At 61.7% G+C, this 238321-nt stretch overlaps 7 protein-coding genes and 1 long non-coding RNA gene across 37 annotated transcripts; 4 read left to right on the forward strand and 4 right to left on the reverse strand.

Annotated features, from left to right (window-relative positions):
* Positions 1–16893: 16893 nt before the first annotated feature.
* Positions 16894–24215, reverse strand: LOC309850045. Its single transcript, XR_014304052.1, has 3 exons — positions 24000–24215; positions 17784–20202; positions 16894–17481 (listed from the first exon to the last, which is right to left on the reverse strand). It is a non-coding gene; the product is annotated as an uncharacterized lncRNA (long non-coding RNA).
* A 576-nt stretch (positions 24216–24791) lies between these two features.
* On the forward strand, positions 24792–38636 carry ETV3 (ETS variant transcription factor 3). The gene is made up of 5 exons (XM_082703177.1): positions 24792–24888; positions 26759–26814; positions 27414–27651; positions 28878–28993; positions 33949–38636. The coding sequence occupies exons 2-5, from the start codon at positions 26769–26771 to the stop codon at positions 35076–35078; spliced, it is 1530 nt and encodes a 509-aa protein (XP_082559303.1). The 5' UTR covers positions 24792–24888; positions 26759–26768; the 3' UTR covers positions 35079–38636.
* Positions 38637–56043: 17407 nt separating this feature from the next.
* On the forward strand, positions 56044–61194 carry ETV3L (ETS variant transcription factor 3 like). Of its 4 annotated transcripts, none has more exons than XM_082701782.1 (6): positions 56044–56375; positions 56605–56720; positions 56824–57061; positions 57204–57393; positions 57741–57861; positions 60186–61194. In XM_082701782.1, exons 1-6 carry the CDS (start codon positions 56158–56160, stop codon positions 60662–60664), a joined length of 1362 nt encoding a protein of 453 aa, XP_082557908.1. In that variant the 5' UTR covers positions 56044–56157; the 3' UTR covers positions 60665–61194. The 4 variants fall into 4 exon arrangements, with proteins under 4 accessions (XP_082557908.1, XP_082557909.1, XP_082557910.1 ...); XM_082701783.1 differs by having other exon boundaries at positions 56608–56720; XM_082701784.1 differs by having other exon boundaries at positions 56044–56291.
* A 16182-nt stretch (positions 61195–77376) lies between these two features.
* On the forward strand, positions 77377–151838 carry ARHGEF11 (Rho guanine nucleotide exchange factor 11). Of its 14 annotated transcripts, none has more exons than XM_082703238.1 (42): positions 77759–77923; positions 112981–112995; positions 113301–113389; positions 114319–114417; positions 119576–119625; positions 120203–120260; positions 120995–121173; positions 121891–121962; positions 126166–126288; positions 127771–127816; positions 128328–128404; positions 128864–129001; positions 130998–131072; positions 131274–131375; positions 132238–132336; positions 133285–133327; positions 134277–134373; positions 134490–134612; positions 136100–136123; positions 136267–136411; positions 136675–136774; positions 137426–137455; positions 139569–139695; positions 141988–142167; positions 142262–142309; positions 142457–142644; positions 142854–143000; positions 143267–143346; positions 143450–143575; positions 143971–144088; positions 144740–144918; positions 145243–145318; positions 145406–145573; positions 145969–146059; positions 146543–146668; positions 147016–147071; positions 148088–148306; positions 148487–148813; positions 149692–149802; positions 150462–150670; positions 150886–151072; positions 151426–151838. In XM_082703238.1, exons 1-42 carry the CDS (start codon positions 77892–77894, stop codon positions 151482–151484), a joined length of 4638 nt encoding a protein of 1545 aa, XP_082559364.1. In that variant the 5' UTR covers positions 77759–77891; the 3' UTR covers positions 151485–151838. The 14 variants fall into 14 exon arrangements, with proteins under 14 accessions (XP_082559367.1, XP_082559372.1, XP_082559366.1 ...); XM_082703244.1 differs by having other exon boundaries at positions 136678–136774; XM_082703246.1 differs by lacking the exon at positions 112981–112995 and having other exon boundaries at positions 77491–77923; positions 136678–136774.
* Positions 151839–153742: 1904 nt separating this feature from the next.
* On the reverse strand, positions 153743–164034 carry LRRC71 (leucine rich repeat containing 71). Of its 9 annotated transcripts, none has more exons than XR_014304057.1 (15): positions 163707–164034; positions 160223–160372; positions 159782–159907; positions 159621–159696; positions 159367–159444; positions 157650–157718; positions 157295–157454; positions 157115–157198; positions 156938–157027; positions 156365–156508; positions 156147–156237; positions 155733–155821; positions 154380–154547; positions 154069–154190; positions 153743–153968 (listed from the first exon to the last, which is right to left on the reverse strand). XR_014304057.1 is itself a non-coding variant. In XM_082703254.1 (15 exons), exons 1-15 carry the CDS (start codon positions 163864–163866, stop codon positions 153849–153851), a joined length of 1671 nt encoding a protein of 556 aa, XP_082559380.1. In that variant the 5' UTR covers positions 163867–164034; the 3' UTR covers positions 153743–153848. The 9 variants fall into 9 exon arrangements, 6 of the variants coding, with proteins under 6 accessions (XP_082559380.1, XP_082559379.1, XP_082559378.1 ...); XR_014304058.1 differs by having other exon boundaries at positions 154380–154550; XR_014304059.1 differs by having other exon boundaries at positions 154380–154619.
* A 778-nt stretch (positions 164035–164812) lies between these two features.
* On the reverse strand, positions 164813–183526 carry PEAR1 (platelet endothelial aggregation receptor 1). Of its 5 annotated transcripts, none has more exons than XM_082703260.1 (23): positions 183425–183526; positions 176546–176650; positions 175062–175205; positions 174320–174424; positions 173915–174015; positions 173144–173236; positions 172664–172907; positions 171837–171954; positions 171541–171677; positions 171257–171469; positions 170825–170999; positions 170616–170736; positions 169778–169941; positions 169582–169684; positions 169301–169447; positions 168992–169117; positions 168039–168167; positions 167820–167948; positions 167453–167665; positions 167139–167227; positions 166918–166993; positions 166382–166630; positions 164813–166001 (listed from the first exon to the last, which is right to left on the reverse strand). In XM_082703260.1, the coding sequence occupies exons 3-23, from the start codon at positions 175160–175162 to the stop codon at positions 165850–165852; spliced, it is 2985 nt and encodes a 994-aa protein (XP_082559386.1). In that variant the 5' UTR covers positions 175163–175205; positions 176546–176650; positions 183425–183526; the 3' UTR covers positions 164813–165849. The 5 variants fall into 5 exon arrangements, with proteins under 5 accessions (XP_082559386.1, XP_082559384.1, XP_082559385.1 ...); XM_082703258.1 differs by having other exon boundaries at positions 166918–167026; XM_082703259.1 differs by lacking the exon at positions 183425–183526 and adding an exon at positions 181844–182074 and having other exon boundaries at positions 166918–167026.
* An 11050-nt stretch (positions 183527–194576) lies between these two features.
* NTRK1 (neurotrophic receptor tyrosine kinase 1) lies at positions 194577–211806 on the reverse strand. The gene is made up of 17 exons (XM_082703265.1): positions 211557–211806; positions 208513–208587; positions 208201–208272; positions 206801–206869; positions 206095–206240; positions 205711–205853; positions 203489–203621; positions 201382–201708; positions 200956–200973; positions 200729–200784; positions 200398–200500; positions 199763–199909; positions 199372–199502; positions 199034–199206; positions 196619–196859; positions 196132–196290; positions 194577–194961 (listed from the first exon to the last, which is right to left on the reverse strand). The coding sequence occupies exons 1-17, from the start codon at positions 211766–211768 to the stop codon at positions 194776–194778; spliced, it is 2391 nt and encodes a 796-aa protein (XP_082559391.1). The 5' UTR covers positions 211769–211806; the 3' UTR covers positions 194577–194775.
* Positions 211807–212627: 821 nt separating this feature from the next.
* INSRR (insulin receptor related receptor) lies at positions 212628–229313 on the forward strand. 2 transcript variants are annotated; one of them, XM_082703264.1, is made up of 23 exons: positions 212628–212737; positions 213900–214057; positions 216901–217452; positions 218809–219112; positions 219203–219345; positions 219550–219694; positions 221002–221216; positions 221466–221592; positions 222954–223192; positions 223576–223743; positions 223835–224030; positions 224136–224177; positions 224248–224468; positions 224648–224784; positions 224869–225031; positions 225235–225340; positions 225988–226040; positions 226225–226454; positions 226955–227065; positions 227272–227431; positions 227709–227838; positions 227951–228085; positions 228307–229313. In XM_082703264.1, the coding sequence occupies exons 2-23, from the start codon at positions 213973–213975 to the stop codon at positions 228545–228547; spliced, it is 3903 nt and encodes a 1300-aa protein (XP_082559390.1). In that variant the 5' UTR covers positions 212628–212737; positions 213900–213972; the 3' UTR covers positions 228548–229313. The 2 variants fall into 2 exon arrangements, with proteins under 2 accessions (XP_082559390.1, XP_082559389.1); XM_082703263.1 differs by lacking the exon at positions 212628–212737 and adding an exon at positions 213456–213714.
* The last annotated feature ends 9008 nt before the right edge of the window (positions 229314–238321 follow it).

A 238321-nucleotide genomic window follows, 5' to 3' on the forward strand; every position in this document is an offset into this window, starting at 1 on the left:
AGAGTCCCCTCCTAGAGCCAAGGACACGAGGCTTCTCCTGCTTTGGGCCTGTCCTCTGTCTTTACACCATCTCACGAGTCACATCTCCTTTCTGATGTTCTAGGAACCTCACTGTCAGGTGTCGCAGTGAGAAGCTAGGAGCCCGAGAACAAAGCCTCCTGGGAAGTGTCACCCCCTCACCCCAGGGCACACAGGGCATGTCCCCACTGCTGGTCCCCAGGGCTCTGTCTGCAGCCTAGGGCCAGCCCTGCCCCCCACAGGACCAAGTCCACCCCCACAGGAGCAGCCCCACAGCCCCCCTTCCCTGTGAGGCTCTGCCCATTCCCCCAGCCCTGGGTGAGCCTTCTCAGGGTGAGAACTCTTTGCTTGTACAAAAGCCACATTGGGGTGGGGTGCAGGACCCAGGAGGGAGCCCCCAGCAGCTGCAGGCCGGGACCCCAGAGGGTCAGCCTGGACACACTCCATGCTGGGGCAGCCCCACGACCTTCTACACCTGCAGATACTGATCTCTGTCCCCTCCCGCTGCCCTGTGCAGCAAGACAGCCCAGGTCACCAGTCCTCTGTGTGTCCAGGTGTCTCTGGTTCCAAATTTGTTCCCTGTGAGGGGCAGCGGGGCTCAGGGTTACCGTCCATGTCACAGATGAGCAAAGTCAGGACCCATAGGTGATCTGATGAGCCCCTGGTCTGGACCCTGGGATGGGGCAGGACCAGATCTCAGACCTCCTAGGCCACTGGTCTTTCCAGAATCAAGTTCACTGCAGATCTTGAGAAACCACACTGAGCAGGAGGGAGGCCAGGCCTGACCCAGGGCAGACTCTCTCCTGTCTCACACCTGCAGACAGAGGACATAAGCCTGTGGTGGCATCTCTGCAGCCTCTGAGGTCCACAGCAGCCCTTTGCCGACCACAGCCGCCCCCTGCACTGGCTGAGTCACTCCCAGGCCAGCACCACCCAGGCGGCTCAGACCCGCAAGGCTGCTGACCTGAGAAGCCCAGGCTGGTCTCCCAGGAGGGATCAGGACCCTCAGAGACTGTGAGCCTGGAGAAGCTGGTGAAAACCGCCCTCCTTGCTGGGTCATGAATGTTGTCCTCCTGGGGTCTGGGGGTCTGGCTTCCTAGAGACCTCCTCTTGCTCTTACCCCTCCCATCAGTCATTCCAACGCCATCTCCTCTGAACTTGATGAAGCCCATGGGTGCAGAGAAGTCTCCTGCCCGATCTGGTCCCGGCGCCCCTGCAGGGCTCCCGCCAGCCCAGCTTCCTGGGGACCCCCACCCAACTGACCAGTCTGTCCCTCCTGCTGGGCTTCCTTTATCCCTGGTCTCCCTGGGGGGTCTGGGCTGGACAGTCCTCAGCATCTCTCTTCTGTGGGATATGGAGGACAGAGCACCACACCTGCACCAGCCTCTGCCCACCCCAGGGGCTCAGACACACCACTCTGTCCCAGAGGGGAGAGGGGGAAGGGTGGGCTCTGCGGTCTCCATGGGACCCAGGAGGGGAAGCCCCAGCAGGAGATAACTGGGAAATAGCTCCCCATTCAGAAGCGTCCAGCCCTGACCCTCAGAGACCTGAGAGAGGGCGCCCCACAGTCCTAGCCTGTCCACATGCCCCCGCTCCCTGGGGTGTCCTGTAAGGACAGTGTGGGCTCACATACGTGCCAGATAAGACCAGCAGCTTCCCACTAAACTGGGCATGGCAGCCATCTGTGCCGCCCCTTCAGAAGTGTTTACTGAGCGCCACTCACTATCTGCTGCCGTCTCTGAGTCCGCAGTGGCTTTCCAGGCAACCTACTCACCCAGCCCCTGCCCTGAGACAGACACATTCCATCCGAGGGCCCACCGAGCTTCTGGGGAAGGCAGGGAGCTGCTCTCTGCGGGTTCTCCTGGGGCCCTGAGCAGTCAGGTACATTATCACCAGGTAAGGGCACGGTTTATCCTGTCCTGGGCAGTGACCCAGACCTTGAGGACCAGGCTCAGCCCATCAGGAGTTGGGCCCAAAGGCACATCCATGCCAGCGTCTTGCTGTCTAGCAGAAACACAGGCAGACACATAGTCCAGCTCAGATTCAGGCGTCTGCTCTCAGACACAAGAAGACGGTGAGTGCAAGCTCTTGAACCTGACCCGTATCTGTGCTGCCTTCAAGGACTGCGGCCCTGGAGTGAGCTGGAGGTGGACGCTGTGAGCTGTGGGTTCTGGTGGGGCCCTGACCCATCACCCTGCTCCACCACCCCCAGACAGGGGCTGCTGTTAAGTGCTCCCGGGGCCTCTTCAGCAGCAGGAGCCCCGCCTCTAGCATCGCTGGTCCCCACAGGGGCAGACACACCCACCTATGGCTCCGTTCACAGGACACCCTGAGCCCTGGGCCTTGGCACTGGGAAGGAGGCATGAGACCAGTGTCCAGCGGCCAGGGCCTCCAGCTCTCCCCTGTCTGCGGGGAGCCTGCTGTGTCCTCGGGCAGGACATGGTTTTCACACAGCCTGGCCCCCCGACACCAGCCCCTGCCTCATCAGCCAGGCAAGCAAAGCTCGCTGTGGGTGGGGTTTCCGTCTCGAGTGCGGCCGCCTCTGCAGGGCTCTGGAGAGCAGCTGTGACCCTACTTCTTTCCCACCTTGACTCTGAACCCCCCTTCACTAAGCAGAGTGGGGATCCTTGCTCCTCGCCGGCCCTCTCCACCGACCAGTCTGCGGGGCTCAGGTTCGGGTGGCTCCCCGGCTCCCTCCCAGCAGCCTGGCCGTGCTGAGGGCGCACAGCGGGCCTGTCTCTGGGAGCCCCGTGTGCTGGCGGCTCCGGGGAGACAGAGATGCGGGTGACCTTCCCGCTTGCACCGCGACGCTGATCCCCTGTGGGCAGGTGAACCGCGGCCTCATCTGCTCACGGGATCGGCCAGCATGGCAGGTGCTCCGGGAGCACGGGATAAATGTGGTGCCAACACCCTCGTCAGCTCCCGCAGACACAGCGTGGCCCCTGCACCTGCACCCTCGGGGAGAGGGGCTGAGCCGGAGCCTGACAACGCGGCCGTGGGGGGCTGCGGGGGTCCCGGATTTGAGGGGAGCAGGACTGGGAGAAAAGCAGGGCGCCCCCGTCTACACAGCCTTCCGCTCAACCCGACTGTGCAATTGCCAGCTTGGCAGTCAGCTCCTCAGCCTCCTCGGAGCTCCCCTCCTCGCGTCCCCACATCTGACCCATCAGGAAGGCCGGTCGGCTCCAGAGTCTTTCACGAATCCCCCACGTCCTGCCCCCTCCACCCTGCCTCCATTCTACCCATGAAGAACCTGGGGCTCCTCTTGCTAAACTGTCCAGGACTGCGAAGCCAGGAGGGGATGGAGCCACACTGGAAGCCTGAGGCTTTGGCGCCAGATCTCCCACCTCTGAATCAAGGCCAAGCCACCAGCAGCCCCTCCGCCAGGTCCTCTCCCAGGCTCCCCCGTCACCATGTGACCCTGCACCGTATCCTCCACCCAAGGCCACGGGGGCCTCTCTGTCAGCCTCATGCCCTGCCCCTACGCCACTCAACTTGCTCTGCTGAGCCCCCATCCCACCTAGAAAGATCCCAGTGCTCCCAGGGGCTCAGGCCGCCTCCCCCACGCCCTCCCTGCTGCCCCCTCCCTCCCCTGCAGCCCCCAGCCACTGGCTGCTCCTCCAGCACTGTGGGCAGGCTCTGGGCTCCGTGCCTTGGCTCACCTCACCTCTGCCTGCAACGTCCTTCCACCCACCTCTGTCCGAGGTTCCCACTCACCCCTGCTCAGCCTCTGTCACCTCCCCAGGGAGACTCATTGGAACAGCAGCTCCCCAGTCTGACTCTGCTTCTTGTGTTCCTCCCACTGGGCACCCCCGACCTCATGTCTACTCGGCCACTTGTTTATTTCCAGTGTCCCCCAAAATACAAGTTCTTGAAGGCTGAGAATTAATTTTGTTCATTCGCGTGCCCCAGCAGGAATACCTGGGTGACTCAGTGGGTTAAAGCCTCTGCCTTTGGTTCAGGTCATGATCCCAGGGTCCTAGGATCGAGCCCCACATCAGGCTCTCTGCTCAGCAGGGAGCCTGCTTCCCACCTCTCTCTGTCTGCCTCTCTGCCTGCTTGTGATTTCTGTCTATCAAAAAAAAAAAAAAAAAAAGTTTCATGGTCTTAGTTATTAAAAAAAAAAAAAAACTCAGATTCTAGAAGCAGACCTGCGTCAGATCCCAGCTCTGCACTTTACTGACTTCACAACTAACAAACCCTAGCAAGAGGCACTTTGTTTTCACCATCTATAAAATTGAGATACATTTAGTATCTATTGGATGAATTAGTAATTATGTCTTCACACCTTGGAAAGGTGACTCATTTACAATAAAACTAAAACAGTTGAGCTATTTTAGAATTATAGATCATTAATGCAATTGATTTAACCAAAAACGTGCCATATACATGTTAGTTGGAGGGAGGAAGAGGAGGGAGAGCCAGGGCAGAGAGGAAAAGCCTCATCTTTCTTGACAGAAAGCACATGGTGCCTGAAATGGATCTGAAAATAGCAATATAAGAACATTATTTTTAAAGAATAACATATTTTAGGGGCACCTGGATGACTCAGTGGGTTAAACCTCTGCCTTCGGCTCAGGTCATGACCCCGGGGTCCTGGGATGAAGCTCTGCATTGGGGGGGGGGGGTCTCTGCTCAGCAGGGAGCCTGCTACCCTCCCCCTGCCTGCCTCTCTGCCTACTTGTGATCTCTCACTCTCTCTGTCAAATAAATAAATAAAATCTTTTTTAAGAAACCATATTTTAGAAACATGCAGGTAAACGCCATAAGAAATTGTTAAAAATTGAAAGTGACTACCCTTGTAGAGGACTGTTGGCTCCTGCTCATCCAGGACTCTTGGGCTCGAGTGTCCTCACTACAGACATTTCTGAGATCAGGATACATGCTCGCACTGATGGTACTCGGGGGGACATAAAGTACATAAAATGGATCAGCATTGGATAGTGTAGACACATCATAGATACAATGTAGCCGATTCAACAATGTAGCTGTTATAGATACAGTGTAACTCTGAGAAAACAAAGAATTTAGGACTGACTCCCCAGGAGCAGAGGGGCTGTGGGACACACCGGTGGGAGGGAGACATTCATTCTGGAAACAGGTGCTCCAATTTTCAATCATACCTGTACCACATGAGCTTCGTCATCAGGAGCTCTCTGCCCAAGAGAACATAGAATGATTTATTTCCTCTGTGTCGTTAATTTTCAATATTTGAGCTAACAAACTTCAGAATGATTTTCTTGAAGTAGACTCTAAGCCCTGTGTGGGGCTTGAACTCACCACCCCCAGATCTAGAATTGCCCGTGTTTCCAACTGAGCAAGTCAGGTCCCTAGACAACCTTTTAAATCAGATATTACTTGCTGAGTACATAATGCTAATCACGGATTCATGTGGTTTTCATTTAATCTGTGAATGGCTTGATGAGATTAGTCCTGTCAACATCCTCATTGGGCTCAGCAGAAATCGGAGGCACAGAGAGGGCAGGTGACTAGCCCAGGGTCACACAGCCTGGACAGGAAACTCAGACAGGAGCCACAGCTGTGAGTGCCCCAGGTGGGGACCAGGCCGAAAGTGCCCTCAGGGTCCCTGGCACCCCGTCCTTCCTCTCAGATGTCTCCACCGTGTTGCCTCCTTTCTCCCCACTCCCCCCCAACCAGAGGATCTCCCAGTTTGGGCTCCTAATCCCTGATTCCTGGCCGCACCTTCATGTCTGTACCAGGGCCCCTGTCGACCTGCCAGCCCCCGCGTTTTTCTGGCGAGCCCACCCCGACCTGGCCCTGTGGTTGGTCTGAGAGCAAAGGGAGAGGCTCCGCAGCCCCCCATGGGCAGCCCCTGTGCGCCCCAAGCCTGCCCTGAGTGCAGGCACCCGCGCCACCTGGCGGCCAAGGTTAGAATTGCCGCTAGAGACTCCCGCAGAGGAGCCCTCCCACCTCAGCTCACCTGCACACACAGGTCATGAGCGCCTACTGTATGCAGCACGTGGGGAAACTGAGTCGCTGTCCTAGGGGGGCGCACAGGGTATCGGGAGGCAGAAGCACAGACCCTTTCGGGGGAGGGGAGGATCCGCCACCCAGAGGCTCCTGAGCACTGTCATCCCGGGAGCTGGAGCAGCCCAGGAACAGGGAAACAGGGCAGGAAGGGGCCTGAGAGGAGGGAAGCAGGATGCCCCATCAGGGGGCGGCTGGGTGCACGCGGCCAGCAGGTCCAGGAGGAGCCGCAGGCAGGGGCAGACAGGCACCTTGGCCCTGTGGCCGGGTCTCTGCCTCTGACGGAGGGCCTGCAGCCGTAACCGGAGGACACCGCTCCCTGTGCTCGGGGGTCCTGTTCTGAGTCTGCAGGAGCGAGTTCCGAGGGGGCCCAGCAGCTGGCCGGGAGTGGCCTTGAAGTTCACCTGCGTTGAGAAAACGGGCTCCTCGTGCAGGAGACTTTATAGCAGTGCCGGCCTGGTGGAAGGACAGATCGGGAGGGGGTAGCCTGGGGATCCTTGTTGTGTCCAGGTCTCCCCTCATGGGCTTCCAGGGAGGTTAGTGAAGAGGGGGACCTCGGCATGGGGGGGGGGAGCAAACAGGTGGAGAGGGAGACCCCAGTCCCTCACGGCCCCTCCAGCTCCCTGATTCAGACCAGGGGGTCCCTGTGAGTGGGAGGAAGGCGGGTCACATGGCCAAGCCCTAACTGAGGGCCTCTGAGGACAGGCGCCTGCAGACCCGGTGACCGCAGGATCCCGCAGCAGACAGATTCTGGTCTGCTACTCACTGAGAACAATCCCAGAGGGGAGAGGGGAGAAGCCAGGACAGCCCACATGTGGGAGGCAGAGCCAGGCCACGCTGCCCGGGGTGACGGCCAGAGGGCTCAGCCACCGAGATGCTAGGACCGTGGGCAGGTCCGTGTCCCTGACCCGTGGCATCATGAACGTGGACAGCACTCGCAAGACCAACACCTCCTCCTCCCTGACTGTGCGTCCCAGTCCTGCTGGGGGACATTCTGGGGTCTCCGTAGGAAATCCAGGCCCCTGAGGCCAAGGACACACGTTCCCTCTTGTGTCCTCAGCTGTCACATGGGCTCTTCAAGGAGTGGGTGCAGAAGGACGTTTGCTGGATGGGAGGACGACTCTGCTTCCAGAAGCTTTGGGGTGGACCTGGGACAACTCTCCTCTGGACACTAAGCCCCGATGTGGGTAACTGACCGCACCCGAAGCAACCCGAAGCATTCCTCCCACCGGCATCACTGCAGACAAAGGGCCTCAGGCCTGTCTGGTCTCATCCCGGGAAGGTGATCTAGACCCAGAGCCCCGCCTGCTTGAGCTCTGCTCCTCGGCCTCCCACCACCTGGTTCCCAGAGGTCCTGCCAGAGAAGGCTGCTGCTCTCACCCCCCACCGGCTACCCCAGTGAGCACCTGCCTCACCCCTGCCCCAGCAGGCCCAGACCCAGGACCCACTGCTGCTGGTGGGGGCCTCAAAGGGTGGGTACTGGGTTCGGGGTTCAGCTTCCTCTTCTAGTGGACATTTCCCAGAGTAGGGGATGGTTCTGATGGTAACTTGCAGGACCTCCATAGAGCTTTTGCTCCAAAAAAGTTAGAAGGAAGCTGAACCCCTGGTCATACATGTTGTGAATCTCAGACGAAAGGATAAAACTGACGTTGCCCTGGAGTTGGGGCGGTGAACATCGCAGGAGGGATGTGGTTGTCGCGTTTCCATATTCATCTGACCTCGGCCCCCCACCCCGTGTTGAGGAGCGTCTCTCACAGCTGACGTCCCTGGATCCCACGAGAATCACTGATGAGGGTCAATCGGGGGCCCGAGTGTGGACACACTGAGGAGAATGGCCCAGCTTTACTGAGTTCTCCCAAGCCCTCCGCCCCTTCCCGCTGTCCCCATGGGCAGCTCCTGGGCCACAGGCTCCTACCCTGAACCCCTGTATGGTCACTGTAGCACGACCCCATCCATGCACCACGTGTGAACTGTTTCGGGGGACCCGTCAGCCCCCGACCCAGACCTTCATCATGGTGGGCTCATCCTTCCACAAACAGTGCATGAGCTCCTACCATGCGCCAGCCCGCTGCAGTGCTCTCTCTCGCTCTCTCTTTCTCACTCACACACACACACACGCACATTTGCACCCAGCAGCCCCTCTGCCTTCCCCCCTGCCTTCCCTCCTCCATGGAGAAAGGCCGTGCACAGGAACCACAGGAAATTCTGCGAGCAGGGCTCTGGATGAAAGAGGCAGGGGGCTCCGCACCTGGGAGTGTGGTTTCCGGTTACACCAGGAGGTCAGAACAGGTTCCCCATGAAGAAGACTTTTTTTCTTAAGATTTTGTTTATTTATGTGACAGACAGAGAAATCATAAGTAAGCAGAGAGGCAGGCCGGGAGGTGGGGCTGGGGTGCAGCAGGCTCCCTGCTGAGCAAAGACCCTGATGCGGGGCTCGATCCAGGAGTTTGAGACCATGACCTGAGCCGAAGGCAGAGGTTTAACCCACTGAGCCACCCAGGTGCCCCCAGAAGGCGACTCCTGAGAAAAGACGGGAAGGAGGTGAGGAGTGACCGTGGACACCAGGGGGAATCGCTTTCCTGGCCCAGGCGGCAGCCCGAGGAGCGGCCTCAGGCCGGACCCTGCCTGGCCTGTTCCTGGAGCAGGAGCTCAGTGTGGCCAGAGCATCTGTGAGCCCAGGAAAGACAGGTAGGAGATGGAGGTCAGAGAGGTAACGGGGCCCGATCGGGTCCATCCTGACCGAGAATCCCAGGACGCCAGAGCCAGAGGGGCCTCAGAGTCGGCCCCATAACCCACCCCCTGCTGGACAGCTGAGAAAACCAGAGCCGGGGGTGGGGGTGGGGAGGCACACCCAGGGGCACCGGGACAGAACTTGGCCCCCAGGGTACGGCTGTGCTGTCCTCCCTTCAAGTGCCAGGGACAGACCTCTTCCCCAGGGCCCAGGAAGCTGGGGCTGGGAGCCCTGGGTGAGGGCGGCTGTCGCTGCGGCTCCTTCCACCAGGGGGCGCTGCTCGCACAGCTCTGCCTTCAGTCCCTGCACCTGCTGGGCTGTGGTTCCTGGGCTGCCCTGGCCCAGGGCCCTGACTGCAGTCCAGCCCCTGGGAGCGGCCCTTCCTGGTCACTGCCCAGGTCTCGGGGTCTCTCTCTGGCCCTGGCCCTGGCCCCGGGAAGACCCCTGAGGGCGACCAGGCTGGTTTGCAGGGGTGGGGGGCGAGGAGGAAGGGCAGAGGAGGGCTGCCTGGGCAGGTGCAGGGTGCACAGTCACCGTGTTGTCTGCGGCACTCCCTGGGGCTGGCCCCTGCCTGTCCCTCTTGTGTTTGCTGCTGCGGGTCCCCAGGGCTCATCTGGAGCCAGGGAACTGGGCAGGGGGGTGGGGGTGAAGGCAGAGCAGAGAGCAAGGAGTGGTGGTGACTGGTGGCCCTCACCCTACCCTACCAGGGCCACTGGGAAAGGAAGCCATGCCCCACCCCCACTCCCGGGGTCTGCCCCCTCCAACAGCAGGACCCTAAGGAGGGGAAACTGAGACCCTAGAGGAAAGCACCCCCTGCCAGCTGCCCTCCTTATCTGCCTCTGTCATGGGTGAGTCAGGATGAGACCATGCAGGATGTTACCTACCTGCTCTGCTCTAGGGACACACAGGTGTACCCACAGGGGCTCAGGGTGATGGTGTCACACACCCTTCTTTACACTCTGGGCTCAGGCCACACCTACCTGGCTCCCAGAGTATGTTGGGAGAGCAGAGGCAGCCTGCAGAGCCCCTACCCCACTGCAGGGTCAGACAGGACAGGGCGATGGGGCAGGGGTCAGCATGGGGTCCCATGCCCTTTGGCACCTCCTTCTCTGTCCTGCCCCACAGCTGACCTTACTCTCTGGGCTCCTGAGGCCTCACCCCCCGGACCTGAAGAGTAGAGGTCACTGGGAGTCCCCAGCTGACCAGGGCAACAGGCTCCCGGTCTGAACTTTGGTCTGGTTTCGAAGCTGGCCTGAAGCCAAGCATAAGGTTTCTCTCTCCATGCAGACTTCCTGCTGGTGCAGGCTGGGGAAATCCCAGAGACAGAACTGCCCCTGTCCCCCAGGGACTCACAGCTGGCCTGGCCTAGACCAGGCAGCTGCTGTGCCTCCCTGATGGCAGGCCAGAGGGGCTGGGGGCAGAGGGTGGAGCTGAGGTGCACCAGGTGGCGGGCGGGAGGCGGGGGTCGGAGAGCATCCTGGGAGATACCCGGGATAGCCCAGGGCCAGCAGCCCAAGAGGGAGAGGTGGCCTCATCTAGGCTTTCACTTCCTACACATCAGGGTGATATGGCTCCCAGCCAGCTGGGGGGAGAGGGTCAGAGCCGGGAGGAGGGGGCGGTGGGGGCTGGGACACAGGCAGGGATGCCTGACTTGTCTGTTGGGCCAGAGCTGGCCCTGCCCACCCCGGGGGGGAAGAGAGAGGAGGAAGGGAACGTGATGATGGGCCAAGGTGAGGGCGTGGACAGCTGCGGGGCCAGCCGGCGCCCTCGCTGGGAGCTAGAGATCCCTCCTCCCCACGTCTGCCCGGTGCAGAGTTGGAGGATGGAGGGAGGAGGCCGTGGGAGTGCGGGGTGTCCCCAAGGCAGAAAGCAAAGCCCCCACAGGGAGAGAAGGCGGCTGAGCTGGAAGGGTGCACCACAATGGTTATTCTTGTCCTGTTTCCCTGGAGATCTCGTTCTGGGCCCCCTCAAGACAGCTGTGATGGTCTCTCCCTCCAGCAAGTCCCGTGGACAGGCGAGGGGACCAGGCCCAGCATGCCAGCCTCAGGCAGGAAGCCTCATCTTCCTTCACAGACTATCATCCCCGGACTCTCTCCTCCTCCTTGGCAGCCAGCTGCCCATCCTGGCCAAAGCTGAGCCTCTCCGCCCCCTCCTTCACCAGGAAGCTCTCCAAACAGACCCTCCCTGTCCCCTATCCAGAGCTCCTCATCCTCAGTGATCGGACTCCCTTTCCTTTCCTGGGTGTTGACAGGTGGCTGAGCATGTGTCCTAAGTTCTGTGGTTTCCTGGGTGTGTCTCCGGTCTCTCCTGTAGGAGCAAGTCCAGGGCAGGGACCTGGAGGCCAGGTCCCAAGCCAGTCCACGGGTTCGGGGGAGGGAGCCATCAGTGGATTTTCATAGCCTGGAAGCCCAGGTACGTGGCCCTTGTCTCTCCATCTCCACCTGTCTCAACCTGACCTTTGCATGTTCCCTTCCCCCACTTTCCTCTCTGACCCAAGCCAGCAGCTTCTCCCAACTTCCCTTCTGTGCCGTCAGCCCCGTCTCCCTCCTGCTGGTCCAGACTCGGTCCCCGGAGTGGAGTCATCTTTGCCTCTCCCCTCTGACACCCGGGACACAGGTCACAGGAAGCCCTACGTCCTCTGGAGCTCCAGCCCGGGCACCTTGTTTCATTTCAGGTCAATTGCCCCTTCCAGGGCCGGGCTGAGGTCAGGTGCTGGTTCTTGAGGGAGGAGTAAGACAGGGCAGTTGCCCTGGAGGGAGTCACCGCAGGGAAGGTCGCAGTGTAGGAAGGATTATCCTGCAGGTACAGAGGGCTGTGGAACCAGACAGCTGCGTGTCCTCCTGCAGCTGAGGAAGGCAGCGTGGACCGGTGTGTTTGCTCTTCACGGAAGTCCTGGCTCACCAGTGACTGTCCGGGTGGCCTGGGACTAGTCACTTAACCTCTGAGACTGTTGGTCCGCGACCGTGTGGGGATGACGAAAGCCCTCCTCACATGGAGAGGGCTCGCCGTCATGACACCTAACGGCTACTGGTCACCAGGAACCAGGCCCCGTCCTCAGTGTCTGTAGGTCTTGTGTCCTTTCCCCCTTGCTGCCCCGATGAGGTGGGGACACAATCGTCTCTACCTTCTAATGAAGACACTGAGGCTCAGAGCTTACCAGAGCCGGGCTTTCTGCAGGCGCCTCCTGACCCCACTCCGCCCAGCACCCGTGGCTTCGACGGTCAGAACAGTGACTCGCGTTCCACTCTCCCCACAGCCAGGCTCTGTGTTGACTGTTGGGTCCTTAGCGATGTGGTTTGAAGTTTGGCTCCAAGCACCCACGGCCAAGAAAAACCCTGGAGACGTTTTCGGTGCAAAAAGGTGGTTTTATGAAAGCACGAGGACAGGACCCGTGGGCAGAACGAGCTGCTCCGGGATTGTGAGAAGCAACTGATCATACACTTGGGAACTGGGGCAGGTCGTGACCAAGGAAGTTCCCAAAAGGACCTTCTTATGTTGCAGGAGCTGCACAGCATCCTCGAGGCCTGGCTGTGGTGAAGCTAAGGCTGTTTTCTCCTCGGGGACGACGTTAATAGTCAGAGAGCTGGGAGTTCCTGGCCGAAGGTTACTCTCTGCCCAGCATATTTGCCGACAGGCTGCAGGTTCGAAGGAAGGTGAAATGTATCTCCGTTTCTTTGCCTCTGTTCCCCACATCACTCAGAACAACACCGAACGGCAGATACAACTGTCTTAGGAGGAAATCAAAGCTCGCAAAGGTGGCCCAAGCAGAGAAGAGGAAAAACGGCTAAACGTAGTCTGTCCCTCCTGTGTCTCCAAATGACCTTCAGGTGGTTTCGTGGGTGACAACCTGGACTGTGACACTGGGTCCCGCACTTGGGAGACAGGGACAGTGACCCTGGGTCCCACACTCAGAAGGACGGGAACTGTGACACCAGCTCCTTCCTGGCCCGGCCGCCCTGAGGGACCAGGGCTCCGTAGGGTCAGGCACCAAGCCTCTGTCACTCTGCTCCCTGAGCTGTCACACTTGTTCTCTCCTGGTCAGAACACACAGAATGCCCTTGGTCCCAGGGGCTTCCAGCCGTGCCCGGCACGCGGCAAGCGGGAGGCAGACGACCGGTATTAGCCGTGCAGCGCGACTCTCCCAGACAGAGAGAAGAGGGGAATGTGAGTGGGACAGAAAGAGCTGAAGGTTTGGCCTTGAGCCCGGACGCGTGGCACCGGGGCCCCTGGATCAGAGAAGGTGCTCCCGAGTGTCTGGGAGCCCCCATTTCTCTGATGGCACCTCTCCTGCTCCCTTGGCCGGGCCTGCTGTCTATCTCTGGCCACGTTCTTATCAAGCCGCAAACATGAGTGTGCTTGTCTGTTTCTGAAACTTTGCACAAAACGTTTGCTCCTAGATAGTCTCTCTCCCTCCTCCTTCCCAATCCAGACCTATCACCTCCTCCAGGAGGCCTTCTGGGACCAGCACCTCTCCTACCCTCAGAACCCCATTCCAGGAGCAGCGTGACAGCTCAGACCTGCTTAGTCACGGCTTCCTGCCTTCCCCCGCCCACTTGGAGGAAGCAGATGCCACATCCCCACCTAGAATGTCAACGGTTGAGGACCGAAGCTGACCCCTTTGAAGTTCTCTCCCCGGCGTCCGCGTTTCTCCTGCTGAGCTCGGAGCTCCTGCTCTGGGCCGCTGTCCCCTCCACTGAAGACAGCAAACCCACGCCTGCCCGAGTGACAGCAGGTGACCACTCAGCGGAAGGCTGAACCTCTGGGAGTCCGCGTCCCAGAAATTGCGAAATAATTATTACTTAAGTGTGTTCCTGTGCTCAGCCACAAAAGTATAGGAAACAGCACAGACCCAGGGGAAAAAAATCCCCCCGGAAAACAGCCCAGGAGAGCCAGGGCCCGAGTCCAGCTCGACCACGGACATGACAGATGACCTGAGTGAGGGAGTTCGGAATTCAGCCCTCCTGGACTTGGGGTTCTGAGTGCCGGGGCGGGGACCCAGCCCTCCGGGATCTGGGGTTTTGAGTGCCGGGGCGGGCCAGGGCCTGCCGGTTCCAGGCTGTGAGTGTGGCCGCGTCCGCCAAGGGCAGAACTTCCGTTTGTCCACTTACGACTGAGGGAAAGGAGAGCGGGCCGAGTTCTGGAGACTGCGTCTGCTGGTCCTGCTGCCAGTTCTTTCTGCTCGGAGGCTTCCACCCTCTTCCGGTGCCCAGTGGGAGAGAGGACAGAGCCTCCTCTGCCCCGTACGTCCTGAATCCTTGCGTGTCCCCATGCGACCATGTGAGCAGTGGAGCCCACCCCTGCGGGCGTGAGACCACTCCTCTGTCCGCTTTCTCCGGTCAGTGAGATTTCAGTCCTTAATCAGCTGCAGTGAAGGGGTTTACTGCATTCTACAGTCAAACCATTACCTCAAGGACTATTTCCACAGAGACATCATGGCGAGAGCCCTTCTGATCCCTGAAATTCCTGGTTCCCATTCAAGATACTGCAAATAAACCTTATTTGGTCCTTATTTGGTTCTGTTTTCTATTTCTGCACAGTAAACCACCCTGAAATTTAAGACAAAAATGTCTTGCCTAAGACAAGAGCTGTTTTATCATCTCTCATGACGTCATGGGCCAGGAGTCTGACAGGTCGCCCAGGGCGGCTCTGCGACCCATGGCTCAGACTGGAGTTACTGGGTGGTCTCAGACGGTGGCTTGGATGGCCAGGCTCTCCAAGATGACTTTTCTCCTGTGCGTGGCGTCTTGCCTGAGATGGTGGAAAGGCTGGGTGCCTTTACCTGCCCATGCAGTCTGGGGTCTTGTATGCGCTTTCTGTGGCCAAAATTCCAGAGAAGGGGAACTAGATCCCAGGTCTGCAGGGAGGGGTATCAGAGGATCTCTGGCCATCATTAATCCCCAACAGGGCGAGCTGATGGGGACCCAGCAGGAAGGATGGGGGGAGGGGACATGGGACAGCCACGGCCACGGCCACGGGACAGCCATAGCCATAGCCATAGCCACAGAGAGCTCCTTGATATGAAAGCTAAAGCTCCCCAAACACCTCGGCCCCCCCAAGATCCCTCACTTCTCCGTACCCCCACCTAGCCTGCCCAGATCCTAGGAGTTACCCCCACTGGATGATTCAAACTCCAGCCTGGGGCCTAGAACTTGCTGGATGCAGACACGTAGATGTCCTCTATTCATGCCCCATCGCTGGGTCCTAACAGCTCCTGCGGTTCCCTTCTGTCCGAAGGAGCTCGGACTCTGTGCCCACCCCACCCCCCAGCCTCACTGCCTCCCGGGACTGGTTTTTCCGACCAGCATCACCCACTTCCATTTAATGGGCCCTGACTTCCTACCAGGGTCTGTGCTCAGTGCTTCAGAGGCCGTGGGACAGTGGCTCCTTATGCATTGACCTTGCATTCCAGGTGACAAGACTGAGCCCCAAAGAGGTCCCTCGGCATGCCAGAGCCAAGTGCAGAAGCCCAGGCGTCGAGCAGTGGGTCCCACAGCCAGTCACGGAATTCTCCACCATTTCAGCAAACTGCCCGTTTCCTACGCCTGGGCCACAAATCCCGAGTCCTCACAGTCCATGTAAGAGCCTGGAAGCCCCCAACGTGCTCCTCAAGGCCCCCTTAGAGGGCAAGGTGGGGAGGTGGAAACTCAGGGACCCCCCCATCCTTCAAAGAGGGAGTCCGGGGAGCAGCTCTGGGCAACAGCCACAGCCAAGGATCTGTTCCATGCCCTGCTGTGTGCCACGGCGGGGAGGACGGGTCTGCGCCTGGCCTCGCGACGCACGATGGACCGAGCAGTAGGAGTAGATGCAGGACACCTCACTCAGCCGTCCGAGCACACTGGAGGTCTGGCTCCAACACCCTCGGTTCTGTGGAACGCAGCCCCAAATCCAGAAGTGAAAACAGCCTCTAAGCCCCCAAAATAGTGGACACAAATCGCTTGAACCAAAGCCAGATTCTCAGGCCTCCACACAGAGCCTTCCTGGACTACACCCGGCAATGCAGTCGGAGGCTGACCTCTGGCTTCCCAGCCCATAGCCCGTGGAGGTCAGGGTGGGGTGTGGGTAAAGGGTCTTCTAGCAACGGAAGCGTCCAAACAGGCAAGAGACCGCCGATGACCCAACAGCAGAAGACAGTTGGACCCAAAGGCAGACACAGCCCTGTGAGAAAGCCTCTCTCTGCGCTGGTTCACTGATTCTCCAAGTTACTCCACAGCCAGCCGGTGAAGTAGGCGGCCAAGGAGAGGAGACATCCTTGGAGAGGCTTGGTGGCCTTTTCCCTGACCACACAGATTCGCAAGTGTGGGGCTGGGAATAAAGGCAGAGCCGAAGGGGTGCGGCACCCCCACCCCTCCGCACGGGACACCTCTGTTTCATAGTGACAGCCGTGAGTCAGCGAGAAAAGGCTAGAGGACATCTAGTCAACTCTGCTGAAAAAGACGGGGAAGTAGGTAGTACCTGTGAAAAGTCTTGCATGAAAAGTGATGCAAATGGACGATGTTTGGCAGTTGGGATACGGTTCCACGTTCTGCTCTTGGCTACATTATAAATACGATCGGGGCCTAATTGTTGTATGGCGCGGTGAGGCTGTGTGCGGCATCAGGGAAGGGCGTCTCCAGAACTGTCTGCTGCCACGCTTTCCGCTGCATCTCTACTCCACCTGAACTCTGCTCCCTCCTCTCTCCCCTGAACTCTGGGAAACTCCTGATTGGGATCCCCGCCCCTCCCCTGGTGTTCTGACCCCCAGAAGGAAGGAAGGTGCCTCTCCCCGCACCCCCATCCCATCCCAAGGAACAATGGCTCTCCCAGAGGGACCAGTGAGGCGAGGCTCCCCCGAAGAACCCCAGAGCTCATTCCCCAACCCTCCCAGCTCCCCGCTGGGACTCCTAGGACACCAAAGGCTTGTCGCTACTAAGTTGCTCCCACAGTGCTGGTGGCTTCTGCTCTCTGTGTGATCCTGCCTTTCTGAAATGCCCTTCATCCAGGCACTTACTTGATTACTTTCCGAGTATCTTAAAAGACCCAGGCTGGGTTGCCACCTAGACAAGTCTTCTCAGTGTCCCTCTGATACCTATCTCGGTACAAGGCCTCTGTCTCTACATGTATCTGTTAGGATGCTTGTGGTTTGGGGTCACAAAACTCCCACATCTGAAGCAGCTTGAACAACAGGGACTGTCTCTTTACCAGAAGCCTGGAAGTGATGGTTCCGGAGCCAGCTCAGTGATGTTGGGGCTCTAAGTGAGCCTGTCCTCTAGGCCCTGATGGCCTCCTTGTGACTTGATCGCCTCTCTAAAGACCCTGTCTCCAAATAGGGTCCCATTCTGAGGACTCGGAGTTAGGACTTCAACCAAAGAAACGGGAGCACAGTTCCTCCGTGACGGTGGGAGATGCAGCTTTGGAAATCCCTCTCTGGGAATTGCTCTTTTCAAGTGAACATCTTTGCCAGAACCCTTCCAGTAAATCTGCGGAGCGGGTTTTGGTAACATGCCCTTTTCCCAGATACAAGGGAAGCTGGGAAGTCATTTTCACTTTTAGAATGGGAAGAGAGTTCTGCCCCCCGGAAGGCAAGCGTCAGGGAGGGCTGGGGGGGGCTCGCGATGTCTGACCCCGTGCCCGCGTTGTGTCAGGCTGTTTGCTCCCGTGTCCACCGCTCCCATGAGGTTCTCCAATCGCTGCGACAGAGACCAGCAGGCCAGGCACGAGTGCACCCGTGATGAGGCGCCCACTCCGCCGATGTGCTCAGCCAATACCTACTGAAGGAACCAACACACAGAACTTAACGAACTAGATGAACCTGCTCAGGTCACGTTTGATTACGACATTGAACTCTGTCTGTATGTTTGCCTTACATCGTCTGTGGCTCACACCTTTGAATCACTGTAGGGAGCGCTGTTAATGGACTGTTTCCACGGTCAGGGGAAACCAAGCTCGTGAGCTTTGACCCTCCAAAGTGTGGCACAGCACGTGGCACAGAGTGTCTGCTGCTTGAATTGTTTGTGGAATGAATAATGAACAAATGAGTCATTAAAATACCAAACAACAATGGGGCACCTACCTGATTTGTTTGGTAAAGTATGCCACACTCGATCTTGGGATCATGAGTTCGGGGCCCACACTGGGCTTTAGAGATTACTGGGGAAAAAAAGAAAGAAAGAAAGGTTTGAAAAAATATTTTTATTTAAACTAAGGAGTTACCATGTTTTCCAGAACACTGTCCTCCAGAACGGGGCGTGCTCTCTGCTCCGTCCGTACTCGCCAAGACACTGCATCCCAGGGCACTTGCACCCCCTGCTTTCACGCTCTTCTCTTCTACTGATAAAGAACGGTCCTCGTGAACTTGGCGGGTAGACCCACAGGGCCCCGAGCACCTTCATCTGAGCGGTGAGGCTACACGAGTCCCCATGAGCCGTCTGAGCGGTGCCTCGCTGGGGCGTTGCCAGCTGCAGGGAGCGCGCCGGGAGTCCGCACTGGGCACGCGGGACACCGGAATGTCACTCTTGCTCCACAAAACCCCATGTCTGACCTTTCGCGTTCTGAAGAATAGGGAAGAGCCGAGTGCCTAACTAACGAATGGCCTTTGCTGTGGGAGTCAGGGGCCGAATGGGTGGAGGTTCCCCAAATTCTGGCCTCCCCAACGTTGGAGAGCCGCTCGTGACTCTGTCTCACGGCTACTTCCCTCTCGGCCTCAAGGGGAAGGACTCGGGCAGCGTGAAGTACACCGAGTAAATGGGGACCAGGGACACAAAGTTGCCCCAAGTAACTGGGCTCCCAGGGGCGGTGCATTTTGGTACCACGAGACACCTGTGCCGCCCGGAGCAGAGCCTCCTCCTGCCCCGGTGCCGACCCAGGGGACCCATGCCTCCTTCACACACGGCTCAAGTAATGAGGTTCAATTAAAACGTTCGGGTTCAATTAGTGTTTCAGGCCTTCAGGGGCAGTGGCAGGGCAAAATATTTTCCACGAGGAACTTGAGAGAAAGCAGCACCGTTGTGGACCAGACTGGCACGCAGGGACAGGAGAAGGCTTGGCCACATGGCGTGGAAGTCAGACAAGACGCCACTTGCACACGCACATGTCTTTGAGCTCCTGAGATGCCTGGCCTCGGAGCCCAGGTGCTTTCCCAACAGTCAGAAGGAGGAGGTGCCTGCGAGGGTGTTTTCCTGCCAAGGTCTGAGTTTTTCTTCTTTCCTGAAAGTAGTGGCAGCCCGGATTTTTGCTGCAAAATCAAGACTTGTTGTTATAACGGTGGTGATTTTTTTTTTTTTTTTTTTTTTTTTTTGTGGTGCCAGTGAGCCCGGTCTGAAGGCGTTCATGCAAGAGTGTGAGCCCAGCCCATGTCAATAACCAATTGTTCAGAGAGAAATGCCTGGCAGGACATGTGTCTAGAAGTTCCACCTTTTGAACTGATGCCAAGACAGGGTAGAGTCCCAGATCCCTGGGCTGCCCCGCTCCCGCACCTGACCCCACTCCCCTCGGCCTGCGGCCAGCGTGCTGAACGGCATTACCTTGATGTTGCTGCTTCCCCCAGTGGCTTTAGCTCAGCGCCCGGGTCTCCCACACTGAGCACCGCGCTCTTCGGAAGCCCATGGCCTACAGTTCTGCTAACAGGCATCCCGCAGAGGAGAGGCCCCATACCTAACGACCCACTCCAAGTTCCCGCAACAACTTCTGACCAGTCAGGAAACAGTCCGTGGGGTTGCTTTCACGCTTGATGTTTTAATACATTCTGCAGAAGCTTTTTTAGTGTCTGCTCCGAGCAGAGTCTCTCTACCAGTAAATCATTCAGTGCTAGATTCCAGTAGATCAAGGTGACAAAGACAGGCTGGAACGGATCACAGAGCCAAAACAACCAAACCAAGCTGACAAGAATGAATATAATTAAAGCAAACTCTGGCCTTTAGATTTTGAAACTACTTAACAGAAGACCCAGATGGTTCTCACAACAAAACCAGCGGTTTTTGACGGACTGTTCCGTAGAACATTCTGACCTCTGAAGCAGTCCATCCTATCCAAGGCCATCTTGAGAGAGAGTGGCGGGCGGGGGTGGGGGGGGGGACCGAGAGTCCAGACAAAGAAGGAATTAGCTTTGCTAATCAGCCTGGCTCCGTGGAGGGTCAGCTTTAGTTACTGAAGTCACATGTGAAGAGGAAAGGAAGTAAGGATGTTTCTTCCAATAATTCCTGACAGAAGGCGTGGTCCTGGCCTTCAGAGAGAGGACAGGTTGCCACACGGAAGAAAACTTCCATTTAATCCGCACAGCCCCGGTGCCCAGACTGGGAGTCATGGGTAGTTGCATCAGGACACATTTCAGCTCCATCAAAGGAAGAGCTTTCCACAGTCAGGGAGATGGAAACATCGGCTCAGGTCATGATCTCAGGGTCCTGGGATCGAGCCCGCATCAGGCTCTCTGCTAGGCAGGGAGCCTGCTTCCTTCCCTCTCTCTGCTTGCCTTTCTGCCTACTTGTGATCTCCGTCTGTCAAATAAATAAATAACATTAAAAAAAAAAAAAACCTTGGGGTGTGGTAACTTCATTTCTTTGCCTGGGTCATATGGAATTAAGCACCTTTATTATTGCTTCTCAACAAACATATAGATTTCCATATACTCTTCTGTGGGTATGACCTATTCGGTGAGAAACCTAGGTTGACCAGGTGTTAGGCAAAGTAGTGAGTACCTCGTCATGGTGAGGGTCTAAGGAGAGGCTGGTACACTTAGCAAGAGGATGGGAGAATGACCTCTGACCTTCAGTCCATCTCTAAGACCCTACACATCCAAAAATCCGTGGATGATTATTAAAGGGAAGCTTTTCTAAAATATTTTCAAGGCGATTGCCTTTTAATTAACTTGAGTTGAGGCCCTATTCGATCAATCAATTGCTATAATTAGTCTGGGCGTTTGTTAGACTATGATCCCAGGGTCTATTATGGTGATAATCATGTTTGCTGGCCATCATATGAGAATCAGATATGCAGTCCCTGCCCTCTTAGGGTGACGAATGGTGCAGATAGTCATAAAGAACACAGAGCCAGAGCAGACACGAACAGTGAGCAAACATGAAAGACAGGGAAAAGGTCCATGCAGCAGACAGGTCAAGGTTTCAGGTCTTACTGGAGTGGGGAATAAACACACAAGGGCCTTGAGAAACATGCCCTAGGTGGGTCAAGATCAGGAGGAGGTAGCCCTCTGCTCCAACTAACATCGCCAGGCTTCCTGGGAGAAGCAAGCTTTCAGAAATATATAGATGCTGGCAGTCACATATGTGGCTAAGGGAGCATTTTTCTCCTAGGCTGCCAGGAAAAAAAAAAAAAGCCAGAATAGCTTAAGTTGCCATTTCCTTGTGGTTATCCTGCTCTCCTGTTCCGTTCCTTTGTGATGTCTCACTACCCACTCCCCTGAGCTGGGGGAACTGAGACCTGAAAACGGGAAATGAGAGGAAGGGGTATTCGTGGACCATGATGGATGTGGAATCAGGGAGAGTCCTTGAGTCCCCAGGTCGCCACTAAACAAACAGACCGGCTCCACCTCTTCTGGCTGAGCTGGGCCTCCGGGCCAAGTTACTTCTGCTTTGGACTCACTTAACCTTTAATCTGGGGATCCCCACTCGTGTTACTGACATTAAGTCCTCCAGCTTCACAACAACCTGAGGTTGAGGGGAAAAGTAAACCAAAACACAAAAAAGTCTTATGATCTACTTGAGTCCGACGTGGTAAAATTCAAATAAATCCATAGTCAAAGTTTATTTTCTCATAATTTATCTTCACATTACTGAAGGGAAACTGAGTCACAAAGCAAGGAAATGAGTTGACATCACGTATGCCCTTCAGTCTTTGACTTCATCCATATGAATAATGTTCTAATGTTAGTGTATTTTTCTTTCTGTTCTTAACATGATCATTTTATGGATGGGGACACTGAGGCACGGAATGGTTAAAATGTGCTGTCTCAAGGTCCGCCTCAAAACATATGCCTGGATGAGAAACTCAAGAACCCGAATTCTCAAAGCAAATTCCTTTCTATTAGCTTCCTACCCACGTTGGAAACATTCAATTCCCTCAAGCTTTGCAAAATTAGGTGATAAAGGCTGTGAAGTTGTTCTCAATACCAAGAACAGTGTGGGTCTGGGAGTAACAAGAGTAGCCATGACCGTTGAATTTCATAAAGAGTTTCACAGTTCACCAGCACTGCACAGCTGTTATTACACTCCGTCCCCATCAAGGACACCGATTGTGCCGCCCTTTCACAGACGTGGATGCTAGGACTCATTTAGCGGCTTGTCAGAGGACCCAGTTAGCAAAGGGTGGAACTGGGACCAAAACTCAGGTCTTCTGAATCCAAGTTCAATGAGAACACCCTCTGGGAGAAGAGGCCACCTGAATTTTACTGGTACACTGAGAGATTAAGGGAGGTCTTGACAGCACACCAGCCCGTGTGTTAGCAGAGAAGGAAATGATCATCAGGCATTTCAAACGGTGACACAGGAAGGGTCTGAGCACCCAGGGACCCCCCAGAGCTCTCACCTCTGAGGGCCTGCAGGCTAAGACAAACACACCAAGAAGACCAAACATGTGCACGTCATATTGATGGTATGTGCCACAGTGGATCTGCCACAGCGACCAACCCCACGGATAGAGAGGAAAGCATTTCTACCATACACATGGCCAGGGAAGTTTGGGATGTGAAATATAAGTTCATAAATAAAAATGGGAGCGATAAAAGCAAGCAGGGCAAGTACGAAACACAGGCACACACGCGCACACACATGCACGCACGGGCACACACACACACAGACACACACACACTCCAGGAAAGGTTTTCTGGAAGAAAAATAAACTTTGGTTCTTTTTCTTCTTTTTTAAAGTTTAGCAGCAACGGAGTAGCTGTGCTGTGCCCAGAGTAGAGTTGAGAGTGTGAGATTTGCAACAGAACTCATCCCCAGCATGTGGGACAATTGCAAAGATGGGTAGGAAGCAAGGCAGTGGGCAGCGGCACTGGCCAGAGAGGGCCTGGAGCAAATGGAAATTCAAGAGCAGTTACGACCTATCTTGACTCCTAGACTATGCCTCCGTGTTTGCACCGCATGCTTTCAGAAAGCTTGTGCTCTCTGTATTTCAGGGGCAAGAAGAAACTCCATGGTTGTGGAAGCCTGTCTGGAGCAGGTGAAGGCAGCAGGTGCCACGGGGAGGGAGTGAGGGGACAGGGACCTCGAGTGCAATGAGCAAGGAGCCCCTAACCATCCCAGTCTTTCCAGATTCTGCCACCACAGAGAGGTTCCAATGCAAAACTTATTTATCTGGACCCAGGAATTTTTAGGGAATTCCCAGTTTGCACAGTCAAACCCAAATCTGCCTGTTGAGTCTGAGGCCAGGGATTAGTTTTTAATTTTAAAAAGTTGCATTGAGCTCTGCTGGGACATAAACATTACTTAGATACATCCATTCAGACTCCAGCCAGGCAGAGAAACCTGTTTGTCTCTGTTAACTGTGTTTACTTACTCAAGTCATCCTTTGTGACCCTAATTAGCCAGAGAAGGAGCAGCAGAGAACCACTAGGAGACCAGGGTAAGGATTTACCGAGACTGCCTGGCTCTGGCTGCTGGCCCTCTCTACAACACAGGGTCCTTGGAGGCAAAGGGCTGGCTGTAACCACGACAATTGGAGCCCTGAGCCAAGGCTTAGCGATTTCAGACTTTCAGAGGAAGCTGTTCCTCATCACTGCGGTTTCTGAGTTGACTCAACCAGTAAGATTAAGGGCTTCTGTGATGATGAGTCTCAGGATTACTTTTGGTAATATTTGCTCATCTGCCCTGTTTACAACGGGCTCTTCTCTTTTAACCACTCTGCATGATTTAACACATTTAATATAACCACATGAGCAGGTACTATAGGAACTGACACAGAGAGGTTAGGTAACTTAATGGGGGTCACACAGCTAGTACCTGAAGGCACTAGAATCCAACTACAATGTACATCGTTCAGCTAAACCCCGGTATTTTCCTAAGAACGTTCCAGCAAACTTCTGATATTTAGGTAGAATAGTTCTAGGCACTTGAAGAAGACACAAAGGACATATGACGGCTCCTACAAAGAGGTCAGGGTATAGTCGCCCTATTAGCAATCCTCGCTAGGCCACCAGAATTTTGCTCCTTTTGGTCACCTGGGTCGCTTCCTTTTCTAACTAGAGCAGACCTACATCCCGCCCACCCGAAGCTATTATCCTTTCTTTTTTAAACAACAACAAAAAAGGACAACTTGAGGTCCAGAGGGGACCCACCTCCTAGTTAACCCCTCCCCAGCTATGGAAGGGCTCGGGGCACAGCCAAGCCCAGATGGAGGGGACGGATGGTGATGTCCCCCCGCTCCGCGGCCCTCGGGAGGAAAAGGTGTAGGAGAGTCGGCTCTTCGTCCCCACCCGCCGGCGCTGCTGGGCTCGTCCGGTTCTCCGCGTCCGCCCCGCCGGCGCTGCTGGGCTCGTCCCGTTCTCCGCGTCCGCCCCTCTCGGCGCTCGCGCCCCTCTGTTGACCCTGCCGCCCCCTCCTCCCCTTCCCGCGCCAGGTGGGCCCCGAGCCGGGGAGGAAGGCGGGCAGCTGCTGGCGGCCCTCCCCACGGACGAGCCTCGGGCCCGGCCCAGGGCGCTCTGCACTAGGCACTCGCGACCGCTCGCGCGGTAACCGGGCACGAGGAAAGGAAAGGGAGACGTTTCCCGGCCACTCGGGGAGAGGCGGCCAGCGCCTGCCCCGGACACCCGGCCCGGAACCCGGCGCACGGCGGCTCGGCGGGCACAGCGCTCCGACCCGCGCGGGGTGGGCGACAGGACGGCCCCGGGCCACGCTCCCCGCCGCCCCCGCCCGGTGGCGCGTCCCCAGGCCCCGCCGTCCGCCCGCCGGGCCCGCACCGCCCCCCCGCGAGCGTGCGTGACGTGCGCCGCGGCGTGACGCAGCGCGGCGCCCGACGGGAGGGGCGCAGGGGCGGGGCGGCGGAAGTCGGCCAAGGCGGCGAGGAGACGGACGAGGACTGGGCCCCGCCTCAGCCCGGCCCCGCCCCTGGTCGTGGGCGGAAGTGACGACAGCGGCCGCGGAGGTCACTTCCTGCTAGGGTGGATGAGGAGGAGCCGGAGACGCCGCGGAGGAGACCGGAGCGAAGACGGGCCGCGCCGGGGAGAGGTGAGTCCCGGCCTCGTCGCCAGGCCGACGCTGGGCCTCGCGGGCTGCGTCCCCGGGGCCGGGCCGCCGACCGGCCTGGCCGGGCCGCGGGCAGCGCGGGGGCGACCAGGCCCCCTGTGTGTGAGGGGCGGCCGGGACCCGGGGCGCGTTCGTGCGGTGGTTTCGCGGGGCCCCGGGGCGAGGCCGGCCCGGCCGGAGGCAGGACGGAGGGAGGCTCCGGGGACCGGGACTCCGGGCAGCACGCCGCCGCGGGGCAGCCGCAGCGCCGGCCTCGGCCCGCCTTCGCCTCCCGGGAGCGGCCGCGAGCTGGGGAAGGGCGAGGGCCCCGGGGGTTGCAGGCTCGAGACGAGCGACCTCGCGGGGGATTTGTGGGCGGCGTGGACGGGCGACCGGGGAGCCGGCGTGCGGGAGGAGGCTTCGTGGCCGAGTCCTTGCCGCGGCGGGGTCGGACCCCCGAGTCGTGCGCTTGGAGGGCGCTCCCGCGGCAGGACGGAGGCCCTGCTTCCCGACCGAGCCGTCCGGGACCCGGAGTCCGGGTGGCCTCCCGGGGGAGGGAGCGGCGTTGGCCTCCGCGGCTGTCGCGGAGAGGGGGGCAGCGGCGGAGGAAGCCCGGTGGCCGTGTCTCGGGTGTGTGCCTGCGCCTCTGGCTTCGCGTCTGTTTTCTCTTTGCTCGGGGGTGTTTGTGTCGTCCTCGTAGTTTCACAGACTCACTCGCGGTTCTCTTCGTGTGCGGGGGGCGGGGGGGCTCCAAGGATCCGGAGGAATCCGAGCTTAGATGAAATTTCCAAGATTAGGAATTCGCCCCCACCCCGCCCCGAGGCCACCGAGGCTCCTACATTCCGGCCTGGAGCGCTCTTGCTAATGTGGGTGCTGGGGCCCTGTCCTCCACCCTGGGGAACCGAGAGCTGCCCTCTCCGCCGCCTCTCCCTGGGGCAGCTTCACCCCTCCCTGCGCTCTGTGGAAGGACCGACTGGTAGAACGCTGCCGCTGGGAGCGGGGCCCGGTGGCGGAGCTGTAACCCGGGTCGGGCTGGAGCTGTAACCCGGGTCGGGCTGGAGCTGTAACCCCGGGCGGGCTGGAGCTGTAACCCGGGTCGGGCTGGAGCTGTAACCCGGTCGGGCTGGAGCTGTAACCCCGGCGGGGCTGCGTGCAGACCACAGCGGGGCTCCCGGCGCCTTGGGAACAGAAGGTTCTCAGAAGTGCTCGCCTCCCTTCCTTCCCGTCAGAGGGAGAAAGTGTAAACCTGTTTCTCAAAGTGATGAGAGTAGCTGTGCGAGTGGCGTGTTTACTTCCTGGGTCCCACGGTGTTTCTCAGGGAGGAGGGGGTCGGTGTCCGACTGGGAGGGGTCTTCCTTCTCCCGTCTCCCGTAATTCAGCAAAATAAATCAGAATCAGATGTTTTCTGGAGTTGCAGTCAGACGGACTTGGGTTTTTTTACTCTTTTTTAAAACTGGTACATCTGGGTGAACTCAGGCGTGTGTGTCTTGGCATCTGGGCCCGTCTAGTAATAGAAGAGAAACTGTTGGCTTGTTTTGGCCGCCTTTCTGGACCCGTTTCGCGGGCGCCTTCCTTTCTTACATCTGAAGGGCTGGTCGGGAGGAAGAAAGCAAGTACTGAGCACAGTGTTTGCACTCTGTGGCTTACAGTCAGGTGAGAGATAATGACAGCCTTTGACGCTGATGACCTGAGGACCAACATTTGGTGACTTGGGGATTAGCAGTTTGGAGGTGACATATTTGAAAGGAAAAGGATCACATAAGGAAGGGAAGACACGGAAAGGAAGTTTGGGGAAAGGCTCTGCCAGAAAAGCTTGGGAGGAGAATAAAGAAAGAGAACCTTAAGTAATGCTGTGGCTTGTGTCTCTCGGCAGGAGGGCGAAGATGAAAGCAGGCTGTAGCATCGTGGAGAAGCCAGAAGGAGGTGGAGGTGAGCACAAGCTAATCATCTCTCCTGTTCCTGGAATGTCCCTCGGGGCTTCCTTTTCTCCCTGCTCGGGCTCTGTTCACAAATGTCTGACCGGGGCTGGACAGCCTCTTGCCTGGGCGGCTGCTGCTAGCCCAGCTCTAGGCTTGTTTCTTAGGATGTGTGGTAACGTGTCTGGCCACCACCTTTGTCCCAAGCCTTAGCGTCTCCTCCCTGTGACAGACACGGTTCCACCCTCAGGGACAAGGGGGTTTCAGCTCTGTTTCCCTAAAACGTTAGTTCGTCTTTCCTGTTTGTTTCTTTTGGAACGTTCCTGCCCTCAGGAAAGTAGGTGTGAGATTTAATAATGCAGGAAAGGCAAGAGGCTGGCGCACTGGGTGCCGGTGTCCCGCGCTAGCAGAGCGCAGGATCGCCACAGGAAGGGTGACGTCTCCGTGCTTTCCTCTCCCCTGTTGTGGTCAGCCACGGCTGACCGAAGGGGTGTCTGTGGCACGTTTGCACAGCGCTCTAGAAATTCTGAGCATTGGAGTATGAGGTCGGGGATACAGATATGTGTGAACCTAACTCCTGACTCCCCGCACCTTCCCCTTTTCACGTTAAAGGGTATCAGTTTCCTGACTGGGCCTACAAGACCGAGTCGTCCCCGGGCTCCCGGCAGATCCAGCTGTGGCACTTCATCCTGGAGCTGCTGCAGAAGGAGGAGTTCCGCCATGTCATCGCCTGGCAGCAGGGAGAGTACGGGGAGTTCGTCATCAAGGACCCCGACGAGGTGGCCCGCCTCTGGGGCCGCAGGAAGTGCAAGCCCCAGATGAACTATGACAAGCTGAGCCGGGCCCTCCGGTGAGGGACAGGATTCCCAGACCGGTGCTGTTAACAGATGGGAGGGAGACTAAGAAGCTGGGTGAATGTTGGATGAAAAGGGTGTCAGGCAGTAAGAGACGCACTATCTCCGTGAATCATGTGTGGCTTTGAAGTGGGAGTCGAGGAGCTGCTGAATCCGAGTGGCACAGGCACCGGAGGAGAAGAGGCATATCTTTGGTTCTCTGTAGGAGGGAATTCCAGCGCGGTTGGCACTGGGTCCTGACAGACAGCCGATTCTGCTCTGCAGTGGGCGAGCGTGTGTGGTGAAACACGGACCGGAGCTCATTTGTAATCCAGAAGATTAGTTGAGGCTTCCCTGTGGGAAGTCTGTTAGAATTCCTCTTCTTCCGGCTCTCCTGGAAGAAACTGGGAAAAGCGAAGCAAGCAGAGCGCACAGGAGAGGGCTCCCTGAACGGTCCTGACCTCACTGTTCGAGACCCACGTCTGTGAGCTCGGTTGTCCGTCCACAGGTTGCTCTGACATGTCTAAAGATTGGCCACTTGAGCTTCTCTCCGGTTCTTAATTTTGCCCTTGCCAGTTTTTACATTTCATAACCTCTTCGCCCTCGAGGGGCCAGAAGCCGTGCATAAGCGGTGCTACCAAGCAGATGCCAGGCCAGAGGCTGCAGGGCTGCCCAAGTCCCCTGCCTTTCTTCATTCTTAGTGACTTGAATGTCAGAGCTGGGCAGCCGCTGTGCTGGGGCCTCTCTCGCATCTTTGTGAAAGTGAGGCCGGCCAGGCTGCCTGCTTCTTCCCCGTCAGCGTGCGTGGTTGTCGGACCTGCTGCCACAAAACGGTCGTGCGTTTCTTCATTTGCACTTTGTGCTCAGCCTCCAGACTGGCCAGATCAGGTCTCCCAAGAGACTTGTCTGCCCCCACCTGGGCCGGGCAGTGACATACAGGGGAACAGGAAGGAAATGGACTATGGAATTGAAACTGTAGTGTGACAGAGGGAAAAGGTGGTTGGGACTAGGAGAGCTGTTCAGGATCTTTAAGTGAGATTGCCTTTGTAAAGCTCCACCCAGGGACTTAGAGCTTCGTTTGAAAATTGAGTAAGTCTCCCAGCCCCGATCCGAAGGCCGGGCTCTGTGAGAACAATAGTGATGTCTCCGTGTCGTGCCTAGAGCGGGAACTGTTGATCAGTGGCTACCTGTGTGTGTCAGAAATTGTCAGAAGATCCAGTGACACCTTTTCCTATTTTTACAGATACTATTACAACAAGAGGATCCTTCATAAAACGAAAGGGAAAAGGTTTACGTATAAATTCAACTTCAACAAGCTGGTGATGCCGAACTACCCGTTCATCAACATTCGGTCGAGTGGTAAGAAGCAAACTCTTTCCGTTTGATATCCCGAGTTGATAAAAAAGTTTAAAAGCCCACGTCTAAGACCTGGCACGTTAAAGGATTTTTAGAAAGACTGGAGTTGCGTGGATTGGCCCCACGGTCTTCCCCACGGTCTTGCCCTGGTTTCTCTGTTTGTCCTGTGCGGGGAGTGACAGGCTCTGCTGGATCGCAAGAGATTTGTTGTTTATTTAGTTCTCTTTCGAGCATATTATCTGTGTCTCCCAGATACTCTTCCTCTGTTGTCTTTAGGAATTACGTTCCATAGGTTCATGTTTGTCCTTCAGTCTAGAACTCAGAGTGTTAACGCCCTGCCCCGTGGCTCTTTCGTAGACGAGAACCGGTTTCTACAAGCACTTCCGATTTTCTATGAAACTACCAAGCTCTCCCTTATCAAGTGAATATCATCAAAACCACAGCATCCTTAATCACAGAAGGGGAGGTCTGTGTTTGCAGTGAGAAGCAGTGTCTTTGATCTGCACCAGCACCTCAGAGAGTAAGATCTGGGGTTACTTGACCTTCTTTGCTCTCAAGTGCAGCAAGGCTTCCCGTCCGGGCTGCCTGCGCGTAGCTCTCCATCACAGCTCCTCACGGGGCTTCAGGGCAGCCTCTGTCCAGTCTCTCTGTAGGGGCTTGGTTGGTTTCATTTCAGAGTCAAGACCTCTCCCTCCCTAGGAAAGTAGATGGTGTTTAACTAGTTTCTGACCCGTCCGTCAGTACTCCGTGGCCATGTGTGTTAAAGCCAAGAAAGCTGATTGTGCTGCAGTAGTCTGACTTCTCAGAGAAGAGTCGGAAGAAACTTGAAAAATCGGAGTAGGGTGTGGCTGAGACTATACTGCTGAGATCCACTGCAGATAGGTCACTAACTACACACAACAAGTTAGGGCAGTTCGGGCTTGATGCTGCTATCGGTACAGTTCCATCTCCTCTCTCCTGTGGCCACGCCCTCCTGTCCCTGGGGCATGTGTTAAAAAAAAAAAAGTGGTATTGGAATGCATCTCTCTAATTACAACCTGTTTTCTTTCCTGGTGCCTGAGAAAGAAGTGTTAGGAAATCAGACCTATTGTAGCCACGGGAAGGGAATCCGTTCGCTCTGGTTTTCGCTCTTGCCCCCTTCCTGTGTACCTAGAGGAATCGGGACTCTACGTGGATATACCGGCAATTCTGAGATCGTGTTGGTGTTCCATACCATTCACCTCTACTCCCCACCAGAAGGGGCTTCATTGGTTTTGTTATGTCTTTGACCCATTTTTGTCTATTGAAAATCCGGAAGTCCAGCTCTTGGGCAGCCTGGAACAGGGTACACCCATCAGCCCTTGGGAGTAATGTGCCTGTCCAGGGTGAGAAAATCTGGATCCTCACTCTGGGAAGACTCTGGTCTTCTGGCCTAATGGCAATGGCCTACCATAGCCTCCTCTCCCTGAAAGCAATGGGACCAACATTGATCCTTAACAAAGCTTGATTCCTAGTGGAATGAAGTCACAGGGAAGGGAGAGCGTGTGCATCTCGTTTAGGTATGTGCTTGGTTGTTTACATCCTGGGTATAGATAACGCCAAAGAGCAGGAGTCATTAGCTGGTAAAGAAATTTACCCAGAAGGGCCAAATGTTCCGGATTCAACTTTTACGGTGACAGGAAAGATGACGTTTGCTGAGTGTTTGTTTCACGGACGTACTTTTGGTTGGTGTTTTTGTGAGGGACCACCTTTAACTCTCCCGGCCAGCTGTAAAGCGTGTATCTCAATATTCACATTTTACAAATGAGAAGATTATGTCCAAGATGGACACGGGCAGGTTTAGCACAGTTACCTGCTGAACAGCTTCTCGGGAAACCATTCCTGAGAGACTGAGCTAGAAATCCAGCTTGTGCTGAACAGTCCTGCGCTCCTCCCCGCCCGTCCTAAAAACAAAAAGAAAAGATTATGGAGGAGGTCTTTCTCTCGAGGAACTTCAGAGTTAGCAGGAGAGATAAGATAGGTGAGGTTGAGCACAGTTGAGAGTAGCCCTGAGGAATGTGGCGAGCTCTCGCGGCAGCTGAGCTGTGTGGACTCCGAGGTCAGAGAGGTCCTGTCTGGGTGGCGCTGGTACCTGCCCAAATGACCCAGAGGTCTGGAGTAAGAAGCAAAGTGAGCGCTCTTCCTCCCTCTCCACATCGACTTCCTCAGCTCTGACAGTACAGGGTAGAATGCCTGATACTCGGATGGTGCGGGGAGTGCTTCTGCATCCAGTACGTCGTCATTACTCCTGAAAGCTATAAAATACATTATTCTGCACCTTTGAACATTTATTGTCCTTCATGATAAACTGTGGGAACATCCAGAGGAAACGAGGAAAGTTCTCAGCTGGCGGGGCCGGGCGCGTTCCGGAGCTCTCACCGCGGGCCTCCCTACCCCCACCCTGCTGGCTCATATTTCTTTCTCTTGGAAAACTTTAAACCCATAGAAAAATGGGGGAAAAACAGAACTGTGAACACCCATGTGTCCTCTCTAGATTCACTAATGATTGACACTGTTGCCACATATGTTTTTCCTCTTAACACGTACTTTTTAAGTTATTTTGAGGTTAAGTTACAGACATCGTGACATTTGTCCCCTGTGTACTTCGCGTATCCCCTAGGTACAGAACATTCTCCTGCATGACCCCAGTAACGTTAACACACCTGAGAAATTTGACACGACTCCACGATTCTTGTTTCCTCTATGGTGCATATTCCAACAGTATGTGCTTTTTACAGTTTTTGCTTTTAAAGTGTGATTATTGTGTAATAAAAAATTACTTGTCTTAACAAATACCTGACACACAGTTTGCCGTGTGCCAATACTGTTACCCTTTAAGTTTTCATAACATGAGGATTCGCCCTGTCGCTGTCCCTCTTACAGATAAGGAAACGGAGGCACAGAAAGGTAAGTAAGTCTTCCAGCGCCACACAGCGAGGAAACGGTGGAGCCAGGGTCTGAACCTAGGCAAGGGTCTTGTTATTTCCATTTTGCCAAAAGGGGCCAAAAGCCATTTGGTCACGTGCCATGGAACAGAAGGTGCAGGAGCTGCGATTCTCACCCCGATGTTTCCGCTCGGCCGCTCCCGTTTCCCAGTGGCTCCTTGAAGGTCGTCTGCTTCCAGAGCAGTGTGACTCAGGGCTGTGGATGCAGGAAGCTTGTTTTGTCAAATAAAGCCTTGGACCTGTTGTCTCCGCATACCCCATGAGACAGTGGGGCGGCTGCACTGGGTCCGAGGTGAGGATCCCAAGCGCCCCCGCCAGCATCACTCCTTGGTCACACCTTCCCTAAGTTTCTGTGGAACGTGCCGTGTGTTCTCTGCTCTTCTTGCAAATGTACAGTGTGCCTTCCCCTGCGTAAAGAAGGGAGGACCCTCCCGTTTCAAAAGAAACAAAAGTAGATCGTTCCGAGACAGGCCTTTCGCTCCGCCCTCCCGCCCCCACGCCTTATACTCCTGTAGTCCTTCGGCACACATGGAAGGTGGTTTTTTGCTTTTCAGTAGATGAGCTCTTGACATACATCCAGACCCAAATGAATCAGACAGTAGCTAGAATTGTAGCTGCTCTAGCGGGCCGGCAGGAGACTCTGGGCCTGGCACCTTCTTGATCCCAGTCACATTACACGCAAGGTCAGGCATCAGCATTTCCCGATTGAAGGATCGGGTCATTGGCTTTAGGGGACAAAGCAGTTTCTGTGGAACTTCAGTTTGGGAAGTGCCGCTCCGTGATGTCCATCACAGCCAAACCCAGGGTCCTGGCCGAGGAGGGCCCGTTACTCGGAAACGGAAGGAGGCAGCTGATGGGGGCACTTCCCAGTCACGCCAGGCTTCACGCCCTGTTTTGTTTCTTCTTCTAGGTCACCATACCCCCACTGGGGTTTCCTTACTTTTTCCTTCTCCCTTGTCTCTGACCCAGAGTGTAAAAAGTCCTCGTGGCATCACTTACCGAAGCCTCCGGTGCCTCCCAGGAACCCAGGGTCTCGGAGGCCTCTGGTGGCACACCTTTCTTAGGCCCTGTTCAGAGAAGGACCTTTTGGGGGAGTGGAGAACCTGTGGGCCTCTGAATTTGACGTGTTTAGCCTGGAGTCGGTTTCTGCTTTGAGGCGAGTTTCAGTTTTAGCAGGCCGACCCGGGAGAGGGACTGGGGGTGGGGGGCGGTCCCGTGCCGTCCCCCAGCCTGCTCGGGGCCTGAGCACAGTGCGAGCAGGGTGGGAATGGAGACCGCTGCGTCGACTGCGTTAGAGAGAGACAGATTCAGAGGTCGGGAAATACTTGAATCTCTGTGGTGATTTTATATCGGAAATGGTAAAAAGTCTTCCACGGCCTTGCCTTTCCTAATCTGCTTCCGTTCTAAATCTGGTCTTGCCCGATTCCATCTGTGTGAGGGCCGGTCTTTGGGCTTCTAATGCATCGCCTTCCGCGCATCATTTCCAGTGTTTGTGTTTAGTTTGCTTCTTGCTTGATAGATAAAACCAAAACTATGAAAATAAAAGGAGACTGTTTAGCGAGGTGAGAATTGCCGCAGGGGACCTACACGTAGTACTTCGAGTTGGAGGAGAGAAGGCTCATGTGCCCACCCGTCTGTTCCTTCCTTCAGCTGACGTGTACCGAGCCCCAACGAGGTGTTAACCACGAGCTGCTTTACAGCTCGTTGTGAACAGTAGGAGGTCCCCACCTTCATATGAACAATAAGTGTTTGTCTCAGGCAGTAAAGGGTGAAGACAGAGTCGCAAGGGCTAGGGAGAGGTGGCAGCCGGCTCAAGTAGTGGAAGCTGAGCTGTGCTCCTGGGAAGACGGGGAGCAGAGGGAGTCCGCACAGCTGGAGTGTTGGCTTCCTGTCGGAACAAGGTGGAAACATCTTGGGCTCACGTAGCATGAGTGACCGTGCTGACGGTGCATGGCCAGTCCTCTAAAGCGGCCTTTGTCTTCTCCGCCATCACAGGTGTGGTTCCCCAGAGTGCGCCACCAGTGCCAACCGCCTCCTCCCGGTTCCATTTCCCACCTCTGGACCCCCATTCTCCACCGAGTGACGTGCAGCCGGGCCGGTTCTCCGCAAGCTCCCTCGCTGCTTCTGGCCGGGAGTCGAGCAATGGCGCCGATGGAAAGGGGGAGCTTCCGGAGCTGGAGGACGGCTCAGCCGCCGACTGGCGCCGGGGCGTGGATCTCCTGTCCTCCCGGAGCTCCGTCGCAGGAGGGCTCGGCCACCAGAAACGCAAGCCTGACATCATGCTTCCTCTGTTCAGCAGGCCCGGGGTGTACCCTGACCCGCACAGTCCCTTCGCGGTCTCCCCGCTGCCTGGCCGCGGCGGTGTTCTGAACGTCCCCATCTCGCCGGCCCTCTCCCTGACTCCCACCATCTTCTCCTACAGCCCGTCGCCAGGCCTCAGCCCCTTCACCGGCAGCAGCTGCTTCTCCTTCAACCCCGAGGAAATGAAACACTACCTTCACTCTCAGGCCTGCTCTGTGTTCAACTACCATCTGAGTCCCCGGACCTTTCCCCGCTACCCAGGACTCATGGTCCCGCCGCTGCAGTGCCAGATGCATCCCGAGGAGTCAGCCCAGTTCTCCATCAAGCTGCAGCCGCCTCCCGCCGGGCGGAAGAACCGGGAGAGGGCGGAGAGTAGTGAGCAGTCTGGCCCGGCCACCGCGCCCGCCGCCGCTCCTGTCCCCCCAAGAATTAAGGTGGAGCCGGCCTCCGACAAGGATCCCGAGAGCCTCCGGCCGTCGGGGCGAGAGGAGGAGCGCTCCCGCGAGGAGGGCGCTGCGCCGAGCAGGACCACGGAGGAGGAGAAGGGCTCCGTCTTTGCCCGCCCGGCCGCGCCGGTCTGGCCGCCCGGCGCCGTGAGCAGCCCAAGTGAAGAAGCCCTAGCGGTGACTGACGACAGCGAGGACAGGCCCGGCAGAGAGCCCGGCGCGCCGGAGAAGAAGGAAGACGCCCTCATGCCCCCCAAGCTCCGGCTGAAGCGGCGCTGGAATGGCGCCCCCGAAGCCCGAGAGCCAAGCAAGAGCAGCAGGGTCCTCTGGAGCGGGCCCGGGCCCCGGGGCCTGGCCACGGCCGCCGCCGACGCCTAGGACTGGAAGCGGCTCGGGAGCGGTGTCTCCCGTCATCAGAGGCATCCGTGTATTTATGTAGCGAGAGGTCAGGGTCGGGGGGAGGGAGGGAGGGAGTTAGACTGGTTTGATCCTTCTAGGGGCATAGACTTGTATTTTTATGTCTGGGGGATGGGATGGGTGTCTTCTGTTGTAAATTAGGGGGGACATGAACACCCTCTTTCCTGGGGAGTAGCACCCAGGAAGGCTGGTGAACTGAAAGGAGGAAGCACCTTTGCTTCCTGGGGAGGAAGCTTCTTGCGCTCTCCGGCAGACTCCCAGGGGGCCGAGGTGCCCTTGGTCCCGCTGCAGTTCAGGTTCCAGACTTTTCTTTTCTATTGTATTTATCTCTGAAAAGCCATTAATGAATTTCTTTTGCTCGGAGAGAGGGAGAGGGGAGTACGGCGTGGTGGGGAGGCTGAGCAGCGAGAGACCATTATACCAATGTGTTGCCTGAAGTGTTTCTGTGTAGTTCCTTTGGGGGAGGAGGAAGGGAACCCCAGTCCTGCTGGGACGGGGCCTGTTCAGATGTTGCTTTTTTTTTTCTCTCTTCCTTTGTTGTTGTTTGGCTTTTTTTTCCTTTCCTTCTCAAAAAACCAGCTGCAGGAAGCAGGAGCCACGGCGCCAGTCCCGGGGGCTGGGAGGGCCGAGGCGCGGGGCGGCGGCGTGGGGGGCGGGCAGCTGGGCTGTGGGCCCCTCGCACGCGCCCCTCCTTCACCTGCTAAAAGCCATGAGGACTCGTAAGCTCTCGTTCAGGGACGAAAGAAGAGGGCGTGAGGAAGCAACCCGATGCCTTTAAAAACAGAACACAAAAATGATCTTCATTTTTCCTTTTCCATTGTGGGTTCGGGGAGCCAGACCGCAGCGACTGAGTGAGTCCACCGAGCAGCCCGACCCTGGAGATGTCTGCGCTGCGTCTGGGTCTCTGACCGTGTCCTAAGTGAAGCCTTAACAATGAACACACTTTCGTCACGTGCTACGGGTCTGTCAGCATAAACCTGTAAAAGGGACGGACAACTCTTCAGACAACCCAGGGATGTTGCAACATGATGACATGTGGATTTGGGGTTCGGTGGTCCCTCCTTGACTTCATGGGGCCGGGGAGCAGAACGGCAGGGTGGCGGGAGCTCGGGGCTGATGGAACCCCGTAGCACAGAAGGTCGCTGGGGTGTGAGGGGATGTTTGTCGAGGCTGAAGGCGGAGTGGACAGAGACACGGGAGGGAGCCAGACGCCAGAGCCTGGTGGGAGTGAAGGAGCCGCGTCCATCTGTCCCATTGTGGTGCTGCCGTCCCTGCAACGCCCATTTGCCTAGATTGTTCTCGTCCTCACGCTACTCGATGGCGCGGGAGACCGGTGCACAGGCCGGAGCGGTTTCTCTGTGGGAAGGCCCCTCCCGTCAGCACGAAGGACCGGGAGGGTGGCACTCTTGCATGAAGCAGAAGGGGCAGCCCGGGGGGGCAGAGAAGCCACGGCCACTCGCCTGTGCACGCACGTGACCGCGCTGACCGTGCAGGGCCCATCCACACGGGCGGTCACGGGCACGCAGAGGTGGTGCCCAGGCGGCTGCGCATGCCTGACGTCAAGGAGGCAGGGAGAGAGGGGAGGGCTGTGTGGCCCATGGAGGCTAGAAGCAGGCCCGGGGGCGCCGTCTGGGGACTGGAGAGACCCCGACTCCACCTTAGCCTAAGTGGACTCTCTGTACCCTGAGCAGCGTTCGGGGTTGTCTCTGAGCGGGGTTGGGGATCTTCCTGAAAGGAGCCCACGCGTGCGGGGCGGGAAGCGGTCAGCCGTGGAGTGGGTCGACCGGGGGCTCGGGATGACTCGAGTCCGTCATGCTGTTGTCTGGCAAGCATCGTCCTGTTCAGTTCAGATTCCAAATAGTGACTTGTCTTTCCCTAGGGAAGGGGTTGGGGGCGCGGTCTCTCGCCAGCTCGGGCTTGGTTGGGCTGCAGAGGGCTCCCTGTTCAGGCTCCTTTTGGTTGGTTATGTTTTTGCCCATTTCTCTCTCTGCACCTCTTACCTCGGATCAGAAAGCAAGCCCGGGCGGGTGCGGGACGGCTCTCTGCTTGGCCTCGCCCAGTCTAACCAGGGAGGCTGGCTGGCTCCCCGCTCTGTCCGCGAGAGCAGAGGGCCGGCACGTGTCGGTACGAACTCAGGAATAGAAACTTGAGGCCTTTAAAATAAGAGGGAGAGAAATCCGCAGGCATACCCGGAACCCCCTGGAACCCAAGTGCCGGAACTAACTGCTAGATGCTGCTTCTGTTGGAACAAAAAGTCACTGCTTTTAACTTGAAAAACCACACTCGAAAAATGTTCAACTCCATGAAAAATGTTTTTCGGCTTTAAGGAACTGGTTGGTGTCGTACTGTTTCCTTGACTGCCCTTCCGCGGGGAGTCATTGGTTGATGCGCGCTGCACGCCGGGGCACAGAGCCAGGCTTGGGCTTGCTCGGGAAGGGGACCGGGGATGGGGAAGTCATCGGCATTTCCTGGGGTAACGGGGTCGGGGCTGCCTTCTCCCCCTGCCGGACCCGCTCCTGGCAGCACCTGTCGCCAGTCGGGCACAAAGCCAGGCCTTCTCTCGCGCACTTTTCATCACTGTCCGGCAGCAGAAGGGAAAGGGGGGCATAAAACCAGACCGTTTTCTCCCCCGATTGTTTCCAAATTTCGCTGTGCCAAACATGTAAAACTTTGCAGATATAAACCTTGAAATTTCATTAAGAACTTGTTCATGGAAACAGTTTGCTTTTACCGTAGGAGAAAACAGATCTCTTAAGAACAGCCGCTGCTGAGCTCTTTTTTTTCTGTTTAGGGACGGCTGGGGTGTCCCGTAAGCGACTCCCCAGGTCCCTTCAGCCCCGTCTTCAGGCTGCACTGCATTAAGCCGGCTCGCCAGCTCGCGCAGGGACGCTCTGCGCCCCGGTCCTCCGTGAGCCAGGAGGCGTTCGGAAGCATTAAATCACAGTCGGGTACAGCACTTCTCACCAAGCGGGTAGTCAGTTGGCTGTTTGTCCCTCGTTTTTTATTTATTCCGTGATTATGTTTGTACTTTTTGTTTTGTAAAGAGTAATGGAACGTTTTAATTTTGCTTAAACATTTTTTCGATTCAGTCTTTCAAGAACTGTTCTATTTTTCACTTTGGGGGGGTGGGGAGAGTTATCAGTTCATTTGTTTTGAATGCCTGGGCGTTGTTTGAGTCATAAAATTGTGAGGCACGGATTTGTGAGTGAGACCTTCGCGCGTGACCGGGACGTCGTGAGTCGCCCGTCGCAGCGGAGGGAAGTGTGTATGCGTACGTGGGTGTACGTGACCGACTCCATCGTGCAGTGCCTTTTAGACGTCCTACTTCCTATACAGTCTTCAGATTTTCGCATATATATTCTATATATATATGATGTAATGTTATAGAGATATATGTATAATATACATATTTTTTCCAGGGGTATCTGATAGCTCTGTATTTTGTTATGGAAGTTGAAAGAAAAAAGTATTTTACCTCAGAAATTAAAGTTAAATAAAAAAATACTTTTAAGTAACGTCTGCAGGGCGTTGGTGGTGTTGACGTGCTGCGCCAGGGCCGACCTGGCCGAGAACTTGCCGAGCCTGTGCCCACCCACCCCACCCTACCCCCTTCTTCCCGTCACGCAGGGAGGAGGCAGGTCTGATGGCTTCGGGGACTGTCTTATCCTGGCGTTACCGGCCGCTGCCAGAGAAGGGACAGCTGAAGCCAGGGGCACCGGTGTACAGGGGGAATTTCTACATCAAGATTGTGCCAAAGATGAAGAGTGCACGGCACAGGGGCGTCCACCGGGCCGGGTGGGTGGGACACACGGCTCTTGACCTCAGGGTGGTGAGTCCAAGCCCTGCGTTGGGCATAGAGCTTACTTTAGAATTAAAATTAAAAAAAAAAAAAAAAAATGCCTGACGAAACCAGACCCAGCAGGCCACACTCTCTGTCTGGCTCTGTCGATAGGAAATGCCCAGAATAGGCAAGTCTGCTGAGACGGAGCCAAGGCCGGCGGCGGCCAAGGTGAGCGGGGTGTCGACCCACGTGTCCTCGGAGGGATGGCAGTGTTGCGCAGCTCATGCTGGCCGTTGCACAGCTTGAACGTGGCACAGACCACGGAGTCACAGTCACCCCGAGAGGGTGAATTCTGCGATGTGTGAACTACACCTCCGTCAAGGTGGTTTTGTGGAGCACGTGACAAGCCAGCACTAGAGAAGCCGGTGGGGGACGGGAGTCTGGAGGAACAGCAGGGGTCTTGCTGGGATGCTGAGCGTCCCACGACGTAGCCTGCAAAGGATGGTGCCAGCTGAGTCCCCTCACGTCCCCCTGAGGTCCCCACGTGTGTAGAGTCCTAGCCGGGTGATAAGTTTCACTCCTCTCCAAGGGGCCTGTGAGTTTGGGTAGACTGGGCTCCGTGAGGGGCAAGGCTGGAGAGGCCAGCTAGGACAGGTCATGAAAGGTCTTAGGAGATGCCTGGGAGGCCACATTTCACTCGGCCGGCAGTGGCTGTCCCCAGTGTTTTCCAAGAGTTTACCATTCTCCCGGCCGGTGAGGAGCGTGGCGATCGGGCCCCGGGAACCACCCCGCCTGTCCGATCAGGGCCCAGGCACCAGGGAAGTGACTGGTGGAGCCCCGGACCGCCTCCCACGGCTGGAAGCAGAAGCAGGCAACTGGGTTAGGGACGCAGCCCGGTGCAGGTTAGAGACAAGGGCCCCAGCGTCTGGCTTTGAGACTTCAGCTCGTTCAGCTCGCAGAATTGTGCGGAGGTGGTGGCAGCAGGAGAGGAGAGAGCGGGCCTCAGCCCTCAGGCACCTGGGTGGGGACTCCGCGTCACCTCCCTGTGTCACCTCCCTGTCCCACAGTCTGCGCTAAGCATGGGCAGTGACCCCGCACCGGGCAGCCTGGTGTCCACAGGTTCCACCTCATGATGGCCGGCTGAGGCGGGTACTGTGTAGCCCCATGTTACCGAGGCGACACTGACTCACAGCTGGTAACTGCTGTCACCGTGGTCCACCACTCTGCCTGAGGGCCTTTCAGGCTGGCCGACCCCTGGTCTGTCCCGCTGCCCACAGCACCCTCCCTCCCTGCCCCCCGCCTGGCCAGTTACACCCTCCCTTCCTTCCCCGGCCCCCTGAGGGCTGTGCTGCTGCGCACGGACCTCCGCGCCGCCCCCGGCGCTCTGTGCACTGGCCGCTCGCGGGACGGTCAGAAACCGAGCGCCGAAGCCTCCGGACGCCGGACAGATGTTTGTTGGCCGCATGGAGGGGGCTTGGTTGTTGGGGTAAGGGACGCAGGCTTGGAACTGCACAGGTGAAGGGACGAGGGAGCAGTGGCAGTGCAGGCTACACAGTGTCTTTGTGGCAAGCTTCCAGGCCCCAGATAGGTGCCACCTGCTGAAGGCACGAAGCCCCGCCGCAGTGCCTGGGTCCACCCTCGGGGACAGCGCGCCGGCGCCTGCCCTCCCACCTCCACCTGCGTGCTCAGTCTCCCTCCCTGCCAACCTGCCCGCCAGCCCAGTGCGCCCAGGGTTGATGTTCTCACTCCAAATGGGGACCAGAGAAGAGTGAGCCAACGTCCGTCCCTCTCGGGCTGGGCCCTGATACCCCCCAGGGTCTTTCCCTTGCTGCTTTTTGCCAGGGTCGCCCCACATGTGCCAGCTTCACTCACCTGCCTTCAGACCTCCACAAAAAAAAGTGTTTTAAGGGTGTGTGCAGACGCCTGTGTGGCTTAGTCCATGAAGCATCTGCCTTGGGCTCAGGACATGATCCTTCATGATCCCAGAGTCCCGGGATCAAGTCCCGTATTGGGCTCCCTGCTCAGCAGGGAGTCTGCTTCTCCCTCTGCCAGCACCCCGCCACCCCACTCATGCTCCCTCTCTCCCCCTTTCTCTCTCTCTCTCTCAATTAAATAAAAATCTTTAAAAATAAAGGGGCGCCTGGGTGGCTCAGTGGGTTAATCCTCTGCCTTCAGCTCAGGTCATGATCCCAGAGTCCGGGAATCGAGTCCCACATCAGGCTCTATGCTCGGCGGGGAGCCTGCTTCCCCTTCTTTCTCTACCTGCTGCTCTACTTGTGATCTCTATCCATCAAATAAATAAATAAAATCTTTTAAAAAAATAGTAATTTAAAAATAAAGGGTGTGCTTCGAAGGCAGCTGAAGAGCCAGAAGAAGACCTGCGGTCTAAACAGCCGCAACCCAACCCTCCCCAGTCGCGCTCCCGCGCCCTGCCCTGGCCGCAGCTGGCTGTGCGGACACCCTGAGGGAGGGAGATAGGCCAGGCGGGCCTTGCACCCCCGGTGCTGCCCGCGCCATGCTGCCCGCGCCGTGCTGCTGGCAGGGGAACAACCTCTCTGTGCCTCGACTTCCCTATTTTATGGGACTGTTGGGGGATTAAACATGCACACAACGCGCTTCGTACTCAAAATCATTTTTTTAAAGATTTATTTATTTGTGAGAGAGACGGCACGTGCTTGCACGAGCAGGGGGAGGGGCAGGGGGCTGGAGCCCAGCACGGGCCCGCAATCACGACCGGAGCCGAGATCAAGAGTCGCACGCTCCGCCAACTGAGCTGCCCAGAGGCCCCTCAAAATCATTTTTTAAAGGTTTTACTTTTAAGTAATCTCCACACCACCATGGGGCTCAAACCCACAGCCCCGAGATCAAGAGTCACTCGCTCCCCCGACTGTGCCAGCCAGGAGCCCCTCAGAATTATTTTTTCAGCAAAGTGACCGGATGTTTCTGCCAGCTTGGTCCCCGTGCTCCGCGGGGCTCCGTGCCCTCACATCCGTCTTCGGCCCCTCTCAAGAGCACGGAGATGCTCAGATCCTGGTTTACAGAGCAGAGAAGGGAGGCCCCACGAAGGTGACCCGTCCAGGTGGCTCAAACAGGCCTCCGACTCGGGATCCCGTGCCGTCCCCCAGCATTGCCCTCGGGTCTCTGAGGCAAGGGTGGCGACACCTCCAAGAATTAGAAATGCAGAATTGAGAGCAGGGGGCGCACGCCAGCCTCGGTGTCTCTACGTCCAGTGTGGAGCCCAGGAGGGGAAGCTGGCCTCTGCAGCAGGCCCCAGGAGGGGCCCGGAGCTCCGCCAGACCGGCTGTGGGGGCTGGGCTGCCTGCTGGCCGGAGAGGACCGCAATAAAAGATCAGAGCCATCACCAGCGCCAATGAGCAGCCCCCCGGGGTCTCTGATCCCCGGGGCTCCGGGATCTGGGGGTGTGCTCAGACCACAACAGGCGGCCTACAGCCCGAGCACCGGACGGAGCCTGGGAAGGGAAGGTCTAAGGCCAAGACGCAGCAGCCTCCGTCCCCGTGGCACCGCTCCTCGCCTCCGCTGGCGGCTGCTGGCCCAGCCCGACTTCAGTCCAAACCCTGGTCTACGGCAGCCTTGGTCCCGGAGAGCTGAGGGCCACCAGGGCGGCTGCATCTGGCCTCTCGCCGGAGTCTTGCGGGGACCTCGCCAGAGAGAGGTGGGGAGAAGGAAGGACAGGAGGGGACCCCTCCCTCCCGGAGGCCGGTTCACCTTGCACCAAGGTTTGGGGAGGCGCGGCCGGACCCTTCGTTCCCACACGCCGTTAAGAATTCCTTACCGCGACACCCCCGGCCCCCCACTCCCACCCCCCACCCCCGTCCTCAGAGCCGTGGAACCAGGCACTGGGGTGGGGAACCAGCCCAATCTGGTGTTTCAAGATGTGTCTTCTTTGTGGGACTTGTGTCCTCTTGACAACTGACAGGAAGGAGAGGGGAGGGGAGTCCGGCCCCCGCGATGTTGCTGTGTCTCCGGAGTATCACAGGTGAGGAGTTCGGGTTTGCGCTCCCCTGGAGCGGCCTTCTGGGGGCCGTCCCCCCCACGCCCCCGCAAACAGCCGGAGGCATTTGAGCTCACTGACTTACTCCCCACTTGTCCTCTGCTGCGCACACCTGTTGCTGTCCCCATTCCGCAGGGGAAGGAAGGGCAGGTCAAGGAAGTGAAATGAATTGCTCAAGGTCAGCCCTGCTCGCAAGTCACCAAACCAGGACCCAGCTTGTGTCTCTGACTCCAAGGTCCACGCCCCCCTGCCAGCACCTCCCTGCCTCTGGGCCGGCAGTGACACCCAGGCCCTGGGACAGCCCCGGAAGGCAGCGGGGGGTCTGAATGGCTGAAAAGAGGCCCCTGATTTCCCTAAGGGGATCTGGTGGGATCAGGACTTGAGAAACTGGACGGGGCATGGGGGGGCCTCCTGGAACAGCCTCAGCCACACATGGGTCCTGCAGCCAGCAGGTCCCTGCTCTCCAGGGATTCACCCTTAGGGGACAGACAAGCCAGCGTAATGCACCGAAATGCGAGGCAGCTGATGGCCAGTGACAGGAGCCACTCATGGATTCACCCCCTGCCACGCTCTGTCCTGGGGTTTCAAAGTCAAATTAAGACACTCCGTACACATCAGGAGCTCAGGTCCCACGGGGTAATCAAGAGGCCCTCCCCACGCCCATGCCGCCCCCTCACCGCCCCCCAGTGCCGGGGCCTCTCTCTTCATCCCCAGCACGTTCCTGGTCCGGGGGATTTTCAAGGCAGGCAGGAGCTCAGGTGTTCCCACGCTCCCCCCTCTTCTGGAAAAAACCAGAGCCCTGAGTCCCCGTCTAACCTTGGGCAGTCCCCAGACGGGCTAGTGGGCTAGTGCCCTTCCCTGCCGGTACCTGCAGGCCACCTTTGGTGCCTCTGCCCAGCTCCCTGCCCCGGAGTGGGGCTCAGAGGGGAGTGCTCGGCCCTGGAGAGGTTAGGGTGTGTGTCCGGTGAGCGAGACACTCTCCCTCCAGTCAGGTCTGACCGCTGCACACCTAGTTCTTGTCCTCAGAGAGCCCTAGCTGATGCCCCCAGGACACAGGCGGGCAGCTGGGTACGCAGCTGGCTTGGGCTGTGACCCCCAGTGCGGGAGGAGGAGAAAGAGGGGATGGCATTAGGGGCAGCGGCCCAGAAAAACTGGCGAGGAGGCGTCAGCTTGGGGAGGGAGGAGAGGGAGGTGCGGGAGGGGTGAGGGGAGGAGGTCGGTGGGGGGCAGCCTAAGCCCAGGGCTGGGGGTGGGGGGCACTGGGGTCCTCGCTGGGGCAGAGGCTGAGGCAGACGCAGAGATGAAGTCTCGAGCAGTGGATGGGGGCTGTGGCAGGAATAGGCAGGAGCCCCCCACCTCCCGCCGCCTGCCCACGGTATTGATCTGCTAGATTACTCAATTTCACCCGTATTGATCAGGTAATTGCTTTATCTCGGGTCTCATTTGAGCTCTGCATTCTCCTGGCTTCTCTTCTCTCTCCTTGTTTCTTTTACCAGCCTGACACAGAGCTCCTTAACACACAGCTTGTATAGATCCGAGTTTGGTTAGCCTGCCCTGGGTTGGTGTTTGGGGCGGATGGCGGGCGGGGACCAGCCCCCAAGCTCTCTGCTCTCAAGAAGCCCTCCCTGGCTCCAGCCAGAGAGTGGACGTGTCTGCCCTCCTGGGCTCCGAGGCCCAGGGCAGAGCTGGGGAAACACATGCCCTGGACCTCAGCTTGCACCACCTCGTCTCACCCCTGCCCCCCGACGGGGACCTCGAGCCCGCTGCCCCCCAGCCAGGCTTATGGGCGTCCCTCCACTAGCCCTTGTGTCCTGTCTCCTCCCGCCTCTTCAACTAGGGCCGCGCCCATCGGACCTGCCTCCCCCCGTAGCCCCCTGGGCCCCCCTTCCTACCTCTCCTGCTCCCCCCATCCTTGCCCTGACCCAGTCCCCCACCCCCGGAGCCCAGGCACAGAAGGGAGCTCCCCCTCCCCAGGGGTCTGCAGCCTGAAAGGGGGAAAGATAGCCTCCCCCCAGGAAGCCCCCAGACTGAGAAGCAACAGCTCCTGGCTTCCTGGGCCCCCATCTGCAGGAAGACACAGAGGCACCTGAGGACCAGACAGGAAGACCCAACAAAAGACAACAAGACAAGGCCCCGAGGGGAGCAAGCAGAGAAGGGTCCTGACCATCTTTCAGAACTCAGGTCACAGGCCAGTCGAGCAGAGGGGCGGGTGACCCCGAGATTATAATTTGCAAACGGTACCCCGGACCTGGGGTCTGGGGTCTGGGTCTGAGGCCGAGGGAGCGCACACCCGCAGCCACGTCTTCCTTCCAGCCCGCAGTCGGGGCTCCAGGCAGCCCGGAGTCCCTGCCCAGGTGAACAGTCTACACCCCAGACACGCCCTCTGCAGCAGGGGTGCGGAGAGTGGGTGCCTGTTCCTCCTCTTCCACAAGCACCTGCCCGTGTCCGAAGGGGACCAGACTGCAAAAGTTCTTAACATTGGAGCAGCTCTGTCTTCAAACCTTCTCCGGAGAACTCAGTTTATAAAACAGATCAAAGCCTTGGGTGACCTCTGAAGACAAGGAAATCTTCATGATCACTGGCACCACCTCTCAAACACCTCCAAGGTGCCAAAGGGCCGATGTCAGGGTGATTTGAACAGCGCGACCTCGAGACAGAACAGCAGGGGACATCTTTGGGCAGAGACTGGGGCCCCTCGGCCGGCTGGACCCCAGTACTGTCTGAGCAGAGACTTCCGCAGAAGGGAGATGTGCCGGCGCCGTTGCTCACCTGCGCAGCCCGGGTGGCAGCGGGAGGGAGAGGAGGGATGGGGGCCGAGGGTGGGAGCAGCCGGGGTCGGAAGGCGCCCTCTTGCCTCCGCCCCAGAGAAGAGGTCAAGTTGAGGAGCAGGGGCGAAGCTACAGATCTGGTCAGTGGAATTTTCCGGAGACCCCAGGCCGGGCACGGAGGCGAGGACTGGGATTCCCTGGGAAAGCGCTGGCTTGGACCATCCTGGTGGGGTTGTGAGACCTGAAGACACTAGAAGCAGCCCGGCCTCCCGCCCCCCACTCCACACGTGCCCACCGCGCCGCCCAGGCGCCCGCGAGGAAAGCCGGGCTTCCACACCCACACTGCACACCCGCCCTGCCCGTGACAGCAGAGCAAGCAGGGGTTGGTGTGCGGGGCGGCAGCCCCCACAGGGCCTGTCTGGGCGCCCACTCCCTGTCCCCAAAAACCAGCCTCACCACGCTCTGCCTGGGGTCCCGTGGAGCCCACCGCTCTCCCCCCCAACACGTCCAGGGCTCCACGGTCTCCGAGCTCCGGGGGAGGTGCCTGGTCCTGTGGCTCCTGCGTCCCTCCTGCTGCTCCCACAGCTTTTTCCGTCCTTTCCCAGTTCTTCCGTGCCCATGCCTCGCCATTCCCAGCTCCTCCATCCGGCCTCCACACCCCGCCTCTCCGCACACTCCCGCCCTTGGCTCTGGCCTCCTGCCGCCCAGGCCTGGAAGGAGCTGGAAGGACCGTCCCGGGGTGTGCGGGCCGTCCGTGTTGGTGCCAAAACTCCCACATCTGGGCAAGCTCTCTGGCCCAGGCAAGGCGGGACCCTCAGGTCTCAGGCCCAGCTCAGGGGCCTGGAGCAGGGCAGGGTTTGGGTCCAAACACAAAGAGTTTGGATGGCATCTGCCTCGTGCACGAGGAGACCAAGTGGGTGCACATACACACACACACACACACACACACACACACACACACACAGAGCTGCACAGAGACTCTCACAGGCAGGCTCCAGAACAAAGCAGGACCCACACCTCCAGCGGACACCCACAGAACCATGGACAGAGCCAGGCTCCCACACCCACGTGTGACCCGCAGGGCTGGCCTCCAGAGACACGCAGACACGTGCCCACTGCCAGACCCAGCCAGCCGCCCACGCGGACGCCCACGCTCAGCCCCAGGAGCCAGGGCCACAAAGACGCCTGCACCGGACCCGCAGGGGAACTGCTCAGCGCATTCCAGAGCTCTCCCTGTTCTGCCCTGGAAGTAGGCTCGGGGTTTGGGAGGGGGGCCCCACTCCTCCCGGCGCCCCCCACCTCCCAGGGAGGACAAGGCGGACCCCCAAGCTGAGCGGCACCTCCCCGGAGCTTGGAGACGGGAGAGCCCTGGACACGCTAGGGGGGAGAGCGGTGGGCTCCACGGGACCCCAGGCAGAACGTGGTAAGGCTGGCTTGTTGGGGCAGGGAGTGGGCGCCCAGACAGGCCCTGTGGGGGCTGCCACCCCACACACCACAGAACCGGCTACACACACAAGCCCACCCTACCAGCAACCCTTCCCAGGCTGGGGCCCCCACCCTGCCCTGGTGCCAAGGCTGGGGACAGATCTGGGCGCTGCCTCGCCGGAGAGGGGGTCAGGCGGGGGAAGCCCTGGCTCCCTCTCTTGGGGGCGGCCGGCGGGGGTGGGGGGGTGTGAGTGAAATGGGTTTATTACTGGGAGTCTGTTGCCTCGATTGGTATCGATCCCGCATGTCACCTTCCATTGCCACTAATGGGACATGAAGAGCCTCCAGCGACACCACAGCCACGGGCTCCACGTCCGCACGCGCCGCCTCCCCTCCCCCACCCTGGTCTGGAGGCTGCTTCCCAGGTGCCCCAGCCTAGCCGGCGCCCTCCTCCTCTTCCTGTCCTCCCTCGGCCTCGGCCTCCACTCCTGAGGTCCCCAGTCCTCCTCCATAGTGGCCACCGGGGACCTGATCCCCCGTTATTCAGGAGAGTCCCTGCCCCCCCGACCCCATTATTCAGGGGTGTCCCTGCCCCCAACCCCCTTATTCAGGGGTGTCCCTGACCCCATTATTCAGGGGTGTCCCTAGTCTTCTCCCCGCTGAATCCAGTCCCCACTGTCACGGTTGGCCTAGCCAACAGACCCGTCCCCTGCCCCACTCCACTGGCTGCCAGGAGCAGAGGGCCCTTTTCCTCTCCTTCCTCCCGGTCCTCACGCCTGCGCTCCCCCCCCCGCCCCCACACCCTGCGAGCCCCGTGAGCAGGACTCCCCGGGTCTGAGCCTGCCCCCGTGTCTCCCGGCCTGCTTGCTATAAGTCAGGGGCTGCTGAGGCCCAAGTGAGGCCTAAGAGGGTCCACACGAGGCGATGAGGCCTGGATCCAAAGTGCCGCCCAGCACCCGTAGGCTGGTGCCGGGTGACTCCCGCATGATGGTCACTGTCTGCAGCGGGAAGCTCCTCCTTCAGGCTCAGAGGGAGCATCCTCGGCTTCCCTGAGTCTGTGCCCCCAAGCCCTCGGGGCGGACAGGGGAGCGGGCCCTCCCTCCGCCACAGGAGAGTTGTCCCCAGGTGGGCCCTGCGAGACCCCCAGAGTGGGAAGGGCTGCCTTCTGCAGACCGTGGCCTCCCAGTGGGGCGGGGGTCCTCACCGCACCTTGCTCGGCGCCCGTCATTGTGTCACTGGCCCGGAAAATGGGGGGCAGCTGGGGCAGCCGCAAGGAGTCAGTCACGATTAAGCTGGGGGTTTGAGGGCGGCTCTAAGAGGGTCTTTAAAGAGACGAGGGTCCCCGCTCTCAGCCAGGGAAGCGGGATTGGCTAGAGCGGGAGAAGCCGGGCGGGGGCCTTTTGGGACATCCGTCAGCGGCCCCTGGGAGGGCAGCCCTGGGCGCAGGCTCTGGACCAGGCCCCGGCACCCGCCCTCGGGTACCCACGGCACAAAGGAAAGTGCTGGATTTGGGAAGGGGACCCCATCCCCAGAGGACACTAGGCCATTCACCTCTGTCTCGGGGAAGAAACAGGAGGTCCCATGTGTCAGCCCAGAAGCCAGTCTGCGCCAAGCGCTCGGCTTCCTGCCCCCTCCGCCCCCCCCACCCCGCCCCAGCCCAGCCTCCTGTCATTGCAGGATGTGGACCGGGCCAGGGGCTGCCGCTTTGACCAGGTTTCCGGGAATATGGGAGGAAGTGAGCAGGGAAGTCTGCAGAGCAGCCCAAGAGTTAAGGTGAAACCCCTCCTTCGGCTCAGAGGCAGCTGGTCTGGTTCCCGCAAGGACTCGCAGTTGGTGACACTGGGGGACTTTCCTGGGAGCTGGGGTGACAGCAGGAAGTGGGAAAGCAGAGAAGCCAGGAGCCTCCTTCCCTGGAGGCCGCCCAGATGCCGCCTCCCAGGGGAACCTGAACATCTCGGTGTACGCAGCCCCAGACCGAGGTCCCAGCGGCCCCCTGCAGTGTCAGAGCCCTGCAGGTCCTGCGGCTGGGCAGCGCCTCGGTGGAGAGAATGGGAGAGCTCTTCCTCCCTGCGCCCCCTGCGCCCTCTGCTCCTAACTCCAGTGGTCCCGAGCCCCTAGAGGAGGGAGCTGGAGTGGGGTGAAGGTGCAAAAGGGTAGGACCGCCCAGGGGGGGAGGACAGGCCCCCCAGCCCCGAAGGGCGATACGGGTCCCAGTCTTGGGGCCACGCTCAGCCCCTGCGTGGCCACTCTGCGTCCTCCTTGGAGGTCAAGGCTGCCCAGTCCTTGCCAACCCTTCTCCCCTTGGCCTACATCCAACAACTGCACACGGATTCGCCCCCCCCGCCCCAGACCCTCTTCCTGTGGCCCCCAGCGACCTGTCCCTCGCATCAATCACCCGTCCCTCTCTCACCTTTCCGTCACGTTAGCTTCGGTTGATTTAACCAGAAAACAACCCCCAGAATTGAATTCCGTGGCCCTCCATTGTGAGGCGTGGGAGGGCAACCTGGCCTCCCAGAGCCAGGGAGGAAAACAAGAAAATCATATTGATTCCCTGATGACAGCCGCCAACCTCCCCTCCCCGCAGGACACTGGGCAGACGGGCTCCAGGCCCCACAATCATTCCCAGAACTTTAAAGACAGAGGCTCTCGTATCCCCCTGAGAAGCCTCTCCCAAGGGCAAGCGTCCCCCTCCTGGTGTGTTCTGGAATCTGTCCTGCTGCTTCCATAGCAGGGTCTCCGATGCCCCGTAATCTGGCTTATTATGCTTGAGCTGGAAGTTCTTCTTGCTGTCTGGCTTCGAGTCACATTAGTAGAGAAAAGGAAGGATCATCTTCCAGAACTCCAGGAAGAAAGAGATAGGCTAAGTGCTTACACACGGGTAAACCATTCGTAGCCTCTCGTGGGCACAGCTCAGAGACGATGTCCGAGGTGAGGGTTCAGGGCGCCCTGTGAGCTGGTATGGGGCCTGGGACCCAGGTGGGAAGAGGCCCAGGTCTCGAAGGGGACGCTCCTCCAGGCCTGGGCTCTGTCGCCACAGAAAGCCCCCGGAGAGAGGGGCTGGCTGTCTAGGGGAGGGGAGACAGCTGGGAGGACTCCCCGCCCTTCAGGGTCCCTTCTCCTGGAACTGAGGACCCGCGGCCTTCTCAGCAGCGTCTGCGTTGGCCCCATGTTTTCAGAGCCACTAGCCCCCGAGGCGGGCTCCAAATGCTAAGGACCCACCGAGAGACACCCCCTCCCACTCCAGCCCCCGCTGAGCTGGAGGGGGCGCAGGCCATCGTGCCACCGGCCCCCGAAGGGTTAATGCTATTGACTGAAAACCACATCAGCTCCCGTGGGAGCTTGGAGATCCCGCTCTCATTTTAAGTAACCCTAACTCCGGTGTGATGCGCGAGGGCCGCTGGGCGAAGAGTGCGCCTGCTGAAGTGGGGACGGAGCCAGGGACCGCCGCCGCACCAAGGTAAGGGACTCGGTGGCAGGGGAACAACTCTGCCCCACTCCCCCGCCCTGCCCCAGCTGTGGACCCCACTGTGGAGCCATCGGGAAGGGGACTTGTTAGGAGACGCGGGGGAAGGGGGCTGGTAAGGAGACGGGGCGCTGGTGGAGGCGAGTGCCCCCGGGCCACACTGAGGCCGTCTGCAAGGGGGCCAACTCCTTCTCCCTCGGCTGTGGGACAGCTGCAGAGCCAGGGGCCAGGCAGCCAGGGCAGAAAGAAGTGGGGAGCTCACAAAGACAGCTGTTCCCCCCTCTGGTGCTGGTGGGGTCAGGTGTCCGCTCGCTGGGGCAGACGGGACTCCTGGCATTCACGGGGTCCAGCCAGGCTGGGCCCGAGGGGAGGACGGGCTCAGGTGTCCCTGCGGGCTCGACCTGCCGCACCTCCCCCAGAGCTCACCGCACCATCCGCAGGGCTGAGGGTGAGGACTGATGGGCGGGTGTGGGCACCCCAGCCTGGGGATGGGGAGGAGCAGGCAGGGGCTGGGCAGGCGTCCTGGGGCTGGAGAGTTAAGGCTGGGCTCCCAGCCAAGCCAGGCTGGTGTGAACTGGATCGAAACCTCAGACAGGGTAGGGGGATTCTGTCCCCTGCGCTGGCCTGTCTCCCTTCCTCCGACTCCTGGCATCCTTCCCAAGAGCTGGGTCCAAGAAGACTAAGGTCTGCGAGCCCTGGGCCCTAGGGCAGGTGGAGGCTCCATGAGGCTGGAGAGGCAGAGCGAAGCACGCCGGCCCCCCTCAGCCCCTCCTAAAGGACAAGAGAAGGGCCAGGGAGGAGTGTGGGACCCCGGTCGCCCAGGTCCAAGCGCCTTTCTGGCCCTGCTCGGGGGGCCATGGGGCCGGAGGGGAGTGGGGACCCACTCAGGCTCAGGGCTTAGTGGAAGTGGAAGTCAGGGTTGAGGTGGAGGCTGGACGTCAACTGGCGTTTGAGGGGGTGAGCCAGAAGGTGGCAGAAGCCCCCCGCAGCTGGCGAGGTCCTGAAACACTGGTCCCGATGCGCTCAGAGCCCGCGCGCGCCGTCCCAGCTTAGCATTTGGCTGAGAGTTTCACTTCCTCTGGCCGGCCTGGCCTGGCTCCTTGGCCACCTCAGCGCCTGCTGGAGGGGATTTCTTGTCCCTGGGTGGGTTGGGGGCGGACAAAGGAAGGACCGGGGATGTCCAACCAGGGGCGTCCCCGGGGCGCAGCTGCCTGCCGGGAACGAGAAGAAAGGAACTGAGCCTGGGGTTGCCCCGGGAGGGGTGCGACGCTGGGGGGCATTGGGAGGGAGGCAGGTGGTGTGAGGGGGCCACATAGGTCGGGGCAGGCGGCTGGGGGGGCTGCATTCCGTTTCCAGCTCCGCAGGATGGGTGAGACAGAGGGCAGGAGCTCGGGGAGAGGCAGGAGGAGGGGCTGGGCTGGGCGCATGGTGCCGCCTGGTCTGAGAAAGAAGGAACAGCCTCGAAACCGAGACAGAAGAGGACGGAGCAGACGCCGGGAGGGAAGACTCGAGAAGCCCGGTGGACGGGACTGGGAAAGGAGAGAGAAGAAATAGTCAGGAAGCAGGAAATGAGCTGAAGATGAAAAGGTCAAAGCAAGGGGAACAGAGACCAGAGAGGGGAGAGGGGGGCGCGCTGGGAGCCTGCCTCCTGACCCCCAGGGCCCTTCTCCCAACCCCGGCCCCAGGGCTGGGCCACCTTCCCCTCAGCCTTCAGCTGCCCCTCTGACAGGTCTGGCGTAGGGCCTGGGGGTCATGTCTGCTCGTGGGTGCGCAAACCTTTTCAAGCCCACGGCCCCCAGGGACTCAGAGACCAGAGTCAGAGGGTCTGCAAGGGACCGGGCTGGGGGTGTGTGGGGGACGCAGCAACCTGGGACCCGAAGGCCCCTGGAGGGGGAACAGCTGTGGGAGAAGTGGGCCTGCCTGGGGACCCTTCTAGGGGAGCAGCAAGGAGGTGCACGTCTCCCCGGAGGGGCGCTGGCAGGAAAGGCTGACCCTGGGGGGGGGGCGGTCAGCTGGAGGAGCACCAGAAAGGGCTCCCTGGGCTTGGGGACTTGGCCAAGGAGCAAGATGCTCTGGGGGCTCAGGAAGAAAGAACATCTATCCCTGCCCCTCCCCGGGACCCCCCAGGGGTAAAGGTGGTTGGCTTGGCCCTCCCCGGCACTCCCCCCCCCCGCCCCTCGCACCCCTACCTAAGCAGCTTTAGCTAATAGCATTAGGGAGGTCTCAGGACTACCTACTCTCCACTTGGGACTGAGATCAAGGGGACAGACTGGAGGCTTCTAATCAGATTGGGATTTGACGGCGGGGCAGGGGCCAGGCAGTCGGCTCCGGGCTGACCAGCCTAACCCCTGCCCCCCACCTGGAGGCTGTCATCTCTGTGTTTCCACTGTCCCCCTCTGGGCTTGTCTCCCCACTGTGACCCTCTTATCCCAGCCTGTGTCCACAGCCCGTGGAGGTGCTTCCCACAGGCACCCCAGGCACCCTTCCTCTCCGCGGCTCTCCTGCCAGATCAGTCGGGGGCTTGCTGAGAGGACCGGGCTGAGGCCAAGGACATGACGGCGCAGTCACGCAGGCTGGCCTCGCAGAAGGCCCAGCGGCAAAGCCCCTTCTGCTGCAAGTCTGGCTCTTCAGTTAGGGAGGCAGCATCGGTCTTGAACTAGCAACTTTGTTTCTTCTTGAGTGTGTCCCTGTTTTTCCCCTCCCCCGCATCTGGCAGAGCGTCCCCAAGCGTCACCGCTCAGCTGAGACCGGGAAGTCTCCTCCAGGGCCCAGGGCCCCGCTATCCGCTCCACACCCGGGGTTCGGCCTCAGCTCCCGGGCCCCCCTGAGTGATTACTGCTCAGAGCTCCAGGCAGACAGACCGTTCCCTGCCGGCCAGCTCTGCCCCTTGCCCTGGGATCTTGCGCACATCTCCTCCTGGGAGCCTCGATTTCCGACACCTGTAAAATGGGGATGTGAGTGGCCACGTCAAGGGGTTATCGTGAAGGTTCAGTGCCATAGCTTTGGGGGAAACGTCAAGCCCTGTGCCGGGCAGGATAGGGACCCCAGTCCTCTTGACTCAACTCAGAAAGTTCAAACCTGCCCGGGATATTTCCTCGAGCTCCACGCCCTGGCAAAATGCTCCCTCTCTCTTGTCACCAGCATTGTCTATGCTGCATTACTCAATCCTGACCTAAACCCTATATGTGTTGTAAGGAGCCCTGCAATGGCCAAGGAGACTACTGGCACCCGGGCAGCGGACCACGGTGGCGTTGCTACAACCCTTTAACGACAGAGTTTCCCAGAGTTAGGACCCTTTTTGCTGGATAGTTCCCCACCCCAGCCCCGAGCTATAGGGGCTGTGAGAGACCACCCACCCCCGCCCCGCAGCCCTTCACCCTGGGCACCAGGCAACACCAGAGGGATGAAGCCAGGGGCCTTGGTGCAGGGTTGGGGGACAGAGCGGGGTGCCTCCCCCAGCCTCTGGAGCCTCATCACCAGAGCGGGGGTTAGAGCCTGTCTGAGGCTGGGTCAGCTCCTCGGGGCTCTAGCACGGAAGGAGGGGGCTTGAGGGAAGACGTTGGGCAGGACTCAACGGCAGGGAGGATCTATGTTCAGGTGATAAGCTCCTCAAAGACGTGGGGGTCCAGGAGGACTCCCATAAACACGGGGGAGGCTGGAAAATGACGAGGGGCGGGAGGGCCGGCTTGACCTCGCCACTGACGCCAGCTTGGTTTTTGTATTTAGGGTTTTCTTTCCCTTTGGGGGCCAGACAGGATATTGGTAGCCCACCTGGGTGGCAGAATATTTTATATCTTGAATTAAGGTCTTGCTTTCCGCTCTTTCACTTGAGGGCTGTGTGGCCTTAGAGAAGTTCCTCCACCTCTCTGAGCTCCATCTCAGATAGTTCCGATGAGGTTTTGGGGCGGGCATGTCAATTCCTGGGCGGGGCACAGGGTACACTGAGGGTCTGCTCTGCAGTGGGTTTATCATTCTCCTTTTTTAAAAATAGATTTTATTCATTTATTAGAGAGAGAGCATGGGGAGGGGCAGAGAGAGAAGCAGGGCAGTTGGCTCCGCACTGACCAGCCTAACCCCTGCCCCCCACCTGGAGGCTGTCATCTCTGTGTTTCCACTGTCCCCCGTTGGGCTTGTCTCCGCACTGTGACCCAGATCTGGGAGTCTGATGCGGGACTCGATCCCAGGACCCCAGGATCATGACCTGAACCGAAGGCAAATGCTTAAAGAATTGAGCCCCCCAGGTTCCCTGGAGTCTCCAGTCCTCCAGACCCGCAGAACAGGGTCCCCCGGGACCTCTCACCTCCACGGCCCTCCCTGCTCTCCCTCCATCATCTCCCGACCCATTTTCCTAAGGTGAGGTGGAGGGTTCCCAACGCACTTGAGACAGGAGGAACTTCCCAACAGACAAGGCAGGAAAGGAAGGTGGGGGCGGGTGGAGGCGTCCGTCCGCTTCAGGGGAGGAAAGAACCAGGAGAATTTCCAGACGATCAGCCGGCAGAGGGATGGGCGGGGAAACCTACTCCTGCAGACTCGGAGTGGGCGCGGACCCGCTCGCCCTCGGCCGCCTTAATTTCCAGGGACGCTTTCTGCTCAGGCCAGACTGGGGACCCCCAGAAGCACCTTCCCCAGGAGCTGTCACTTTGTCCATGACCCCCTGGGAAAGGGAAAGCAGGATAGCCATATGACCTCTGCGGTGGGGGGACCGGACTGTCTCGCCAGCTGAGGCATCTGGGATCCCGAGCAGACCTGACCCCTCCCCGATGCCGCTCTCAGGAGGGTCCCTGCTTGCAGCAGGGTCCATGGACCCCGGGAGCATGTTAGAAATCCAGACTCGCAGGCACCATCCAGTCCCACAGCATCAGAATCTGCATTGTGGAGAGATTCCCAGGGGATCCTTAACGTTTGAGACTCGGCAAGCAAGCAGGTGCTGTGCCTTAGGAGTGGAGGGACAGTGGCTAGGCGCCGTGCGTCAGAAGGCTCTCCCTTGGTGAGCCATCTGGGAAGTGAGGCGGCCGCTCCAGACAAGCCTCCACACGCCCTCCAGACCTTCCAGCCTCCTAAGTTCCAGCCGAGAGCAGCCCTCCCTCTGCCCGACTTCCCCCAACCTGCAAATCCAGAGTCAGGTCACCCAAGCTGGTCCCCAGTGCACACACGATCCTGCCCGTGCAGGGACCGTCTGCTGCAGGAGCGGGCCCACACCCCACATCCCCCCAACACTCTGCCCTCAGTGACAGTAGGACCGGGCCCGGAGTGCCAGCCTTGACCCCATCTGGAAGGCTCTAGGACATGAACACTTCCTCCCACCGCCCTGGCCTGCATCAGGCAAGATCCAGCCGTGGGGGCCCACTCCCCAGCCTCCCCCCATCTCACCACTGTGCCTCCCGCCAGTCTGGGGACAGACAAGATCACAGTATCCAAGGGCCCACGGTTCGGTAATTCAGTGGACACTGACTGAGCACTTGCAGGTGCTCCCCCTGGGGAGCCGGCCGGCTGTGAACCAGACGGCGAGGATTCCTGACGCCTTCGAGCTCCCACTCTGAGGGGAAGACAGACACGGAACACCGTGGATAACTTCTTCTTTGCCCCCGTGGATGCCCTTGCCGGCCACTTCTGGAAAAGCCCCAGCCTGGCAGGCCTGGGCCCGCGCGGCAGACCCCCGCGGAGAAAAGCACAGTCCCAGGTCTCCCCCGACTCGCGACCTCCTTCCCGGGCCACAGAGCTACAGGTTTGCGGATCTCCTCAAGGCTGACCAGGACCCACCGATTAGTTACATTTTCTCCTGTCTTCTCTTGGGGAAACCTCCGATCCCGTGAGTCCTGTCCTGGGTGCGGCCCCCCGCAGGGGCAGGGGCTGGGACCCACCTGTAGGAGGCTCAGCCCCAATCCGGGCCCGGAGGAGACCCCCAGGAGGCTGGCCTGGCCCTCGGGATGGTGCGGGGAGCTTCCTGCCGGCGGCCGCCCCAGGGTCCCGCCTCAGTCTCCGCTCGCCCCTCGCGTCTCCCCGCTTCTCTTACCTTCCTCCTTCGCCTCCCGCCTCAGCAGCACCGCCTCCCACCAGGCCCAGACGCGGCCCTCGCCGCCCCCCCCCAGGACCATGCAGTGCAGCTGCACCGTCGAGGGCGCCCCCGCCGGCCCGGGCAGCCCCTGGATCTCAGGTGAGCCTCCACCAAGCCCCCCAGGCCCTTCGCAGCAGGGGCAGGGGGCGGCCGGGGGGCCTCCGAGAGAGCAGCCGGGTGGCACTCACACCCCTGCCCCCAGGCGTGGCCTTCCCGGACTGGGCCTGCAAGGCCGAGTCGTCCCCGGGCTCCCGGCAGATCCAGCTGTGGCACTTCATCCTGGAGCTGCTGCAGAAGGAGGAGTTCCGCCATGTCATCGCCTGGCAGCAGGGAGAGTACGGGGAGTTCGTCATCAAGGACCCCGACGAGGTGGCCCGCCTCTGGGGCCGCAGGAAGTGCAAGCCCCAGATGAACTATGACAAGCTGAGCCGGGCCCTCCGGTGAGGGGGGACAAGCAGGGGCGGAGCCGAGGGGTCAGAGGTCAGGGTCCCTGTCACCCCCACCACCCCCCCCGCCCCCCCAGCTGGGGTTTGGCTCGCTGGCCCTGGGCCAAGCCCGCGCCCTCCACCTCCGACCCTGCAGATACTACTACAATAAGAGGATCCTGCACAAGACCAAAGGCAAACGGTTCACGTACAAGTTCAACTTCAGCAGGCTGATCGTGGTCAGCTGCCCTCTGTGGGAGCTGTGGGCTCCGCCTGCCCCCCAAGTGCTGCTGGGGGCCCCCACCCTCGTCCGGCCAGCCCTGCTGCCCACGGGCCTGCCCAGCGAGGTAGGTGCCCCCACAGCCCGGGCCCTTCCGCCCAGGAGACCCCCTGCCCTCCCCCTGCCTTGTAGTCCCTGAGCGCCCAAGGGCAGGAGCGGCGCCGTGACTCACCCCTGCGTGGCTCACAGCGCAGCACACACCTGGGAGTGAGGGCGCCTCCTTCCTTGCCAGGCGTCAGTCCTCCCGTGGTGGGTGCCAGGGGAGGCCCCCGGGCATGTGGGCAGTGACCGTTTAACAACCATCCTGAGAACACTCCATTGTGCTAGCAAGTGGCTCTGGGCGCTGTGTGAACTGGGGAGCACAGGCCGGCCCAGCCCGTCCCACCCCACCACTGCTTCTCACCCCTGCCCCAGCTCCTGCATAGCCTGCTGCTTGCCCAGTGGGCCACGGCTGAGCAGCTGGCTGGACACCAGACCCCCCACGGGCTGCCAGAGGCCACTGAGGACAAGAAGGGGAGCAGCAGCGGTGCCCCCCGTGAGTGCTGGGGCTGCGGAGGGCCCAGGGACGGGAAGCAGAGGGGGGAGGGATGGGGGGACCCCCCAGCCCAGCGCTGTGGGAGGCTGAGACAAGGATTACTACACCCATTCACCCTTCCACAAACCCAGCCTGCTACTCCCCCAGTGTGCGGGTTTGGAAGGTCGGGGACTGGGCCGAGGCTCAGGGAAGAGCCAGGAGCTCCCGGAATGCAGAGGAGGGGCGGGCGTCCTGCAGGAGAGCGACCCCTGGGCTGGCGAAGCAGGTGCAGGAGGTGCCCCGGCCCTGGCAGAGGGAATAGCTTTGGGACAGCAGAGAGCAGATGCAGCAAAGCTGAAGCGCCCCGGGGGGCTGCCATGCTTGGAGACAAGGGATGCGGAGGGCATGGGGGCAAAGGGGCGGGGCAGAGGAAGCTGGCCAAGCAGCAGGTGTCCGGTCACGGAGGACTCCGAGCCACGCCTACGGGTGGGACTGAACCCGTGGGTGGGAGGCCCCCAGGGGGGAGAGGCCTGATGAGATTTTTATCTCAGAAAGATGACTTGGGGTCTATGCAGAGCTGGGGTTCCAAGAGGCGTGTGTCTGGTGCTGGTCGGCTGGGGAGGGTCACTTAGGCAGAGGATGATGGGGCCGGAACCCAGCCACCCGTACCAGGTGGAGAAGGAGGGCCAACAGGAGAGAGAGGGAGGAGAGCATGGCAAGCAGAGAGAACAGTATCTGCAAAGGCCCTGGGGCAGGAAAGAGGTTCTGGGAAAGGCCAGCGCGGCTGGGGGAGACCGTGGAAATGGAGGCAGAGGCCAGCTCTCCCAGGGCTGTAAACAGGGAGGTGATTCTCTCTGTGAGGAAGTTCCCAGGGACCCTCCAGTAGCCCAAGCTCCATACAGAGGTCCCAGACCTGCTGCTCCTTCTCTCCCAGCAATTTCATGGGGGTCGACACTTGGCCTTAGCCCTACCTGCAGCATAGGTAGCTGGGCGTCCAGAAGGGCCTGGCTCTGGGCCCCGGAGTGCCGCTGAGGCTGTAGGTGTGGGCCGCCGAGGGCATGCCGGGACTCGCACGGCCACCCGCCTGCCCCTGGAGCCAGACGGAGGCCTCACGGCACCCCTGCTCTTCCACACCACCTTACTCCCCACCCCTACCCCCTCCCAGCCCCCCGGCTCCGGGAATGCCTCGGGCACACAGCTTTCTCTTTGGGAAACCGTGAGGGGGAGATGGTGTCCCTGACGAGCCCCAGCTTGGAGGGAGCTTCGTGCTCCTCCCTGCCCTCTGCGGGCACCCACACGTGCTCTGCCTGGCTTAGGTCCCCAGGAGGGGAGAGCAGCCCCGGGCCCACTTCTGGACTGGGATTCCAGAAGGCTAGAGCCGCCCCTCACCAGCAGGATGCTGCTTCAGGGAGGAAGAGCGGTCAGGATTAGGAGGCAGGGCAGCTCAGTCAGAACCGGCTCCTCTGTGCCGACTCAGCCTCCCGTGACTCAGCCTCCCGCCCAGGGCCGACACAGCCGCGGCCTCAGGAGACCCGGGGACCCAGGGAGGGGCACCCCTGCCCCACGCAGGACCATGTCCTATTCTTCGCTTCAGAGCCCCGACTTCAGAAAGAGTGTTCCTTTCCAGTCTGTCCGGTGTGTGACGGCGTCACTGATGTGCTTTTCCAGTTTTTTTTTAAAGTCCAGCCCCACCGCTGTGCTCACCCTGCTCTGCGGTTAAAGGATGTGGCCTTGCTAAGGAGGGACCTGAGGGATTGGAGTCGGGCCTTTGGAAACAGACAGTGGTGTGAGGTTCTGCTAGTCACCCCGAGTCCCGGGCCAGGCCTGGGCACCCCACTGCAGGATGCCCGCAGAGCAAGAGGGCAGGGGGGTGTGAGGGTGGCGGGGAGGAGGCTCCTGGGAGAGCAGAGGCAGCCAGAGAAGCCCAGGGCCCGGTGCTAGAGCCCCAGGCCTTTGCTCCAGGCCAGACAGAGTGAGGACAAGATTCACGGAGATGCGGCAAAGGACGTCCTCATCCAAGTTATGGCACACACGGGCACTGAGCGCCTAAGCGCCCGGTGGGGCTGGGTCCAGGGGACACAGGTCCAGCAGGCCTGTCCCCTCTGGGCTGGGCCGGGGACACAGACCTACAGGAGGTAACAGCACAAGTGCCGCAGTCTACCGGGGCCCCGGGAGAGGACGGGGGCCATGAAGGGCGCACCCAGGCTGCCCCCAGGAAACAGACTCCCAGAGAAGAAGACAGGAAGGTGCACAGTGGGGAGAGGAAGTTTCCAGGAAGAGGAGAGGGAAGTGGGTGGAGAAGCGGGGGGCCCGCCTGACCTCTGCCCCTCTCGCTCTCTCTCCAGGCCTTGGCTCTCTCCCGGGCCCCTGCCAGCTCGGCCCTGGCTGCCTCCTGGGGAGCCTCCAGGACCAGCCGCCCAGTCTGGCGTTCTTCGCCCCTCCCCCCCCACCCTCCCTCCCGGCCGACTGGACCCACCTCTCAGGGCCCTTCCTGCCTCCTGTCCCCCCGGAGCAGCCGTTCCCAGGGGCCTCCAAGCCAGACACCCTGCTCCCAGGGCCCAGGGGCCCCACAGGGACCCGCCCGTCGCTGGGACTCCCCCTGTTGGCTGGGCTGGGACAGGGGGGTGGTGAGAGGCTCCGGCTCCTGTCCCGGAGGCCCCAGGGCCTGGAGGTGAAGGCCCATCCCATGATGGGTGCAAAGAGACGCCCGGATCCCAGGGAGGGCTTCTCCTCAGACATTCTCAGACCCCAAACTGGGGACAAAAGCCTCGCGTCCCCCCGGCTGGAGAACTTCAAGGCAGTGTGGCCCTTGGACCCTCCTTAGGTGGGGAAGAGAGAGGGGGTGGGGGTCCCCCAAACTCCATCCCTCCTCTCGTCTGCTTCCTTTCTGGCTTTGCCTGGCCCAGCTTTGAAGGGGTGGAGCTGGACAAAAGGAGGTGGGGAGCGTTGCAGGGGTGAGGAAGATTGAGGCAAGGCCCCCCTTTCCCACCCGGTTGTCAATCAGATCACGGAGACAGTCTTCATCTCCACTTCCTTCAACGGGCCCAGCCCCCCAGCTGCCCACACAGGGAGAAAGTGGGTGTCTGGGTTGGGGGGTCAGGGGTCAGCATGCCCTGAGTGTTAGGGCCCAGGCCCCTCCTCCAGGCCCCGCTCCCAGTCTCTGCCCCGCCCTCCTCACACTCCTCCACCAGCCCTGGGAGCTCCTGTCCACGCAGACACTTCCTTCTGTCGCCACCCCCCCCAACTCCTAAGACCCAAGGGCCTGGGGCAGGGAGGGACTGGCCTCATGGGTTCTGTAATTCTGCCCAGCAGACCGTGAATAAAACGCCCTTGGCCACCTGCCCTCTTGGCCGACCACCCCTGCCGCGTCCCCACCCCACTCCAGCTGCCCTGACCTGGCGCAGGGCTACACGCCACCCAAGGTTCCTGTGGGAGGGGGCGAGGGGTGGAGAGAGGGGCTTCCACAGAGGGAGAGGCTGATGGAAGCCTGGTGAGGAGCGCCCCTCCCCAGCCACGTGGAGACCAGGCACAGGGACAGACCCCGAGCGGAGAGAGCAGGGCCTTCCCAGAAGCACCCTCGGGTCCCTGCGTGACCTCCGAGCACATTCGAAGGGGGTGGGGTGATGGAGGGCCTTGGCAGGGTCCCCTCCTCTCTCCCCGGGGCCTCAGAATGACACACGGAGCTGATAGAAGCCTGGGTGGCTAGGGGAGGGGGTCACGCCAGAGGGGCTCCTGCTGTGTGAGGGCAAAGCCGGGGGCAGAATGTTCCCGGAGCCAAGGCAAGCGAACCAGACGCCCTCCTGTCTCTCGGCCGCCCACGCCAGGTTCTCGTCTCCCCGTCCTTGCTTGGATGCGGAGCGGGAACCAAGGGGGCACAGGGGGTCCTGGTCCCTCATCCAGGAGTGAGTGTGCGCCTTGCTTTCTGCTGCCGCCCTGTCCCTCTCTGTGGCCGATGTGTGGGGAGGGAGAGGCCCCCCAGAGCGCAGCCCCTGGGCCTGCAGGCTGGACACGGCCGGAGCACCGCCTCTGCCTCCCCCCACAGCAGGTCTTCCCCCCAGGAGATGTCAAGAGCTGCTTCTCGATGGCTCCTCAAGCTGCAGGCCTAGCCCCGGCCCTATGGGAGGGAGGAGCCCCCAGGCCGGGCGACCCCTCCCCCTGCCCAGTCTGGGAGACAAAGAGCTGGTGGTGTCCCTCCGGCCCCAGGAACTGGCTCGCACTGTCAGGGTGCCTGGGTGCTGCTTGGAGAGCCAACCCCACGGACAGGGTCCCGTACCAGGGACCCCCATGTGCCCTCTGCCCTACCCACCCCTTCTGTGACCACTGCCTTTCAGGGAATGAGCAGTGTTTGCCAGTATCCAAAAGTTCCCTTTGGGGGAGGTGAACTGGGACAGGACAGGCCAGGAGACGTACCCTGGCGGGGGTGGGGGTGCCCTGCGTGTGGGCAAAGCCCACTTTCCCAGCCTTGGCACCGTGGCCATCTGGGGCGGCTATTCTGCTGTGGTGGGAGCTGTGCTCTGCGTCCCGGGTTGCTGACAACATCCGTCCCTGGCCTCCGGACGCCAGCAGATGCTCTCAGCTGTCCCTAGGGGGCGGAAATTGTCCCAGGCTGGAACTCACTCCCACAGAGGGTGGCCTCGGCAAGTCAGCAAGTCCTGGCGGGCTCCCCAGCGCGGGACGCCGTGGCGGTCCTGTGTCGTGAGAGTGCCCTCTGGTGGCCAGAGCCTCCACCAGCGCCGTGGCCGCTCCCACCGGGCGGTCCAGGGAGGTGGGGGGGACTGGGCGGGGTGGGGGGGTCGGCAGGGCACAGCCTGGGGACATGGCTAGGTTTGAGAAGAAGGGGTGATGGACACCCTGGGGACTTCTCAGGTTGGGAAGGGAGTTTCAGATAAAAACCGTTCATGAAACCATCCCGTTCCAAGCCCCCTTTGCAAATCACGGAGGAGCCACCAAAGGATCTGCAGGTCTCCTGTGACCACAAACAGCCGGTTAGCAGCCCCTCTGGGACAATGGAGTGCAGCCATCAACCCTGATGTCACAGCCTCTGGCTGCCTGCGGCCATCAACACCCGCCCCCCCGCCCCCCCGCCGGGGAGAGCACACAGTGGACACTCAGCCTTCTTCAAGGAGCAGCGGGAACCAGGACCAGACAGCGCTCCAAACACCCCTGCTGCCGGCGCCGTCACACCAAGCACAGGGATACTCGTGGGTTCAAGCAGCGTTGGAGGAAGTCGCCCACCCTGGCCTCACGAGCTCTAGACTATTGGGAGCCAGAGGGGCCCGTGGTGATGGTGGCCCATAGCCGGGAAGAGGCTTGTCCGAGGTCACAGGTAAAACGGGAGCTTCCCCCCTCGCACCTCACCACCCTCACGAGCACTGAGGGCTTAAGAGGCCCTCAGAGCCCTTAGAAGTCCGAGCAGATTACATATCGAGAGGGAGGTTTCCCCAATTCCTGTGTGATTCTCAGTGCAACCGCAGGAGCAAACATTTCGCTGTGTCTGTGCATTTGCACACGTGGTCACATCAGCCTGTGCTCACCCCGGCTGCGTGATGTGAATAACAGCGTGTCCCCCACGAAGCCAGGGCTCTCGGGGTGACACAGCACACACTCCTTTCAGGCGAGGCGTTTGTCACTAGAACCTTGACGTGCCTGGGCAAGAGGCCCGGGAATCTAAACCCAAAGGCAAGTCGTTTGCTGCCCTGAATTGCTGGTGGCAGCGAGGATATCCCTGCCTTCTCCCTCCTCGGCTCCCAAATGAGGACCCTGCCCAAGAGGGGAGAAGAAAATTCCAGTACGCGCGCGCGCACACACACACGTACACACACGTACACACACGCACGTATATGCACATGCGTACACACGCGCACATACACGTACACACACGCACGTACACACGCACGCACATATATGCACATGCATACACAGGCGTGCATACAAATGTACACGCATGTATACACATACAAACACATACACACGTATGCACACACATATGCACACATGTATACACACATATGCACATGTGTGTAATGACCCAGTGAAGGTTTCTTAAGAGCCTGCTACGTGCTGAGAGGCACTGAGGTACAAGTGATGGCCCTTCGGAAGCCTCTGGGAGGTGTCGGGGCTGCGGACGCCGGCACCCGGTGGAGAAGCTGAACGCGGCCGCAGGGCCCCGGGAGGGACGCGGGGCTCCAAAGAGCCCGTACACAGAGCTTGAGCCCACGCCCTCACTGTCATGTCCAACACTGAATTCAAAGACACAATTTGTTTAGTGACCAAACTACTTTAAAGTACCTAAAACTGAATCTTAAGGAGGCATTTCTAACCCTAAACACAAACAGCTGGGCCACATGTGCCCAACGCTATCCAAGTCATCAAAACGCACATGGGTCCGGGACCTCTTTTCTCCCTGAGGGCTACTTCGTGGGCGCTTCGCCAAGCACGGACAGTCCACGTCCGGCCGGGCCTCTCACCGCACGGAACGGTCATGCCGATGGGGCGGGCACTCACCAGCGGCCTCTCGCTGGCCGTCTGGGTTGTTTCCCGTTATTTGCCGTGTAAATACAATGGTGTCGAAACCTTGGTCCAAAGTTATCATCTGTTTTTCTTTTTTGAAATAATTCCTTGAGCTACATCCTCAAAAATAAAATAACTGGCTCAAAAATCACACTTTTAGTTATTTTTAAGATTTTTATTTATTTGACAGAGCACACAAGCAGGGGGAGGGGCAGAGGGAGAAGCACAGCCCCTTCCCCCCGCTGAGCAGGGAGCCGGATGTGGGACTTGATCCCGGGACCCTGGGATCACAACCTGGGCCAAAGGCAGAGGCTTTAACCCACTGAGCCCCCCAGATGCTCCGAGAATCACAACATTTTGATGGCTTAGATACATACTGCCCCACTGTCCTCAGAGAGGATCCTAATACCGTAAAAAGCCACATTCACGCAGCAGCCCCGGTGAACCAGCCACGTCGTCAAGCGCTCATCCGACTCCCACCAGAGAGGCAAACACCTGCTCAGGGCGACGTCCCCAGCAGGTGGCCAAGCGGGGGCGCAGACGGCCAGCAGGCTCCGAGGCCTGTGCGGACGGTGGCAACAGCGAGGGACCAGTTCTCCCCGAGCCCCAGCGGCCCAGCCCTGCCCCATCTGCCCCTGCTTCTCTTAATGGGCAGAACTGCTCCAGCCTCCACTGTCTGTCCTCGATTAACAGCGAGGGCCACGGAACACCCCGCGCTCGCTCGCTGGCTCTACTCCACACCCTCCTGCCTTAACGCCGGGAACTAGAGCCACCTCCCTCCTTCAGTATCTAAAAGATGCCTGGGGCGCCCGGCGGGCTCTGTAGGGGGCGCGTGCAACTCCTGATCTTGGGACTTGAGTTGGAGCCCTGTCCGGGCATAGAGATGGCTTAAATAAATCTTTTTTTTTTTTTTTAATCTTAAAAAAATAAAAAGAAATAAAAGATATTTTTAAATTCGTATGTGGCCAAGTAAGGACAGAGAGAGGAAGTAGAAACATGTAAAGAGAAAGTCGAGCCTCCTGGGGGCTCAGCCGCTTGAGCATCCCACCCCCGGTCTCAGCTCGGGCCCCGATCTCAGGGTCGTGAGTTCAAGCCGCGCACGGGGATCCAGGCTGGGCGTGGAGCCTACTGAGGAGAGACAGAGAGAGACAGAAAGCAGAACGGAGAGCTCTTCAGGGGCTTGGAGGAAAACGGGAACGAGCGCTTTCCAGGCTAGCCATCACTTACCTCGTGAGCTGTTAGGAAGGTAGGTGATTTCTAGAAGATATGCCCCCCACTTGGGCTGGGAGCTGGTATTTCCATTCAAAACGTTGATCTGATTGATTCCCTGCTCCCACCTTCGGCTCTGGGTCAGACCAGCCGGGCCGCCCCTGCCTGCTGGTCCCGAGGGCTCAGCCCAGGAAGCTGCGGCTCCCGTCTCCGTGGCTGAGACCCGGCCCTGGGCCGCACGTTCTGCTCCAATGAACAGAGGAGACCCAAGAGCGCGGTCACCGCAGACCCCCAGCAGGCACTCAGAGAGGGAGCCTGGGACGCCATCGGCTGGGCCCATGGGGTCCCTGTTGAGGTCCCCGGGCAGCAGGTGTCCTGAATCATGAGGAACAGCGAAGCCCTGGGCTGTCATCACGGCACAGCCCCGTGTCCTGGTCACCAGCCCTGCGGCTCCTGCAGCTGATAGAGACCCGGCCCTCCCACAGCACCGGCTTCCAGGCCTGCCAGCGGCTCCACCTCAACCCTCCCTCTCACTCCTACCCCACCCCTTCCTCCTGGTGGTCCCCCCCACTCCCCAGAAAGGCTCCCCACCCCGCTAGGTCTCCCCTCCAGTCCTATGGGGGGGGGTGTCTCCCAGCGACGCAGCCCTCCCTGCCCCCACCAGACGAGGAAGGTCAGGCCGGTGCCCCTCTCCTGCCCACTGCACCAAAGTGACTGGGACCACACCTGAGAGGCAGGTGGTTGAGGACGAATCCAAGGCCGGTGTCGGGGGACTCAGAAGGGGACAGTGCTGTGTTTCTCCCTGACTTCCATGTCACGCCACTCAGTGACCACACTCTGGTCCTTATCTCGTCCAGCCTCTCCCTGCATGCACCAATGTCAACAACCTTTCTTCCGCCCCTCCAGGTCTCCCATCCCTAAGATGCTCCGCCTCGAAGTTCGTTCCGGGGTCCCCTCCGCACCCCCACCCCCAGGGCTCTCCAGGGCACCGGCCACAGCTCTGCTCACCCTGTACCTGCTTCCCTGGCCTCCGTTCGTCCTCTCGAGGTGCCCTGACCACCGACTACACGCCGACCCTGCCCACATCCACACAGCCGTCCGCCCCGTCCGCCCCGAGCCCCGAGCCCCAGGCTCCTCCATCCACCGCCCGCTGAGCATCCGCCCCATGCCCCGGGCACTTGCACACCTCGCACGTGTCCTGCGCCGGGGGACTCAGTGTCTCTGTGCCCCCCCGCCCCCCGATGCCCCCCGATGCCCTTTCCTTTCTTTCTCTGGCTTTAGCTGACGCCACAAAATCGCCACTTCCACCCGAGGAGCAACTCGGGGGTCAGGCCCTCACCTCCTACCCCCAATCAGCCACCAATTCTCCCAGTTTGACCTCCGAAGCGTTTCCCGAACCTGCCCTTCTGGAGAGCCCCACGCTGACCCTCACCAGCCCGCGCCAGCCTGCAGAGACCACTCTTCATGTTCCGTACATTTCCGTTTAAAATGCCGATCTGCTCGTGTGATTTTAAACCCTGGGGTGGCTCCCCTGAAAGGGAAAAAGGTCCTCGTGCCCTCCCCCAACGTCGTCATAATTTGTTTGTACAATAGTGTCATTTAAAGACACAGAGACATAAAAGTAGGTATAAATATATACTTGCGGCACAACAAACTAGAAAAGCAGTGGCAACTTACCAAATAGAAACTAAGTTATCAAGCCGATACATTTTTTAATAACCACACGGATTTACCGCAACCCAGGGTATTTGCTGAAACCGATGGCTACGTGAGGCGTCACGGCACTGGGGGTCCCTCCAGGGCAGGGTCGCGGGGATCAGCAGGCGGGTGAGGGTTCCCTCCTCCCACCACGGCTCTCCTGCTGAAGGCCCGTTCACGCTGGCCAGGACCCGCGTCCTCTGTTCCCCGCTGGGGACTGAGCCCGCCAGAGCAGCTCTCCTGGGCCGCTTATCACACACAGAGGCAAAGGCGGGCACGGAAATCTCGGGCAGCACAGAGGCTATACTCCCGTATAGTCCAAACCGTGGTTAGCTTGTTGAGTCTTCCAGTATCCTTTCTGCAGAAGACTCGTGGATGTTAGGCTGAGGCTCCCAGAACCAAGTCCACGTCCAAAAAACGTGGGAGCCAGGAGCTCCCCGCTGCACCCCACACAGACGCTCAGAGACACTCGGCAGAAACATCCTACCCCCCACTTGACATCCCAGTGGCGCCAAATTGTTTGTGGCCTCAGCAACCCTCAGGGAAAGGCCCTCTCTTGCCCCCTTCCTAAGGTAACTCCTTGTCATCTTCTAGAATTTCACTCGGAAGCTCATCCTGATCCCCGAGGCAGGGTCAGACAGGGTTTCTCGGTACTGGCCCCATACCGGGCCTCGCCTACGCAGCATGGACAAAACTTTAGGCTCCGTGCCGCCGGGGCGGGGAGCCCTCTCTGTCGTGGAGCTGCTGACGTGCTCCAACAATCGTGGTGACCTTGGACACATCACTTTGTGACCTTGAGCCTCAGCTGCTCCATCTACAACACTAGAACCACACAGATAAACTGGCACAGTCTCAGGGCACCTGCGTGGCCCCCTCCTTAGGCCTCTGCCTTTGGTTCAGGTCTTGATTCCCACGTCCTGGGATCCCTGGGATCGAGCCCCAGATCAGGCTCCTTGCTCAGCAGGAAGCCTGCAGCTCCCTCTCCCCCCTGCCTGCCGCTCCCCCTCCCTGCTTCTGCTCTCTCTCTCTCAAATAAGTAAACAAAATCTTAAAAAAAAAAAAAAGAAAAGAAAAAGTGGCCCCTGAGAAAAATTTAAGGTAACGTGGTACAGTGCGGGTTCAAAGCACAGACTGAAGGAGGCCACACGCACAGACTGAAGGAGGAAGCTCGCTGGGTACCGACCGACATGCAAATGCTTCTGAGATCCGTCCTGAGAGAAGGAAGCAGGGACACAGCGGTGCGTGAGCCGGTGCCCTTTGTCTAGAAAGGCGGGGAGCGTCCCCGTTGACTTGCTTGCGCGTGAAAATGCCTGGGAAGACATACAAGGACTGATGGCGGGTTACATTAGGGAAAAGGAACCGGGCGGCAGAGCACAGCTGTGAGAGGGGATTTTTCACTGCATAGATGGTGTTGTATCCGTGGTTTTAAACTATAGAGAGTGATTTTAAACTATAAACTGTAAAAAGTAAATGGATTTAAGAATAAATGATATTAAGGCTCTAAGTACACCCGCGGATCGGGCAGCAAAACCAAGTAAACACCGTAAAACCATGGGCCGTGGTGGTCAGGTGTGGAGCATCAACGGTGACTTTGTGGGGAGGCTGTCTCCTGCAGAGCGGCGAACAGTGGTGAGCACAGATGTCCACGTCTGCCCGGCCCCTCCCCGCACGGCCACGTTCATCACACGCGTCCCGCTCGCAGGGAGGACCAAGCCCACACCCGGCTCTCGGAAGGGGAGGCTGGAAGGAGGCGGGCGGCTGGACTCGGGATCTCGACCCGCCCAGCGAGGGACGTGTTCGTTGCAGTCAACAAATATTTATCAAGTGTCTACTAAGTACCAGTAATGGGATGTTAGTAAACCAGCCCTCCAAAAACAAAAATTTAAAAGCCCTGATTTTTTTCTAAGTAGGCTCCACACCCAGTGTGGGGGCTTGAACTCACAACCCTGAGATCAAGAGCTGCACCCTCCACCAACCGAGCCAGCCAGATGCCCCAGAAAGCCCTTGATTTAGAGCCTGTGCCGATGACCGTGGTGTAAACACTGGCGGCACAGTCCTATCAGCTACATGACGTCACTGTGGAACTGGGAAGAGACAGGTACGACTAGTTCTCACAAGCCCGTACAAGCCCGTCCGGCACATGCCGGCTCGGGGACGCCCTCAAACAATGAGCAGAACACACAGACTCATTGCTCAGGAGGACACCGTAGAGTAATGAACGCTGGCTGAGCGTCTACTATACACCGGATCGAATTCTAACAACTCCACTATTATAAACCATTATCACCAAAACCCCTAGAAGGTAGGTTTTGTCATAATATCACATCATAAAGATGACATAATCTTGCAGTGGGACTAGAACAGTGAAGCCCACACACGGTACTGTAATCAGTCATCGACAGTGGGGCAGGTGCGGGTCTGATGAGCTCGGCTGCGGCTCTGTCCGCCTGGACAAGGTAGTCAATAAACACAGAGGCTGTGTGCCCCTCCGTTCACCCGTCCCACGGGGGGAGCCCCTGAAATATTGGGATTTCTGGTGAAAGCTACAACTACCCCAGTATAGGTGTTTTCTTTTTTATTTTTATTTATTTATTTATTTATTTATTTTTAGATTTTTATATCTTTATTTATTTTGAGAGAGAAAGCACGCACGCACCCTGGTGGGGAGGGACAGAGGAAGAGGGAATCTTAAGCAGACTCCTGCTGGGTGCTGAGCCCAACATGGGCTCCATCTCACGACCCTGAGACCATGACCTGAGCCAAAACCAAGAGTTGTATGCTTAACCGACTGAGCCGCCCAGGCGCCCCTAAATATTGCCACTTTTAAAGATATCAGTTTTATTCTCTAACCCCTTAAAAACATCTTCCTCTGTAAATATCTCGATATGAATCTCTAAGGAATAACTATTTCTAACATAACCACAGTACTGTTATCATAGCCACAGGATTAACAGTGCATCACTCTTTTTTTAAAAAAAATATTTCATTTATTTATTTGACAGAGACCACAAGCAGGCAGAGAGGCAGGCAGAGAGAGAGAGAGGAGGAAGCAGACTCTGTGCCGAGCAGAGAGGCCCATGCGGGGCTCGATCCCAGGACCCTGGGATCATGACCTGAGCCGAAGGCAGAGGCTTTAACCCACTGAGCCACCCAGACGCCCCAACAGTGTATCACTCTTATCAACAATTCCCAATATCCAGAGTTCAAATTTCTAATTGACCCACAAATGCCATATGCTTTTTAAAGTTTTAGCAATTTATTTGTTTGAATCTGTATCCATAAAGGCCACATATTATGATTGCATGATATATTTTTTAAAATCTCTTAATCCGGGGGGCCTGGATGGCTCCGCTGGTTAAGCGTCCCACTCTCGGTTTCGGCTCAGGGCATGATCTCGGAATCCGGGGAATCAAGCAACAAGGCAGGGTCCTCACTCCGCTCAGAGCCCGCTTAGAATCCCCCCTCTGCCTCTCCCCCTGCTCGGCGTCTTTCTCTCTCACTCTCCCAAATAAATTAATAAAAATCTTTTAAAAATAAAATCTCTTAACCTATAGGTTCCCGATACACACACGCACACACATATTCCTCAATATCTTTCAGCAGTTCTGCAGTTTTCCTCACATAGATTTTGTGTACATTTTGTAGATGGACACCTAAGTATTTCACTTTGGAGAATGCTAATGTAAATAGTAATGTGTTTTTGATTTCAGATTTCACTCGTTCATTGCCAGTATATGGAAAAGCAGCTGGCTTTCGTATATTAACCTTATCTTCTGCAACTTTTCTATAATTCCCTCTTAGTCATAGAAGTTTTTTTTTTTTTTAACTCTCTCTATGCCCAGTAGGAAGCCCAAGCAGGACTCAACCTTGCGACCCTGAGATCATGATCTGAGCCAAAATCAAGAGTCAGATGCGTAACCGGCTGAGCCCTCCAGGCACCCCCACAGTAACTGATTTTTGAATGCTGAAGCAAACAAACATACCTCATATAATTCCCACCTGGTTGTGGTGTATAGTTCTTTTCTACACGTTGTTGAATCTGATTTGATAATATTTTGTTGAGGATGTTTGTAATAATGTTTACGAAAGACATCAGTCTGCAGTATTCTTCCCATTATTGTCTGTCTCACTGTGAGCGTCAGATTGGCCTCCTCGAATGACTTACAAAGTATTTCCTCTGCTTCTCCCTTCTGGAAGAGATTAAAGACAATTAGAATAATTTTTTTTTTCATAAATTTTTTTTTTTCATAAATATGTGGTAGAACTCACCAGGGAACAAATCTGTGCATGGTGCTTTCTGTTTTGAAGGGCTATTAATTATTAGTTCAACGAAAAAAAAAAAGACATGGCCCTATTCAGATTGTGTATTTCTTCCTGTGTGAGTTTTGGTAGATTATACCTTTCAAGGAGTTTTTCCACTTGGTCTAGGTTATCAAATATGTTAGCATAGAACTATTCATAACTAATAATAAACTAATAAACTAATCATTTAAAAAATATTTTTAAAAATAGTTTATTTAAAATAAAAGAGACAGGGGAAGCAGGCTCCCCGCTGAGCAGAGAGCCCGATGCGGGACTCGATCCCAGGACCCTGAGATCATGACCTGAGCCGAAGGCAGAGGCTTTAACCCACTGAGCCCCCCAGGCGCCCCTTTTAAAAGATTCTATTTATTTGAGAGAGAGAATGAGCACAAGCAGGGGAGAAACAAGCAGACGCCCTGCTGAGCAGGGAGCCCCATGCGTGATGCAAATGGGGCTGGATCCCAGGACCCTGAAATCGTGACTTGAGCTGAAACCAGAGCTTAAATGACTGAGCCACCCAGGTGCCCCTATTACCCTTTGAATGTCCACGAGTTCTGTAGTGATGCCCCTCTTTCTTTTCCAGGATTAGTAACTTGTGTCATCTTGCTCTTTTTCTTAAGTTAGCCTGGTTAAGGGCTTATCAATTTTATCAGTCATTTCAAAGAACCAGACTTTGGGTTTATTTTCTCTACTGATTTCTTATTTTCAATTTCATTATTCTGTTGTGATTTTTATTATTTCTTTTCTTTTGCTCACTTTGGATTTAATTTGCTCATCTTTTTCTGTTTTCCTAAGGTGGAAACTTCGATTATTGATTTTAGATCTTCTTTTCTTAAAAAATCTATTAAATTTCTCTTGAAGAAATTCTATTAAGAATAGAGGATAGGGACCCCTGGTTGGCTCAGTGGATTAAGCCGCTGCCTTCAGCTCAGGTCATGATCTCAGGGTCCTGGGATCGAGTCCCGCATCGGGCTCTCTGCTCAGCAGGGAGTCTGCTTCTCTCTCTCTCTCTCTGCCTGCCTCTCTGCCTACTTGTGATGTCTCTCTGTCAAATAAATAAATAAAATCTTAAAAAAAAAAAAAAAAGAATAGAGGATAAGAAAAAAGAATAGAAATTCTTTCTATTAAATTTCTTTTGAAGCACTGTTTATGCTGCATTCTGCAAATCTGGATGAATTGTATTTTTATTTAATTCAGAATATTTTAAAGTTTATCTTCAGATTTCTACTTCAATCTGTTACTTAGAAGCACAGTTAAATTTCCAAGTTTTGGGAGACTTTCTGGCTACCGTTCAATTATTGGTTTCTAATTTAATTTCATTGAGGTCTAAGAGCAAACACTGTATGATTTCTGCCCTTTAAAAACTTGTTGAGGGTCGCCTGGGTGGCTCAGTGGTTTAAGCCTCTGTCTTCGGCTCAGGTCATGATCTCAGGGTCCTGGGATCAAGCCCTGCGTTGGGGCTCTCTGCTCAGCGGGGAGCCTGCTTTCCCCTCTCTCTCTGCCTATTTGTGATCGCTCTCTGTCAAATAAATAAACAAAATCTTAAAAAAAAAAAGAAATTGAAATTTCAAAAATACCATTCAGCATTAAATTGATACAATCAACAACATAGATGAACCTGAAAATATGCTGAGTAAAAGAAGTCACACAGAAAAGAACACCTCCTGTAGGATTTCATTTATATAAAATTCTAAAAAATGCAAAGTAATCTACGAGAACAAGAAACAGATCTGTGATTGCCCAGGAGCTAGGAGAGGGAAGGGGGTCCAGCGGGAAAGAGTACAAGGAAAGAACCAGAAATGAGCAAAAGGAAACTTCAAGGTCATAAATACATTCATTATCTTTATTGTGGTGATCGTTTCATGTGTTTGTAAGTGTCAAAACTTACCAAGCTGCACATTTTAAACAAGGAAAAAATTATTATACGTCGATAACTTTTTTTTAAATTTAAGAACATAGTTCCGTCTTTAAAGCAAGCTTTGGGCAGTTTTTAAAAATTATCTTCCCCTTGGCATCTCACCTTTTTTGGAGCTCACTTTTGATCCTAGGAACTTTTTCTGATTCAGAGGGGAAAAAAATAACACACATACACACCCAGCTTCCCAAAATATTGAGCTTCAATCTAAAACCTGTTTTCTTTCACACGTTTTCCTTCACAAGGTGTCTTGGCACCTTCCCTGTTACTCGGTTCGTCTCGGCTCCCAGGGGTGTCGGCGGGAGAGAGTTGGTTTCCAAGGTCACCAGAGACAGTGAGGCAGCAAGTCTGGGAGGCTGGACCCCGCAGGCAATGCTGACCTCCCCTCAGAGGGAGGTAAGGTGAGAAGCCCCTTCTCCACCAAATGACTCGAGAGCTTCACAAGCGACGAGGGAGCAAGTTTCTGGGCTCACGTCTCAAGGGCCCAAGAGCTGAGAGCGCGCTGGTAAAATCTGTCAGTCCAGCCACCCCCCTGCCCCATGGACGTCAGAGCGGAGGGGACAAAGAGATGCTCGGGTGTGCCGAGGAAGGCGTTCAAGAACGCGTGCACGGTGCTATTTAACGAGAGCAAAAATAACCGTCTAAGCTTTACTAATAACACCCGTCTTTGACATACGGGCCACCTAGCACCCCCTCTAGGGGTCCCTGCCTCAGAAGGCATCTGTCCGGGACCATGAGGGAAAGGTTTCCAAGAATCAGCCGTCCTGCCACACGCGGTTCAGACATTCACTTTCTTTATAATGGGATGCCATCCGCTAGACAAAAACGAGCCTGTTAATTGCTACAAACTTGACAATTCTTAGTAAAGACAGAGAGAATGACCCTGAAAATCCTTGCTCTGCAGAGCGTCAATGCTTATCTCCAGGGAAAGGTCCAACAGGAGATATCAGACATAGAGGAGATACACGCTCTTAGTGTTTGACGTCCCGTGCTGAGGATTAGCTGGGAAGAGGGTCCCGGCCTGTATTTTCAGAAACAACCACCAACATTTAATCTGTTCCTTCAAAATGAACATGACACTCTATTAATGAGTGAGAAAACCACGGCTTTTCTAAGGGAAAGTCATGTCCATGGGAAAAACATTTGAAAATGTATGACTACAGATGCTCCCAATATTGTGATTTTGAAAATATATGTATCAAAAGCAATGTGCGTCACTTGTAAGACTTTTTAAAAAAATTTTATTGAGTAAACTCTATGCCCAGGGTGGGGCTCGAACTCACAACCCCAAGATCATGAGCCCCCTGCTATACCGAGAGAGGCGGGCAGGTGTCCGATCAGCTGTTAAAAGTTTTGTCTGCATACTTGAGAAACTAAGAAACAGAATTTTAAAATGTTTTAAAAACCTAAATAGAGGGGTGCCTGGGTGGCTCAGTGGGTTAAGCCTCTGCCTTCAGCTCAGGTCATGATCTTGGGGTCCTGGGATCGAGCCCCACATCATGCTCTCTGCTCAGCGGGGAGCCTGCTTCCTCCTCTCTCTCTGCCTGCCTCTCTGCCTACTTGTGATCTCTCTCTCTGTCAAATGAATAAATAAAATATTTTTAGAAAAATAAATAAATAACGTAACATTAAAAAAAAACTAAATGGAATTTCTTAGGTTTGATCCCATCTGTTAAAATTATAAAATGTAGGGCACCTGGCTAAGGCAGTCGGTTAAGCGTCTGCCTTCAGCTCAGGTCATGATCCCAGAGCCCTGTGCTCTCTCTCTGTCTCTCTGTCAAATAAATAAAGTCTTTTCAAAAAAATTGTAAAATGCAATACCTTCTAACCATTCAAGGAGTAATTGACTTAAAATGTTAATTTACTAGATGAATTTCAAAGAAAACCTGTGCATCGTGGTGAAGGGACTGGAAAATGAATGTCATGATTTAATAAAAGCCATCAAGGACACACTTCTGTCTTTATCCGCCTTGGCGGAGGATCTCTGACATTTATGACAGCCAGGAACATTCACTGAAGAGTAGGAATTTAAAAATGTACTTCATCTTTATCTCGATTTGTTCCTGTTCCTATTCCTATCCTAGGACACGTTTTATAAAGCAGGTGTATGTAATTATTTTAAAATACTGCATCTCTTGAGAAAGCCCGCTATGTGTTTGGTGACCACTGGCTGGTCTACCCGGAGGGAGCGCCCACACCCGGGAGCAGCCTGTTGGCAGGTGCGTGGGAAGGAACTAGACAATGGGACAGGAGCAATCCGGGCTGCGGTGCCTCGCCCGCCCCCCGACCCCGCGTCTTTGGAAGTTCTGACCTAGGAGCTGGTGGAGATGGGCGCCGGCAGTGGGTCCTTCCTTCATGTGTATAATTGAGGGAAGCTCCTGGATTCTTCCAACGGTCAACCCACGCTTATTAGTCTCCTGCCCTCTTGCAATTTGCAAGCGCCCCAACATTGCTGGGGTCCCCGGCTCCCTCCACCCGAGCTCCAGGACGTGTGCGGGTCTGGGCCCAGGCGACGGTGCCCGCATCTCCCCCAGGAACAGTCCGGCCGGAGAGGGAGGGGGAGGACACCGCCAACGGCCCTGCCTGCGGGGGGCGGGGGTTACAATAGCGTTTACCTGGGCAGGCACCGGGTCCGCTCCCAAGTCCTCCTGTAAAACTTTCCTTGTCATCTTAATTATTTTTAACGACAACAACAGGGGCCTTCGGACGAGCGCGTTAGCTGCAAACATTCGGGCGCTGGGAGTCTCTGAAACTAGAATCGGCCCCGAGAGGCTCTTCCCCCGGGCTCAAAAGCAGCACGTCGGGGGCAGCGCGGTGCCCGGGAGCGCAGCCGGCCGCGGCCACGGCCCTCCGCCCGCACGGCGGGTGCGCGGCGACCGCGCGGGGCCGCCGACGCCGGGGCTTCCGCAGCTCGGGCCCCCAGGAGCGAGGCCGCGGATGAGCACACGGAGATGAGGCCGGAGGTGGACAGCGGGTGAGCCGCGCGGGCGCGGGCCAGAGGGCGCCGCGGGCAGGGGGCCGGGCGCCGGAGCCCCGGGGACCCGGGAAGGGGCGCAGCGTGCGGAGGAGGCCCGGGGCCGAGGAAGGGGGAGCGGCGGGGGCGGCGCGGGCTGCCTCGGCGAGCCGGGGCCGGGGCCGGAGCCGGGGCGGCCGGTGGGCCGGGCCGGGCCAGGCCGGGGATCCCGCCGCAGCCGGGGCCGGCTAGGCCGCACGGAGCGAGGGCGCGGCGCGGGGGGAGGGGGAGGGGCGCGGGGGGAGGGGCCGGAGGGGGGAAGGGCCGGGGGAGGGCCCGGCCAGGGGGAGGGGCGTGTCGGGCGAGGGGGAGGGCCGGGAGGAAAGGCGGAGGGGGGCGGGCCCGGGTGGGGGAGGGGAGGGGGCGGATCCGAGGTGGGGGAGGGCCGGGCCGGGGCGGGCCGGGGGCGGGGCCTGCGGGCCGCGCCGGCGGAGCGGGGCCGGAGGGGGCGGCGCGGGCACGGGCGGCCGGCCGGGCCTGCGCCCCGAGGAGCGGCGCGCCGAGGGGGAAGGGCCCGGAAGGAGCCGCCGAGCCGCCTTCCGCGCGCGGGGCCGGAGCCGAGGCGGCGGCGGGCGAGCGGGCCGCGCGGGGCGGAGGGCAGCCGGGGCCGGGCCCCCGCGGGCCGGCGCGGAGCAGAGGCCGCGGGGCGGGCGGCGCGGGCACGCGAGCGGCGCCCGCGGTTGATGGCGGCCGGGGCGGCGGGCGGCGGGCGCGGGGCGCGGCGCGCGGAGAGGCCGGGGCCGCGGCGCGCGTGAGGCGGGGGGCGCCGCGCGGGTGCTCGGGCCGCGGCCGCCGGGAAGGGACCCCCGAGCCGCGGCGCCGAGGCTGTTTCTGTTGTTGTCGTGGAGGCGCCGCCTCCGCGCGGGCCCGGCCCGGACCTGAGCCGTGTGGCCGCGGCGGCCCGGCGTCTGCGCTCGCTTCGCCGCCCCTGCCCCGGCGCGGCCCGTCGTGCGGAGCGCGGGGCGACCCCGCACGGCCCCGGCGCCCGGCGGCGGCAGGACAGCGGCCCGAGCATGGGCTCCGCCTGGGTCTTGCAGCGAGGACGGCCGCTTGGAGGGCGGATTCCTCTGTGACCCGTGGTGGCCCCGGCGCCGGCCTTGAACAGATTTGTGGTTGGGTTTTTGGTTTCGGAGAAGGTCACAGTTTTTCCTCTTTTTCTTTCGGTTTTTCCTGCGACGGGGGAGGGGCGGGGGGCCGAGGACGGACAGCATGCCGGCGGGTCCGACGAGAGGGGAGCCTCGGTTCCCGGGGTCCTGAGGCCCGCGGAGCGCGTCCGAGCGCCCGACTGTGCGGCCGCGAGGTCGGGGCGCCCCGCCCGCGCCTCCCCTGGAAACTGCAGCCGACCCGGCCGCGATCGGGACGTCAGAACTGCAGATCCTGGCCGCGCCGAGACCCTGAGAAACCATGAGTGTGAGGCTGCCCCAGAGCATAGACAGGTAGGCGCGCTGGAAGGGGCTTTCCCGCACTTTCTTAACCGGACCCTGGGGGCGAGGGGGTTGCATTTGGGGAAAAGGTTGCGAAGGAGGCGTTGGGGTGGGAGCGCGGGTCTCTGGGGACAGTACGGCCGTGTGCGTCTGTGTCCCCTCGGTGTGGCTGTGTCCGGATTCAGAGCTTTTTAAAAACGAGCGAGAAACCGTGAAGCCGGGAGAGGACACGGGGGGGAAGTGCTTCCCTCGGTCTCTGACTTTTGCCCTGCTACGGGCTGAATTTGAGCCCCTAACTTGCCTGTGTAGGGGGCGGGAGGCCGCCGGGCCTGGTCACGTGAGTGCTCAGGGTGGACTGGGACTGGCTCTAGGTGTTGAGCTGCTGGGGGAAGGGCCGCGGCAGGGGCGTGGGCCTCGGCGGGCTGCTTGCTACCGAATGGGGGGGCTTGGTTGGGGCGCGGGGGGTGGGGGCGTGATTCCATTTCCAGGGGGCGGGTGTTCCAGGCCTGACTGATGGGACAGAAGCACCCTTTGCACCCACAGAGGTCTGGATTTCTGCCAGTGACTGATAATAATGGCCCCCAAATGCCCAGGGCACATTTGAATTTCTTCCTCTCCAAGCTTAGGGTTTAACTTGAGACCTGCCGACCAGCGGATGCTCTAAGGTGTAATCTTCCAGGCCAGCCTTAATAAGCTTGACTCTGCAGGGTGGGCCTTCCCTCCGCCTAGAGCCCGAACCAGTGGTTCTGGACTCTGAGGCCTGATGGACAGAGGTCCTTGGATCCCGGACCCAGGGTCCAGCCCCCTTACCAGCCTGGGCAGCACCTGTACCCTTGCTGTTTACAACTTTGTGAGGGATCTGTTTCCCCAGCCCCACCCCCACCCCTTTCTCCTTAAAAATCTTAGCTTCTGTACGGAGCCTGACTGGATGGGTAGAGGTTAGAGGACGGAGCAAGCAGATGGAAGCCCTGGCCTGGACACCGTGTTGCTGGAGACGCAGGAACAGCAGGGAGCCGAGGTCTCTTCGTGCCAGTTAACCTGCGATGATCCGTGCTAGTAGTAGTTTCTTTCTGGCCGTGGAATGGGGTATAAACACAATCCCTCCCGAACACTAATATGTGGATCGCCTCCGAGTCCTGCTTGATCGGCTCCACAGCCCCCACCTGGGCCCGGAGTTGTCAGTGGGCTGAAGGCAGCCAGCCACAAAGAGCATAAAACTGGTGCCCCTTCCCCTTGTCCTTGGCTTCCCTGTAGCTCGCGTCTTGTAAAGGGAGGCCCGAGGTGCGTCCGGGCAGGGACGTGACGTGGTCACGGGGCCGCTTTCTCGTTTCAGGCTTTAGTGCATCTGCCTTTTGTGAGATGTGGTTGGTGAGTGATTTCTCTGAAATCAGGGATGTGAGCAGATGGAAACCAGGTTTGGGGGTGCAGGAAGGAGGCCAGGAGGGCTCCTGGGCTGATGCGAGATGCTCCTGGGGGAGCTCGTATCCCCACACCATCTGGTGAGGTAGGGCATGGGACGTTTCTCCCCACGTGCTTTCATCGAACGGGTCTGAAGGTGGACCGTGTTACTCCCGCTATCCAGTGGGGGGTCCTTGAGGCTCTGGGAGGACACCTGGCTTGCCGTGTGCCATCTTGCTGGACTAGAGGCAGAATCTGAGCCCAAATGCGGGTCTCCTGACCCCTGCAGGCTCTTCTGCTTGCCCCGTGCCGGCTCAGTGGATTTCTGTACTGGTCCTGCGGGATGGGCTTTCCGTACCTCCTTTGGACGGTAGCGTACCACCCTGTCCGGTGTTCCCTTTGCACGGGCCTTTTCAACGGTCTTGGGAACAGTGCCGTCATTTCTCTAGGAAAGCACCCATTTCTCCTCCGGGGTGCCACAGCTTTGCAGACAGAGTGTTCATCACCTTTGCCTGGTCAGAGGCTCGGGTTGCCATCTAGATATCTTACCCACGGTGTGCCGCATAGAGCCTAGTGGAGGTGCCCGATGGGCGTCACAGTGGGTGCGCGGTCCCGGTGCGGAGCAGGGGATGGATAGGGCTCCCGACGAAGACCGAGGAACTGTTGACACTCAACAGTAAGCCCCAGAAAGGCAGGGACTACATCCCCTTCGCTCCGCGGTGGGCCTGTGGTGAGCATTCCATCCGTACGGGCCAGAATGCTGGCGTGAGCGAGCCTGTCAGCAAGTGTACATTCCTCCCCCTCAGAGTGTTCCAGCACTCCTGGCTTGGTTGCCCACATGGAGCCAGGTCCGAGACGGCCCCTCGCTGGTGTGTATTTCCTAGGGAGGAGCCACGTGCCGGAAGATGTGTGGAGAAGATGTGTGGCCCTAAGAAGGCTCTGGAATATTTCTTCAGAAGCGTCTTTAACTCCCTGTTGGGGGCTGACACCTGGGTCCGTAGGGTGGAGAAGTGTCTGTGACGACTCTTGATCTTTCTGCACTGACACGCGGGCTCGTGCAGCTGCTCAGCCCCTGTCCTTCTGTCAGCGGACGGCTTGTGGCCTGTGGACGCATCTTCTCAAGATTTCTCAAAGCGTGTTTGATGCTGCAGGCAGAGATGAGGACGCCGAGTTACTTCTGTGGGGGCGATGATGAGCTTTGCTGAGCCGTCTCTAGGCCCCGTCTCCCATGGCAGGTGTTTCCCAGCTGGCGGGTTAGACATCTGCTTCTGTAAAACGCTGTGCTCTGTGCCGAGTCCCATAGTCCTGTGGGCCAGCGCAGACAGGGAAGCGCTAGCTTCACACCAAGAGGGCCTGGTTTGAGCCCTGGCATTTCGCTCAACTCTGTGCGCGTGGACACGCCACGTACCTCCTCTCATTTCCTCCTGGGCGTTGCGAGCGTTCACGTGCATGAAAGGCCTTCCGGTTCACAAGCCCTTTCACACCCTGCGTCGTTTGGGGATTCTAACATTTATTGCGTCTCGTGGGACTGTTGGGAGGAGGGAAGCAAACACGATCATATATGTCGTATCGCTTTCTGAGCTGTAAAACTGTACATTTCAGGCCACAGACTTCTGAGTTTGGTTTAACTTCACACACCACCTTCCAAATGAGCCCCAAACCGTTTGAGCAGCCAAGGGAGCGTCGCGTTGTTCTGAAGCATGTGGCCAGAGTGAGCAGGCTTGGTGTGTGGAGGCGCCGGGGTCTGGAGGAGAGCGTTGGGTGATGGTCCCCGGTGCCTTCCCAAGAATTCTGCCGAATGGGAGAGGCTACAGCTACCTTGGCTCCCTTAGGCCGGAATAGAAAGGTCGTGTTTAACAGTCTCTGGCCATTCCCAGTTCAGAATGAATCCGACCCAGCAACCATCCTTATCAGGGATCTAAGGTTGAAGGTACCTTTCCCCCTTCTCGGAGCGGCACAATGTTCGGTGAGGAGGAGGCATAGGAGGGAGGCTGGTCGCAGGTGCTGGGAGAGGGCCTTGGACTTCAGGGAAGGTCTTAGAGAGGAGATGCTGGTTGCCCAGACTGGGCTTATCTCGAAAGGAAAGGGGTGGCTCCCAGAGCAAGGTGGCTTTCCACCTTGGCCTCAGGTACTTATCAAGCCCTGGGCCCTAGAATCCGAGTTCAGCGGAGTTGAGGTGGTTGGTGTTGCATTCAGAGCTGCAGATACGAAGCCCTGCAGTGCTGAGTCTTCTCCAGAACCTGCCCCCGTGCTGTCTGGGGTGAGACAAGAGGTGGCCACAGATTTGCATGGATTTTGGTGGGTGATCACCGTGACGGGCAGGAGCAGGCTGAGTTGACTTCAGACACTCAGAAACATCTCTGAAAGAGCACCCTCTGATTAACAAATTTTTTAGCCTTTTTTTTTTTTTAAACTGTCAGATCGTGGTCAGAGTCCCTGTCCTCCGTGTGAGAGTGCATTAGAAAATAGGAAAAGTTACATGACAGTATGATTTCATCAAAAATAAAAAAGATTTCATGAAGGGTAATAGCCAGCTCCCAAGTTAGCATAAAGACAGGGGAGTCCTGGAAGCCCCTCACCTGCACAGGACTGTCTGGGATTCCGATGCAGGAAGGGCTTTGCTCGGTGTGCAGTCCCGGAGGACATGAGGGAGGAGGCGTCGTTTTCATCTGTGTTGGCCGAACCTGCTTTAGGTCTTCACAGTGGCACTTGCTACTTTTAAAACTCCACTTTATTGGTTTGTTATTTTAACAGCTTGATTCCAGGGTTTATCTGTGGCCTGCCAGCCCCGTGCCCCGGGAACCATGCACACTTCCTTTTCACCAAGTCGTGTGCGGAAGGACCCACACCCCAATGGCTCTGGCCTCCCGGGTCCCTCCTGCACCCTGTCGGGGGAGTAGCACTAAAGAAGGTGCGGGCTCTGTCTCGGAAGAACGAAGGGATCGGTCCCCTCTTCACAGTCACGCCGGATCCACCAGAAGAGGGGACCTTCCGAGCTCCAGGCGAGCGCGCCGGCCGCTTGAGAACACCAGAGCTGGGGCATTTCTCCAGGAATCTTGTCTGGCCTTCCTGGAATCGGTGAAAATGAAAGCTTGGAGAGACCAGGGAGTCGCTGGGCGCCGACACGAGGGAGGAGCGTGGAAGGACCATGAGGGAGGCAGGAAGGCTGCAGACCCACGGCCCTCGTGGGACCCGGGGGGCACTCTCCCGCCTGGAGAAGCACCTGGAGGCGTGACCCCAAATCACATGCGTCCCAAGTCAGAAGGGGTCACCTTGCCACTTCCTCTTGACTCCAAGAGGACTCCCTTGGAGCTAGTCGCAGCAGGTGGGGGTCTGTCCTGGGTCCCGTGTTCCATCGTGGGAGGAAGTACCACGCAGTACCCGCCTGAGCCTCCTTTAGGGTCTCAGACTTGCCTCTGCTGCAGTTTAAGCTCATTTCATTGTCTTTTAATTCTGATCTCAGCACAGTCCCTAAAATCATAAGTGTTCCTCCGTCATCTTTACTACTTCTTCGGGATTTCCCCTCTCGTTCTGAAGAACAGTGAACCAAGACTCGCACGAACCGGGGAGGAGCTTTGAAAAGTCAGAGCAAGTGTTTTCCAAGTTGTGATTTCTAGCACTTTCTCCAGCACTAAGTGCTGCTACTCTAAAGTGCTCTGATGGGACCTCCAGTCACCAGTCGTGGCCTGGCTCTGGTCAGGGGGATGTGATGGCTCCAACACTACCCAGGGCACGCAGCCCCATGACCCGCCCGACCTGCAGTCAGTTTGCGGCACCACAAGTATTTGTCCCAGAGCCGCGCCTCGCTGGGTTCTCGCTGTTGCGGCAAGTGACGTGCAAGCCCAGGGAGCTCCCGTTCCTGGTGCGAAAGGTTATCGGGGAAGCAGCAGGAAACCGCGAAGGCATAGTTAGTAACTGCCGCATCTCGTCAGGTACCGGGAAGTACAGAGACGAGCAGAAGGTTGGTGCCGAGGGGAGCAGCTGGGACGGGTGGTTAGAGATCGGGAAGAGAAGAGCGGATCCGTCAGACAAGGGAGCAGCCTGGGCAGCCATCGCAGGCGGGGCCAAGCGAGCGGTGGGTTGGGGCGGCAGGGCTGTTGGTCTTCGTGCATCGGAGAGAGGGCAGGTCGTGGAGGTGGGCAGGATGGGGGATGAAGGTGTTGGGCGCCGGGGAGGGTCGCGTGTTACAAGGTCGGAGAAACTGCAGAGACAGTACTGACATTGAATCGGTCGCGGGAGAGGGCCTAGGCCCAGGAGGGCCCTGGGAGGTGTTGCAGCGGTCGTGGTGAGAGAGAACGTTGAGCAGGGAAGAGGGGCAGGATCTAAAAGATGTTTTGGAAAGAAAATCAACAGGGCCTGTTAAGGCTGAATCAAATTAGATTCCTATGGTTTTGAGGCTGGCTGGCTGGGAGAAGGGTCAGGCTGCCGCGGAGAGGACTGCGCAGACGTCCTCCTGCCTCCCGTGGACGCCCGGCAGTGGGCTGCCAAGGCACAGCCGGCGAGACGACCACCCCCCGCCAGTGCCGCCCTCCGGTGGGGCCTCCCCCAGGCAGTCTTTCCGCAGGGAACCCCCCTGAGGGGAGCAGCGAGGGAAGCCGGGGCCAGAGATGGCTTAGGAGACCTCCTGATCTGCGGAAGCGGGCAGGGTCTGACGGAGCGCCGTGAACTGATCACACGCAGCCCCAGGGTGCTGGGGCCAGCGTTCCAGAGTCCAGGACCTTGAGCGAGAGGGTCTCTGCGGGAGTCTCCCACCCCCCACCGGCCATTAACTAGTTGAGTGGCTTCTGTGGCGCGAACCAGGGCGTTGGGAAGGCAGTTGCTTGGGCAAAGACCCCCCTGGCCTGAGCTCTGCTCAGCTGCCACGGACGACCTGGGGCCAGGGGCTCCGGCCTGTGCTCGCCCTACACGAGGGACCTGCAGACATGGCTCTGGGGACCCTGCACGAACGCAGGGTGTGGGATCTCACGCTGACGGCGTTCCTCGCTGGCCCCCGCGTGGCCAGCGGCTCTTCCCTTCAGTTCCGCCCCCTCTGACTGCCGCAGGTCTTGTTCCCGGGCCCCCCACCGGCTTCCTGGGCCCACGCGCCTCCCTGCGCCCCTGTCCACGGGCGTTGTCCCCCCGCCCCCCACTGCAGGGGGACCTGGCAGGCTCACACCGCGCACCGGGACGTTTTTGTCATTCAGCGTTCCTTTCGCACACTCAGAGCGCTTGGACTCTGGTCTGTCTTACTTGCGTGTGTGTAGAATACCTCATGGAGAAGTTCGCGCAGAATTCGCTGCCCGCTGTCCGCCGCGGTGAGCCGGCTGGCGATCTTTGGTTCTCTCCGTGCCTGTGTTGGCCGTCGTGTCTTCTGCTGCCCGGGGTTGCAATGTCTGCTGGTCCTTCTGGACGGCTTCCCGATGCCCCGTCGGTTTGCGGAGCGCACGCCTGCCCGCTGCGAGCCGCCTTCACCTGCCACTGCTTCGGGACCTTCCGCGTCCCCCGCCTGCCCAGCCAGGGTTTTCGGGAAAGCAGCTCTGAGCACGGCTGCCGGGAACCGAGACTTGTTCTTCGTGGTGCGAGGTCTGGGGCACTTGGTACTTCTTGTGGGGACAGAGCACCCTTGTTGGGGTTGCTGGCCTCGCAAAGCTTGGGGGATTTCCCCCTCGGTGGCCCGGTTTCCGGGCTGCCTTTCCCCACAGGGGTCTGACGGCACCGGGGCCCACCCTGCCATTGTCCCGCCTGCCCCGGGCTGGCCCCATTCATTTCCCAGAGCAGCCTGCCCCTCAGAGAAAGGCCACTGTTGTTCTAGGGGAGGTGGTGGAGAGAGTGGAGTAAGTAGCTTCGTGAATGGGACTCTTTCTCCTCCGGCCCCAGGGTTGGGGACAGGAACCACTCGGCTTCCAGGGTTGGCAGCAGGCCGAGGTTTGGGAGGGTCTGCACCATCCCTCAGGTGAGAGCATTGGTCAGCTTCTCCGATCTTCAGGCCCTGGGGTTCAGCGTGAGTGAGCTGCACGCTGTGCCGTCCAGGTGCCCGTGGCCGGGGGCCGGCAGACAGGACGCAGGGGGGTGTGTGACAGCACACCCTTCTGTGAGTCCGCCTGGAGCATATGGGAGGGACTCTGAGGAGGGTTTCCTGGAGGAAGGGACTTTAATGGAGACCTAAAACTGAGAGCCAGGCTCGAGAGGGCTTGAGAGGGCTCGAGGGTTCAGGCAGAGGGGCCATACGTGCTGCGGTGGGCTGGAGGGTCGCCGAGCTCTGTCATGGGACCACAGAACGACAGATCCATGAACCTGGACAACGGGAAGGTGCCGGGTCTTGGGGACCGTGGAAGCCTGGGTCAGGGCATTTGGACTCTCTCCCGAGGGCCACGGAACACTGTCGCCAGACTTACATGGGGAGCGACAGGGGCAGATGTGCTGCTGGGAAACCGCGTCCCTGCAGCTTCTGCGGAGAAGGGCGGGGGGCAGGGAGCCGTCACCGCAGGTGGGGAAGGACCGGGGGGGGGGTGGGGGGGGGAGACTGAGCAGGTGGCTGTGTGGGGGAGGGCAGCGCACCTGTTCTCGGCGTGGGCGTGGGCTGGGAGTCCCCTCACACGGCAGAGTTCTGGAGGGACGGAGCCTCGGGGTGAGCCACAGCCCTCCGGACAGAGCCAAGGGCAGCTGCTGAGTGCGAGCCGGCCCCTGGGCCTGGCAGGCCGGAGTGGAGAAGCACACGTGCGCTGCTCGCGCGTGTGCCATGCTCACACATGCAAGGGAGGCAGACAGCGGGGTCCCCCAGAAGAGGCTGGGGCGGGGAGCGGCAGAGAAACGGAAGGCCGGCAGTGTCAGACGCCCCCACCAGGGGAGGAGGGGGCACAGACAAGGGCTCAGGTCATGATCCCGGGGTCCTGGGATCGAGCCCCGCATCGGGCTGTCTGCTCAGCGGGGAGCCTGCTTCCCCCTCTCCCAACCCCCCCCCCCACTTGTGTTCCCTCTCTCGCTGTGTTTGTCTGTCAAATAAATAAATAATATCTTTTAAAAGAAAAAGAAATGGTGATAGGCTCGTCCAGTCGTTTCTGAAGTTTGCTCAGGAGGAAGCAGAGGGAAGACATAGCTCCTCGTCCCTGTTGGTAGGACCTCGAGTTCACTTTTCCAAGGCAAGCCTGGCCGCCTGAGGTGCACTCACGCCGGGAGGCACGCCGCAGTGTGGGCCAGAGACGCGTTCCCTTCCGCAGGGCAGGGCCGCACCCCGCCATGTCTGACTCCGTAACTCTGGGTTGGGTCTGGGCCCGAGCGTTTGCATCTCTGACGGCCTCCGGGGCGACATCTGCGCAGGTGTCTGCACGGCTCAGCGGACCGCGGTCAGTGTGGGATGAGGCCCGGTGGCCCCTGTGAGCCTCCTCACCCAGCTCCAGGCCTCTGGATCATCTTGGCCGAAACCCAGAGGAGATCCTGGTTCTCCGGCAGGATGTGCGCCGGGCCTGGTGGCTCTCCTGCTTCGGCTCCGAACCCGGAGCCCGAGAGGGTGAGAAAGACGCCTGCTCGGGGTTTGGGGGCAGAGACCCCTCCCCTGTCAGATCCCCCTGCACAGCCCTTGGTCCGGGAGGTGGGGATTTTTTACGTATTCAACACACTCATCCGACGCGTATGAACAGGAGGCCGTGTTCTCAGCGCTGGGGACGCACCAGGACTAGAGGCCGTTGGGGACGACAGACAACAAGGAAGCTTGTTTATGATGCAGACGTACGTGACTTTGGTAAAAGCTGGGTTCAGAACTGCGCACAAGGGAAGGTCAGAGTCGAGAGGGTGGTCCGCGTTCCAAGCAGGGAGGATGCGGGTGACGGACGGCTGGAAAGTTCAGGACCCAGGTGAGAGGGCCCCAGTGGTGCTCCTCGGGGTGTGGGCAGTGACGTGCTGTCGGTGGTGCAGTTTCTCTCTTGTGTTGCGGCGGCCGTCAGGCAGGGCTTGGTGCTTGTCGCAGGCGGGGAGGCCCAGAGAGGCTCAGGCCACTCTGCAGTCTGGACGCGGGGATTAGAGCCCAGCACAGCGTCTCTCACGCGGCAGGCCTCTTCCCAGCAGGTGTGCTGGGCCACTGGGGACTGTCCCCAAGGCAGAGGACTCCTCCCTCCTCCTGCCTCCTGCCTGGTCCAGGCCGGGCGGGTTGGGTGACGGGAAGAGCGCTCTGCCTTCGTAGGCCACCAGGCATGCAACTACGCATGGGACACTTCCCAGCAGCTCCGGAGCTTCTCTGTCTATGGCGCCAGGGCTGTGTCGCGGGGATCGCTTGTGGAGTTCTCAAGTGAATGGATGCAATTTTTTCTAAAGATTTTACTTTTACGTTATCTCTGCACCCAGCGTGGGACTCGGACGGACACGCCCGAGGTCGAGAGGCCCCCGCTGCACCAGCAGGGCCTGGCGCCCCGACGGCGTCTTCGCTCGCGGCTTCATAGGGAGAAATCCCGCGCGTAGAATTGGCCACATTAGAGTGTGCGGTGCGGTGTCGCTCAGCAGTTCACTTGCTAATTGTGGAACATTCTCATCAGCCCGAAGAGAAACAGCCCTGTGCGTACAGTTTTAAGCCAAATCGCTCAACCTCGCCAGGCCTCCATTTCACCGTAAAGTGGAGGAGTGGGAGTTGATGTCTGCGATGTGTGTCCCCACGTGGTCTGGAACCGTCATCGTGCTGACCTGGGGCTCTGAGCTCTGTTTTCGCCCCTGCTGCCCGGCCAGTTACCCCAGAGACTGAACTGCTTGGGAGCCCTGTGAGCTCAGTTAGTTTGGAAAAGTGTGCTCCAGCACGAGATAGAGTGTGCGCGTGCGTGAGTGTGCGTGTGTGCACATGTGACCGTTCCAGAACGGCGGAGGAACGGTGGTTGAAGGGTGGGAAGCACAAGGAGCAGGAGGGCGGGAAGGAGGCTGGAGGGTAGAGAAGAGGGAGGCGGTGACCGGGAAGTTCTTCCGTTGACGAGAAGAGTCCTGGCAGGTGCAGGGCAGACGGTCTGTGTGCGTCCGACCTGCTGGCGATCCGCGCGGCCTGCAGACCCTTGCTGGGTGGTTGGCCCTGCTGCATGGCATTTCCTGCCTTGCTAAGCAAGCTAACAGGCTGTCAGGTGCTGCGGCAGGAGCCGGCTTCAGGCAGAGACGGAGAACCCCCGTAACGTGGCAACCCTTGGCCCCGAGCACCAGTGCGGCGCTTCCCCTCGGCACAGCCGTCTGCACCTGTCCTGGAGTTTAACTTCACCGTGGGCTTGCGGAGAGTGCGCGGTGGAGCAGGAGGCTGATCTGGTTTCCCTTCCCCCTTTCCCTCCTTGGGCCTGGTGGCCTCGGGGCACACTGCCTTGACAGCTCTTCTCTGTATTGGAATTGTCCCCTTTCTGAGACAACACTGCTCCTCTGTCTTCCCGCGGATGGGGGACCGTCCCTTCCTGGAGGACCCGCTCGTCTGGCTGCCCTATCTGTGCCCGTCGTTGTGTGGAGAGCCTTTTCTACAAAAGCTACAGGATTGGAGAATCAATTGGCTAGGGCGGAAAGATGGCCGGCTCCGGGGTCAGGGGCCCACAGTTTCAGGGAGGCGTTCGGGAGACGGGGTGAGGGGGAAGGATAAGACAGCCACCGGCAGCCCAGATGCCACAGGAATCCGAGGTTCTGTTCCCGCTGGCAGACTTCCAGCCCGTCTCACTTTGGCTGGCATCCCCTCCGTCAGCGTCCGCTCCTAACCTTTGCGTGTCTTCCAGGTGCCTTGGGGGTAGGCTTCCTGACCTTGCATCTCCTTAATGACTAATGACATTGAGCAGCTTTTCGTGTGCCTGTCACCCCCTTGCATACCTTCTTGAGAGAAATTTCTGTGTTGAACCGACCTTGCATTCCTGGTATGGATCCCACCCGCTCAGGACGCCTCGTCCTTTTCCCACGTTGGTGGCTCGGATTCGCTCGTACTCGGAAGAATTTTTGTGCGCGGAGTCTTGTTTAATGGTGGTGCCAACCCTCTGAGGTCAGGGCCCTCATGGAGAGGTCAAACAAGCTAGGCGGCATGCCTGGGACTGCGCAGCGGCAGAGCCTCCCGGGAATGCAGACTCTCGAACGTGCTTCACCTTGGCCCTCTTCTTGGTGCAGACGACCAGCAGCTGATTTCCTTTACTGGGGCCTGTCCTTGTCTGAAACTTCTCTGTTACTCCCGTACATTGAGCATTCCCAGAGGGTGTGGCCTCAGGAATGCTCTTGTCACGTGCCCCCCCCTCGCGCCAGTTAGGACTCGACACTGGGTCTGTTTTGGATGATGATGAAGTTTGTATCCTTGAGGGTCATTGATTTGATTGTAAACGTGTCCTTGTCCCTTTGCGGAGTCAGGAGCGTTACGGAACAAGGACGTAGGTGTGATGCCGCTTCCTTGAGTGCTCAGCATTTCCCATGCCCTAAAAAATAACTTATAAAGCCTTACTAAAGGGGCACCTGGGTGGCTCAGTGGGTTAAAGCCTCTGCCTTTGGCTCAGGTCGTGATCCCAGGATCCTGGGATCGAGCCCCGAGTTGGGCTCTCTGCTCAGCAGGGAGCCTGCTTCCCCCTCCATGCCTGCCTCTCTGTGTCAAATAAATCAATAAAATCTTTAAAAAAAAAAAAAAAAAAGCCTTACTGAAAGCTCCTCTGAGATGTCCCTAGCGTCCCTGGCTGGTCGAGTGCTCACCTGGCAGCGTCCTCTGCCTGGATCATGTGCCCTGTCAACTTGTAGTCTTCCCGCAGAGCGACTGGTTCATCAGACTGTAGTCGCTGAGAATTTACGGACGGAATCTCAGCATTAAATCTTTGGCTTTTTCTCTCTTTTCTGATGTGAGCATCAGCAGACAGAAATGCAGGCCATGTTGAGGTGCACACGCAGGGAGACCCAGAACGGCTGTGGGGCGCTCAGGCCGGGGAGCCGATGGCACCTGTACAGTCACCTGTGGGCGTGTGACATGGCAGATGCGCACGGAGGCTTCTGCATGCTCACTGCCGACGTGCAGCTCAGCACCTTCCCGGTGCCGGCCGCCCTGCTCAGTGACCGCCTTAGCTCCCCCCTCGTGTGAGATGTGAGGCAGGGTGACGGCTCGGTTCGTGATACTCGGGGCCTGACGTCCCCAAGAACGTGTTTTCTGCAAAAGCAGACTGTGTATTAAATTACAAAGGCAAATGTAATTGCTTTTTGGATTGTCTGTTTTCGCTGAGTATTTGTGCCGCCCGTCCAGTGGGGATGTTTGGGACTGGCCAGTGCGCTAACTGATGAAATAGAACCATTTGTATGTACGAACAGATAGAACGCATAGGAGTGTGTATATGTGGCGATTTTCCCTGTTTTAAATACAAAGCCATTGCCTCATTTTATGATCTAGCAGCACTGCGACCTGGGTCAGGAACAGAATGTCTTGGGGCAGAGGCTTGAATTACCGGGAAGAAGCGTCTGCTTCCATCTCTACAACAGAGAAGGGCAGCGTTTGGCTTCTGCTGTGGGCCCGGAGGACCTGTTTCCCATAAAGCTGCATTTTTACCGTTTCGATAGCTTTATTGGAGTATATTTGATGTGCAGTCAAAGTGCACACAGAGTACGTGCCCCGACGCAGTTTGACAGATGCGCGTCTGATGCTGTTGCCCCACCAAGGCCACAAGCGTTCTCGTCAGCTCCAGATGCTCCTATAGTCTCTCTGTCATCCCCCACCCGGAACTTTCTGGCACAGATTGGCTTTCTTTCACGGTAGATTGGCTCACGTTTTGTGTAATTCTGTGTCACACGCGGTGACCCTTTCCCGGTCCGCCCTCGTTGACTCGGCGCCGTTTGAGGCCACCCCGCCTTGTACAGACGAGCGTGTGCGGGTTTCCCCGCACGGAGGTCCTTTGTTTCTCTCAGTGCTGTTTCGTGCTTTCTGATGTGCTGGTCTTTCTACATCTTTTGTCAGATTTGGCCCTATTATATTTATTTGTTTACTGATTTTAGAGAGAAAGTGTGCGTGAGCAGGGGAGGGGCAGAGAGAGCGAGAACCCCAAGCACACCTCCCACCGCGTGTGGAGCCCAAGCGGGGGCTCAGTTCCAGGGCCTGAGATGACCTGAGCAGAAACCAAGAGTCAGTAACCCGATGGCACCACCCAGGCCTCCCGCCACCACCCTCCACTCCCATCCGGGGTTCATATTTTATTTTATTTTATTTATTTATTTTTAAAGATTTTATTTATGTATTTGACAGAGATCACAAGTAGGCAGAGACAGAAGGAAGCAGGCTCCCTGCCGAGCAAAGAACCCGATATGGGGCTCTATCCCAGAACTCTGGGAGTCATGACCTGAGCCGAAGGCAGCAGCTTTAACCCACTGAGCCACCCAGGTGCCCCCCGTGGTTCATATTTTAAAGGGCGGTTTTTACAAACCCCTTTTTCATTATTTCAGTATGTGTAGACACAACTAATTGTTGTATGTTGAGCTTGGATCTTGTAGCCTTGCGGGACTCACTTTTTAGGTCTTACACATGTTTTGTTATCCCCGGGATTCTAGAATCCACGCGTCTGGTTCTAAATCAGTTTACCTCGTCATTTCCAATCTGGGTGTTTTTGAGTTTTGGAGAAAGTCGGAACTTTTCTACTTCCTGCTAGACCTGTGGAGTAGATGTTGGGTTCTCCCTCCCCAGGAAATCTGTAAAAACAAGTAAGCAAGAAGATCATTAAGTCCTTCTCTCCAGCAGGATCAGACGTGTGTGTGTGTCAGACTCCCTGGTGACGGAGGACGCAGACTTGGGAGCCGGTGAGCAGAGACTGGACCACCGTGCTGTGACCCGAGCGTGTCGGGCACTTGGAGGCAGGACTGTTCAGAGCCGGGGACAGGGAGATGGTGCCGCCGGCCTGCTGCCCCGGGTGGCATGGCTGACACAGGACTGAACACTCACAGATGGTCGACAGGGAAATAGAGAAACCTCCCAGTCCGCACTGGTGGTTCAGTTCATTTCCAAGATTCTGGAAAGAATTTATCTCTCTGTACTTCTTCCTCTTCGTCCTGTTTCCTTTCTCTCTTAACAGTCTCGGTGGTGTGCTTCTGGCCCGAAACCTCCCTGACCCGAGGCCAAGGGCAGCGTGAGCATCATTCTTGGTCCCGACTGATGCCTCGTCCTCGGAGGACCCTGTGAGCTGGGTCCTGCTGCCCCACTTCTGCGAGGCTCTGTTTTGTTTAAACCCACGGCAGCACGTGTCCTCGTAGCAGTTCTTGAGATCTTTGGGAGGGTTTTAAGATTCATTTATTTATTTGAGAGAGAGAGCCCGTGTGTGTGCGCGTGCAGGGCAGAGGGAGAGGCAGAATCCAAGCAGCCTCCCCACTGAGCACGGACCCCGACCTGGGCTGAGGGGGGCAGGTGACTGCCTGGACCGGATCCCAGGACCCTGATCTGGAGCTGAGCCAAAACCCGAGAGCCGGATGCATGACTGGCTGAGCCGCCCGGGCGCCTTACGGCGTCCCTGCGGGGCTCAGCATACTTCTCAAACAAGCCCGAGGTTCCCCATCCCGGTGTCAGCCACACAGGCAGGTGCTGGGCTGTGCAGAGTTCGGGCCCAGCGCGGAGATCGCGGAGCCAGCGGGAGCTGTTGCTGCTGAGAACTCCCTCAGCCCGCCTGCCGATGGCCCTGTGCCAGCAGCGTCCCCGCGTCACAGCCGCAGGGGAGCCGGGATCGCACGGCTGGGAAGTCGGGGAGGAGGACCCAAGCCCAGGCCATGAGGCTGGAGGTCTTCTCTACTGCCCTGTCTGCTGTGGGAGGAAGAGACCTTAGTTCGGAATTGACAGCATCCATGGTTCAATGGGCCGGCGGGTAGAGAGGACGACCCCAGGCACCCCAGGAGTGTCTGCCCTTGGGGGAGAGGCTGGAGTCTCCAGGGCCTCGACTGAGTGTCTGCGGGGTGAGTGTCGCCCCTGCAAGTTACAGATGGGAGTCGGGAGCCTGAGGAGACTGAGGGCAAGTAGATGTGGGATCCTCCGTGTTCCAGAGACGGCTGAAGGCACCAGAGCAGGCAGCGTCCCTACACAGGGGGCATAGGGCAGGGCTAGTGGCCCACGCGGTCCGACGGAGAGGGGCCCGGTTAGATGTGCAGAAGGCCTGCCGGCTGTGGGACACGCAGGCTGGGGGTCAGTGATCTCACTGGGCACGGTCAGTTCTGGGGGCAGAGGCCAGACCGCAGTGGGCCAAAGAGGCATAGGAGGGAAGGACGAGCCAGCAGGAGAGACGACCCTTCCCAGCAGCCCAGGTGGGCGAGGGGGCCGGGGCCGCGCGTGGGGCTGGAGGAGCTTCCTGCCTCCGGGAAGCCGTTCTCCAAAGGCCGAGAGGGATCTGGGTCCATTTGGGCTGGAGGCTTGAACTGTGGAACTGGAGGACGGTGAGGGTTTAGGAGGAACCGAAGGAGCAGAGGGGAGTGGGGCCGGGGCCGGGCCCGGATTGGGGCAGGTGTGAGGAGGCGACCCAGCGTGTTCTGAGAAGCGTCCGGCGGGCAACTGAAGAGGCTCTCGCTCCTCAGTGAGGCGGGAGGTGAGACCGCCTCGGGCTGGAGGGTGGCCTTGCACACACGCCCGGCGGCCGTGGCTGCAGAGACGTGCCAGCTGGCGAGGCCGGGGACGTGGCGGGATTGCCACAGACGGGAGCCCGTGCGCCCCACACCGGGTGGAGGGGGTGGACCTCCCGCTCTCAGGCCGGTGACAGAGGCGACGCCCGGGCCAGGGAGGGACGGGCATGCAGGGGGTCTAGCGGGTCACTGGTCCCGACCAGCCGCGGCCCCACATGCCGCCTGGTGCTTGAACCGGCCGGTGAAGTGGTGCTTTCTGGCTTCAGCAGAGGGGATTTGACCCAAACCCTGAACTAGCCCTGAGAGAAACTCTTTCCTTGGGATGGATGGAGGGTTAGGTGTCCGTCAGCGTCCAGGCGCCCCTCTCCTCCACTGGGTAAAACCAGAGAAGCCGTGGGTATTTTACAGCTTTATTGAGCTGTGGTCCCAGAGCATAAAATTCACCTGTGAGAGTGAACCGTTAGGCAGTCTGGGGACAGTCACAGAGTTGGGAGGCCATCACCCCCGTCTCATTTAGAATTTTCCAGTTTCCTGGGAAGCAGCGTGTGCTCATCAGCAGTCATTCCCCTGTCCTGCCCCCTCACCCCAGCCCCAGAGCACCCCTGCTGCCCTTCCTGTGTCCAGGAACATGGTTCTTCTGAACACGGCTCGTGTAACCGAAACCCCGTAACGTGCGGTCCTTGCACCCGGCTCCCCCTGAGCCTCACGCGTTCTGGGTGCTTCCTGCCCGCGGCGGGGTGGGGCGGGGGGCGGTGAGTCCGTCCCGCAGTCCAGACAGACCACCCTGGGCTGCTGCTGCAGGTCGCGTGGCGTCCTCTCTGGGGCTACGCTGTCACGAACGCTGTTGTGAACGTCCGCGGACGGGTGCGCGTCTGGCCGTGTTCCCAGTTCTCCGGGGTCAGACCCGGGAGTGGGGCTGACGGAGCGTCTCTGCGCGTCGCTGCGCTGACCGTTCTCAGGAGCCGCCGAACCGTGTCCGCGGCGGCCGTGTGACTCCACGTCCTCCCTGGCAGAAAAGGTCCCCATTTCTCCATGTCCCCACACTCGCTGTTTCCCATTATTTTGGTTTTAGCCATCCTAGTGGGGTGAGGGGGCGTCGCATTGTGGTTTTGATTTGCGTTTCCCGAAAGACTGATGTTGCACATTTTTTCATGTGTTTATGGCCATTTGTGTGTCTTCTTTAGAGAATGGTCTATTTAGATCTTTTTCCGTTTTAAAAAAACCTTTTTTATTGTTTTCTGAGAGTTCTGTATGTGTTCTGGTTAGCGTCCCTTCCCAGACACGCGGCGTGCACATCTGTCTTCCATTGTGCATGTTGCTTCTTCACTTTCTTGATGTCGTCCTTTAATTGGAGGATGAAAGTTTGATGCCGTGGGTTTTATTTGTTTGGGGAGGAGTGAGAGGAAACGGCAGGGTGCCCCAGGCACAGGGCGTGGTGGGAGAAGGCAGGAGAGGTTCAGCAAGGGGTTGCTGACCCTGGCGGTGCGGCATGTGCTTTTATGGTGAACGACAACACGGCTCGGCGCAACATGACCAGTCCTGGGCCCCGTGTGTTCTCAGTCTCGCAGTCAGGCAGCCTGGCGGCATCTTGGTGGAATCGTCCACCAGCTTCGACCAGCGAATGAGTCCGTGCTGAGGAGTCTTCCAGCGTTTGGGTCGGTTCGTGGTTCAGACGGGGTGAGAAGCTCAGCAGATCAGACGGAGCACCTGCACTCTCTGCCCCTTTAAGAGCTCAGCGCAGTGCACTGCCCCTGGCATCACCAGAGAGCCCCGGTTTCTGCCCCCAGCACTTGCGACTGACTCAGTGCTGTCTGTAGACGGCCGGCTGTGGATTCCCGCTCCGCTCCAGCACTAGCACCTTGCACGCTGTGCCCCTGATGCCTCAAGCTGGTGAATTTCCCAAGGACGAGGATCCTGCTTGCGCCACTGTGTGCCTGGGCCTCTAACTCACCTCCGTGGACCGATGGGTGGTCCTCTGGGACTGGCAAGCACTGTGATGGTAAATGCACAGGTGTCTAAGTCACTGGGGAAGTACATTAAGTGTAAATCCATTTTGTCCTTGGTCAGCAGACTTTTGGCAGAGAAGAAGGAGTTTACTTGAAAGTCTGGGTTTTATTTAAGTTTCGTAGTCTTGGGTTTTACAGACGTGTGGGGAGTTACTCTAAGCTGCCTCTAGAGTTTAAGTTCAGGCCATCCGACATCTCACTTCCCATGGACTTGATCTGCACCAAGTGCCACGTGTTGTGCAGCCTCATGACCCAGCGGGGGGTGGGGGGGCACAAAAGCAGAGCCAGGACTGGCTCTCAACCTCTCCCCACCTTGTGAAGGAGTCCCCTGCGGGCCTTCCAGAGCTGAGGCCATGGGCTCTGGGCCCAGAGCAGGAAGCTCTGCAGGGTTGGACAGAGGGAGAGACGCCGAGCCCGTCTTTGCGGCTTCTCCGAAGGACGTTTTTTCCAGAACGGCCAGCACACTAACGCTGGTGTGCACACACACCCTGTGCCTGAGCCTGGGGCCCTGGGTTCCAGTTCTGACACCAGGGACCCCAGAAATGTCCACAAAGACTGCCTTGCTGTGCTCAGGCTACCATAATAAATACCACAGACCGGGTGATGATTTTCTCCTAGTGCTGGGGGCTGGAAGTCGGAGGTCAGGCCTGTGTCTGGGTCCTGGAGAGCCATGTTCTGGCTTGCAGATGGCCGCGCGCTACTCGTGCACACCCACCGCCTATCCTTGGCGTGTACACACCGGGGGATCCTGCTGTCCTGTGTCAGGAGGGCCCTCCGTGACCTCATTCCACACTCTTCTCCCAGAGGCCTGGGTTCCACTCACTGGGGGTCAGGGCCGCAGCCCAGTGCTGTGTAGGGACACAGGTGCGGCCCGCAACAAAGGCTCGCGTGATCCTCCGTCTCCTCGTCTGCGACACGAGACTGGGGGTGTCGCGACGCTCCCGCCCCCCTGAGGATGACGGCGTAGGCCGTGCGCGGGCGCTGTTTCCTGTTCTGGGTCCTGCGAGAGGCCCCGTCCACATTCTCTCTGCGCAGAACCGAACCGTTTGCCGTTACGGGAGCTGGATGCGTTCCTTCGTTCCCTGGGTGTTTCTGAGCATCTGGTGCTGTGAGCTCGGAACAGAGCAGAACGCTTAGCCTTCCTGGAGCTCCCATTTGAGGCGAATTAAATAAAAAATAAAATCGGGCACCTGGGTGGCTCAGGTTGCTAAGCGTCCAACTCTTGATCTCAGCTCAGGTCGTGATCTCAGGGTGGTGAGTTCGAGCCCCACTTTGGGCTCTGCGCTCAGCGGGGAGCCGCCTCTCCTCCTGCCCCCCCGCTGCTCTCTCTCTAATAAATAAAGTCTATGTAAAAAATGAGAAATTAAAGTATAGTGTCCTAGGTAACTGTGCCAAGGAGACAATGTCAGGAAGGTGGGGTTGGCGTTTCCAGGAAGGTCTGTTTGAGTCGAGGGGTGGAGCCTGTGTCTAATTCTGCGGGGCCAGGTGGGAAGCTGAGAGCCCCCCAGCACCCCGCAGAGCAAGTGCGCCTGCTCGCAGACTGCCCCAGACTGCCCGTCTCCTGCCGTAGCCCTGCTCCCCATCCCCCATACCCCACTTCTGTGCCAGACGCTCTGCGCGAACTAATGATTTCACAGCCTTTTTAAAAAAATCTCCACCCAAAGCCGCTAATGAGGAGTTCCAGCTCGCCCCAGCCGCCAGTCTGGGGAGGCTATGGACCCGCTCCTGAGGTCTTCAGGTGTCTCTGGAAGTGCCCCTAAGCCCCTCCTCCCCGGCCACCTGCCCTCTGTGGCCCTGGCTCACCCCTTTCTCCACATCCTTCTGGGAAGTGCTCCGTCCCGTCCTCTCGGGCCTGCTCTCTCCCTCCCCTTTCCTTGTGGGGGCGGGGCTCTCCGGGGCCCTACACTGGGTCACGCCCCGCTGCGTGCACTGACCCCAGTTGTTTAGGACCTGAACGGCTGCTGCTCTGGGCCCTCTAGCCCGGCAGGAGCCCTGGCCTCACTGGCCTTGCCGTGGGACTCAGACTGCAGACCTGGGGCTGCCTCGTTGGGTCCTTCGTCCTCTGGCTCAGGCCCCTGGCACTTTTGCAGCCTGTGATTATGGGGATGGTGTCCCCCGTGAGTCAGATCATTGAAGGTTCAGCCTGCTCCGGGGAAGGGTCCGGCCGTTGGCAGAAACCTTCATTGGTCATCCCCATCTCCGGCTGCACGAGGGCCCAGGAGGGCGGGCCACCTGACCGCCTGGTGTCACCTCGAGGCCCGTTTCCCACCAGCTGTCTGCACCCGAGGGCAAACAGGATCCAAGAGGACTGGTTTCCTTCTTCCCTTTTTTTTAAAGATTTTTTTCATTTATTTATTGAGAGAGAAAGCAAGAGAGAGCAGAGGCCAGGGAAGGGATGGAGGGAGAGGGAGGAGCAGGCTCCCTGCTGAGCAGAGAGCCCAAGAGAGCCCAAGGCGGGGCTTGATCCCAGGACCCTGAGATCATGACCTGAGCTGGAGGCAGAGGCTTAACCCCTGGAGCCACCCAGGCGCCCCAGGAGTCCTCTAAGAACTGGAAAGAGTCCCAGAGAAACTAGATTCTGCCTCTTGCATCTGATGATTCCAGCACCTTTGATGGGATGTGTCCTTGCTCCTGGCACCGGCTCAGTCCCCTCTGTCTGCCGATCGGGACCAGCCTGGGGACCGCATGGAATCCGGCTGTGAGTCTCAGCCGGCGTGGCCGTGGCTCCGTCTTCAGTGTCTTGTTTCTCTTTGGCTTCTGGTCCCTTGGATGTGTGCCAGTGGCTGCTTATCTGCTGATCTGCCCAAGAGGTGGATGGAGCAGCGCTCTGTGCACAGAGTCCCAAAGCTTATAGTGGGTGCTCTGCGTGTGTGTGTACGAGTGTGCATGCACCTGTCCGTGGGTATGTATGCGTGCGCGTGTGTGTACCTGTCCGTGGGTGCTGTGCGTGTGTGTGTACCAGTGCGCGTGCACCTGTCCGTGGGTGCTGTGCGTGTGTGTACCAGTGCGCGTGCACCTGTCCGTGGGTATGTATGCGTGCGCGTGTGTGTACCTGTCCGTGGGTGCTGTGCGTGTGTGTGTCCCAGTGCGCGTGCACCTGTCCGTGGGTATGTATGCGTGCGCGTGTGTGTACCTGTCCGTGGGTGCTGTGGGTGTGTGTGTACGAGTGTGCGTGCACCTGTCCGTGGGTGCTGTGCGTGTGTGTGTACGAGTGTGCGTGCACCTGTCCGTGGGTGCTGTGGGTGTGCATACACATCCGTGCCTGTGCCAGGACACCCAGGCTGTCCAGCCCGTGGGGAGGAGGGTTGCAGAGATGCCCCAGGAGTGCAAGACACATGCCCTCCTTTCAAGCCGTGGACGGTTTAGCTTAGCTGGGGCACCAGAGACATAGAAGCTGATTAAGACTGTCAACACAAGTGTCATTTAATCCACAAATCAGGTCTTTGGAGAGAGATTCGGGGACGGACTCCTCTCTCCCGTCACAGCAGGATGGCAGGTGCAGCTCGGGATGCGTGGGTGAAGCGCTTGTGTGTCCTCGCTGCGTTTGCTGTGTGGAACCAGGGACGCGGGTGAGTTTGTGCGGGCAGGGGTGCTGCGTGCCCGGGCCCAGGGGAGACTGGCCAGGAGAGACCTCATCAAGCAAAGCTTCTAGGGACTTTACTGTCGGAAGCCGGATTCCGTGGGTGGACGTGCCTGTGCCAGTCTGCTCTGTCAGCCATGATTCTGGGGCCTCTGGACTGGCCTCGAGAGACCCCCGGACAGCCTCCTGTCCCACCATAACTGCTTCAGGGTCCTTTAGGATTTTGAGGTCCATGCCCTATTTGGGATGTCCCTGTCCCTGTCCTCTGCACTGTCCAGCACCCACTGCACCTCTGCAGGGGTCCCTGTGGATGAGCCCAGGCTCTTAACCCCACTGAAAGCCCCAACATAAAGAGGGTAGGAGTGGGGACAGCAGGGACAGCATTTTGTTATTGATGGTGTGTCTGGAGTCGTCCGTGGAGCAACACAGGGCAAGCCTGTCAGACCTCCCTGCCACCAGGATTAGGAAGGGCCCTGGGCTGGGTATTTACTCAGGACCCCGTCCCTCCAGGATACTGGAGTAAGAGTCAGCGGCCCGGAGTCCTCTGGCCGCCGGACGCTGTGCTCCCCCATCCTGTCTGTGGCCTGCAGTGCTCCCTGTCTGAGGACACTGACGGGACACTGTGTTCCTGCTCCCCAGCATCCCTTTCATTGTCACGTGGGGGTCTCACCCTGGGAACTACTTCCCAGGGTCATCTTTGTGGAAAGCGGTGGAGTGAGGGGAGCCTGCTTTCTGCGGAAGCTGCTTTCGCCTTCTGCTGCCGTTCCGCCGAAGTTACCCCCGTGAGGGGCTTCTTTCCTCCTCACGCACCCTGCCTCGGTTTCCTGGAAGAGAGGAGTGGAGATCCCCCAACATGTTGGTCAGCCGTGCAGTGGCTGCCGTGGGCTTGGCCGCGGGGATGGGAGAGGCCGAGACTGCTGAGCCCACAGTATGGGCCTAATTACTCCTCGGCCCCGAGCTTGCCTGTAATTGTGGTTTCTGGGAGCCAGCGCATGCTGGAAATGTGCTGGAGCAGCAGAGACGGGGTTTCCGTCTGGGATGGGCTTGGATTTTCCACTTGGAACAGGGTTCCCAGCCCCCTTTTTCAGTTGGGGGGCAGGGTGAGCCCGTAAAGCTCTGACGGGGCAGTTAGGAGAGGCGTAGGGCGGCAAGGCCTTCCTCTGGGTGCAAGATTGTGTACTCTGAAACCCCGGACAGTTCGGAAGAGCTCAGGGAGGCAGCAGGGCCTGGGAGAGCCGATCGGCCCTGCCCTCAGGGGAGGACCCCGTCTCTGTGCCTTGGTTTCCCCCTGTCCTTGACTTGGACATCCGTCATCATGGGTCGGGAAGTGCTGACCTCAGACGGGGCAGCAGCCCCAGTCCCTTCCCCGCGGCGGTAGTAAGAGCAGAAGCTGCTCTGAGTGCTTGTCGGATGCCCAGCGCGGAAGGAACGGCACCGTTAAATCTCAAGACGATCTCGTGAAGCAGCCGTGGCCTCTGCAACAGGTGAGGGTGCCTGAGGTCCCGGGGCCTGCATCGGCAGCAGGATGGATGTCCAACCCAGGGATCACGAAGCCGGAGCATTTGGCCTGCAGACACATGGACTGCAGTCCACGGGGTGTGTGCGCACGGCCAGGGAACACCCAGAGCCGGCCCGGCTTCATGGGGCTGCCATCGAGCTTGGGGCTCAGGGGTCTTAAGTTCCAGCCCTGGCCCAGACCACCTCTGACCCTGGGACCTTGGGGAGGCCTGTGTCGTTTCCGACTGCGGTTCCTTGTCTGTGAGGTGGGCATGTGCGGAGCCGCCCCGAGGGCCCGATGAGGCGCTCCGAGCTCTGCCCCTGCCACCCAGCAGGTGCTCGGCACACGCCAGTGGAAGGGGAGACGAGTGGCCGGCTCTGCCCTCTGGGCCTCGGGATGGAGGGGGAAGGAGAGGACGGGTCTGAGCAGGGGGCACGGGTGGTGAGGACGCTCTTGGGCCGCCGGGGCTGGCGGGGCTCGTGGACCTGTGCTACCTCGCTCACTGCGTGCGGGAAGTTCAGCCTGGCAGCCGGCATTTCTGCGGCCTGGCTTCCTCCACTGTGAAGTCAGGACACCAATACCTCTGCCCCCCAGGGGCATCGTGGAGAATGAGTCCCCTAAATAAGAGCTTGGAGTTCTGAGTTCTGACCGTGCATGCCCCAGCCCGAGCATTTTCCCATCTCGTGTGCAGACAGTCCGGTCCTCAGAGCAGCCCAGGAGAGGGCAAGCAGGTGGGACGGGGAGCGCTCGGGGGCCGCAGGCACGGCCCTCTCCTCCGGGGGAGCCCTGAGGCCCACACCGCGCACAAGCCGCGCGTTGTCGCAGGAGATGCTGGAGACGTGCGTGTCGCGGCTTGGCTGGGGCCCGTCTGTGCGCCGGCCACAAGCGCGTTTGGGCAGTGTGTGCCCAGCGCTGCTCGGGGGGGTGCGATGTTGCCTGTGGAGGGAGACGTGGTGGACCCGGGAGAGGTGACTCCGAGCAGTGAGGCACCGAGTCACGCTGGCACTAGGCACCGCGGCTGGGAGCCACGCGACCACAGGTCCCCGGACCAGCTGACCAGGGAGGCCAGGGAGGACGTGAGCTCCGCCGTTGGAGACGGGGCGGGGGGCACAGGGCTGCTGTTCGCACACGGGGTTTGGGAGGAGCTGGAGTGTCAAGGTTGGTCTTCCATCATTCAGTGCATGTTCATGGAGATGCGTGTGTGTCTGGCCTGATGGGGAGAATCCACGTAGCATCCCAGGTGCCGGGGACCCTCTCCCGGTCCGTCCGGGTTTGTTCCTTCAAGATGTTATCCCGCAGATGGGCAGGTTCCGACTTGAGATACCGTTCTCACCCTGCCGGGGGTGGGGGCCCTCGTGATGTGGTTTGGGCCTGGAGGAGTGAGTGTGTGTGTGTCTAGGACCCTCTGGCTCACGCGGCTCCGTCACCGCCCCGCACAGGTGTGCGCACGCGCCGCACTCGGCTGTGAAGAAGCCAAGACCCGCCGCTGAGGTTCTGCCCCGAGAACCAGATTGCCAGGAGGCCGTGCAGAGACCACACGCACGGCCCGATGGTAACCTTTGAGGCACACCGAGGGCCCTGAAATGTAGCCGCACAGAAAGACGCTTCCACCTGTTTCCCGACACGGGGCAGCCGTGTCCCATCTCCTGTCTCCCAGCTCCGGTGACTCCATCTTCCTGACGCGCCTCCACTTGGAAGATGGGATTAGTAGGAAAGGGCACGAGGCCACCCTTGCTGAAGTGGTGGGAGCCCTGCTTGTCCTCCCACAACACGGCCTCCGCGCGTCAGACTTGGAGAGAGCCAGCAGCAGGGCCGGTCCCACCAGCACCGGGGTCCCCTGGGGGTGCACGGCTCAGAGCGGTCCCAGCATTCTGGCTGGCCTTCCATTGGCGTCCTAACCAGCTGTGTCTGGGAAGCGTGTGGTGTGGAGCTCGGGCTCTTGGCTGGGGGCCCGCAATAGAGGACAGAAGTCCCACCTTCCAGGCAGGCGTTTTACTACTGGTTCCCTTCTAAAGTAACCTGGGGGCGAGGATACGACCTTACAGCACAAGTCAGCCCAAGGGCTGGGCGGTGCAGACAACAGGAGTGGCCATCACCGGGAGTCAGCTGAAGGAAGCTTCCGGAAGGCAGGGAGTTTCCGGGCAGTCTTGAGAAGGGTGAAAGGAGGAATTCAGAGGGCCTCTCGCACCGCCCACCTTTGTTCCTGCCTGACTTGGGGGCTCCTCAGTACCACTGGAAGCTCCTGCGTTGTGACCCCATTTCTGCAGGTGCCTCCCCGGTCGATCTGTGGCTTAAATTCATCCGTTTTAAAATCAGGGGCCAACTGTCCCCTCCCACCAGTATTCCCCCTCAATTTTGATACGAACTTGGAATGAAAACAAATTTTTTTAAAGATTTTTTAATTTGCCAAAGAGAGAGAAAGAGAGAGGGCGCACAAGCAGAGGGAGAGGCAGGGAGAGGGAGAGGGAGAAGCAGGCTCCCCACCGAGCAGGGAGCCCAACGCAGGACTCGATCCCAGGACTCTGGGATCACGACCTGAGCCAAAGGCAGGCACCCAACAGACTGAGCCACCCGGGCGTATCCACCCAAAGTAAATTAGGAAAGTGAATTTTGAGCCAGATGACAGACTTTAAAGAGGGATGGAGATTTCTTGGATTGGTTATTATTTGGGATTGTTTTATGGTTCGTCCTTTATTTGTGGGGTTGTCAGAGCACAGCTCTGTGGACACAAGTCCCCAGCGAGCCACGCCTCATGTCCCATCCCCACTTCCGGAGGATTCGTTGGAAACGTATAGTCAGCGTCTCAGGAAAACCCGGGGAGAGAGAGCGTGCGCCTGCAGAGGGATTCAGGGTTTCCGAATAATGGCACCGTTGCAGGGCCCCGTGCGAGGGACAAGACTCCGTCTTCCCATGGTGCTGCCACGGAAGCTGGGACCTGGCTCATCCCCGGTCACGCCACAGGCACTGCGCAGGCGAGGCCACGTCAGGCCCCAGACCACGGCCCTCCACCGTCAGGCCCTGGGACACGGGCTCGGTCTGTGCTTGTGGGTTCTGAGCTCTGCTCTTCTTGGCCCTTGTGAAAACTGGGAAACGGAGTAAAAAACTCTTCCTGGCCACGTCCCCAGCACAGACGCTGACGTGCTTCTAGGTCACTGCTGGGGACGGCGTCCGGCGGTTTCCTGTCCGTTGAATACCTGCACTTCTGCGTGGGTTCCCCGGGGTGCGCAGACCGGTGTGTCTGGGACACCCTGGGAGGGGCGGAGGGAGGGGTGTGATGAGATGGGGGGGGGCAGGCGCCTGGCCCAGCCCTGCAGCGTCAGGGTTAAGCCGCTGCGCCCGGAGGAGAAGCTCGGCGCCCGCGTCCGGCTGCACCGCTCAGAAGCTTGTGTCTGAGCAGCTTCCCGGCTCCTCGGACTCGGGTTTTCCTCACCTGTCGGGGAAAATAACAGCGTCTGCCTCGTCAGGTTGACGCAAGGATTAAATGAAGGCCTGTGTCCCATCACGTACTTATTCCTTGTAATTTTCTTATGCTTTTCCGAGGACGTACGAGGAGACGGGGGCAGAGTTGGTCTAGAACCACACGTCTAGACGGCCCGGGCCGCCCCCTCCCTGGGCCGTGGCAGCCTCCGCGGCTTCCGTCGCGTGTGCCGGCCGCCCCGCCTCCGACCCGCACGCCTGGCTGGGTCTGGGGAAACACCATGGTCTCACGACCTGCACTCATACCCATCGGGGGCAGCTTTGGCCCTGACATCTGCAGACGCGGAGCCGGGAGTGTGGGGCTAAGCCCCGGGGAGAAGAGCCCGCGGAGGGGTGTCTGCCCCCGCGAAGGCCTGGACGCGGTCACATGGACCTGCGAGCGCCCCGCGGTCGTCTCTCCTGTGCTCGGGCTGCTCGCTCCTGCTGTGGGACCGAGGCCTCGGGGCGGGAATGGCGACCGTTTTTTGAGCTCAGCCGTGTGCAGATGCTACGCCAGAGACTTACCCCAGCTCAGCACGTCCCGCAGGACGGGTGGCAGGTGGCTAGCCTTCCCATTGTGGGGTGAGGACACCGATGGCCAGGGAGCGATGTCTCCTGAGCCCCACAGGTGGTCAGAGCCACAACGCCCACGAGCACTGTCCAGCTCCACAGCTGCCCGCCCATCCGGATACCCCCTTGACTCCCTGGGGGCAGCCCCGGCCTGGGGCTGCTTCCGAGGACCGGGTGAGCGGCTCCGTGAGTCAGATGTGAATCTGTGCCCGTGCTGGTGAGCGGGGAGGTGGCAGGTGCTGGTCCCGGGTGAAGGTCGTGTGCCCGCCAGCAGCCTGTTCTCTGCCACGGGCTGGAGTGGGCCAACCCTCAGAGCCCCGACCTCGTTCCTTCCCGGGGCCGCCGAGGGGAGCCCGTCCAGAGCTCACAGCCCAGCGGACAAGAACAGGAGAGAGAGGTCAGCGCCCGTTTGCCCAGTGGGGCAGAACGCAGGCCACACGTGGCACTGGGAACATTCTAGTAGCCACATTAAAGTAGTAAGGAGGGAGCGCCTGGCTGGCTCAGTCAGGGGAGGTGCGACTCCCTCTCGGGGCTGTGATTCGAGGCCCCCACGTTGGGTGTGGAGATTACTTAATGATAAAAATCGGAACCGGAGGGGGGGTGGGAGAAGTGAACATCAGTGTCACATTTCATCGGCTCCGTCTGCGCAAGGGTTGCCGTCTTGACGTGCAGCGTCGCAAGTGCTGCTCCCGACTGTTTCTCCATGGTTTGTACTAAGTCTGCAGCCTCGCGGGTGTGGACACGGACTCTCTCACCTCCAGTCAGCACGTTGGCGGTGCCCTGCGGCGGTTCCGTGGCTCCTGACCCCCCGAGGACAGCGAGGGGGCGGCCATGCTGCGCCCCCCCCCCCCGGGCCTCTCTCCCACTGGCCCTTCCCGGGTTTCCCCACAGCAGTGCTCGCACTCAGGTGCACGCCGGCTCTGTCCCGCAGGCTCTCTGAGCCTCTGGCCTCCGGCTTCCGCCGTCAGACCCGCACTTCTCCAGGCTTGCTCGGATCCCATGAGCCCCAGGAAGCCTTCAGCAGCTGCCTGGCCCCAGCTTCCCCTCGGTCGTTGCCCTGTGCCTCAGCGTTTCCCGAGCCTCCTGACGTCCCCTTGTGTAATTCCCACGGCCGCTCCCGGGACAGGTGGAGCAGGCAGGCGGACTGTCAGGGTGCGGGCGGAGAAACTCCTTGGCGAGACGGGTCTGGTTCTGTCTCTAACCTCCTGCTTGTTGGCTGTCCGCTGTGCGCCCCGTCCTGGATCCAAGTGTTCTAGAGTGGGAGACGGCAAAGCCGGTCGGCCAACTGGGGAAGTCGATCTGAACCGACCCCAGAAAGCACCAAAGGGCCGGTCAGCTCTGAGTGGGCGCTACAGGGGAGACTTGGGGGAGAAGCATGGTGGGGGTTGCCCGCTGGGGGACCCATAGACTGCGCTGGGATTTAGATGGTGGGAAAGCTTTCTTGGGTGACATTGTGATTTATCTTTTTACAAGATCGCTGATTGTAGACAATGGATGCACTCTGGGGAGGGGATACTGCACAGCCGGGAGGGGCAGGAGGGGCAGAGGCAGGTGGGTCCAGACCTAGGGGAGGGCACTAGCCAGAGGACTCGGGGGTGACTCAGTTTGCAGGGCTGTCAGAGATGACTGTCGGGCCCCAGCGTTCACCTTGGGAGGACACATTTGCTCAGGAGCTGGGCTGGGCTCCGGCTGGGCTGGGCTGGGCTCCGGCTGGGCTGGGCTCGGGCTGGGGGCTGGATTTCCGTTCAGACAGGTTGGCTCCAAGGTCTCGCTGACCGTGCTTCCACGCTCCCGGTCGCCCTAGGAGGAAAGCTGTATTTTCCACATTTGTCATTGAGAAACTGGGGCTTCCGGTGGGGTGACAGCCAGGAGAAGGCTGGGCTTGAGCCCGTATTTCACTGTGCCCGAAAGTGTGCTTTCCGAACGGTCCCACAGGGGCCACGTGTAATACACTGGTGTGGAAGCTCAGCCTCCCCGCACATGTGGCTGTGAGCCGGGGAGACACGGCCCTCCGAGAGCTGCGTGGGAGCGGGGGAGACTGGGCACACCGGCCTCGTGCTCACTGTTCTGTCCCTCGTCCACTCACTGGTCTGTGGCCCTTGCCGCTAGCGCACTGTTGGCCATCCGGTGTGGACCTCAAGAACCTTTGCACCGTCGGGGAAGCTGACAGACGAGGCCCCTGTGACCCACACCGGCTCCGCAAGGAGGGGTGTGTGCGGCACGGGCACCCTGTGTGACCTTGACCTAGAGGGCCACCCAGACACGGAATCCTGGGGCTGTGAGGGCCCTGGGAGGCTGCTTCGAGCTCCTCCACCCTGGAAGATAAGAAACCAGTCCAGTAAGACCAGGGCAGGGTTCAGCAAGTGTGGACTTATCTGGAACGGAGGTCCTGGTCAGGTAGCTCTTTCTTGGTTTACGGCTGCTCCTGGCTTTGGGGAGGGGCCTGGGAATGTGACTTCCCCAGACGCAGGAGACCTCGGTCAGCTTACGTGTGGTATGCGATTTCATCTCTGTATCTCTCGTGTTATCTTTCCAGACACATAGGACGTATGTGTGCTATGTCTGCATCCCATGAGCCGGTGTGTGTTATGTCCTGTGTGTATCGCGTGTGAGGTGTGTGTTGCCCCGTGTGTGTGTGTTCTGTGCCCACATGTGCACGTGTGTGGAAGAGAAGAGGAGGAAAGGTCCGGTGAACACAGTTGGTTCGCTCTTCCTAGGGCCACAGGTCAGATGACTCAGGCTTTAGGGGCTCAGACCTTGAAGTCAGGTGTGTCCTAACTCCACTTCACCCCCGTGTTCGCTGCATGTCAGCCCCTGTCTGGAAGGTGGGAAGCACCTAGAAACCGGCACCATGGAACAGGGACATGCTAGGCTGTCCGTCAGGCCCCCGTGGCTGGGGGATGGAGTGGGGACGGGGAGGGTGGCCGACAGTCGCCGAGCGAGACCGGGGCACGGTGGTGTCCGAACTCCCCCCAGTTCCCGGACACCAGACAGCTGTGTCTTGTTAATGTGAAATTGCCCGATCTTCAATTTTTAACTAATTTTTTTCAAAATACATACACACCCACCCATAAGCCAACAGAAGGGACGTGGGCAGTTTCGACTTTGCTCTCTGGAAGGTCGCCAGACGTCTCCACGCTTTCTCACGTGTCTTGCAGGCTCCCACGAGGGGGGGAGGAGGGGGAGGAGGGGCTCTCTCCCGTGCCTGGTGCTGCTGGAGGGCTCCCAGGAAGTACACGCTGCGACCTTTGCCCTCTAGCAGGTGCCAGGGAGCGGGGACGGGGGGTTGGGGGGGGACGCCCGTGTAGGTGCGGGCCCAGCGGAAGGACAAGGAGATGGCCGATTTCTGCGGACTGACCTGGAGTCCCTCCGAGGATTGGTTAAGGATTGGGAAAGAGGAAGTGTGAGCCGGTGAGGTACTGCTGCTTGTGTAAGCGGAGGGGGGAAGGAGAACACTCCCGCCTGCTGCTTGACCTCCCAGAGCAAGCCCAGATGGGAAGCCGAAGACCAATGAAAACGTGTCTTTGGGGCTCCTGCGTAGCGCCGTGGGTTAAACCTCTGCATTTGGCTCGTTCATGGTCTCGGGCTCTGGGATCGAGCCCTGCGTCAGGCTCTGCTCAGGGGGGAGCCTGCTTCCTCCTCTCTCTCTGCCTGCCTCTCTGCCTACTTGGGATCTTTGTCTGTCAAATAAATAAACAAAAATCTTTTTTAAACAAAGTGATGACGCCGCACGCCTGGCCTGCTCCGTCCAGTGGGGTGCGCCGCTCTTCACTCGCAGTCTTGAGTTCAAGCCCCATATTGGATGTGGAGATTTTTTTTTTTTTTTAATGAAGAAAACACATTAAAAAAGAAAAGTCATGATGATAACGGACAATAACGTATCGCATCGGAGAGAAAATTCACGCGTTCACAGCCCCATTGCAGGGGAGGGTGAAGACGGTGTTCTCTGCACGGCGCTGCAAGCCGGTCAACGCGGGAGGAGAGACCGAGTCGGCAGCGGCCCGTCCGCAGCCCTCAGTGCGTCGAGCGGGTCAGGCACGGACGTCCGTGGGCGGGGCGGCGGCTGGGCGCGGGGCCCCCGGAGAACGGTGCGCCTCCCGCTCGAGCATCAGCCCATCGACTGCTCCCTCGGACGGGAGATCTGCTGCTCCGCCGCCGGCTCCCAGGAGTGACGGAGCCGAGTGGAACGAGAGACGAGCACCGCTTGCGTGTCACTGTCTCAGAAGGCTGCATGTGAATCCGTGCTGTGGAGACAAGTCCTCTGCTGGCTGTGCTCGAGGACAAGCAGCGTGGGCGGCGTTCTGGATCAAACGAACACCACGGAGAACGAGGAAATGCGATCCGCGCTCCACGCCGGGACCGCGGCCGAGGCCGTGGGAGCCCAACGGCGTAGAGGAGCGATAGACAGTGGGGGTGGAGCGGGGACACGTCTGAGGTCACCTCACTGGGTCAGAGGTGAACTCCTGGCTGTCCCAGCATCACTGTGGCTGTGTAGAAGCTGAGAGGGCCTGGGGCATTGATGCCGATGTACTTAGGGATGAAGTACCGTACGGTCTTCTGGCTTTGAAAGGGAAAAAAAATAATAACCACAGACAAATAAAGCAAGTGTGAAACGTTAACGGGTGAATCTAGCCTCAGGCTCCGTCGTGTTCACCGTGCTACTCCCGCAGCGTTAACGTGGGTTCGAGATTTTTCAGCATAAAATCTTGGGGTGGAGGAAGTGCAGGCTGCCGCGGCCCGGGAGCATGGTGGGGCCGTCACCCGCAGCTGCAGAGTGAGCACGGGGTCCCGTGGTGGCAGGGACCACGGAGCCAGCACGGGGTTGGAGCGGCCTGGAGAGAGGCCTCGGTGCTCGGTGCTGGGGGAATGGCGTGTACAGCAGGGCGTTGGAGAGCGATGCGGCAATGACCGGCTGGTCCCGATGAGGGACCCAGAGAAAGCCAGGCTGGGAGGGCTGGTCCGCAGCCGGGGAGCCGACACGGGGCTCCTGCAGTCGCCCAGGTGAGCGGCTGGAAGCCCCCGTGGGCCATGGTGGCACAAGGCACGGGTTGGCCACATCTGTCGGGGGCTCCGGGACGCGGGGCTCACTGAGAAGCCAGGCCGGCTAGCAGCTGTCTTAGCAAGCCCCAGATTGGGGGGAGAGTCCGCACTCTCCCAGGCCTTCCCCACAGCCGTCAGGTGTCGGTCCTTTGGAATCCCGTGTCTGCTGCCACATTTCCGTGGGCGCGTCAGGAAGGGGGGCCCGCGTGGAAGTCCTCCTCCCGTCTGATGGCCTCTTTCATGCCGAAGTGCCCTCCTCCTCTGCTCCGTCCTCCCCTGCCTCAGCCTTTAACCTGCCCGCGGTTAAACCTTCTGCTAGGCTCCACGCCCAGGGACCCAGCAGCCCAAGGGTCGTTTGTGTCCAGCCGAGCTTGCTGCGGCTGGCGAGTCTCCCTCCTCTGGTTCTGGCGTGGGTTTTCCTCCGTGAAGCTCTCAAGGAGAAAAAAAAATGTCCACCTCTGTTGCTGGAAGGATTCTCGATGCCCCAGACTCCCTCCACGGCCTGGGGGACCTTCGATCACGCGCCACAGCACTCAGCCCAGCTTAGGGGCAGAACGGAGCAGGCTGAGAGTCCCCATCTCTTCGGGCTTCGGGACAGGCGTGTTCCCAGCGCCGCAGAGTCCATCAGAGGCCACGAGGGGGCCTGAGCTGCCCCAGGACGAAAGGGGCCTTCTCCTGAGCTGGAGGAGCCGTTCACACCTGTGTGGGGACACCCAGTGGTGGGGGGCGTGGATCCAACCCAAGACAGCACAGGAGCGGCTGGGATGAGCCTTTCCACGGAGATCTGTTCTGAGAACCCTCTCGGCAGGGCCGGGACAGAGCGCTTACCCCGTGTCTGCGGAAGCTCTGTGGTACCCTCCTCCACTCGCCGCGGTGACCGCGTCCCAGGTTTGCACCCCATGCCTCACGCCGCGTCTGGAGCAGCGCCGTCTGGTAGAACATTCTGTGGTGGTGTGTGTGGCTGGAGTGTGGTCGCCACGAGCTTCACATCGCTGTGGAGACCTTGAAATGTGGCTCGTGCAGCTTTGAAACGGAGTCTTAAATTTTATTTCAAGTGTAAATTTGTGTAGCTCCTTGTGGCTGGCGGCTTTTAGCACGGGTCTGGGTGCTGGGACGCCGTTCAGTTTTACAGCGCCGTGAGTGACACGCGGGCTGCCGCGCGATGACGGCAGGACGCATGTCACACAGAACGGTCGCGGGGGTGAGTGCCGCTCCCTCCCGCACCTTCTAGAACACTGGATGCTGAACTCAGCGGAGTTGAGTTCACCCCGCCGTGGGTGGAGGGGTCAGGTGGGCAGGGACCCACGGAGTCAGGTCCTTGGAACACAGCTGGCGTCGGAGCTGCCGGCTGTGCACTCTCGTGTCTTGCTTCCAGATGCCGTACTGGGCCATGGAGTGGAAGGACATCGGGGAGCAGGGCCCAGCACGGGCCTAGGCAGGAGCCAGAAACCAGAGCAGGTGACGGGACCGTAGACCCACAATGAGAAGGAGCGCCGCCCTAGGCCCGCAGCTGCCCCAGGCCACCCAGCAGTCGAGGGAGGGGGCAGCCCCACCGTGCACATGCTGGTGCGGCGCGGGGGTCCAGGCCGTGTGGGGGCCGGCAGGACTCCCTGTTCCACACCGCGGCCCAGCTTTCCCGAGGACCCTAGGAAGCTCTGTGAGGTCCTGAGCAGCGAGGGCACGCAGGCGGGTTTGCACTTGCGCGAGGTGACTGCTGCTCTGTGGCTGGTTTCCATTCCCAGGCTCTTCTGGGCCCACTTGCGACTTTTTCTGAACGAGCCGCTCCAGTGTGTGGTCTGGTTCTTTGTTTCTCTTCCTCCTTTCCTGCGTCGCTCTCTCCTGCGCCCCGCGCTCTCCGCTTCCCTGGTGTCCTTCTCTCTCTGATCCAAAGACCAACCAGGAGAAAGCAGCCTCACCTGTCCGGGTAGGAGGGGCACCAGGGTGAGGGGACCTTCTCTTTGAAATGTCAGAGGGATCTGTTCACGCTGGGTTGTGTGGATGACCGGAAGCGACCTTCACGGGACTGACAGCGTAGCGGGTGCACTCAAGCTCGCGGCTCCCGCCCTGCGCCCCGGACACGCAGCCTCCGGCCTCGGGCGGCCTGGGCAGGGGTTTCTCTCGGGTCCTCCCAGAGGTGCTTCCGGCATCTGTGCACATGTGAACGAGTCTGTAAACGCAGAAGCACGTGGTTCCCTTCCCCGCTCTCGTGCCCACCTGTTCTGTGCGCACCGTTCTGCCCCTGCTCCCTTCACCCCACCAAACATCCCGGAGGCCACTGGGTTCACTCCGTCGCCCCCCACACATGGCTGAGCGCCCCCCACCCCGGTCATACCGCGGTGTATTGGCCCAGCCATCCGCAGAAGCCGCCCCACGAGTCCGTGCTTTGCCTCTGCCCACGGTGCCTGCCTGGTCCCTTGCTGGAGGTGCAACTGCGGAACCCCGTCGGAGGGGCGGCAGGTGCACTCTTCCGGGAGGGAGAGGCATGGCAGTGACGGAGTTCACCGCACCGTAAAGGGGACCCGTTCAACACAAGCTCGGGGGTAAATCTGGTTCGGTAACCTTGAGGTTTTAGGGTCTTAACAGTTGCTGAGTGAGGTATCCCAGGCCGGCTGCCGGCGGGGGGGGTGTGGGTTGGAATATGGCCACCGGACAGGCCAGGCTCCTTCCGTAGCCCACAGATAGGCGCGTGTTCAGAGGCTCGGGCCATCGCTGGTCTCCTCCTTTCTAGAGAGGCGTGTGCTGGTTCCCCGACAGCTTAGTATCAGACGCCCAGTGAGCCTCCTGGAGATGCCGGTTGCGGGGGGAAGCAAGATGAAACGCGAGTCGGGGAGGCCGTCCGCCGCCCTCTGCCGGGTGCACGGGGGTCTCCGTGTGGCTCCACCCTCCGCGGTCTCGCTCTCCAGCCTCCCTTTCCTTTGCAAATCACCGCCTAAAACTAACGAGCGTTTTCTTTTTTCCTGTCTTTTTCTTGCATCCATTTCTCTGCTGCTTCCTTCTGTCCCATCAGCCCCACTGCAGCCTGGTAAGACCCAACAAGCGTGCGTCTGTGCCCATCCCGTCCTCACGCGGCTCTGTCTCCTGACCCCGGGGAGGGCTCTCGCCCTTCACGCCTCTCTGGGTATCAGACCGTGCTAGCCCTGCCAGCCCCGGCTTCCAAATAGGTGGTGTTGCCAATGGTGTAGACCTGGTTCATCTCCCACCAGGTTTAGCGGGTTCTGGGGTGAGAGGATTGGCCTCTCTTTACCCAAGACTCGGGGCCCCTTTTACCAGAACCTAACGCTGGTCCCTCCCCGCGCAGCTCACCAGTGTGTTTTCCTCACCCTCCAGGTTAAGCAGCCTGTCTCTGGGGGACCCGGCGCCTGAACGCAGGTCCCCTTCCCACCACCGGCAGCCGTCCGACGCCTCTGAGACAGCAGGTGAGCTTGGGCGCTGACACCGACACCGACACGAGCGCCGAAAAAGACCGATCTGCGCTCGCCGCGTGTGTGCGGTGTGACGTTACACGTTCTATGTGAACTGCTTCCGTTGTCCTCCTGTCGACTCTGGAAGGGAGATGTTACCGAGCTTTACTGCTGAGCAAGCGGAGGAGGCATGGAGGGCTCAGGAACTGGCCCCGCGCACGAGCTCAGAGGGGGCGGAGGCAGGTGTGAGGCCCGTCGGGTTCCCACTCTGAAGTCACGCTCCGTCCATCACAGGAGACGGTCACACGCCGGCCGGCGCGTGTGAGTCCGTCCACGCCCACAGGGACGTGAGGCCCGTCGGGTTCCCACTCTGAAGTCACGCTCCGTCCATCACAGGAGACGGTCACACGCCGGCCGGCGCGTGTGAGTCCGTCCACGCCCACAGGGACTTGGCCAGCCTGCGGTTCCAGCTTTCTTGTCCTCCACATTCTGTGCACGGACGTACGTGTGAAAAGAAGGGGTTTTCTCTTTCCACGCACCCTTCCCTGGATTTGGCAGGGTCCCCCCGGGTCACCCCCGTCAGCAAGCTGGTGTAGCACGCCATGCCCATGGGGCTTCATTTGATGGAAAACCCCAGTCTCCCTTGGGCCTGTCACAGGGCTGCTTTTCTGTTGTGCCCGTCCTCAGCCAGACCCAGAGAGTCAGCCCCGTGCGCAGAGGAGGGTCGCTCCTCGGGTGTAACGCAGAGTCGGGGACAGGCTGCTGTCACTCGCCGAGTGTAGTGTTTGGTGTTTGGACAGGAGGAGTCTGGAGAATCAGTCAGTCTGGGAAGGCTGTCTGGAGGAGGCAGCGCTGCAGCCTTCCTGGGCTTGTCTTGACTGTGCGCACCAGCCTTCCCGCGGCTGTGCCTCCGTAACCCCTTGTCCTCTGTCGTCTCTTGTCAGGTCTTGTCCAGCGCTGCGTCATCATCCAGAAGGACCAGCATGGCTTCGGCTTCACGGTCAGCGGGGACCGTATCGTCCTGGTGCAGTCCGTGCGGCCTGGTGAGTGCTGCCTCCACGGCGTGGCGAGTTCTGGACGTGAATGCCTGCGCTGGGCCTGGTCCCCGGGGGCGCCCGTGGGTGTCGTCAGAGCGCCACGCACCTGCACGGGATTTCTGGGGTCGCACTGCGTGCTTGCGTCGCTGCTGGGAAGGGTGGGAACAGCCGGCGGCCCTCAGGATGGCAGGGCCCGCGCTGGGTCAGGGGCTGCTGCGGCACCTCACGGTGCAGGATGGGACGTGCCGGTCCCTGCGGTCACCTGCCTTGGCGGGTGCAGCGACCTTAAACGTGACCACAGGAGGAGTGACGAGTGTGGGACAGCAGGGAGGGGCAGTGTTGGGAGATCTGTGTGTGGGCCGTGCGCGCCTGAAGCCTTTCTGGAAGAGGGTGTTTGCTGCAGGGATAGGCAGCGAGTGGTAGGGGAGCGGAGTGGGAGCTGCACACGGGTCAGTCCGGCCACTGCGCACCTGGGGAAGAGCCACCGGGCCGCAGGACTGAGCTGGCCGGTGACCGGCTGACGCCGACCCAGGAAGGAGTGCGGAAGCCTGTGAAGCCCGTGTCCCGGAAGGAGTGACCAGCACTGGCAGATGGGCCGGGCCGCTGACGTGGAGAACGTACAGGCTCCAGAATACAGCCCCCGGCAGAGGCGAGGCGGGCTCGGTCCCCGTTGGACGGCCGCAGTAGAGCAGATGGCGTCGTCAAGTGTGTCACACGCATGTCTCGGGCCCCCAGCAGGTGAAGCACGTGTACGTTACACTGCTGTGCCATGTGCGGTTGCGCTAGGTGTAGAAGCACGGTGTTCACGTCCTCACGAAAAGCACCTTCTCACTCGTCCACCGGTCGTAAGCTCCGTCCTGGTGGCCGCTAAAGGCCGCAGGGCCGTGGCCGTTTCCTAGAGTCACACGATGAAGTTTGCGGCTTCAACAGACGCCCCCCCCCCCCCCCCCCGCTTCCATGAGCGATGTCCCTGCAACGCAGTCCCCCGTGCGTGCAGCTCGAGAGCACCGCAGACCCAGGAGCGCTTCCCTGACCTGGGGACGGTCCTGTCCCGCACGCCGCGGCGCACTCCTCTGGGTTTACCGAGACCCTTGGTGGTCGAGGCGGCCCGCACAGCATCCCCTCCGGGAGGAGCTTCTCTGGGGGAGAGCTCGTGCTCAGGGTCTCTGTGAGGAGAGCTCCTCGCACGTTCCGATCTCACAGGGACACCGCAGCCCTTCCGGCTTCACACCCCTCTCCCGGGTCCGGTTCTGGTTCTGCTGCTGCTTGCACGTCTGCGGACACTTCTCCAGCGGAGTTCAGAGTCCCTCACGGTCCTCTATGAGGACTGCAGTCGGCCCCCAAACCCCGCGGAACATTGGTATTGGACGTCTTCCCACGAACCGTTGATGTTCTTGACGGCATCAAGAATGACGAATCCTTTCCATGAGGTTTCCTGATGACTTTGACCAGGTCCCTCAGCAGAATCATCTGTGGCAGTCACGGCCTCACAAAATGTATTTGTCAAATAATAAGACTTGAAAGTTGGGGCGCCTGGGGGACTCAGGCGGTGAAGCGTCTGCCTTCTGCTCAGGCGTGAGCCCAGAGTTCTGGGCTCGAGTCCCACATCGGGCTCCCTGCTCAGTGGCAAGTCTGTTTGTCCCTCTGCCTGCTTCTCCCTCTCCCGTTCCCACTGCTTGTGTTCCCTCTCTTGCTGTGTCACTCTCTGTCAAATAAATAAACAAAATCTTAAAAAAAAAAAAAGAAAGAAAAATGGATGGGTGTCCTCGGTGGGCACGAAGGCAACGCACCCCTCCCTCGTCCATCTCCGTCAGAGCTCAGGGGTGGCCACGTGCATTTTATTGTAAAATGGGCCCCAAGCCCAGCGTGGGGCTGGAACTCCCGACACGGAGATCAGGAGTCGCATGCTCTACCAACCGAGCAGCCGGGGTCCTGTCAGCGGCGTTTTGAAAGGGGTCTGTGTTCCGAGCAGGTCTCAGCGGTGGAGCTCATTCTGTCTACCCTGTTGGGGACAGGTGTGTGGCTCTTGGGGCTCTGCGGGGCCGTTTCTTGAGCCCCAGCGGTGTGGAGTCCGCGTCATCCCGCAGGGCCCTGGGATTCCGGGAGCGGCCCCCAAGCGTCGGCTTCCGCTCACTGCCCCTAGCAGCACAGGCACCCTGTCCTCTGGAGCCCGCAGCCAGGCCCTGCCCTCTCCTCTCCAGCTGCGGGAGTCCTGGCTGCGCCCCCTTTCCGGGGAAGGCTGCTTCGACCCCACGGAAAATCTGTTGGACAGTGTGGCACCTTCAGGAACTCTCTGAGTTCCGCCTTCCGGAGCACCTGCTGCTTCACCAGCCACTTCTGGGTCAGGGACACGGCTTCTTTCCCGACACCGTGCTGAACCCACCCATGCCTGCTCCAGACCAGACTTTGTCCAAAGGGGACGTGGTGACTGCTGGGACACTCAACCTAGACCCCTCTGACCCTGGGCTGGATTCCAGCTAAAAGGGACGCAGTGACTGGCAGGACACTCGGCTCAGACTGCTCCGACCCCAGACCACACTTGAACTAAAGGGGACACGGTGGCCGCTGGGACGCTTGGCCCAGACCCCTCCGATCCTGACCTGGACTTCAGCCGATGGGGACGCAGTGGCCACAGGAACACTCAGCCCCGACCTCTCCGACGTTCCCCGCACCAGCGACGTCCAGCCAGCTTTCTCCTCGCCCCGGCGCTCACTGGAACCACACACGCCGTTCCCTCCAACGGCTTCTCCTTTGCGTTCACAGCTCGGCTGACCGCTGGCGTCCGAGGCCCAGGCTCTCGGGGTGTCGGGTCCGGACACGCCTGCCTTGCCGAGCTTCACCCCTGCTCGCTTCTGACTTCCAGCGTCGGACGCGCGACTCTTCCTTTCGCACGAGCACGTCGAGGCCGCCGTCAGGTTATGAACTGGCCTCGTGTCCACACCGTGGCGTCTCTGGGACGAGGGAGGCCCGCGGGGAGGGAGATGGAGGAACGGCCGTCGGCGGAGCCGTCGTCCCACGCGCGTCCTTAGGTCTGCCGTCTCGTGGGGGCAGCCTGCGGGGGCCCCAGGGACGCCGGTGCCATCCACGACCGCTCGGCACAGATCCCCACGAAAATCAAACAATGAACGATTTTAGATCCTGTGAGAGTCACCGGAGCGTGACAGAGACAGGAAGAGCAGCTGCTGTCAGAACACGGGCGCCGACACACGGGGACCCAGAACCTTCCATTTGTGAAAACCCAATAGCGGCCGCACGCCCCGCGGCCCAGCACCGCGAGGGGAGGTCTGCACGAGGAAGGTCAGGAGCAGGCTGGCGTTTCATACTCTGTGTGGCAAAATGGGAGGAAAAAGTGCTTTACATAGTCCCGGAGAAATACCTGGGCCTCGTTTACGGGAAAGGTGAAAGGGGTCTCTCAAACTCAGGACCAGAACGGGGTGTGGGGGTGGCACAGGACGTAACTGGCCGCGCTTGTTTGCTCGTTCGTGCGGGGGCGCGTCTGGCTTGGCTTCCTGCCGGAGGCGAGCTGCGACGAGGCGCATCTGTTCCTCGCCACGCGTCTTCGCCTCTGCGGCCGCCTCGGAGCAGCTCATGTGGCCCAGAGGCCTGGATACAGTCAGACCCAGAGACGGAACGGCAGACCGGTGGCTTGCTGGTGGAACCTGAGTTCTGGAAGGGGTGTGTGTGTGAGTGGGTGTGTGTGTGCGCGTGCATGCATGTGTGTGTGTGTGTGTGTGTGTTGGGGGAGGAGACGCCAAGAGACACCAGTGTCAGCGCGGACATGGCAGGAGTAGCGGTTGGTACCGTCTTTCCACGGCACGAGGCCTCTCCAGCTCACCGTTTCTCAGAGTGTGGTCCGTGCTGCCTCGAGAGCCTGCACGACCCCCGGTGGACGAGGCTGCCGTCCTCGTCCCAGGCCCACGCCCGGAAGGGCTGAATCACTCTCTGGCAAGGGGGCCAGCGGATGAGCCTTTGAACAAAACCCCCAGCAATCGTCGCGCTCACTGACTTTGGGGAACTTCTCTGGTTCTGTTCCTGCGGAGACTTTGCTTTCTTCTTGAGATCTCGCCACGTGTGTCTCAGACTTGCAGGCGAGGCAGCTCATTCCCAGCTTTGGTTTCCAGACACGGCCTGGAGCGTTGCAAGCTCCTCTGTGACTAGCGGGCTGCCGACGAGGGTGTGATCCTGAGTCCTGACTGAAACCCGACTTGGAACACAGCTCTGCCGGAGAAGCTCCTTTTAGACCAGAAGCATCTCCGTGTGCTTTGTGGGAGTTCTGTTTTGATCCGATGAAGGCAGCTGTCGGATTCAGGGATTGTCTGGGGCAGATGCACAGAAACACAGTCTGTGGGCCGCTCATTAGCCTGCCTCGGCTCCCGTGCTTCTTGCTTCCTGGATGATGGAGTCGTTAGAAACCGCACAGCAGCGGCCGCTGCTGCAGCCTCCATCCGAGGGACAGCCACCAGCCACAGCAGGGGTTTTGGGTCCTGCCTCTTTTAAAGGGAGAAACTGGGCTGCCTGGGGGGCTCAGGGATGCATCTGCCTTCGGCTCCGGTCATGATCCCAGGGTCCTGAGACCGAGCCCTGTGTCAGGCTCCCTGCTCAGTGGGGAGTCTGCCCCCCCCCCCCCGTGTGTGCTGTGCCTCTCTTTCTCCCAAATAGGTGAGATCTTTCAGTAAGTGGAGGGACAGATCGCAGAGGCTCTAAAGCGGATTTTAACGCTAAAGCAGTGACCTCGCCTTCGGCAGCGTGAACTCCAGAAGGGGCTTGTCCCGGCTCCAGAAGTACAGTTTGAAAACTCTTGTTTTCACCCATTGTTCCCTACTCCTCTTAATAGTTACTGTTAGGTCAGCGGTTACATTTCGTGCAGTAAACTTACTCGTCCCGCTGGATTGTGGGAACCACAGAGACATGTTCCAAGAAAGCACACATCTGGGCCTGGAGCGGGCCAGTCCCACTGGCCCCGTGGCCTGGCTCCCAGCAGCCTGGCCTCCGAGCTGCCCAGCGAGAACGCCCGCTGCAGCACGCGGGCCTCCATCCCCAGGGCAAGACGGGAGGATGCCCAGCTTCTGAGGTCCTGGCACAGAGCGCTGAGGGACTGCAGGGCGGGGTCACTGACCTCAGGAGCGAGGGGCTGGGCTCTCCTGACCAAATCTTCTCCCTCCAGGAGGGGCAGCCATGAGAGCTGGTGTCAGAGAGGGCGACCGGATCATCAAAGTGAGTGCCCCCCTTTCTGGCTGGCTCCCTGCACCCTCCTGCCCTGCCCGCAGGGTGGTTGGCCACTGGGTTGGGGGCAGTGCCACAAGAGGGCCCCAGGAATGTGGAGACCTGCCCCCAGGAGCCCCCTCCTCCGCCTTTCTGGACTCTAACTAACCAAGCTTCTGCAGTGGGTTTCATTTTCCCATTTAACACATAATCAAAATACATCTAAGATGGGGGGTGCTGAGACCAGCAGGGGGCCCAGGGCCTTCAGACTCTGTCGCCACACGGGGCCGACCTGAGGGCCTTGCCAGCTGCCACCTGCTGGGACCTGCCCGGCCTCTGGGGCCACACAGTCCTGGAGGCACTAAGGGATTCCTAGGCGAGGCAATGCCTTAGCCCTCCAGTGGGGAGGAGGCCCGCTGGGCAGGGGCGCGGGCCAGCCGCGAAGACAGAACGTACAGCCATGTGAGCGGGAGCAGATTCACAACGACCGGCGGGTCTCGGGGCACCGGAAACTGGCTGTGTGAAGGCATCTGAGCCTCGGAAGGACCCCACGTCCATCCTGGTCACTCCAGCGTTTGTCCTGCCACAGGTGAACGGCACCATGGTGACCAACAGCTCACACTTGGAGGTGGTGAAGCTTATCAAATGTGAGTCGGAAACTGGGTGCACGAAAGTGGGGGGCAGGTGGGCTGGGCGCAGCAGGCCCTTTGACCCGGGGCCTCCTTTGTGGTGAGACATGCAGCCAGGGCCGCGTGTCTCATCTTCGTCCACTGGGCCTGCCCCGTCCCCTGCGGTCATGGCCCGTGGAGACCATATCCTGCTGCCCCCAGCTCCCTCCAGGCCATTCGCTCCTCTGTCCCCTCCACAGACAGCCTTCCCTGGTGGTGGCCTATCTGGGGGAGGGGGGCGGGGGTAGCACAAACATTCTATCCGCAGCCGGGAAGACCCAGCCCTCGGGGCTGCCCAGGTGACCCAACGGAAGCAGGAGACGCTGAGGAAAGCGCTCCCGGCAGATGGTCCCAGGAGCGCGGGAGGCCAGGGCCTGAGCGCCTTGCGTCCGCCGGGGGCTTGAAAGACTTGAGTGTGGCGACGGGCTCGAGGGCCAGGCGGCCGCACGCGTGGGTGGGATTTGGAGCACTGCGTAAAGAAGAGGGAGGAAGGGGCACCGGCATGGACGCGGGGCCAGTGGCTGGAGCTAGGAGACGGCCGGGCACTCCGGTGCAGTTTTATCCACAGAATTTTAAGTTTCATGGAAGGAGGAGGAGAAGACTCTGTCCCCCCACCGTCACCCACCCCCCGCCTGACCCAGTTTGTAGCCTGAGTGTCCGCCCTCCAGGACCACACGCCCTGATCTGGCTGGTCCTTGTCTGTCTGCCTCCAGCTGGCGCCTACGTCGCCCTGACGCTCCTGGGCTCCTCCCCCTCACCCGTCGGTGTCTCTGGGCTGCAGCAGGACCCCGCCCCCACCGGAGCCCCCCGAGCCACTCCTGTGGTCCCACCACCTCCTCCACCTCCGCCTCTGCCGCCCCCGCAGCGCATCACAGGGCCCAGACCGCTGCAGGTGATGGTCCCCGCTCGTCACCAAGGGGGGAAGCAGGTGTAGCGAGGTGTGCTGGTGAGCAGAGGCGGGCCGGAGACGCGCGAAGAGCGTCGGCAGGACAGGGGGAGGGCTGGCCGCGTGGAGGGGCCACTCCGCCTTTCGTGTCCACCTTCCATGTGAATGCGTCCTGTCTCCCCGGACAGCGGAGGGCACTGTGCTTCCTAAACAGAGGGGACCCTAAGGAGGCCCTTGGGGGTGCTGCCCACCAGCAGGGAGAGTGCACCCCTCCAGGCATGGACAGAGGTGACTGTTAAAGATTACGACCAGCCCTTGTCACAGAGTATGGGACACACAGAGCCTTAGGGGAAAGGCTGCTTGAGGGAGGAAAGGGAGAGAAGGGGAGGGGATCGGGCACGCGTGGGCAGCAGCAGGGGCAGACCCGGGCCGGGGCAGCGGAGAGACGAGGTGCAGTGAGGAACAGGGCCGGGGTCTGTGGTCGGACAGAAGAGCAAGCGAGCAGGGGCAGGCAGCCTTGGAGCGGTTCGGTGCCGGGGTGGTTGCCGCCAAGGCCTGTGGGAATTCGGGAGGTGCCTGAAGTCGGGTGAGTGGCTGAGGGTCACTCAGACGTGCAGGCAACCCCAACAGCCTCTCTGGGTTTTTCAGCCTGAGAACAGGCAGACGGGAGAACAGCCGCGCGGTGCCCCTCCCTCACCGCTCACCGGTCCTTTCTGTTTCCAGGATCCCGAATTCCAAAAACACGCCGCCCAGATCCTTCGCAGTATGCTGAGGCAGGAGGAGAGAGAATTACAGGTGAGGCCCTGCCGAGGGCGGCCGGCCGCGGCCTGGCCCTCGGGGCCCCGTCACCGCCAAACCCCAGCATTCAAAACCTGAGGCCCGCTGACAGCTGTGACCGTGGGACGCATCACAGCAGAACTCGGATGAGGCAGTAAATAGGGACCGGAGGTCCTGGGTCACGGGTCGACGTGGACGCGCAGCCCAGTGCCAGCAGGAGACGGTGGGGAGAAGACAGTGAGCCGAGGGAGGTCTCAGGGAGGCGGGGTGGGCAGGCCGGGTGGGCAGGCTGCTGGCAGCGGCACCCCGTTGCTGGGGGTGGGGGTGGGGTGCGGGGCCCTCATTTCCATTCATCCCTGTTTTGGAAGCTGCATTTAAAGCATTGTTCTAGGTCGGGTGGTGCACACATGTGGAGAGATTACACAGTCCTGCCCTCGGCACGGCTCTGAGGGGGCAGAGAAACCTCCCAGCACAGTAAGAGTCAGGGAGGGGACGAAGCAGGCAGCAGTCCCTGCACCACAGGGGCACACGGGGACTTCAGGGGAGAGCTGTCTCTTAGCGGGGCCTTGGGTGGGCCTTCTGCAGGCAGATGGGGAGGGTGCACCGGTGAGTGCATAGCACAGGCCAAGGGCACGGACGTGTGGAACCACGCTCCCATGCTTGGCAGGACTGAGCTGCTGCTGGGGGGGAGGGGGCTTTCCTTCTGGGGTGTGCGAACCAGTGGGGTATCTGTGGCTGGATGGAAATGCAGACAAAGTGCATCGCAGTGTCTTATCGAGCAGTGTGGACAATCGGGCAGACCTGTCGGTCCGCGGGACAGCTCAGAGTCCAGAAGTCAAAGCACACGTAGAGGGTCGGCTGGGTTTTAACAAAGGCGTCCAGACCATGTGGTGGAGAAAACCGTCTTCCAGCAGTGGTGCCGGACCAGCCGGCTGTCCACGTGCCGAGGACGAACGTGGTCCGTACTTCACAGTGTGAGCTGAATCTTATCCCAGATCTCTCAAGGACAGATGTAAGGACTGAAACTGTTCTCGAAAACCACAGAACGCTCCGAAGAAAACACAGGTGGAAATCTTCATGAGCTTGGATCAGGCCACGTTTGCCTACACGTGACAGCAAAAGTAGACGCAACCGAAAAGTAAACAATTTGTACTTCGTCCAAATTAAAAGTCTTTGTGCATCAAAGGACACAATCAAAAAAGTGAAAAGACCATCCCCCAGATGGGAGGAAATACTTGCAGCTCATCTGTCCGATCGGGGTCTGGCGCCAGACACGTTAGGGACTCCGTAAACGTAATAAGACGACGCGTGAGCCAGTGGGCCGCACAGCAGAGACGTGCACGGACGCCTGGTGAGCTCGCCGCGACTGGTCGTCAGGTCAGTGCTGGTCACCACCGCACTGCATACCCGCCCGGATGGCCGGAGCCAAGGCAGCGCCAGTGAGTGGGGAGGGGAGAAGTTGGGGAAATGCTGGTGTACGCACCCTCCGTGTGCCCATTACCCTGATGGATCCCCACCATTGCCGGGGAGAACGCGGAGTCACACGGCCGCCATGGACACGGTTCAGTGGCTCCTGAGAACAGTCAGCGCAGTGACGCGCAGAGACGCTCCGTTAGCCCCACTCCCGGGTCTGACCCCGGAGAACTGGGAACACGGCCAGACGCGCACCTGTCCGCGGACGTTCACGACAGCGTTCGTGACCGCGTAGCCCCAGAGAGGACGCCACACGACCTGCAGCAGCCCAGGGTGGTCTGTCCGGACTGCGGGACGGACTCACCCTCCCGCCCCGCCCTGGGCAGGAAGTACCAAGAACACATGAGGCTCGGGGGAGCCAGGTGCAGAGGATGATGGGTCATGTGAGCCCATTTAAGGGGAAGTCCAGAACACATACGTCCATGAGGACGCCAAGTAGATCAGTGGTTGCAGGGGTGGCGGGGGAGGAGGTGTCCGGGACGCTACCCTGCCCTGTTCCAGAGCTGCGTGGTGGGGCTGTCGTCATGAACCCTGCCTGTGTGCGCAGGCCCCTCAGCTGTACGCTCACACGTGCCTAGTGAATTCCGCGTCCGCCGTTTCTGAGGTGCTGGTGCACAGAAGCCCCAGAGGAGGATGGATCCACGGCCGTCGCGGACGACTTCCCAAGGTGGTGCTTGAGTTTGGGTTCTGCCCGTTCCTCTCTGGAAGGTGTGTTGGGCCTTGAACCCCTCCTGAGCTTGGAGTTCATTCTGAAGACCATGGGACGGGTCGGAGGACTTTGAGCAGGGACTGGTCCCATCCCCAAACCAGTGTTCCCCGGAGACATCCTGCGGCCGCTACAGGAGACCGAGCCGGAGGGGTAGGAGTCGGCACGGGAGACGCGGGGCCACGGGGGACATCGTCGAGGTCACGTGGCTGAACACACGGCCTGCGGGGGCAGGTAGCAGGGCAGAAAGAGCAGGAGAACCGAGTCTGGGCGCCGGGACGGCAGCGGTGCTGGCGGTGAAGGGAGGCAGCAGAGCAGGGTTTGGGGGAGACGGGAAGGTCAGCTCTGCGTGCTCAGGGGACGGTGAGAAAATGACCATCCACAGCCACGTGGAGGTGAGGGGGCTGAGCCTCGACGGAGAGGGCGGGTGAGACAGGTTCGGGGTCCTCGGCGTGAAGGTGGTCGTCGGAACTGGGGACTGAGTGGGGTCCCGCGGGGGCCCGTGCAGGGAGAAGGAGAGCGCGTGCCGCGGGATTTCGGAAGTGGGCTTCTGCGGCGCACCGCGCCCGCCGCCGCCTCCCTGGTACGTCGGCTGTTATGCTGTTGGTCCTTCTGCCTGTGGGACTGAGTAGCGTCTCTGCCTGTGTTTCCTGTCAGCAGCACAGGCCCACGCGAATTTCGGGGCACAGGGACCCACCGAGGCTGCGGACAGGCTGTGAGGGAGGGTGCGGGCCACCGGGACGGCTTCCGAGGAGGGAGACCGTATGCAGGCCTCACACCTTGGGCCCCAAGGGTCGAGCCTTGTCTGGGGACGTGTCTGTGGAAGGAGGGAGAAAGGGCCAAGGCAGCGGCTTAAAGATTATCAGAGTCGAGGGAAGGGCCTCGTGGTGGTGGCGGGTTTTCGTTTTAAGAACAGAAAGGAGGGGCGCCTGGGTGGCTCAGTGGGTTAAGCCTCTGCCTTCAGCTCAGGTCATGATCTCAGGGTCCTGGGATCGAGCCCCGCATTGGGCTCTCTGCTCAGCGGGGAGCCTGCTTCCTTCTCTCTCTCTGCCTGTCTCTCTGCCTACTTGTGATCTCTGTCTGTCAAATAAATTTTTTAAAAAATTAAAAAAGAAAGAAAAAGAACCGAGAGGAGCGTTCCTGCGGAGCGAGGGAAGGAACCGTGGGGTAGGGGACTGAGGGTGCAGACAGGGTCCCCGGAGAGCCCCCACGGCAGGAGGCAGAGCTGCTGTGTGGGGCCGGAGAGGCCGCAGATGTCGGCAGTGCAGCCGGGAGGCCCGCTGGGGGACGGCGCCTAGCAGGGCTGGGGGCCTCGGGCCTGGAGCGCCGTGGGGCAGCAGCGCCGGCTGAGCTCACGGCTTTATGCGCTTGCGTGATGGGCCGGCCTTGCGAGCGCCTCCTTCTGCAGTGCCACAGCGCCTGCGCTCGGGGAAGGCGTCACAGGCCAGGGCTCATCCAGGCCTCACTGCCGTCCGGTGGGCAAGAACCATCATCCCCGCATTACCCAGGAGGATGTGGGAAAGCTTCGCAGGTTGACACAGCTAGTGAGCATGGAGGACAGGGTTTAGAGGGAGGCCTCCCCGACGTCAAGGCTGAGGCTCCGTGTGCTCTCCATGCGTACCAGGTATGCCAGAAGAGCGTCCGAGTGGCTCCCGGCTGCACCTGTGGCCAGACGGGGCACCTGGGACTCGGCTGCGCGGGAGCTCCGTGCCGATTGTTGCGTACGGACACTGAGCATCTGGTGCCCGAACCGGAGCCCAGGCAGACCTTGTTAGCGTGAGGCATACGCCCAGCCTCAAGCGGTGGTTTAGAGGGGACGGCCCTTGTGTGCTGTCACCTCGCTCCGGTTGGCCTCTGTGGCGTTTCCCGTCGCCTCTGCTCCTTTCTCTCCTCCCGAGCGACCATGAGCTCATACGCATCTCTGCAGGCAGAGCACGCCGTGTCCTCTCTCGGTTCGGGGGTCACAGCCCGCTGTCCCCCCCCGGGGTCGCGCTCCCCACTAACCACCTCGTACCTTCCCCTGTCGTCCTCGCCGTCCCCAGCGCATCTGTGAGGTGTACAGCCGGAACCCCGCCAGCCCCCTGGAAGAGCAGATCGAAGGGGCCCGGAGGCGCGTCACGCAGTTGCAGCTGAAGATCCAGCAGGAGGTGGGCAGCGGCGGCGTGGTGAGTGCCACGGCCGGGCCCCAGGGAGGGGCGCCATGCGGGGAGCCACAGGCAGAGCTGGGAGGTCAGCCTGGGCAGAGGCCTCCTGAGTCGTGCCGGAGCCTGGACCGACCAGTGGGCAGTTAGTGCCTTACAGAGACAAGGGGCAGCGATTCTTGCTTTGGAGGCATGGGGTGGGGAGCCACCCGGCGGGCGGGGGACCATTTGTCGCCCTCCAGGAGCCTGCCATCGCGGTGCAAAGAAGTACCTGTGAGCTCGGCTGGACCACTGGCTTGAGTCTCCTTGTCCACTCCCTCGCGGGAGTGTGGCCGTTCCCACACTGGTTTTACCCAGCGCACCCATGGCAGCCTCTCGGGCCACGTGCACCGCAGACGGTGGGTCTCTTCCCATACCGCAGGGCCCCCCATGTCAGCCCACCATGCAGCCACGTCTGTAGGGAAGCCCCAGGGAGGAGATGCCATGACCCGCGCCAATCCGGGATCCATGCCTCTCATCCTGCACCGTCTCCGTCAGGCCTGAGTCCTGCGGGCTGATTAAGAAGGAACTCTCCGGAAACGAAGGTCTCCAAGAGCAGTATTTGCAAAGCCAGTGAAGGATTTGAGGGTCACCTCCTTTGTTTTCGAGAACACCCAGACCAGACTGTCTGGGAGCCACAGGCTGGTCAAATTCAAGCTGCTCTGTTTCCTGAAGGGCACGTCCATGTCACGTGGCCGATAGGCGCTCGGGTTCTGAGCTCACCAGCTCTCGGCCCCTCAGGCCAGCTGCTTGACCCCGGGAGCCCCGGTGTCCTCGTCTGTGAGCTAGAGAGCCCAGCAGGGCCTGTGGGGGCGCTGATGGTCAGAGTCAAAGCGAGCCCCCGTCACGGGCCGTGTGCGTCTGCCCTGCAGCTGTGCTCGCGGGCTCCCCGGGCTGGAGCGGCCAGTACATCCGGCCGAGGCCTGCAGGGCTGAGCTCCAATCCCAGTGTCGGTCCTTCTGCTACGCGCCTTGGGTGGGCAAGTCACACACGGTCTGGGCTCCCATTTGCTCCCTGGTCACACGGGCGGCAGTGTTGCCAGCAGCCTAAGTGAGGCCCAGAGAAGCATGCTTCGCGAGCGTGGCGCACCGTCACCGCGGTTCGGTCCTTCAGGCCGGCCCACCTCTACGCAGCCCTGCACTGGAGCTCCTCGGGTCCTTGCTGGGATGCTCCCCCAGGTCCCGCTGACCAAGGCAGTGGGTGCTGAGGGGTCGGGGCAGCACGTCCGTGAGCCCGAAAGCTTCCGGTGAGGGCGTAGCCCCGTCTGCACGTTAGGGCCCGTGCCCTCCTCACACTCTGCCAGGGACGCAGCAGCTCCCGGCCCCGGCGTTGCTGCGGCGACAGAGCAGGAAGGGCCGCTGCTTGCCGCGGGTGCTGAGACCGAGGGGCGGGGGGACACCCCACAGGAAGGCCCGAGTCCCGGAGAGGCTCACAAATTGTGCCCATGCTCTGCCCTTCCTTTTGCAGGACGCGCCCCTCCCATGTGGTGACGCCAGCCAGAGAGCATCAGAAGGTGAGGTCCTCACCCCGGCTCTCCGGCCCAGGTCTCCCTGCTCCCCGCCCCAGCGGGCCGACCCCGGAAGGACTGGCTGTGGCCTGGCGCTCCGGGCAGGAGGAGAGGGAGAGAAGGCGGCGTTCGCGCACAGGGACGGGGGCCGCGGGGGCGGGAGCTTCCCACTGAGGGTGCATGCCAGGGTGCTCCTGGGCTGATGGGGGTCTAGACCCCAGCTTGCCCACGAGCCTGGTGCTCGGGAGCCTGGGAGCCGCTCCCGTGATAGGAGGCGAGTCGAGCCAGAGAGGAATGTGGTGGGTTGAGGGCGAGTCTTGTGGTGACAGAGCCGTGGACGCTCGCTCCAGGAGGTGATAGGACCGGGCACTGGCCCACAGGGAGCCGGAAGTGGGGTGTGGAGCGTCTGACCTGAGGGAAACCGGGAAAGGAGGGAAGGTGTCCGCTTCGCCTTCCTGAGCCCACGCAGGCCCCCAGGCCACGGCACCACCTCCCATGTACGCTCTTTCCTCCCCAGGGCAACTCTCCCTGGATTCCCAGGAGGGGGACAGTGGTCTGGACTTGGGGACAGAACGCTTCCCGTCCCTCAATGAGGTGAGTCCCCGTGGGCACCAGCCCCGTCTCAAACTGTGGCGGGTTATGCCGTGGCCTCCGACCCACCACGTCTGTGCCTCAGCCACGCTCCCAGCTCCTGGACTTTTAGCCACTCTGCTCTGCGTGCAGAAGGGGTTTCAAACGCGCCCTGCGTGCAGGACCGTCAGACTTGGCGTCTGTTCTGTGAGGAGTCGGGCAGGGAGAGGCGCACGTACAGTGGCGAGCCTCTGGGCGTGAGGAAGCAGCCGCAGCCACGGCTGCACGCGTGGGTCCTTCCCGGCTGTGGCCATGCCATCTTGGACGCGTGCCCGGAGCCAGCCGAGTGGGAGGAGCCTCGGGGTCTGCCACAGAGCGCCATCGTGGGCGCCGAGCCGGGCGCCCTGTGACCGAAGGCTCCGGACAGGGGCGTCTCCAGACCAGCCAAGGGGGACCTTCTGGATGGGCTTTCTGTTCCTCCAGGCGCTATTGAGTCGGAACTTGGCACTGTCGGACCCTGGGCTGGACAGTCCCCGCACCTCCCCTGTGGTCATGGACCGGCTGGCCCAGCACCGCCGGCGGCAGGCCTCGGACACGCCAGTGCCTGGCGCCAGCGACCAGGTGAGGGGTCCCGAGCCCCTTGTGGCTCTCTGTCCCGCCTCCAGAGCCAGCTGACCCGGGGTCCGGCCAGGAATACTCCAGCTAAACCCCCTTGAAGGGAGACTTTGCCTAGAGAACGAGAGTGAGCGGCTGCGTGTGAGGACGCGGGGAGGGCAGGACAGGGAAGAGCAGGTGGCGTCTGTATGAAATGCACAGAGCCTTGTTCTGTGTCTCTGGGATACTCCCGTGCACGTCCTTCTTTAGGGAAATGCTCGGTCTTACACCAGGTCTTACTGTTCAGCACGCTAACGTAGGAGCCTAACAGACGTCAGCTACCTGGGGACCTGCCCCAGGCACGTCTGCCCGCCGGGGGCACTTCTCTGTGCCCCCATGGCCCTGAAAACCTGGTGTGGCCGCTACTGCCTGCAGGGGTAGACTGGGTGCAGGGGGGCAGCAGGAGGAGCGTCGTGGGCTCAGTGCAGGGACTCCGAGCTGTTGTGGGGCTTCTCTGACGTTTTGGAGGCAGAAGCTGGGTCCCTGCATGGGAGCAGCATGGCAGGACCTCTTGGTTTTGTGTAACAGCATTTCCCAGCATCCACCCACCCCCTGTCCTCACCGGGGCACTGTGGGGTCATGCCCCGGGCTCGTGCTTCTCTGGAGTGGGGGCTCCCTTGGGCGGCTGACAGGAGCCGGTGTGGGGACCCTGGCACGGAGCCCTTTCTCCCTTTCCCGGAAAACCGTGGGAGTTGTTCTCTTTGAACGACAGGAGCGGCTACAGAACGGCCCCCGTCTCCGAATCGTACTCTGTGCGGGTGAGGGCGGGCTGGGGGGACCATCGCGCGCCGCAGCAGCACATGGAACCATCGGGAACTCCTGTGTTCGCTCGTGTACCTGGATAACATCTGATTTTTTTTTTTTTAATAATGAGCATCTTCTGCCTTCATAATCAGAAAAACTGCGTATTTGTAAAGACTTTTAAAATACCCTCCCCTCTCTCCACAACACACAAAAACCTGGTGTTTTCAGGCGTCACCCGAGAGCCAGGGAGAGCCCCAGGTGGCCATCCAGCGTGCCCTGGGGATCCCGGACCCCACGGTGCCACAGATGCCGAGAGGAGGCCGGAACGCAGGCTGCCTCTCATTCGGTGTCTCTGGGCCTCGCTCCCTCCTGTGTCCGCGGGTGCCAGGCTCTGGTCACTGACCTACCTTCTGGGCCTCAGGTTCTCTGACTCCCGTGCTGAGCGTCAGGTCCACAAACGTCCAGGAGAGCAGGATGAGTGAGGGACACCCGGGAGGCGCCATCAGGGGAGGCCGCTGGAGTGGAGGGCGGGAGGCGTCTGCGGCCAGGGAGAGGGTGGATTTCAGTGACCTGGGGAGCCCGTGGAAACGAGGAAGGTTGCGATGAGTGGAGAGCACGGCTGGGAGGGGCCTCTGCGAGGCCAAGGAACCATCCGGAAGGCCTGCGCTGGATGAACTCTCTCCTCGTTCCTAACATCGGCTCACCAGTTAGGGCTCAGTTTTAGTAAAATTGGTGCAGAGAAGCAAGTCACACTGAGAAACCTGGATTTGAGACCCGTCATCGCCTCGGGCAGGCCGCAGGGGGGCAGAGGTCAGCTCTGCGCCCTTCTGCTCCAGGAGGCAGGGGTGGGGAGCTGTCGTGTGACAGAGCGGCCGGTGGCTGCAGGCACGGGTGTGGGCTGTGGTAGGCGCAGGTGTGGCTGCCGAGGGGACAGCGGAGCCTTAGCCCACCATCGCCGGAGCTGGCACTGCCCCCCGGGGCTTTCACAAACAGGAAGAGCACCCCCGCTCTTGCTTCCCGTGCCCACGCACACGTGCCCTGGCAGCCCTGCCCGGAAGCTCTTGACTTCTGCAAGTGGAAATTGTCGTCCTGTCCTCTGAGATTTTGGGGAGGTGGGGAGATGCCACGTTCGCCAGACCGTGCCGCGTTCCTCGCCAGTGCCGCACTGTTGACTCCCGTCCCCTAACCTCTGCTCCCTGCCACTGGCTTCTCTCCCCAGGGCACAGACCAGAGCCCGAAGCCTTTAATTATTGGCCCAGAGGAAGATTATGACCCGGGTTATTTCAACAACGAGGTAACGGTTTCCTGGTCTCCTTTCGTCATGGTCCCGCCAGCTGCCGTTGCTGGAGGCACAGAGAGCCGCCGCGGCCGTGGGGGGGGCAGGGGGGGCCCCGCCGCTTGTCGGCTGGGGGCGGCGGGGGCCATGGGGGCCCAGCTGCGGGAGGCCCAGCTGCTGTGCCCCGCGTCCAGCCGCCCCCGTGCTCCTGCGTTGCAGAGCGACAGCGTCTTCCAGGACCTGGAGAAGCTGAAGGCTCGGCCCGCTCACCTGGCCGTTTTCCTGCGCTACATCTTCTCTCAGGCTGACCCCAGTCCGCTGGTGAGTCGGGAGCAGCCTCCGGACCGGGGCCTGTGGGCGCCCTCCCTCCCACCTCCGCCCTCGAGAGGGGTCGGATCCGCGGGCTGCAGCAGGTTGCTCAGGGACAGTCACTGGGCCCAGAAGGTGCAAGTCCGGAGGGCTTCCTGTAGCCTGGGGCGGTGCGGGAGGAGCGAGGCGGGACCCCCACCCCCGTTCTCAGTCTGGTCGGAGGACACGGTCCCTCCCGGGCAACACCGGGGACGGCAGATCCGCAGTGTTCACGTGGGCGAGGGGACACAGGTGACGACGGCACACGGGACAGGGCGCCTGGGACCAGGGCTCAGGGCCAGCAGCCTCAGCAGCTTTTCTCATGCTGCTCCGTGCTCGGAGAAGGACGGACGAGAGAGGAAGACCTGTGTCCCTCGCAAGCCCCGGACCGCTGACTTCCTGCGGGGCTGACAGCCGCGGGAGCCTGGGTCAACGTGACGGGCCCCGCAGGTGTGCCCTGGGCACCGGACACCGGCCGCATGACAGAAGCAAACCACGGACCCTCAGGAGTGGGGGGGGGGGGGGGGCAGAGTCCCGTGCTGGAGGCTGTGGGCCGGGGCTGGCGTGGACTTGCCAGAAGGTTTGAACACGAAGCCAGGACTTCTCAGCCTCCATGTAGCCACGTTGAGCTGTAGGTTGCTCACTGGGCCTGTCTGACGCATCTTCCCTTCTCAGCCGCGTCACGAGCCTGCGCCCGCCCGGCATCCCAGCACCTCTCCTGGGAAGGGTCACAGAAGTCTCCAGGCCCTGCCCGCCCTCCCCTGGGGCTGGAATCCCGCTCCAGAGTCCGGCCGTGGGGAACCGCTGCTCCAACCCGTTTTCTCTCCACTCCTAGCTTTTTTACCTGTGCGCAGAAGTTTATCAGCAGACACACCCCAAGGATTCTCGAACCTTAGGAAAAGACATCTGGAACATTTTTCTAGAGAAAAATGCGGTAAGGTAGTCACGGATTGAGTTAATTTTACTGGACTCTTGGGGCCACTCAGGAGCAGAGGGAAAATGAAGCCACATTTTCAGGCTGGGTGGAGACAGGTTCTTGAAGAGAAGTCGGGTCTGCTCTCAACCCTGAGCTCCTTCCTGGCCCCTTCATTCCTGTGTGCACAGTCGAGTCACATCGCCTGTCCCCTGGGCCACAGCTGCTTCCCCCCAACCCTCCTTGCCTGCCCATCAGTGGACAGAGCAGCAAAGACACAGAGACACCCCCCCACCCCACCCCCGCAATGGCAGTCGAGGTCAGTGAGCCATGACAGAGGTTCTGACAGAGCCCTTGGGGATACTGCCCAAAGCAGGGTTTGCAAGGAAGAAGCCCAGGGTATGGGCAGAGGAGCGCCATGTAAGCGGACAGGGCCACGATGGTGCCCCCTCCCCCGTGCCCCACACGGCACCATGGGCCTAGTCTGACCAGTGACTTCAGTCTTCCAGTTCCAGTGTGAGCTTGCAGGATTAATGAGATTGGGGAGGGAGCTGTGTTCAGGACTCGCGGGCCCATCCCCTTGCGTGGGTCTGGAGGAGGGTGGCAGCCGCCAGCCTGTCCCCGCGGCCAGGTCCCCGCGCTCCATGCTCCGCTGGGCGCTCGGCCATGGGAGGAGCAGACGAGAGGGCCCAGCGAGGTTTCCCTGTTGCTGCTCAGTCGGCAACAGGAGGGAACTGGCGGACCCACGGGGCCGGCCCCGAAGGTGGCCAGCTGGCCCTGTGGCTTCAGGTTCCATTTCTCAAACGCCCTAGCCTCGCGTGCAGGCTCCCAGGGGAGTAAGGGGGACGCGCGGCGGGTGTCAGGGAAGGAGAGGAGGAGGGTAGGAGGGTCTCCTTGCCTCGGGGTGACGTCTCCCGTGTGCCCTGGGCTGGGGGTCTCACCACTCACCCCTACTATCCCCTCTTGCAGCCGCTGAGAGTCAAAGTCCCAGAGGCGTTACAGGCTGAAATTGGTAAGTCAGCTCATGGGCCCCTTAGTGTCGTCCTGGGTCCTGGGGGGCTCCAGAGCACAGAGCGCGCAGAGCCCATCCTTGGGCAGCCCTCCTCTAGGAAGGGGAGGTGGGGGCCGTTCCTCCAGAGCACCTTGCGGTAGCTGGAGGACAAGCACCAGGGGACAGGCCCTGCCTGGGGAGCTCGTCCCAGGGAGGGAAGACATGACCCCTCAAACACGCGCTCAGTTCTGCCCTCCATCCGCCTGGACGCAGCGGGGTCATCTGTACCAAGGGGAGGGGGACTTGAGGGGTTCCTAAGCCTGGTCGAGCATCAGAATCCCTTGGGGAGTTCTACAAAGTCCAGAAACCGGGGCTTCCTCCAGCCCACCTCAAGGTCAGCATTTTTGGTTCTGTAAGTTCCTCACTGATGCTGAGAGCAGCGGCCCAGAGAGGACCTGGCCGGACAGGTGGTCGCTCCGCTCCCTTCTCACACTCAGCTCGTGAGTAGAAGAGCTAAGGGAAGGTGGCCTAGAGGGCAGCAGCCCAAGGAGGGGGTCCCAGGGAGCTTTCTAGACAATAGGTTTCCCACGGTCGAGGGTGAACGGAGCTGGGCAGGGACTGGCCCTTGCCCTTGTGATGCTGCCACAGGGACAGGACACTCAGCCCAGGTCCCGCGAGGGCCTTGCCTCCTCAGGCTCGTGCACTGGCCGGGCAGCCCCTGGGGCACGTCTGACGGCAGGCAGGGCTCTAAGGTCCTTCCATGTCTTGTGGTTTGGAGCACCCAGGGGTCGTGTCCTCACCTTGGGACCCGGATGTCAGGGCTCCAGTCCTAGATTCAGGAGTAACCGGCTGGATCCAGGCCTCTGCCTCCCTTGGCTCACAGGAGGGCGGAAAGCTGGGCTACTGGGGGCTCCCCAGGTGCGGGCCCCTCTTCTGAAGCCCCGTTTCTGTCCTCCCTGGTTCCCACCAGACTTGCGTCTGCGCGCCAGCGAGGACGCCCGCATCGCGCTTCGTGAAGCTCAGGAGGCAGCCATGCCCGAGATCCAGGAGCAGATACAGGGTTACAGGTGCCGGCCCGCCGCTCCCTCCGCCACGGCGCCCGCTGTCCCCGCGCCCTGTGTGCGCGCGCTCACCCCTGCTGGCTCTCTGTCGGCATCTGTGTCCGTGTCTCTCTCTGACTCAGGGCGAAGCGCACCCTGGGGCTAGGCAGTCTCTACGGGGAGAACGACCTGCTGGGCCTGGACGGGGACCCTGTCCGAGAACGCCAAGTGGCCGAGAAGCAACTGGCCGCCCTGGCGGACATTCTGTGAGTGCGCTCTCCGTGCCCACCCCTGCACGAACACACGCGAGCATTTGTGGGTCTGTGCCCCAGCGTCTCCCCTGCACGTCTACGCCACGCTCCTTCCCCACTGGCTCTCCCGCTGCCTTTCTCAGGCGAGGGTGGTGGCACTTGGCGGCGGGTGCGGGGCCTGGGGCTGCCCATGGGAGCCGTCTGCTGCCTTGCAAGCCTCCTCCTGCCCGCGCGTTCCGTGGACCCCAGTGGGAGGCCCACGCCGCGGGTCTGCAGGGGGGCTGCCTTCAGGAGGCAGATGAGCTGGAGGACGGGTGACCGGCCTAGCGCGAGGAAGGAGCTCGCAGCACAGCGGCCGTGCCTCTCCGGCCCATCTCGACATCGTCCCCCACGTGACTTTGTGGGCACACGTCAGGCTCAGGCCTGCGTGACCTCAGTCTCAGCTACACACTGACAAAAGGGGGACAAGGAGGTCTTCGTAGTTTGTTCCCGAGGCCGTTCGGAGCAGTGAGATTGATGGGGTCTCTTCCGGGCTCCTGGGATGTGTTCATGGGCAAAAGAGCAGTTCCCGTGACGCGGACGTGGTAGCAGGAGGAGGCCACATTTGACGCGCACGTTCTGTAGCGCGTTCGGAACAAGGAGAGGGAGGCAGCAGCTCCGAGGAAGGGGTCTGGAACTAGCGCGAGGCCATTTCAAATAGGGTCAGGGCAAGCCACACCCGGAGAGCAGCACGGGGCACCTGTGGGACGTGGGCCGCTCCTCCTCACGGCACCTGGGAGCAGAGCATCCCAGGCAGAGGGAAGCGGGGCGGGGGGGGGGGGGCGCTTGGCGTCTGGGGGCTGCGGAGAACGGCATGGCTGGGGCTCGTGGAGAAGGTCTGGGCTGACGTCTGGGGCCGGAAGGAGCAGCCGCTGAGCCTTCAGCCACACCTCGGACCTCCCGGGCCCACTGCCCTAGCGGTCTGATGGCCAGAGTCCGCCCAGGGGTGAGCGCGGCACCAGCCTGTACGCAATCAGTGTCGCCGGTGCGTGAGCGCCCTGCTTGTGATGAGGCCAAGCAGGGAAGCCTTGGTCTTGATCCCAGAGACCTGCTGCTGGCTCACGTGCCCTTCCGAGAATCCTGTGCATTAACGTGTGTCGAGTTCACACGTGTCAGGCAGCACCTGGCCCCTAGCAGACCCTCCAGTGTTTGTTGCCGGTACCATTTGCCTGGTCAACGGGTTCCCTTAGATCCGGTCTCAGAGTACGACCTTCTGTCTTCCTTCAGTGGGCGCGGCAGAGCCCCTTTCTCCAGAATACTTGCTGGGGCTGTGCGGAGGCCCCCAGGGGAGGGAGAGCTGTCCCTGCCTGGGCCCCACGCCAGCTCTGAGCAGAGCCCAAGAGTCGAGGCCCAGCCTCTGTCCCCCACGGCCCCCATCTTCCATGTCCGCGCGGTGGACACGGCTGCAGATGGACACAGCTGTGTCCCGCGGTGCGAGTCACCTGTCCTTTCTTTGATTCCAGGTCCAAGTACGAGGAGGACAGGAGGTAAGTGTGATGTTATGGGGGCCCCTGGCCTCGGGGGTCACAGCGGGGCGTGGGGTCCAGGCCGCTGCTGTTCTGGGACCACCGCCTGGGTGGCAGGGACAGTACAAGCACTCTGCCTGCACCCCCCCCCCCCACCGTCGCAGCGCCCCCATGGACTTCGCCCTCAATGCCTACATGAGCCATGCCGGGCTCCGTCTCCGAGAGGCACGGCCTTCCAGTGCGGCTGAAAAGGCCCAGGCAGCTCCCGACAAGGACAAGTGGCTGCCCTTCTTCCCAAAGACCAAGAAGGTGACAGAGCTATCTAGAAAGTATCTTCTGATACGGTTCTTTGCGGGGGCAGGGAGGGGACATGCTGGGAAAGTCCCCCACCCCATCCCTGCCCTTGATCCCACTGCCCTCACGTGAGTGTCCGTGAGGACCCACAGAGGAGCTCAGTACCACGCCAGCTCAGGAACCTGTGGGAGTCTGCTTCCCAGTTCGGGGCGCACCTTGGGCCAAAGGCCATGTCTGGGGATTTGGACCTTCTCCAAACTAGGTGTCTCTTGTCTCAGCAGAGCAGCAATTCCAAAAAAGACAAGGACGCCTTGGAGGACAAGAGGCGAAACCCTATCCTCAAGTACATCGGGAAGCCTAAAAGCTCGTCACAGAGCAGTGAGTCTAGGGGGTCGGCGGCCTGGGCAGGGTGCAGCCACGGGCCCACACGCCACTTGCTGTCCCTGCTGCTCAGTCTCCCCTTGCCGGTGCATGCAGGCTTTTCCAGGGACAGGGACCAGAAGGCCATGCTGGTCCCTGGGCCTGAGTCTAGAAACTCAGAGCCCGTATGGCCGCGGAGGAACACCCCCGCCCCCATCCACCTTCTCCAGTCGGCTTTGTCCAGGCCCCGGCGTCGTGCGGGCGGCACATGGGGGCCCTCGAGGGGACGTCCAAGTGACCATGCAGCAGAGCTAGGCAGATGGGGCAGGTTTGGGGCCAAGAGGCCCCCCCGATGCCACTGCGCGCCCGGAACTCGGTGGGCCATTCGCGGGCTCCCGGCGCTGTCATGGCTCCGGAACTTGCCGCCGGCCCCCGGGCAGCATCTTCAGCCGCCACCGGTAGTCTCCGGAGTCTGGGAAGGGCCCTGGGGTGGGCCAGCAGCCTTTTCGGAAATGGCTCTTGGGGTTGGGGGGTCTCTTCTGGATGAGACCAGAGGTTTGCCCCACTACCTTTTCACTTTCCAGCTCAATGTAAGTTTTGTTTTGAGTCTTGAAGCATTGGTTTGACTTTTCATGGTTTACTTTTGTTTCTGTTTGTTTTTTTTTTTAGCATTTCATATTCCCTTGTCCCCTGTGGAAGGTAAAAGGACCATTTTCTGTGGGTTTTTCTTTGCTTTAGCTTCGAGTTTCCATCTCTCAAGTCTGTGTCTCCTTCTCTCTCTGTGGGCCCCTCCTCCTCCGTCCGTCCCTTTCCTCTGTTTGTCCGTCCCTGCTGCCCCAGCGGCCCTGTGGCGCGGCCCGCGCCGGGCGCTGCTCTCCGGCCCCTCCCGTCTCGGGGATCGGGCTCCCTCCCGCCGGGGCTCTGTGTGCACGTGGGACGCCACATCCCACGCAGTCTCCTCGGATTTTTGTTTCCCTTGAAATGACAAAATTCCTCATTCTGGAGGGGTGTGCGGGCTTTCTTCAGTAGACAGCAGGTCTCCAACGGTTCTCTGGGGCTTTTACTGTCTGTCCGCACCTCTCCTTCAACCCCTCCGGCCCCTCCCTGACCCTGACTCTGAATGTGGTGGACGGCGCCGTGTAAGTGCAGGGAACGTCCCACCCTGCACGGGAGCCTCGCGTGGCTAAGCCCCCGCGCACGGAAAAATCACATCCTCCCATCAATCCCGAGAGGCGGAGTGCCTCCAGGCGGGGGGAGCCCAGGTGCTGTGGACTCGCCCCCTCCCCGGCCCCCGCACGAGCACCGTCACGACAGGGGATCCTCTGGCTCTGCGGTGGGTCTCTATGGAGAGAGCCGTGGGATGCAGTCAGGAAACATCTGGGCACTAGAAGTCATTTTCTGTAAAGTGACAGTTAAAAATAGTGATATTCAAAATTATTTCAAGGTTTTAAATTCCTAGATCCTTTATGCTACTTTAAAGAAGAAAAAGTTTAAAATTCTGACACAAGGTCTATAAAAATGGTAGAAAAATAAAAGAACGGCCTTATGTCCCAGGCCCTTTGTTCTTCGCACACCCGGTCCTGTCCGTCCTGTCCGAGAGAGACCAGCCCCACCGATCTGCCACCCGGGGCCCCCGGGAGGGGGAGGGGCCTGGCGGTCCCAGTGATTTAGCGATTGGGTTTGGTGCTCTCAAATTCCAGGGACATCAGGAAAGTCTGGATCCGCATCTGAGGACCAGCCCGCCCTCCCCGCGGCAGACACCCCACAACCAAGCTTTGGACCGCTTGGGGTCACCCCTGACTAGCAGGGAGTGTGTCTGGTTGTTAGTAACGTGGACTCGACTTCTGTCTCGTTTCACTGTCACCCAGAGGATGGACAAGAGAGAACGGGGGACACCAGTGAAATATGGGCTCGTTTTAACAAACTGTGTTCCTTCCTGCCTGTTTTTCACCGTTGCCCTGGCTTACTCGGTCATGCCGGCTCCCAGACCACACTGTCCCTCGTCATGGCTTGCGGCTACTTGCCGAGGACGCGTGGCCCGCAGGAGGGGAACAGGGACTCCGCCAGTGGCTGCGTGCCCCAGGGTGTTCCCGGCCCCATGCCATCTCCCAGCGGTGCTGCTCAGGATGTGAGCTGCATCGCTGAGCCCGGGACAGGTGGAGGTGGCCGCGGTCCCCAGAGTAAGGGTGACGTAGCAGTCCCTCGTCCAAACACGTCCTCACAGCCCCCTCGCAGTGGGTCTGGGAAACTTCCCCAGCTGCTGCCCAGAGGGTCCTGAGTTCCGCTTCCTCTGGCCCAGGCGCGTTCTTGCAGAGCCCAACATTGGCTCTTCAGGGAGATGTGGACGTTTCCACAGGCGGGACCCCAGGTCGTGTAGGTAGGATCAGGGCTTCCCCAGCTCCTGTTCTGAGGTCCCTGGAGCTGAACTCACTGTCTTTGAGGACGAGAGCCCCTCTCGGGCATCACACGAGCCTTTTGAGTTTCTTACCTGTCCTGTTTCTTTGAATAAGAAACGTGAGAGAGAGAGAGCCCACCGTGCTGCTCTGCACACTAGTGGGAGAGGACCTGGAGCTAGACCAGGGACGGGTCTGGTCCCAGGGACAGGTCTGGTCCCTGGGACGGGTCTGGTCCAGGGCTCTGGTCCCAGGGACGAATCCAGAGGAAGAGCACCGTGTCTCCCAGCTCTTAACCCAGTGCTGCTGTCCTCCTGCTTGCTCATAGCTCTGTCTTCGGGGCCAGGCGGGAGCGAGGGTCTTGGGGCGCCGTCCCCGGACAGGAAACCGAGTGCGCTCCCTTGTGTCTCTGCTTCCAGTCAAGCCAGGCAACGTGAGGAACATCATTCAGCACTTCGAGAACAACCAGCCGTATGATGCCCCGGAGCCCGGGACACAGCGGCTGTCCACCGGCAGCTTCCCCGAGGACCTGCTGGAGAGTGACAGGTGAGGGGGGCCACATGGTGCTGGCGGAGGAGGGGAGCCCGGGCAGCGACTGCAGCCAGCATCGACCCCCTGCCTCGCCCACTCCCTTAGCCTGTAAGGCGCCCGCTGCAGGGCTCGCAAGCGCTCCCTCTGCCTCCCTGCCTGAGGACCGTTGGGAAAGGGTGTGCTCCGTGCTGGCAGTGAGGCCCGCGGAGGACAGAGCCGGGCCCCTGACCGCCCAGCCTGGGGCTGCTCACCCTCAGCGTCTGCTCTGGGTTCATCCGGGGCTGCTGAGCAGCGTCCGTCCCGGGAAGGGGCTAGAGGCTGAAATAGAGCTGCTGATCGGGTCGCCACGGGTGTCAAGGCGAGAGAAGACCGTGGGGCAGGGTGGCGGGAGGCGGTCCTGGGAAATAGCGAGGTCCCACGGAGACGGTTGTGGGCGCCCGTGAGGAAGAGTGCGGAGATGGGGCTCCCCCGCCTCCCAGCACAGCGCTCTTCCCTCAAGACGCGCAGGGTCTGCAGCGTGGTCTCTGGGTCCTCGGGAGAGCCCTGCTCCGGCCTGGGCGCGCCCTGGACTGTGGTGTGATAGCAGCCATGTCCTGTCTCGGACTCTCCAGCCAGCACTTCAGTGAAAACGCTGGTCGGAAAGCTCCGAGCACAGTCACTCTCACATTCCCTCAGTCACTCTCGAGCTGTCGTCCCCGTGGCCCTGCGTGTGCAGAAAGAACATGTGTGTGACTCGAGCCTGAGCCTCTGAGCGGGCACACACGCAGTCCCCAGGGAGCGGCCCGGGGGGCCAGACCGTCTTCCCTCCGAAACTATAACCGCACCGAGTCTGCCCTTCCCGCTCGCACCTGAGGCTGCTCGTTTGCAGGCCGCGTCTGTGAGCCTCGTGCGCTGGGACGACTCTGCCGTAGCGAGGCCAACGGAGAGTCGGGGAAGAGGGAGGTTACGCTTGTCCCGGGTGGGGGGATTGAGTGCTGGTATCAGCAAGTGCATCAGACGAATGGTTCTGTAGACGTCACGTTTTGGGAATAAGGCGAGGCCTTCCGCAAACCTGTGTTCTTGAGGCTGCCAGGGAGCGAACTGTGCCCTGAGGCCCTCACTAGGCTCCTGACTCCGCGGTCGGCGGAGCCCTTGGCCTGGCTCTCTGCAGCACAGTGGGGCCGGGCTCCGCAGGTGAGAGGAGCCCCAGTTCCAGAAGGCAGCCTTCCTTCTAGGGACGGGGCGCCGGAGGTGGTTGTGCCCTGCTCCTGAGGAGGAGTTCACTCACCTGCGGTGCCCAGGAGGAGGCCGGGCGGCGCTCACTGGGCTCAGGCAGCCACTGTGGGGCGCTGGCGAGAGTGCTGGTGGCAGGCTCGGTTGCAGACGCTCTCGCTGACCCCGGGGGTCGGAGGGTGTTCAGAGGCGATGGGCTGGCGGTGGTTCCTAACCCTCAGGACCCCAAGGGCAGGGCAGCTCCGTTTGGGTCCTTGGTCGTTGGGACAGACGTGATAAACGGGGACTGAGCTACTTGGTTCTTTTCTCTGCGGCAGCCTGCTGTACGAGCAAGAGCTCCCCACGTGGGTGGAGATGAGTGACAAGCAGCAGGGCTGGGCAGGGAGGCCCCACCCCGGGGCAGTCAGGGGTTCTCAGTGCCGGCTGCCACTGTGGGCCTGCAGTGCAGGACGCGGAGGAGAGCAGCCCCGGCCGTCGGCCTCTCACATCCCAGAGACACTCGGTGGCCAAACGTGGCTGCCAGGGCACAGCTTCCTGCCATCAGAAGCCAACCCCCCTGCCCCCCCCCCCGCCCCGCGAGCCGGCCCGTCCGCAGGAGGGGAAGCAGAAGCTGGGAAGCGAGCACAAGACAGGGACGGGAAACCCTGCGCCACGGCTAGGGCAAGAGGCCAGCAGCGGGTAGACCTTGTGCCAGGCCTGCCAGTGAGGAGGCTGGCCTGCGTGTGAGAGGGCAGCATCTGTCCCCCTGGTAGGAAATTTCACAGAGGGAGAGCTCTGCCTCCCGCAGAGTCCGAGGTAGGGGCTGACCTGCTCCAGAGCCAAGGGCAAGGGACACTGGCCACCACACGGCCCGGGATCCAGACCTCCAGTGCCCACAGCTGTCTTGGCAGCTCCGGTCGCGGTAGCTGTACACAGCACAAGTCTGGTCTGTTGGTCCCGGATGTCCCTTGTCCTCTGGATGGAGACTTAGAGCAGCAGCAGTTGTCACTGGGAAGTTCAGGCCCTGTGGGTTGGGGGTAGAGGGCCCCTGAGTCAGGGTCACAGGTGTAAGCCGTCCAGGCTGTCAGACCCTGGGTCTCTTGCCCTGCTCCCCAGCTCCCGCTCAGAGATCCGCCTGGGCCGCTCTGAGAGCCTGAAGGGCCGGGAAGAGATGAAGCGGTCGCGGAAGGCGGAGAACGTGCCGCGCTCTCGCAGCGACGTGGACATGGACGCGGCCGCGGAAGCTGCCCGCCTCCACCAGTCAGCCTCCTCCTCTGCCTCCAGCCTCTCCACCAGGTGAGCAGGGTTTGGGCAGCTTGGTGGCAGGGGTGGTGGGGGGCAGGGGTGCTCTCTCGAGGCAGCGGGTGCTGAGGGCTGACTTCCTCCACAGGTCTCTGGAGAACCCGACCCCTCCCTTCACCCCCAAAATGGGCCGCAGGTGAGTGAGGCACCCGGCCCCGAGCGGCTGGTTGGGTGTACGCATCCGTCTGCACAGCTGGAGGTTTCCCCCGGGCGTGGGGCAAGCGGGTCGGACTGGCTGTTGGGGGCGCCCTTCCTCCTCGCGGAGCCGGCCCTCTCCCCTCAGGAGCATTGAGTCCCCCAGCCTGGGGTTCTGCACAGACGCCCTCCTCCCGCACCTGCTAGAGGACGATCTGGGCCAGCTGTCAGACCTGGAGCCGGAACCAGACGCCCAGAACTGGCAGCACACGGTGGGCAAGGACGTGGTGGCCGGGCTAAGCCAGAGGGAGATTGACCGTCAGGAGGTCATCAACGGTGAGGGTGTGCGCCGGCACTCGGGCAGCGCCCAGGGGACGCGACCGGCTCCGCGTCGCGTGCCTTCCCCGGGGGCAGCGGAAGTAGCCCCTGGACGCCAGCGCCCGAATGCCTCAGCAGTGAGGTGGTTGGGGGTGACAGCCATCCCTTCGGATGCTTGCTGACGTCTCCCGCTCTGTCTTCCTCCCGTCCCGCGACGCCCTGCTCAGAGCTGTTTGTGACGGAAGCGTCCCATCTGCGCACGCTCCGGGTCCTCGACCTGATCTTCTACCAGCGGATGAAGAAGGAGAACCTGATGCCCCGAGAGGAGCTGGCCCGGCTCTTCCCCAACCTGCCCGAGCTCATCGAGATCCACAGTGAGGGGCCCTCCTCCCCACCTGCTGCCCCCACACACACATGCCTGTTCCAGCTGGCCTCCAGGTCTCTGTCCCTCCTCCACCACACACCAGGGCCCCCTTGAGCGGCGCCCCTCGCCGGTGCTCCCTGGCCTGGAGACCAGCCTTCCCCTTTCCCTGGACCCTCTCCTACCCGGCACTGGTGCCACGGGTCCCCTCTGAGGGTGGCGCCGGGTCCGGCCACATAGCTTTGCCCCAGGCCCCTGTGTCCCTTTTGTCCGTCCCAGATTCCTGGTGCGAGGCCATGAGGAAGCTCCGGGAGGAGGGTCCCATTGTCAAGGACATCGGTGACCTCATGCTGGCTCGGGTACGCCCAGAGGAGACGGGTCCCCTTTCCCACGGCTGCACAAGTGGCGGAGGAGGGTATGGGGCAGGCATGTGACGCCCAGACGGTGTCCCTCGTGCCGCAGTTCGACGGCCCTGCCCGGGAGGAGCTCCAGCAGGTGGCCGCCCAGTTCTGCTCCTGCCAGACCGCCGCCCTGGGGCTCATCAAGGCCAAGCAGCGCAAGGAGAGCCGTTTCCAGCTGTTCATGCAGGTGCGCCCACGGCCAGCAGGGGGAGCCCCGGGCCTCCCTCACCCATCCACGCTCAGAAACATGGTCTGGTGCCCGCTCTCAGTTCAGACCACTGCTCCCCAAAAAGGACCTGATCCGCCGTCAGGAGGCCCCGTTCACTCCCAGGGCCCATGGGCACAGAGGCAGTACCCAGTTCCTCGTCCATAAAGTGGGCATGGCAGTTGCACAGGAGCGCCTGTCTGGCCACCCACTTCCCTGGGTTCCCTGCCTGGCCCCACCCACCTTCCCCTAAATACTTAAGGAGTTGCTCTCCGGGATCAGGACCCACTTGGAATTTTCACACCCATCTGGGGCCTGAGCCCATTGGCCGGCTCCTGACTGGGCTGACCTCTCCGTCCGCGTCCCCATCCTTCCAGGAGGCTGAGAGCCACCCCCAGTGCCGACGGCTGCAGCTCAGGGACCTCATCATCTCAGAGATGCAGCGGCTTACCAAGTACCCCCTGCTGCTGGAGAGCGTCCTCAAGCACACGGAGGGTAGGGCGCCGGGCGTGTGGCCCCACGCAGACCTCCTCCGAGCGCAGCCCTGCTTTGTGACCTTCCGCGAGACCTTCCCGGTCTTCAGGGTCTGCTTCCTGGCCTCATTAGGGTCCGTCCAAGAAAGCGATCACAGCTGTGCCCTAGGGAAGATCAGGTGTTCAGAGTCGAGAGGAGGGAAGGGGGTCCTCCAGCCTGCGTGGGGTCTGAGGAAGCATCTGGATGCCTGCGGGGTTGGCACATGAACTCCCCCATGACCGTGGTCCCAACCCATGGCCAAGGCACAGTCGGCACCCACCCCGCCTATCCCCCTGTTGGATGCCTCCGTGCCCTTGGACTTGGGGTGTTGGAGTCTGGGTATGGAGTGGCCCCCCGGAGGCTGTTCCTGCCCCCAGCTGGTCCCCGGCCCTGCCCCACCCACATCCCCAGAGCTGGTTGCAGGCCAGGCGGCAATTCCCAAGAGCTGCTGGTGTGTTCAGAGAGGGGCGGTCTGAAACCGAGGCCCCTCCGTGGCAGAGACCCCTACGTTTGAGGGCCTCAGTTAGGCAAAGGCAGCACCCCGTGCCCTTGCCTGCCAGCTCGCCAGGTGCATCAGGCTTTGACGGGCTTCCCAGGCAGGAGCCCCTGACTGCCACCTCTGCCCCGCCGCAGGTGGCACCCCTGAATACGAGAAGCTCTGCCGGGCACGGGACCAGTGCCGGGAGATCCTCAAGTACGTGAACGAAGCAGTGAAGCAAACAGAGAATCGGCACCGGCTGGAGGGCTACCAGAAGCGGCTGGACACCACGTCCCTGGAGAGGGCCAGCAACCCGCTGGCCGCAGAGTTCAAGGTGGGAGCAGAGCCGGGGCCTGGAGGGACTCGGGGCGGGTGGCATGGCCAGTCTGGGAGGGGTGCCCCAACGGGACCCCACGCACACCCAGGCAGACAGCCCCAGTGGCGGGACCAGATGCTGGAACCTAGGGTGCTGGAGAGGGAATGAGACAGGGTCGGGGCAGGGAGAGGCCTTGGTCCTACCCATGCCCCACGGGGGCTTCCGAGCAGAGAGGGCCTCCTTTCTGCCGCGGGCCCCCAGCTCCTCTGTGGGGCGTCTGGCGCCTGGGTGATTCTTGCATGAGCTCCATGAGCGAGCAAGTTGAGTGGCTTCTCCCTCCAGAGCCTGGACCTCACAGCCAGAAGGATGGTCCACGAGGGGCCCCTGAGCTGGAGGGTCAGCAAGGACAAGAGCTTGGGTAGGTGTCCGGGCACGGGGGCCGCGGGGCTCCCCCGGGGGTGGGGACGGAGCGGCCGGCCCCTGACGGCAGCCCTCCCCACCGCAGACCTGCACGTGCTGCTGCTGGAGGACCTCCTGGTGCTGCTGCAGAGGCAGGACGAGAAGCTGCTGCTCAAATGCCACAGCAAGACGACGGCGGGCTCGTCGGACAGCAAGCAGACCTTCAGCCCCGTGCTCAAGCTCAACGCCGTGCTCGTCCGCTCCGTGGCCACCGGTACCCACAGGGGTGGGGGCAGCCCAGGGTCAAGCTCCCTGCCTCCCCTGCGGACCCCCTGAGCCAGAGGATGGGGCTGGAATGGGGCCGGAGGGCATGGGGGGGGTGGGTCTCGTGTCAGTCAGACAGGCAGACAGTCAGGAAAGAGCCCCGGGACAATGCCTGCTGTGCCTCTGGGGCTCACAGGCTGGGACAGGGACTAAGGCCCTGTGCTCCCACCGTGTTAGGAGCAGAGGTTGGGGGATGACTGTGAAAGGGACCTGTGAGGGCCCGTCCCAGCGTGGGCCCCACGGGGTGCACTGACCCAATGCGTGTCATGCCGTGGTCAAGGGTCTGGGCTCCAGGGCTGCTGTCCCCTCCGTCGCCCGCCACCGACCCTCCCCTCCCCCACACAGACAAGCGGGCCTTCTTCGTCATCTGCACCTCGGAGCTGGGCCCCCCCCAGATCTACGAGCTGGTAGCACTGACGTCGTCAGACAAGAACACGTGAGAATTGAGGGGGCCACACATAGATGCTTTCCCTTGGCCAGCGGGGACACCGCAGGTGCAGGGGGCCCCAGGGCCATTGTCCTCGCCCGAGTCCAGTGTCACCCGCGCCCCTTGCTCCTCTCACTTCTGCCTGCTGCCTGCCCTCGGGGTGTGTCTGCCCCTCTAAGCTCCCTTCATCCGCGCGCCCTTGGCAGGCGCCTCCTGCTGGGCCGACACCCACCCACCCCATCTCTCCTCTCGGCGGCCTGGCGTGGTGGCGTGACTCAAAGCACAGACTGGGGGAGTCCCACGGCGTCTCGGTGTCAGGGCCGTGCTCCGAGCGTGGGTCTGGCCTCTCGGGTCGTGTGGAGGGAGCGAGCCGCTGGGCTGCGCGGAGCCCAGAGCCCGGCAGAGGCTGACTGTTCGCGGCTCGCCACCGGGTGGTGGAGGGGGTGTGCCGCCGCCTCGTCCTCACCACAGTCCTCTCTGCTCCTGCCACAGATGGATGGAGCTTCTGGAGGAGGCCGTGCGGAACGCTACCCGGCGCCCGGGAGGTGCCCCTGCACTGGCCCATCCGCCGCCCCCGGGCCCCCAGGCGCCGGCTCAGCAGAGCCCCACACCCAGCAGGTGCTGGCCCGGTCCTCGCTGCAGGCCACCTGCTGGCTGCTTCTGAGCCCTTCCCACCTCGGCCTTCTGCCCCGTCTCCTCTCCCCCTACCTGGCTATCCTGGAGACCACACGGAGGGGGGTGCGGGGTATACGGTCAGGACTGGCAGAAGCCAGCAGCATCCACCCTCCCCGCAAGGTTGCTGGCCAAGGGCAGGTGCCGAAGCCTTACACCTCCCTGTTCGGACTCCCCCCCCGCCCCCGGCTGCCTGTTCTGATGCAGGAGGCCAGGAGGCATCCGAGACGAGACCTCACCCCTTCTGGCTGGCAGAACCGCAGCGGGTGACCACTGGTGCCTTTTTCCCTCAGGGTCCAGCTCGATGGCTCAGAAGTATTCCACAGTGAACCAGAGGAGCTGCCCGGAGGTATGTGCCCTGAGCTGTCTCTGCAGGACCCTCCCCCGCTTCCGCCCTCCAGTGTTAGGAGGGCAGGTCAGGAGGTGACGAGAGAGGCCCTTGGGGCCTGAAGTGTGAGGTTTGGATAGAACAGAGGAGTGAGTGAGCAGGGGGTCCAACAGACCTGAGCGAGTGTAGACAAGCACACGTGGACAGAGAGTCTTTTTTTTTTTTTTTAAGATTTTATTTATTTGACAGACAGAAATCACAAGTAGGCAGAGGCAGGCAGAGAGAGGAGGAAGCAGGCTCCCCGCTGAGCAGAGAGCCCGATGCGGGGCCCGATCCCAGGACCCTGAGATCATGACCTGAGCTGAAGGCAGGGGCTTAACCCACTGAGCCCCCCAGGTGCCCTGGCAGAGGTTCTGACCCTGGCTCTCTGGGGACAGGTGTTCGGCCATTGGGTGGAGTCCAGGGGCCCTTGCTTCCTGCTCCTGGGCATTTCTGTGGAGAAGGACATGCCGGGGCGACAGCGTTCCCGGGCTGGGGCTGGGGAGGAAGGGTACGGGGTCCCACCGAGCGGCTCTCTGGGGAGGATGTAGGGCGCTGGGTTTAGAGAGAGACCTCCAGGCGGGCGTCTGCGCGGGTCCCTTCATACCTCCTGCGGGTCTGTGGCCACAGGCCTTCTCCGGCTCTCGGTCTGCAGTGTAAGCGGCGCCCCTGCCCACCCCTGCCGTGGCCCGCGCTCTGCTGTCCCCACGCCTACACCGCTGCCTGCCGTGTCTCTCACAGAGGCCCCTGCGTGCTGCTGTTCGTGGGTGTCTCCCACTAGAACTGAAGGTCCCCATGGGCTGGACCCGTGTTTTGTCGCTACTGTGGGCCCAGAGTCTGGGCCAGTGTCCGGCCGTACTTGGTACTCAGGAAGCATCAGTAAATGTCCCCAGAGTGAATCAGCCAGGGTTCCGGTTCCCCTTGATCCAGAGCTGGGCACCGGGTCAGCCCCCACGGACCGTCCCCCCACTGGCTCACGCCACCCTCCCCCCCCGCAGCAGGCCCTGGGCCCCAGCAGAGGGCGAGGGGGCCGCACCCGGTCCTGCCGGAGGATTCCGAGCGGGAGGGCAGCCTGGAGGAGGAGCTGGGTGCCCTGCCCCATCCCTCCATGGCTGCGGATGGAGAGCACAGGGGCGGCCGGACGAGAGACCCCATCCTCCTGCCCCTCCCAGGCCCTCTGTTCACGGAAGGGCTGGCCGACTCAGCCCTGGAAGACGGTGAGTGCCTGGTGAACCCCTGGTCCCTCCACCGGCCCGAGGGCTCTCCCTGCGTGTTTGAGGAGAGAAGGGGCCCAGACGGTCGGGACCCCGTGTCCCCACGCCCAGCTCCAGCCCGTGGGAAGTCGGGGAGAGGACACGCCCCGTGCTGGGGACACCACCTCCCTTTTTCTCCTCCAGTGGAAAGCCTGCGACACCTCATCCTGGGGAGCCTGCTGCAGGGTCAGCGCCCTGAGGCACAGCCTGCCGGGGAGCCTGAGGACGACCTCACCCCTACACCATCCCTCGGGAGCAGCACCTGTCACCCCGCAGACCCCGGCTCTCCAGGGCACGGCCTCCTGGGGGTGGAGGAGCCGGAGCAGGGGGACGCGGCTCTCCGCTCCCTGGAGCAACTGCCCCCGCGGGCCCGGAATTCCGGGATCTGGGAGTCTCCCGAGCTGGACAGGAACTCCGAGGAGGAGGCTCCGAGCGCCGAGGCCACAGGACGTTACCAGGTGGTGAGAAAAGGTAAAAGGAAGGGACACCCCCCGTGGAGACAGACCCACAGCTCGCCGGGGTCAGGGCGAGTGCAGGTGGCGCTGAGCATGCGGAGGCCGGCGCGGGGTCCCGGGGAGGACGCTGCCGCCGCGCAGAAGCTTTGGGGTCGGAGGGTTTCAGAGCCTGTCCCCTGACGTCTGTGGGACCCGAGACCAAGGCCGAGCCCCCGAAATGACTGAGCCTGAGGACGGCTGCAGGAGCCAGCTGTCCCGGAGAGCGTCTGCTCGGAGTCTGAGGAAGTCCCGTGGCTCCCCTGGGGGCGCTGCACCCCCCCCCCGCCCCCCTGGCACCGGGCAGACACTGGGCAGATGCTCTGGGCACACGGAGGGCCCCGCGGCAGGGGAGGATGCGTGGCGAGCCGATGTGGAGGACGGAGGCCCTGGGCGAGGGCAGCCGGAAGAGCCGGAGCCGGGGGGTGGGGGCTCGGGTGGGCTCTGGGCAGGGCAGGGAGCCAGAGGGAGGAGAGGTCCCCGCGGCCGTGGGAGCCGGGAGGAGGCCCGCGGAAAGGATGGAGCGAAGCCGGAAGAAGTACTGGGGGCGGCGGCCAGGGAGGGGTCCCGGCCTCCGCTGCATTTCTGGCCCTGTCTGCCCAGGGCCCCCCCCCCCCCGCCCTGGTTTCTGGGAACTGACTTTCCTTCTCTGCCCTTCGGTGAGCTGGTGGACGGCTGCTCTGCAGCCCTCGGGGCGCTTGCACGTGTGACCCGTGTTCACTTCATTGTCCCCTCTCTTGCTCCCCTGCGGCCTTCCCTCACTTTTCCGCTCCCCTCCCCCTCCCCTGCTCTCCCTCTCCTGCCCTTCCTCCCCCCTCCCGCTCTCCTGGTCTCTGCTCTCCCTGGTGGTGGTGGCAGCTGGTGGCGGCACAGATGCAGCGGAGGTGGCGGGCAGCAAGGCCAGGCTCCCCGAGAGCGGCCGGTCAGGGCCTGAGCCACCCGACGTGGAAGGCGGAGCAGAGGCTGCGGGTAACGCACTTCCCCTTGGACCCAGAGCCAGACCAGGATCAGAGTGTGGGCAGAGCCAGGCTTCGGGGGTCGACCCCTGCCTGCATTCACAGGGTGTTCCCTGAGAGCCTCTACGGGGGAGGAGTAGCACCCAGGGACAGGGGAGAGCCCAGGCCCTAGTCTGGAGACCGCTGGAGCGGAGTCGGGATGGTGGGGGGCCTAGAGCCGGGGCCCCGAGTCTCTGGTGTCTCCCCCTTCTCCTCTCCTCAGCCCCGTGTGGGCCAAGGGGTCTGCGGGATCCCGCGGAAGAGGGTGGTGGGGGCGGGGGCTGCGCGGACGTTCATCGGCAGAGCTTGCGATGGGGCAGGCATGAAGGAGCCTCCCTGCGCTCCTGTCCCCGACCAGTGCCCCCCTCTCCCACCCTCCAAGGACGGGGGTCACTCCCGATTCCCCAGCGGCCGCCATGAGCATCCTTCCTCCGCAGGGGCCATCGGGAGGGCTTTCTGGAGGAGGAAGGCCTTTGGGGGGTGACGGGCGGGCACTGTGAGGCCAGCGTGCGCTGAGCTGGATCACAGGGCGCCATCCCCAGCCCTGGGTCAGTGCGGGGTGCCCTGGGGCACAGAAGGTGGCTCCCACCTCCTCCGTATCCCCCTCACCTCCTCCTCTCGCCACGGGGACAGGAAACTGCTTCTATGTCAGCATGCCGGCGGGACCCCCGGACTCTAGCACCGAGCCCTCGCAGCCCGACAGCCTCCCTGCCTGGCAGCCTTGGGGAAGCAGGGGAGGTCGCCGGCGCCCTAGCCACTCTGCACCCAGCCTGGCCCTCAGGGACGTGGGCAGCATCTTCCACACCATCGAGCAGCTCACCGTCAAGCTCAATAGGCTCAAGGTGGGCCCAGCGTGGCAGGGGGCGTGGCAGGGTGCTCAGTCCCTGTCCCAAGACCCATCGCCTTGAGGAAGGGGTGTCCTCTGGCTGGGTCCTCCCCACAGCTGCCCAGGAGCACAGAGCCACCCGGGGGCATGGCGGGGCAGCGGCAGCCGGGCCCCTTCCCCAGGGCCCTGCCTCCCAGGACCAAGGTCCGACGCCCCCTGCTACCCTCCCAGGACGTGGAGCTGGCCCACCGAGAGCTGCTCAGGTCCCTCGCGGGAGAGTCCGGCGGCACCACGCCCGTGGGCAGTTTCCACACGGAGGCGGCCGGATGGACAGACAGCTCCCTGTCACCTCCAGCCAGGGAAACCCTGGCCTCCGACTCCAGGGACAGCCACCAGCCAGGGCCGTGCTCGGAGGATGGTGAGCGAGGCAGTGTCCTCTGTGGGGGCTGGACGGGGTCCTCCTCCCTGAGTCCGTGAATTCATCCCCTCAGAAAGGGATCTGCAGGGAACCCCCACAGGAGCTCGCCTAAAAACTGGAAACCCTCTTTGGATTAGAGAGAGAAGGCACCGGGGAGCAGGTCTCCCCCCCGAAACCTGCGCTTACAGGGTGGGCCAGGACCCAGCTGCCCACGGGCTCAGGGTGGACAGGAGTGCGGCGCTGCAGACAGCCCTGTCCAGGCCGCACTTCCAGATGGACGCCCTGGGGTGGGCGGGGGTTGTCCCCACACGACCAGGCCAGCTCCTCAGCTGTCCTCCCCACCTCCTCCACAGGCTCCGACACCCCCCCGGAAGACGGTACAGCACTCACAGCCTCGTCCCCAGGACTGTAACTGTCCCCACTCCTCTGGGGGATGGCCCGAAAGGGGCACAGGGCAGTGGGAGCCAGGACCTCCTTGTGGGCCCGGGGAAGATGGGTCCAGCCGAGACCCCAAGGGCGTCCGGCATGTCGCTTGGTCTGCTCAGGTCCAGGTCCAGGTTGAGCATCTCCCCGGCCCTCCAGCTCCTCCAAAGGCCTCTCCTGAGGATGCTGAGTGCGTCTGAGAGGCCCCCCAGACACAGAGGTGAAGGGAGGGTCTCTGTGTGAATGCACTTTCTCCCTCCCTCTCCCCGCAGGGCCCCAGGGCTGAGGCGGGCTCCCTCGGGTCGTTGTCACTTTGGTTTCCTATAAATATGTACGTACTGTATGTGCATCTCGCTCTGTAAATAACTTTGACCCATTTTGTTTGTTTTGGGGGCCCGGAGGCAGGCCCAGAGGGCACAGCTTGCATCTCCTAGCTAACCGGCCTGCTCCGGGGTCAGGGCGTGAAGGGGGAGCCAGACCCGAGCACCAGGTCCCCCGTGGGCAGGAAGGCGGCCCCGCCCACCTGGCTGGGGAGCCCAGTCCCTGTGGCCTGAGCCGAGAGCCTCTCCCCTCCCAGGACAGTCCTCTTCGGGGGAGTTCCTGACCCCACCTATGTCCACCGTTGGCCACGCTCTCCCTAGGGGAAACCAGTGTTATCAGGTGCAGCCCCGAAAACCGGACCCAGGAGGTGGGGCAGGGGGTTCGAATGCTGGAGTCCCCACATTAACCCGGGCCCATCCCCGGGGCCATGGCGGCATCGGCCCCCGTCCCCGTGCCGGCCCCTCCCCAAGGCCTGGTAGGATATACACACTGTGCTAGGTGTATATATACGTATATATATAAATATATATATATAATATATAAAATATAGAGATGGAAATGACTGTTTTCCTGTTAAAATAATGTATACTCTTTTATTTTCTTTCTCTCATGGTTAAGTTTTTTTTGTTTTTTTTTTTTTTAAGAAAAGTTAAATATTCTTCAATCACGGTGGTATGTGTGTGATTTCTGGAACTGCTTGGATAAAAGATTCTGTGGTTCTTAGGATTGGGGGGAAGACACGGGAGGCAGCCCCCACACCCGGCTTCAAGGCCCCAGGCCCCAGCACGGCTGGAGACACCAGGCCCAGAGCTTCCGACATGCACTCCCTGAGCCACCATCGGGCCGACCACGCTCCACGGCCCCTCGGCCGAAACGGGGAGAGACAGAGCCCACACCGTCGAAACACACACAGGCAGTGGGTGCAGTCGGGAGACCCCAGCAGCTGCCCTCCACGAGCCCCCTTAAGGCAAAATGGGGACCGGGGGAGGCAGTGTCCGAGGCCTGGCCGGACCTCGCTGGCCTCCGCCTCTGCTCTGTCCCAGCACTCTGACGGGACCCAGAAGCCCCGTTTTCCCCAGACCTCCGGCCCTTCTGCCTTCACTGACCACCCGAGGGCCAGATTCCCTTCCAGCTCCGCCTCGTGCTCCCTCCCAAACCTCGCACGTGCCACCTGCCGACCCCACGGGCTTGGGATCCAGGGGCACATCTGGCACTCCCCCCAAGGAGCCCTGCTGTGTGCTCGGGAAGGGGAGGGGGACACTCAAGCTGGAGCTCAGCGGCCAGGTACCCAGAGCTGCAGAGCCTCACCCAGCCTCGCAGAGCAGGAGGGGGGCAGGGAGAGCGCATCGCTGTGGCCAGGTTCCACCTGCCTCCACGCTCCTCTGGCCCGCCCCTTGGGGCGTCCCTGGCTTCAGGCTGCCATCACCTGCGGGCAAATGCACTGGGCTTTGTGGGCTTCGAGGTGCTTGGCCTTTGCCACATCGATGCCCAGAGACTTAACACCCTCTCCGGAGTAGCCTTCCAATTCTCCATGTCCCCAGCCGAGTCCCTATCTCCAAAGTGACCGGGCACCTGAGCCGACAGAGAAACGCAGAAGAGGAGGGGCCTGCAGGGGTGGAGCCTGAGCCCTCCCCGAGCCCCTTCACCGGGCCTGTCCAAGGTCACCCCGCCGCGTCCTCTGAGACCAGAGGCTGAATGCGGGTCCTGGCGCGTCCCGTGTCCTCCAGGGAACACAGGCAAAGAGCAAGACGCAGGCCCGAGGAGGCCGGAGTGTGGTGGCCCTGGCCGCCCGAGCCTAAGGGCCCGATCTCATCCCAGGAGAGCTGCAAAGCCCTTCGGCCATTTCAGGCCACGTGACAGGAACAGACACCAAGTCCAAACCTTCCGTGTAGTTCTGGAACAAAGTCTTCAGACAACAGCAGGGGGGAAAGCACAGCAATCACAGTTTGTTTAATGACTGGAGAGCTCCGCCAGGGAAGCCAGGCCACCAGCACTGGGCAGCCCCGGACCTCAGAGGGAGATGGGGGAGGGGCTAGGTGGAGGACGCCGCGGGCTCCTCCTCTCTGGGCTTGGCCTTGCTGAGGGGGTCCCTGGGCAGCATCAGCTCCTGGATCATGGTGTACGTGGGACATTGCGGGGAGAAGTAATTTTTCTGAGGGAGGGAAAGGAAGGTGACAAGTGACAAGGGGATAATATCACTTCTCTGGGTTTCCCAGGTCGGGGCAGGGGGTGGGCAGGAACGGGGCACTCACTGCCAGGCACAGGCACAGCAGCCCCACGGGGCCCTTGGCCGCGCTCTTGGACTTGGAGAACTGGGCCTGGTGCTGCACGGTGGCCAAGAAGCCCTCCAGCCCCACCTCGGTGATGCGGTTTCCTGGTGGGGGGAGAGACCCAGGTGGCCCCCTGCCCCTCACCCTCTGACGCCCCTCTGGCCTTCCTGCCTTGACCCCCCACCCACGTCTCTCCCCCGACACCAACTGCCAGAAGCAGGGCCTGTCCCGCTCTCCCCCCGAGCCCTGTGTGGGGTGGCTCTGCTCCACCGAGTCGGGGCTGCCCCCCCCACCTGCTGCATGGGGCCCAGGTGGCCGCAGGGGGAGGACAGCAGGGGCGCTCACGCACGGGTGAGGTTGAGGTGCAGAAGGACCTTGTTCCCAGGCATGAACACTTTCCCCTCTCGGTGCTCCACGGGCTCCAGGAGAGGGTTAACCACCTCTGAAGGCTCGGAGACCAGCTGCTGAAGCAGGAGGACCCCTGCAGCTGACCCGAGGGGCTCAGCCCACGGCTGCGCTCTCTGTCCTCCGTGCTGGGGGTACAGAGATAAGCCTGCACCCCCAGAAGGAACCCTGGAACATGAGCCGGGAGCCAGGGCGGACACACACACAAACACACACCAGAATCTGTGGGGCCCAGAGGAGGCCCCCAGCCCAGAGCAGCACCTGGGGCAGGTCCCCAGGGCCACAGCAGAGGAGGTGGAGGACAAAGGCCGTCCAGGCAGAGGAAGTGGCCAGAGCAAGAGCCAAAGCGTCGTGTGGCACTGGGGTTTCCCTGGCACCCGCGGCAGTGATGAGGGCCGCGCCTGGGAGCGAGGGGGCGCCCACAGAGCGGTGGGCAGCGGCCGGCGGTCAGGATGGGCGGGACAAGGTTGGGGGGGCGGGGCGGGGTCTGGCTGGCTCCAGCCCAGGAGCTGAGCCGCCGCTTCTGATGTCCAAGCCCGACGTTGGGCATGCAAATTAATTTTTTAAAACATGTAATGCGGCCCCAGCCCGTCTCCGCCTGACCCTCCCCTCTGGTAGGATCCTGTCTTGATGGCAGACAAGACTCCCAAGAGAGGCCCTTCCCTGCCTGTGCGGGAGACAGAAGGGGAGGACACAGACCCTGGGGCAGCTGAGGGCGGGGGCAGCAGTCGGGAAGGCTCCAGAGTGAGGTGTCAGACCCGTCCCCAGGAGCAGGAGCCCTGCACGGGGGCGGGGGGGGGGGTGCGCAGGGGGACGTAAGACGCGGGCGCGGACGACCGGGGAGAGGGAGCCCAGCCGACGAGAGCCGGGGCCGGCTGGCCGCGCCAGGGCCCCGGGAGAGTTGACAGAACAGGGAAAGGAGAGCCCTGAGCTCCTACCCGCCCCCCAGCCAGCCTGGCCGGGACGGGGGTCACGCAAGGACGGTAGGACATGAGTGGAAGCCGGAGAGACCCTCCAGGAGGGGCTGGCCACATGCACTTGAGGGAGGTCACTGCTGCCCACCATGCTCCCCCCCCCCCGCGCCCACCCTCCTCCCTGCCTCCCCGCACCCACCCGGTTCCCCCCACCCCACGCCCAGCCCCTGGGGCCCGCTGGGCTCCCTGAGCTCACCCCACATGCACCCGACTTCCTGCGCCCACCCCGCCACCAGCGCTCACCCCGCCCCCCACCCCGCAGCCTACCTCGGACTCCAGCAGGAAGCTGCGCTTCTCTTTGTTTCCTATCTTGGGCCCCTTCCCCTTGTTGGGCTTCTGCTCCGGGATGGTGACCTCTGGAGTGGGGAGAGGAGCCAAAATGCACCGCCTAGATGGTGCCATACTGCCCGGGGGCCCCAGAGGGCACGGACTGGACCAGGAGGTTCGCTCCTCAAACCTTGGGACGGGGTGCACGGGGAAGAGAACCCGGTGGGCGGGTCCCTTTCCTCAGGCCAGTGCGACGGGGGTCCAGGCAGGGGACATGGGGTGCGCAGTGTCGGGGCAGAATGGGGGAAACCGGCCCAGAGACCGCGCGCCCCAGAGGACCAGCCGGCACTCAGGAGCCCGCGCCCCGCCCCCCGCCCCCCGCTAGGAGCCGCGCCCCAGGGCAGCCCCACTTACTCCCCTTGGAGGCCTTGGCGTCTTCTTTCTTCAGGGTCCCCTGTGTGGGTGACTGCCCTGACCCCGGCTTCTCCTCTCTCTTCGCCCCGTCCTGTGCAGCGCAAGGAGAGAGCTGAAAGCCGGGCTTGCCGGGTTGTCCCCAGGCCCTCCTCCCTGCGACCGCCTGCGCTGCGGGGCGCCTTCCTCCGCCGCTCGGCCGCGGCTCTCCGCACACCCACCCCTGACTTATCCTTTTTCTTGCCCAGGCCTTTCAGGGTCTTCGTGGCGGGCGTCTTGTCCGGCTTCTCCGACAGGGCAACATTGCTGACCCCCGTGAAGGGGTTCTTCTCGCCTTTGGAGTCCCCGTGTCGGGAGGAGGAAGGCTGTGCTCACAGAAGGGAACGGATGAGCCGGCACCCCCTCCTCAGGGCGCGGTGAGGGGCCCCCCATGCCGGGCTGGCAGCGGGACCGACAGCACCCCACCCCATCTCCGGGCCTAAACGCGGACATTGCTGCTGAGGACGCTGGGCTGGGGGCCCAGACTCGCTCGCTGGGAGGGAAACCCGGACACTCCCACTGCCTCTCCTCCGCGTCAGTCCTCTCCACGGCCCAGGGAGCAGCCGTCCCACCGGTGGGCAAACAGCTCGCGCTCCGGGGCTGGGACCCGAGCCATCCCCTTGGCCCACACGCTGCTGGCCGCAGCTTGGTAGGAGACAGAGCGCAGACGCCCACCTGACCTGCGCCAAGGGGTGACGACGGGCCAGGCCTGGGAGAGGCCGGCTTAGGATAGGCCAGAGGGCCGCAGGGCTCACCGATCGTGAGCGCTCCTGAGACCCCTTTTCCAGCAGAAGGCGGCGGCGCTCCACCACCTCTGTGTGTGTCAGCTCAAAGGGGCGCAGGACCTGAGGCAAGCGGCCACTCAGACGCCAGCCACCAGCCCAGGGACACCCCCCCCAATTCCTCCGCAACCCCCCCCCCACCGCACCCACCTCGGCCAGCTTCAGGGCGCCCTGGTCCTGGATATGGTTGTGCGCCAGGGACAGCCAGAGCAGGGCGCGATTCAACCTGAGGCCCTGGGGCGAGGGTGGGGAGGAGCACGTGTGAACCACTGCCCTCTGCTCCACTCCTGGTCCCCGGATCCCAGCTCCCAGGTCCCGCCATACACCCACATCGGCGATGTAGCCAGCGCCTGCATCCCCGATGTGGTTGAAGCCCAGGTTGAGTGAGACCAGGGAGCGGTTGCAGCTGTGCAGTGTGGACAGAGCCTGGCCCAGCAGCTGAGCCCCGTGGTCGTCAATGTCGTTGTTCCGCAGGGATAAGTGGGAGATGCTGCCCGTGGGGTGGGGAGGGGGATTCGCTAGGAACATGGGGTCGGGGCTCGCCTCTCTGGGGGATCGGACCTCTGAGGGTGAAGGGGCAGGAATCGTGGATCCGTAGGCAGGTGGGGGAGGGCAGGGAAGGGGACACTAGGATTACCTGGCCTGGGGAACCGGCCCAGAGATGGGGGCGAGAAAAGAGTCTCACGTGCTGTCCAGTGCCATGAGCTTGTGATAGGACTGCTCGGGCAGCGGGTTACCCTCCAGAGACACCTTCCTGAGGACAGGGAAGGTCTGAGAACCAGGAGGCGCCCCTGGGGCCAGGGAGGGATGGGGTCAGAGAGGAGGTGTGGGTCTCCGGGACGCAGCTGGGAAACAGACTCAAAGGATGGCCTTCCAACAGAGAAAATTATACGGGACAGAAGTGTGGCCGCGCCGGGGGGGTCACTCCCCAGCGATAGTGGCCCGTGGTGACTCGGCCTCTGGGAGGATTCCTGTGACCACCACGTGTGCCCCACCAGAGGGTGGCTGGACCTGATGACTCACTTCTGACCAAATGGGATATGACAAAAGTGGTGAGATGTCACTTCTAAGTTCAAGTTCCAAAAAGACTGTGGCCTCCACGTTAGGGGCTCCGTGGAAAGCGCGGGGCTGTCCCTGCAGGGAGGCCTCGTGCTTCCAGTGGGAAGCCAGGGGACAGCAGCTCCAGCCCACGCTCCAGTGACAGCTCCAGCCACCCCCACCCCCACCCGCCTACCCGCCTCACCCCCCACGGAGAGATTTGTGAGTCAGGAATAGGGAACAGACCAGACCGGACCACCACTAGCAGTGCCCCCTCCCACAGTGCCCAGAGATGGGAGGGGGACGGAGGACCTTTCCCAAGTCACAACAAAAGCTGAACTAATGGCACAAAATTTCTCTACTTAAAAATATTCTCCCAGGGGGCGCCTGGGTGGTTCACTGGGTTAAAGCCTCTGCCTTCAACTCAGGTCATGATCTCAGGGTCCTGGGATCGAGCCCCGCATGGGGCTCTCTGCTCAGCGGGGAGCCTGCTTCCTCCTCTCTCTCTCTGCCTGCTTGTGATCTCTGTCTGTCAAATAAATAAAATAAAATAAATTCTCCCACAATTTAGTATCACTTTCAGTCTTTGGGGCCGGCTCATCTTTCACCTAAGCCTGATTACAGTCATTTTAAGTGATTTGATTATGTTCATCTTATTTTTGTATCTTCCAACGAACGCTACCATTTTGTTTCTACTGGCTAATTTGCTTCTAATTGCCACGATGGACACAAGTGATGTTCCATGGTGTTCTCTATGCAATGTTGAGGACCTCCAGCTGCAGAGGACGCCATCCCTGCCCTGCAGACACGCCCTTCCCCATGGAGGGAAGAGTAGGGGCGGGGCGGTGGGCGAGGCGGGCGAGCCAGCGTGAGGCCCTGGGGTTTGTTCCGCGGAGCAGGGTAAGTCCAGCCTGCTGGGGGAGCCTCGGGAAGGGGCGCCCAAACCAGCTTTGCCATGGGCACCTGTAACTACACCGCCTTACACCTCACACTCGCTCCTCTTCCTCTTCACAGCTTTGCTCAGCACCGCCTCCTCCAGGCAGACTTCCTGTCTCCCCGTTCTGCACCCGTGCAGTAGGGGGACTGCGCCTTACCTGCCCCCACTCCGGTGGTGGGCCCCAGGCCCCAGGCAGGAGGGAAAAGCTCCAGGAAGAGAGTGGACGGGGGGGGGGGGGAGGGGGGGGCGAGGAGGGACGGAGCCCAGAGGCCAGTCTCTCCAGGCCCTGGTGCGGCAGAAAGGGGACCCGCTTCTTCTGGTCCGACTGGAGCTTCAGAAATCAACACAGCCCTGGGCAGGGATGCCGCTCTGCTCCCCAAACTGCCCACCCGGCCGGGGCCCTCCCACCCCCTCCCCTCTCTCAGACCTGAGCGTGGGTGCGCACAGAGGCAGGAGAGCGATGAAGGCCGTCAGGGTCTTATCGGTCAGCCCCACCTTCCACAGGCTGGACTCGGGGGTACAGAAACCCAGCTGGAGCCTCGCCTCCGCCTCCCCAGGCCCCTCCGGCCGCGCCCTCCCTTATGCCCCTCCCCCCACAGCCCCGGGGGTTCTCTCTCCCAAGCCGCGGAGGCAGCGGCCCCACCCTGGCCTCCTGCCCTCCGCAGCCCCGCGTCCCCTCACTTGATGGCCTGCAGCTGGCTGAGCGGAGGCAGGCATTTCGAGAAGATTCCCAAGATCCGCTCCTCGACCTTCCAGCCTGCGGGCGGAGGAGGGGGAGGCGCCTCAGCCGGGGGCCGGGCCCGCGGCGGGGGCAGGGCGGGGGGGGGCCGGGCGGGGCTCACCGCGGATGAAGACCTCCTTCACCGACTTGTCCTCGGGCTCCAGCTCCACCTGCACCGTGGGCCGGAAGAACACGTACTTGCTCTCCAGACTGTTGAGGCTGCAAGACCCCGACAGGCGCTGATCGTCTGCAAGGCGGGGTGCGAGGGGCCCGGGTGAGGAGCGAGGAAGCGGAGCGGCGGGCCGTAGAGCGCACGGACGTACCGCTCAAGTGGGGGTGGCTCCGGCCTGGGGCGCAGCGTCTCGGGCCCGCAAGCGGCGTGGGCCGGGCTTGGGGAAGGAAGCCCGGAGACTCACCCACCTGCACCCCCGCCGCGTCGGACCCTCCCCGCACGGCCGCACTCACTGCCCTGCGCCCCCGCCATTCGGCCCGCCCGGCGGTGCGAGGCTGGCTTGCACCGGGCGACCCCGGCAGACACCCCCGGGGCTCCCCGGGCACTCACCTAAGGCGGGCTTTTCCGACATCGAGGCCGAGGGGACGAAGGCCGGGTGCGGGCGAGGCCGGGGGACAACTTTGGGGAAGTCGGTGTAGCCCGAGCGCGTGCAGAGCTCAGCGAAATCCGTCTCGAGGACCCCGGTGCACTGGTACTCCTCTGCGGGGCGGCGGGGGGACGGCGGCTGTGGCCCGGGGTCGCCACCGGGGGGCAGCAGAGAGCAGCGGGCGCCCTGGGGGTCCCCGGCCCGCCCGGACCGCGCCGCCCCGCGTCCCCAGGCTCGCCCGCCGGGGGTGGGGGAGGCAGCTGGGGCCCCTCCTCAGGAGAACGTCTTCACAACCATTTTCTAAACGTAAGATGCGTTGTAGAAACCCGCAGCGCAAACAGCGCGGAATCCAGACGCCGGAGAAGGGGCCAGAAGGGCGCGGGCCACACACATCCCGGGGCACCCAGCCTCCGCGCGGCACCTCCAGCCAGCCGCGGGTCAAGGCCGCTTCCCCTCCGCGGCCCGCCCGCCGGGGGTCCTCCACCTCCCACGGGGTCGCCCGCACAACCTCCTCCTCCGTTCCCTGGGACGGCCCAGGGCCACGCGGGGAAAGAAGCCCAAGCCCGCTGCGAGCAAAGGCAGGAGCCCAGGAGCCCCTCTGCAGCCCCAGCCCGCCCGCCCCGCCCCGACGCCGAGCGCCCGCAGAGCCTCCGGCGTGCGTTTGTCCCGCAGAGGCGTACAGAGCGCTACACCCGCCCGCACTCTTCTAGATGCGCCGGGAACGTCGGTTCGCTCCCGAGCTCCATCAGCGCGGACAGGTGCCCTGCATATCCCCTCCGGAGGGCGGTGCGGACGGGAGGCAGTCCCCAGAGGCCCCTGCTCTTTCCTGCCTCCCCATGGGCATCCAAGGAAGAAGTGATTCCCGGAGCCGGGAAGGGGTGTCCCTGGCACTTGGGAGAACCGGGAGGCAGAAGGGTTGGCCCGGCGCCAGCCTGCTCTCCCAAGGGCCCGGCAGCCTGGAGCCCCCCGCGAACCATCACTCCCACCTGGCCGCGGGTGGGGGGGGGGTTGCAGGCCGAGCCCGGGGACAAGGACTGCTAACAGCAGGAAACCTGCCCGCAGGCAGGAGATGGTTTGGGAGCACAGGGGCTCCGCGTTCATGGGGACAAGAGAGGGTAGAGGGTTCTTGTGGCAAAGGAGGCACGTTCCTCCCGCGCCCAGCCATGGGGAGAGCAGGACACACAAGACACCCCAGGAGCTCCCTGGGCAGGGCCACTGAGAGGAGGCTCAGGGTCCCGGGGTAACCCCCTCGCACAGCAGTCCTCCCCGCACCACCTGCCTGCGGGAGCTGTTCCCCTGCTGGGGGAGCCCCTCAACCCTTCCTGCTTCACCCACACCACCTTTCTCTAGGGCAGACCTTCTCGAACTCAAGCAGCACCTGGAGAACCCATCAAAATAGTTTCCTGCCCCACCGGCTGGCTGTAACTCCGCTGGGCCAGGGGAGTCCCGGAAAGTGCATTTCTAACAACTTCGCAGCTGGTGCCAAAGCGACTGGTCCCAGGACAGAGCCCTGAGAGCCGCCTCCGCTGCCCTAGGAGCCCGCTGCCCGACAGAACATCACGGGACAGTGCTCGCTTCGGCAGCACGTGTGCCGAACTTGGCGGGACTCGGAGATGCTCTGTGTCTGCCTGGAGCCCGCGGTCCCCTGGGGGACAGTGCCGCTCCGACAGGGCCTTGCTCTTGCTCCCTCTCTCGCACACTCCCACCTTCCTCTCACTACAGACCTCACCTTTGCCCTTAGAGAAGCAGAAGCCAGCAGATGGCGTCTCCTCTAACCCTTCCTACCGCTGCCATCACTCTAGCTGAGGCGCCAGCCCAGAGCCCTGCTTCCGCCCCACGCAGCACATGGGACCCTCTGACCGCCATGTGTTCCTGTCCAGCATCCCTGGGCAGTAGTCCCCTGCATTCTCTCCCCGCCGTTGGCTGGGCCAGTCAGGCTTCCCTGCCAGCTGCACTCCCCTAACAGCTCTGGGCTGGATCCCGAGTGCTCTGTTCTTCCCTCCTGCCCAGGGGACCTCAGCAGCTCCCAAAGTCACACCTCCAGCCCTGCGCTCTCTTGAGTGCTCCAGACGTGTCCAGCTGACAGCCCCACCGAGGTCTTCTCTCACATGCCCCCCCTCCAGGCTTTCCTGGCTGAGTGAGTGGCCCTCCAGCCCACCTACTGGCACCTGGGAGTCCTCTTCTTCCCACCGCAGCCAAGACTACGAACTCATTACCAGGAAGCCTAACCTGTTCTCCCTCACTGCTCTAGTCCAGCTACCACTGTGCCCCAGCCGGACTACCGAAACCCCTCACCCTCCGCCTCCCTGCCTCATACTCCCCCTCCGTGCCATTGTCCATACAGAGTGGTGTGGGGGGACTGGCCCCTGACCAAGGTCTGACGATCACAGCCTCTTCCCGTGTTGGTTTCTCATGAGCCCAGGGACAGCAAGCCCCTGTCCCCTTTCAAAGCAGTTGGATCTGAAGCCAGAGGCCTTCCAAGAGGGGCTCCTGGCTGGCTCAGCTGACAGGGCATGTCTCTTGATCTCAGGGTCATGAGTGTGGAGCTTACTTAAAAAAAAAAAAAAATCCTTCCCATAAATTCCCCTTCATGTGTCATTGGTTTGGGTTGGGGTTCCAAGGGACAGAAGCATATGCTTACTTGTACGCTGCCTGTGGTTTTTTTTTCCCCCAGAAAATGTAAATGGACTATGTGTGTATTGTTCTCTCCCTACCCAAAAAGTGATTGTTGAATGAGTGAGTGAACAAAACTCCAAGTGCCCTCCTGGTGGGTTCCCGGGCTGCCCTGCCCTACTTCCACCCCCTGCCCCGGGACCACTTGTCCCTCCCTGGGCCCTCTTCGCTCGTGCATCTTGGCACATCTTATCGCATTTGCCAGTCCCAAACCACAGTGTGGGTTTTCTAGGATCGAGTTCAAGTCAAACACCGGCCAAGCTGAGTTCCAGGAGCCGGGCTGGAAGCGCTGTGATTTCTTTTTTTTTTTTTTTTTTTTTTTTAAAGATTTTATCTAATTATTTGACAGACAGAGATCACGAGTAGGCAGAGAGGCAGACAGAGAGAGAGGGGGAAGCAGGCTCCCCGCTGAGCAGAGAGCCCAATGCGGGGCTCGATCCCAGGACCCCGGAATCATGACCTGAGCTGAAGGCAGAGGCCCAACCCAATGAGCCACCCAGGCGCCCCAGCGCTGTGATTTCTAAGGAGAGAGCCCAAGGCCACGCTGCCAGTAGCCGTCGGGCACGCAGAGCCCCCGCCACGTGCGCGGAGCGGGTAGTGCACCTGCTGAGCACAGAGCGCTTAGCATCAGGGACGACACGACTGTCCCCCGGCTCCGCTGGCGCGCGCACCAGGGCGTCGGCCCGCACGACCCGTGCAGCGCGCCGGGCACGACCACGGCGCCCACCCGCCCTGGCAAAGCCGAGCGCGCGAGGAGCCCGGCCGCCCGCCTACCAGGGTTCTTGGGCTCCTCCTCGCCCACCGGCTGCAGAACAGTGACCGGCTTCTCCTTGGTCGCGCGATCCCCCTTCTTGGTCACCGCGCCGGACGACTTCTGGGTCCCGGGACGCGGGGCCCGAGGGGAGACCCCGGGCGCACTCGCCTCCCCCGACATGCCGGCGCGGTCCGCGGCGACTCTGGAACGGCCCGGCGGGCGAGGAGGCCAGACAGGACTCGGTGGGGCCGGCCCAGGGGACGGTCGAACCGGGGGTCTCTACTCCGCGGCCACCGCCCTCCCCGCCCGCGGCGGCGCCGCCTCCGCGTCCCTCTCCAGGACAACCGTGCGCGGCGGGCCGGCGGGCGGGAGCAACCGCAGAGCGCGCGGGGCCACCCGGGGGCGCCGCAGAGCCACGGCCGGGGGCGGGGGGCCTGGGGGCGGGGCCACAGCCCGGGGGCGGGGCGAGAGAGCGCGGAGGCGCCGCGGAGCCACGGCGGGGGCGAGGCCACAGGCGGGGCGGGGCGGGGCGGGGGAGCCCGGGGCGTAGCAGAGCCGCGGCCGGGGGCGGAGTCACAGCCCGGGGCGGGTGCTAGGGGTGGAGCCACGGCCGGGGCGGAGCAACCGGGGGCGGGGCCCCGGAGCGAGCGCGAGGGAGGAGCGGCGTCGGGGGCGCTCCGAGTCCACGCGACCGGCGGCGCCCTGGAAGGCCGCGAGCCTGTGAGGGACGCGGCAGTCGGGGGGAACTGGGCGGAAGAGTCGGTGGGGACAGATCCACTTCCGGGGCGCTGTAGGAGAGGGTCCTCGCGGGAAAGGCGCGGCGCTGGGCTGCACCCGTCTAGTTAGCCTCTGGGAAGCGTGGGCAGTTAGTAGGTCCGGATTCGGTGTCCGCGGGTAGTGTAGACCCTGCCTGTTCCACGGCGGCGGGCCCCCATTTGAGCGGCCCCTCTCCCGCCTGCAGCCCCCAGGGTCACTCCCAGCGCCGGCCCGCCTCTGCGCCGTTGCGCCGCCGCCCTGCAGACAGGCCGCTCCTCGGAAGCCGGGCCTGGGAGCTCCCGGCCCGCGGCTGGCCCGCACCTGGGCACCTACGAGCGCTTATCCCGGCACTTTCCGCTCACTCAGCCTCTCCGCCCTTGGGGGAACATTTATTGAGTGTCTGCTGTGTGCCAAGGGGAACCAATGTTGGGCACAATACATGATTCCTGCCTTCAGGGAACCCACCGCCTGGTGGGGGAGGCAGAGATGAATCCAACGATCCCATAAAGAAACCACACATCCCGGAGAGAGCTGGTACTGAAGGCCTCCAGGCGCCGGGGAAGGCGCCCAGCTGTAGTCCGTGCAGTGCGAGAGGCGCTTCGGTAGGACAGTATGTGAAGGACGAGCAGCAGTGAGCAGGTGGGAGGGGAAGAGACGAGGACGCATGTGCCAAGTCCCTGTGGTAGGAAGAAGTGTGGCTCGTAGGACCTGGGGCCCAGGGTGACTGGAACAGAGTGACTGTGAACACAGTTCCAGGTGAGGCTGAAGAGACCGGCCAGGCCAGCAAAGCCCCTAAGGCCTTGGACAGTTCTGACTCGTCTGAGCCATGGGGCGCCCATGAAGATGTTCAGACCGAGATCCCCTCACCACCTGGTATTCGGAGCAGTTGCTTGGAGCAGGTACCCAGCGATGGATGCAGGCAGGACCGTCGGGCTGTTGCTAGAGTTGACTGGTTTGGCCTCTCGACGTCACAGAACAGGCTGTGTGCCTAGAACCCTCTGAAGCCACACACACACACGTGCACGCACACACACACACACACACACACACACACAGCCCAGGCTGGGAGTGCACAGGCAAGGAACCCCGTATACATTTTCAACATTAGTCTGAAATCAAACTTCTAGCAACATTGATCCCACCTGTTTACACACAAGAGCCCCAGGGCCTTGGGGAGCCACAGGTTGGAGCACGGACAACAGGGAATGTGGGCTTTCTGCTGACCGGGGTCCCCCAGGCTAGAAGCTGGGAGCCAGGCCCTGTCCTCTCCACGTTCAGTTCCTCTAGCAATCGGCAAGTTCCCGGTCTGTCGGTCCTCTCCCTGCTCCTGGCAGGGTACATCCAGCAGGCTCTGTCTCCAACCTCAGCAGGGGAGTCCCTATGTGGGTCCCTGCATGCCACGACTCCTCAGCGGTCCTGGCGCCGGAGCGGGGGTGATGGGGGGTGCCGAACTGGAGGCAAGTCGTAATGCCCTGGGATGTGGCTGTTCTTCGGTGAATCGTAGTGGCCAGGGGGCAGGCCCGGAGGCAGTGGGGGCTGGGAGCCCACAGAGTCTCGGTCTGGGGACAGAGAGGGGACAGGATGGGGGACAGCTTTTCCCTCCTCACACCTCTCCTCCTAGTGCCAGCCAGGGACGCCACCCTGACCTCACAGGGTGAGGACACTTTGTCACCAACCTCATTCCCCTCTTTCCTGGGTACCGACTGCTCAAGTCCGGTGCTGTTGGACCATTTCAAACCCTCAGGGACGCTGCTCGCGGGCTCTGAGAGGCCAGCTGATGTCCCAAACCTCCTGCCTGGTGCGAGCCCAGGTTGGAGCCCAGAGCCCAAGCTCTTGCTGCCACGCCGTGTTCCCGCTGCTTTCTCCCTCTAACCCTCCCTCTAACCCCCGTCCTGGCCACCACCAGCCCCCCTGCCCCAACGGGGAAAGGGGTGCTCACCATAGGTCAGAGGGCTGGGCTCTTCATAGGTGCCACTATCTCTCTGTGGCTGGGGGTGCCGCCGGCGCTGGCTGTCCCAGACCTGAGCTGGCTGCCTGGGGGGGGACCCCGCAGGAGGGCCTTTCATCTCCACATAGCTGCTCTCCCGGGGGCTCCCTAGGAGGCTGGGCAGGTCCCGGATGGTGGCATAGGGGTTCTCGTTACTCAGGGAAGCCACACTGGCCCCCAGCCCCTCTTCAGAGATGGGCCCTAAGGGGAGAGGAAGGAAGTCAGGCTCCGTGGGGGCCCGGGCTCCTAGCCCCCAGCTCAGCCTGCCCCCTCACCCCTGTGCCCACGCCTTTGCCAGAGAACAGGACTGGGCCACCAGAGCTGCTGGAGCTGGGGCTAGAGCTTCGGTGCAGGCAGCCAATACCGGAGGGGCAGGAAGAGGTGGGGTCCATGAGCACACAGGCACCCCCTCCTCTGGAACTGCTCCCACGAGCCCCCGGCTCTGACTCGCCCACCCGCACCAGAGGCCTCAGCCTCCAGGCTCTTACCCCGCTCCAGAGGCCCTGGCCGGGGCTCACGGCGGTGCTTCCAGTCCGCGGGTAGGGTGCTGTGGTTATCCAGGCCCTGGAAACCAGCGAACGGCTGACTGCCCGGAACCTAAGGCGGGGAGGGGCATGGAGTAGGGAGCCTAGCAGGCCAGGATGGAGCTTTCCAGAGACCCGGGTCTGGGCCCGCCCCTCAGCAGTGCCCCCACGCCCCCAGCACTGACCTTGTTAGGGGGCAGGGGGTTTGGGGAGCACTGTGACAGGGTGTGGTAGCTGGGGTTGGAGTAGTAGTGGCTGTAGCTCGGGGGGACATCTGCACAAACAGACAAAGGCGCGTGGTGACCCGGCTGGTCCGAGAGAGGCCCCAGGCCCGGGACAGCGGCTGGGCCGGGCCGGCAGCAGGTCAGCGGCCGGCCTCTCTGACCCCTCCTCTCTCCTCTGACGCAGATGGCGCCCTCCCCATCTTCCGGTCCGGGAAGGGGGGAGGGACAAGGGAGCCCTGCCCCCCCGCCCCGTCCCAGCCCCCAGGCCAGCTCACCTGGCATGACGTACTCGGAGCTGTCCAGGTGCCCCCCGCTGTAGGCCACCACCAGGTGCCGGTGCTCCTTGCCCTTCTGCCAGTGGCGGTAGCCAACAAAGAGCACCAGCAGGGCCACCACCAGGGAGCCCAGCACTGCGATGCCGATGACCGCCCCCAGTGAGTTGTAGGCCACGGGAGAGGTAGGCATCATGGTGAAGGGCTCCTGGTTTCCTAGGGGCACGGGGTGGCCACTCAGCCTGGTGTCTTGGGTCTACTCTGGTGCGCAGGGCACGTGCACGGGAGAGGCCCCAGTAGGGATGCTGGGAGCACCAGGGGTCTGGGTCCTGGTGCCCTGGGGACAAGGGGGCCCTGGAGAAGAACTCACCAATCCTGCAGGGGGCACCACTGTCCTCTGGGGGACACACACAGGCCCCCGTGACGGGGTGGCACCTCTCTCCTGGACCGCACTGGCATGGCTGGGAGCAGTTGGCTCCGAATGTCCCGGGAGAGCAAGCTGGTAGGGAGGCAGGTGTGGTAAGGGGCCAAAGCGGCAGTCTCCTCCCTGGGCTGGGGGGCAGGGCACGAGTTCCCCTTCCATGGGTACCTTCCAAGCAGAGGCGTCCTGTCCAGCCTGGGGGGCAGAAACAGCTCCCATCCTGGGGGTGGCAGGTGCCCCCATGGCCACACTGGCAGGACTGGGCACAGTCAGCTCCCCAGTGTCCTAGAGGGCATGCTGCAGGGGACAAGTGGCTGTCTGCCGGGGCAGGGCCAGCCCCCCCTGGACAGACACTCAGCCCCCAGCCTCACTGAATCTGCTCGGCCTTGGTCTCCTGGGGACACCAAGGTTTGGAACCACAGCTGCCACGGGTGACCCGTGGGTGCTTATCACGAGCCCACCTGCCCACTCGAACCTGCGTTTGGTTCTCTAACAGCCATTTCAAAATGGGGTGCCCAGGGCCGGACAAGCGACGGGCCTGTTACTCCCCCGCACTCAGCTCTGATTCTTTTTTCTCTTTAGCCTAAGATGGAAGTAAGTGTCCGTACTGTTTAAGTCACGGTTTCTGTGCACCTGACACTAGCGACCAACGTAACAGCAGCCCGCCCGGAACTCTACGGGGACGCCGCCCTCTGTCGCCTCGCCGAGCCCCCGAGCCCGCACTCAGCCTCTCTGGTCACCGCTTCTCACTTCCTTCCAACACCTGCCGTACTTGGGGCTCTGGGCTCATCTGTTCCATAATGTTATTTATGCATTTTTGTGGGGAAGAAGCCACTTATAAATAGATATAAATTGAAAAACGCAAAAGCAAAAAGAAAAACCTGTGAAACCAAGCTCAGGGCTCCCTCACCCACCGCCGGCCCCTGGGCCCAGACCAACAGCGCCCTTCCCAGGCCACCCTGCAGAGGGAAGTCCCAAGCTGCACCCCGGGGCACCTGGGCCATAATAAAGCGTCTGTCCGTTTTATATAAACCACGGACCCCAAGTGGGCCCGGAAGCCTCCGGTCCTCAGGCCAGTGCTCAGCACGCGCACGCACTCTCACACACAAGCCACCACCTACACTGGGAGCAATTGGGGCCTGTCCAGCCGGCCAGGCAGTAGCAGGTCCCGTCCGAGGGGTGGCAGGAGGAGTGGTTGGCACACTTGCAGGGCACACAGCGTTTGCCATAGCGGCCAGGCTGGCAGGCTGGGGGGAAAGGGCCGGTGATGACTGGGGGCAGGGACCACCCCTGGGTCAGCCCGGGACCCCACCAGCACCCTCCCTTCTCTGCATTGTGGAAGACGCCCAGAGAGCAGTGGGGGGCTTCTGGCATCAGACATCGCCCTGCACCCTCCTGCTGGTGAGGGAGGGTGGGAGCGGGAGCCTCACACTTCTGGCAGGAGGGCCCTCGGAATCCGGGGGCGCACACGCAATTGCCGTTCTCCGGGAGGCAGGTACCCCCGTTCTTGCAGGTGCAGCTCTTACTGCAGTTGGCTCCCCAGAGGCCGTCAGGGCAGGGCAGGTGGCAGCGGGCCCCTGTCGGAGAGAAAGGTATGGCGAGCCTGGCCGGCCCCCCCACTCACGTCCACAGGGGCTCTGATGGACGTACTCCCTGTGGGCTCCATCCTCCAGCTCTGGGGGACTTGGGGCCAGGACACCTCAGTGCTCACCCGTCCAGCCGGCCTGGCACTGGCAGTGTCCATGAACAGGGTCGCAGCCATCAGAGTGGTCACAGTCACAGCGGCTGGCACAGCCTTTGCCAAACTGCCCCTTCTTGGAGAGGGAGTGGAGGGCGGGGCAGGCCAGTCAGCCCGGAGTTTGCTGTGACCTGCCCGCCCGCGGGCAGACGGGCTGTTGAGCACTTACCGGGCAGGGGAGCTGGCAGTGCACTCCGTGCCACCCAGGGGTGCAGGTGCAGGCTCCGGTTCGGGGGCTGCAAGCTGCCTCGTGGGCACACTGGCAGCTGGCATTGCAACCGAAGCCCCAGGTTCCAGGCGAGCAGGGCACGGAGCAGTTACCACGCTGCCAACCTGGAAGAGGGGCCCCGCAGAGAGGCATGGGGATCCAGCTCCACCCCCCACCGAGCACGCAAGGCAGGAGCTGTGCCCCGCTCTGGGCTGGGAGCTGAGAGTGGGCGTGGGGGTGCTCGAGGCCCAGGCGGGAGGCAAGCGTGTGCACCGGTAACACGCTGGGTGGCTGCTGGTGGTCCACCAATCCCTTCTGGGGCCTGCAGAATGGGGGGCAGGGGGGCTTGGCAGCAAACCCCAAACCAGGTACCTAAATGATAATGCAGATCACCTGTAAGACTACAGGGAGGAGTGGGGACTGGAGACCAGAGGCGGGTTGCACATCACCGAGAGCCACCCACACAACTCAAGCCGTGTCACAACGCAGCCTAAAGGTTGCCAACCGGCCCCCCGGGTGGATCTCAGAAGCCCTTCCAGGCCCTCCCAACTTGTGGCTCTTGATGACTGAGGGCGAGGGATGCTCGCCCAAGAGGTGCCTTCTGGCCTGGACCTTTCAGTGCAAGTAGGATTTTTGTGGTTGAAAAAAAGCAAAGTGGATTTTCCAGGAAGGAAGTGGCCTGGCGACTTTCCCACCGTCCAGCTGCGGCCCGGGGACCCCGCCCCTGCGCTTCGGGCCCGCCTTCCTGCCCGTGGCCCCGCCCCCAACCCGCCCCTCCCCGGAGACCCGGCCCCCTTACCCTCCTTGCACACGCAGGCGCCGTCCACCGGCGAGCAGGCGATGGCGTTGTCGCAGGAGCAGCGCGCGCTGCAGTCGACTCCATAGGTGTCGGGGGGGCAGAGGCTGGCGCAGTGCGGGCCCTGAAAGCGGCGGCGCGGGGGCCGGTGAGGGGGCGGCCCGGCCCCTCCGCTGCCCCCTCCTCCGGGTCCTCCCCGCGCCACGCCTCACCGTGTAGCCGGGCGCACAGCGGCACCGGCCGCTGTCGGGCTGGCACACGCCGCCGTGGAGGCAGAGGCAGTGCTCCTGGCAGCCGGGCCCGTGCGTGTCCTGCGGGCAGCTCTCGTTGCAGTGCAGGCCGGCCCAGCCCGGCAGGCACGAGCACTCCCCGCTCATCGGGTGGCAGCTGCGGCGGGAGCGGGCGGCGCGGTCTGACGGGGTCCGCGCGCGCCTCCCGCGCCTCCCCGGGCTCCCGGGCCCCTCGGCGCGGCGGGCGCCGGGCTTCGCCGAACCGGAGGACCGTTCCGAGCGCGCCCCGACTACCGAGGCCCCTCCCTCTCCCTTCTGTGACATCTGTCCCGCCCTCGGGTCGGGCTCCCGGGCTTCAGCGCCCAGGGCCTCTCCCATTGGCGTCCTGCCCCCGAGCGCGCTCCGGCGCCACACCTGAGGCTGTGCTCCGGGTCGCAGGTGCAGGGCTCCTGGCAGCTGAGGCCGTAGAGGCCGTCGGGGCAGAGGCGCTCGGTGCAGCGGTCCCCAGTGAAGCCGTGTTCGCACAGACACGCGCCGTTGGCCGGGAAGCAGCGCGCGCCCTGGGCGCAGTCGCACGTCTCTGCACAGTCCTGGCCGAAGCGGCCCACGGGGCACTCCTCACGGCACCTGGGGGCCTGCCCAGTGAGTCTAAGGGCACGCACCCTCCCGCCTCTCCCGCCCCCACCAAAGCCACTCACCGATCCCCCGTGTAGCCTGGGGCGCAGCGACACTGGCCAGTGAATCGGTCGCAGAGACCACCATTGTGACAGTGGCACTCTTGGGAGCAGTTGGGTCCATGGAAGCCCTCTGGGCAGGGCAGGGAGCAGATGGTGCCCTGGAGAGGTGAAACATGGACAGCCCCTCCCCATGGGCATTGGACCCCTTGATACCCCCACCCCTCAACACCCTGCAGGGTCACAGAGCCCACCCCCTTCACACACCCCCTCCTCCTGCCCTGCGGAGAAGCTCCCCGTGCAGGCCACCCCCTTCCTACCATCCAACCAGGTGGGCAGCTGCAGGAGCCCTGGGAGGCCTGGTAGACACCCCCGTTGTGGCAAGGTTGGGTTCTGGGGCAGAAGCCAGTGGGGCCCGGGAGACAGGACATCTCACAGCTGCTGGGCAAAGCAGTGAGGTCGGGGCGGGCACAAGCAGCACGGGCCTCCCCTTTGCCCCCTGCCCCGTGCTTCCCGGGGGAGCAAATCCTGACCTCAGAGCTCAGTGTGGCAGCCAGCCTGCAGGTGTTGTGCCCCCCACCCCCCTCCCCCCACTTTCCCCACCCCCACCCCCGCCCTGGGACAGGAGGAGTCAGAAAGCAAAGGTTTCCAGGACCAGAAATGGCAGGGACAGCCAGCACCACCAGAAGGGGTAGGGCAAGCAGCCTGCGCTGCCAGTCCCCTCCAGACACATCTGCCTGCCCTGGTTTCTCTGCCCCAGAGGGCTCCGCGCTGGAGCTGCTCCATGAGGCCCCATGCATCCCCACCCGGCCTGCACCTCCTCGCGACAGGCTTCTCTGGGACCGTGTCAGCCCCACTTGGGGACACCCGCTCACACACGCAGGCTCTGTCATCCGCACAGAGAGCCTCCCAGCTGGAGGACCCTGCTGTCGCCTTACAAGGAGGGAACAGCTCACAGAGACTCAACGATGGCTCAAGCTCGCTCAACGGGTCAGTGGCGATGGGCTCAAGCTCGCTCAACGGTCAGTGGCAGAGCTGGGACGAGGACCTTGGCCTCTCCATTCTGTCCCACTGGGGGGTCCAGCCCGAGTCTCCTCAATCTGCATATAGGCCCAGGTGGTCCTGTGCCCACGACCCCGTTGTGCACCTGGGCCCCTTCCTCTCCGGGGGGCAGAAGCAGGCTCCGGTCCGGGGGTCACAGGGTGCTCCGTGGCACCTGCAGCGTAACCCGCAGGCGGGGCCGTACTGGCCCGGGGGGCAGGGCTGGAGGCAACGTGGGGGCTGCAGGCCCAAGGGGCAGAAGCAGGCTCCGCTCTTGGGGTCGCAGGAGCTGCTGTTCCCGCAGTGGCAGGGCTCGTCACACTGAGGTCCCCACACGCCTGGGGCACAGGCTGCAGGATGAGGAGGGCAGAAGGGGGTCACCAGGGGTCTCCCCCTCCCTAGCCTCCATGAGTCCAAGCCCACTCCCCAAACCCATGCCCTGTGCCCCACTTCGGAAAAGGCAGCTGGCTGCTCTGGGGCTCTTGGAGGGTTGGGGTGCTAAACCCCTGTGAGCGGTAGAGAAGGTGCGGCTGGCCCTCCCCCCCAGCCCCCCAGCCCCTCAGCCCCCCAGCCCCCCAGCACTCACCGCTGGAGCAGTCCTCGCCCCGCCAGCCCTGCTCACACTGGCACCGGCCGGGAGCCACACAGCGGCCGTGGACGCACTCCTGGGCACAGAGCGCTGGGGCAGAGACCGAGGGAGTGAGAACCGCTTCCTCTGCCCCCACCAGCCTCTCCCCCTCGGAAACCGGACCCTGGGGGCCTGACCCTCCCAGAGCAGCACCTCGGCCTGGAAGAAGTGGCCACAGAAGACAGGGCCAGCAAGTCAGGCCAGAACTTGACAGAAGCTCAGAGTCCAGGCTCCCCAGCCCCTTTCGGTGACATTGTCCAAGCACCATGGTTGGGAAAGAAAGGGGACCCTCAGGAGGGAACCAGACTTGACGGCTATGTGGACATCAGTGGGTGGGGGCGGGGCAGGCTGGGCAGGAGTCGACAGTGACAGTGACAGTGACCGTGACGGTGACGGTGACTGATGGAGGGGAGAGAGGCAAAGCAGGCTCCCGCCGGGAGCCCGTGGGGTGTGGCGGCCCACTCTGGGCTGCGTGGTGGCGCCAGGCAGGTGAGCCTAGTGGAAGACACACAGCAACAGAGGCAGGAACGGGGCGAGACAGACTCGGAGCGACAGAAGGACCCAGGCAGCCCTGAGACAGACAGACAGACAGAGACAGATGCTCCAACACATGGAGAGGAGGGGAGGGAGAAACATGGGGGCAGCTAGGACAGAGGTGGCTAGTGGCCGCTGCGGAGGGGGGGACAAGCCCGGAGGCAGCAGGGAAGCACACGGGAAGGACAGACTCACGGACACAGGTGTCCCCGCTCTCATAGAAGCCTTGGCAACAGCGCAGGCGTTTCCGGTGCTCCGTCCTCACCACCTGGCGGTACACCGGCCTGTAGACGACCCTAGGGGACCCCGAAGGTGGCCCTCAGCGCTCCCCGCTGACACTAGACAAGCACTGTGCGACCCTGGGAGGCCCCTGCTCCCGTAGAGCAGGAGCATTCCCTCACTGACCCCCCACGCACACGCGCACACGCGCACAGGTGCACACATACCCACACGAGCCCCCCCCCTTTCAGTGCCGTGAGGCCAGACGCTTCCTGGGCTCCCCCAAGTGTCCAAGAAGAGAAGGAGGGTATGGAGAGCCGGGGCCGCTGAGCCAGCGCTGAGCCCACGGCGGGTGGGGGGCACGCAACCGCGGGCACTCACGTGGGCTGGGGGCAGGCGTGGGGGCTCTCCCAGGGCCGGTCACAGGGCTCTGAGGGAAGCAGGCTGAAGGGGCGGGAGTGGGACTCCTTGGTGATGGTGGTGAAGCTGCAGGACAGGGGTGGGGTCAGGGGTCAGGGCGGGGGAGGCCTCGCGCTGCCGCAGGGCCCTCAGGAAGCAGGGGTGTGAGGGCTTGGCCATGCTGGGGAAGGTGGGTTTGCTCCCCCAAGCCTAGGAGGAACCCCTGTCCTGGCCCCCTCCCCCTGAAGGGGTCTTCCCGGAATCGGAGTATTTCTGGGACCCCCCTCATCATTGCTCTCTCCTCAGCCTACAGGACCAGAGCGTTCCAGTTCCCCCTCTGCCTCCTCCCTGCATGGCAGGAGCTGGAATTGATTCCTGAAACACTTCTGGCCAAACCCTGACCTGGGCCTTGCTCCCCAACCCTGTGCCTTTTGCTTCCCCTGGACCAGCGGCCCTATTTGCTCCATAGGGAATGGCTCCCACCTGCATTCTGTCCTGCAGCCAGCTTCCCAGGGGACCAGGGGGTGGGGACAAGAAAGGACAGGTCAGAAGTAGCCCCTGCAGGGGAGCAGAAAGACAGCAGGGACAGAACCAGGCGGGGTGGGAGGGAGGACTAGGGAGGACTTGGGGAGAGAGCTGGGGAGAGGCAGGGAGGCGGGGAAGGAGAGGGAGAGGAGACCCCGAAGGCAGGGGGGGAGCTGGGGAAGCCACAAGGGACCCTCACCTTTCCCAGAAGCTGCAGGTGTTGGGGTCACTGGGGCTGAGGGCTCCAGCCAGCCCCAGGCCCAGGGTCAGGAGTTGCAGGGGGCACAGAGGTGGTAACATCGCCAAGGCCGGGCTCTGGGGCAGGTGACAGACAACTGAGAATCTGCAGGGACCAAAAGGTGGGAGAAGACACGAGGCTCTTGCCTCTTGCCCCCGAGCCCCCTGCCCTGGGTGGGCTCTGCTCCCCAAGGTCACATCCCTGACCAGGCGGCTGTTACCTCTGCCTGGCCATGCTCCCTCCTTTCTTTGCCTGAGTCCTCACGTCTGCCTGTCTCCCCCAAGTGACACCTGTCCTCCCAGCACCATTCACTGAGCCCCGGCCCAGGGCCCCCAGAGGCAGGGCTCCTGCCCAGATCCCAGAGCCCCTCCAGGCCCTGTCCAGGGCACCCGGACTCCGGTACAGAGTGGGAAGCTGGAGCCAATGGGAAGCTGTGTGGGAAGCCCACAGGGGCTGGGGCCCCGCTGGAGAAATAATCCCTGGTCGGCCACGGGAGAGGACCTTCCTGTCACTGCACACCAGCAGGTGGGGCCAAATCCCTCTGATGCAGCTGGGGGCCTGCGGAGTAGGGCCTGTCCGATGACCTCGAAGGAGGCCACTCCCATCCACGGTGTCGGGCGCAGTTCCACGGGCTCCAGGGAGCCCACGGTGCCCAGTCACAGAGGACACATTAGGAGCCTGAAATCCAGCTTGCTCCGGGGGATTCCTGACCCCAGGGACACCACCAAACACCACAGGCCAGGGAGAACCCCATCCCCACCCCGCCAGAGGCCCTATAGGCCCGCAGGTCCCACAGCTATGGCCCCCCAGCTGGCCTCAGATGGAAGCGGTCCCCAGGTCGCTCTGGCCTCCCCCTCAGCCATCTGGAAGCGGCTCCTCTCTTCTCCTCCGCTCTGGCCTCGCCCGGTGGGTGGGGAGCAGGTCAGGACCTCAGCTGGGTCCGCTCTGGCTCCCGCGCTGAGGAGGGGCTGAGCTCCTGCCTGCCCACCCTCGAAGCCGGAGTCAGATTGTGTTCCGTGTTCCTAAAACTCGTCCAGGCTCCCCGCTCCCTGCCTCCCCGAGGCACCCACATCTGCTTACAATTTTCCCGGGAAGGTCGCGATTGCTGGCCCCTTCCCCACCCCCCACCCCCGGAGTATCTCTGGAATTCTGGAATGCCTGCTCCCTGGCCCCGCCTGCGCCCCCCACCCACACACTCCCAGGGTCCCCGCAGCCCAGAGACGCACCAGACCTCACCCCACGTCCCCCTGTGCGGCGGCCCCAGAAATGCCTCCCCCTGTCTCCCACCACCTCCCAGCTGCTGGCCCAGGGGCTGTCCCCACTGAGGATGACGGGTGTCCCTGTCACAGCTCCCCCAGGGCACGTGTCCCCCCCCATCCCCCCCCCCCCCCCCCGCTGGCCTTCCTGGTGCTTCTCAGTCCACCCTTAGGCCTCAGGGCACTCACCAGCTCTCTAGGGCATCCTGCGGCCTGAGAGGCTCAGAGAAGCAGGGGCAGGGCCTGGGGGACCTGGCAGTGTCCTGGGGGATCCCAGCGCTCAGGATGCGGAGCCTGAAAACAGGAAACAGAGACGGGTTCCAGCAGGGAGCGGGGTCACGGGCTCCCTCCTCCCCACACCCTGAACTCAGAGGGAGGGATGTAGGGGGCTGGGCCAGGGGCTGGTCTCCCGAGCTGGGCACCCAGGCCACCTCTGAAGGGGAGAGGGGGAGACTCAGCCTGTCCTCAGAGAGCCAGGCCACACGAGGGTCTGTCCCAGGGCAACCCCTCCTCCCCTCCCGGCGCCCCCAGCGAGCCCCTCCACCCCTGCCCTGCAAGAGCTGCCTTCCCAGGTCCAGGGCCTGCCTCCAGGATCCGTGGTGCCGGCTGAGCCGCTGCGGGATCCTGAGCCTCCACACAGCTCCCTCCCCTACCCTGTTGTCACAGCACCCTCTGCCTGGGCCCCCAGCTGTCCTTGGACTGGGGCTCGGTCTGAAGGGATCCAGATTTCCCGCCACCCAGCAACCCCTCTCCTGGACCCCTGTCCCCGGAGTGCCAAGCTGGGGGGGCACATGCCCCACAACAGGAAGGACCTGAGGCAGAGCAAGGAGCCCTCACGGTAGCCCCTCCTGCCAGTCACCACCTCGAAATCCAAGGTCGAGAGGAAATGGTTCACCTGGGGGCTTTAGGAGGTGGGCAGGGGACAATGAGGAGGGCTCGACCCCCCCATCCCCCGCCCATCCAGGGTTCACCTTGATAATGGCTGATGGGGGGCTGGAGGCCTGGGAAGATTCTGTTTTCTCAAAGGGCCTCAGGGTCCCAGTGGGTCAGGAGCAGGCCTGACAGTGGGGTTGGTGCAACCAGTGGGTGGTCCGCAGAGAGGGGTGAGGTGGGAGGGAGATCCCAGCAGGAAGGGGCAGGGGCAGTGTTTGGCCTGACCAACCTCAGCCCAAAGAAATGGGGATCCCAGGCCAGACGAGGAGCCCAGAGCCCCAGCCTGGCCCCGCAGCTTATCTCTGAGACTTCGTCTGGGCCCATCCCAACACCCCAGACCCACAAGCGCCGGGGCCACCTCTCCAGGGTTTTAAATCAGACAGCACTTTAAATCAGACAGCGCTGGCTCCTGTCCTGCCCTCACGGAGGGCGCCCCAGTCCCCCTCACTGTGGGCTCCTGGAGGCCCAGGCCTCGTGTACTGTGTGGAGAAAGGTAGGGAGCCGCCCCGCGTCTCAGGTGCGGTGGGCCTCAGTCTCCCCTATGGGAGGCCGCGCTGTTCACAGGTGAGGGCATGGGCAGGAGTAAGTGCTCAGCCCAGGCCACACAGCGGGTGGGATCCAAACCCAGCCTCCGGCAGGCGCTCCCAGTGCTTCCCATCAATCCAGCCCAGAAGGGGAATCCCAGGGGCTTTGCATCCCGTTGTAAAAGTCTCAGTTATGCGGAGGGAGAGATGCCGAGGGGGCGGGGGCGGACGGGAGGAGGGGGGCTGCCGACGCACCAGAGCCGTGGGAACGGGATGCGCTCCCAGTCCGGATCCAGCGGAGCTTCTCTCCTCCACCTCCAGACACGAAGCAGCCGCCCCCACCGCTGGGCCCCAAGCGCCCCCAGGCCCGAGCGTGGCCTCCCCCAGCCATGCCCCAGCGGGCCTCCAGGCCCACACGCAGCCCAGCCCCAGCCCTCCTTCTGCTCAGGCGGATTCCTTGGGGGGGGGGGCTGTCCTCCCGCTGCCCCAGCCCCCTTGGGAGGAGGGAAAGGAGTCTGGGTCTTGGGGGGGGCAGCGCTCCCTCCGGACAGGAGAGTGACCGTGTCTACAGGAGGCCGAGAACGGGAGGACCTCCCCCTGCCCCGCTCCCCTCCCCAACTTTTCTCCAGGAGGGGGTCAACAGAGGTCAGCAGCCTCTGAGCTGGGCGGTGAATCACAGCCCTCAGCCCCCCCCCACCAGAGGAGCTGAAAGCAGCAGAGCTGTCCCTCAGATCAAGATGGGAATTGACAGAGGAAGGGCTTTGAGACCCCCCACGTGCTGGATTCACACTCACCGTCGCCCCCCACACCCCATCCCCATCCCCCTCCCCCTGCCCTTGGCACTGTCATACCATTTGGGTATCAATTCCAAGAAAAGCTGTTTCTTGTTTTTTTCTGAAGAACCCCCAGGATGATCCGGGAATGGGGCCTGAGCTGCTGACACAGAGAAGGGAAGTGGGGTTGGGAGGGGGCCCAGCCCCCCACAAAACCTGATCCCTCAGAAGAACAATGGGCTGCCCGCCAGGTAGGCCTTCGAGCCAAAGGCCGGGGCTGAGACAGGACGCCTGGCTACAGCGGACCCAGCTCCCAGCCTGACCCCCACCCCTGGTGCCCCAGCCCCCTCCCCTCTCTGTCTCTCTGCCCCCTCCTGTCACGGAGTCCAGAGATCACAGTACTTACAGCCTGGCTGTAAGCACTTACAAGCTGTGTGACCTCATGGAGGCCCATGAGCCTCCATGGGACAGCGGCCCCCACACCTCGCGGGGTACGGTGGGTGTAGGAACCATTAGTGCCAGTAAGTCCCCTGGAGCAGAGCCGCAGCCCAGAAGCCGCTCCGCGGACAGGTGCGGGCACAGGGACAGAAGAACCCCACCCCCGCCCAGGTTCTAGGCTCTAGGCTCTCAGCCTCTTCTTTCTGTTTTCGTTTTGCTTCTCATCAAAGTCTCCCTGCTGGGGCATCTGGGTGGCTCAGTGGGTTAAGCCTCTGACTTGGCTCGGGTCATGGTCCCAGGGTCCTGGGATGGAGCCCCGCATCGGGCTCTCTGCTCAGCGGGGAGCCTGCTTCCTCCTCTCTCTGCCTGGCTCTCTGCCTACTTGTGATCTCTGTCAAATAAATAAAATATTAAAAAAAAAAAAAAGTCTCCCTGCTTTGGGGCAACTAGGAGGCTCTCAGTCAGGGAGCACACGACTGGGCTCAGGTCATGATCTTAGGGTCCTGAGATGGAGCCCCACGTTAGGTTCACGCTCAGTGCAGAGTCGGCCTCGGTCTCCTTCTCTCTCTTCCTGTGCCCCGCTTCTCTCTCAAATAAACAACAATAAATAGTCTTTAAAAAAAAACAAAAACAAACCTCTCTGCTTTCTGCCTTTTTCATCTTCCTCCATCAGTTTCTTGGTCTGTGTCTTTCTGCCTCTCTCCTTCCTTTCCGACTGAGCCCCCCAGGGGCTCCTCTCCTTCCTTTCCTCCAGGTTGCCAGGCACAGCACAGTTGTGCAGTGTGTTCACTGCACAAGGGAAGCCACCCTCAGGCATGCTGCAGAAGTTCACCAAGCCATGTGTCTTAGCCTAGCCACGGGGGCCTGGCCCCGGATCGACCTGCCTTGTCCGTCTGTTTCTCTGTGCTTTTTTCCAAGCCTGTCTTGGCCATGGAGACAGGATCACCTAGTCCTCCTCACCCAGCAGTGAGACCCCAGTCTGCCCCCTCAGGGCTCAGCATCCGCGTGTGTGCGCAAGCGCAGAACCCCGCCTACACCCAGCCAGGCCAACACTCCAGGCTTGTCTGCCGGATGGAGGGGCAGGAAGCCTGTGTGCTCCCAGAGGCTGGCCGGGAAGGGGGCAGGGGTGAGGGGCCGGCCTTGTGTTCTCTGTGGCTCAGGAAACAGAAGCTAGAGGGTCCTCAGCCGGACCTGTTTACTCATCAGGAAACAGGGAAACCTGGGGATTCTGATTCACCGAACGTCTATCGCGTGCCTCCCAGAGGCCGGTGCCAACGCCAGGCTAGGCCCTGCCATGGCCACGGCCTACAGGGGCCCTCTGACCGCTGTCCTCAGTCACGGGGAGGCCTCGGGAAAGCAACTTGCCCAGGGCCACCTGGGGGGCCAGCAGCAATCCCAGGATTAGAATCCGCCTCAAAGAACAAAGCACTGGGTGGAGGGGAACCCCCAGATACACAGGCCGGGGGGGGGCGACTCCCCTTCCAGACCCTCCCGTCCCACTCCCTGGCACCCCCAGATACCCTCAGAAAGCACCACTCCTCTCTGGCCACCGCTCCTGTCTGACGCCCTCTGCGGCTCCTGGGTACCCAGGAGCCAGACTGGCTGGCTGGCCATCTCCCTGGGGTGCAAATACTCGCTCCCTCGGCCTGAGCACCAGCCTGCAGGCCCCCTCGGCCCAGACCAGCCCCCCAGTCCCCCCACCCAGGGCCGGCTCCAAACCAGACGGGACCAACACTTCCTCCGAGTCCAGCCAAAGGCTGAGCACCCGTGTCAGTCCTCTGGGGGCATGTGGGGCAGACCCAGGCCAAGCCATGAGTCCACAGGCCCCCAGAGGAGGGACCCCGGTGTCCTGTGCGGTCTGAGGCCGGCACTGGGACTGCAGGTTCGTGCTCTGCCTCCCCCCACAGGCTGGGGCGCCCTCCGTCTGTGCCGCTCGGAGGCCGCGAGTGGGCTGGGGACTCCCATCGACCACCATGGCTGTGGCACTTTCATTAAGGTTGGCCTTCTCCGTGGGAATGGGGCTCTGTGGGGCCAGGGCGCTTTTCCACCTTCCTTGTCCCTGGCCTTGGCCCTGGGCAGCAGAGCCCGCAGGGATGCCTGGCCCCTGGGACGTGCCTTCACCCCGTCGGGGCAGTGGCACTGGGCCCTCAAAACCGGAAACAGCTCATAAGGAGCCTCCACCCTTCGGCAGGGAAAGGCGGCTCCAGACCTGCCCTCCTGACCTCAGGCAGGCGTCCTCGGCGGGCCCCGGAGTTCCTAAGCCATGAGAGCACAGTCCGGCATGGCCCTGAGTCACCTGGGGAGGAGGGGCTGGGCCCACCGGCCGGAGCCCTGTCCTGTGCCACGGGCCTGGGACTGGGCCCCACCCCCTGGCCATCCACACACTCCCATCCAGTCAGAGGGACCGGCCCCTGAGGCCCTCTGTGGGGCAGGGGAGGCCCCATGTCCCAGAGCCTCGCACGCACCGGTCCCCTCCGGAGACCTCTGTCTGGGCACCCACGGGAGAGCCGTCCCCAGCCCCCCTGAAGGTGTGCTGCGGCTGGTGTCTGCCCGCTCCCCCGCGCTCGGGAGAGTGCGCGCTGTCACACTTCAGAAATACCCCAGAGAAGGGACGTCACGAGCCCCAGGTCACACAGCCAGGCCAGGGCAAAGCCGGGATGGGGACTGGGATGGGGACTGGGTCCACCAGCGCCCGAAGCCTGTGCTCACCCTTCCATCTCCTCCCGCGGCCTTCCCTCTGCTCTCCCCGCGCCTCTGCCTCCAGCCCTTCTGTTCTTTCTCTCTGTCTCTGCTCTTTGCCTAAGTCCGCCCTTTCTTGCCTCTGGCTCTCGTTCGCGATGTCACTGTCCGCTCTCCTGTTTCCGTCTCTTTCATCCCCACCTTCGTCCTTCTCTCTCCTTCTTGGTCTACCTTCCTTCTGCTGGCGTCTCTAGGCCCGGCCCAGGCATGGCGCCCACACTCCCCCCTGCCGAGCTAGGACGGCGGGGCTCGGACAGCCAGGCCCTCCGGTGTCCAGGGAGTCTCTTTCTCAGAGTTTCCCAGGCCACTCTGAGGAGATGCTGGGGAGCGCAGGGGTGGAGGCCCTGCCTGACTCTAGCACCCTCCCCAGCAGCTGGTGGGGGACAGGCAGACAGCAGCCCTGCGACCTCTATCTCTGCCTAGAGAGCCAGTTTCCTCTTCTGGGAAAGCCTGATAGGAATGGGGTAGGGGAGAGAAGGAACAGCGGCCAACCCTGGGCTTCACCTCCCGGTGGAGAGAGGGGGCCAGAGAGGCGAGCCTGGCCTCCCCCTGAGCTCCTCCACGAAGGGAAGGTAGCCCCAAGGCCCCGGCCACAGCGGCAAGTAGGCCGGTACCCTTCGGGGTGCTCTGGGAGCGGGAGAGGAGCTGCAGGGGACCGGCCAGGAGAGCCACCCCACACACGCTGCGCTGCCTCACACACGCACACACACACACACACGGGCACTAGAGCGTGGACTGGGTGGGTGGGGGTTAGGGAAGAGCCCCTGCCACGCCATGGCCCTGCCCGGCCCAGCTGAGGCCAGGCTGAGAGCTGACCCCTTGCCCAATCCCTCCAGGGGCAGTGGCCTGGCCGAGCCTGGGAACCTCCGGCCGGCACAAGCTGTTCCCATCCCTAGGGACCGGGGTCATAGCCCAGCCCCGGGAGAGGCCGCTGATGAGAGGTCAGGACAGGAGAGTGAGGATCCCGCGTGGAAGGCAGGAGACGGGGTGGGGCTGCGGGGTGCTCTTGTAGCCCCCACCCCGGGCCTCCCGCACCCCAGCCTTGCCACCTCCTATGACCCGGCCAGCCCAAGGCTTTCTGCCCATCCAGATGCGGGAGACCTGTGGCCAACTTCTTGTGCCCCCAACTGGCGAAGCCTCGGGTGCCAGGGAGCGGCATCCCAGCAGCGGCTCACCCTCCTGCAGGGTCAAGTCTCCTGTCAGCCGCCCCCACCCCAGCAGTGACAGGAGCCCTGATCAGGCCTGGGCTCGGAGGAGACAAGCTGTCCTTTGGCTGAGCCTGCGGCGACCCCAGGGCAGGCGCGGTGCTGTGGGCGTCCCCTCTCAGAAAGACCCGCGGGGCACAGAGGACCTACAGCCCGGGAAGGGGCAGAGTGGAGATTCGAACTCCTGCGTGGGCACTCACGCCTCCCCGCAGCCTAGCAGAGGACCTGGAGCCCCGCTCTCCGGCTGCACGCCACCCCCCGCCCCCACAAGTCGCTCCGGGGGGGCTCGGGAAGAGGCCTTTTCTGCATGCCACTAACTTGCTGTCCCCCCAGAGGGCCACCCCAGTGCCCTTGGCCCCTCCGCTGCCCGCACCCTCACGCAGGAGAACTCGCGGTCCGCAGCCCTTCCCCGGGGCAGGGGGGACGCGGGGCGCGCGGGGGCGCACAGTCACTCACCTGCCTTGGACCCGGGCTGTCGCCGGCCTGGGGTGGGGACCGCCGGGCGGCCGGGAGGGGACGGCAGGGCGGCGGGACGGCGGGGAGGCGGGGCGCGCGGCCCGCGGGGCGGGGCGGGGCAGGAAGGGGGCGGCCCCGCGGGGCAGGAAGTGTGGAGGGGGCGCCGGGGCGGACGCGCGGGCTGGGGGAGCGCGGGAGGGGGGCTGAGGGCTCCCGGGGAGGGAGATGCCGGGGGAGGGAGGCGCTGTGGGGGCGCTGGGGGCTCCGGGGGGGCCCGGGGCTGGGGGCGCGGGGGGAGCCCGGAGCTGGGGGCGCCGGCGAGGGGGCTAGGGACGGCGGGAGGGGGGGAGGCGTTGGGACGGTGGGGGCGCCGCGAGCTGGAGGGAGCGGTGCTGGGGTGGCGGCCTGCCCTGGAGCGGGCGGGGGGCCCCGGACCGGGACCCTCGTGGTTCCCCAGCAGCCGCAGGGCCCCGGCTTGCTCCGCCTCCCGCGCCTCAGCCTTCCGGGCCGCAAAGTGGGCCCGCGCCGGGAGCCAAAGAGCCGGTCTGCGGCGGGCACCTCCCCGGCGGCCCGGCCACCGCGCGACCTGAGGCGGGCCGCGGCCCAGGGTCGCCTCCTCCGCTCCCGCCGGAGGAGCCCGGGGGGCGCGCCGCGACCTGGGCCCGACCTCCGCCGGCGCCACCTGGCGGCCACAGCGCGCTCCCGCGCCGCCCTCTTCGAAGGCCGGGGACACCTTGGTGACCCGGCCGGCTCGCTCGCCCCCTCGCTAGCCCTCGGCGTGGACCGCGTCAGCGAATCCTTAGCGCGAGCTCGGTGCGTCCCAGGAAGAGGCGGCTGTGCCCGCGGCCGCGCAGCGTTCGGGCCGTGGTCTGCGCTCCCGCCCCGGGTTGCACCGCCTACCCCGCAAAAAGCCACCATGGTTCGGAAAGAGCAAGGCCGGACACCCTCGGAGATTTCTCGGATCAGCTTTACTGAGGCATGACTGCCAATAAAACACGTATCCACTTAAAAATGTACTGTTCGGGGCGCCTGGGGGGCTAGGTGGGTTAAGCTCTGCCTTCAGCTCAGGTCAGGATCTCAGGGTCCTGGGATCGAGCCCCGCTTCCGGCTCTCTGCTTAGCAGAGTCTGCTTCTCCCTCTCCCGCTCCCCCTGCTTGTGCTCCCTCTCTTGCTGTCTCTGTCAAATAAATAAAATCTTTGGGGCGCCTGGGTGGCTCAGTGGTTTGGGCTGCTGCCTTTGGCTCGGGTCATGATCTCAGGGTCCTGGGATCGAGCCCCGCATCGGGCTCCCTGCTCCGCAGGAAGCCTGCTTCCCTCTCTCTCTCTCTCTGCCTGCCTCTCTGCCTACTTGTGATCTCCGTCTTTCAAATAAATAAATAAAATTTAAAAAAATAAAAATAAAAAAAATAAAATCTTTAAAATTTTTTTAATTATGCCAAAATCTATGTAATCTATGTAACAAAATTTACCACTTTAACCATTTTAACAAGTTATTTTTTTATAAAGATTTTATTTATTTGACAGACAGAGATCACAAGTAGGCAGAGAAGCAGGCAGAGGGAGAGGAGGAAGCAGGCTCCCCGCTGAGCAGAGAGCCCGATGTGGGGCTCGATCCCAGGACCCTGAGATCATGACCTGAGCCGAAGGCAGCGGCTTAACCCACTGAGCCCCCTAGGCGCCCCGACTTTAACCATTTTAAAGAGCGCAGTTCGGTGGCATAAATACCTCCACACCGTGCAACCACCATCCATCTCCATAACGTTTCCATCACCCCAAACTCCAACTCTGTCTCCATGAAACGGCAGCGCCCCACTCCTCCTCCTCCTCCTCCTCGTCCCCGTCCCCGTCCCCGCCCCCACTGCTGTCTGTCCCTCTTTCTGTGTCTATGGATTCTACTACTCCCGGTGGCAGAAGTGGAATCCCAGTGTTTGTCTTTTTGGCTGGCGCGTTCACTTGGCGTGGTGTCTTAGTTTGATGAACTTGGACCAGTGGGTGACCCTGTGTATCCTCCACTTCAGAGTAGCTTTTCAAAAGTAAGCTCCGCCGCGAAGCGGGGCTCCACGTCGCCACCCCGAGACCGGTGTTGCGCGCTCCACGGACCCAGCCGGCCGGACGCCTCAGTCCCATAATTTCCACAAAACCTCCCGGCCCCGCCAGGCGCCTGGGTGGCTCCGCCCGGCCTCTGACTCCCGATTTCCACGCAGGCCGGCCCGGCGCGGGGGGCTGGAGCCCGCGTCCGCCGTGAGTCTGCTCCGGAGTCTCCCTCCTTCCACCCCCCGCCCCGCGTTCTCGCTCTAAAATAAATATATTTTCAAGATTTATGTATTCATTTGACGAGAGAGAGTGAGAGGGGGAATGAGAGGGGAGAAGCGGAGTCCGCACGGAGCCAGGAGCCCGCCCTGGGGCTCGATCCCGGGACTCCAGGATCACGACCCGAGCCAAAGGCGGTCGCCCAACCCACCGCGCCACGCAAGCGGCCCAAGAAAGATTTTATTTATTCATTTGACAGACGCAGCGAGAGGCAGCACAAGCAGGGGAGAGGCGGAGGGGGAAGCAGGGGAGAGGCGGAGGGGGAAGCCGGGGAGAGGCGGAGGGGGAAGCAGGCTCCCCGTCGAGCAGGGAGCCGGACGCGGGGCTCGATCCCCGGACTGCGGGATCGCGGCCCGAGGCGGAGGCAGACGCCCAACGACGGAGCCCCCAGCGCCCCCACAATAAATAAATCTAATTAGTTTTCTGCGCCGTCGAACTCCCGGTGACCTTCGCACGTCGAGCCGCAGCCCCGCCCCCGGCGCGCGACCGCCCCGCCCCGCCCTGCAGCCGCGGAACCGGGGGTCGCGGGGTCCGCGCGGCCGGCCTGTGCGCTGCTCGCTCGCGGCGGGCTTCGCTCCCCGCAGGCGCCTGGGGCGGTCGCGCGCCGGGTCACCGAGGCCCGCCGCACCGCCTCCCGCTGGCCGCGCGGGAAGCCGCTCGGAACGTCTGCGCCCGAGTCCGCCCGGACGCGCTGCCCCGGTCCCCCGCGAGCGGCCCCGCGTGCGGCTCGAACCCGGGACCCCGCGACGGGCAGGCACGCGCTCCGAGCCCGCCAGGCGCCCCTGCCCCGCGGCTCCTTCGGGGGGGTCTGTGGGCTTGCCCGGGACGAACCCGAGCGGCGTCCCGGCTTCCGGTGCGGGGTCAAAGCCGTGTGTGGCGCCCGGACTCCGCCCGAGAGGCTCCTGCCCGCGCGAGACGGGCGAGCGCGGAGCGCGGGGCCGCCGGCAGGGCTCGCGGGCGGGGGCGGCTCCGGAGCGCGAGGAGCGGCGCGGACGCGTCTGCGGCTGGCGGACCGGACGGCTCCAGCAGGGGGCAGCAGAGACCGACGCACGGCTCCGTCCGGAGGCCCAAGACCATAGAGGAGGAGCACCCCTGAGGCCAGAGGGGCCTGGAAAGGCTCCCGATGCACCGCCTCCTAGGGGCCAGGGGGGGGACCTGCGCTCCGCTCGGACCTGAGCCCGCCTTCCCCGCCCTCCAGGTTCGGTTCGGCGCCCTGGCGCGCTCTCTGGGACCCTGTCCGGCCTCTCCCTCCTTCCCCACCCGCGCGTATGAACCTTAAACTTGCCTCATCGAGCCCGTGTTCCTTTTTATTTTTCCCCCAAAAAGCTTTTAAAATGCATTCATTTGGGGGCGCCTGAGCGAGAGCGTGAGCAGGGGGAGCCGCGGAGGGGGAGGCAGAGGGAGAGGCGGGCTCGCCGCGGAGCAGGGCCAGCGGGCGACTGGCCGCCTGGACTCGGGGGGTTTCGGGGACGGGGACGGGCCGAGACCGCCTGCGGGATCCGGAGCCGGCGCGGGGTCGGAGCTCGAGAGCCTCCAAGCCCCGGGGCCGCCTGCGCCTCAGCTTCTGGGCCCAGCCCTGCGGCTGGGACGATGGGGACCCTCCTCCTGCCTCCCGAGAGCGGACAAGGGGTCCAAGGCCCGCATTCCTTTTTCTTTTCTTTTCTTTTCTTTTTCTTCTTTTCTTTTTCTTCTTTTCTTTTTCTTCTTTTCAGTCTCTGTACCCCGCATGCGGCGTGAACCCACAACCCGGGCTCCAGCGCCCGCCTCCTCCATTCTTTCGTTCAACAAGCAGGCTCTTGCGCTTGGGCCCAGGATGCAGAGGAAATGACGCTGACGAGGATGGTGGCGGCCGCTTTTATGGGACAGACCCTACTGACAACCCGGCACTCGTCTTAGAACCTTGCATTAGCCGAGAAGTCAAGTCCCCGGTTCTCAAGAGCCCACGTGCTAGTTGCGACGCGATTGTTCGTTCGTTCGTGGACCGAAGGTTTGTAGAGCCGCTACTGTCGCATGGCATGGGGACGACGGCTGTGAACAAAGCAGAGCAAAGCCTCTGCCTGGACGTGGAGGGAAAGATGGAGCTTGCGGCCTAACTGTGGGGCTGGTGGGGAGAAGACAAATCCGTAAAATCGTGATGCGTCCCGTGACCTCTGTACTGTCACAAACAGGCTGTCGACGCAGGAGAGGGGGATGGAGTGCTGGGGGTCCTGGTTTTAGAAAGGGGGTCAGGGAAGCCCTCGCTGAACAGGGAACCTCCAGGGGAGGACCTAGAGGAGAGGAAGAGGGACCACACAGCTCTCCGCAGGGAGGGCGTTCCAGGCCACAGAGGCCCTGAGGCCAGAGCACGTGCCAGGTGCAGAGACCGGCGAGGAGACTGGGACGGTGCAGTGTCGGGGGAGTGGAGGGCTCGGATCCCACGGGCCCTGTCAGCTGTGCTAGGGCGGCTGGAGTGTCTAGGAAATGGGGAGCCTCGAGGGAATTTTGGCCAGAAGCGGGGCTCGCTCCTGTTCCAGCTTTAAAAGAGTGACCGTGCGTTGTAGGGAGCACAGTGGAAGCAGGGACAGTGGGAGGAGGCCACCGCACCGATGGGGGACGCAGAGTGGGGGTGCTCATCCCTCTGGGAGGGGAAGGCCTTGCGGAGGAGCCCTAGAGGCGGCTGTGTCCAGGGAGTCGGAGAGGGCTGGAGACAGGGTCCTGATGTGGCGGCCAGCGGTGCAGCAGGCTGGGCTCTGGGCCCCCCGAGCACACAGCTCATCTCAGCAGGCTGGGTGCCCCACACGGCCCAGATGCACAGACAGACGGAGGGAGGGGCCCCTGGCCCCAAACAGCCCACGTGGTGGCCAGCACAAGTAGGACAGGGGCAGGCAGAGAGAGCCTCAAGGGAAAACCCAGGGGCATCTGGGTGGTTCAGTGGGTTAAGCCTCTGCCTTCAGCTCAGGTCGTGATCCCAGGGTCCTGGGATTGAGCCCCGCATCAGGCTTTCTGCTCATCGGGGAGCCTGCTTCCTCCTCTCTCTCTGCCTGCCTCTCTGCCTACTTGTGATCTCTCTCTGTGTTGAATAAAAAAATAAAATCTTACAAAAAGAAGAAAAGGAAAGCTCAGAAGGTCAGAGCCTCCTTGCTGCTCCCCAAGCCTGTCTCAGTGCTTGGCCGCGATGCTGAAGACGCTGGCCGGCGCCGCCCACCCACAGGGCTCGTGCCCACCCGGCCCCTCCCTTACCCTCCTGGGTCTTCAGGTGTGGGCAAGGGACCCTGGAAAAGGAGCTACAAGCCTGGTTGCCCACCTTCTCGCCTGGCGTCCCTGTCCTTGCCTCAGGCTCCCAGGTCCCTGCCCTGGTGGTCCCTGCCGGCCCCCACCACCTCACCCCTCCCAGCCCTGCCCACTCCAGTTCCCGTCCCTCACCCCCCCCCACTGGAGCTGTAATCACAGCTCAGCCCAGACCCCCTCCTGTGAATAATTGGGGCTGATTTAGGGGCTATCAGGGGAGAGAGGGGGGGCTAATGGAATTGGTGGGGGGCCGCCCTGGTGATGAGAGAGGTATGAGAGGCAATTAGCGGGGCCGGCAGCCTCAGGAATCACCTAATGCACCGGCCGGCAGTAAGGGCGCGGGAGGTCTTAGGGGTTGGACTTGGACTTGGGCAGGGATCCTGGCCCTCCATCAGGATGCCCGCAGGAGGTCGGAGGACAGATAGCAGGAGGAACTTCCACTAAGCAAGGACAGGGGGGGGCACTATGGAGAGGGAGAGAGGCTGACGGCATGAGTCCAGGGCTCCTGGTGCCCCCCAGACCCTCACTCTCAGTGCGCGTGTGGACACACACACACACACACACACACTGCCCCAGCTGAACGCTATCCCTCGCTGGGGACCAGCTCCTGATTAATACCAACATTAGCCCTGAATGCTCCCCCCCCCCCGCCTCGCTGTCATTAATTACCTCCTCTCCCAGCCCAGCGCAGGGGAAGCCAGTTCCTCTGGGGCAGAAGGAATGAGTCTGACCCCCGGCCCAACCAGCCGCTCCCTCTCCCTCCTCGGGGCTTCCGAGGGTAAAGGGAAGGGGAAGAGAGGCAGGAAGGCGTCCCGAGGAAGGAAGGAAGGGAGGGCGAGTGTCCTGGCCCCAGCACACCACACCTGCCTCTCTGAGGCCCTCACCCCTGCGCCAGCGCCCACCCCCCGGGGGCCGGCCCAGGGCGGCAAAGCCTGGCCGAGGCGGGCAGCCAGACCCCGGAGCCGCTTCCCCCGCTCCCATCCTTCCTGATTCCACCTGGAGAAGAGGAGCGAGCACAGCTGTGTGCGGAGAACGAAATCCGCGCACGCCTCCTCCCAGAGACTGTCCCACGTGAACCCCAAGCCAGACACACGGGGGGTGAGACGGGGCTGACAGGCTCCCCCGTGGGGCACCACCCAGCAACCACGCCAGCGACACCTGGTTCCCAGGAGCAGGGGAGGCTGCCCAGATCCAGGCAGCAAGGTGTCCCGGAACATCCCAGTGTTCGTGGAGGGGGCCTGGCCTCCGCCATGGGACCCCGACTGGCCTGTCCTTGAGCTTCAGAGGGGGCCCTGTCTCCTGCTCTCTGGGCGGCCCCCTTGAATCTCTCCAGCTCAACTTCGCCACCCCCCGTCGCTCTTTCTCTCTCTGCGTCACACTCGCATGCAAGCAAAGCCCGTGTCGCCCACAGTCTGCTCCTGGCCCTCAGTCGTCTCCTCCGCACAGTCCTACACTGTGTCTCTACGAGTCTCCCTCAGGGAAGACGCAGGCACCTCAGCTCCCGCTCAGGATATGGCTGGGGGCTCCATGAGATTTTTCTGAGTCCCCCCAATACCCCCGTGAGCCCCGTTATAAGGCCAAGTGAGCCTGGAGACCTGACAATCGATATCCCTCAAAGACGAAGATGCTAATAACTTTATCCCCTCTTGTCCTCCGACTCTTGCCTGCATTAGCTCTGACCACAGGCCCAGGCAGCTGGGACCTGCAGTGGGCACGCCTGGAGCCAAGTAACCCCTTCAGATCCAGGTGGGAAGCAAGAGGGTAGACAGCAAAGAGGACTTCCTGACAGGAAGCAGGAGCGGGAGGCCACGGGGATGAGACACAGGAAGCCTCTGCAGTATGTTCCTGCCACCCGGATGGATACGTTGGAGGCCTGGCTTGAGTGTGTGAGGATTCGTGACCTCAGAAGCACCCTACTGGGGTACCCAGGTCCCTGTCTAATCCCGGAGGGCTGCCTGGAGGAGGTGATGGAGAAGGGAGTTTTCCTTGGGGAAAATCAAGGAACGGGAGTTGACGGGGTCAGTCAGTGGGGGTTGCTCAGGCCTTTACCTCCCCAGCCCTGCAGGCTACAGGGGTTCAGAGGTAGGATAAAGCCCCTTCCTCGCCTCCTACGCCCCACAACCAGCCAAGTCTGCTCTGCAGCTGGAGGGCTGGTTGGGACCAGGCAAGACACCTCTTCTGTGAGCACTGTCCCCACACACCGCTCCTGCCAGCCTGTCCTGCCCCACCCCCAAAGACCAGGGCCAGGCCGGGACGGAGGGCATGCAAAGGAGGAAGACAGGAGGAGACAGAGCAATGAGGCCGCCTTGTGCGTGGAACGTCCAGTCCCCGCTGGAAGGGACACACACACAGGACTTGCTGAAGCCTCCGAATGGCCCTGTGAGTGGCTGTCACTGCTCCCCACTCCTCCCCCCGACCCCCCATTCTGGAGCCAAGGACAAGGCGCGACAGAGAGGCTGAGGGCCTTGTCCACCATCACACAGCTGCCAAGCACGGAACCTGTCACTCTGGCTCCAGAGTCTAGAAGCTTCATCTCCAGGGAGCCTGGTCCTAGAGGAAGAGGAAGGGCCCCCATGTCGCAGGGGACGGGCTTGACGGGGGACAGGGCTCCAGCACAACCCCACCCGGGCTCTGCTCCCAGCTTGCAGGCCCCGTCCCTTTTCTTCCCCGCGATGCAGATGGGGCACAGCATTTCTCTTAGTGACTCTGGACTCCGCGTCCCTCTCTCCCTCTCAGCCTCTCCACGGGCTCCTCCTGCCTCTGTCCCTCCTGGCTCCAGGTCCCTCTTTCCCCACCGCCCCGGGGCTGGAGCGGCCAAACACTCGATCAGAGCTGAGGCTCGCAGCCTCTGGGAGTGGGGGCTGCATGGCCGGGATGGTCAGCTGAGAGGTCGGGATTCCTGGGTCCTCCTCCTCCAAGGACCACCGTCCCCTCCTTCGCTGGGCAGCCTGTCCAAGGCCCCTGTAGGACTTGGGCAAGACAGGGTCTCTCCAGCTGAGACTCGGACAACCCAGGGCCTCCGGAGTCTGGGCTACTCTCTGGGGTCTCCCTTAACTTGGGGGTTCATAGCGATGCAGGTCAGGACACCCCCCGCCAAGGCTGCCCAGCCGTCTGCCCACACTGTTCCTGGAAACCAGAACAGAGTCCCGGCTCCTCTGTCTCCTGTCAGGATCCCAGCCCCTGCGGGAGCACGGCAGGAAGGAGGCAGAGGTTGCTTGCGAAGGCTGAGGGGGTCCAGCGGGCTCGGACCCCTGGGTCCTTCAGTGAGCCCATCTCCGCACTGGGGTGGCCCTGCGGGAGTCCCACTGGCTTCTCTGTCCGGAGCTGGGAGAAGCTGGCAACACCCTCCTTAAGAAGAGAGTTCTGGGTGCTCCCCTCCACACTGAGCATGTGTGCAGAGCCCGCCGCCAGTTCTGAGCCCGTCTTCCAGTCCACGCAGGTTTTTCTCAGGGTGGGGCTTACAGTGGGTCTAGGGGACCCAGATGTCTGCTCCCCACAGCCTCAGGCTGTTGTCCCTGTCCGAGCTCCCCGTAGGGTCCTCAGGGTCCCCTGTCAGCTGGGGCTGAGCCCTGGTGTGCGTGGGGCGGGGGGCAGCTAATGGACTTGGCACAGCCACGCGGTAATTAGCAGGGAGGGTGGGGTGGAGCGGGGCACCATAACCGCGGAGGAGCCCGACAGCTACAGCGAGGGGTCGGGGCCGTGTCACGTGAGCGCGTGCGCCTGCCCGTGAGACCTGGTCGCCTGCACGCCAGTGAAGGGGGGCTTTTATGCCATGAAACTGGCCGTGTGGGGGCAAGCCAGCCCCCTCCTCACCAAGTGGGACGAGGCCCTGGGCTCAGGTCACCTGAAGGGTCTGAGTGACCGGCTGCAGCTCCTGTTCCTGTCCCCTCCCCCACGCTGTCGCAGACCATTCCCTCGCCGACTTTGTTCCCAGAAGCCCTCACCTTACCTGCCCCGCTTCTCCAGCAACAGCGCCGGCTGAGGGCTTGAGGTCTTCTCATGCCCTGACGCTCTCCACCTTGGACAGGGTCCACTTGCCCTGGCAGCTCCAATCTACTGCCTGACCTGCGTCCCCTCTGCTTCAGGGATGGCCCAAATCCTGCTCAGGGAGGGGCCCCCCAGCCTCCACCCACGGAGCCTCCCAGTCCGCTGCCCCCTCCTCAGCCCTGAGTTGCGGCTGGAGGACGGAGCCCACAGACGGAGCTCGGGTGAGGACTCCGGCGCGGCTCTCCGGGACGCGCTCGGACTCAGCTGCCCGGCAGGCCCGTGTCTGTGTCCACCACTCATCCCCCCCGTCTGTCCGTCGGTGTCCGTCATTCTCTCTCCTCTGTCCCCACAGCCCCCGCACAGTCTCTCTGCGTGTCTCCACGTCTGTGGGTCCGGCCCGTGTCTCTGCATCGTCTCTCTCCGCGGCTTTGCAGCCCCACCTGTCGGCTCTGGTCGCTGACCCTGTCTCTCCCGCCGCTTTGTCCCCCTCCCCCTTCCTCCACCTGCAGCAAGCCCCCCTCACCGGGAGGGGCCGCACCGCCTCACCCCTCCCAGGTCAGAAGAGGACGGAGGGCCTGTGAACTTGGCCCTCAGGGACCAGACCCCCCACCCCATCAATCAGCCTGCAGCCCTGGGTCAGACCTCCATTAGCACTAACCAGCCTGGACAAGAGGCAGACACCATCGGGCTAGGCCTCGGGGTGATAAGACCCAGATTGAATCACTGGGGCGGGGAGCTGGGCGCCCAGGGACATGAGACAGCCGCGACATCAGCCCCGAGGAGCCATGGGGAGCGCGGGTTATTGCGGGAGCTGAGCGGATGATTGGGCCCAGAGTTGGGGGGGCCGCTCCTCCCGGGCTCCTGGTGAGGAGACGGGGGCGGGGCAGGGAGGACCTCAGCCAGCCTCGGAGCCTACAGAAGCCTGGGGCCACGCGGTAAGGCCAGTGGTGTTCCAACGGGCAGAGAGGAAGGGAGAGCCCTCCTCCTCCTTGGGCAGAATGGGACAGGGAGAGGCCTGTGTCCTCAGGAAACAGCCGCTTTGCCCAGGCGCCGGCCCCCAGGTGCTGGGCTCAGAGCCCTCAGAGCCAGGAAGAGGGACGAGGGGAAGCAACACGTGTCCTGCCTCCCTCAGTGTTGCTTCACCCTGCTCCTTTCCCACCCCGCCGCACTCCTGCACACACACCCGCACACACGTGTCACACACGCGCATGCGCACTCTCCCTCTCTCCCATCGTGGTCTACACGCGCCTGCTCTGCTCCGTGGGGACAAACACGAGGAAGACCCTCCCCAGCGATGCCTCCCTCCTGTCCACACGACGGCGAGCTTCTGTCCCTCCCGCTCCAGCAAGAGCCTTCCTGAGCACGGCCGATTCCGGCCGGGGACTTGGGGAGCCCGCCCCGAGGCCACTCCACCACCTCCCGGACACAGTGGCCCCGGGCCCAGGAGGGTTTGCCACCGCTGGCGGCGACAGCTACCGGGAGTAGGCCCACCGCAGCGGGGAACGAGCGGCAGGAGGAGTGTCCCCACCTGAGGCTCAATCCACCCCCAGAGTGACGCCATCACAAGAACTGGCAAGAGACACGCGGCCAAGGGATAATAAATATAATTGCTATGACAGACCCTGCCCAGAGGAGCAGGAGCAGCCGCCCCAGACCCCACTTGTCCCCTCTGGCATGCTGAGGGTGAGTTAGAAGTTTCGAGGTCACCCTGGGGCTGCTGGCAGTGGCAGGGGTCATGCGGGGGACAGACCCCAGGCTTCGGGCTGCACAGGCCCCGGGCTGGCCACCTAGCCCAGGACGTCCAAATAGACCGGAGGCGCCTGGGCCAAGGCTTGGAGCCGGGCGTGCACGTCCTTGATGCTGTGGCGCTGCTGGGGCTCCCGCTGCCAGCAGCCCCGCATAATGGCGTAGACCTCTGGGGGGCAGGCCCGGGGCCGCTCCAGCTCCCTCCCCTGCGTGATGCACTCAATCGCCTGGGGCCACCGGAGGGAGAGAGAACAGGGCACCGGGCGCTGGAGCAGGGGCCAGAGGCCAGCGCAGCCACCCCCCACCCCGGCCCTGGCCTCCCGGAGGCTCTCCAGGAGGGTCCCACAGACGGCTGGGACTCCTGGCTACGAATAATCTAAAAGGAGGCAGGGAGCCCCAAGATTCCTTTCCACCCGGACGCTGGGCAGCGGGAAGGGTTAAGGCTATGTAGGCTGGGAAGGCTGGGCCGGAATCAGGCCCTCAGGAGACCTGACAGGTGATGTGAGGAAGGGGCAGGGGCTCGAGCTCCCAGCTCCGAGAGCCAGAGGTAAGGAGCGCGGGCCTGCAGGCAAAGGCCCTGGGGACCGGCTGGCGGGCCATTTAAGGTAGAGGGTAACCCCAGTTCCTTTTGGCTTCTGTAGGTACCCTTCGGGGGGGACCTAGCACTTCTGAACAGAAACGGCAGCAGGAAAGACCCGAGTCAGACTCCAGGAAGGACTGTTAGAGCAGCTAAGCGCGCCACAGAAGGAGCGATGGCGGCTGGGGGGTGGGTGGCGGGGCCTGGAGTCTCTCCCCGCCTCCCTCCCTCCCTCCCCATTAAAGGACTTGGGTTATGGGCAGCACTAATTCCATTCCCTCTCTCCGTGCTTGAGAAAATTAAAATCTATAACCCTCTCCCCCGCCCCAACAGCCTCCAGGGAGCGGACTGCATTAGGAGAAATGGAGACTGACAGCTGCGGGCCAAGGAGGGGGCGGGAGGCTGCTCTGGGAGGCAGAACACCTGGGGCCTGCTCTGGCCCAGCCCGGCCGGAGGGCGGAGGGGGGGCGGCCTGTCCTTCCTGCGGTCTGACCTCCAGCCTTCCTGCTGCAGTGTCAGGCCCTCCAGCGCCTGCCCCTCGTCCACGCCTCTCCCTTCCTCCCTGATGATGCCTGCTGCGTCCATAAAACACAGCTGAGGACGGGGGTCTGGGCTCCATCTGTAAAGTGCTCTGAGGCTCCCCCAGGAGCCAGCTGGGCCCGGGCGAGGAGGCAGGAATCCGAGGGAGCGGGAAGAGAGCAAGGAGAGGGGGGGTGGGGGGGGCGGTGTGTGTGTGGAGGAGGCCCCGGGCTTGCAGGCGGCCGCAGGGTGGGGGCACGGGGACCGGGTGGGCAGGGCCGGGGGCGGCGGCGGCGCTGACCTCGGTGTTGGAGAGCTGGTACCAGGGCTGCTTGCCGTAGGTGAAGATCTCCCAGAGCACCACGCCGAAGCTCCACACGTCGCTCTCGGTGGTGAACTTGCGGTAGAGCAGGCTCTCCGGCGGCATCCAGCGGATGGGCAGCATGGTGCGGCCCCCCACCTGCGGAGGGCGCTGCGTCACCGCGGGGGCTGGGTGCGCCCCGCTGTGCCCCGCACCCGCTCCCCAGCCCCGCGAGGCGCTGCGCCCCCCGTAGCTACCCACCCACCCCAGCCCGTGGGTTCTTAAAGATGAATGGAAGGGGCTCTGGGGGTCGGAGGCTAAGCGAGGGAGTCCTCTCGGTGCCTCCCCAGAGCGCGGAGACACCCTCCTGTGTGGCCCAGGCGGTAAGACGGGGTTAGAGTCCAGAGACAGGCAGCCTGGGCTCCCACGCGCCCAGGAAGAGAAGGGTGCGCCGGCGCCCAAGGTGGAGGACACCAGAGACCCTTACGCGGTAATAGTCCGTGCTGTAGATGTCCCTGCTCATGCCGAAGTCCCCGATCTTGACCACGAGGCCTTGGCCCACCAGACAGTTGCGCGTGGCCAGGTCCCGATGCACGAAGTGCAGACTGGCCAGGTACACCATCCCCGCCGCGACCTGGCTCGCCACGGCCAGCAGCTGCCCCAGGCCCAGGGGCCCCGGAGCCACGTCCTCCCCACCAGCCAGCAACTTGGCGTCCGGCCCGTGGGACCTGCGGAGAAGAGTGAGGGAGAGGGAGCGGGCTGGGAGGCGGGGAGAGCCCTCAGGAAGCTGAGGACCCGGAACCGGGGAGCTGGGGTGGGCGGGGGGTGTCGGGGAGGACTCCGAGAATGGAAGAAGGAACAGAGAGGCAGGTGTCCGGAGGGCTTGGGAGGGGGTCGCCAGGTGTGCCCACCTCCGGAGCCTTCACCATGGCCCACACTTCCCACGTTCAGGACGCCACCCCCCCCACCACAAGGCAGCCCTTGTGAACTCGGAGCCCAGCAGCCAGCCGCCCACGGGCCTGCATCTGTTGCCCACAGACGCCTCGCACAGGGCCCTACAGATGCTCACCCTCTACCCCCAGGTCTGCCCCTGCCTCTGTGAAGGGACGCTTCCCCCTCAGGCTCCCAGCCTGAAACCTGGGGTCCTCTAGTCTCTCTCAACTTTGCTGTCAATATTCAGCCTCCCGTGGGGTTCTTCTTCCTGCCGAAGGTCTCCAGGACGCCTTCCACCTCCCACAGCCGCCACTCAGGATCAGTCCCTGGTCACTCAGCTCCATTCCCCAGATAGTCCTTCTTCTGACCCCAGCCCGAGCCAATGGCTTTGTCGGGACTGCCCCTTCCCACAGGCCAACTTACTCCTCATCTGTTTCTTCCTTCTGTCTGGCAGGGGCTTACTAAACACCCCAGTGTGCCCGTCACCACAGCTACCGTGGAGAGTAGGATAGAGATCAACAGGGGCACCTGATCACTCAGGCCAGGGATGGAAGAAATCAGGGGAGACTTCTTGGAGGAAGAGACATTTAAACTGAGACTCAAACCCTGAAGAAAAGAGGGGAGTAAGCCATTGAAAAGGGTCAGAGACACAGGAGGATGAAGTGAGGAGGGGGGACCTGGCTTACCATGCAGCGCGAACTCTAAGAACAAAGACCCAGAGGCAGAACAGACCGGCTTCCTAGGGAATGTCTTCCAGACTCATCTAGGAGTCTTCACGGTTCTCTCCTTTGGTTCCCTGTGCTCCCCCCAGCACTGAGAGCCACTATTCCCACAGCCGGGGCCCCAGATGGTGGCCCGTCCCTGGCCTGCGTCCCCAGCACTCCGCACGGAGCCCACACGGTGTCTGGTGAGCCGGCTCTCCTAGCTGGCCTCCTGTTGACTCCAGTCTCCTGAGCCCATCCATCTCCACACTCATCACCTCCCTCCTGCTCCCCACCCTCCTCGCCCACAGGGTAAGCTTCAGCTCTGGAGTCTCCCCCAAGCCTGATGGAGTGGAAGACCCTTCACTCCCAAGGGGGCGTTTGGAAACCAAATCACGACCATCAGCTGAACAGACACACAGTGCTTTCTCACCCAGAACCACAGCCCTCCACTGTCCCTCTGACTGGCAGGGAAACTGAGGCCAGGGAGGAAAGCTCTTGGCTCAGCTAGGACGTCACAGCTGAGTGCAAGCCCGGCCCTCCCCCTCCCCGCCTCACAGGTCACCGCACGCCATCCTGGGGAAGGGAGCGTGTTTATCCAAGGACTCAACAGAGGGCACATGTGACCATCACAGTCAGGGACTGAGAGCAGGGCTCCACCTGGGGACATACTCCCCACTGGATGCCCTGGGCAAGCCGCTTACACCTCATCTGTGAAATGGGCACATTTCTTGAAGCTATTAAAACCATGGCACACATGAGTAAACATATCAGAGTAGTTCTGTCCAAAGCCAAAGAAATGAATTTTTAGTGACTTTCTGCAGGTATAAAGTCCCACGTACGCTTGGAGACTCTGAAGAATGCCTCTATCTACGCTCTCGTCCAGATACACTTGTGTGCGCGCAGCCACGGTTCCGGGTGGGAGCGGAGCGCCTGGTAGGCGGCAGGAGCCCTGGGACCGGCTGTTGCTGTTGCTGTAGCTCTCTATGCTGTCACCCCCACAGGCCTGGCTTCCGCGCACCCCCGCCCCCCACCCCTGTGCATGCAAACACACCCCTGCAAGCTGCCGGCCTGTTGTGCCCTGACTTCTGCTTGTGCCACCCCCACACCGCCCCATCCCGTGCGCAGACAGCCCCGCATTCACATGTCCACCTCGGAGCTCCTCGGGGACAGGGGCGGGCCTTCCTGCTCTGTCGAGGGTCGCCCCTCGGCCTGACAGACAACCGGGGTGCCCTTGTAGGGAAGGGGCTCGGGACGGGCGCTCCTACCGGAGGAAGCGGTTGAGGTCGCCGTGGCGCATGTACTCAAAGACCATGAGCAGCGGGCGGCCCTCGGTGCAGACCCCGAAGAAGCGCACGATGTGCCGGTGCTGCAGCACGGTCAGCAGCTGCGCCTCCCGCTGGAAGTCCTGCCTCGCGCTCTCGGACACCTCCTTCAGCGCCTGGACACCGGCCCGCAGGACTGAGTGCGGGGAGCGGAGGAGGGCGGTGCCCCTCCCCTGCGTACACCCGAGGGCCGCAGCCCGCAGCCCACGCCCCAGCCTGAGCTCCCGGCCCTGGAACGATGATGCTCCGGATGATGCGGGAACTCGGGGACAGGGTCTTACCTTGACAGCCACCAGCATCTTGTCCTGCTCTGGCAGCAGGTTGTGGCACTCGGCAAGGAAGACCTTCCCGAAGGCGCCCTCGCCCAGCTCCCACTTGAGCACGATGTCCTGGCGTTTGATGTGATGAACACCTGTGCGGGGGGGGCGGTGCGGGGTCAGACCGGAGCCCCGCCGCGTCCAGAAGGACAGGCCAGCAGGGGCTGACCATAAGGCTTCGTACATTCCCCAGAGTCCCGTGCTGTGGTGTACATGGGGATGGGGGATGGGAGAGATGCTGCTTCGGGCCCGGGGCAGCCAAAGGAGAGGGTACGGGGCTTCTACACACATGCACACGCACACGCATACGCACACGCACACCCAGCCCCCCCCTTGACCCAGGAGAGCTCCTCACAGGCATCACTGAAGTACTGTGGGTTCTCGATGATGTGTCCTTGGAGCCCTGAACCTTTGCCCTCAGTGGGGGACAAGGAGCTGCCCCCTAAAGTCATAAAGTGCAGAGACATGGCCAATCCGTCCTCTGGAGCCAGAACGGCGGCGCCTGGGGGAACGACACGGCCTTATGGAGGGGTCACACCCCAGGTGCACACGCTGGCCGCTGTCGGGGTGCGGGGCACCAAGCAAGCCCAGCCCAGACCCTGCAGGGGTGAGGCAGGGGAGAGAGGAAGCCAGCAGGGGAAGGGGAGGCACTCTCTCTGTTTGGCTCCTGTCCAACCCCAGGCCCTGTGGGGCCACCAAAGAACTCCCCCCCACCCCCGCCGAGCTCAGACCTCGCAGACCCACTTAGTGTTTGACTACAGTCCAGCCGCCAATTAGCAGCCGCCTCCTGACGCTCTCCCTACCGCGGCCCGACAGGCCCGCGCACCCCCACACATGCCGCGGCCCGGCCCTCGTCCACCCTGACACACAGCCCCTAACTCTCCACCGTGTCCAAGCCCCCCACACGGAGGACGGGGTCAGGGAGAGCCAGGGACAAACAAAGCCAGCAGGACGGACGTGCACACAGCCCGCTGCCGCACCCCTACTCACGGCCAACCCCGAACTTGTTCCTCTGTCCACATCTGTTGAGCACCAGGAAGAGCGTGGAAAGGAAGAGGCAGGCAAAGACGGCCAGGCCCACCGCCACTGAGACCTGCGGGCGGGGGCAGTTCGAGCCGAGCTTCGCCCACTCCCTCAGAGAGCCCCCAGAGCAAACAGCTCCCCATCCTGTGTCGGAGCCCCCAGAACAGCCTCCTCCTCCCCTGGGGCCCCGGGCCTCGGGGTCAGACCGCCAGACTCTGACCAGAAATGACTGTCACCAAGCCGCGAGCCCGGCCTCCCGATCCCAGGGCTGAGGCAAGCTCCCCCATCTCACGCTTACCCCGAAAGGGGTTTCATCCTTCTTCTCCACGGGGTCTCCAGAAGTGCTGTTAGTGTCTGTGGGGACACAGGGCGGAGAGTGGGCTCAACACACATGGTGTCTCCTGCAGCAGCTCCCACCCCCACCCCCGCTGAGCGCTCGGGCATCAGGTCCGCGGTGCCCCCTGCCCGGGCCTCGGCTTCAGGGACCAGACAGAACCTGCCTGTCCTCTTGCCTGGGCTACTCACCCACTGGCGAGAAGGAGACTGCGGTAGGGGGAGGAGAGAAAGCGGTCAGATGGCGGCCGGAGAGCAGTGAGGCTTCCCTCTCCCATTCCCCCCACCCCGGACTCTTCCCTTCCTGGGACCGGGCTTGGGGTGGAGGGGGGGGGGCGGCTGGGCCTCAAGGAGGAGAGGCCCGGGGCCCTTCTCCCGCGGCACCTATGCGCTGGTGCACCGCCCTGTCCTCGGCCAGCCCAGGGACGGGGGGCAGCCCGGGGCTTCAGGGCTCCCAGGGCTCGGCGGAGGCAGGGCAGGGAGGTCAGCGCAGAGCAGGACTCCAGAACCCAGGCTCTTTTCCGCCCAGGACCAGGCACTCCAGCTGTGGTCAGGACCACAGCAGCGAGGGGCCCCGGGGAGCAGGGTCGTGTGCCGGGCTTGGGGTGGCCCTTGCACCGGGAATGGGGTCCTCAGGGTTGAACTCGAAAGGGTTGTCCATGAAGGCGGCCAGGACGGAGGCGGACGCCTGGCCGGACGGGTTGGTGGCCAGCAGCGTGTAGTTGCCGTTGTTGACGTGGGTGGGCTGGTTGAGGCGCAGGCACCCGTGCCGCACGGTCTCGTTGGCCGCGGGCTCCAGGAACTCGGTGAAGATGAAGCTGGTCTCGTTGAGCACGGAGCCATTGAAGAGCCAGCGCAGGGCGGGCGCCGGCTGCCCGTCCACCGAGAAGGGGATGCACCAGTGGTGGAGCTCCACCGGCCTGTGCAGCTGCACGCTGGCGGGGACTACGGGCCAGAGAGAGGGACAGCCGGAGGTCAGGGAGCAGCCGGAGGGGACCTGGCGCCGACCTGACAAGTCAGGGGGTTGGGGGGTGGGGCACAGCCAGAAATCAGGCAGCGGCCGAAGGGAAACTGGCCACCGGCCTGACGAAGTGCACAGGGAGGGAGCTCCTGAGGAAAGCTGCCAGGAAATCGCAAGTAAACCGAGCAGCGGGTGCACACAGCTCACAGGCTTGGAGAGCTTTTAGGTGGCCGGGAGTGACAGCCCCCAGCAAGCGGGGTCCCGGCCACGGAAACGAAACATGTGGTCTTTTGGATAAGGGTCCAGAAAAATGAAGGGCAGTTAAGCTTAAGTAGTGGGGAGAGGGCCGAAACATCAAACAAGCAAAAAACATGTAGTTAAAACGCTTTCAAAAAGGGGCGCCTGAGTGGCTCTGTCCATTAAGCGCCTGCCTTCGGCTCAGGTCACGGTCCCCAGGTCTTGGGATCGAGCCCCGCATCAAACATCAGGCTCCCCGCTCAGTGGGAAACCTGCTTCTCCCTCTCCCTCTGCCTCTCCCCGCTGCTCATTCTCTCTCACTTTCTGACAAATAAATAAAATCTTGAAGAAAAAAAAATGCTTTTGGAAAAAAAATATGGGTTTGAAATAGACCCAACCTGGGGAAAGCAAAAGCTTCTTCTTCTTTTTTTTTTTTTTTAAGATTTTATTTATTTGTTTGACAGAGATCACAAGCAGGCAGAGAGGCAGAGAGAGAGAGAGGAGGAAGCAGGCTCCCCGCTGAGCAGAGAGCCCGATGCGGGGCTCAATCCCAGGACCCTGGGATCATGACCTGAGCTAAAGGCAGATGCTTTAACCCACTGAGCCACCCAGGCGCCCCAGCAAAAGCTTCTTGATAATAGATACACAGATGTTGCCCTGGGGGCCCTACTCAGCAGGGAAGGACCCAATGAGCAAGAGATGCTCCCAGCATGGGAGGGGAGTGGAGGGGTGACTCTTACAAAGCAAGGAAACAGCTATCCCGGAAGTCAGGACGGTACAGAGAAAAAGGGTGAGGAAAGGGAGTGCGTGTGTTTGAAAGAGCCAAAGAACAATGATTGTATAAAGTGTCAGTGTTCACACATCTATGCTAGATTTTACAACTAAAGAAGAAAAGTTGTGTAACGTACATGATCTAAAGTAATTTGTTGAGGCGCATCTGGGTGGCTCAGTGGGTTAAGCCTCTGCCTTCAGCTCAGGTCATGATCCCAGGGTCCTGGGATGGAGACCCGCATCGCATCGGGCTCTCTGCTCAGCGGGGAGCCTGCTTCCCCTTCCCCTCCCCTGCCTGCCTCTCTGCCTGCTTGTGATCTCTGTCTGTCCAATAAATACATAAACTCTTCAAAAAAAAAATAAAGTAATTTGTTGGCAGACTAGGGAAATTAGGCAGTGAGCCTAGGGGAGAGCTCAGGAGGGGAATTTGCTCTTGTAAAGCTCGGAGGGACAGCAAAATGGCTCCGACGGGTCGGGCAGGGAGCAACGCAGTGAGAACAGCTGGGCAGCCAGAGCCGAGGGCCTCAGGTAGCAGGACTTGGGCAGGGGCCAGAAAGAAATCCGTCCCCGTCCTCTGGCCTTGACGAGTCCTCGGGACTTCCCCCACAGGATCGGGTTTTCATGGGAATCTGGAAACAGCTGGGTGGGAGCCGCTCGGGAGATTGATACCTATCCCAGCCCCATCCTCCAGCCCCGACCCTCAGAGCCTCTTTCCAGGGAAGACGGGGTGGGGGGGGGGCGGTCACTGGGACTCACAGGAGACGTTGACCTGCACAGAGACTTCGGCCCGGCCCATGTCATTCTCTGCCCAGCACGTCACATTCTTCCTATTGAGGTCGCTGGTGACGTTGGCCAGGGTCAGCCCCAGGGATGGCGGGCCCCCAGATTGCTGGGTCAGGAAAGAGAAGAGTAAATGAGGAAGGGTGGCGCAGGCTTGGGTATGGAGGCAGGGGCTAGAGCCGCTGTCCTGGGGGCATCCCTGCGGCTCCGGCTCCGGCTCAGGATGGAGAAGAGAGGAGGGGTGGAGGGAACGGGGAAGGGAGGAGGGAGAAGACAGAACACAGCCGAGAAAGGGCCCTTCTTTAGAGCGTGTGCGCAGACTATCTCCTGGAACATTGATTTAATGATCCGAAAAAATCAAGAACATGACCCGTAGCCTCAAAACAGGAGCGGACTACCCTGAACGGGGACCACCGTCCCAGCAGCTCGGCCGATGTCCAGAAGGCCAAGGACCCAACAGGCACGAGTCATTCTTGCTCTGCGCGTGGTGCTGGCAGTTTCAGGCCCAGAGAGACCAGAGCAGCAGGCAGAAGTGGCCACAGCGCCCCGACCCCCCTGGCAGATAAACGCAGAGCCTGAAGCTAGAGGCAGTGACTGGGCAGTGACAGGACTCTGAATCACCGTGGGAACACTGGATCAGGTTCAGGTTCAGGTTGTCTTCCTAGGAAACGGGGAACGCGTGCCAGCTACGTGACCTCGGGACAATTCCTAATCTTGCTGAACCATGGCTTTCTTGCCTTGTGAGCCACGCAGGTAGACAAAATGATCCTTTCACGTGTTAGAAAGCTACTTCCATCACAATGACGGAAGGCCATGGAGCGGTGGACCAGCCTCATTTGTCTGGAAATTTCAGAAATGCGGAATCCCTTCGACTCAGTGCCGGGAGGTGACGTTTCCCCCGGACCTCCCCTGGAGTGGAAGGCTGAAGATGGGGAACAGCTCCCTCACCCTGACCAGGCTCTCGGTTCCAGCCTCCTCCAGGGGGAAGCCGGGCCCTGCTCCAAGCTTCTGTCTGAGGGCCCCCCTCCCCCAAATCCCTGTGGGTGCTGGGCAGCCCATGGAATCAGCCCTATGAGCTGCTCCACCACCCTCGGGCCTCCTGCGGGTGCCCCTCCCCCCACTCAACCCAGTTGGGTGTGACTTTTCTATAGGAAGTTGCTAGAAAACAGAAGTGATAGCAAACATGGAAACCTCCCAAAGAGAAAAGCAAAACCCCGGAATTTCCCAAAACAGCTGAGCTAAGGTCTCCCCACTGGTGGTCACGGCCGACCTCTTGCCTCTACCTTGTCACCTTTCCGTCACTCACTCTTGTGGCTCTGCTCGGTGGCTCTGCCCCCCCCCCACCACTGCGCCTGCTTCCCTGGCCCCAGTGGCTCCTCTTCCTTCAATACTGTCCCGAGGGCCTCCAGCCATCCTGGCGGTGCAGCCCCTCCCAAAGTGAACCCCTGGCCTGGCTCCTCCAAGGGGCCGGACCCTGTGTGTCCACCCACTGGGGGCCAGGTCGTTGGGTGGGCGTCACCTTCTGTCGGCCTCTGGTGACCTTGTCAACGAGGCCGGAGACAGCTGGGGCTACTCGGGGCTGCCACCGCCCGCTTGAGCACAAAGAGCCAAAGACACGTCTGCAAGACCAAGATAGCAGCCGTGGCCAGAGGCAGTGGAGACATCAAAGGTCATCACGTCCACCTCCTCAGCTGACAGGTAAGAAAACCAAAGTGTAGACAGATTTTCCGAAAGTCAGTCCAAAAACTCATTAGTGAGGAAGCTGGACCTGGACCGGGACTTTCTTTACTAACGAGCTCATCACACACACAAGAGGATCTGCTTCCAGCATCTCCAGACGATGGTGGGAAGACCCCTGGGGACGCGCAGGACCACAAGCGCCGCTCAGACCCCCAGGCCCGTTCCCTTGCCTAGAAAACCAGTGATTGGGAGGGATGGTCTGGGGGTCCAGGGACTGTCTCTCCGGCAGCAGACACCATGTTCCTGGGGTCCCCGCTGGGCCGGTGCCCATCGTGAGAGCAGGTGTTTGCCGGCCCCACAGAACAAGCCTGAGCCCCGTGGGTCGAAGCGCATCTGTCCCTCCCTTACGTGCTTCTTCCTCACCGTCTCTCTTTCCCTGTCTTTGTCCCCTGCGTCCTGTCCAAGCGTCTCCCAGGGAGAGGGGGAGTGGAGGGACAGGGCAGCGAAGGGCTTCTCACCGTCACCGTGGCCAGCTCCTCCAGCTCAGTCAGGACCCAGCCGGCCCCCTCCAGGTCCCGCCCCTCCACCAGGCACTGCAGCGACACATCATCCCCCACGTCCACGGAGGCGTTGGGCATCTGGACCTTCAGCACGGGCACACCTGGCAGCCCGGGGATGGCCAAGGGACGTTAGATCAGGGAGTGGTCTCTGAGCCCTCCCCCAGGGTGGTGCCTCCTCCCCCACCCGCCTCAGTGGCCCTGAGCCCCTCCTGGTGACACCCAGAGCCCCCCAACCTTCAGCACCCCCAGCTCTCGCCCGTGTCTGTTCCCCAGGCTCCTGCTCAGGGCTCCCTCCGCAGGCCTGTGGCTCCTCCCCACCCCTTATGCAGCCTCGGCACCTACCGCAGCTGGCATTGGACAAGAGGGCCAGCGGCCCCTGCCCGGGGCACTGCAGCTTCTGTCCGCGCACGCCACCCAGCCCCTCCTCCTCCCAGCGCAGCAGCCAGTGCACGGCACATGTGCAGTGCAGAGGGTTCCCCAACAGGACCCTGTGGGTACAGGGGACACCAAGAGAGTCAGGGACCGGGCCAGGGTCAGGCTTATGGAGCCCCAGAGAACGAAGTAGCAGGTACGAGGGAGTGTGGGCAGACCCCAGGCTGGCAGATCCGGAGGTGAAGGACGGGCGACAGGGGCAAGGGGCCTCTCGGGCACCCCAGGAACAAGACGTTATTACAAGAAATAGAATCCAGAAAGCCCAGGAGCCGGCTGGGGGCTACATGGATTCCTTTACCCCAGCAGGCTCCTCAGGAAGACAGGTGTGTGCGTGGGGTGCGGGCGACACGGGCAGCCGCGCACCCCGGCATAGGGAATGGCGCGGCCCCCCCCGCCCAGCGCATTCAGCCTTGGCCACCCAGCTCTCCCCCCACAACCTGGCCGCCCCCAGGGCGGGACGCCCCTCCAGTGGGCCTAACAGTCTCGGATGGGGTCACGGGCGTGGACAGAGTCCCCAAAGAGCAACCCCACCCACCGCCGCCCCTACAAGCAGAGATCCACACGCCCGCGCACGACGCACACACAGCTCTGGCCCCCCAAGAAGGCCCACACTCACAGCTCCTGCAGGGGGAGGCCCTGCACGGCTTTCCAGGAGAGAGACTCCAAAGCGTTGAAGGAGAGATTCCTGTGGGAGTTGAGACAGAGACGGCCGCCTTGAGCCACCGACCTTGCTCTGACCCAGGGAGAGGGAGGGAGGGAGGAGCCACGGGAAGCTGACATCTCACCCCCCCCCCAGCCCCCCCAACCCTGGCAACTAGGACCAGCCAACGAGGCACTGGGGTGGGGACACGTTAGGCTCTTGGAGTCCCTTTCTTCTTGCTGGGACCGCGAGAGTTAACTCCACTTAACCCCCCCAGAACCCAGGGAGGGGGTCTCAGGGAACAGCCTGCTCTCCTCTCCCCCCTACCCTGGCCCCAGCTGGCAAAGTGCTGAGACCCCGGCTGGGGGAAGGGCCTCCATCTGTGCTCCCCTCCCCACAGAGCCCAGACGGGCCAGAGGAATAGGGGATGGTGGCGCGGATCTCAGAGGACTTCCGCAGCTGCCCCTGCCTCAGAGACCCCGGGGCCCCCAGGGATCGGACAGAATGCCCAGGCCAGCACCAGACACAGCTCGGTGTGGCAGTACAGCGTCCCCTCCGGGAGTCTCAGAGCCCGCATCTGTAAAATGGGCTGCTGCTCCCTCTCGCCGCGCTGGCTGCCAAGACTCAGGGACGTGAGTATGCAACCTCTCACGGGTTCGCATTCTTAACCGAAGCCCCACTTTGTCATGAGGGAGGCGCCTAACGTCACCTTTTCTCTGTTGCAACATCACCAGACACAGCTGAGACTTTAGAGGACCCCAGGACCCTGCTGTCTGTCTGTCTGTCTGCCATGGTAAGAAGGAGGAACTGAACTGCTGGCCCCAGAGGCCAGAGAGGGGGCTGCGAGGGACTCCAAGAGTCTCCGTCCCCTGCCCGCTGCCGCCCCTGCCCACTGTCTACAGAGGGGCAGCTGTGACTCCTGGGAGTGGGTAGGGTGACTGGCGGCCGATCTGATGGCCCAGCTCCCAGGCTACCCCCGGGGGCCAGGAGGGGGTGGGAGGTGGCGTCCCCAGCCAGAACTTGGGGCACGCTCCTGCCCCTGACGCCCTTTGGACAGGTGTGTCTGAACTCTGGGAAGAAAAACGGGGCAGACGCCCCTGAGACGCATCCCTGTGGCATGAAGTGTGGGAGCAAGGGACACGGACGCCGCGGCTGATGGGGGTGGGGGTGGGGCTTGGGGTTTAGGGGGGTGGTAGGGTGGGGGGTGGGGTCCCAGATCACCAGCATCCCTGAAGCTGCGGAGAAGCCCCAGGGGAATGGGTGAGGCCACGTCCCTGACCAGGTCAGGGCCTTCTTCACAGCAGCTGGGGGGTGGGGCACAATCCCAGCAGCCACCCATCTGGGGTCCCCCCCACCGCCCAGGGCTGGCCACTCACAGGCGACTGAGCCGAGGAGTGAAACGGAAGGCGTCGGGTGCCACGGAGCGGAGTCCACTCTTCACGATGGTGCTGGGAGGGCGCAGCAGGGTCAGCCCACAGGCCCTCTGCTCCTCGGGGCGCCCCCCTCCGCCCACACCAGCCCCCAACCCCCAGTGTGAGCCCTGGACCTCCCATCCCCCTACAGGCTCCCCGGCTGCCTTGGACCCCAGAGACCCCTGAGCTTTCTGGTCTCCTCCAGTCCCTCCGCTCTCGGCCTCCGGGTCACTGGTCCCCCGGCCCTGCGCGGACCCCACACCAACAGCCCCTCACAGGTCTCGAAGCTCCCTCAGGCCCCGCAGGTGAACGGCCTCCAGACGCTGCAGATGCACTTGGTTCTCGATGTGGCTGTGGGGAGAGGGGGTGGGGGTCACAGGGGCCCAGGTCCACCCTCAAGTTCCCACGCCCACCTGCCTGCCTCCCTCGGCACCGCAAACGCAGGTGCGTGCACTCAGACACGCACAGCTGCACACACGCACCGGTCACACGCGACCCGTGCACATACAGATACATGGACACACATGTGTATGTGTCCTCACCAGCATGCAGACACACTCCACCCCTCGTGTGTGCACACACGGGCACACACACACACACATACCACCTCGCGCGTGTCCACAGGAGCCCTGGTACATGCATGGACACAGAGGCAGGCCTGTCGGCACGCTCCCACTGTCATGCCCGACACAGGTATGCGTCGGTCTCTCGTGTACAGCAGTGGCCCCACGTTCACAAACACACAGAACCCCATTCTCAGCTTAGGGGTCTGCTTTCCTGCCCAAGGCCTCTCCTGTTCGTGCTCAGAAATGGGGGTCACGCTGGGACTCCCGCTTCACAGAGACCGAGGCTCACTATGGCCCCGCAGCACAGAGGGAACCCTGTGGGCATGTGAATCTGTGTGTTCCCAAACACACACTCCCCATCTGGGCTGACCACACCGCTGCACCCTTGCTCCCTCGTTCACCCACGTGCCCGCGTGCGTGCGCGCGCACACACCCCTCCCTCAAAGCCACAGTCCCTCCCCACGCTCAGGCAGCAGCTCCGACTGCCCCCACCCTTCAGCAGAGCAAACAAGAGGCACGGAGGCTGTCAGAGGACCCCTTGAGCCCCTCCCTGCCCCAAGAGGGACCTGAGAAGGGGGACAAGGGCATTGGGCGGCTGGAGAAGGGACAGGGGTGGTGAAGAGGCACAGACAGGCGGCTCACAGGGCAAGACAATGACAGGAAGGCTCGAGGGGGGCCTGAAAACACAGGTGGTGAACCAGAGACGCGGAGAAAGAGACAACGAGCAGGAAGAGACTAGCAGAGAGAGAGAGCCAGGCCAGGGGACAGACAGATAAGGACAGGGAGACAGAGAGACACAAAGAGATAAGGACAGAGCACCACAGAAAGCCAGGCCGGGGCTGGGACAGAAGGACAGGTGTGCAGGGACCGAGGCTGCCGCCACCCTGGGGCCTGCCCAGCTTCGGGATCTGGCATGCCATGGAGTTCCTGAGAACTGGGGTGCCCTGCTGTGGCACGTCAGCGAACCCCCCCCACCCCTTGCACACACAGACATGTACACACGCACACTTGCCAGGGGCCTTTGACTCACTGCATCTTCTCAGAACTCTCCCCTCACCCTTCTCCCCTTCCCTGGCTGGACCAGAGGAAGGGGGGGGACGCAAGCTGCGTCACCTCTCCCCCTCCCCCTACTTCCCAGCGGGGGGACCCCAGCTGCACCAGCCAGGCAGCCTTCCCCCAGTCCTAGGGAGCACTCTCCTGTAACTCGGCTCACAGAGTCTAGAGCTGGAGGGACCAGGGAGGGGTGGCGGCAGCCGCCGTGACCAAGCTGTCCGGCAGCACACTCAAAGCTGCCTCATTCGTTTGGATTCATCATCAATCTGTCTTTTCGAGTCCATTATCTCCTCGTTAGCTCTGCGGGTGAGGGAGGAGGAGGGGACGGGCAGGCGGAGGCTGGGGGTCAGGCCGCTGCCTCACCCAGCAGGTCCGCTCAGCACCCCACCCTGCATGGCTCCTGGTCCCCAGCCTAGCCTGCCCATGCCCCCACCTCAAGGGCGGCTGGGCCCACTGGGTAAGGGAACAGGGACAAGAGCTATGACGGGAACATTCTGGAGCCTGGGCCCTGGAGTGAAGGTGCAGGGGGCTGAGGGGACAGGGCTGGGGACGGCAGCCCCTCCCCTCCTGCAGAGCCTTAGCCCAGACCCAGACAAGGCCATCTCCTCTCCTTCTGGTCTCCCTAGGGCCATTAAAGAGAGAGATGGAGGACCTTCCCGTTAATTACCACGAGATACGGGAGGACCTCGCTGCCAATTATCACAGTCTGCTCAAGTAACTTCCAGACAGTGATGGTTCCCACCTCGGACGCCTTCCAACCCATCACCGTCGTGCCTGAGGCCAGCTCCTTGCCCACCCTCTAAGCCCCAGGCCGCAGAACAAGGATTTTTCTAGCAGTCCCTCCCCTCTTCTAGAAGTCTTGCTGGTCCCATCAACTACACAGAATACTCAAGCATTTTCCAGGCATCGCCCTGTGATGCTCGAGTACCTCTAGGCCAATTATCACAGAATACTCCCATAGGTTTCCCCAGCTGCTAACAAGTACTCCAGTATTTTGTAACCAATGACTGCAGGTTGTCAGAGTACTACAAAATGCTGGCGATTTCTCCCAGGTTGGGGCCCCGAAAAGAGGAGAGTCTGTCATCATGAGCCCTGGCTCTCTGTCCCCAGTAGGGGGATAAGGGTGGAAAGGGAGACGGGGCGGGGGCAGAGAAGCCAGCAGTCTCGTCCTCAGTCCCCAGATCAAGGGATATCGCGGACAAGAGACGGTGCAAACGGGAAGAGGGAGCTCAGCCGCCCCGCTGTGCCTCCGCCCCACCGCCTCCCTATTCCAGTTCAATCCCCAGTTCCAGAGGCCAGAGCTGGTGTTGCCTGGTCATGGCCAGCAGCAGGGTAGGGGCTGGCTTCCCCCTGGAAAGGGGCTGCGGCGGTAGGGGTGCCAAACGGAGGGGTTCCCCGCAGCTAGCCAACCCAGAGCTCAGGCTCCTCCTGTCTGCTCTCCAGAGGCTGCTTCGGGACGGCGGGGCTGGCTCAAACCGGGTCCACGGACAGCTCCCTTGCCCCGGCTGCGCCAGGCACCGTCCAGACGGTCACTGCCGTGGCGGTCGGGGAGCCACGGGGGCAGAGGCAGGCCCAGGTGCAGTCTCACGCCCCGCCCCGGACCCCGCTGGCCAGAGGAGAGCGCGCGCCCTCGGGGCCCGGCTACGCCCGCCTGCCCCCGCGCCCCCCGCGCCCGCTCCCCTGCGCCCGCCGGACACTCACAGCTCGGTCAGGTTCTCTGCGGCCGGCAGGCGGCGGAGGCTCTGCAGGGCCCCAGGCCGGGAGCAGCGCAGCCCCGAGGGGCCGTGAGGGCAGCAGACATCGGGGCAGGGCGCGGCGCCCGCGGACGCCAGCATCAGCCAGGCCAGCAGGCTGCCCGGCCCCGCCGCCCGGCCGTGTCCGCCCCGCTGCCCGCGCGGTTCGCCCCGCAGCATCGCGCCGGCCCCGCAGCCGTCCGTGCGCTCCCAGCCGCGGCCGCCGGGCCTCCCCCGACACGTGCGCCCGCCGCGCTAAAGACCAGACCGCCGGGAAGGGGCGGGGCCCGCGGCCCGCCCCGCCCCGCCCTGCCCCCTCTAGCTCCACCCCCACCCCGCCTGTCCTCAGCCCCAACGCGGCCCCCACCCCTTTCGGGGGACCCCGCGCCCCTTCTCCCCCAAGCCCCCTCCCTCGCTCCAGAGGGGATGCCTTAGAGGTGTCTGCCGGGGTGGGCGCGGGGGCGGGAAGGGGATGCATTATTTCCCGCAGCGGGAAGCAGCCGCCTTTAGGGGGCGCGGAGATGACAGGGCGGGGGCAAGGTCACCATCGGGGTCATCCCCGCCGGCCCCCAGCCCCAGTCTCCCTCCTCGCGGCGCGCGCCCCTCAGGGAGTGTACGAGGTCACTTGGGGTAATGGGGTGAAACAGTCTCCAAACCCTAGGAGGAGAGGGGAAGGGACCCCAAAAGGACCCAACGCGGACCTGGGGCAAGAAAACACAGCGGGAGAAAGGAGTCGCCCCAAAACATTGGGAGAAGGGCCGGGCCAGCCGAGGCGTCCGCTCGCCGGAGGGACCACAGGGCGGCGCTAGAGGCCCGCGCGCAGGGGTGTGCGCTCCGCGGGGCGGGGGCGCGCTCTGCAGCCCGCTCCCAGCGGCGCCCCGGGGCCCCGCGACCGCCCCGACCCCGGCCGCTGGGGCCCCGCCGGGCTGGGCTGGCATCGACCGCCGCCCTGGCGAGAGCATCGACTTCCGCGCGGAGAAATGAATAGATCGGCTCTTAGCTCCTCGGACCCCGAGCCGCCGCGGTGGGGCTGGGCACCGTCGGTCCTCGCAGGCCGCGCCCCGGGAAGCCCCGGGATCCCCAGCGCCTCCCACGCCGCGTGCCTCGGCGGCTGCAGGAGCCCGACCGTCTTAGGCCGGGGAGGGGGCGGTAAGGGCGAGCAAAGGGTCCCGGAGCAGGGACCCTCGGGCAGAGAGGGCAGGCGAGGGCCGCCCGGAGCGCCCACCCCTGCCCAGAGGACGAGAGAGAGAGAGAGAGACAGAGAGAGACAGAGAGAGAGAGAGGCGCGCGGAGGACTCTCCGCCGGGCCCGCTGCCCCGACGCGGACAGACAGACAGACAGACAGACCGGCAGCCTGGTTTGGGAAGGCGACCGGACAGAGGCAGGCCCAGGATCTTGGCTGTGGCCGAGGGACTTGGCTGGGACCGAGCCTCGCGCGAAAGCGGGCGTGGCGGCCCCCGGGTGGCTGCGAGGGGCCGGGAGAGGCGAACCGCCTGCGCGTTCGGGACCGGTTCGCGGTCCCGCCGGGGTTCAGCAAGCTCGCCCCGCCGGCGCCTGCCAGGAGCCACCCAGCGGGTGTCAAGGTTCCCGCCGCAGAATGTCCCCCCCAGCCCAGCCCAGCGCAGCCCCGGCCACGGCCCCCCTCCTCCGCCGGCAGCGCGGCCCCACGTGAGCGAGTCCGCAGGGGCGCTAGGGGAGCTCGGTCCCCAGACAACCACCCCCTGTATTTTGGCCTTATTTCCCCCAACAGACCTGTCCCCCCTCAGTTGTCAGGCTAAATATTTTGGCTTGGCGGGAAGGGCGGAGAGAGCCGGAGGTCCCCGCAAGCCAATCCGTTTGGCCCTGGGGCGGGGAGGGCGGGGGCTGGGCGCGGCCCCCGTGCGCCCGGAGGTAGCGCGCGTCTCTGCGGCCACCTGCCGCTCCTCCCGCCCGGGTGCCCCGCGGCCGCGAGGATCCGGGCCGCTCTCCCGGGCGGGTCCCCAGGCTTCGGTTCGACTCTTGCTCCGGGTTGGCAGGCCTCCTGGGCTGCCATTTACTCGCAGCCTGCGAGCCCTTCTCCCTCTGGAGGCCTCTCCGCATCTGCTCGGTTGCGGCCTGCGTCTCCGTCCTCATCTCTCTGTCTCTTGGTTCGGACTGAGTCTCTGTCTGGGGCTGGGCCACGGGCTGCTGTCGGCGGCTGGCTGTGGCTGTCTTTGTGTCCCCGTGGCTCTCATTCCGTCTCCTGCTATCTCTGTGTGGGATTTCCCCCCCCCCCCCCCGTGGGTCCCTACCCTTCCCTCCCCCTTGAAGCCTGCCTCTCTGTGTCCCTTAGGGCTTGCCAGACCCTTTTTCTCCCTGGAGCCGTCTGCAGAAGCCGGGACTGGGCACGAGGCAGGGCTGGGACAATGGCAGTACCCAGGCTGGGCGCATGGGTAGCACACCTGCTCCTGACCCTCCTCTCCTTGGGATCTGGCCTGGACACACTAGAGGGTGAGTCGCCCAACACTGTCTCCCGGACCCCCATCTCCACCCCTCCCACACCCCCTGGCAAGCCCGGAGGCCAGACAACTGAGTGTCCAGCTGGAACACAGGTGTTTACCTCCTGCAACATGAAGACTGTGGTTAGCTCTCAGAAGGACTTCCCACCAGCAGGGGCAGTTAACTCTCCCACATAAGCATTTCCTCTCAGTTCCCTGGGATGCGAGAAGGACCTTGAGAGAGAGATGAAGAGATGCCCTCCATTCCCACTTAGGAAACCCTGATCCCAGTACGCCTGAATGAGAATGGCAGGATGGAGGCAGAGTCTTAGGGCTCATGTCCAAGGCCACTGAACTCGACAGGCACCAGGATGGGATGGGTAGGTCAGAACTGGGCACCATGAACTAATCGAACCCATTGTGCAGACGGGGAACTGAGGCTCAGAGGACTGGGAGGGAAAGCTGACCAGTGCCCAGGGCCTGGTCCCATGGCCCCCACACTCAGGGCCCCCACACTGGGATGGAGGGTGCCTTGCACTAGCCCTTCTGGTCAGAGGCTTCCCGTGTGCAGAGTTTGGGAGGGGAAGACAATCTAGACCAGGGGGCCCACATGGGGGTTGCGGGGAGCCTGGTGGGGGCCGTGGGGGAACAGAAGCTGAGCGGCAGGATTCCAAAGGGGAAGGATTAAGAGCGCGGCCTTCCCCAACCCCACCATCGCCTTCCGGACTGAGACGGTTCAGGGTCTGGCTCTGTGCGCCCAGATGGCAGGTCCGTGACGCCCTCAGACCAAGGGCTCCCAGGAGCAGGTCGGAGACAGGAAAGCTGCAGATGGGTTGGGGTCAGGGGTCCCCCCCAGAACAGCACTCGTTGGGAAGGCATTGCCGGCAAGGAAGAGAGAGCCCCTCCCCTCCCCTCCTCCACTCCGCACCAGGACAGGCTACCACGGATGCCAGCCAGGAGCACGGTTGTCAGGAGGGGGCACGTCCCTGGGAGGGGCCCGGAGGGTGGCGTTTGCTTGTTTGGTCACAGGGGACCCAGATGTCCTGTTCCCAGTGCAGCTCTGTGCAGGGCCGTGGCCTGAGGAGAGGCAGGCAGGGGTTAATCTGTGAAGGTCGAGGATTTGTTTTTCCAAATGACTCCCATCAGGGGAGCCCTAGAGAGGCAGGGGCATGAGGAAAGTGGCATGTGGGCGCCTTGTAGGCCCTGATTGGCCTTTGCCTGGAGGGCTAGAAGTGTTTCTCATTCTGTCTTGGGCGGGGGAGGCGTGTGCGCGCGCCCGTGTGTACCTGCGTGTGCTCAGACACACACACAGGAACTGGGCAGAGCCAAGCACGGAGACCCTTAGGGATGACAGGGAGAAGGTGTGATATAAGCCCCAGGGGGCCGCCTCCTCAGCGGGGGGCTGGGCAGGGGTGGGGGAGTGGGGGTGGGGGTGGGCTGTGGCAGAGTGCCCAGAGCCAGGCAGGGAGCGAGGGAGCAGAGCCAGCCGCAGAGCCAGCCGAGCAGGCTTGAGTAGATAAAGGCCGAGCAGATCAAGAATTCAGACTTGCAAAGTGAGAGCACCCTTTGGGCCCAGGTACCCAGCCCGCTCCGGGAACTGGTCCTTGGTGCCTCGGGGAGGGAGACGAAAGTGGGCCTGGGTCAGAAGAAGGCTGACACACCCCGGTCCCCAGGAGAGGAGCGGACTTGGGAACCAAATGTCCATGGATTCAAACTATGGTCCCGGGTGTCTCTAGCCCTGGACTGAGCGCCGTGCAGGGACACGGTGCTGACCAGCAGCGCCCCACCCCCTCCCTAGAAGGTGACAGAAACATGGATGGCACCTGTGGGTGCCAGGGCCGGTGCTGCCCAGCCTGGGGGGGAAGTGAGTGACTCAGGCCAGGATCGGAGGAGGCGGGCTGGACCTGCGGTTCGTGGGACGAGCGCTGAGTGTGTGGCCAGGCCAAGGAACCCCGCCGGGGCTGGCGTAACTCGTGTGGGCCTGTGTGTGTCAACGCCGCGCCATGTCAGCCTGAGGGATTTTAAGTTTGAACTTCCGGCGACGGGGAGCTGGAACGTCCCTTCCAGCGTAAAGCAGTGCGGGGAGCAGACACGGCGCTCCCTCAGGCCAGGCTGGGAAGGGAGGTAGGAGGCGCTGGTCTCAGCCGTGGAATCCGCTCGTTGGTCAGACATTGCCCGAGCACCAGCTTCTTGCCAGGCACTTTCCCAGGCACCACGGAGACAGCCATGAGTCATTCCGAGATCCCTGCCCTTCTGGAGCTTACCGTAAACAAAATAAGGAAATTGTATATTAGCCAGTGTAAAGATTTAAGGAGAAAAATAAAGGAGGAAGCGGGGGGCAAGGGGTATTTAAAAGGAGGGTTAGAGACGGCCTCCTTGAGGAGGGAACATTTGAGCAGAGACTTGAAGGAGGTGAGGGACCATCTAGAGGGAACAGTGTTCTAGTCAGGGGGAACAGAAGGTGTAAAGGCCTCAGGGCAGAAGCTTGGCTGACCTGTTTGAGGAACAGCAAAAATGTCAGTGTGGCTGAAGAAGAGAGAGCAGGGGATGGGGTCAGAGAGGCCGCAGAGGCCTTGCCAGCGGGGGTAAGGACATGAACTTGAAAGAGGTGGAGGAATGGGAGCCCACCTTTTTTGAGAAGACCCTTTGGCTCTCCAGGGCAGAACAGACCAGGAGGGCACCCGGGCGGCAGTGGGCCCTTCAAGCTGCCGGAAGCCGGGGAGGAGGCCACAGCAGCGCCCTGCTCCCGGGCGACGTCCTGCTCCCGGAGAGGCTCCCCTTCCCCAAATCTTCCCCAGGCAGGATGGGGTGCCGGGCCCGAGCTGCACTGACGGCCGCTGCCGCCTGTGCCCACAGTGTGTCCCAGCCTGGACATCCGCTCGGAGGTGGCCGAGCTGCGCCGTCTGGAGAACTGCAGCGTGGTGGAGGGCCATCTGCAGATCCTGCTCATGTTCACGGCCACCGGCGAGGACTTCCGCGGCCTCAGCTTCCCGCGCCTCACTCAGGTCACGGACTACCTGCTCCTCTTCCGCGTCTATGGCCTGGAGAGCCTGCGGGACCTCTTCCCCAACCTGGCGGTGGTGCGCGGCGCCCGCCTCTTCCTGGGCTACGCACTGGTCGTCTACGAGATGCCGCACCTGCGGGACGTGGGGCTGCCGGCGCTGGGGGCCGTGCTGCGCGGGGCCGTGCGGGTGGAGAAGAACCAGGAGCTGTGCCACCTCTCCACCATCGACTGGGGCCTACTGCAGCCCTCACCTGGCGCCAACCACATCGTGGGCAACAAGCTGCGTGAGGAGTGTGCGGACGTGTGCCCCGGCGTGCTGGGTGCCACCGGCCAGCCCTGCGCCAGGACCACCTTCGGCGGGCACACTGACTACAGGTGCTGGACCTCCAGCCACTGCCAGAGAGGTGAGCCCCAGCCCAGAACACCAGCGGGGGTGGGCGCACAGGGAGGGCAGGGCGGGTGGGGTGGGCGCTGGGCGGCCACAGGATGGGTCAGAAAAATTCAATAACTGAGTTGGCACAAGGTCATCAAGGGACCGTGCAGGACAACAGCCAGGAGTCAGGGAGAGGGGACAGGACATGTGTGAGGTGGGCATGGGGGAGGGAAGCCACATGGGGCAGCGGCTAAGTACAAGGCCAGACGGCCTGGGCTCCGTCCGGTCTTAGCTGTGCAACCTACTGGCTTCGCTCGGGGTGCGTGTCTGAGCCCGTCCCCTCATCTGTAAGGTAAGCGTGGGGTCGTTAGGGGCAATGAGCTATTCTCTCAGCATTAGACCAGTGCCTGGGCCCTGGCGGGGGTTCTAGGTTCCTGATAAAAGGGGTCCTAGCACAGGTGATGCAGGGCAGGCTGGCCGTATTTGGGGGGAGGGGAGCCGGGTGGGCGGGGAAGGAGGAGCTCACTGAGGACAGCACAGTGGGGTCTTCCTCAGCGAGTAAGGGGCCTGGAGAGAAAACAGAAGGAAGGAAGCAGCGCAAAGGGGGAAGTGACAGGAGGAAACAAAGTTACAGGGGAGAAAAGGAAAAGCTTCCAGAAGCTAGGACAAGACCTGGCGTCCCCAGCCCTCACCCAAAGCCTCAGCGTCACAGCAGAAGTGTAACCAGATCCCTTCTGTGTCCGCTGGGCCCCACGTGCCCATGCCCCTGTGTTGGCTGTAAACACCGTGGCTGCTCGTCCCCTCTCATGTACAGTATCAACACGCCCTCGCTGACCCCACCACACCCCCGCTCCCAGACAGCAGGCTGCCACCCGCACACTTCGCACACCTTGGGCCCCCAGCCCCAACCCCCAACGGCGGCCTCTTTGGGTGGCCCCCACCTAGGGCACAGAGCCAGGGAGGGTGGAGGTGTAGACAGGTGAGATGAGGGGGGGTGCCCCCTCCCTGCACACACACTCCCAGGCCCACCGGCCCCAGGCCTCACTGCCCAGGAGAAGGGGCGGGTTCCCCCGGCACCATGCCCAGTGACGAGCTGAGCACCGGGCCCAGACAGGACAGCAGGCTGGGGAGAAGCAGTCCAGGTAGACAAGGTCATTGCTCCGTCCTGAGCTCTGAACCCCCACCAGGTGCTGTGGGCAATGGGAAGCCACAGAGAGGGGCCATGATCCTGGTCCTCAAGAGCCCCATCTGGGGAAAAGCAAGCCAGCAGCCACTGTCATCTGCACTGGAGGAATCTGGATGCCACCCTTCAGTGTTATACCAGGGGAGGGGGTGGCACCGGGACGGGGGTGTCGGGGGGAGGCCTAACTCCGCACTCTGTCCACAGTGTGTCCCTGTCCCCATGGGCTGGCCTGCACAGCTGGGGGGGAGTGCTGCCACTCCGAATGCCTGGGGGGCTGCAGCCGACCAGAGGACCCCCGGGCCTGCCTGGCCTGTCGTCACCTCTACTTCCAGGGCGCCTGTCACCGGGCCTGCCCTCCAGGCACCTACCAGCATGAGTCCTGGCGCTGTGTCACGGCAGAGCGCTGTGCCAGCCTGCGCTCTGTGCCCGGCCGCGCCTCCACCTTCGGCATCCACGAGGGCAGCTGCCTGGCCCAGTGCCCCCCGGGCTTCACCCGCAACAGCAGCAGGTGAGTGTAGGGCATGGGGGCACTCTTGGATCAGTGAGGGGGTCCCCACTGGTCCGGGGCTCACTCCACACCTCCGCTTGCCCCTGCTAGCATATTCTGCCACAAGTGTGAGGGGCTGTGCCCCAAAGAGTGCAAGGTGGGCACCAAGACCATCGACTCCATCCAGGCGGCACAGGACCTGGCGGGCTGCACCCATGTGGAGGGGAGCCTCATCGTCAACCTTCGCCAAGGCTGTCAGTACCTTCCTCGGGGCACACCTCTGCCCCTGGCCATGCCCCTGACAGTGACCCAGCTAAAGCCCTGCTTTCTGTCACCCTTGGTCCCAGTCCTCAGGGCCCCCTCCCTGCTACCCCTGCCATCAGCACCTTCCCCCCCACTCCCCCTGCTAGCCATACACCTCCCCAGCCGGGCTCCAGCCCTGTCTTCCCCGGTTCCAGATAACCTAGAGCCGGAGCTACAGCAAAGCCTGGGGCTCATCGAGACCATCACTGGCTTCCTCAAAATCAAGCACTCCTTTGCCCTCGTGTCCCTGGGCTTTTTCAGGAACCTCAAACTAATCCGAGGGGATGCCATGGTGGATGGGTAAGGGGTCAGAAACAGCCTCTGACCAGCTCCCGCTATCACATGTCCTCCCTAACATTCCCCAAACAGGGGGAGAGAGCATGGGCTCTGGAGTCAGCTCTGTGGCATATGTGTGACACTGGGTAGGTTACTTAACTTCTGTGGTCCTCAATTTTCTCATCTGTAAAATGGGTTTAATATAACACTACTTCTTTCTTTCTTTCTTTCTTTCTATCTTTTTTAAGATTTTTTTTTATTTATCTGACAGACAGAGATCACAAGTAGGCAGAGAGGCAGGCAGAGAGGAGGAAGCAGGCTCCCTGCTGAGCAGAGAGCCAGATGTGGGGCTCGATCCCAGGATCCTGAGATCATGACCCGAGCCAAAGGCAGAGGCTTAACCTACTGAGCCACGCAGGCGCCCCTGACACTACTTCTTTCTTAGGGTTGTTGTGAATATTACTTACATTGTTGTGTGCAAAGCACTTAAAACAGTGCAGGGAACACATATATTCTATATCGTTTATGGTGACATCAGACTCCACATAGGTCACCACTGCTTTCTGACGCTCTCAACAGCAGAGCGAGACCACCTGGGTTTGAAACCCATCCCCGCCACCTACCAGTCAAGACCTACCTATAGCATAGCTAGGATTTTTCAAAACACGGAGAATGTTTTGTTTTATTTTTATTTATTTAGACTTTATTTATTTATTTGTTTGTTTGTTTATTCACGAGAGACAGAGAGAGAAGCAGAGGGAGAGGCAGACTTCCTGCCTGGGATGACGACCTAAGCCAGAGGCAGATGCTTAACTGACTGAGTCACCCAGGCGTCCCTGTTTTATTTTATTTTATTTTGTTTTATTTTACTTATTTACAAGAGAGACAGAGAGAGAGAGAGAATGAGAGAACACGCACCTGTTCGTGGGCCGGGAGTTGGGGGCCAGCAGAGGAAGAGAGAGGCTTCACACCAGAGTAGAGCTCTAGAGGGGTTTTGAAATCACCAGCCTGAGATCATGACCTTGAGATCACCACCTGGAGCCAAAGTCAAGAGGGCATTCAACCCACTGAGACCCCCAGGCGCCCCCAGAGAATTTCTACATTATCATCCAGCTGAGTGGTTTCTCATGTCTCTCCTAAACTGCTGTGGACCCCCAGGGGTACCCACACTCCAGCTGGAGAGACATAGCCCCAGGCTGACGGCCCCTTCTCTCCTGTGTCCCCAGCTCAGCCCCTCCAGGAGGGGCCCATAAGGCGCTCGGGTTCCCCATCCCTTGCCTCCACCTCCCCTGCAGCGCAAGGTCTCTCCCCCACCCCCACCCCCCGCCCAGGAACTACACTCTGTACGTGCTGGACAACCAGAACCTACAACAGCTGGGGTCCTGGGTGGCTGCGGGGCTCACCATTCCCGTGGGCAAGATCTACTTCGCCTTCAACCCTCGCCTCTGCTTGGAGCACATCTACCGCCTGGAGGAGGTGACCGGCACTCGGGGACGGCAAAACAAGGCCGAGATCAACCCCCGCACCAATGGAGACCGCGCCGCCTGTGAGGCCCGACACCGCAACCCCACAGCTAAGGACCCCCAGAAACCCCGACGCGCGCACGCGCACTGAAACACACCAGACACGACCCCGGGGTGGGGGTGGGGGACGTTTGCCCCGGACGACGTGACAGGTTCTCTTGGGGGGCCGCGCCGCGGGTGGCCTCCGCCGGGTCAGGGTGGGGGCTCGGAGCAGGCGACTCGGGCCGAGGCAGACGCGGCTGACAGCAGGTGTTGGCCCCTCGCCCCCCCAGGCCAGACTCGCACCCTGCGCTTCGTGTCCAACGTGACGCAGGCCGACAGCATCTTGCTGCGCTGGGAGCGCTACGAGCCGCTGGAGGCTCGCGACCTGCTCAGCTTCATCGTGTACTACAAGGAGTCGTGAGTGCCGGGGGTGGGGCTAGAGGGGCGGGGCCAGAGTCCCCCCCTCTGTGGGCGGGGTCAGACCTGGTCCCGCCCATCTGTTCCCAAATGCAGCCAGGTGAGGGGTAAGGACAGAGCGCTGGGGTGCAGAGAGGCAAGGAGCCAGGACCCCTAAGTCTCACTCCCTTGTAGGGCCCACGCCTGTCTCTCCCTTCACCTTATTCACCCCTCCGTGCCTCAGTTTCTCCTCAGCAGTGAAATGGAGAGGACAGTCAGGACTTCTGAGAGACCAGGAGAGGCGCCCCGCTGGGAAGGCTCGGATAATTAAACTTCAATTCACCATGTTAATGTTCTGTGCTGACCACAGGCTCCTGCCCCAGCAGCGGTTTGGGGAGCACCCACTAATTTGGCCAGTTTTATGCGGAGCTCTGCCAGCATTTCATTAAAACCTAAGGAAGGGAGGGAGGCGGGACAGCCGAGGACGGGCTGGTTTTGCTTTGGAGAGAGCGGACTGACCGTAGTAGGAGGGACCGTGGTTAGACCACAGGAAGCATCGCTCCAAAAGCATGGCTAGGAATCAAAACAAGAATTCTTAGACGAGAAAAGTGGGTTCGGGATGGCAGGCCGGGAGGGCAGCCTGGGGAGTGTTTCCACGTCTACAGTGGACAGAAGAGGGAGACACCTAGCTCGGGAGCCTTCCTGTGGATTCAGATGGGGGGTCTCCGTTTCCCACTAGCACAGGGCCTGGGAGAGGACGGAGGACCTGGCAAAGGCGCCAGGCCGGCTCAAATGGCCAAGGCTCTCCTGGGCCTCACTGGGAGGTGAAGGTCCCCAGCATGGGGAGCTGGAGGGTTTGCTAAATACAGACTCCTGGGCCCCCTCCCCACAGATTCCGAGTCAGTTAGTCAGAGAGGCAAGGAGCCAGGACCCCTCCTCTCTCGGGGAGAGCCCGAGAATCCACATTTCTAACAAGCTCCCAGGTAATCCTGGTCCATAGACCACACTTCGAAGAACACTAAAGTGGGCTGGACGTGTGCACAGCACCCCCTGCCTGGCTCGTGCGGCTCACAGTCCACACAGCTGTACCCAGCTGCCTCTGGGCTCAGAAGGTAGAGAATCCCAAGTGTCCTTCAGGAAGCTCCCCCAGCATCATGGCCTCACAGCCTGACTGTGGCTTTGCTGGCTCAGACCTGCTGTGGGTCCTGGCCCAGTCCCAGCTCTCAGCACACCCACCCACTGGGTGCTCCCAAGGAGCGGGATGCCTTCACACACACTGGAAGAATGACAGTGACCTTCTTATGGTGGTTCAGAAAGGGCGGGAGTGCTAGAAACTGGGCTGGGGCTGAGCCGCCCCTCAGCTCTAGGGATGGGGTGTTCAGCCCATTCCAGAACGCCACAGAGCACATAGGTCCAGACGCCTGCGGGATCCAGAGCTGGAATCTGCTGGATGTGGAGCTGCCCTTAAGCCGCACCCAGGAACCCGGGGTGACTCTTGCACCCCTCAAGCCTTGGACACAATATGCAGTGTTTGTAAGGGCCATCACACTGACCACCGCTGAGGACAGCCCCCACCAAGGAGCCCAGAGCCCCATCGTCTACCTCCGAACCCTGCCGGCGGGTATGCGGAAGACTTTGAAGAGGGTGGGAGCTGGATACCTGAGCCCTGTTGGGAACTCGGGAACCCAGGCACCAGAAATAGGGAAGCTGGGTCTTTCAACACCAGGCCCCTAGGGACTGGGAAGCCAGATGTTTGAGTCCTGGAGAGAACAGAGGGCATCAGCCTAAGGTCCTAGGGACGCTGTGGGTGGGAGAGGGCTGGGGGAATACTTGAGCCAATTCAAGGGCCTTCCAGGGCTGTGGGAAGGCCAGGATTCTGCGTTCCAGGAAGGGGAGGTTCCTTGGGAGAATGCGAAGGGCTTGGACCCCAGAGAAGGGCCAGTACCAGACAGTACCAGAAAGGGGGATCCGCGGCGCCTCAGCCGCACCTACCTGCGTCCCCAGCGCCCACGGTGCCCCAGGACGTCATCTCCACGTCCAACTCCTCGTCCCACCTGCTGGTGCGCTGGAAGCCGCCGACTCAGCGCAACGGGAACATCACCTACTACCTGGTGCTGTGGCAGCGTCTGGCGGAGGACGGCGACCTCTACCTCAACGACTACTGCCACCGCGGTGCGCAGGGCAGCGGCGCAGGCCGGAGGGTCCGGGCGGCGGCGCCGGGGGGCTGTCCGTCTGACCGCGCCTCTCCCCCGCGCCGCGCCAGGCTTGCGGCTGCCCACCAGCCACAGCGACCCCCGCTTCGACCGCGAAGACGAGGAGCCGGAAGCCGAGACGGAGCCCGGCTGCTGCCCCTGCCAGCACCCCCCTCCCGGGCAGGTCCTGCCGCCGCTGGAGGCGCAGGAGGCCTCCTTCCAGAAGAAGTTCGAAAACTTTCTGCACAACGCCATCACCATCCCCAAGTGCGTCCGGCGCCGGGGGCGGGGGCGGGGGCGGGGCGGGCCTGGTGGGCCTGGCGGGGGCGGGCCGGGGGCGGGGCCTGACGCAGCCCTCCCTGGTCTCCCCAGATCCCCCTGGAAGGTGACGTCCATCCATAAGAACCCTCACAGGTGAGCCGGGCGGGATTGAGGGGTGGCGGTCCCGGGGCGCGGCCGCGGCTCTGACTCGCGCCCTCCCCAGGGACTCGGGGAGGCAGCGCCGGGCCGCCGGGGCCCTCCGGCTTGGGGGAAACACCTCGGATTTCGAGATCCAGGAGGACAAAGTGCCCCGGGAGCGCGCAGTGTTGAGTGGCCTGCGTCACTTCACGGAATATCGCATCGACATCCACGCCTGCAACCACGCGGCGCACACCGTGGGCTGCAGCGCCGCCACCTTCGTCTTCGCGCGCACCATGCCCCACAGTAGGTTCTCCCCCCGCCCCGCCCCCACCCGCGGGACTCTACCCAGGTAGTGCCCCAACGTTCCACGTCCCCACGTCCCCAGTCCCCACAAGCCCTGAGGTTCCTGGACCCTCGAGATTAGCCCCCAGGCGCCTGGACGTGAAGCTGAGGGGCGGGGCTGCTGCTGCCCTCTCCCGCAGGAGAAGCCGATGGCATCCCAGGGAAGGTGGCCTGGGAGGCGGCCAGCAAAAGCAGTGTCCTCCTGCGCTGGCTGGAGCCACCGGACCCCAACGGACTCATCCTCAAATACGAAATCAAGTACCGCCGCTTGGGAGAGGTAGGTACCGGTGGGAACCCCCAAACCCGGACCCAGACGGCATGTCCGCCCTCTTCCCAGCCAGCCGTTCTGCCCTGCCCTCAGGAGGCCACCGTGCTGTGTGTGTCCCGACTGCGGTACGCCAAGTTCGGGGGCGTCCAGCTGGCCCTGCTACCCCCTGGAAACTACTCTGCCAGAGTCCGGGCCACCTCGCTGGCAGGCAATGGCTCCTGGACAGAAAGCATCGCTTTCTACGTCCCCGGGCCAGGTAGGGGTGGCCTTGGTCCCAGACATGCACCCCCACAGCCCCGGCTGGGTCCCCAGCCACGTCTCCTGTGGTAGAAACCACAGGAACGTGGTGGCCACTCCACCGGGTCCCTGTTCTCACTTCCCACGGTGAAAACAGAAGTGTCCTCTACCCTCTGACTAATCCATCTTTGACCCTACCATCTGCTGCCCTCTGACCACCAGAGGAGGAAGACTCCGGGGGGCTGCACGTCCTTCTCACTGTCACCCCCGTGGGGCTCATGCTGCTCATCATTCTTGCTGCCCTTGGTTTCTTCTACGGCAGGAAGAGGTGACGACGCCGGGTCCCACCGGTTCCCATCCCCCTCTCCCAAACCCCCCCCTCCAGCCCTCATGACAGGGTCGGTCCCTGAAAGGTGGTATATGAGACCGGAAGAGAACATTCCTTAGAAGCAATAACATCCCCTGAGGGCAGCATGGGGGAGACCCCCTTTCAGTCTGAGGGACCAAGTTTCCCTGATGTTACCAGTGCAGGTCTTCCCTCCGGGGACTCCCCAGTCTGGGCGCACTGGGAGTGTTCATTTGGTCACCGTGTTCTCAGCCAAGGAAGCAGGGGAAGAGACAGGAGACCCCACCAAGTGCCCTGGGTTGGTTGGTGCCAGATGCCCTGGGGCTGAACACAAGAGGGAAATGGAGGCAGAACTTTGACTGGCCGGCTTTTAAGGGTTAGCGGAGGAGGCAGGAGCCGCCCTCCTCCTGTCCTCCCTGTCCGCAGTCCGTCAGATCCCAGACCCCAGGCCTACGACAAAGACCCGCTTGGAAACTGTCTGGGGCTCCCCAGGGACGGCCTGGCCAGGGACGGGAGGACGGGAGGAAGGGGCTTCGGTCCTCCTTGCAGTACCCTCCTTCTCGTTCTCTGACATTGCTCCTTCCTTCCTGAGGACCCTTCCAGCCTGACCCCCCCCACCCCCCTTGCAGAAGCAGCACCCTGTATGCCTCTGTGAATCCGGAGTACTTCAGCGCCTCTGAGAGTAGGTCCGGGAGTGGCGGGACAGGGGTGTGGGAAGGGGAGGCAGGAGGAGAGGAGAGGCGCGCTCCGGGAGACTTTCTTAGACAAGGCCGCCTTGGGACCCAAGCCTTTCCGAAGAGGAGAGAGGCGGGTGGGGGGCGCGGCAGAGGCCGTGTTCCTGCCCCATGACTCGAACCTCCTCTCAGTGTACGTCCCTGATGAGTGGGAGGTGCCTCGGGAGCAGATCTCCATAATCCGGGAACTGGGTCAGGGCTCCTTTGGGATGGTATACGAGGGGCTGGCACAAGGGCTGGAGGCCGGAGAGGAGTCCACACCGGTGGCCCTGAAGACCGTCAATGAGCTGGCCAGTCCACGAGAACGCATCGAGTTCCTCAAGGAAGCCTCTGTCATGAAGGCATTCAAGTGTCACCATGTGGTAAGCAAGGATCGGGGACACTGCCAGGGTAGGGTCCATAATTACGGTGAAAGTCACATGATAAGAAGGATAGGGTCAAGGATGAGGTCAGGGTACCATCAAGGTCAAGGTTGGGACTGAGGTAAAAGTCATGGTTAGGGTTAGAGTTAGAGTACGGTTAGGTTAGAGTCATGGTGGGGCCATGGCAGAATCACGGCTAGGGCTGTGATCCATCATCGATGGGGGTCAGTATTGAGCGTCTAGATCATTATGAGGGTCATGATTGGGATCAAGGTCAGAATTGGGTGAATCCTGAAGATTGGAATGATAGATACGATCAAAGTCATGGGTTAGGGTCAGTGTCATTGGCAGATTAGAATTAGGATTACGGTCATGGTTGGGTTTAGGGTCAGGGTTGGTGTCGAGGTCAGCTGGTGCTCACTGTAGGGCAACATTTTGGCCAGGTGATAAAGGGTCAGGGTGTTGGGTGGACCAGCAACCAGGCTCTTTGTCCGTCCCAGGTACGTCTCCTGGGCGTGGTGTCCCAGGGCCAGCCAACTCTGGTCATCATGGAGTTAATGACCCGGGGGGACCTCAAGAGCCATCTTCGATCTCTGCGGCCCGAGTCAGAGGTGGAGACCCAGAAGAGCCTGGCCACGGGGCTGGGGAGTTAGAGAAGCCACGGGGCTGGGGAGTTAGAGAAGCCACGGGGCTGGGGAGTTAGAGAAGCCACGGGGCTGGGGAGTTAGAGAAGCCACGGGCACAATTGTGGGGAGATGGTTGGGCAGGAGTCCAACCTCTAGGTTCCTTCTTCATCAGCCCCCTCTCTTGGCCCTAGAACAACCCGGGGCTCCCACGGCCAGCGCTGGGAGATATGATCCAGATGGCTGGGGAGATCGCAGACGGCATGGCCTACCTTGCTGCCAACAAGTTTGTGCACCGAGATCTGGCGGCCCGGAACTGCATGGTGTCCCAGGACTTCACTGTCAAGATTGGGGGTACAGACGGTGCTGGGTGGGCATGGGGCAGCCTGAGGAACACAGGGACTCTCCCTAAGCTGGGCTGGGAGACTCAGGCCCACCCGACAGCCTGTCCCTCACAGCCTCTCCGTCCAAGGCCAGAGGTCCTGGGGCGGGATGATCTCAGATTCTTTGAGCGCTCACATTCCAGAATTCTTGGAAGCTATGGAGGGGAGAAGGCCAGGAGAGGTGCCCCTGGGCCAGGGGCTGGCATTTGCTTCTGCTGCCCCCATCCCTGTCCGCCCTCACTTTCCAGACTTTGGGATGACTCGAGACGTGTACGAAACTGACTATTACCGCAAGGGTGGGAAGGGGCTGCTGCCCGTGCGCTGGATGGCCCCCGAGTCCCTCAAAGATGGAATCTTCACCACGCACTCGGATGTCTGGTGGGGGCTGGCTGGAGCAGAGGGTTTGGGGGATGTGGAGGTGGGGTCCGGGATGAGGCCTGGATGTGCTGAGCAGCGTGCAAGGGCTCAAGCCCTTCTGCATGTCCTCCAGGTCCTTCGGTGTGGTGCTCTGGGAGATCGTGACCTTGGCCGAACAGCCCTACCAGGGCTTATCCAACGAGCAGGTGCTCAAGTTTGTCATGGATGGTGGGGTCCTGGAGGAGCTGGAGAGCTGTCCCCTTCAGCTGTAAGTCACCCCCCACCCCACCCCTTCCTCATCCCTGCTCTGTCTACCCACCCTGCCCCCATGACTCTGGCCCGCCTCTTCTGATGCGCTCTTGTCCGCTGGTCCCCACCTGAGTCTTCCCCACTACAGCCCTGCTTACTCTCCTGGGGTCCTCCCAGACGCAGGCTCCCACGGCCCCTTGCAGCAGCCGGCCTGCTCTCATGCTGTCCCCGCCCCACCAGGCAGGAGCTGATGCGCCGCTGTTGGCAGCAGAGCCCGCGCCTGCGACCCGCCTTCACCCACATCCTGGACAGCATCCGGGGCGAGCTGCGGCCCTCCTTCCGTCTCTTTTCCTTCTACTACAGTCCAGAGTGCCGGGCGGCCCGCGGGGCGCTGCTGCCTGATGTCAAACCTGACTCTCTGCCCACCCCAGAAGAGGCTTCCTCAGGCTGCCACCCCCAAAATGGGGGCCCGGGGCACTGAGGGGCACCGTATTCCCCGGATGACTGGCGGAGAGGAAGGGTCCTGACCTTTGTGGCCATGAAGTGTGCAGACATTCACACCCCATCCCATGGTCAGAAAGGCCAGGGGGTGCCCAGGCTGCACCAGGGGGCGGGAGAGGAAAGATGGGGTGGGGGGCTCAGAGCGGACTCGCCCTTAAGGAGTCCAGAGACTTTCAAGATTTCTTCGGGAGTCTGAGTTCTCCACGAGAAAGTGAACAAGGTCCCAGCCCGAGTGGAGGAGAGGCCCCGGCCCTCAGAGACGGGGCTCACCCACCCGGAAGGTGGGGTCCAGAGAACCCCAGCCTCAGCTTTGGGTCTCCTGTGGACATGTGGCGCCCTCCGCACACTGGAAACCAGCAGAGCAGCCCGCATCAGGCCTCCCTGTCCTTGTCTGGAATGCTGGGGGTGGGGTGTCTCACGGCCCCCCTCTGCCCCAGGTGCTGTGGGGGGAACCCAGAGACCTGGGTGAGCAGAGGTCCCAGCCCAGCCGCCTTCCTCTCCTTCGCTGAACCCAGGAACCCCCCAGATTGGTGCTCCTCCTCCCTCGTCCCCAGGCACATGCCTCGGTGCCGTTTCCCCCCTTCTCTAAGGCCCTTCCCCTCCACCTCCCTCCTACCCTTGGGTGATTGGGGCTTCAAGAGCCTTGCTTCCTCCCTGCCCTCGCTCCTGCGCGGCACCCCTGCCTCTCACGGGAAGGCTGGAGAAAACACAATAAATGCGGGTCTCTTTATGCCCTGGCCCCGGCAGCCCATTACCTCTCTGTCTCTCTGGTGCTAACACGGGCTGAACTTCCTCCCTCCTCCTTGGGGACTTGACCCTGAGGTGGGGATATAGGATAAGCGCGGCTGTCCGCAGCTCCGCCAGGACCTGACCTGCCAGCGTCCCCGTGGCGGTGGCGCAGGACGACCTCGCTGTTATCTGCCGCTCAAGCAGGCCCCCCGCGGCCGAGCCGCCCCCCCCCCCGCCCTCATCTCTGGGGGGCCCCTCGCGGTTCCGGGGGCGGACAGAGCGGGGGAGGGGCCCTGATGCCCGGTGGGCGCTGGACGCCCCCAGCCGCAGCTGGACAGGGAGGCGCGTCCGCTCGGAGCCTGCGTGTCCGCTCCCCGCCGCCCCGCGCGCCGGAACAGAGATGCCCCCGGGCATGCGGCAGGAGCCCAGCGGAGTCTCTTTCCGGGCTCCGATGCCAAGGCCGGCGGGACATTTGCGGGGAGGAGCAGCAGATAAAGGACTGAAGTCTCGGGGAGGAGGCCGGCGGCAGAAGGGCTGGCGGGGCTGGGGTTCTGTACCGGCCTCTCCCGGTCCGGCCTCGGGGCCGCGCTCCCAGGTGGCCACGCGCCGCCGCACACGCGGAGCCTGGGGAGAGTCTGCGGAGACCGTGTCTGCCCGAGCGCTTACAGCTCCTGTGCCCTGCCCTGCCCTGCCGGGGTCACGATGGGCGGCAAGGACCCCCGGTCCCCTGGACCCCTGCCCTGACCCTGCCGGTCACCGGTCGCTGAAGCAACAGTGACCCCCAATGGTTGCTGGTGGAACCACAGCGTAGCGAGCCGGGAGCGCGGGAGGTTCTCTCCCGGGGGGGCTGGTCTCTGACGGCCTCCCGGGGACTAGGAGGGAGGGACGCTGCACACAGGAGCCCCGCGGGGAGACCCACAGCCTCCCACGGAGCACACGGCCCGACAGCAGCCGTGGGCTCAAGCCCTCTCCCCGCCACCCATACCCCTAACCTGCAGCGTCCTGCACACGGCCTGTCCCACGTGCAGGGGGGTCTGGATGGGGACGGACTGAGGAAAGGAAGAAAGGAGAGCTGAGTAGGTGGCGGCTCTTGATGAGCCCGCGGGAGCACGGTCAGGAGCTTGAGAACAAGGCTTCAGCCACCCCTGATGACTGACAGAGTAGGGGTCTCAAAGGGGCTGCATGACAGAGTTCCAAGATCCCTGCTGTGGCTGTGGGATGGGGGGGGGGGTTCTGAGTGGGTGTGGTGAGGAGTGGGGGGAGCACGCTGTTCTAACTCGGGGGTATTTGCCCTTCTCCAAAGCCAGGACACTAGCCCCTGGCCCAGAATCGTGGGCAACAGTATTGTAGGAATCTTGGCCCCCAATATTGGGTATCAGATGTCCCCTCATTCGGTTCCTGGGAAGGCAGGACATCGGAACAGTTGGGCTTCCAGCACTGAGCAGGCCAGGAGCCACTCCCCCCCACCTGCATGGCTCCCACCACAGCAGGGGAGAGAAGGGGGGGCTGGGAAGAAGGAAGTGCTTCTTCACCAGCAGCACAAAGATGGTGACTGAAATCCTAGGAGGAAGGGGGAGATCCCTTAGAGGGCACAAGATAGTCCTTCCTGCCTCTCTCCCAGCAATGACCCCCTGCGGCTGCAGCTCTGAACCACAGAGGCCTTCTCCGCTGTCAGGATGGGGAAGAATGGGGAAGGCTGGGTGCTGGGAGGTGGGGAGGGGAGATGCGCAGACCAGCGGGGGATGGGAGCCCAGAACCTGTTCCCCACGCAGTGGAAGCTTGGACGCTCACCCCCCCCCCCCCGGACATCTTACCTCCCCCTCCACTTGTGAGCACAACAGGGACACTTTCCGCTTGGTCACTTCCAGATATGAAGGGGCAGAGGATGAAGGGACCTCTTGGGTCCCCAGCCTTCGGCGGGGGGGGTCAGGCTGGTCCTGCCGAGCTGCAGGAGGGGCAAGTAGGCAGAGGTGCAGGGAGATGGGGGGTTGGAGGGTCCCCAGAAGACGTGGGAAGAAACCCTGAGACTAGGAAGAAGGACCCTCCAGAAAACTAGACCAGGCCCTTCCGCTCTGGCAGGCGGAGGAAAGAGAGAGACGGGCGGCTGGAGCTCGGGGTACGGCCAGCGGCGCCCCTGACACAGGAGGAAAGAAGGTGGGGCCGTGTGAAAGACCAGACCGGGGGCGCGGGAAGCACGGGGCCCCTTGGAAGCAGCCTTACCTAAGGGAGAGTCCCCGGTGAAGGAAGGTCAGGGGCTGAAATCGCGTCCTGAACGCCGAGCGCTCCATGAGCGGGACAGCCCGGCACCCACAACCCTTGCAGCCCCACCGCGGTGTCCCTTGCAAGCTGCAGCAGAAGCATAGGGAAGGGTGGCCGCGGTGAGGGCAGAGGGAAGAGCCCAGGTGACAAGCGATCCGGGAGCCCCGTCTTGCGTTTCCCTGGGCTAACTCAGACAGATGCCTGGAAGTGTTCGTGCACAGATGGGAGCCGGGGCTGCGGGGGCGGTGGGGGGGGGCTCCGTTTGCTTCCCGCCATCCTCTCCATGTGTTTGTTAAAGGACATTATAGGGGCGCCTGGGGGGCTCGGTGGGTCAAGCCTGTGCCTTCGGCTCAGGTCAGGATCCCAGGGTCCTGAGCAGTGGGCTCTCGGCTCAGCGGGAAGCCTGCTTCCCCCTCTCTCTGCCTGCCTCTCTGCCTGCTTGTAATCTCTGCCTGTCAAATAAATAAAATCTTTTTAAAAATTAAAAAATAAATAAATAAAAACAGTGATCTGAGCGGCCAAATCACCAGCTCGACATCACACAGCCCGTTCCTGGGGGTCCGGCCTCTTCAACCCCCACCCCGCCGGGGGCCGAGAGCCAGCGTCTTCTCCATGCCTGGTCGCCATCTCTGTCTCTCCATTGCCTCTTCCCTGGAGGGGAGGCCTTCCAGGTCTCGCCGCGACCCGCCTTCCCACCATCCCGACCCTCCGAGCTCCTTTCAATCCGTCTGGACTCTTCCTTTCCTTCCAGCACGCCGCCGCCGGTGGCCTGGGACTCCCCTGGGACTCGCCTCCACATGGGACCCATCCCCTGCCCCCACATCTGGGCCGAGGCCCTTCTGGTCCTGCACCTGCTGCCGGCCAGCCGCGGCGCTGGGGTCAGGAGTGGCCTCGGGAAAACGGAAACCACGCTAGGTATTTCCACACGCGGGGCTGAAGATAAGGGGTTGACCTCAGTGGTATGGGGGGGGGGGTGCTGGAAGCCAACAAGGAACACACCAAGTAACCCCGATCGCGGCAGGTAGATGCTCCCACCTGTAGGCTGTGAGAGCGAGTAGGCCAGAAACTCAGAGCGGGTCCAGCTCCCGGGGCGGCGGCTGGAGCATCGCGAAGAGGAAGCCAACAGGAGGAAGCCCGGTCGTGCCCTGTCGGCCCCCCTCGCGCCCCGCGGCCCCAAACATCCCTCTGCAGAACCTAACAGAGACCCGCTAGCAGGGGCGTGTGTGAAATGCGGTTTGCAGTCCAGGCCCCGGAGGCAGGCGGCAGCAGCGATTGAGTAAACAAGGCAGGGTGGGGGCTGGGAGGCGAGAGGCGGGTGACGGGCGCTGGTGGTGGTTGTCGTCCACCGGGATCATCCGTTCCTAAAACGCACGGAGCACCGACGACATGTGTGCGCGCGGCCCGCACTCTCAACTCAGGGAACAGTGTGTCATGTGTCCTGCTGTGGCTGACAGATCAGGACACGGGAGCCTGAGAAAGTCCCACAACTAAATAAACGGCAGAGCTGGGATTCAAGGTCCGAGCTGTCCTGGCGTTTCCCCACCGCGACCCGCTGCCGAATGACTGATGGCTGCCCCTAGCGGTGCTGGGGGACCCTGGGCGGGGACTGTGAGAAAGCCCCAAAGGGCAGGAAGGCACTGGGTACAAACGCCCGGCCACCCTGAGCACACGGTGACACGTGGAATTCCCATCAATCGGAATTACCTGGGTTGGTTTCCCTGTGGGTCTCCCCTCCTCGGGGCTTCCTGAACCCTGTAGCCCTTAAAACGCAGGGGCTCCAGCACCGAACATGTTTTCAACACACGCCCCGGACGACCTCAGGACAGCCGCTAAGGGCAGAGGCCTGGGGATGCAACACGGCCTTGGGAGCCAGACCCGAACTGAATGTCAACTGAACATACTAATGTGCTCCGGGAAGTTTCCAAGAGCTGACTTTGAGCCTCCGCTCAACTCATCAGTCAAGTCCAAGGCCAAGTCCACGGCCGCGCAGGAGGCCTGAGGCCAGACATCCACGGAGCCAGCCGCCCCCTCCCTGCGGGCCGGCCAGCGGTTTCCAGCGGCGTTTCCCCGATGCCCCGGGAGCCGGAGGCCCTGCCTGGCACCAGCCGGCCAACACTGTCTTCTTTGGGAAGTTGTCCATCCAGACCCTCTGCCCCTCTGTGAATCACGTTGTTTGTGGGCTTTTTGCTATGGTGTTTTACGACTTCTTTACGTATTTTGGAGCTTAATCCTTTACCGGAGATAGGATTTGCAGCTATTTTCTCCGATGCGGTAGGTTACCTGAAAATGTTGGTGGTGGTTTCCGACTGTCCAGAAGCTTTTCAGCGCGATGGAGTCGCCCGGGTTTGTTTTTGCTGTTGTCATCTCTGTTTTGGGTGTGAAACCCGTAAAGTCATCACCACGACTGATGTCAAGGGGCTTCCACCTTCCTTCTCTTCTGGGAGCTCAATGCTTTCGGCTCCTGTTCTGTTAATCTTGGGTCTTTCATCCATTTTTTTTTTAAAGACTGTATTTATTTGAGAGAGAGAGCGCGCGCGCGCACAAGCAGGGGCATGGGGAGCAGCAGAGGGAGAGGGAGAAGCGGGCTCCCCACCGAGCGGGGAGCCCGACACGGAGATCCCTCCCAGGACCCCAAGGCCATGACCTGAGTCGAAAGCAGACCTTAGCCGCTTCACCGACGAGCTGCCGAGGTGCCCCTCTTTAACCTGTTTTCAGTTCATTTTTGCTCCTGGTGTGAGATCGGAGTTGGGTCTCATTCTCCTGCACGGGGCCGTCCAGTTTCCCCGACATCATCTACCGAAGGGAACACCCGTCCCCCCTGGGTATCCTCGGCCCCTCGGTCATGAAGTGACTGACCATGCGTGGTGGGTGGTTTCGGGCTCTCTCTTCCGTCCCGTCCATCTGTGGGCCTGTCTCATACCAGTGCCATCCTGCCTCGGTAACTACTGGTTTGTGATTCGGTTTAAGCCCAGGAAGCCCGATGCCTGTGGCTTTGACCTTTCTTGAGACTGTTCCGGCCCTTCTGCCTCTCCATGATTCCACACACATTCAGGTTTGTTCTGCTTCTGTGACAAGGGCCGTTGGAACTTTGGTGGGGACCGCACTGAGCCTAGAGATTGCCTTGGGGAGGACGGATATTCACCCGCAGCTTCTTATCACGGCCCAACCCAGACGCCCCTCGCCCTGCACTCCGGCCCTCGCCTCCACCCCCCCCCCCATCACAGGACAGCTCTCTCCGCGGCTTCCCAGAGGTTCACGGGGCTCTGGGCACAACAGCTTTGAATCGCCAAGCGGACTCCGCCTGCCTTAGGATTCGAGCTCTTTGAGTGGAGAGGACGGGCTTTGACATTTGGTGTGTGAGCTGTATCATGTCTCCTTAAAACTCAGATGTTAAGGGCGCCTGGGTGGCTCAGTGGGTTGAGCCGCTGCCTTCGGCTTGGGTCGTGATCTCAGGGTCCTGGGATCGAGGCCCGCATCGGGCTCTCTGCTCAGCAGGGATCCTGCTTCCCTCTCTCTCTCTGCCTGCCTCTCTCTCTACTTGTGATCTCTCTCTGTCAAATAAATAAATAAAATCTTTAAAAAAAAAAAAAAAAAAAAAAAAACTCAGATGTTAAAGCCCTGACCCCCCGTGTGACTGTCTGGAGAGAGAGGGGCTTTAAAGAAGGAATTACGGGGGGGGGGGGCGCTTGGGTGGCTCCGTGGCTGGGCGTCTGCTGCCGGCTCTGGTCATGATCTCAGGGTCCTGGGATCGAGCCCTGTGTCAGGCTCTCTGCTCAGTGGGGAGCCTGCTTCCCCCTCTGCCGCTCCCCCTGCTTGTGCTCTCTCTCTCTGACAAAAAAAGAAAGTAATGAAGGCTCAATGAGGTCACAAAGGTGGGGTCCTGATGGCTAGGACGGGGGTCCTTGTAGGAGGAGGAGGAGACCTGCGGCATGTGCCCCAGCCTGCCCTGCAGCAGCACAGAGGAAGGGCCATGTGAGGACACAGCAAGAAGGCGACCATCTGTGAGCCAAGAAGAGAGTTCTCAGCAGAAACCAGTCCTGCTGGCACCTTGACCTTGGAATCCCAGACTCCAGAACAGTGAGAAAATAAATTCCTGTAGTGGGGATCCACCCTGCCCCGACCCAGTCTGCGGTGTTTCATCACGGCCGTTCACACTAATACGTGTGGGGTCTCAAGGAAAGCATCTCAGGGTCGGGGTGGGGACCGCGCAGCAGCGGTCGAACACACAGGTTCTTTTTTTTTTTTTTTTTTTTTTTTTTTAAGATTTTGTTTATTTATTTGACAGAGAGAGATCCCAAGCAGGGGGAGAAGCAGGCAGAGGGAGAGGGAGAAGCAGGCTCCCCCGCTGAGCAGAGAGCCTGTTGCGGGGCTTGATCCCAGGACCCTGAGATCATGACCTGAGCCGAAGGCAGAGGCTTAACGACTGAGCCCCCCAGGCGCCATAGCACTCGTGTTCTCGAGCCCTTCCTGGTCCCTGCCCGGCCGTGTGTAGGGCTGAGGGGCTCCCAGACCCCGGCCTCCACAAGCCCAGCCAGGGGTAGACGTGCGGTGTGGACGTCGCCCCAGCCATGAGGAGACAGAGTTCACCAGTGCCCTTCACGGTGCCGGGAGCTGGCAGGTCAAAAGGGACCCACCCCAACCCACTCCTCCGGGTCAGACCACCCCTCGGCTGCTTGGCGCCCACTTCCCGGTGGAACCCTCACAGCCGCCCTTCTGGAGGGTCTTCTAGCCCCATTTTCCCGATGGGGCACCGGAAGCTTGGAGGGGTGGAGCGGTGGCCCAGGCTGACCCCGGCAGGAGGGTAGAGGGGACGAAGACACAGGTAAAGGAATAGTCGCGGCCTCAGAGAGACTAAGCCTGTCCCAGCGACCTCCATCGGACGAGAGGCCGGTCTGCATCTGCACAGAGCTGTGGTGCGAGGGTGAGCTGCGCCTGGTCTCCGGGTCCCCTCCATGCGCCGGGCTGCGGGCCTGGGCCCAGGCCTCCCCACGAAGAGCCGTGGCAGTGAGTCCATGTGAAAGGCGAGAAATGCATCTGTTGCAATCATCATGACGTGCATCAATGTGGCGGGCAGTGGGGGGCTGGTTTCCAGAACATATAGTGAGGGGCTTGGGGAGGGCGTGTGGGCACCTCTCTGTCTCATCGCCAACCCCTGGGGGCAGGGACCAGGGGAGGGCGACAGTGTTTCAGGAAGAGGGAGCAGGCAGCTGGGGAGGTAAGGCCCTGGGGTATGGACGGGGTGGCCGGCCGTGACCCTGGGCGAAGCACTCCCCTGCCCCGAGCTCTTCGGGCTGCAAGCCTGGTGTCCATCTCCCTCCAGGATGCAGGGCAGCCGGTAGCCCAGGTTCGGGGACTTTTGCTGCAGCCCCCAAGCCAGCCTGGCCCCAGCCAGCATTCCCCTGCCCGAGCCCGCACGCCACGCCCATTCCTTCTTACACATGTGTGCAACGCTGGAGCCTCTTCTAGAACCTCCTTTGCTCACCTCCTTCCACGCTGCTCGCCCTCCCTGACTCCACTCAACTGCCTCCTCTGGGGGCCCAATGCTCCCCACATGCGGGCGCGACCCGCCAGCCCAGCCCCACAGCACCAGCCCTCACCCGCCCCACCGCCCGCTGGGCCCTCACAAGAAGGATCTGCTGGGGGCACCCAGGCGGCTCAGTGGGTTAAACCTCTGCCTTCGACTCAGGTCATGATCTCAGGGTCCTGGGATCGAGCCCCGCAACCCAACCGGCTCCCTGCTCGGCGGGGAGCCTGCTTCCCCCTCTCTCTCTGCCTGCCTCTCTTCCTTCTTGTCATCTCTGTCGGTCAAATGAATAAATGAAATCTTTAAAGAAGTCAGCATCGATGTTACAGTAACTGCTAATAATGTCGCTTCTGATCCCAACCTGCTTCCGCCAGGACTGTCCCTCCTTCCCCCAGGATTGCGGGGTTTTGCCTTAACCCAGCTTCGTTATCTGCTGAAGGTGAAGCCACCCCCTTATCTCACAGATCTCATATGACCTCAGAAAGTCCTTCCAGAGTCTGCCCCACGCCCTCCCTGCTACAGCCCTGCCCCCTTCACTCCTCATGTGTCCTAAGAGCATAATTCTGTGTTGGAATCTCCCAGGAGCCCAAAACCCAGGCACCTTGCTGGGGCTTATCCTTTTGAGGCTGACATCCCCTATGGCCCCTGCTTAGAGCAGAAGCTAAGGGAGAGACAGGGAAGGAGGCAGAGAGAGAAAAGGGAGCCCCGGTCCAGAGCAAGGGAGCCGAGGGAGAAACAGCACGGCTCGAGGTCAGATGGCAGTCAGGACTTCCCCAAACCCAAAGACAGACTGACACAAATACCCCCCCCACCACCACCACCTTCAGCTGTCTGGCTTCCGGGGGAGGGACAAGTGTCTTACGGCTTTCCATGACGTGGGTCCTCTGCCAGGGCTGGGGCTGTGGGTAAGGCGACATTTCCTGCCCTTGGGGGCCGGGGTGAGAGAGAGGAGTTGCTGAGTGTGCACATTGTTCAGAGCGCGCGTGCACACACACAGACTCACACACACACACACACAAGCAAGCAAGCGCCCAGTCCCAGGGGCTCTGTTCTCAGCCCGGGCCCCATGGAGCTCCCCCTGACCCAGCTATGCCCCCAAGGTAAGTGTGAGGTTGGAGACCGAGGGTGGAGAGACGTCCAGACCCCATCACCCCTGCTGGCTCCAGGCCTGAGCTCCCACTTCGTGGAGGGGAAGGCCCCATCTCAGCCCGAGCCGGCCCGGCTGACTGGCAGGGTGCCCGC

Source organism: Mustela nivalis, assembly GCF_964662115.1.
Source record: "Mustela nivalis genome assembly, chromosome: 16".
NCBI classification, from domain to species: domain Eukaryota; kingdom Metazoa; phylum Chordata; class Mammalia; order Carnivora; family Mustelidae; genus Mustela; species Mustela nivalis.

Coding starts and splice junctions, on each gene's coding strand:
- LRRC71 (XM_082703252.1), bottom strand. CDS start 163,866: ATGTCGGGGGAGGCGAGTGCGCCCGGGGTCTCCCCTCGGGCCCCGCGT. Junction 154,191..154,435: donor TCTGCACCTCAACCTCACCC/GTGCGTGAGCGC, acceptor TCCCCCCACCAG/GAAACCGCATCACCGAGGTG. Junction 153,969..154,068: donor TGCTGTGCCTGTGCCTGGCA/GTGAGTGCCCCG, acceptor TCCCTCCCTCAG/AAAAATTACTTCTCCCCGCA.
- NTRK1 (XM_082703265.1), bottom strand. CDS start 211,768: ATGCTGCGGGGCGAACCGCGCGGGCAGCGGGGCGGACACGGCCGGGCG. Junction 201,709..203,488: donor TGTGCAGGTCAACGTCTCCT/GTGAGTCCCAGT, acceptor TCTGGCCCGTAG/TCCCCGCCAGCGTGCAGCTG. Junction 200,501..200,728: donor AGGATGAAACCCCTTTCGGG/GTAAGCGTGAGA, acceptor CCCCGCCCGCAG/GTCTCAGTGGCGGTGGGCCT.
- ARHGEF11 (XM_082703238.1), top strand. CDS start 77,892: ATGAGTGTGAGGCTGCCCCAGAGCATAGACAG. Junction 147,072..148,087: donor ACCAGAGGAGCTGCCCGGAG/GTATGTGCCCTG, acceptor CCCCCCCCGCAG/CAGGCCCTGGGCCCCAGCAG. Junction 148,814..149,691: donor TTACCAGGTGGTGAGAAAAG/GTAAAAGGAAGG, acceptor TGGTGGTGGCAG/CTGGTGGCGGCACAGATGCA.
- PEAR1 (XM_082703258.1), bottom strand. CDS start 175,162: ATGTTACCACCTCTGTGCCCCCTGCAACTCCTGACCCTGGGCCTGGGG. Junction 167,228..167,452: donor CTCCGAGTACGTCATGCCAG/GTGAGCTGGCCT, acceptor CTGTTTGTGCAG/ATGTCCCCCCGAGCTACAGC. Junction 166,631..166,917: donor GCCAGGGCCTCTGGAGCGGG/GTAAGAGCCTGG, acceptor CTCTCCCCTTAG/GGCCCATCTCTGAAGAGGGG.
- ETV3 (XM_082703177.1), top strand. CDS start 26,769: ATGAAAGCAGGCTGTAGCATCGTGGAGAAGCCAGAAGGAGGTGGAG. Junction 26,815..27,413: donor GAAGCCAGAAGGAGGTGGAG/GTGAGCACAAGC, acceptor TTCACGTTAAAG/GGTATCAGTTTCCTGACTGG. Junction 28,994..33,948: donor CATCAACATTCGGTCGAGTG/GTAAGAAGCAAA, acceptor CCGCCATCACAG/GTGTGGTTCCCCAGAGTGCG.
- INSRR (XM_082703264.1), top strand. CDS start 213,973: ATGGCAGTACCCAGGCTGGGCGCATGGGTAGCACACCTGCTCCTGACC. Junction 224,178..224,247: donor ATCCATAAGAACCCTCACAG/GTGAGCCGGGCG, acceptor CGCCCTCCCCAG/GGACTCGGGGAGGCAGCGCC. Junction 226,455..226,954: donor CATTCAAGTGTCACCATGTG/GTAAGCAAGGAT, acceptor TGTCCGTCCCAG/GTACGTCTCCTGGGCGTGGT.
- ETV3L (XM_082701782.1), top strand. CDS start 56,158: ATGCCCTTGCCGGCCACTTCTGGAAAAGCCCCAGCCTGGCAGGCCTGG. Junction 56,376..56,604: donor TTGGGGAAACCTCCGATCCC/GTGAGTCCTGTC, acceptor CTCCCGCCTCAG/CAGCACCGCCTCCCACCAGG. Junction 57,862..60,185: donor GAGCAGCAGCGGTGCCCCCC/GTGAGTGCTGGG, acceptor CTCTCTCTCCAG/GCCTTGGCTCTCTCCCGGGC.